This window comes from Mustela putorius, unplaced genomic scaffold, assembly GCF_011764305.1.
Source record: "Mustela putorius furo isolate JIRA1106 unplaced genomic scaffold, ASM1176430v1.1 tig00003834_pilon_pilon_pilon, whole genome shotgun sequence".
Taxonomy (NCBI): Eukaryota; Metazoa; Chordata; class Mammalia; order Carnivora; family Mustelidae; genus Mustela; species Mustela putorius.
The window spans coordinates 82,853,527-83,141,884 of NW_025421987.1; the positions used below are offsets into that span (position 1 = coordinate 82,853,527).

General features: G+C 40.1%; 1 protein-coding gene, 2 long non-coding RNA genes and 1 pseudogene across 4 annotated transcripts; 3 read left to right on the top strand and 1 right to left on the bottom strand.

The window, feature by feature from the left end:
- Nucleotides 1–22,761: 22,761 nt before the first annotated feature.
- Nucleotides 22,762–142,376, top strand: LOC123394417. Of its 2 annotated transcripts, XR_006609162.1 has the most exons (8): nucleotides 22,762–22,983; nucleotides 23,125–23,193; nucleotides 46,875–46,924; nucleotides 99,278–99,563; nucleotides 114,857–114,963; nucleotides 134,264–134,499; nucleotides 140,505–140,819; nucleotides 141,245–142,376. It is a non-coding gene; the product is annotated as an uncharacterized LOC123394417 (long non-coding RNA). The 2 variants fall into 2 exon arrangements; XR_006609161.1 differs by having other exon boundaries at nucleotides 22,764–22,983; nucleotides 140,505–142,376.
- SOX2 (SRY-box transcription factor 2) lies at nucleotides 111,527–114,114 on the top strand. Its single transcript, XM_045088658.1, has one exon. The coding sequence runs from the start codon at nucleotides 112,038–112,040 to the stop codon at nucleotides 113,001–113,003; it is 966 nt and encodes a 321-aa protein (XP_044944593.1). The 5' UTR covers nucleotides 111,527–112,037; the 3' UTR covers nucleotides 113,004–114,114.
- A 10,138-nt stretch (nucleotides 142,377–152,514) lies between the features above and the next one.
- On the bottom strand, nucleotides 152,515–153,195 carry LOC123394418. Its single transcript, XR_006609163.1, has 2 exons — nucleotides 152,918–153,195; nucleotides 152,515–152,825 (listed from the first exon to the last, which is right to left on the bottom strand). It is a non-coding gene; the product is annotated as an uncharacterized LOC123394418 (long non-coding RNA).
- Nucleotides 153,196–161,345: 8,150 nt separating this feature from the next.
- LOC101693352 lies at nucleotides 161,346–161,652 on the top strand (annotated as a pseudogene).
- The last annotated feature ends 126,706 nt before the right edge of the window (nucleotides 161,653–288,358 follow it).

Genomic DNA, 288,358 nt, shown 5'->3' on the forward strand with positions numbered 1-288,358 from the left:
CACTCAGCCCAAGGCTGTTTGGGATTCTCCCTCTCACTCTGCCACTCTCCCCTACACCACTACCCCAAATAAATAAAAAAATAATTTATGAAATGCACTGAAGGACTAAACAAGCAAAATGCAAAGAAATTTGAAAAAGAAATGTATTCAAAGTAAGGCAACCCCACCATTTTTAAAAACATACTAGATACATTTTTAAAACTAGATATGTTTTTTAAAAAAAAACATATTTTAAAAGCATACCTAGAAAGGCAAGTGTTGGAATAATACATTAGGATAGAATGGCTCAAATATTATATATAAACATATTGTGTCTATATACAAATATATACATAATCTATTTCTTAATTTCTCCTCCCTTTAGTTTCTATCATATATAAGTATTTAATATATGCAAATAATGTAGAACATAACTAGTTAATGAGGAAGGGAAGGATTATTTAGCAAATAGGAATAGAAAATGAGCGAAGAATTTGAAAAATTGCCAGTTAAGATGATTACTTCATTCTACGTGCACAAATAAAATGTGTATGCTGTGAGCCAAGCTAAAAAGAAAAAGCTACTATGGAAACTGAAATTTTACAATGGGAAGATTCCAAATATTACTCATTTGTCCAGAGTGTCCATTAGATTTTAATTCCCCATGATTTTTGCCATGTATGCATCTTTGTCTCCCTTTACAACAACTAGCACACTGCTTTTCACACTGTAAGTACTTTTTTATAGGAAGTTGACAGATTTATTTATTTACTCATTCAAATATATTATTGAAAAATATTTTGCTGCATTTGCTTTCACTCATATGTGGAACATAAGGAATAACATGGAGGCCCACAGGGGAAGGGAGGGAAAACTGAACAGGAAGAAATCAGAGAGGGAGACAAACCATGAGAGATCTTGACTCTGGGAAACAAACTGAGGGTTACAGAAAGGAGCGGGGTGGGTGAATGGGGTAGCCAGGTAATGGGTATCAAGGAGGGCAGGTGTTCCGGTGAACACTGGGTGTTATAATAAGCAACTAATGCATTGTTGAACACTACATAAAAAGCTAATGATATACTATATGTTGGCTTACTGAACACAATTTTTAAAAAGTATACTTTTTTCCTTTACAAAGAGTATATTTTGATCTACCCTTTTATCTGTAATACACACAGTTTTATCTGTTTTGCTTCGACTCTGCTTTTCTATAAAGATAAAAGCTGTAACAGCTAAAAATTAAAAACAGCCTTGTGCCTTTAGCTTTTATATCATACCAGGTTGTCCATGAACAGAATAGTTGGGTAAACCAGGCTTTAAAAGAATCGAAACCTGAAGAGGAAAGCCTTTCAATGACTTTCTTCATACCATAATTCAGGAACACTAGTTTGAACTTCATTTTTCTCAGTATAGTGATTTTGGCCATGGATAATTTGTAACCGAGGTCTCCATATGGAATTGGTCTCATTTCAGGATGAAAATAAGATTTATATGAGAACAGCAAGATGACAGTCAAAATAATCTTTCAAAAGTCAGGAGATAACCTTATCTAAAGAGAAAAATACTGTCCAGTGACCATGTGTTCTTAAATAAGGGTTTTCTCCTGATCTCACTCTTCTATCAAGGAAACTATAAAAATATGGTAAAATAGAAGCCATTACTTGAGGTCAGGGAAAAATTACTTAAATATTGCTCTTTCCCCCAATGTGTTATTTGTTGTTGATTTTTATATGATATAATTTCATGGTATTTTGATGGAATTTTATACTTAAAATAAGTTTTAATAATTTCTATTATTGACCCTAAAGTTCAGAGGCAACATTTTCAAATAGTGAGAAACATCTGAGTAAAATTTTATTATGTAACAAAGGTATCTCTGTCACTTCTGGCAATGTTAATCGTGCTAACTGTGCACCCCCAGTCCTCTGTAGCTTGTATTTATTTCTTCATGGCAGTTTCCTGTCCTTTTAGAAAACTTAAGCCTTATGTAACTGTGATTTTTTTTTTTTCCATTTGCGTAAAGACTGCATTCCCTACTTCCTCCTCTGGATGACTGCACTAGTTCCCTTCTAGTTTTATCAGCCTATAACTCCTTGTAAATTTAAATCTCATATAATTCCATATGGATGTCCTCATATTATTTTGAATTTCCAGAAGAATTTATGGAAAAGGAACTGGTAATATGTATTACTAGTCTTGTAGAAGGCACTTATTTTCACAGAGTCTATTTTGCAGAACATGTTAGGACCTATGGCACTGTATTTAAAGCTGGTGAAATTTGGATAAATAGACAGGTATGGATAGATAGGTTGCTGGCTGGCTGGTTGACTGGTCAGGAAAGTGGATCTCTATGTCTATATTTATGTCTATACTGTGTCTACCAGTGGAAAACTCCAAAATATATTTTACATATAACTCAGATGAAAAGTGATTTGGAAGAAATTACTTTTCATGCCCATTTATAACAGATGGACTCGGTGTCAGAATAAACCACTTGATAACTGTTAAAACTAATAAATGCTTAGAGAAAATTAACTACTTTACCCTTAAACCAGTTTAGGGATATTATATATTTGTGATAGCTGTTTGTACCACAAGATAATAAAATGAGAAAACAATGACTAAACAGTGATATAATAACATCCTTCCTCATAACTCAAGATATTCACCAGCCTCACTGTGAATCCACTGCTCCTTAGAACAGCTATCACAGGGCCTCAAACATAGTAGATACACAAATGAGGGCTTAATTTAAAATAACTGTCATTTATAAATACTTACCATGGTCTAGGAAATTTTCATACATTATTTTTCATCCTCACATCCAACCTGGAAGGTGGGTGAACTTCTCATTTACAGAAACTTTCCATATAGAGAAACTATGCCTCAGGGAGTTGATGTTTTGCCCAAGGTCGGGGATAGGATGTAGCAAAAACAATATTTGAATCCAGGTCTGTTCCACCATACAGTCAATGCATGGCAGGTAACACTAATCCTCACAACCATCTTTTAAGGTATGTTCTATTTTCATCCCGAATTTACAGATCAGGAGACTGAGGTACAAAGAGATTGTCACATGTCCACAGTCCCACACTTGAATGGACTTGGGGAAACTTAACTGGGAGGGAGATTAGACCAGATCTCACGTCCTCAGATCTGGGTTCGTGGCAGCCATGGCAGTAAAAGAAGAGGACACCATCTCATGTCATAAACTTGTCCAAGGCAAACCAGGACAGATGCCTCACTGAAAGGCAGAACATAGTCTATAGATTTGAGTGGCCCAAGACTGGTAAAATTGTTCCCTGCCCTTTGGCTTCTTAAGAGTGGACAGAATCTCCCATGTAGCCCTGAAGACCACAGTCCACAGTGATCTACACCTAACACTTGAGTCTAGTGCCCCATTAAAGTGTGCAGAGACAAGAACCCCCCCAAAATTATCTCTGTTTCTCCTTCTCCTTCGCACATCCAGGCTTCTGACATCAAAGTTCATTGTTAAAAGCACCCTTAATAGAAATATTACTGTATATATTTTCAGCAGAGAGAAGAATGTCAGGAAAATTTGTCATGATATGTGTTTACTCTAAGTTTGACATGCATTATTGTTAGATCATTCGGCTCTCCTTCCATAATTTTTCTATGCAATTTATTTATGTGCATATTTAAATGGTATGCCACTTAATTGAAATTATAGTGTGTTCAAGCCAGATTTGACACTGACTGGCAGTTGCTGTTAAGGAATACTTGGAACCTATGAGTGGGTCATTTTCCAAATAGTACAGATATAACCATATTATCCAGCAGAATATTTCAGGAAATCAAATAGTTGATAGTGCCAGTACAAGTACCTCATTCATTCCAGGCAAGGCTATGTCTTATTCACCTTTCGAGCCCACAACCCTGGAGCCACATATGACATAACAGATAGTGGTACCACCACCCCTTTCTCACATAGGGACTCTGTCTACAAATCCAAAGGTTTTGGAAGTAAATTTTGAGAAAATTGTTCTGCCCTTGGAATAATTCCTTAAAAATTTAGGTATCTGTACTGGGCACAAAAAACAATCCCAGAATTTGATTTGGTTTTCTATAGTTCTCTTCCAGATATATATTATTAGAAAAGTAGCCTGTGGCAAAGGAAACAAATCCAGACTATTACAGTTGGAAGATTCCTTTTTTTTTTTTTAAAGATTTTATTAACTTATTTGACAGACAGAGATCACAAGTAGGCAGTGAGGTAGGCAGAGAGAGAGGGGGAAGCAGGCTCCCTGCTGAGCAGAGAGCCCGATGCGGGGCTCAATCCCAGGACCCTGGGATCGTGACTTGAGCTGTGAAGGCAGAGGCTTTAACTCACTGAGCCACCCAAGGGCCCCCAGTTGGAAGATTCTTGACAGGGCAACAGCCCGAGCAATTTCAAGGAACCAACAAAAACACCGAATAGCTTCAGATTGTATTTCTTAATTTAAAGAGGGTAAAATTGTATAAAGAACAACAGACACTTTATCTTCCTTTCCCTCTCCCTAGTATCTTCTACTCTAGATCTACTCTAGATCTCAGGCATATCACTTAACCACTCTAGGCCTCCATTTCCTCATCTGTGAAATAGGATAATAATAATGTCCTTCTCTTTGAGTTGTTGGATGAATTAAATGAGGTGAAATCATTAAAATTCACACCAGATATTTGGCATGTGCTAAGTGCTATTTTTTAGCTAACATATTATTATATTGTTCCATTATTATTACTCCATGATTGTTATACATTATACCTTATCTTGCAGTAACTTTTAAAAAATAAACTCACAGGGGCATCTGGGTGGCTCAGTCGGTTAAACCTCTGCCTTCTGCTCAGGTCATGATCTCAGGGTCCTGGGATCGAGTCCCGCATCGGGCTCTCTGCTCGGCAGGGAGCCTGCTTCCCTTCCTCTCTCTCTGCCTGCCTCTCTGCCTACTTATGATCTCTCTCTGTCAAATAAATAAATAAAATCTTTTAAAAAATAATAATAATAATAATAAAATAAACTCACAAAACATTTGAGGTACCTCTATGAATATAAAAGTGTTACACATAATGAAATGAAAATTAGTAGAAGCCCAAAGGTCAGTTTGGTGACTATGCTCGTAAAATCATAAAATGGGGGTGCACCTGGGTGGCTCAGTGCGTTAAGCCTCTGCCTTTGGCTCTGGTGATGATCTCAGGATCCTGGGCTCAAGCCCCACATTGGGCTCTCTGCTCAGCAGGGAGCCTGCTTCCCCTTCTCTCTCTCTCTCTGCCTGCCTCTCTGCCTACTTGTGACCTCTGTCTGTCAAATAAATAAATAAAATATATATTTTTTTAAAATCATAAAATGGAGGTACTATTAAGTATCTTTTATTTTTCTGCAAACTAGAATACATGACATTTTAATGTGTTCTCCAAAGAAACTTTGACCATCTATCAAATGTACCCATGGTGCAAAGTGCTTTGCCATAAGAATTATCTGGCCACCTTGATCTTGATATCTTTAAAACTGTGTTTCCCCTTGTAGCTTTTGTTTGTCAATTAGAAATTAAGTAAATAGGTAGGTAGTTAATATAGTGGAAATATTTGAGGATGCAAAAGGGGAAACTAACATTTGTTGAATAACTTTGTTGTCAAAGAATGACATTTATATATATATTTATATATATTTATATATATACATTTATATATATATTTATATATTTATAAATATATAAATAAAAAATAAATTTGTTGCCAATTAGAAATTAAGTAAATAGGTAGGTAGTTAATATAGTGGAAATATTTGGGGATGCAAAAGGGGAACTAACATTTGTTGAATAACTTCTAAGTGCCAGAGAATTTGCTACGTGCTTGATGTATGGTCATTATTTCACTTAATCCATATAACTGTCCCCTGAGATAGATAATATCCCTATTTCACAAATAAGGACATTGTTTTTCAGAGACTTTTCTATTTGACACAGTTAACTAAGAAGTGGTAGATCAGAGTCTAGAATCTATGTCTTAACTATCTCTTAAGGCTGTTCTCTATTAAACAATACTTTGTTTATTTTGAAAAACTCATTTGGTCTGGGTACTCTGTTATAGTACCTGATAACATATTTCCTAAAATTAACTGCGAATTACCTTTAGAATATGACATCATGACCCTAAGAGAAAAGCTAACAAAATTTTCTCACTGCTGACTCTAATGAAAAGGATATTTCTGTTTAATTTTTGGGAATCCTGGCAACATTTCTACAGAGAAAGTATTCCTAGGGTGCAGCTGTAGAAAAAAATCTCCATAAACATCTCATTTGATATCCTCATATTTTACATTAGTGCAAGTGTTTTGCACACCCCAGGGATATGAAATGTGCTATAAGAAATGTAGTGAGCTGTCAGTCAATGCCCTACAGGAGTATTTATGAAATGGAGTCCTACAAATGTTGTTTCTTTTAAGCTCAAACTGCACGAATTATTTGAACCAAATTGGGGGATTATGGGAAGCTGATCTAGAGATCTGCACCCCCACAAACGCGGAATAAATACTTGTGGCCTGAATGGCAGACTATTGCAAAAGTCTAAAACTTTTTGTTTTGAGATACTGGTTTTATGTGACTCCTGCAGTTTTTTGAAGTTACTCCATTTGTCATTATCGTCCTTATTTAATGAAAGCCAGACCCTACTCCTTGAATTGTTCTCCCCATAGCCAGGAGAGAGGCTGCATGAGAGGATTCAGGTGCTTTATTCTGCTGTGGTTAACCCTCCAAGACGAAGAAGATGGTTAGTCTCAGGAGGTGGAAAGAGCTGCACTGATTGGGGGAGGGGTGTGGTTTCCCTGGAAAAGTTTAAGATTTTTATGGGCCTGAGTTTTAGTTGCAGTTCTCCGGTTTTGTAAGTGCGTGACTTGGGCAGGACTCCTCAGAGACTCCACTTTCTCGTCTCTTATATGGGAGAAATAGTATCGTGAGTTTTCATCAGGATGGTATTTCTAAAGCACCTAGTCCATAGTAAGCATAGCACTTGCTAAATACTAGCTATCATTGTTTTTATTATTGATGAGGCAGTAACACGAAACAGCAGTATGTCCTGAATACGTACTATTAGGTATCTAAGGGATTTTTTTTTTACATCATTAGTTGCCACATAAACAAAGATCATTTTTTTCTTTAACTTTCAATGTTATAGACCAATCCAGTAGTGTTCCCTTTTCACTTAGTGGCTGCACATATGGTTTGAATGGAAAAGAACATCCTCTTCTGATTTCTTCTTCAGCTCCCTTATTCTCCAGAAGTCTGTGTAGTATATTGGTTCAGATTATCTCACTAATTACTTAAATGCTCTTGTCTAAATATAAGGTTGTAAAATCATCTACTTCCAGGTAGGAAGAGTAATACACAGTATGAATATATGGTCAAAACAATCTATCTTCACCATTTTATTCTATATGTTTGGGGATCCAGTTGAACCTAAGTAGGGTTATTATTATTATCCAAAGAACTGTACTACCTGGTATTAATATTGAAGCTATCCATTTTCAAAGACCAGGCAAAATGGAGTACTCTTTAGAGCTCTTCTTGGACCATCCTATTTCCTTATTTTCGGTATAGTGGCAGGTGTTTTAAAACTCATCTGGAACAGTGAAATATGTTTCTTTATAGTTGTAGAGAATGTTTCATCCATAGAAGCAGAATGAGCTTTTCTATTTATTTTTGTTTTAGAGAAAAAGTATGTGTGTGTATGTGTGTGTGTGTGTGGTGTTTATCAGACCAGTAAAAATTTAGATTTTGTTGTCATATATCAATACACCAAAAAATGTAACAGAAGTAAGTAAATTAAATTTTCAGTAGATTCTATGAGGTAACAAATACAGGGGAAAAAAAGGAGTAACACCAACATTTCAAATATGAAGATTCAAAATTTCTGTCAGTCATCCCAATAGTTTTTTTTTTTTTTTTTAAGATTTTATTTATTTATTTGACAGACAGAGATCACAAGTAGGCAGAGAGGCAGGCAAAGAGAGAGGAAAGGAAGCAGGCTCCCTGCCGAGCAGAGAGCCTGAAGTGATGTGGGGCTCCATCCCAGAACTCCAGGATCATGACCTGAGCCGAAGGCAGAGGCTTTAACCTACTGAGCCACCCAGGCGCCCCCCAATAGTTTCTTTTGGAGAGCTCCATCCTTCTATATATTTGGCTCTAACTAGATCACTGTTTTCCAAAGTGATAAGATATTGGTGATATATAGGTGAAAATTAATTTTAGCATGCTTTCAGAAATTTCATTAGAATATTAAATTATGATGTATAGTTTCCTTTTTAAATATTTTATTTATTTATTTGACAGAGATCACAAGTAGGCAGAGAGGCAGGCAGAGAGAGAGGAGGAAGCAGGCTCCCTGCTGAGCAGAGAGCCCGATGTGGGCTTGATCCCAGGACCCTGGGATCATGACCTGAGCTGAAGGCAGAGGCTTTAACCCACTGAGCCACCTAGGTGCCCCTATAGTTTCCTTTTTAAAATAAAATTGCTTACATAAAAAGAGGCTACTAAAAGTTAAAGTATTAAAATAATATAGGAGTAATTGGAGAAACTGTTAAAAATTATAGAGGTGGTATTCAAATGACTGGGGCTCAAGAAATACTGATCTAAGTGACTAATTAAAAATGTGTTATCACATGTTAACACTGTTTGATATAAGAGTTATCTTATTGGGTGGTTTCACAACATTTTGAGTGATAAGTACCTGATGGCTTAAATAAATGATGTTGTGTCATTCTGCAGAGAGTCTTGCCTGCCTACATTAGCAGAGGAATGTGTATAGGAACCTTTCTCTCTATTGCTTCTTACTCTAAAATAAATTCCAGGTGGAGCAAAGATCTAAGGGAAAAAAGTAATTTTGTTTTACGGTGTTAGAGTAGGGATGGCCTTTTAAAGTATGGCATAAATTTCAGAAGACGCCAACAAAGACTTACCAATTTTACCATTAAAGTTTTTTTTTAATTACGGCATATCAAAAAAGTAAATAATAAATAAAATCAAAATACAAAATAGAAAAGTTATTTGCAGCACATGTGATGGACAAAAGCTAATTTCCATTGTCTATTAAAAGTCCTTCAACACACTAAAAAAAAGGTAACTAAAGGATAATAGAGAAACAAAGGTCATAAATACAGGTCACAGACTGGGAAACACAAATGGCTTTTATTTTTATTTATTTATTTATTTATTTTTAAATATTTTATTTATTTATTTGACAGAGAGAGATCACAAGCAGGCAGAGAGGCAGGCAGAGAGAGAGGAGGAAGCAGGCTCCCTGCTGAGCAGAGAGCCCGACGCGGGACTCGATTCAGGACTCTGAGATCATGACCCGAGCCGAAGGCAGCGGCTCAACCCACTGAGCCACCCAGGCGCCCCACAAATGGCTTTTAAACATAAAAATGTGCTTAAACTCTTCCGTAATAAAAGAAACAAATTAAAACCAAACATTCCTTTTTTATCTGCTTGGCAAAAATAAAAACTGTTTGATAAATATATTGATAAATGCATTGTGTGTTGATGTTCCCAATATCCAGAGTAGATAATGTGGAATAAGATATGCAAAAGAGAGGAGAAAAGGAGAATAACTTATTTATTGCTGTTTATAAAATTGTGACTTTTTTCCAGGGTGCCTCGGTAGCTCAGTCAGTTAAGTATTCAACTCTCGGTTTTGGCTTAGCTCAGGATTATGGGATCCAGTACCACGTCGGGCTCTGGGCCCAGTGGGACGTCTGCTGAAGATTCTCTCTCCCTCCTTGTCTTGTCTGCCCCCCCACCTCAGATAAATAAATGTTGGGGAAAAAAATGTAGCTTTTCCCAATCCAAAAATAAGATGTGCGGCTATCTGGTGTTTTGCTGGTTCCATGAACTTGTCTGTCTGTTGCTCTAATTGTCTATCTGACAATGGAATATTATGCAACCATAAAAAAGAATGAAATCTTGCCATTTGCAACAACATGAATGGACCTAGAAGGTATGATGCTAAATGAAATAAGTCAGACTGGGAAAGATAAATACCATATGATTTTACTCCTGTGGAATATAAAAAAAATAAACAAAAAGCTGAATCAAAACTATAAATACAGAGAATAAACTAATGATTGCCAGGGAAGAGATGAGTGGGGTATGGGCAAAATGAATGAAGAGGAATGGGAGAGACAGACTTCAAGTTATGAAATGAAGAAGTCATGGGAATAAAAGGCACAGCACAGGGAATGTAGTCAATGATACTGTAATAGCATTGTATGGTGACAGATGGGCTACATGTGTACTGAGCATTTACTCCTCTGTTGTACCCATGAAATACATGTTACATTGTATATCAACTATACTCAAAAATTTTAGTAAAATAAATACAGATATCTGATGAAAAATACAGAAAATGGAATCAAATACTAAAATATTTTATTTACATACAAGTACCTACACTTTTTTTTTTAAAGATTTTTATCTATTCATTTGATAGAGAGAGATCACAAGCAGGCAGAGAGGCAGGCAGAGAGAGAGGGGGAAGCAGGCTCCCCGCTGAGCAGAGAGCCCAATGCGGGGCTCGATCCCAGGACCCTGAGATCATGACCTGAGCCGAAGGCAGAGGCCTAAACCACTGAGCCACCCAGGTGCCCCCAAATACCTACACTTTTTAAAAGGACTTTAGAGGATTGAGTCTTTTTTTTTTTTAATATGTTTCCAGGACCCTTGGATTTGCAGGCAGAGCCTTTTTATGAAAAGTTGTGGAAGCTGATGGTTTATGCAAGTCTGCCTTAAAAGCTCAATTCCAGTCCTCCTTGCCAAACCCAAGCATGCCCAGAGCAAGTGATCAAGGGAGAGAGTGGTACGAAATGAATTTTGAGATACAGCCAGAGATGAGCTCTTTTAGGTTCTGCAGAAGAGGCGAAATAATCTGTACTTAATTCTAAGTGTAATATGCAACTACTGGAGGCTTTTATTTCTGAGCATGTCATTTTTGACATGACCTAATATACATTTTTAAATCAGAGAAAAAGATTATAACCACTTCCTAACTAGCTATGGTGTCTCTTATTTTACATAAGAAATGGTATTTTTTTTTAACTTACTGATTTAATTTTTAGACTATGGAAGTAATTTATGCTTTTCTCACTGTAGAAAGTTTAGAAAACACAGAAAAATGTTTAAAAAGAAAATAAATAAAATCTGTCAATCTAACCCAGAGGTGAGCAAATTATGGCTGTGAGGCCAACCACCTGTGTTTTGTAAATCAAGTTTTATTGGCACACAGCCCCACCCATGTGTTTACTGTTATCTCTAGTTGCTGTCTACACCGCAAGAGCAGAGTTGAGTAGTTGTGACAGAAACTAAATGGCCTGGGAAACTCAATATGGTTACTGTTTAGTCCTTTACAGAACAAGTTTGCTGACCCTGTTCTAACCTTCCGAAATAATGTTAACTGATTAGCACATTTTTCAAAGGTATATTCTCGAAATATTTTTAAGGAGTCAAGATGGTACTATGAATACAGTTATATGTTTTGCTGAGTTTGTTTACTCGTATACTATCAGCATTTCACATGCAGTTTATCATTCATTATGAAAGATAGGCATTTTCTAAAAAAGATTTTGTTTATTTGAGAGAGAGAGAGACAGCAAGAAGCAGTGGGAGGGGCAGAGAGAGAGGGAGAAGCAGACTCTGAGCAAGGGAGCCCGATGAGGGTTTTGATCCCAGGACCCTGGGATCATAACTGGAACTCAAGGCAGACACTTACCTGACTGAGCCATCCAAGCACCCCAAGATAGCCATTTTTAATGCTTGCATACATTTTATCTTATAAAGATACCATCATCTACTTGAATAATCCCTTATTTCTTCCATTTTCTGACATTTTGGTTTTTGAAATTTTTCATTTATAAATAATGCCATAGTGAATATCTTTATTTATAATTATTTGCATTTTTATCATTTCCTTAAGCTAGACTCCTTAAGGTGAAATTATGAAATCAAAGAGTATCACCATTTTTAAGACTCCTGATAAATATATTGAGGTTTTAAATCATTGTTCCCCCAAACTCGGGGCATCTGCAAGGTCGTATAACATCATTTGGGTAAACTACAACAGTGGAGATTTCTTTGGAAAATCTTGGGGAAGTTACTAAGTTTTTTATAGTTTAAATGTGAGTGAAGGTAATTGTAAAAATAGCTAACTTTAATTTTAGTTAGAGCATTGTTCTAAGTGTTATACATATGTTAATTCATTTAATCCTTGCCACAATCCTTTGGGATAGTTTCTATTATCCCTATTTTAAAAGTGGAGCAAAGACTAAAATTTAGGCAATGAGGGTGACCCCAGATTTCTGGCATTTAATCAACATGTTAAACTGATTGAGTGTTCTGTATCTTGTTCCTTTTTTGTGTGTGTTCACTCCTCTCATACTCTGCTACTATGAAAGATTATGTCCTTTGTTAAATTTTTAGGAAATATATTTTGACTCTAAAGGTCCGTGACTTTAAAAAAGTTGGAAACCCATTTATTTCAAGGACTGTATTCCTTTGGGAGGAAAGTGATTAATTCCCATTAAATATTTCTCCTACCGCCCCACAGGGCTTTCTCAGTGTTTCTTCATTTTCTCATCTCTCAGTACATTGCCTGGTTGATATTTATCTCCAAAGTTTAAAGTTTATACATCATGCTATTACTGAAAAAAATAGTTTGGTTTTATTCCTTGTTATTACTACTATGAACACAGGGGAAGGCAGAAGCAACCGCTAGAAGCCCAAGGAAAATTTTATCTCCTATTTTTAATGCAGACACAACTTTGGTTTGATGTTATAATTACTTCTTTCGTGTTTCTAGCTATTTTTAAAACAAATTTACACCATTTTGTGCTTGTGTGAAATCTCAAGGATAATGCTCAAGAGATCCTCCAATTATTTTTCCAATGGGTAAGCCCCACCTCTTAATTGTTTTAATTAGCAAACCTATGAAAATTAATTAAAATTGGCATCATACTTCCAAAATTGCATACCACTTACTACTGAACATAAAATCTTAATCAAAACATTGAAAACACTTGAATCCAACTTGCTTTAATTGTCTAATACACTTGCTTGAGGAGGAAAAATAATGAAAACAAGGTGAGTAAAAAAAAGTGACTTTTCAGGGAATTTTTAGAACCTTTTAAATAGTGCTTCAAAAAATAATGATGATGCAAGTTTTTTAAAAATTCTATCAAGATACACAGCTTGCTTTTTTAATTAATTAATTAGTTGGTTAGTTAGTTTGTTTTAAAATTTGAGAGAGTGAGTGAGAGAGAGCACTACTGGGGAGGCAGAACAGAGGGAGAGGGAGAAGGAGAGAGTAAAGCAGACGCCCCGTTGAGCAGGGAACCCAACCAACTGTGCCACCCAGGCGCCCCTATACAGAGCTTTGTTTTTAGTGGAGGTGTCCATCCTGAAGAGGGGGAAGCCAGTTACCTCCAGTCCCTGGCAGCTTTGTATGGAGATGAAACCCAAGTGCAGCCTAGGGAAAGGGCCTTAGGGACAAACAGAGTAAAGCAGGGGAAAGACAAGAAAAGCAGATGGCCTGGCAAACATTTGAAGAATGCTCTTACTAAGTGTCAAGCCCTCGTTAGGAACTTTGTCAAAGGCTACCTTATATTTTTCCCAAAAGAAACCAGGCTGAAATTTGTTATTATTAACCTCATTTTATAGATGATGAAGTCAAATTAAAAGTCAAATTTAAGTAACCTGCCTAAAAGCAACTCTGAAAGGCAGGACCTGTTCTCTTTTCCATCTGCTCTTTCTCCCTTGGTGGTACACGTGCTGTTATACAATCTGGATCGTGTCTTCCCTCAAGGTCGAGTCCAAATTCATCTGTGCTATGGCCACTTCAAGGAGGGAGACAGTTATCTGAGCTGACTCCTGAACAGGACTAAGTGGGGAATAACAAGAAAACAACAGCAAGAACAATAACTGATTGAAATTCAGTTTATTGTATGCCAAGCTGTGTTTTAGATTTAGCACATTTCCACCAAAAAATATCGGGAGAGGCAACTACTACTATTATTATCTCTTCTCTCCAAGAGGAAACTAAGTCATCAAAAGTTTAATCTAGGAGTGATAAAGTAAGTGGCAGAGCTGTTGTTCAAACCTTGGTCTAATCTGAGAACTCAGACTTTTAATCACTTTTCTTGGAAAACACGTGCACATAGCCTTATAATAGTCACACAGGTATGATCTTAAACAAGTACAAGAATAGAGCTTCTTAAAGTGAAAGGAAGACTAGAAGTTGGGATGAGAAAGGGGAGATTTTGAAAAAGGTATCAAGACTAATAATGTATTTATAGAGCCAAATATTTAACTTTTTAAAAATTCCTGTTTATTTTGCTTTGTAAACATTGTCTTGTTTCTGTTTCTTCACTAACACTTCATCTGTCATTATAAAGATTTCTGAATTGGGCTTTTTCAGTTGATGAGAAATTAGCAGAAATGCATGAAAGCTGGCACAGTTATTGTACAGTGGGAAAGATTTAGCTAAATGTGGATTATTGTTCGTTTGGAATAGTTGTATCAATACCTAGTTAGGCGAGGGCCAAAAAATTTCAGTTATAAAAAAGTGAATTATAGGGCACCCGGTGTGGCTCAGTCCGTTAAGTATCTGACTCTTGGTTTGCCTCAGGTCATGATCTCATGAGTCCTGAGATTAAGAGCCCCATGTGGGGCTCCACTCAGCAGGGAGTCTGTTTGAAGATTCTCTCCCTCTGCCTCTCCCTTCTACATGTGTGAGTGCGCACATAGTCTCTCTCTGTCAAATAAACAAATAAATCTTTTTCTTTTAAAAAGTGAATTATGAAACTCAGACTGCAATATTTAGTATACCAGGCAGACAGCTAATAAATGTTTTTAAAAATGCATGAATAATAATGCTGGACATAAAGCATTTTATTTAAAGACTATGTCTACTAATATTTATGATCTGCTTAGAATAAACTAAAACTGTTTTGAAAAGAAAACAGCATTTTCTGAAGGACTAATGCTTATCTATGCAAATTAGATGAGTTCTCAAACATGTTTTCAGTAGTGGCTTTTATTTTAAAAAGTCACTATGCCTGCTCTTTTCCCAACTATTGTTTTTATGCATACAGTACAAATACATCTTTCCACAGTCTTCCCACCGATCTGATGTGTCAAAGCTGACGTCAGCACTTTCTCCTGTTGTATGTGTTACATGTATTTTATTTTTAAAACATCTTTCCTATTGTATGCAAAGACATACAAAATAGAGGAACTGGCAATATTTATTCTTTGGCCCATTTGTTTTGGAAAGTTTTCTTGAAGTAAGCCTTCACACTCATTCTTCAAGCATAGTGGATGCATATTTTTTGAGTTTTTCTCTGGATGTGTTGTAAGACAATGGTATCAACAGTGTTTCTCTAACAGTCTATTAGTACACTTTTCTCCACTGGTATGTGCATCTCTATCATATATGTTCAGTAATAGACTTTAGTTGATGATGTAAATGCATTTTCTTTATCATATTTATAATTTGATTTTGGGGAGTCCTTCAAACCTCTGTAGGGAACCCTGGGTTCCAGAACACTGTATAGATGTGGGAAGTAGATCATCATTAAAGGTGAGAGACATAGGCAGATCTGCATTTAAAATGACATTTCTGGTTATGAAATGGAGGCTGGGTTAAAGAGTGGACATATTAGAACCCAGGAGATCTGCTAGAAGGTTGTGAGAGACAATGGAAGTTTAAACTTTAGAGTATGAATTAGAAAAGATGCAATATTTGAGAAGTAAATTAATAAAAATTAGATGATTATGAGTTATCAGAATTGATCATCAATCAATGGCTTCTTGCTTCGGAGACTACCTTAACTAATGGTGAAGCCAGCATGCTGAAAACAGAGGAACATATTTATTTTGGTGCGCAGTGAAGCAGATAAAGAATTTGATTTTCAATGTAGTAAAGCTCAGGTACTAAATGCCCAGTGAACAGTCAAATACAGACCTAGAACTCAAAAGAAAGGGCTGGTTGTGAATTTGATACCCAGATTAATAAGGCCATGGGAGTAATGGCCAAGGAGAAAGTGGAAATGGAAGAGAAGAGGGGTGCAGGCAAATTCTGGGCCCATGACTTGTTCCAGAGCACATAGAAGAAGAGCCTTGGATGACATCAGAAAAATTAAGTGGAGCAGGAAAGAGCTAATGCTACAGAGGTGTACAAAATAGAAGCCTGGAAGTAGGAAGAGGTAGCTAGTGCAAGGCCATAGAGAAATGCATTGTGTTCTTATGCCAGGTTCTCCTCTTCTAAATCCCTGTGCACTTTTGTCGTCTGTCATTCCCTATCCAAAAAAAGAAAAAAAAAATCAGCCTTAGTAAATGATTTTACTTCTACTTCGCAAAGAAGTTTGATGCTATCAGGCATGACCTATTTCAGACCCTATTATCTTCCCCTTCACAAACCATTCTCCCATATGCCTTCCATCTTTCCTTTTTCCACTCCTCAGGCAGCTCGAGTACTTTTCCTTCTTTTCTACTCCTGACTTTGTTCTCATGCTAGCTCTTCCTCCTCACTTCCTTAACAAATGTGGTCTCCTGAGGGCTTGTTCCTTTAGTTCTTAAAATATGGTTACTTCTCCTGCCCTCATACTGGCTTCCTGATGCCTGTGGCTCCAGTCCCAGCCCTCTTTCCTTCTTTCCCACCTAAAGTCTTGAATGATATTGTTTATACCCCCTACATCCCATATCTCTCTGCCATTCCCGTCTTCATCTCTGCAGTCTGTCTTTTCCTCCACCCCAGTGCTGAACTCCTCAACCAGAGATTGCTAGTGACTTTCTAATAGCCAACTCCTTCATCCTTTTCTATGACCAACTCAATCAACCTCAGGCCTCGTTTGACATTGCTGATTGATCAGCCTATCTTCATGTTTCTATGCCACTGTTTTATCCAGGCCCTCTTCCTGTCTCTCTGCCAGTTATGTCTCTGCTTTGCCAGTGTTTCATCCTCCTCCTAACTCACATGGTGGTTATTTCCTGAGTTGCTGGCCTTGAGGTTATTTTCTCACTATATACGCTCCCCACCTTCAGGCCATTTATCTACTCTGCCAGTTCAACCTGCCTTCTCTATTATAATGTCTCTCAAGTCTGTATCTCCTGTCCTGTCAGAGTGGTTATCTCTCTACTACCATCCCTCTCAAGCCATCCATGAATTAAAACAATCCCTTATTCACAAGTGGCCACTACTGGCCCTGGGAGCCACACAGTTATGAGACCACTCCCTGGAGTCATTACAATAAGGTCTGAGGATCTCCAACAGCTTAGAATGGAAATTCTCCTTTGACATGTATCAGAATTTACCTGGAGAGCTTGTTAAAACACTGGTTTCTTTTTCTTAAGGTTTTATTTTCATTCCAGTTAATTAACATACAGTGATATATTAGTTCCAGATGTATAACATAGTGATTCAGCACTTCCATACATCACTGGTGTTCACCTCAACAGTGTGCTCCTTAATCCCCACCATCTATTCAACCCATCCCCCCACCTACCTCCACTCTGGGAACCATCAATTTGTTTTCTATAATTAAGAATCTGTTTCTTGATTTGTCTCTCATTCTCTTTTTTCCCCCCTTTGCTTGTGTGCTTTGTTTCTTAAATTCCACACATGAGTGAAATCATATGGTATTTGTCTTTCTCTAACTGCCTTGTTTCACTTGGCATTATACTCTCTAGCTCCATCCATGTCATTGCAAATGGCAAGATTTCATTCTTTTTTATAGATGAATAATATTCCTGTGTGTGTGTGTGTGTGTGTGTGTGTGCGCGCACGCGCGCGCACATCTTTATCCATTCATCAGTTCATGGACACTTGGACTGCTTCCACATCTTGGCTATTGTAAATAATGCTGCTATAAACATAGGGATGCATATATCCCTTTAGATTAGTGTTTTCATATTCTTTGGATAAACACTCAGTGGTGTGATCGCAGGATTTTAAAGTAGTTCTGTTTTTAACTTTCTGAGGAACCTCCATACAGGTTCCACAGTGGCTGTGCCAGTTTGCGTTCCCACCAACAGTGCACGAGGGTTCCTTTTTCTCCATATCCTCACCAGCACCTGTTGTTTCTTGTGTTGTTGATTGTAAACATTCTGACAGCAAAACACCAGTTTCTTGACTCCACCTCCACAGTTTCCTGATTTGGTAAGTCTGGGGTGGGACCAAGAATTTGTATTTCTAGTAAGTTTCCAAATGATGCCAATGCTGCTCATTCAGAGCAACACTTTGAGAACCACTGGCTTAGGACAATGATTCTTAAAATTAGCTGGACAGGGGCGCCTGGGTGGCTCAGTGGGTTAAGCCGCTGCCTTCGGCTCAGGTCATGATCTGGGAGTCCTAGGATCGAGTCCCATGTCGGGCTCTCTGCTCAGCAGGGAGCCTGCTTCTCTCTCTCTCTGCCTGCCTCTCTGTCTACTTGTGATCTCTCTGTCAAATAAATAAATAAATAAATAAATCTTTTTTAAAAAAAAAATTAGCTGGACATCAGAATCACTAAGCTAGCTTTTTTTTTTTTTTTTTTAATTACCAATACTCCGAGCCACTACATATCTATTAAATCTGAATATCATATGGTGGACTTCCCAATTAATTCTAACAGGAAATCATGGTTAAGATCTACCTGCATGGGATGCCTGGGTGGCTCAGTCAGTTAAGGGTTTGCTTTCAGCTAGGTTATGAACTCAGGTCCTGGAATCGAGACCTTGTGTGGGGCTCCCTGCTCAGCAAGTCATGTTCCAAACAAGCAGCTTTGATCAGGTCTTTATTACACAAACATTTAAATACTTACTTTAAGGGCGCATGGGTGGCTGAGTCAGCTCAGGTCATGATCTCATGAGATAGAGCCCCCTGATGGGCTCCCTGCTCAGCAGGAAGTCTGCTTCTTCCTCTCCCTCTGCCCCTCCCACCTGCTTGTGCTCTCTCTCTGTCTCTTTCTCTCTCAAATAAATAAATAAAAGCTTTAATAATAAATAAATAAATAGATAAATATTGACTTTAAAAATTCAGTTTATTTTTTAAAGGAACTGCTGATCTTTTCAACTGCCATTCCTGTTTCCTTAGTTATTCAGCTACCATCTTATTCTCACAACTAATATAAACTTCACCCTGAGCTGAGAGCTCCTTAGGAGCAAGGACTGTGTCTTTATCAATCATTTATTAAGCATTTATATGCCAGTGCTAGACATAAAAATATACATACAATAAGTTCCTTTCCTCATGGGTCTTAAGTTCTACCTGGGGAAAATGATATACAAATATAATCTAAGATAATTCATATTATAATAAAAATAAATTGTGATTCATTTTAGTTGAATTGATAAGAAAATCTTAGTAAAGGGGGAGACATTCAAACTGGGCCAAATGTGTGTCAAGGACAATAACAAACGAAAAAGACTTTGGGGAATAGCGAAACAGATATGAGCTACTACTGCAGGGAAAGATTCCTACATGGCCTAGGGTTTATTTGGACTTTGAATACAGAAGATGAGGATAAAATACGAAAGAGCTTGGTATGTGTCTAGGCATGTATGCAATAGGAAAATATACTATTCATAAAAGGTAAGTTGATTGATGAAAAATAAGGGAAATAAGTTTAGAGAGATGCTGCCTTGGAACTAGATTTTGCAAAGCCCTGGGAACTAAGCAAAAAGTAACCTAGATTTGGAAGCTCCAAGGACTTAATGCAATAAAGCCATATAGGTTCTAAAACCAGGCACATGAAACATAGTAAAAGCGAAGCTGGAGAAAGGTTATTCCAGCAAAGATGTTGTGGATAAAGATAGCAGATCAGGGGGCACCTGGGTGGCTCATCGGGTTAAGCCTCTGCCTTCGGCTCAGGTCATGATCCCAGGGTCCTGGGATAGAGTCCCACATCAGGCTCTCTGCTCAGCAGGGAGCCTGCTTCCCTCCCCCCCTCTCTGCCTGCTGCTCTGCCTACTTGTGATCTCTGTCAAATAAATAAATAAAATCTTAAAAAAAAAAAAAGATAGCAGATCAGATCATCTTCAAACCAACTTCATTAATGCAAGTGTCTAGGCATTAATGCTGGAACATTTTTGGAAAGCAAATGTAAAGATATATATATGACATTTTATGACTATCATCGGGGATATTTAGATAATAATATTACTAACAAATATAGCAAAGGTAACATGGAAGATAATGAATCGTTTTTTAAGTGAACAAAGTTTAATTTAGTGCCATATATGCCAAATATGATGTGACAACAGTATAATACTATAATACACACTTACATAATAAGTATGTTATATTCCATTTGAAAGCTGTTTCCCACTATATATATTATTTTACCAAAGAAATTATCCATTTCTGCTGGACAGGATCTCATCTCATATTTCTCATACATTATAGAGCCTGCCATTATGAAGGACATAAATGTGGCATTTAATAATATGAGAGACTAGGGACTCTGAAAAACAATCTGAGGGGTTTGAAGTGGCGGGGGTGGGGGTGGGAAGTTGGGGTACCAGGTGGTGGGTATTATAGAGGGCACGGATTGCATAGAGCACTGGGTGTGGTGCAAAAATAATGCATACTGTTATGCTGAAAATAAATTTAAAAAAAAATCTTATTGTCTGGTGAAATAACTGAGGCCAGAATTATCAGAAAACTAGCTTGTCCTAAATGGAGTCAGCAGTGAATAAGAATAGAATCCACTTTCCTTCATTGCTCTGTAACTTCCTAATATTGATAGAGTGGGAAAAGTTCCAAAGAGTGCCATGTCATTCTACATAATAAAACAATGAATCAGTTTATCTTGTGATACTCAGTAACACATTTTATGGATCTAAAACTTCAAGGGAAATAGTGCAAAATCTTATGTTTCCTGTCCATTTGGGTGTGTTTCTCACTTTAAAAAAGGTGATCTTAAGAGGGGGTGGTGGGGAAAGGGTAAGAAAGTAAACTCCTTGAATCTTTCATAAGTGTATTTACTTCACACACAAAAAAAAGAAAAATAACTTCAATTCAAGAAAGAGAGAAAAAATGTTTGAATTCCCCTTCCTTGACAAGATCCAGGGCTTTCCTGTGAGAGTAAAATGCACATTTACAGTAAGTTTAGGTTTGAGGGTAGAATTTAAAGGTTTTGTCCATCAACATATCATAATGAATGGAGGTGACAGGTGCATAATGGCGCTTATTTGAGCACTTTTGGAAAGAGCAGGGGAGACTTTGCAGGGCAGTAAGGGAGTTTAAAAATTTAAGAATGTTTCCTTAAGGATGCTTCTCTTTTCAACAAGAAACAACATCTACTCAAAATAAGTTGGCAAATCCGTGTTCAGAATCTACGTTGATGCTCCAATGTTCCAGAATGGTTAAGGAAGGAAAGAGAATCTCAAGGTCACTGGGAATAGTCTGTAGAGTATTCTTATAGGGCTTATCTGTGCTCACATGCCTAATTTTTTTCCAAGTGCAAAGAATGGCCACTTGCTTGAGACAGGCCCAGTGCCATCCTTTATTCAAGTTCCTTTATATTCCTCTTTTTAAAGAAGCTGTCAAGTTCTTTTTCTGCAGCTGACAGAAAAGGCCAAATCTGTGGTACAGGAAAGGAGGCGCAAAAAGAAACTTTTTTGTGTTGATGTTTTACTAAGTGAGCTAAGGAGAATTTTAGAATCATGTAATTTACTCTGGAGGCATTTACTGTACATAGCTATAGTGATGGTAATTTCTTTCATTGTTGAAGTGAAAAGATAACCATCAATCAGTTGTCAATTGGTCAATTGCAGAAGTGATGAAAAGAAACTGGTAGGAACAATCACTTCTGTGGCTACCTAGACCATTTGTAGGCTTAAGAAAACTATGGGAACTGGATTGCATTATAAAAGGGATTGGACCAGATTTTCAAAAAGGTGAATAGGCATAATTTCCTTGTAAAGGATTGCTTTGCGGTTACACATAATCAGGAAACGTATTTTTTTAAAAATGAAAAAAAAAATGGCATGGGATTAAAAAAGTGAAAATTTTGTTTTATTAAACTGGGTATCAGGTAAGTAAGCGAAAAAAATCTTTAATTCCAGTGTGTTCTTAGTGGATGAAATAAATATAACTTACAGTAACATGAGACATGTATTTTAGAACAAAGTAATGATTGTATTCATGCCTTAGTCTCACTATTGGCACTTTAAAATAAATAACTTTCCAGGTATTTGTCATAAGAAACTAAACGTCCAGACTAATTTTGAATACTATTAAGCAAATATCTACACATAATTTAATTTTTAAAATGTCTGGTAACTCACATAAATGTTAGAATAAGTTTTAAAATCATTAACTTGCATAAAAGGCAAATGGACAAATGGCATTTTGAGATCTAGTGTTATACGCAAGATTTCATTTTAATTTATCCTATTTTCCTAAGAGTTGCAATGATATTGATTTATTCTGAGAGAGTTCCCCCCACACACAGTGATTTTTTTTTTTTTTTTTTTTACTGTGGTAGGTAATAAAAAGGATTACAGGCCCCCAGAAGGATGAGATATCATCAGTTTGTAATCCAGCCCATGGTTTCCTAGATACCGTATTGTCTATTCTGTTCCGCTATGTGAAAAATGTTGAATATCAACAATGGGTTTCAGTGCTGTATTGTTGAGTTTTGTATGAACTAATCTAGCTTCACTAAGGAAAAAAAAAAAAAAAGAAAAGAAAAGAAAAGAAAGAAAGAAGAAAAAAAAAAAGAAAAAAAAAAGAACCACAGCTTTGGACAAAAGTCTATAGCCAGTGCATTTGAAACTCCCCTTGCACAAGGGCTGACTGTAGCTGGGGGAAGACAGTTTACTCATTTGCGCTCTCCTTTCATGCAGTCAGCTGGCCCTCTTCTCAGGTGTACATCACCTATTATCATTTCACCTTGTTTTGATTCTCTGATGAGGAAAATCCCAGGACTTATCAGCTGGGATAGGCCTCATTTACACGACAGCCCTGTTCAGTGTTTGGAAGGTAAGCTATTTGCACAACTTCTCTGCTGTAGAGTGCTGGCCTAGCTCTAGAACTTTGCAGCATATCATTTATTTTTAACTTTTACTTTTTCTTCTCTTTTCTTTCTTTCTTTCTTTCTTTTTTTTTTTTTTTCTGAGAAAGAAAGCCTGACAGGTTTCTCCGGAAAAGTGGCCATCCATGGAATGAATGAAATGTTCCCTTTCTGTTCCAGTAAGTAATTGACTTGTAACTAAAAATTGAACTGGCTGCTATGTCAAGTGCAATGTGAGCCGTCGCTGGCACAGGTGTTGCTTACTCTTTAGCCTGGAAAGAAAAGGGGCTTAACCTGTGATTAAATTTCAAGTCAATTGACCTCAACACGATAGTACATAATTCTCACTTGCCTACCGAATGGCCCGAGTTCTCATTTTGACCCTGTTTCTGGCACCTGTGTTTTTAATGTTTGGTGTAGTAAAGCTAGAGTTGTTCTTTTGGTTAGAAATAAAGTGGGTGGAGAACAGTTCTAAGTAAATAACAAGTGATGGTCAGCCGACAAAGTCTTTCATCCAATGTTCAATGTGTTCTATTTTTTTTTTTTAATGCAATAACTCTTAAGTTCATGTAAACTATTACTCAAGCTTTTATTTTAAAAAGTATGGATTCATGGACAGCCATTTTATTACTAAGGACACTCAGTAAATCCAAATCAGTGAGTTAAAACAAGCAAAGGATGTGAGGATTATGATGCTAAGGGCTTTCAAATGCTTCATTTTGATTATTCAACTGCCCATAGGCTTTCTAAATTTGCCTTTTATGATTTGTCAGCCTAGGAATGAAATAGCAGCATTGTTTTTCTCAGTTTCTGTAAAAAAAAAAAAAAAAAAAGACTGTTGAACTTGAGCAAGATGACCTTTATTTGAGTTTTGGAGACAAACCTATATATATATACCTACTTCCCCAAAGCAAAATAAAAATCATTGACATCTAACATTGCCATTTATACTTGAAGCTATTCTCCGTTCATTTTATGTAAAATGGTTGCATGCTAAGAATTGGTCTGTGAGATGAGAGCAGTCATGGTCTGTTGTTTTTTCTTCCTCACTTCCTTTTTAACCTGAGAATTAGAAGAAAATGCTGATGATGCTTGCTTAACCCTGCTTTTAGTGCCAGGCTGTGACCAGCTCTCTGTGAAACCATTTCTGACCCTCTGCTTGCAGTGGTGAGCTTGAATTTTTCCCCTTCCTTGCCCATCACTGTCAGTCAATTATAGGATTGAACTGAACCAGAAAATCTGGTACAGTCTGGTAATTAGTACAAAGGGTTTCCAGTCTAGTGTAAAGACGGAGATGCAAGAGCCCCAGCAGTCACAGAAATCGTTTTGATTGGCCATGGACACTGCCTTTTAGTGCTGCTCGGTGACTTCCTAAAGATATTGCCTCCTACCCTACAGGTCTTCTCCTTCAAGTACATTATGGACCTTTTTTAAAGTCATGTGTGTGTGTGTGTGTGTGTGTGTGTGCGTGCGTGTGTGTGCGTGCATGCGTGCGTGTGTGTGTGTTTCTTTTTTTAGATCCAACTTCTCCATTTTTAGTCTGTCATTTTTGCCTATCAAACAGACACATTTTGACTTGCCCAACAAAGAACCAAGTTATCAACACTCACAGAAACTGACATTTTTAATTCAGGCTTCATTATGTCTTTGAATTATGACAGTGAAGTACAAAGACATTTTAAGAGTTTTTTTCATTGTTTTTTTTTTTTTAAATCCAGCATTGGGATGTTTATCTTTCTTGAGTATTCATATTTCCTTCTCTAGCTTTATTCTCAGTAATATATAATTAGCATTATCAAAACCATCAGCTATTATCCTTTATGACTTTTGACCTTTGTTTTTTTAGTATGTCTCAAGCTCACGTTCTCTAAAATAAGTAAAAACTCCTTGAGAGATTTTAATGAAATATCTTAAGGTTACAAAAACAATAATTTAAAGGGTGAGCACCTTTGAAACAAAAACAATAAAATAATTTAAAATGTGAATCTCTTTTAAGCATGCCTAGGCAAGTAATGGATTATATGATAAAACTATAGCAACAAGATAAATTTCAGAAAAAAATATTTTATAAATCAAACTTGCATTTGATGATAAGTGCAATTTTATAGCCTATATTTTAATCACACATTTTTAACCACTACTTTGCAGTTCTTGGCTTATTATCAATGCTATTTTGGGGTAAATTATATTTTTTTTGCAGAAGCAAACATCCTCTTTGATTACAGATTACATTCACTCATTAGTCACACATTAGATACAATGAAAGCGTTTGGTAACTTGTCAGTGTAGCAAATGACTGCCCCAAAAGATAGACATATGTATCTTTAAGGACAAATTTAATTTCTGACACCCTGTACAAAATTGTAAAAGCAAAGTGTCCAAAATAATAGGAGCAAAAGAAAGCACACAATTTTTTATTTCCATGGATGCTATCTTTAGAACAATCTGCATGATGATTTTGGTTGTGATGCTTGTGTGTTGGGAATCTTCTAACGGACTCTTTATTTACCCACATCTTAATATAGCTTTAAATATCTGTTTTATCCAATGTACAATCTTAACAAAAGTAGTTATGTTACCACGTCTGGTACTGATTTTTACATGTCTGACTTTGCTATTAAATTTCAAGAAGGTTAATATTGCTTTTGTAACCCTGTCATGAGTAATGCATTTTCCCAGTAAACATGTCATAATTTTAAAAGCTGCTCAAGAAGCAGTGTTTTTGTTGAAATAGTTTTGCATTCATTTCTCTATTGTTTTTTAACCATAATATAGTGTAATGCTTTGAAAAGAATACGCATATTTATGTAATTAACACTTTTTGTTTTTAGCAAAACCTTGCCCATTAAAAACTAAGAAGGGCTGAGAAAACCATATAAATGGGCAACTTTTCAATGACAATATTTGCATTCAATTTTAAATTACCATCAAGTCTATATCTTGAAATGTATCCATAAAAGGAGTGAGGGAAGAGTATATTCTGGTAATATTTTCTCTATTTTATTTTTTTAACCTAAAATAAATGTTGACATTCAAAAGGTGCTTGCCACGCATAGTATGGCAGGGTTCTATATTCTAGAAGAACTGAATTCTCTGTGGGTCAGTATAAAATTAGAAGCTTAAATATGGACACATAAGTACTCTTTTCTACTGCAGTCTTAATTCCTGGTGGCAGAAGTAAGACTTGGAAAGAATCCTAAAGATTAGCTAAACTCATGGTTTTCAAACTGTGTTCCCCTGAGCTGTTAGGCTCTTTGGGGATACTCAGGGTCATAAGGCCTCCCGCTTGGCCTCCCATCTTCTTGAGACCAGAGCATCTCTGCTTTTATCTGCTGTGACTATTAGAGTTCCAGGGAAGAAGGGAATCTCATGTTGGAGACAAAAAAGTAAAAAATTGTTGACTGAGGCCATCTTATAGATAAAGAAAGCAGTGTTTACTTAGGATGCGGTGCTAAGTCAGTGACAATGTCAGTTTTGTATCCTGGTCTCTTGTCTCTTGGTCTCAAGTTCACCCTACTAAATTACAATAAACTTTCCCTATACGTACAGTCACCAGTCTTTTTATGTAGTCATCCTGAGCTATATTACTAAAAACGCACACTAAGAAATCCATAGCCCCATGTTCAAAATCAAGATGCTATGGAGGATAGAGTATCTAGGTAGTGAATGCAATTGAGCAGCATGTCGACCAAAACCAAGCCATTTAATCCTGTTAAGTTTGGGTGTACCATTACAGCCCTTAGGTAAAATACTGATTCACTTATTACTTAGCAAAATAATATTTAGGGAGTATTTTTTTTTAAATTTTTAGTTGTGGTTAAAAAAAAATACATGATATACAACTTACTATCATAATATTTTTAAGTGTCAAGTTCATAGTGTTAACTACCTGTACATTCCATTATTGTGCCTGGTGATATCTTTCTCAGTGGAAAAAATTACTTGGGACTTAAATCCAAAAGAAAGATGATTTAAAGAATGTAAAGCTGAATTAAGATGCTACTTTTCCCCAAGACATATTTTATAGTGTTCCATAAGCTGTGCCAACTAAAAGAGGAATATGGTCAAATAATTTTTTTAATTTTTTTAATTTTTTTATAAACATATAATGTATTATTAGCCCCAGGGGTACAGGTCTGTGAATTGCCAGGTTTACATACTTCACAGCACTCATCACAGCACATACCCTCCCCGATATTCATAACCCCACCACCCTCTCCCTACCAACCCCCCCCCCCGCCCTCCTTAGTTTGTTCTGTGACATTAAGAGTCACTTATGGTTTGTCTCCCTTGCAATCCCATCTTGGTTCATTTATTCTTTTCCTACTCAACCCCCCCACGTTGCATCTCCACTTCCTCATATCAGGGAGATCATATGATAGTTGTCTTTCTCGAATGGTCAAATAATTTTTGTAAATGTAGCATGCTATGTTCCTCCCTGTGAAATTCACAGGGAAAATTTGTATTTGAAAAACTCTGAAAGATCATACTGTAAAGATCTCTTTGATACTACAGAGTATCCCAAACTAATTTGCCATAGACTCTCTCTTCCTTTTTTGGAAAAAAAAAAAAAAAATTGATTTTTATTCTTCAGAGCTGATGTTTTGTAGAACACATTTTTTTAAAATCTCCTCTAATAGAACTTTGGCAGATTAAATCAAGGCAGGGGGAAGACCTGTAAGGCAATCTGCATGTGGCTCTGATTTACCAATTCTGTATCCACATCTTGTGGATAGAATATTAATGGATATCCCATTAGTTCAATCATTCAACAAATATTTAGGCACAGTGTTAAATGTGCCTAAATGCAGTACTGGGTAAATGTATCAGGGCCCCTGACCTTACAGAGCTTACAATCCCATTGCCTAAAAAAGAAAAAGGAAATACAAGGAGCAAACGCAGTATTTGCTATTTCTGACACTCAGTTTATCTGGTTGTTTGTTTTGTTTTCCCTATTCTAAAATGAGGAAAGAGGAAGTGGGGTGGGGGGAGCAGAACACCAGTCTTGAAGTTTACAGTTTGCTCTTTGAATAGAGATATCCCAGATTTGCCTGAGGTCTACTTATGCATCAGCAATTGATCCATGATAATTCACTAGTAATCCAAAGATGGGCTTCTCTTATTTAGAAAGAGGGAAATGGGAAAGAAAAGAAAGCAAGAGAGGAAGGAGGGAATGTAGGAGGGAAAGAAAACAGGGTTTCCTAGTCTTTTCTTCTAGTATAACTCCTTAGCTGTTGATGTTACTTACCTTCCACACAAGATTTCTTTCCAGTGTCAATTGAAGACTGGTCATTGGTCTGCGTGTCATCATTATTTTTCTGATAATTCAAAGCGTAGCTCTCTAGCACTGTCAGCTCGTGGTAGTAACCATGGGTCCTACCTCTGTTAGGAAATATTTTCTCTAATTAGCTATCCAGTCTTCTTTCTAAGGCTTTGACCTTTATGCTGAAAATTTGTGCCTTCATGTGAGCAGCACATGTCTCCTAAACAAAAGACCAGCCCAGAGGCATGAACATTGCTTGGTTCTCCAGACCTGTCCCATCCCTAGGATACTCATACAGATCAACTGGACACAGTCCAAAAGATATTCCTGAAAATTTCAAGAAAAGCCCCACCTTCTTAGTAGACCATGCCTTCATGTCCCTTTCTCTTGTATGGAAGTGAGTGACTGGCAGGCTAATTCCTATATATACCACTTGAAAAGAAATGTGGTAAAGGTTACCGGCCTTTGGTCCCAGAGATTTGAGAAGAGAAGGGTGCAAAATTGAAGAGAAAAATTTAAAAAGAGAATTAAATTGAAGGAAGAGAAGGAAGACCTTTTGGTGGCTATGGTTTCCTGGCTGTATGTGCTGACATGGATGTGTCCCAGGTGATTCTCTAAGTGGGTCCTGAGCTGAATCCTCTGGAACATTGCAACTTCATTTTGCTTTTTCTCTCCTGCCAGTCCCAGCTTTTCCTTCAATGGGAACAATGTGAGATAAGATCATTATCAGAATACAATGAGGAAAGGATTTAGGAGAGAATTTGGGATTTTCAAATTAAAATTAAGAATTAACGTTAGTCTGTTTTCTTTTTCTAGTTAGCTGGGAATCCATTTTCCAATTCCTTCTCCTTTCTGTCATTTGCCTATTAATAATATGGTAGGCCAGGCAGTGCTTATCCTTTTTATTCCTTTTAATTAACTTTTTAAAATGACGTATGTTTACTTGTATGGATTTCTATTCTCTCTTCTCACCAAATCTGTTCGGCTTATTTTTTATTTACACGCCACTACCCACTGCTGTGAATTAACAATAACAAAAAATCTGCACTCTTCCCTTCCACCTCTTGAACTGGAGAAACAGTTAGCTAATAAGAGGCTAAATGAGCCTTAGAGTATAGAGAAGCTGGAATCCTTAAATTATTTAAATTGAAAAATGGCTGGTTTTACAATCAGAAAAACTCAAGTGGACCATAAGCCCTACTTGATTGTCCCCTCCTTATCTGGATGATCTTGTAATGACAGCTGGAGTTATCTGCCATCAGCATCACTGTCCACAAAAGCTTCTACTCTCTCTGCTCAACTCTTCAGCAGCCCTGGGGAGCTGGAGCTGTTTCAGGGGAGAGGGCCCTGGAGGATTGGAAACTTTATTAAAATGCAAAGCTGTCTCTAGTGACATAAAAGCTCAGTAAAAAGTGATGGATCTAAGACCGCAGAGCCAGAAATGATCGACAGAATGAAAAACTGAGATTTCATATACCGACACCAAAAGGCTAGGGTCAGTGTAAAATAAAAAGCAACATGAAATAAAATAGCAGTGTAATATACAGAGCAAGAGATGGAGGGAAAGGAAAACACCACATTTCACCATGAGTAGTACGACAGAGGTCAGTGTCAGACTGGTCCCTCGCAGAATTTGCCCTCAGGAAGTAGCCCTTTGGCATGGATTGTGGGAAGTTAGGACAGCTGGCTGCTTTGAAAGGTTAAGGAAACACACACGCACACACACACACCCAGATATTTCTGATTTTCTCTTGGTGAGCAATTCATTCTCGAACTGTCATCCATGAATTTTCGGAGACTCTTTGTTACTAATAGAATTATTACTACTAATAGACAGTAATAAGAGGCCATCACCCTTTGGCTTGAAATCTGGAAGTGGCCCTTCACTTCATTTGCCAAATAACCATGAGGAATCTAATCTTCTAAATATATTTTAAGTGTATTTGCCCAATTTGATCCATCGTTCTACAAAATAAGGTCTTAAATTTACTTGATACTTTGTCCATTTAACTTTAAGGATTCCATGTTTATTACTCACTAATAAGTTGGAATATTGAAATGAAAATTGAGGCACTAAAATATATAACAATTAAGTAATTTGTTGTAAACCAGGAAAATTAAACACAAGGCTCACTTTCAATTTGAGTATACTAAGCTCTTCATAAATCCCTCTTCCTTTATTTTGCTTCAAAATTACTTATTAGAAAAAAAATCACTCTGAGCACAAAAAGTCATAATTATATTCAAAATACTTGGAGCTCATGAAAACCAAGGTAGTATGTTACCTTTTGTACTTCACAGCTTTGAAAGCATTTCTTAAGAAAGATTTTTTAACCATGCCATCACCACCTAATAACTACCAACAACCATTTATTGAGTGCTTACTGTATTTCTCCCCAGCTCTTCTCCCTTTTCCAAGCCTTGTCATCAAACCTAATTTTCACTTCTGCTCAGGAACCTGTAAAAGGAAAAAAAAAGCATTGGCCTCAATTACCCAATTGGTAATTACTCTTTTTATGCAACTAGAAAGTTTGGTTAGCAAATGAAAAGCAAAAACAAAAACAAACAAACAAACAAAAAACGACTAAATGAAGTACCCCATTTCTTCAAATTCAGCAGAAGACATTAAGATTACTGGTTGGATCACAGTTATTCCAAGTATCAGTAGAACACCCGCCCCCAAGTACGTAATACTTTTGTCCTTATTTTTCCTAAAAATATTGTGTTTACACTTGACGTGTTTATAAACCAAATTTTTGTGATGAGAAAAGATTGGCAGAATTACTTAAGATGTTTTTTCCATGTTCAGTTAGGAGATGGCTTAAGATGTGACCTTGTAAACAAGCTTCCTTCTCCAATGTGAAAAAACAAGGTCTTCTCTGTCCCCCAAAAAGAGACAAGGCACCAGAAAACAGAGAGGCCCCTTTGTCCTGCCCTCTCCTCATCCCCATTAGTATGCACTGCTGCAAACTTGAGGCCCAGTGAGGAACTTCTTTGACTTGGGGGTTGGTTTGTGCAAACTCCCAACCTTTGTTCCACAGGGACACTCATGTCAAATGATAGTCCCTCATAGGAACTGTAGGTCCTCCATGTTCTCTCGTTCAGGACAGTGTATTGTAGTGCAAGTGAGTGAAAGCAGTGCTATTATAAGGATAACCCTGAGCTTGCTGGAATTCATTCTTAAATAGGTTGTATAGAAACCCCAGAGCTTTATTACTATTTCACATTTCTTTTTTTTTTTTTTAAGATTTTATTTATTTAACAGAGAGAGAGCACAAGCAGGAATAGCTTCAGGCAGAGGGAGAGGGAAAAGCAGAGTCCCTGCTAATCAAGGAGTCCAATGTGGGGCTCGATCCCAGGACCCCCTGGGATCATGACCTGAGCCGAAGGCAGACGTCCAACCAACTGAGCCACCCAGGTGTCCCTATTTTATGTTTCTTATAACATATTTCAATCACAGCTGATTATGACACACCAGAGATCATGACACTGGGGTTGAAAACTATCTACTTCATCAAATTGGCAATCAAAGTGGCAGAACTAATAGATGATAAGAGATGCTTAGATTCCTGGGGCCAACCCAAGGTCTGAGAGGGTGCTCTGAATCAACTCTGGTTCTTTGGAATCTTTGTGCAAATGACAGGACTAAATGGTACCGCTCTGCCCCATTCAGCCTGGTGCCCCCCTCGCACCCAATGGGTTCAATAGCCTCAAGTTTATGGGGCAGAGCAGAGTATGTTTACATTAAACTAGGATTTAAATAAGCATAAGAAACCAAATACTGTTAACAACATGAAATTCATTTTATGGGTCATGATGAAATGTTTGTCTTTTTATTGGTTATGTTATTGGCATGTGTCAACTTGGACTTTACATTGAAAACAAAATTGGGGTTCCTGGGTGGCTCAGTCAATTAAGCGTCCGACTCTTCATTTCGGCTTAGGTCATGATCTCAGGGTCCTGGATTCCAGGCCCGAGTCAGGCTCCATGCTCAGCCGGGAATCTGCTTGAGGATTCTCTCTCCCTCTCCTTCTGCCCATTGCCCCACCCACGTGCTTGCTCTCTCTCTCAAATAAACAAGTAAATCTTTTAAAAAAAAATTGTTAAATAAAGAAACAGGCCAATACTGGGGGTGTCTGGCTGGCTCAGTCAGTGGAGTATGTGACTCTTGATATCAGGGTTGTGGGTTTGATCCCCATGTTGTGTAGAGATTGCTTAAAATGAAATCTTAAAAAAAAAGAAAAGGCCAATAGTGATCCTATATCGCGGACAAGTTAAATCAGAATCTCTGAGAATGGGTCCTAGGTATCAATATTTTAAAGCTCCACAGATAATTCCGATGTGCAACCAAGGTTGAGAACCACTAGTCTAAGGAAGGGAAAAGGGTGGGAGAGGGAGCTCAGTCTAGAGAGAGATGCTAAAATTGTGGTGATACAGTTGTAACTGGTGTTATTTAGATTTGTCAGCCTGGTATTCTGAGAGCTGCTGGGGACACTGGAGATGGGCCTAACACATGTCCAGACAGTAGTCACTCCCTGCCTGTCTCTGTGCATCTGTCCTTGAAGCCTATACCCCTGGGAGTCAAGGACAAGAGAAGTGGTGACTTCTCCACAGCTACAGAATTGTCTCAGAACTGATTCAGTAAAACCTTTCTCTACTTCTCGTTCTCTAGAGGCAGATCAAAGTAGAGAGTTCTGGGCCTACTACAAACTTCCTCAGAATAGACAGATTCAGAGCAGAGTTTAAAAAAAATAATATAGGATGTCTATTGTGAGTAAAGTACTGACTTAATCCTCATTACAACCCCATCAGGCAGGTATTAGATGTGCCTCCATTTTACAGATGAAGATACTGACAAACAGCCACGTAAGAGGGCTGCCCTGAGGTCATACAGCTAATGTATATCTAAGTCTGGACATTTACTCTAAGACAGATGGAAAACTGACCAAGGGTCACCCTCGCTATTCATGGACAGCTGTCTGTGTCAAAAGAATCTTCCATTCATTAGATAGAGAATCAAATTAGTATGCTAATTGTGTTCTTTGCAAGTATGTGTAAGCAAGCATTATACTCACAGACATAGGAAAGAATCTTAGTATTCAGACACCAGTATGGTATGTGTCCTCTTTTGAAACATCATCACTAGTTCTCCTGACCCATTTATGTCCAGTGGAGTTTCTTTGATTGAAAAAAAAAAAAGTGTTTGGAGTATGTAAGAGAACACAGCATATACATCTAAGCTCAAGCTCACATGAAACCTTTGGAAACTAGATATGTGTCCTTGTTACAACATTTCTGGAAAATGGAAATCCTCTTGAATTCGTAGTGGTAGGAAAGGAAAAGAAAATTACATTTGGTTTGTTCTTCCTATGAAGCCCTAGAGTGGAATAGTGTCACTGGGATTGACATCAACTCTAAACATCTGGAGCCATCTGTTTCCTATTTTGTAAACTTCTTTCAACCAGAAATTGCTAGCTACCTAAAGAAACAGCCTAAGGTAGGATGAGCCCTCAGCCAGTTTGAAGAACGCCTATCTTCTGTTGACTCATCAAGCATTGCCTTGTCTCTATTACCTTACGTTCTGTTGCTCTAGCTCCTTCTTCTTTAACCCTTTCCCAGCTTACTGCCACATCTTGTCCCTCTCCCTTTCCCTCTCAGCGACCTTATTCCCTGTCCCTCTACCCTCTGGGCCAAAACCTGCTCTCAGATCCTTCATTCATATGAAGGTAAAGGTGGTTGGTAACAGCTAAAAATAGTTATGATTTCTGGGGTGATAGGCACTTTAACAGAGATCAAATCCTTTAAGCTATAAGGGCAGTGTTCTTGTGACATAATTATAGGCAGTGTTTCTCTGGAGAATGATGATACCTCTCCAGCCTTGCCCCTCCCATGGCTGCCTGCTGTTTTCCTGAAAAGGTCAGTGCCTTTCATGTTTTTATTCCAAGTGCTTGGCATGGTGAACAGCATATTTGGCACTCAGTAATGAAGGAAGCGCTGGAGTGAGGAAAATTCATTGCAACAATAAAGATGCCCTGACACAGATGAAGGGGAAGATGTTGGATTCATTTTGAGACAAAATTCCATAGGAAGAAGCCAGAGAGAGCAATAAGAGGAGATAACCTAGTACCATCATTTGAACTCTCCAAGAAGACCATGTCAGTTTTAAGAGACTTCTGAGAATTCCAGCCATCCCTCAGATCTAGAAACCCGGTTTTACGTAGCATCTCTGCTGCATTGCAATTTGTTGTTTTTGAGTTGCACACAAAGTGGGGTAAAGAGTAAATGAGTCATTCCAAAAATATTTGTTAAGCACCTATTATGAACCAGGAATGCTGCTAGCTAGGCACTGTAGAGTTGCTGTCCTCATGAAGCGAACATTCTACCTAAAGAGTCTAATGTGAAAGCATTTATTATGAAGTTCAGGATTTAATCAGAGTCCTATTGAGTGCTGCAAAGGAAGATTGCAGGGTACTAAGAAAGCATGGAATAGAGGGATACGACCTAACACAATAGGTCAGGCAAAACTCCTCAGAGGAAAAAAAAAAAAAGTCAGTTAAGCTTATTCCTGAAGGATGAGTGGGAGTTAGCTGGGCAGAGAATTCATAAAAGGAGTGGACATTCCTAATAAACATTTGATCCTGAGAATAGTCTTTGTTCCATTTCTTGATGTTGCCTGGCTAGAAAACATGTTGAGGTCTTTGAGAGTAGCTACTTATTCAATCAAGGCTCTGAATTCAGACAAAAGAAAATATTGGCGTAAAAAAAAGAATCATTTCCATAGATGTCAACAACCTCACGAAACACACACATGTGTACTGTGATCACACCCATTGCTCTTTTTCTGGGCTCTCACCTGGATTGTTAGCATGAATGCCCAGCGGACATACCCCAGCAGCACTCTTGAGGCCAGCAGCTTTCAAATTCCGAAATGTCCACAGACTAGACTGTCTGTATAGCTCTATCCAGAAACTCCGGGTGGAAGAAAAGGAGTCAGGAAAAAAGGAATGAGTCAAGGAACAGAAAACCTCAGAGAGGGCCTGGTCTATGCTAGCCTGGTCTGTCTGACCATCCCACCCTTCTTTTATTTAATATGGAGCCAATACTTTGTATATCTGCAAAAAAGACATTCCCAAGCTCATTGTGCCATTTTATACATCATCTTCCCTTGCTCCTGTTCTTCAGCTAATGAAATTCTTTTTCCTAAAAACTCAGTTCTGGCATCTTATCCTCTTATCCCACTGTCCCAATCTAATTTAGATATCCCTCCTTTGTGCTCTCATACCATGCTGCGCTTTTATACCTTATCACAGCTATATTATAATAATTGATTTACTTATCTGACATATCTACTTCGTGAGGGAGTAAGTTCCTTAAGGGCAAGACTCATGTTTTAATCATTTTCGTATCCCTAGTCCCTAGAAGAGTACTTAAAAATCCACTGAATGAATTAATGTTCATGCATGATAGTTACTTTTCCTTTCTTAACCTCTGGAGAGATGTAGAGACCTAGATTTTGCATATCTGGTAAATAAGCCTGGATTTGTATGTAGGAAACTTTTGACCCATGCCAGTCTGAAATTCTCCATTTGTAGATAAGCCTGTTGTAGTTACCTTAACTGGGCTGGTCTCTACAGCCTTTCTTTGAAAACATCTTAAGAACTAATAATAACAGGTATACATGGTCCGGCTCACCAGTACATTAGTTAAGAACAAGATTGGTTTTGATATTCAGCACTGAATAAGATAGAACCATAGGCATTTGTCTGATATTTTAGTCAATGCACTTTAAGTAATTTCCATATTTCATATTAGAAATGGCATCATTTTGAAGCTAGAAGCAAGGAAAGTATTAATTGTACCTAGCAGGATATTGCCACATAGTAAGTACTTAAGTATTTATTTAATGAGAAAAGGAAAAGATACATTAAAACATAAATAATTGGATGCATTATGAATACAGCAAATTCACAAGAGCCCTCAAGGCATGAGTTACAATAAGGGACTTATCATTGGCAAAAAATGACAAAGCCATCAAACATATAATATAAAAGTTATTGGAGAAGTGCCTGGGTGGCTTAGTCAGTTAAGGGTCCAACTCTTGATTTCAGCTCAGGTCATGATCTCAGAGTCATGAGATCAAGTCCATGGCAGGCTCTGTGCTCAAAGGAGAGTCTGTTGAGATTCTCTTGTTCCTTCTCTCTGTGCCCTTACCCCAACTCGCGTGCTTTCGCTCACTCACTGTCTCTCTCAAATAAATAAATAAAATCTTTAAAAAATTGTTTAAAAATAGAAGCTATTGGAAGATCACACCTTCCAACCAAACGAGATCCAAATATCATTCAAATAATGAAAAAAAAAAAAGGCTAACCTGGAGAAGGCAAGTGTTTGATATATGAGGAGAATGTATTCTAAGCTCAAGAGAAATCCCCATACAAGCCAATCTTTCTTCTCATCCCTCCCTGCCACATACAACTACCACCCCCACATGCACAGGTCGTGAGTGTCTTATCTCCTTGTTTTCCTGAAATAATCTGATTTGAAAAAGAAGATGTTTAGAGATGAGAGTCGGGGAAGAGAAAGTTTCCTTCAGCTGAAATTCTCCTTCCTTTCCTGCCTATGATTCTTCAAGGTAGGCATAATTCATTGCCACCTCCTCTATGAAAGCCTTCTCTGATCTGTGAGAGCCCCCAACTAATTGCCCATTTCCTCTGCTCTCCCTCTACAGCTTACCTCTTCCCCTCCTTTGCAACTTATTCCATGATCTTTTATTGTAGTTGCCTACATCTACCTATACCTGTCCTTCCTCCAGAAAAGGAGCTTTGAAAGAGGGGTTGTTTCTCATTTATCTTCATATCCCACTCTCCCTCTCGAGCTCTTTCTCCATTCCTAACCTCGAGCCTGGGAAAAAGTAGGAATGCGGATAATGTTTGTTGGATGAAGGCAGGGAAGAAGGAAAGAAGAAAAAAAAAAAAGGAAGAAAGTTTATTTCTGGAGAAAAGAGCCTTTGCCTTCTTTCCTCAAAATAATATCTCTTTCTAAAATCAGGGCATCCCGTTTCCTTTCCCTAGGCGGTAGGGTATGTGCCCTTCAACACCTTAGTTTGGCAAAGAGCCCAAATTCCATCTCCAACCAGCTGAGTCACTTTCAGTTTCTTTGTGGTTCATTCATGCTTTTCCCCTTCATTGACACATTAACATTTCATGGTGAGTGGGCCCTGTTCAGCTAGCGGCCCCTCTCAGCCCCCGCACCTCTAAGCTGTCCTCACTTCACTAGTTCCCAATTGCCTGCCTCTCGGGGGGCTCTGTCATTGTCAGCATATAGCTGGAGGAGCTGTTGGTTCGCTGTTGCCATACTTAAGTTTTCATTATTAACAACGCGAGCCAAACTCAGAATGAGAGCCCTCTGCCAGAGGCGATCTTCTCTTACGTGTTCTCCTCAGAAGTACCCTGGTTGTTTTAAGAAAATGAGAGAAAAATAGATAGTGAAAGAACTGGGCAAATCTAATATTTGCTTCATTTGGTATCCTGTCAAAAATCTCTCATTTTTATGTTCCTCAAATACCTGTACAAATCTTACCTCCATGCCTTCTACAACCGGGACTTCTGAAGCATTTCTACTTCGATCTTGTTTTGTACGTCAGCTATTTCTACCCTAACCTCGAGACAAGCAATAATCCGTGAACAAATTTTAGTAATTAAAGATCTAACATCTCTAAGCATGGAATACAAGTTTCTGTTTATTGATTTTGAAAAGGAAATTGCATGTGCATGTGTGCGTGCGCACACACACACACGCGCACGTGCGTATTTGTTACAAGCTTAGCATTTCAAGATTTACTTTTGCATCTTGGGCCCTTAGTAGGTGCTCAATAACTCCCTGCTGACACAGTGATTAGTTTTAGTAGCTCCCTGTTATTTCCAGAGACACAGCATTTTACAGACTTTTCTGATCAACAAATGAAATGTAGCTTTTCTTAAAGCTGTGGAAATAGAATAATTCATATTGCGAGGTTATTTATTACCAGCCAGACCCTCATCTTGCTCTACGGGGCTCTGATAATCACCTATTTCAGAAGCCATTAGCCTTCTGTGTGTTGCAAAGCACTCTTCACCATAACGTGTCTATGCCTTTGTATTCTAGGGGAAGGAATGGTGTGTACTGAAGTAACAGACCTCTGTTGACCAAGTAAGAAAGTCTTTGATGCACAAATAGTACATTTAACTGCTTTTATTTGATAGTGTTGAAATTAAACAGTGTATGGAATCCCTGCCCAGGTATGGAAATATATAAAACCTCTGAGAATATGTACATTAATTCAGATGCTTAAAATTATAGAAACACAGACGGATAAGAAAAATATGCATTGAAAGAATGTAACAATCAGGGCTTAGGCACTTACAGGAGGACAGCGGGAGTTGGATTTAACTTATTGATTTTAGAACCACCATGGAAAAAAAAGGCGAAATATTGCCTTTCCTGTTTTCAGATAATAATGACTGTTGTTGCAAATTATAAAATTTAATTAGCTATATAAATGCCAGAGGAACAAATAGTGTGCTATTGTCTTGATATCTTTCCAGAAATTAGTCTTTTAAAATAAATTTGCCATATTAATCATCTAAAAATATTTTTGATCACTGAATTAATAGTTTGCAGCCTGTTTTCAGGTACTCATTGCCATAGGTGATTGCTTCTTAATTACTACATGGGCTCTTTCTATTCACTCATATTAATTCATGTTTTCTGGCACAGTCCCAAAAGGCAGCCTTGCCCTATATCTTCTAATTACTTCTATAATTGAATTTGCCCACTTTTTCTAACCTATTTTTTAAACTGACTGTGTTTGTTCATGGTTTATTGTGTCTTTTTTGTGTCAGTTCTCTGCAAGCAGAATGTACATTGATTCTTTCCTCGTTTCTCATTAATTTTCAAGAGCTTTGCTGCATGTCTGTTTTCTCAGTCTGTCAGACCTATTGCTAAACCAAAAAAAAAAAAAAAAGGACTCTTATTATTAAAGGTTAGGTAAAATAGACTGAAGTTAATTAATTCATTAGTAACTCTGAGCCAATTACTGAAGCCTTCTCTTATTTATATACTTGTTAACAAGACAGAAATGAGAAAGGCCAATTACAGGCACATGTCCTTCAGAAGTTCAGCAAACCCAGAGCTTATGCATTTATTGACACCCCTCCAAAAAATTTTCAGTTTATATATTACGTGGGTGACATTGCATTTAAAAATTATCAGCTAACACTCTATTCCATTCTAGTAATAAATTTTAAAAGATTTTACCCCCATCCATAGAAATCTTTAATAATATGCCTAATATTACTAAATTCTTCTAAAATCATCTCAAGGAGTATTGCTTAGCTTTAGCCATTACAAAAGTAGAAGATATTTGACTTGTTTTCTGATTTTATTATTCTGTACCTTCCAAGCTACTAAGGTTTTGATTCGTGAAATGGTATAATTAATTCGCAGATCTCATATATTAGAACCCTCTAAAGTATGTTTTACCTGATTTTTATTGAATGTGCCCAAACTTTACAATGTGTGGAAAGACAATTTTTCCCCAGACTTTTCCCGGAGACCAACATAAAAACTTTACCTGCCTCATCCCTACACACCGCCTGTACTATACGTACTATATCCATTACCTCCCCTTCCCTGCTTGAGAAATATTTTGTTAAATTAACAGGGCTTTGGAGGGAAGGGGGCCAGTGATTGATTAGTTTCTATACATCTGCATTCTCTACATATGTTGCTGTCAGCGTGGAACCAACAAATCAAGAGTCAATTGACACTAATGTCTCAATAAATTGGTTGTTGGACTGAATTAAAACTGATTTGAGTGCTTGGTTTTGGTTTTGGTTTATTTTTCTTAACCTCACGTGGACACAGATTTCCACAGATAAGTGATGCCATAATAATGCCCAACAGTTGAGGTTTTCCTTGGTCCCAAATGTATTTGATTGTAATCGATTATTTCATAGCCTAATAATGACCATCACAGCACCCCAGAATAAGCAGATGATTAGTCCAGGTCCTTGATTATTAGAAGACCAGAGGAAAACAGTTTAAAAATGTGCCGTGTACCTTAGTTGGGAAGCCTTTCTTAATACTTCTCCCATCTGAGGTTAACACCTGCTTGCCTCCGAATTGCCACACTCTCCTATTTATAGCTATCTTATGGAACATTTTACTTTCTACCCTGGATTAGAATGAACTGTATCTTTCTCTCTGCTGTATTATTGCCTAATTGAAGAAATAAGTGACCGACCAGCAGTCAGCCCAGTGTCTGGCAAGTAGTTGGCCCTCAGTGAATATGTGCCAAAAGAATTCAGGATGAGGAATCCATAATTTCTCTTTCACGTGTCCAATGTCTAACCTCCCTCGCTGTCGAGGCTCACTAAAGAATCTCATGCTTGAAATCAGTTAATGTATCTTAATTTTCTGTGGTAACTGCAATAAATTGGTAACAAATGTTCCATTATTAATTCGTTATGTAGGCTTCTCTGCTCCAAGATTAAAAATCTATACTAATTTTTCCACAGATGAACTGTTTCTCATTCCTTTAATTACTACATGACTTTTTTTTTTAATGGCTTTATGGACCTTAAGTTTGTTATTTTGGGCCAAGACCACACAGGCCCTTGTTGGTCTTCAAATTCCGTGTGCGCCATGGTCTCTGTATTTTCAGAAACACCTATGTGAAACACAAATTAGGTTTCTTGGACTCCTTCACTCCTTAACCCATCAGTTCTTCATGTCCCTGCTTCAGTGAAGCTGGTTTTCCTTCAGCAAACTTGGGTATATTGCCCTGCCTTTCTTTCATTTGACCCACCCTTCCTTCCTTCCCTTTTTCCTCCTTCCTTCTTTCTTTCCTTCTTTCCTCCTTCTACCCTCTCCCTTCCTTCCTTTCCTTTTCTTTTTTTCTTTCTTCCTCTTTTTTCCTTCTTTTCTTCCTTTTTCCTCTTTATTCTTTGAAATAAGGTGCTTCATAGCTCGATCTTCTAATAACCCCACTTCCTCACGATCTCCCACTGTACCAGCTTTCTTCACAGACACCATCTCATTGGCTTCCTGCAGGCTAAGTATTATGCAGATGAAGAAGCTAAAATTCAGAGAGATTAAGTGGCTTGCCCAAGGCCACACAGCTAGTTACAATTTCAGGTTTTTAATTCTTTACTTGATTTACCTATGAAAACAAAATCCAGAAGGCCCTCTTTTCTTAATTGATTCGTGGAAGGAAATTGCATAATGTCTCCCAAACAGTGTGAGTCAGCTGAAGGACTTTCTCCAGCAATTATATCAGTCATTATAAAAAGGGAAATGTACTGTGCCTACATCATCCTGTGAACATACAGATTCTGATTCAGAGCATCTGAACTTCTAATGCGCTCTCAGGGATCTGGGAGGGAAGTGTGGTGCTGCCCGTCCATAGACCTCACTTGGAGTAGTCAGGTCTGGTGGACAGAGTGAGGTTCGGGAATTGGAGAGACTTGATTCAAGTCCTGGTTCTTCTGTTTACTATGACTCTGTGCAAGCTACTTAGCCCTCGTGAGCCTCAATTTTTTCAACCTTAAAATGAGGGCAATAATATATATCTTACTCCCTGAAAACCAGGGAAATTGACTTTTAGTGAATGGGCCTATTTCTGTCCACACTACTGTCTGATTACAATCTTCCTAAGTTCTCCCTGCACTCAGAGACTTGCAGGAAGCCTCACGGCCTGGTGAATTATGTATAAGTTCCTCCCCCTGAGCCTCAAACCTCCAGGGCAACATCATCTTTCTAGCTTATCTCTCCCTGCTTTCTACTCATACCTTACTTGTAGCTAACACATCAGATTTCCTACTTCTGATTCACCTTTGTTCCACCCAACCCTCATCTCATCCACAGAAATTCTATCCTTTCTCAAAGTCCTTTCTCCAATCCCAAGTTCTTACTAGGAGCATTTTTTTTTTTTTAAAGATTTTATTCTAGACAGAGATTGCCTAGTAGACAGAGAGGCAAGTAGAGACAGAGGAAGGGCAGCAGGCTCCCTGCTGAGCAGAGAGCCACATGCGGGGCTCGATCCCAGGACCTTGGGATCATGACCTGAGCCGAAGGCAGAGCCATTAGCCCACTGAGCCACCCAGGTGCCCCACTAGGAGCATTTTTGCTGCTGTCCACTGCCCCCGCCCGACTCCCAGCTCCTACTATGTATGTCTCTCTGGCATTCGAATCCTCACAATATTCCATTTTTAATCTTTGGGTGGTTTCTTTTGTATTCTATCTTGTGTTCTATTTATTTCTGTAGTTAATCTCTTTCCTGTTAGACTCTACTTTCCATGAGGATGGGGAACAAGTACTCAGATATCACAATGATAAGAGCATAGCTTTGGGGCACACAGATCTGGGTAGGTACCTCACCTCTGCCGTTTGCCAGCACAAGCCACCTTAACCTGTCTGAATCCCAGTTCTCTCATCTTAAAAGTAGGTGCCAGTGCTACCTAGCTTACAGAGTTACTGGGAAGAAATGTTATCTATAAAACACCTCACATAGTATAAAACACCAGCACATAGTGAGGGCTCATGTCAGCGAAATTGAAGAGATGAGAACTGACTCTGTAATCCCAGCGCAACTCAGACATTCATTCTAGTGTGTGAGCAACTGGACCCAAGCCCAGGCTCCCGACTTGGGTGAGCACTTTCACATTTTCTTTTCTGGCTATATTTAGGTCAGTGTAAAGTCTTATCAGAATATTCCATATTCAGTCTTGTTCAAATCGAACTATATTTGTTGTTCTAGTGCCAGTCGGTATAAAGTGATAATGAATGTTGGTTATATGTATGGTATGGTTAAAAAAAAAAAAGTCGGGGTGCCTGGGTGGCTCAGTGGGTTAAGCCGCTGCCTTCGGCTCAGGTCATGATCTCAGGGTCCTGGGATCGAGTCCTGCATCGGGCTCTCTGCTCGGCAGGGAGCCTGCTTCCCTCTCTCTCTCTCTGCCTGCCTCTCCATCTACTTGTGATTTCTCTCTGTCAAATAAATAAATAAAATCTTTAAAAAAAAAAAGTCATGTGTTTTAGTTCAACTTGGGTTTGAATACAAGTTGCCACTCTCTAGCAGTTCCTCTGATCTCTTTGAAACACAACAATCTCAGAATTTGGGATGTTATTCATTTTCTTCTTTATATTTATCTGTATTCTGAGGATTTTTAAAAATAAAGAGCATTTTATTTCTGTAGCGCACAGACAATAATAATATTCTCTTGAGTGACAGTGACAACTTTCAGTGCCCCAAATCTCCACTTTTATGTCTAATTCACATAAATGTTTATCAGTTTTGCTTGACTGTTCCTTGTTTTTGTGAATTTAAATATTTTATTTGAGTAATTGATAAGGGGCTGTAATTGCATTCTTTTTTAGTTCTTATCAACTAATTTTAAAAAAATTAAATAGATCAACAAACTGTATCATTATTCAGTTTAACCTTTTAGGGGATTTTTTTTTTAATTTTTTTAAATAACTACAAGTTAAATGTTGTCAGGGTAGCCAAAGTTGACTCAATGCCTAGACACAATGCAAGAGATGGATCCAAGTTGCATCTAAACTTAGGGCAGTCAAAGGCAAAGTCACAGCTAAGTCAATATGTTGCTTTATTAATGTGGGTAAAGAAGGTTTTTTGAAAGAAAAATAGAAAATGGGGCAAACCTTGTTTTAATCAAGGAGTATATGGAAAGAAAATTAAATGCCTATATTAAAACCTATTCTTTTAGACTACCAATAACATTTTCCCGAAGCCTCAAGAGACAGTCGTAAAACAATGGCTCATAGTGCTTTTAGAACAGGAACTGAAGTTGTGTACTGTGCATGTATATATAGTCCTACGTAGGAGGAATGAAATGTTTAAAGCTGCTGTCGCCCCTTGGGGGGGAAAAGAGGAAAAAAAATGGGATTCTGAGTCGAGTATGTATGCATTTTCTGTTTCTCTGTCTTGTGGGTCTTTATTGCTAAAAATATTTTTATGAAATTGTTCTGTACTTCGTGTGGTCTTGTTTGCTCATTCTCAAATCTCAAACCATGGCATAGTCATGAAACATCTTGAGTTATTAAAAGTGGAGAAATTGTATTTTGTTTGTGAACTGAAGAGCAGGCCAAGCAATGTCTTCAGAAACAAAGATTTTATTTTATATGAGAAAAAAAGTTAATTTTCATTATAAGCTACAATAAGATAGTTCTAGGACAAAGAGACGGGAATTGTTACTTGGAAACTGTAATGCCGGAACTGTCTATGTAGCACAAATGAAGTAGAAATTGGTTTCTTTTCTTTGGCTCATTTGGCCAATGTAAAGCATCTTACTGGGTGATCAAATCTGGAAAAGCCACCTTGAGATTTCAGTTACCAACCTATAGCATATCACTTATCAATTTAATAAGAACAACAAAGAGATATTTAATTTTACTTCATGCAGCATAAACTCAGATTGAGACATACTCTATCAGATGGTTGAGAGCATGGGCTTCAAGTCCGACTAACATGAGTGTGAGCCCTGGGTCTACAACTTGCTAACCCTAAGAACTTCAACAACTTTAAATTCATGAAGTCTGTTTCCTCACCTGTAATATGAGATTGTGCCATATTTCATTAGTTAAGATACACATTCTTTAACATTTTAACATTGGAATGCACATTACAACTGATGGTGTATCTTAGCAATACTTTTTCTTCTTGTACAACCTATGGAATCTGATAGTCAACTAAATAATTAATATATACTTCCTAGAATCATTTTGAGATATAAATAAAATAATGTTGTAAAATCTTAGGTTCTAGAACCTGGCCCACAGAAGACTTAATAAATAATACCCATTAAAACGTTGTGCCCTGTGATTCTTGTAAACTCCAGCATTTTCCTATCTTTTTATTCCTAATTTGTGTTTGCCAAAACTAGAAGTTAACTTCTTTGCAAAATCCTTATGTTGGAACAGTCTGCTTGCTGAATTGTTCATCAGATTTCCTCAAATTTCTCTGGCAGCAAAATATTGACCCTAAATCTGAAATCTGAAACATGGTCAGAATAAGGGCTTGTGCAAGTCCTCAGTGATTTGTCACAGAACAAGCAGGAGTAAGTAGTCAGTGCTGAGCGTCCAATAAGCACCATGTAAGTGCTGCTGAGAGGGAGGGGGTAGCATGCATAGAATGGTTAAGTAGCATCAGGTTCTGGAGCCAGACTGGCTGGTTTGAGTCTTGGCTCTTCGCCTTACAAGCTGTATAATCTCAAGCAAGTTACTTGACTCCTCTGTGGCCTCCATTTCCATCTAGGGTGTTGTGAAAATTAAAAGAGCAATGTCCATAGTAGGTACTTTATGAGTTTTCTATTACTGTTGAAAATATACCCTTCTTATGTTTAAGTTGCTTTAAAAAAAAAAAAAAAAGTGTCAGTTTTCTGATACCGAAAGGGAATATTTGAGTCAATTTACTTTTCCAGCAGGCGATTGTTAATAAGGCTGTTAGAGGCTTGTACCATGTAAAACATACAACCTACAAACAGTGTCTTTTGAGGTATTTGTGATCATGCAACCTAGCTGATAAACACTTGCCTATCTGCAATAAAAGTGTGACTAAAAACAAAGTATCACTTAAGTTTGAGGTTGCTTCCAGCAGTCTCTGGATTGTCTATTATCTTGTTATGGCTTAAAACACAGTATTACATGGGTCTGCCTGTATCCCCAAGAAAGGATCATCGTGACTAGGAATTTTAGAGTGGGCTCCTTCTAACGTTTGTTCACTTGTAACCCACATTATTCCTTTTTTTTTTTTTTTTAAGTTGTGATTGTGACTGTTGTGCTTAGAACAGCTCTGGCCATTAAGCATGTACTTATCTCCAAGCATGAGACTGGTTGTGGCTTTTTACTCATTGATCAAACCTACTAAACACAAAGAATCAACTCTGAAGTGAAATAAAGCTTACAATAGTTAATCAGTATTTTTTGAGGGGTAATTATTCACATGAAAAATTGTAATCGGTATTATTTTTCCATAATCAATGCATATTTTTAGCTTTTCTCTTCTTTTTGCTCACATTTTGTTCACTCTCTAGTATCTATCACCACTGTCAGTATCAAGAGACTATAGCACCATGTATGGGAGCATTGGTGTCCCAATAACATAACTCCAAAACTCAGTCTATCACTGAACTAGCCCCTAAATCTCCAATAAGACTTGTCCTTGCTCGTGTCATAAGTCTACAAAGGGCAGGGTGGCCATCCTTTATGCAGTGGCTCTGCCATCTAATGTATGCCTTCCAAGGTCATCCGAGTAGGGAAAGCAGACCTTGAAGGGCCTCTTTTAGGAACCAGTCCTGGCAATGACCTATGTGGATCCCATCCAATTCCATTAGCTAACACATGATCTTCCGGCCCTAGCCAAATTACAAGGGAGGATGAGGGAAACCATCTTTCTTCTTGCCCAGGAGGAGAAACTAGTGTGGCCAATACATAGCATTTTCTCTGCCACAGCTTCTTACTAGGTGTATCACTTGGAGCAAGTTGTCTACTCAGAGCCTCAGTATTTTCATTTGCAGAGTGGCAATAACAATACTTATCTTGCAGAGCTGCTGTGAAGATAAATGAAGAGAGGAATGTAACGCACTTAGAGTATGGTAAGTACTTCATGATACTGTTGTGCTTTAGTTCTAATAATCAGTAATTTTCCCATAAACACACACACACACGTGTATGTAGCTCCTGAGGTATGAGCACCTGAGCTGTCTGGCCCCCGCCAGTCTAGCTCTCTGCTGATACTTTCATTCCTGCCCAGTCTGTCCAGGGTTCAGGACTCCAGGCTGCTGAGAGTCTTGGCCACAGAACTGACATCAGTGTAAGCATTGTACTATAGGTGCTGGGATGAGAGGAAACCAAAGCCAAAGCATGACATTGAGAATGCGCTCTAGTTTCTCCAAAAGTCTTGGAGGGGAGGATTTTGAGGGGATGAATTCAAGGGGTGGAGGACAGAAGAGAAGACTCGCTAGTTGTGTGAACCCGTGCTTAAAGTAGACCCTAACTCCCAATATAGCAGCTGCAAGAAAGGGGACAAATGAACACATATTGAGCACTTACAATGTAGCAGGCATCATGCTAGGGCTTTCACACGGTGACCTCATTTAATTCTCACAGGGATCCTTAGGGAAGAATCACTAACCCCCGTTCCCAGTGCAGTTAAAGTAGTCACTCAAGCAGACATAGCTACTAAGTGACACGACCAAAAGGAGTCTTCAAAGTCCTAGTGTAGTGCTCTTTGTATGACACCACCACTTCCTGTGATCCTGAGCTGTGCTGATGACCAGTAATCCCAGAGAACAGACAGGAAGTGTATCCTTCCTCAGAGGAGCAGGAAGTAGATCCATTTACCTCCTCAAGCAACCGGCCTACCCCCACCTTCCACATGACCACAGAAGCTTAACTCACGGGCACGGGCAGCCTAGGTTACAATGTATTTTCAGTGGCCCCCCTCCCAAACACACACAAATACATTTCTGTCCACTTGCAAATGTGCAAAATTAATTTCACGAGGCAGTGCGAATGCAGATGGGTTCTTATTAACATGTATGTGAGATCATTTTCTTTTGGGGAGTATGTGAAGGATAGACTGATTTTACTGAGTTGGATGGAGAAAGCTGATCAGACCAAAGCCACGGCTCCTTGATTTCATAATCTGACAGCCCGGGCAGTGAAAAAATGTCCAGAAGTTTTGAGCCCCCTCTAGTCATGAAGACCTGGAATATGGTGGTAACGCACCCCACAGAACAGTCCCATGAGATGAACCCTAAGTACCATGCCATAAAGTGCCCTCAGGGTATCCAAGTATATCCAGAAAAACCAAGGGATTTGGGGCTTGGCATTTTATAGGAACAGTATTAAAACAGAACTACGTCTGCAGCAGCAGAACTGAAATGAATATAAGACTAGGTTTTTCCGATCTGTCAAAATAAATTTACTTGGAATTGTGAGCAACATAAACTCTGTAAGTTCCATTCTCTGCCTCTGTTTCTAGCACATGTTAGGATTCTACCGACTGATTTGGACAAATATAAGAAAAGCTCGTGACCCAACATGCCCCTCACACTTGTAATATATTTCAGAACTTCTTTTGTCATTTCTATGATACAGTGTCTTCCTTACCATTAATTGTCATAGATACTACTTAAAACAGGGTTTTCTTGAATCCACATTATACTCAGAGGCAGTACAGTATAGTGGTTGTTGGTGAAGAGAATAAACTCTGGAACCAAAATACCTTTGTTTGAAGCCAAGTTTCATCATGTACAAGCTGTCCGACATTAGAGGAGTGACTCCTGTATACCTCAGTTTCCTCATCTGCCAGATTCAGAGTTTAAGAGTGCTACCTCATAAGTTTGTTTCAAGGATTAAACAACTTAATGTATGTGAAGCACTTGGCAAAGTGATTGACACATAGTATAAGCCCAGCTCTCTAGCAGGAACCTCGGCAATAATGGAAAGGGGCCAGTGGGGAAAAAAATCCAAGCTCCAACCACGGTCACCATGCAGTGGGATGGAGAAGAGCTAACACAGAGCAGCTAAAATTTGTCTCATTCATCTATGTCTCAAAAATGAGAAGCAAAGACTAGTACTTCTCAAACATTCATGGACTTATGTAGATCTTGCTAAAATATGGATTTTTAAAAAAGATTTATTTACTTATTTGAGACAGAGGGAGTGAGCGCATGCAAGCACAGGGGAGAGGCAGAGGGAGAGGGAGAGAGAATCTCAGACCCCCCATTGAATTAAGAACGCAATGCAGGGCTTGGATCTCATAACCATGAGATCATGACCTGAGATCTCACAACCATTAGATCAAAACCAAGAGTCAGATGCTCAACCAAGCCACGAAGCACCCTAAAATATGGATTCTTATCCGTGAGGTCCAGGCTGCAGTCCGGGAATCTGAATTTATAATAGGCTTCCCAGGGACACTGATGCTACTAGCCTGCATACTTCACATTGAGGAATAAGGGTCTGGAGAACACCTAGTTCCTAAATGCTGCATAGGCTCTTTCTCTAGGTAGAAAAAATCTTCCAGGGATCTTTCCTTTTATCCAGCCGCTTTTGTCGTTTTGACCATGGGTTATGGGCCAAGAAAATGTTTGAAAATAAGTATTGTTGCAGAGGAAAAAGGCACAGGTTTTCTATCTTGAATTATATAAAATATTTTTCATCCTTAAGCATTTAATGATTTTCCCCCTTAGAATCCAAAATTGGCTTCTCCTTTATGCTCATTAATTACAAACTAAAGGACTGAGATGTTTATCAAGGTAGGCAAAGTGTCTCCATCTGCTTTCCAAATTGAGATGGCATCAGCAAAACCAAGCATCCTCTTGTCAAATGATGACCTTTGCCAAGCAACCAGTCCTTTAACTCTAACCTCATGCACATTTCAAGGGAAATGTAAACCACGTTTGTGTTCCACTGACATATAAATCATTGACATTTTTCATAAAAATATTTCCAGTTGTTAAGGGGTTTTAAACTGCCCAGCAGGGTTTTGCTAAGACCAAAGTTGGACCTTCACAGACAACCAAGCTAAATTGCATTCCAAGTTTAAAAGTCTAAATCCAATCAGATGACCATTTTTGACCTTGTGGTTTCACAGACTCAGGCAAAATTAATTTTTAAGCATTTTAATCAATTTCTTCACTATCTTCTATAGATAACTCCTTATGCTCCAAGAGTAAGTGAACCCATATGATAAGATAAGCGAAGAGTTAAATGTGCGTGTGTGTGTGTGTGTGTGTGTGTGTGTTTTAAAAGCATATGGAGGGGGCGCCTGGGTGGCTTAGTTGGTTGAGCGACTGCCTTCAGCTCAGATCATGATCCTGGAGTCCGGGAACTCTGGCTCCCTGCTCAGCAGGGGGTCTGCTTCTCCCTCTGACCTTCCCCAGCTAAGGCTTGCTCTGTTCATTCTCTCTCTCTCTCTTTTAGATAGATAGATAGATAGATAGATAGATAGATAGCATATGGAGGGAAAAAATCAACAAGTGTCATCATTTTTACTTTTTTCTGAAGCCAGCAAAGACCTCAGGAAGAGTGTCTGCATCCCACTGTCAAGTTACCTGTGGCAAATTCTTACTTCTGATTCCACCGCATTAAACCTTGGGCTTTGTGGATCATACCACGTATTCATCTGCAAGGGCAGCTGTCATAAAGTAGCATACACTGGATGGCTTAAACAACAGAAATGTATTGTCTCACAATTCTGCATTCTGGAAGTCTGAGTGAGACCCAGGTGTCTGCAGGGTTGGTTCCTTCCAAGGGCTTTAAGAATGGGTTCCATGCCTTTCTCCTGGCTTCAAGGACTGCTGGCAATCCTTGGTTTTCCTTGGCTGCATTACCCAGTTCTCTGCTTTCACCTTCCCATGGTGTTCTCGCTGTGGGCACGCCTGTCTCCCAACTTCCCCTTTTTCTAACGATACCGGTCATAACTGGCATAGGGGCCTGTCCTGCTTGTGTTAGAACTTCATTCTAACTTAACTAATCACATCTACCATGACCCTATTTCCCCAACTAAGGTCACATTCTGAGGTATTAGGGATTAGTTAAGACTTATGGATTTGGGGGAGTAAGAGGAGGACATGATTCAACCTATAACATATAGTGTCCCAGCTGCTCAACTCAGCCTGTTTAGTGCAAAAGTAGGCATAGAAAATTGGGATGCCTGGGTGGCTCAGTTGGTTGGACGACTGCCTTCGGCTCAGGTCATGATCCCGGAGTCCCAGGATCGAGTCCCACATCAGGCTCCCAGCTCCATGGGGAGTCTGCTTCGCTCTCTGACCTTCTCCTCGCTCATGCTCTCTCTCACTGTCTCTCTCTCAAATAAATAAATAAAATCTTAAAAAAAATTAAAAAAAAAGAAAATACATAAACAGGCATGACTGTGTTAGGTAGGTATGAAAAAGTTTTCCTCAGAAAAACAGGCAGCAGGGCTGCAGGCAGTAGTTTGCAGATCCCAGTCTTGGAGTATCTCTGATCTGTTCTGAGTGTGAAAAAAAACAGGAAGAGATCTGGCACTTGGCAAAAAAAAAAGAGAAGAAAAAAATGTTGCCAGTTTTGGGAATACCTATTATATTCTAGTCACAGTAGTTTACATGTAGCTTTGATATGCCTCATGTTTATATTCAGATATAATCTGAGCTAATATACCCAGCCTTAATTCAGGGAACTGATACAAATTTTATTATGATGACTCTAGCTGTCATGACACATTTTGTCCTGGGGTGTTACTATACTCTAGAATGGCAAAGCATCATGCTTTTGATTTTTAGTATGAATTTGTCCCAAAACATTAACAATTATTTATTATTTTTAATCCCTTTAGAAACATATGTATATTTATCCTCATAAATATACATGTATATTTATTTTTATATGATTAATATTTCTGGAGGCACTATATTAGGTTGTATACAATGACTCCTGAACAAGACACATACATTGTCTCCAGGAATTTCCTCTTTCCTTGAAGATGTACACAAAGGAAATAGATAATACATAACACATTCAAACAACCTCCTGAGATTCCCATATATACCTGCCATGTAGGGGAATTGCTTTGTCCTGTTTGGGCCCATATACATGCATAGACATGTGAATCTTGCATCTTCCCTTATGGAAACTTACAAGGAACCAAATTAGAGAGTTCTGTATAGGGTCATAGATATAAAAGTGTTTAAAAAAGCTTTCACAGAAAGCTTGAAAGTTGACTGTGCAGTAAAGAAAAGAATTCAATCAGGCACATACTATATATTTTGCAATAGTAGCAGAGGCCATGCTCCCACTTATATTAAAACATAGATGGAGCTTATTAATGTCCTTTTATACTAAAACACTAGGCTTCTGGAAAACCCTGGAACTCTTCCTCCATACGGTTATAAAGGTGGCCAGAGTCAGAGGCCAGAATCTGCTTTAAATTTTGGGAAAGAGATGTACAAGTAGCGAGTGGCCTTATTGAGGATGAAATGAACCCACTCACAGGTTTCAGTATTGGATGTTAGAGGTTCATTCATCTTCAGCAGAGATGTCTCACGGAATCACTTACTTGGAGTGCCCCAAAATTGGCCTTATATTTAGGATCTAAAAGAAAATACCCGCGGGATTGTACCAATTATAAAATAGGTCAAATTTGGGGGCCAAAAAAGTGGACCATCTGCCTTTAATCAGGTTTCTTACTTAAAAGGTTTTCAGTTCAGACAGAGATTTTCAGAGAAAGTATCAGCTATGATGATACATATATAAAATTGCTATCTGACCTGAAATGTCAGAAGTATGTGGCCTTGATAATTTTAACCATTTTTAGACCCAATAAAAAATTTTTAAATCATAATTAAAAGACGATCGTTGTCTTCTAATTATGGAAACACCGCCGCCATTTCCTGACTGCTACACCTGAGACCTTCAATAATACAAGCCAAAATCTGCCTTTTCATATAGTGTTTTGATTTATTAACCACATATAATGAATTTCTTATCTTATTCAAATAAGATTTGAGCTCAAGGAATAAAACTGGAATTTATTTCACAAAAAAAAAAAAAAAAAAAAAAAAAAAAAAAACCAGTAGAGCCTGTCCCATTTTAAAAAAAAAAAATCTAGAAATTCTTCTAATTTCTTTGATTTGTTAAGAAGCCACTGTCTCATTCTAAGAATCTTCTATGTGTTTGTTTGAATGTGGGTCAACTTCGCTCTTTTCCTTCTACCTGTATTAAAATGAAGAAAAGAGCCTTCAGTCTTCTCACAGAACTAGAAAAAGAGGATGGAAGTAAATGGCTTTTTTTCTTCTCAACACTTTGTAAACTTTAACTAAGAAATGGAGCACTCCAGTGTGTCAATGCAGAGTAATGATAATATTAATAATGATGGTGATGATGATGATCATGATGAATTAGACAATATAATTCTCCTCTTATTCTAAGTGTGGAAACTGAAGCAAAATGATGAAGTGCCTTCCCCAAGATCAGTGGCTCCACAATTAGAACTTGGGCCTTTCCTCTTGTCACACCTCTTCTTCAGAGGAGAACAAATATCACTAATGTTCATCCTCCCCAGGAGAAAACCATACTGGCCCATTCAATGGCCAATTAGAATAAATTGTAAATTAGGACAAATACGATAGGTAATACAAAAATCAAAAGCTCTCTAAAGAAAAGGAACAAAAAACCTGAATAAATAAGCTTAACGGTCCATTGTTTGTGGGGAAAATGATGAAATTATCATCAAAATATTCTATGAATTGAGAATGACGATAAATTTTTATGTGGGGGAAAAAAATCTACCTAGGCAAGTAAGACTCTTGCTGGACAGGTATTAGTTTTTATAAAAGGGACATTAGTCTATGTCTGATAAGAGATAAAAATACGCTTTGTGTGGATTTTAGTATACTGCGCAATTAAGATTCTTTATATTGACCCATATTTAAGGGAATGCTTGTGACTGTGCTAAGCATTTGGACATTAAAACCGTGTCTGCACAGGAGAATGTTCTAATTATCCCAGAATCAGCCCCTCAGAGTCTGAGTCACTCAGGTGAAAACACTCTTTTCTTTAGGAGCAATTTTAGGGATACAGGTTAACAGTAAATACTATAATGCTTCGTTTGGCCTGTAAAAAATAAACGTAGTCTAAATATCAATGTACAGATGCCAAACCTGTGTTTAAATAATGTGCCAGGCTACTTCCCTCGTCAAAACTCTGGGTGAGGTGTTGTTTCCACATGTAGGGACATTAGCCCAGCAATGCAAGAAAAAAAAAATCTTCATTTGGACAGTGCATCTTTCAGACGTTCCCTTCTTTTATTGATTTGTTTTCTCCTGTCCCTTTTCTCCTTCTTTTGTTTCCTTATCATAGCTTCAGGTTATTACGTGCAAAGTATTGATGGGAATGGATGGTTTTGGTCGATGGAGAGCTAATGCATCCCTAATCCCACTATTGTTGTAGAGTTATGCTTTACTCTGGTCTCTGATGGGGGAAAAGGTGCAAAGCTGTTGATCCTAGTTTTATTTGTCACAAACCCATCCATCAATCAAGCGCAAGCATGTCTGAATGCTGAATGACATGTGGGTCTCAGCTGAAAAAATTCGATAACACTGTATTGTCAGGTCTCTCACTCCTTTTTTTGATAAGAAATACATTTGACTGAAACAGATAAGCATGCAACTACTAAAGACTTGAAGAGAAAAAGTGACATATTGGCACCAAAGGTTATATATCTTTGGTATTAATGATACTTATGAGTAAATAAAATGGGAGGGGGCAGCTGCAGCTGGAGACAGACAACATCCCTAAGGCTTGGGTATGTTTAAGTATCGTCGCTCTCCTACTATTCAGATTTTCAAATATTAATCTGACCATATTTCACAGTCGACTACCCTGGTTAAAATACAAGCAAATATGCAATTGGTGAAAGTGGCCGGGTGCAGGGAATCAAAGCGCACTTGTTTACACTGCTCTGAATAATACAGACAGATCCCTTTTTGTTATGGATGGTAGGTAAATCCCATGGAATATTTTTATGTATGTATGAACTCGTAAGTTCACAACTGTCTCCTCTTGTGAGTGAAAGCATTTGGGGGGGGGAGCTCTAATTATTTTAAACTGGAAATATATATGCATGTCATTTTAATAGTGACTTAACTTATAATTACAGTCTCAAAAATGGTTTCTGTGTGTCCCTTTTATTCTAGTTACTAAATTAGGTTCTTTAATACATTATGAAAGCCTGCCTTTTCAGTTATACACAATTTTCTATTCATAGTTATTTCAAGATAATTGCATTTGGAAATAGTTAAAACATTAAAAACAACACCAGTATAATGTGATTTTAGGGGCAAAATTAATCAACAAATCAGAACATTTTTAAAAAACCATTTTATTTTCTTGTCACAACATTTTAGAGAAGACAAGATTTTTTTAAATGACCTAAAAAAGCCCATCAGGAAAGGTAACAAAAAGACAGTCCTGAATTAGAGGGCACTAAGATGAACGTTTTGTAGCCTTAAGTATCACCATGCTATGAAAGTAAACCATTTTTCTCTGTTCAGTGACTGGGGGCTAGACAACTGCAAAAAATCAATGTGGGAGTGCTTTAGATTTGTGGGGTAAATTACATGTGCTTGGCCGCTCCATTGTATCTGCCCTATATTCTATACAAGATACTTTAGATGGAACCGTCACATAATACATATACTTTATATTGATTTTTGTAAATTTAACAGAACTTGAATTGAACTCCATAATAAAGCAAGAAGAGAAACTGTATCTCCTTCAAATCCCTAATACCTCAAGTATTCTTGAAATTAACTAACTATTAGCTCCCAATTCTGAATTCATGGGGGGAGCCAAAAAAAAATCTTCTGATTCTTAATTCTCCAACCCTTCTGTGTTACTGCCCTTATTTACATTTTATCTTAATTTCCTTACATCTTTAAAAGCGTGTTATTTCCTAAAGAGTTCCTAGGAGGGGTGAGTTGGCAGTGGGAGCCAACTGAACTTTTGAAAGTTATTAGAAGTTTTGAACAGAGACCTGTCTGTTGACTGTTCTTTTGGATTTCCAACTTGCTTTAGTTTGCCCTCACTTTGCAGTGATTTTAGGCTGATGTGAATTCTGTTGCCATTTAAATTAAGTATTTGAAGCTACCCTAAGTGTTTGAGCAAGGGTTCATGTGGTTATCCTAAGGGCAGCCTCTCTCAGCCAGACACTACCTATGAGGCTCCAGACAATGGCAATGGAGAGAGAAGTAATTCAACCCCTATGCAGAGAAATACTGTGAGGTTGTTCCAAACCACTCTGGATATCCAGGTCTTGGACTCTAGCCAGAACTATAACCCAGTCTCCACATATCCTTAGAATAAGAATTTATTGATTCTGGAGTGGGTTACTTCCAGAGTGAGTCTCCAGGGAGAATACAGTCTTTGTAATTCAGGATGAGATACGACAGCAACATCAAAAATAAAAGGAACCGTCTTGGAATGTAGTGGTATTAGGGCTCCTCTCATCCAGAAATGCCTTGGGGAGAAGGATGAAATGTGCAATAAAAGGGATTCATGTTCTGGTGGCACTTCAAAACTATTTTTGAAGTATTTTAGAAAACATAAGGATATTATAGACAAGAAAAGGAAATCATTCATAATGCCATCACCCATCAGTGACATCTGTTGCTTTTCTATGATATAGGATACGTAATACAGTGAAATATAGAGAAACAGATTATTGACTTCATGGGAATGCTTTTAATGTGGCTAATTCCATATTAATAATCCCACTCCAAACTTCCTCGAATTAAAAAAAATCATTAGGAGATCTATTATTTAGAAGTGACTTGGAGCCTTTTTTTCCCATAAATGAATGTAAAGTTATCCAAGATAAATAATATCTATTTTCCCATGGGATAGAGAGTTTTGAACTCTACTTTCCCAATATGAAAGGGTCTAGAAATAACACTTTCCCAATGATGAAAGGATCTAGAAATAACTCTTTCCCAATGACTATGCAATAAAGTTTTATTAGCACTACTTAGCACAGCTCTCTCTCTCAATTTCTCTCTCTCTCTCTCTGTAAAAACATTTGACCTTGAGAACTTTTATTATCATAAATATTTTCAATCGAACCGTTTTTTGAAGTCAAAACTTTTTTTTTTAATGAGAAGAACTTTTTTAAAATTAAGGAAATAGACATGTATAAGACTACTCTAAAACTCTGTTAAAGACTATGAAACAAGGGGTGCCTGGGTGGCTCAGTGGGTTAAGCCTCTGTCTCTGGCTCAGGTCATGATCCCAGGGTCCTGGGATCGAGGCCTGCACTGGGCTTTCTGCTCAGCAGGGAACCTGCTTCCTCCTCTCTCTCTGCCTGCTTCTCTGCCTACTTGTGAATTTTGTCTGTCAAATAAATAAATAAAATCTTAAAAAAAAAGAATATGAAACAAGATTTGAAAAAAAAATTAAAAGATACCATTTTTCTTATTGAGAAGTCTCAGTATGATAAACAAATTCTAAGTAAATAAAAAAGAAAAACCCTAATACCATCTTTAACCTTATAGACTAATTCTTAAGTTTATTTGGGAGCATACATGTATTATCATAGCCTGAAAAAGTAGAGAAAAAAATTGAGAAAGGACTTTTTTCTGCCAGGTGGCAAAGTACACTGTAAAGCTTCGGTAATTAAACAGTGTGTGTTCTGGGAATTTGTATCCCCTGGGTCCCCAGTTCTGATGATGTTCACATTTAAATTGTAGTGTTCTAGAGCCTAAAGCACTCTTCAAACCTGAAGGGGGAGAGAATAAAGCAGTAGCATCAATGAGAGATCTTTTCTTCCTACCAGTCTTCTTCAGATTTGACTCCTGGCAAAGGACCGAGGGGGAAGTAACAGCTATCATAGGAGTACATAAAGAACTAAGAAACTTGATGCACTATCTATTCTTCCATCTTACATGGGGTAGAATTCATTTCCCAAGGGCACATGGAATATTTTATACTGTCCCCAACCCCCATCCCCACTGTATTAGTCAAAGTTATAGTAGCTGTGCCTTTAAGTAATTTAAAATCCTCCCCCAAATAGTTATTTTAAAATTAACACCATTATAGAAAAGAAGACAACCCTACCCCAAAGCTCACTCAAGCTTTTTTAGATCTGATTATACAGAGGAAAAAAAAAAGAAGAAGAATTACATGATTTGAAAAAGTAGAAACTGTCGCATGGCTTTTAGGCCTGGCCCTGATTCACAAATTTCCCAAATTCTACCAAAACAGTGGAGTATTAGTAAAGCAGACAAAGCAATAGAATAGAAAAAGAGCCTTGAAAGACACTCTGAGAATTTGGTTTTGATAAAAAGTGAGATTTTAAATAAATAGTGTTGCTCTCATATACTACTGGACTGAATGTAAAATTGGTAAGCCAGTTTAGAAGTCAATTTTGCCAGTTTAGAAGTCAATGTCTGTCGAAATGAAAGACATGCAGAGCCCATGACCCAACAATCCCACTTCTCCATATCTCCCTGAGAAACACTGGCACGTGTACATAAGAAGACAGGTACAAGGATGTAGCACTAGTTGAATAGTAAAAAATGGAAAATTATAAGTGACCATCAACAGGGGACTGGCTAAATAAACTCTTCAGGAATCACACTATATGTATGATGCATTAATAGGAAAGGATGAGATAGAGTTCTCTGTATGGAAAGAAAAAGATCTGCAAAACATGCCACTGAGTGGGGAAAAAAAAAAAAAAGGAGGAAGTTTCAGAATATTACCCCACAAAGTAGTGTATGCTGAGCTATATATACTTCATGCCTACACCAATCATCATGAAAAAAAAATCACATTAATTTTCATTTCTCTTTATTTATCTCAAACCATACACAAAAAATGTATTTCTTATGGATTAACAACTTAGATGTGACTTGTTTTCAGACTATAAATGAATAATACACAGTCTCTATCCTTAAGGCTCTTAAAATCTAGATGGGAATCAGACAAGACACAAGATAAAATTTACATTAAAAATGATGTGTATAGCACATGGTTAGGATGTTTGTCAAGCTTTCAGGACACCTGAAGGCAAATGGCAGGCAAAGCAGGAAATGAGAAAAGTAAGTGAGACAAACCAAGGAGCAGGCAGAGCTATGATGGGCCCCAAAACTGGGAGAAGTGGTAAGGCATGAGAGAGTAAACACAAGCCAGGCATGAGAGGCCCTCTTCATCCTGAGGGGGAGAGCCATTGGCAGGTGAGGGGGTGCAGAAAAAGGTGATATATAATGTATTATATTTATGTTCACGTATAATAGTAAAGAGAAGAGTGCATCAGGTCATTAATAGTCATCAACACATATGAAGAATTTGTTCTAGAAAATAAGCAGAATTCAGGAATGAACCTCAAAATTATATTCTTGCTCTAAAACCATGGAAACCAAAGACTTAAAATCTTACCAGAATTTGTAATCTGATTAGGAAGTCAAAATCTTCGCACACAAAAATACAGAGTCCATATGTTAACCTGTGGGGTGGGGATTTCTATGCAGTAGTGTTTAGGGCAAGACATGCTCTGATCGAGCCCTGCATGGGGCTCTCTGCTCAGGGGGGAGCCTGCTTCCCCCCATCCCCGCCTCTGCCTGTCTCTCTGCCTACTTGTGATCTCTCCCTCTCTCAGTCAAATAAATAAATACAAATCTATTAAAAAAATAAAAATAAAAAAAAGACATGCTCCGAAAGAGATTGAAACAGCCCCACAAGGCCTTCTGAAGGGAAGAGACAAGACTTGCTGGGGAGAGAGAGAGAACAAGTATGGGGAGGGGGGATGGAATTTGTGCTCATAATCAACAAAAGCTACTGACATTTATCCAAGAAACATTCGCCAAGCCTTGGGTCAGATGGCTGTTGGACGAATGGGTAGAAATGGCCCATCCTGAAGGGCCTTCACTTTTATTCTGTTACGGGAAAAGAAAAGCTACTCGTCTGGTTGGAATAAAAGCTTTCCTGAGGGGGTGATTTAGGGCAGGGGAACTTGTGTGTGTGTGTGTGTGTGTGTGTGTGTGTGTGTGTGTTGGGGAAGTGACATACAGTTCATAAACTCTTGCAGACATAGATGGATAAAGACCAATGAGAACTCTGAAGGCAAACGTCGTCGTTTCATAGTGTATCCTACGATATGAGCAAACACGCGCCCGCGCACACACACGCATGCGCACAATCTCTGCAATGCATAGTTAATACCTACTGTCCGCAGTGTACCCTAGGAGACGCCGCAAGCCCTTAGATGGAAGATTTACCATAGAATACTTCATTACTCTGTGTCTGTATTTTAGCCAGAGCTGCCTTTCTAAGACTTTATTGCTAAAAATACAACCAAAATGAGCACCCTCCTTAGTGTGAGCCCAGAAGCTAAAAAAAAAAGATGACTTTGCTTTATGTATCATTTAGTTGAAGGATTTTTGTATGGAAAAATTAGATGTAAAGGTCATAGCAGGCACCCTGGGCCTTGGCTTAAAGAAAAAAAAAAAAGTCTTTGTTTTTTACTTAGAAAACCATTATCTATTCATTATATTAAATGTATAATGTACCGAAAAATATGAGGAAAAAAATCATTCATAGTTGACCACAGCTAACATTCAATGTAATTCCTTTAAATTGTGTATATTTTATTTTTTTATTATTTTTTTAAAATTGTGTATATTTTAAGTGATTATCTCCCTAAAGCTCCCTCAGGCCACAAAGCACAAGCAACTCGTTTAACTAATCCAGTTTTCTGGCCTGCTGACGTAGGGTTTTGAGTTTATGTTCAGGGTAATATAGATTTCAGGTTTTGAGCTATAAGGAATCTCAGGGATTAACTTCACTACCCTAGAACAGTAGTTCTCAAAGTGTGAACCTCAGATCAGAAGCTTCAGTTTCACCTGTGAGCTGGTTAGAAAAATCACAGGCCCACTCCTACCTGCTACATATGAATCTCTGAGGAAAGGGCCCAGGAAAGGGTGCTTTAACATGCTCTCCAGATCATTCCCATATGCATTCAAGTTTGAGAACCAGTGCTGGAAACAAATAGTCGTAAATCCTCAGCAAGACCTAGGGAAAATATGTTTGATGGTGCCTCATGTGACACACACTGACTTGCACAGAGTAGGTACTGAATAAATGCTTGCTGACTGAAAGGTCTGTCTCCCAAACATTCCCAAACCTCCAGTCCTTTTCCCATACTCTTTGAACAGATGCCACCTAAATTTGCCCTTGAAGCGAACATTTCTTTTATTTCCCTGAAATTTCCTTTGGTTCCTACAAAAAAAACTAAGTACCCCAGGGTTTTCTTCTTAACCTTCCTTGATCTAGGACCTTATTACCAAAGCGGGAGCAGCAGACCAGCAACAGGGGCATCAACCATCATCTTGTTAGAAATGTAGGAATGGCAGGCCCCACCCCAGACGTACCAGTAGTATAACCAGGTCCCCAAGTGATACATTTACACAGTGACTTTTGAGAAGCAATATTTTAGGGAACCAGTGGGTATTCTTAATACTGTTTAGGTGAGTTTTGTAACGAGTACATTTCTGTATTAACTTTATATGACACTCATTTACTCATTCATTCAAGAAGTATTTCTTAAGCATCTATTGTGTACTGGCTAGATGGTATGAAAATACAAAGGTGTAGACATAGTTTCAGATTCCTTGAGGAAGTCTTAATAGCTACAGTACTGAGCAGAATATGGTACGAGTTTGTTGAGTTTTCTGAGGTTTCCCTCCCTCCCTTCCTTTTTTTTTTTTTTTTTTTTTTAAGATTTGTTTATTTTAGAGAGCATGCATATATGAGCTGGGGGTGGGGGGAGAGGCAGAGGGAGAGGAAGAGAAACTCAAGCAGACTCTCCACGGAGTGTGAAGTGCGACATGGGGCTCGACCCCACCACCCCGAGCTCATGACCCAAGCCAAAATCAAGAGTCATATGTTCAACCAACTGGACCACCCAGGTGCCCTGCTAAGATCCCCTTTCTGAATACATTGCAGAATACAGTAGAAAGACCCTGTTTGAAAACAGAGGCCTGAATGCAAATCCAGCCAGGTGATGTTAGGAATGTTACTATAACTCTCTGAAGTTATCGTCCTCATCTACAAAAGTGCATAATACCTGTGTTTCAGAGTTGTTCAGAGGAGTGCCTATGCAGCTCCTACAACAATGCCTGGCACACAGTAGGCAACCAACAGTGGTGTTATTGTTGTTGTTCTTACTTCCAAGATTTCCTGTGACCTATACCCTGTCTCCCTTGACTCGGGAACACAGTAGGAGCTACTTGAATGTGGCCACACTAGTAGCTGGATCTGGCCTAACAAAGTCAAGATCTTCATCATCATTCTGTACCACTTTCTTTATATTTCAGCCTTGAATAGCACGTGAAACCTGAAAATTATGAGCATTTTTGTGAAAATCACTACTGATCTACACAAAACAAATAAGATAACATCAAATTAATTTATGCTTATACAATAGTAGAGATCTGGTTATTTTGAAATGGTTTGAATCTGAGCTGAATAAGTGAGTTTTCATTAGGATGATTGGTATTGTGTACACATGGTTTCCATTCCTCTCATCCTGTCTAAACCTGAGCTTATCTCCTGTCTGGTAATGCTAGAAGCCATCAGGCCATAGAACTTGAAATAAATCTTTATTCTCCTCGCCTTTTCTCCTCTCCATCCTTTTCCTACTCCTTCTTCTCTTCCTCTCTTTTTCTCTCTCTAAAGCTACTGAATTTTCCATTCATGTCCCTTAAGAATGAGTCTTTGCTCTAGCCTTGTGCTGCTAAGTAAATGAATAACTAGATCAGCTTGACATCTTCCAGAAATTATAAAGTAGTCAAAATACTGATTAAAAATGGTGGTGATCTAGTACCTATCTCATAATCCTTAAGAGGTCTTCAAAATCTGTACAGGAGAGATGACAATATTTTTTAATATTAAAGACTCATAAAATAGTAATTATTGTACTTCTAAAGAAAATAAAGCAAATCAGCGTACCTGGGTGCCTCAATTGGTTAAGTGTCTGCCCTGGGCTCAGGTCATGATCCTGGAGTCCCAGGATTGAGTCCCACATTGGACTCCCTGCTCAGCGGAGAGTTTGCTTCGCCCTCTGCCCCCCACCCCACTCATGTTCTCTCTCCATCTTACACTGTCTCTCTCAAATAAATAAATAAAATCTTTAAAAAAAAAAAAAAGCAAAATTTCTAACGGCCTAAAAAATTCTGAGGAGCAAGAGGAAAAGAAAAAAATCTTAACAATTACTCTTAAATATCAAGGTCTTAAAACACAACATGTCTCATCCTTCAAAAGACAGACCCACACAGAGGGAGCGCCACACAATCAGAATTGGCATGAAGTTAAGGTGTTCCTCTACCTTATCACTTCTAACTCTTTTAACAATTAAAAGGGGCATTTTAATAAGTATTAATTATATACAGTTTTAATAATTATTAATCCAAGATGGTCCTGAGAAATGGTTGGGTAGTCATCCTACCTGAAGACAAACAAGGATAAGATTAGGAGTAGAGGTTGCAGTAGGTAAGGAGATAGGGACAAATGCTATTTTTCTGCATTAACAGACAGTGTTTGATGAAATAAGCATGTTTACAAAATCTATTCACTGGGTTACCGCTTAATAGGATTTTGGCAAACTGCTTCAAAGCCTATCTCATCTCACTAATTCGGCATGCTCAGCTGTATGGAACATAGCCTGGAACTGAGTCTGAGTGGCAAAGCACATACATTCATGTGCCTAAGAAGACACAAAAGAGAAGCCTCTTAAACCTTCCCTCAAAGCTGACTGAATCTTCCTTGAAATGCAACTTATTAACACATTTAGCTAACTAATGCTAGCCATCATCCATAAAAATAGAATGTTTTATATCAGAAAATATAAGGGGCCCAGCACACTCCTAAGAGCAGAGGAGCTGAGAGCCTCATTATGAGAGGATGGACAGAAGAATCACAAAGCATAGTCTCTGAATACTGTAAACTTGCAGCTCCTGAAGATTAACATTAACTAATGTTCATCATTATGATCTGGAGTTATCAAGAAGAAAGTAAGAATTTAAGTACAGAAGCAGTGTCGTGACAGGAAGAACAACAGCAATGAAGTCAGAAAGACCTAGGGTGCGGTACTGACTCCGCCATTCGCTAGCTTTGTGATATCTTAGGTAAATTATTTCATCCCTCTAAGCATCCTTCGCATCAGCAACATCTACAAAATAGAAAGAATACCTCCCTAAGGATGATAGCAATGATGAATTGTGATCATGTTTTTAAAAGATCCAGCACTGTGCCTGCCATGTGGGAATTGCTCAGTCAGTGGAAGTTATTCATAATAATAACAATAAGTGCTATATGTTGTATTGAAGAAGAATATTATCCTTAATGGCAGCGGGGTGTTCACTGAGTCAGTTTAGGACAGCAGATGCCATGACTTGCTAAGTTAGGCATAAAAATCAAATAGCTTGGCATGGTCACAGAGCAAGAAGAGTACAAGTAATAGATCCTCACAGCCTGGCAGACCAGAAAGTGTGGGGGCTGGATAGGGGATGCTATCTCACAGGCTGGGTCCAGGCAGTAATAGACTACCCCAGATAACAAGGCCCTCTTTCCAGAGTTGGGCTTAGAATCCTGTGGTCACCCATTTAACCAACATGCATAAAATGTATAAGAAATTAAAATAAGAGGTGCCTGGCCAGCTCAGTCAATAGAGCATGCAACGCTTGATCTCAGGATCATGAGTTTGAGCCCCATGTTGGGCATGGAACCTATTTAAAAAAAAAAAAAAAAAAAAACCCACAACTTAAAAGGTTATTTTCATAACAGATTAGGCTTGGAGTTCTAAGAGTAAAAAATGTTTATAAATGGATTGCACTGCCTTGAGAAGTAGTCAGTTTTCCATCAACAAAAGAGTATACAATATAATTTAAAAGCCTCTTGATATGGGAATCGTTGAATAGATTTAAGCATTGGCTGGAAAACTGAATTAAATCGCCTTACGATGTTCCTTTCTAAAACTAAAACAATATTTCACTTTTGTGGAATAATTTAGAGATTCATAAAAATGCTAAGTAAATGAGATGCTATTGTAAATAGTTTTTTTTTTCTGAATATAAAGTGAATGTAAGTTAATTGAAGAAATTCGTAAGGTATAAAAAAATATATACAACAAGAGAAAATAAATAATCATGATCTTCTTTTCTAGAGATAACCATCATAAACATTTTCCTTGAGTCTTCCTTCTATAGATTTTTTTCCAAAGTTGAGACTATATGGCACATAAAATTCTTATCCTACATTTTTTGCTGTGTTATATCATAATCATTTCTGTGTCATCAAAAAATGTTCAGGCAGGAGTACTTGAGTGGCTCAGCTGGGTGAGTGTCTGACTCGTGATTCTGGCTCAGGTCATGATCTCAGAGTCCGGGCATTGAGCCCTGCATTTGCCCTTGGCAGGGAGTCTGCTTAAGATTCCTTCTCCCGCTGCCCTGCTTCCCCCCCAAATAAATAAGTAAATCTTTTTAAAAATGTTTTAGGCAGCATTATCTCAGTACATCAAATTTGGGCTCCAAAATCATACACTTAAGTAAGAATCCTGCTTTGCCATTTACCAGCTCTGTGAGTTTGAGCAATTTACTAATACCTCTGTGCCCGTTTCCTCATCTGTAAAATGTGAATACTATTAGGGCACCTGCATGGCTCAGTCAGTTAAGTGTCTGCATTTAGCTCAGGTCATGATCTCAGGGTCCTGAGATCAAGTCCTGAATCGGGCTCCTTGCTCAGCGGGCTATCTGTTTCTCCCCTTCCTTCTGCCCCTCCTCCCTGCCCATGCTCTCTCTCGCTCTCTCTCTCTCAAATAAATAAATAGTTTTTAAAATGTGAATACCATCTGCCATGTAATGTAAATGTAGTACTACCTACCATTGTTTTATCGTTAAGAATTAAATGAGTTAATACATGTGAAATGTTTCTGGTACATAGTTAAGTGTTCAATAAATCCTAAGTATTATTATTGCTACCCATTTTCCTAATAAGAGCCATTTAGATTGCTTTCAGTATTTCACAATTATAAATAATTCTGTGATAAACATCTTTATAGTGAGCTTTTAAGATATGCTACAGTCAAAACTCTTCAGCCATTTTTTTTTAATTTATTATCAACTGTTTACTTTAGCTATAAAGCAATGGATGAAAAGACTATTTACCTGGAACCACTGGCTTTGCCAATATATTTTTTTAAAGCAAAAACAATACATATTTATATTGTTTTCTTTGTTATTTGTGATACAATCCATAAAATTACTGACACTTAGTACATTCACAATATTATGCAATTTACCAATATGTTTTCAGGTCACTTACCCCAAGATAGTCAAATATAATGTACAGAGTGGAAGAGAGAAAAAGTTAACTCTAATTACTCTTCAAATGTCTCTCATGAAAGAGGAAAAATAACTTCCTCATTCTCAAATTTCCTTAGGAAACCATTAGGTCCAATTAGCAAATTATAACCACCTTAAATCTTTTCTGGAATGTACGTACATACTAATTAACACTTTGATGCCTTTATCTGTGGAGTCAGGAAGTGGACAGTCTACAGAGGACGAACACCTAAAGAGTCCTGTTACAGTTCAGGCATTGTGGAAGATGGCTAGTGCAATTTACCTTCTAGAGTCCTTACAAAGATGACAAGTTATAACTATCCCCCTCCATAATACAGGTGAGGAAACTGAGGTTTGGAGACTACCTCCATGTAGTCTACATTTACACAGCTAAAAAGTATCGGAGAGGGGTGCCTGGATGGCTCTTGGACTTTTGGTTTTTGGCTCAGGTCATGATCTCAAGGTCCTAGAATCGAGCCTTGTGTCAGGTTCCACACTCAGCATGGAGTCTGCTTGAGAGTCTGTCTCCCTCTCCCTCTGCCTCTACTCCCCATCAAATAAATAAATAAAATCTTAAAATTAAAAAAAAAAAAAGTAGGAACGCATGAGTCACTTAGTGGTTAAGTGTCTGCCTTCGGCTCAGGTCAGATCCCAGGGTTCTAGGATCAAGTCCCACATTGGGCCCCCTGCTGAGCAGGGAGCCCGCTTCTCCCTCTGCCTGCCCCTCCCCCTGCTCATGCTCCCTCGATATTCTCTCTCTCTCTCTCTCTCTGACAAATACATAAATAATTAAAAAAAAAAAAAAAAGCAGTGAGGCGCTTGGCTTGCTCAGTCAGTAGAGCATGTGACTCTTGATCTTGAGGTTGTAATTTCAAGCACCAAGTTGGGTGCAGAGATTACTTAAAAATAAAATCTTACAAAAAAAAAAATTAAAAGGTAGCAGAAATGGGACTCAAGCTCAGATCTACCTGATTTTCCAAGTTCTGTGCTCTTTCCGTGACACCAAACTGCTGTGTTGATACAAGTATCTAATAATATCCTAAGAGAAAGAGATTCTCTGAAAGTTACAACAGATTCCAGTAACTCTCTAGGTAGAAAATAGCAAGTTCACAAAGCAGGGAATCTAGTTTTTGTAGCTTTTCGTAGTGGTTGATAACCTTCTTGTAATATTTCATCCACCTCTATTGCTGTCACTTTATCGCCTGGATATCTCAACATCCCTGAAAGGGTTATTCTGAATGGATTAGGCACTAGCACTCTGTTTTATGCCAAAATACACACGGGCTTGTTGACCCAACAAGAAACTGCTTGTAAAGCAGCTTTACATAAACCGAAATCACAGATCTCAAAAGCTTTCTCCCTTCTTCTATCACAGTTATTTTTTTCATATTTGACAACAAACATACACAGACTATCAAGAAGAAAAGGAAAAAAAAATGTTTTTCATAGGAAGAGTCACTGGAATCCAGTGATAGAAATTCACTATCAGAGGAAAGTGGAAAGTAGAGTCTTGCGTTCATAATCTCTTTCTATCCAGAGCCTTGTTTTTTTATTTGCTCATGTTCTAGAGTTTTCCGTGATGCTTAACTTCTCATTTGCAACCCAGGAGTAATTAAAAAGCAGTGCTTCTGAAGCACATAAAATCATATTCGGAGGGCACTTTGATTTGAGAAGGGTTCGAGGGTCACCGTGGAGGCAGGTATGGAGCTCCTAGTACTGTGCTGAGCACCTTTGAAGTGAAGTGCAATTACTGAATAGGAGTTGGCAGCCTCATGAACGTGGTTCCCTCATCCACCCAGCTCTGAGTGGGTTCGTATACTGGGGATGCTGAGTTCAGCTTCCTCGGACTCCAGTGCAGCTGGGCTGAAGGAATGTTCGGTAATTCACCAATGTTGGAAGCCATGGAACTTCTGAATATATTACATATTAAATAGGTTGTCTATTCCTGCCATCCTACTTCTCTTTTCCTAACATTCTTTTAACACACTGGTCCCTTTCTGCTTCACCTGCTCTTACTTTTCTTGCACACTTCACTCCCATTCCACTCTCTGAGGCAGTATATGGTTTTCCTGCGATATTATTAACCTCCAAAGATAAAAGAAAAAAAGCCAGGGGCGCCTGGGTGGCTCAGTGTTTAAGCATCTGCCTTCGGCTTAGGTCATAATCCCAGAGTCCTGGGATCAAGCCCCGTATAGGGCTCCCTGCTCAGCGGGATGCCTGCTTCTTCCTCTTCTGCTCCCCCTGCTTGTGTTCCCTTTCTCGCTGTGTCTCTCTGTCAAATAAATAAATAAAATCCTTAAAAATATATATATATATACAGAATAGAGATGCCTCCGTGGCTCAGTGGTTAAGCGTCTGCCTTTGGCTCAAGTCATGATCCCAGGGTCCTGGGATTGAGCCCCGCTTCACGCTTCCTATTTGGCAGGGAGCCTGCTTCTGCCTCTGCCTCTGCCTCTCCTTGTGCTCTCACCCTCTCTCCAACAAATAAATAAATAAATAAAATCTTTAAAAAAGAAAAGAAAAGCAGCTAGTGAATACTGTAAACTTTAAGGAGAAAAATTTCCTTCCTGGATGACCGCAATGGACAACCCTACTATTTAGTCTAAACAGAAATGATCAATTTTACGTTAATCTTCAACTTTTAGGTGAGAACGGTGTTCCCACTCCTGTATCATGCTCCATACTTTTGGTGTCAGCAGGTGTCCAGAGAGCACAGAACTCTTTTTTTCAGAGTGACATTCATCTGCCTAGACAGTTAACCCTATCAACAGGAACAAGTTCACAAACAATAACTGTGCAGATTTACAATGAAAATCTAGAATCTTCCAGGACATTTTAACCAAAAAAATTCTAAAGAATTAAGATTTTCTTTTCCCTCTTTCCTTCCCTTTCTCCCTCCAACCCCCAGAGAGATAGTAAAGTTCTGTGTAATTTGAATGTTCTACAGGTTATAATAGTAAAAAGGCCATGGGATGTCACATCAATCTGTCAGTAGGTAAAAAGGAAGTATACACAAGAGAAAGGAGAGTATCAGAAACATTTTATAGTTTATCAAGATATGAATACTAGCAACTAATTATTGTAACCAAAAAACCAAAGCCTCGGGGATGATTATCATACAGAAACCTCTATGGATTGCCTTGAATGACATTATGACAGGCTGGTGACTTCCAGATATTCGTGCTGGTAGGACACTCAATGCTCCTTAAATCACTCCACTAACATGGTTGCCTATCCCACTTATGGATTGCAGGATTCAGCTTTCTAGGGTGTGACTATAAAATATAAAAAATCTGCTTGTAGACTAGTTTGAGTCAAACAAATTGTTAGGAAAAAAAAAAACAATTGAGACTTATGCTTTAGGCTGTTTGGTAAATATCAAAACTATAAATGCATATACCTTTAATATAACAATTCTGAAGCTAGGAATTTATTCTAATGAAACACATGTGTGCAGAGTGATGCATACACAGCATTATTTGTGGCACCATCAACTGTTTGTAATATATTGGGAAATACTGGAAATGACGTAAGTGATCATTATTGAAGAATTGTTTAAATAAACTATAGTAGGGACTCCTGGGTGGCTCAGTTGTTAAATAAACTATAGTAGATCCATGCAGCAGAATATGGAACCATATAAAAAGAAGAAGCTCTATATAAGTTGGTATAGGAAGCTCTACAAGAACTAAATTTAAATTAGCTGTTAAATTTTTTTTAAAGATTTTATTTACTTATTTGACAAAGAGCACAAGCAGGGGAAGCAGCAGACAGAGGGAGAGGGAGAAAGAGGCTTCCCACTGAGCAGAAAGTCCGATTGGGACTCGATCCCAGGACCCTGGGATCATGACCTGAGCTGAAGGCAGATGTTTAACCAACTAAGCCACCCAAGAGCCCCTTAGAAGTTAAATTTTAAAAGCATAAATTATTTTTTGAAAACTACACAAGAAATTAGTAATATCACCTGCAAAGACAGGAATGAGGTGGTCAGGGGTTAAGGATGGGTGAAAAAATTTCTATGTTTTGAATTTTGAACCAAAGGTAACAATCTGGTCAGTTAGCTCAGAATAACTGATGTGGACCAGGTCTCAAAAAGTAAAACATAACAATTCATGTGTCTTTCAAAGTGTCATGCAACAGAAAAACTGCTGTAAATATTGCTCTTATAAATGTTCTCAGGCTCCGAGATTTTTTTTTTAAGTGAAAAAATAAATAAGCGAATCAACAATAAAAATGCCTTATATAGTTTATAATATATATATATTCCCAAACATGGTGAAAGGCAATTTAATTTTTTACCTTGACATAGTTACAATTATACCATGTAGGCATCGTTACTTATTTTATCAATTAGGAGAGCAATAATGATTCTTTACTTTCTTAAATACATTATGAACACCAACAAGTTACCAAATACCTGTTTGGATTCTGGAATTTCAGTGGTGATTAAGACAGAATGGTCTCTGACCTCCTGGACAGTTCTTGTCCTTTAGCTGTTAAGGACAGCAAAGTCCCTTTTTTAGAATGATACGTGCAACGCTCAATAGCTGCTTTCCCAGCTCAGTAAAATAGTAAACATTCATATGTGAAATGAAAACATCTGGAACAGCTGGATACAATTTAACTTTACATGAAAAAAAAAAAAATCCTCAGACAGATTACTTACTCTCTGCACACACATGAGTAAGTCCTGTTCAGGAGGCTAAGTGTGTAAGGAGAGCGCAGGACGAGACCTCATCTTCCTCAAGTTTCCACCTCCTTCAGGGAGGTGCTGACTCTTCCTCCACCCCAAAACAGGAGGACCCAGGAGGAGTGCTTTTTAACAAGGCTTCATAATTTATGACTGGGTTAAATGATCGTTTGCTGGAGAGAAGCTGTTTGTGCGATATGTGCTCTATTTATAGAGAGTCTAGGAATATGTTGCTTAAAACTTGTGGAAAATGATTGCACAGTCCCTATTAAGATTCATTAGCATACTTGGTCCTTTTATTTGAGTTTAGACCTACAATCCTAAATCTCTCCAAACTAGCAAAGCATACTTGAGTGAAAGGTGACGTAAGGGATGGTCTTCAAAAAAAACAGCAGCAGTGAAGGGAGAATAACTTCACCTTCCAGTGCATCCTTGGCACACAGAGACATTACAATTGAGAAATAAGATGCTCTCCCCCTGCGACAACTGGAGTCAGGGGAGGGGAGTCATCCCCAAGTGAGGGAATGAGCGGAAGGCATAGAGGGCAAACTGGGTGTGTGTTCCACCCAAGCCTTAGAAAAACCACAGGAAGGAGACATCAGTGAGGCCCACTGGCTGGAGGATACCTGGCAGCAAAGATGGAGAAACAGCAAAGTCATGGATAGGACATCAAGAACATGTTGAATATCTCAATTGGTCGCATCACCAATCATTTGATACGGTGGACTTCTGTCATTTCTTTTGTGATTTTTGGAAACAATTCTTAGACATACATACGTATGTAGGTACACAAGAGTTTCACAAGAAATAAGCCTTTGGGAACACAATGTATAGTTGGCAAATGCAAGTTCCTCCCCTGGATGAGAGAGATCACTTTCTAAGTGTTTTGTTGTTGTTGTTGTTTTGTTTTTTGTTTTTTGAGAACGTTTAATTATACATAGGAAAGGAAACGGCCTCTATTGTATCACTGCATTTCTTCTGGCTACCAGAAGAGTGGCTATGATTTGAAGCAACTGTAACTTTATGCTATAAAGAATTCCAGCCTGCCTCATAGCTTGCAAGACCACACACTTTCAAATGTCTAGCACACACAATAGAAATAATTAGTGAGTGCTGTACCGCATACGTTGAAATAGGGGAGGAGACACATAAGTATGTTAACATGAGATGAACTAGTGAGAGCAAACTTACCACTGAAAATTCTAACACCCCACAGAAATGGTGCTGTATTGTCTGCTTATCATATTTATATTAGACACCAAAATTTGTTATTTATTAAGATCATCTGGGCTTTTGTATATTTGAGGATTAAATCATCAAGATGCCAATGCAATTCTTTTATGGCAATAACCCATGATATGTTACCTCTTTCAGTTTATGGGGAAATTAAGTCAAGAGAAATAATCAAACTGAGATCTTATATTTAATCGTACTTCAAAATACTAATCTGACAAAATGATCAATTTACATGAGTCTCATTCACACATAATCCCTACCAAATTTTGACTCTTTGGCCAAGTAACTTCTGAGGACTAGTGACAAGCTTCTTGTTTTTGATAAGTATAAGCAATCTGAAAGTAGGCCTGGTGTAACACAGTGCAAAGTGTCAACAGCATCTTTGAAAATTCATTTTTATAAACAGGAAAGATGATACAGATTGTCTTTGAAATCCCTTTCCAACTCCATTACTTGGTGATTTTAAGGAGCTAATAATGATCTTAGGCCCATAAATATGTAACTACAAATGAAGTTCTTTGCATTAAGAAAAAGATCACTAAAGCTTTAGAATTATTAATGGATTTAAGACCATCTTAAACCACAAATTCCTCATCTTCTAGTTATCATGTAAATTCCAGTAGTAGCAGCGCTGTTGCCCAATACAAAATCTTTTTTTTTAATAATTTTGTTTTTAAGATTTTACTAATTTGACAGACAGAGATCACAAGTAGGCAGAGAGAAAAGGGAAGCAGGCTCCCTCTGAGCAGCGATCCCCATGTGGGGCTCGATCCCAGGATCCTGGGATCATGACCTGAGCCAAAGGCAGAGGCTTTAAACCACTGAGCCACCCAGGCACCCCTTTTAATAATTTTTTTTTAAGATTCAAAATCTTTTTAAATAAATAATTCTGAACATCACCATCCATGCCGTGGTTGCTATAGCAATTGATAGCAAATAAGATTATGTTGCCTGGATTAAAAGAGGCCTTCAAAAAACTCTGAATTGATTAGCTATTCCTAAAATGCATCTTCTTGGTGTTCTGCCAATTCTCCACTGCTGCTTTCCTACCAGCCACCTTCTCTTTCTTCTTTCGTGTTCTTCATTCACCAAATGTTTATAGAGCACCTACTGGGCACTGGGACCAGAGGAGCAAATAAGACTGGCAAAGAGTTCATAGTACGGGTTCAATTACCTTTGGACCCTCATTCATCACCCACTACTAATCCCACTCTTCATTCATCAAGGTGGCAAAAGTGATTGGTCTCTTCCCTTTAACTCTGGATTAAGTTGACTCAACATAAAATCCCATCTCTTAAAACCAAGCCTATAAAATAATTTCAATGTCATGGCAAATGTGACCTTTCAGTCCGTTAGCTTCTTCCTTAGCCCACCCATCCCAGGCCAAGGTCACTTTTCATACTTTTTTAACTCCTTTTCAAATTCACCCCATATTATTTATTGACCATTTGAATAGATTTATGTGTTAATATTCATGTGTATATAGTAGACCATATTTAATTGTTAATCTAAAACAATTCTCTCCATGTCTTGTTGAGAAGTTAACTACTTAGTAAATTAAATGTTTTGGGGCACTAATTCCTGAATTTTTGCTTTTTCTTTGGATGTTTTAATATTATATGAAATACAGTGCCTGTATTTCTGGATTTAAAAACTCATAAAAACTCCAAAAACAGAAAGTACAGAAAACTGCCACCAAAAAGATGTTTATAACAAACTATTATTGGGACACCTGGGTGGCTCAGTCGGTTAAGCATCTGCCTTTGACCTAGGTCATGATCCCAGGGTCCTGGGATCGAGTCTGGCATTGGGCTTCTTGCTCAGAAGGCAGCCTGCTTCTCCCTCTACCTCCTGCTGCCCCTGCTTATGCTCTCTGTCTCTCTGTCTCTCTCTCTCTCTCTGACAAATAAAAGAAATCTTTAAATTAAAAAAAAATAAAAACCTACTATCCATCACCACTGCTATGTAATAAAACAATAAACATTTTAACAACTAAAAGTAGAACATGACATAATCTTAGTGGAAAGGATAGTCCCCCTTTTTTATTTCTTTTTATTTTATTTTAATTTTTTTTAAAGATTTTATTTATTTATTTGACAGAGAGAAATCACAAGTAGTCGGAGAGGCAGGCAGAGAGAGAGAGAGGGAAGCAGGCTCCCTGCTGAGCAGAGAGCCCAATGCGGGACTCGATCCCAGGACCCTGAGATCATGACCTGAGCCGAAGGCAGCGGCTTAACCCACTGAGCCACCCAGGCGCCCCGGATAGTCCCATTTTAAAATGAACCAATTAAATGATGAAAAATACTGTGTTGCCTTAATATTCCTATTTTACCACAGATATGTGAAAGATTAATCATGAATCACTACTAAGGAATCACATGTGTAGAAAATGCCAAATTTAGACACACCAATTATTTTAGGACTTGGATTTGAAAGAAACTTGTGAAAAATTTGCTGCCTTTATTTTAAATTTCAGATTAACTATACTATGAGGCTTCGCTGGCCAAAATAGCCCAAAGTTATTAAGACACACCAAAAAATCCTACCTGTGCTTCTAGGTGAGATTTAATAAAGCTATTTTGGAAATGAAGGAATCTATCCTATTCTTAAAAAGTAATTTCCAAGAGCTTCCAACACTTCTCAGGATAAACCATTTGGGGGTTTCTCAACTGTGTTCAAGAACTTCGAAGATCTGTTTTAGTTGTGTCTCAGACCTCAAGTTGGGACTCTGGTGGAATAAAATATCTGTTACCTATTCAGCTGTTTGATTTGCATCCACTCTCAAAAATGAATTCCAGATGTAGGAATCACAAGTTTCCATAAACATTTTCGGGCGGGCAGACAATATAACTTTTCTGTTAATAATGAAAAAAACCTTTGACAGACTACTCCATAACTGTGTTCTGGCTCCTCCCATGTGTGAATGGGAGTCAGGCACTGCAAGGGAATTCTCATTCCAACCATATGTGAAAATAGAGCAGTGAAGCCTCCAACTTTGAAATGATGCTGTTCCCAGAAATTTCTATGCCACACAGTAAAGATAAAAATGGATATCCCCCCATTAGAACTATTGCGTATTTTTCTTTCAAATATAAAGTTCTATCTCCTACTTTTTGAAAAGTAACATTTAACTTACAATAAAAATGAAGTAATTTGATTTCATCACTGGAATAAATTTGAGAAATATTGGTCTTAATTTTGTTAGTTATTAAAGGAAGATACCTTAGGATAATAATTTTTTTCTTAGAAAAATAAGGAATAATTTAATCACAGAGGTGTTATATAAAAAATGAATGCCTACAAGTATGCCATTTATAAATATGCATTTTTTTCAACAATGCAAGCTTTTTAAAAAGTGGTAAATGGATTATTTTGTATATATGTATATATATGCACATATATATGCACATATATATATATATATGCCCATAAAGACATATGTAATAGCGTAAAATGCCTTTTCAAACAACTAAATTGCATCTTTGCCCTGTTTTCCAATTATTTGCCGGAAATTTGACACTATGTAAATGTATTCTGAGCTTCTGTTCTTTATAGTAAGGAGGGAAAAAAACCCACAAAACATAGTAGGGGAGGGATGCCTCGGTGGCTCATTCCATAGAGTGTGCGACTCTTGATTTCAGGGTTGTAGTTTTGATCTCCACGTTGGGTGTAGAGATTACTTAAAAATAAAATCTTTAGGGGTGCCTGGGTGGCTCAATGGGTTAAGGCTTTGCCTTTGGCTCAGGTCATGATCTCAGGGTCCTGGGATCAAGCCCCGCATCGGGCTCTCTGCTCAGCGGGGAGCCTGCTTCTCCCTTTCTGCCTGCCTCTCTGTCTACTTGTGATTTCTCTCTCTGCCAAATAAATAAATAAAATCTTTAAAAAAATAAATAAGTAAAAAATAAATAAAATAAAATCTTTAAACAAACAAACCAAAAACATAGTAGGGAAAAATTTTATGGCAATTACAGTATATGACAAAGAGAGTTTATAATAATTTGTATTATGTATGATAATTCATGAGAGTTTAATTGAGAAAATAAGAAGCTTATCTTATTCTTGACATATTCTTATTCTTGTAATATATACATTATATTATAGTATATTGTATTAATTACATTATAGTACATAAATTTATATTTTTATTTGCTGGACTCTAAGTTCGTAGGGGATATTTTCTGACCAAGTAATTGGTCAGACATAGGGAAGGTATGCACATTCAGGAATCACAGGATCAATTACAAAATCTCAAACTCCAGGACTTATCCCAGAACTCAGCACTCCAGCTTCTGTCTACATCTACACAAAGTTTTAAATAAATTTTTCCATTTCCAGTCAGTTGATTTGGAATTATATAGACCCTGCAATATTGTTTGTAAAAGAAAATGGGCAGATTCAGAACCACCAGGATACACACAGACATCTGTCCATTCACACAAAGTACTTCTTCCTTCACACATTTTTATTCAGATCTAGGTAGTGGGACATGAATGCAATCTCATGTTTATGAAAATGAAAAGAACTAGGAAGGAAAGAAGGGTAAGAAAGAATGTTAATGTCCCCAGAAGACAGTGGAACTAAAAGTAAATATTATCTTTTGTGTGCACTGTTATCAGAAAATCTATCTGATAGCAATACCACGTCATTACCCATTTGTTCTAGTCATCCAATCAATATGCATTAGGTGACTGCTGAAAATAAGATACCATTAGGTACATAATTTCACTTTTGCTTCAGCAAAAAACAGAGAGATTCCTTTTCTTCCCATTTTTTTAGTTGTGTCTCAGACCTCAAGTTGGTACTCTGGTAGCCAGAGAGGAGAAATTCAGTACTTGTCAGGTGGTATAGAGAAGTTTTTTTAATCCTTTAAAACCTGGGTAATATATTCAGATTTTTTCAAAATAAAATCTAGGGGTGCTTGGGTGGCTCAGTGGGTTAAAGCCTCTGCCTTCGGCTCACGTCATGATCCCAGGGTCCTGGGATTGAGCCCCGCATAGGGCTCTCTGCTCAGCGGGGAGCCTGCTTCCCCACCCCCTCCTGCCTGCCTCTCTGCCTACTTGTGATCTCTGTCTGTCGAATAAATAAATAAAATCTTTTTAAATAAATAAATAAATAAATAAATAAAATCTAGAAAGATAGATCTGCAGTGAAAAATCTCCCTGCATATTCCTGTCCCTGATATGGCTCATTACCATTAACTCCTTCAACATTCAACCACTATTACTGGTTCAATACTAATGTTAGTTATTTCTATACTTTTACAAATAAAACACATACCAAAAAAAAAAAAAAGAACAAAAAACAAACACAAAACAAAATCTTTGTTGAAATGTAACAGCACATAAATGCATGTGCAAGTCCATCTAAGTCCATCTATAGGAGAACTCCCCAGAAGTGGAATTGTTGGGGCAAAAGGTCATTTGCAATCTTGAGAGATGCTTCTAAATTGTCCTCCACAGGGGATATAATAATTTATAGTCTTACAAGCAGTGTACAATAATACCATTTGCCCTATAATCTTGCCAATATATTATCAAATTTAAATACTTGGTTGATTTGATAAGTGGGGAAGGATATTTCTTTATAGCTGTAATTTGTACTTATAAAGAATGAAGTTAAGCATTTTTCATGTTAAAGAGCCATTCATATTTCCTTATCTGTGAAATACCTGTTTATGTGTTCCATCCATTATTCTCTTATAACCAGTTCTTTATACATTAAGGAGGTTAGTCCTCTGTTTGACATAAGTCACAAATACTTTTCTCCTGAATTCATGAAACAGTTTTTGTCATTAAGAGGTGCTTTGTTAAAAAAGAAGACAATATTTCTTATTGTCTAATTTCTGAAATCATTATTAGAAATACTTTCCCCACTCTAACACTCAAAGGTTAAACATAAGTTCTGACATGGACATTTCTAAAACAACCAATACAGGCAGACTAGAGAATATAATCCAAATCTCTCTCCTTCTCATTCCTCCCTCCTGTCTTTCTCAGGCAACTTCTGGGTCCTCCTCCCAAGTACTGTTCTGCATCCCTGGGAGGAGAAGTCAAACTATGCTAATTCAGGAATCCTTCTACAAATGTAAGGCATCTGAGAAAGGGTGTGTGAAATCAAGAATTCTCACAACAGCTGCCACACTTGCACATATCAAGACAGCCACACAAAACCCTTCTAGCATTGTCATTCACCACAATGCACGGAAGAGCGCCAGTTTCATTTAAGAATGTCCTTGATGAATCAGTAAAAATTATTAGTTTTATTAAATCTCAGCCCTTGAGTACAAGTCTTTTTAATATTCCATGTTAACAAAAAGTGCATGAAGCATTTTACTGCATACTGAATAGAGGACCATGGGGTATCTCATCATACTTTTGAGTTGCCATTTGAGTTGCGCCTTGTTTCACAGGATACCATTTTTATTTGAAAGAACGACTGGCAAACAAACCATGGTTTATTCAGACATGAATATTTGGTATTTTCTCAAAAATAAGCAAAGTGAATCTGTGACTTCAAGGGGAAAAAATGACAGTATTCTTGCCAATGATAAGATTTGTGTTTCAAGTGAAAATTAAAATTCTGGAAATCCTGTATCCACCACCGTGAGCTTCACAGCTTCCAGATGCTTAAGGACTTTTCTGATGACATCACTGTTATAATTAATGAGTGTGATTTTTTTTAATATTGCATAGTGATACACATCCCTCAATGCACCAACATTTTCCAAATGACCAGAACATGAAATTACAAAATCATACACAGGTAAAAGTTTCATCAAAGTACAAGATACGCCAATGGATTTTAATATAACAAACTACAAAAAGTTCATTGATAATAGTTTCAGATTTCGCATTGAAAATAACCTTTAAGAAACTACCACTTGTCGAGCTTTGGTGCAGTATCAAAGAAAAATATCCACGATTATCTGAAAAGGCTGCTATAATACTCCTCACTTTTCCAACTACATATCTGTGTGAAGCTGGATTTTCGAGATATACTTCAATCAAAACAACATTTCACAAGAGATGAATGCAGAAGCAAATATGAGAATCCAGCTGTCTTCTATTAAGTCAGACATTAAAGACATTTTTACACATGTAGAATGATGCCACTCTTTTCACTAAATGTTTGTGTTGCAAAATATAATTATTTTTCATCTTTAAATATTATGTTAATATTTTATGGTTTTATGATTATTTTTAAATTATTAAATACTTCAGGTTTTTATTTCTAATATGGTAAATAACAAAAGTTCTTTGGAATCCTCAATAATTTTAAGAGTATAAAGGAGTCCTGAGACCAAAATGTTTGAAAGCCAGTGAAGTAGAGTTTGTCTCTCAGATCACTGAAACTTCAGATCAGTTATGAAGCCATGTAAACACCTGGATATTAGGTGGGCACATAACTATAATTTTACCTCCCTGGCTGCGTGTGATACCATGAGTCTCTCTTAGGAAAGAATAGAAGTAGAGGAGACATAGTACAGAAATTCATAGTACAAGAAAAAAATGTTGCTTTTTTTTTTATTACAAGATGACATATGACAAATATAGCCATTGTAGCAAAAGATTGAAAACCACCTAAAGGTTGCTTTGTTGTTATTGTTGTTAGTTTTTGAACCCTGGGTGCATAGACAGCAGGTTCACTTAATTGTGGTCTCAATTTCTCAGAATGTTATCATCATTGGTCCATGCAAGATCCCCTTTCTTCATTTTATTTCACTCTTTTTCATTCTCAGTTCTCTTCTCTGAACACTTGCTTATTTGAAAGAAATTGATATATATCTTTAAATGTGTGAAGCATTATAAAACAGGTATGGTGGTTTTGTGTAGAATTTATACATTGTATTTAAATAAATAGTCTTTGTGCTATAATTCTCATTCCTATTTTTTCTTTCATGATCATGTTTTTTAAATTTCTCCATGACCAGTTTGTTCATTGGTTTCTCACTGCTACATAGCATTTCACTCATAGTATGCATCCACTCAATTTTTACTTATTGACTAAACTTACTCATTGGACACCTCAGATGCATCTCTATACCTCCATTAGGGATAAACTATCACATCCAGAAACGTCCCCACTCAAAGTTCTGCTAGTTTTCTGGAAAAATATATTCCTGACTGGGATTGCTATGCATATGATTGTTTTCCAGAATGACCGTACAATTTATACCCCAACCTGCCGTGCAAAAATCTCCACTATCCCACATCCTCTCCAATATTCAGTACTATCCATCGTCCAATTGCTGCCATTCAAATACTTGTAAAGTGATATTTCCTGGTTGCTTTACTTTGAATTTTACCTCTTTATAATGAACTTTAGCAACTCTATATATTTTTTCATTCATTTAGACCTCTTTTGTGAACAACCTGTTTACCCTATTACAAATTTTGTGCATTATTCTCTTTGGTTTCCTACCTTTTTCTTGTTGACTTAAGAAGTTCTTGCATATTTTGGATATTATCCCTGGCTGGTTTTAAATATTGAAAATATCCTTTTCCAGACTAATGTCTGTTTGTTAACTTTATCTGCAGTACATTACATCAAAGTCCTTAATTTTGCGATAGTCAAATCCAAGCACTTTTTTTTTTTTTTAACTTATCATTGGTGCCTTTGAGATTTTGCTTAAAAGCCTCTCCTACCCCCTTGGTCACAAGGATTGTATTTCACATTTTCTTCTATTTATAACTTTATCTATTTCATTTAGGTCTTTAATCTGTCGGGAGCCAAACTTTGTGTAAGTTAGAGGTCTATATTTTTCGCCATATAATGAGACAGTTATTCTAATATCTACTAAACAGTTTGTCCTTTTTAAATTGCCTTGTGATACAATCCTTTATCATATAATAAGTCCTTACATATATTTAGATCTATTTCTGAGCTCTCAGTTCTGCTTTATTGGTCTATTTATATATTGCTGGTACAATAGCAGCAGCATCACCCTTTATAGTATTTCTTCATATCTGATGAGTGAGATGGACCACTGTATATATGAATCATCTTTCTGTGCACTTTTTTAGAAATGTGGGGGCCTTTAGCCATTATATAAATTTTAAAATTTGCTACATCCCTCAAAAACCAGTAAGAATCTTGAGTAGAAATTCATTTACGTTGGGGCGCATGGGTGACTCAGTGGGTTAAAGCCTCTGCCTTCGGCTCAGGTCATGATCCCAGAGTCCCGAAATCGAGCCCCGCATTGGGCTCTCTGCTCAACAGGGAACCTGCTTCCTCCTCTCTCTCTGCCTGCCTCTCTGCCTACTTGTGATCTCTGTCTGTCAAATAAATAAATAAAATCTTTTAAAAAAAGAAAAAAAAGAATAATTTGTCTAAAAGAAGTGCTTTCTTGAATTGATTGTCTATTTCTATTACCCTTGCTCTGTTTTTGTTAGCACTCATATTATGTTTATTCAGTTGGATTTTCTGTATAGATAATCATATCATCTGCTAATAATGATTTTTATTACTTCCAATTCTACTATGCCTTAATGCCTTCATTTTACCTTCAAGGTAGACAAGGGTCTCCAGTCATTATGTTTAAATTGTAAACCTCCTTTTCCTGTTTTTTGTTTGTTTGTTTGTTTGTTTCAACGGAAGTGAAACATTCATTCCAGTGAATCTATCACAACTTTTTCATAAATAGTTCAGGAAGTTCTTTGATCCTTCCAATAGATTTTATCATAAATAAGTATTAATATTTTATTCTGCAACTTTTATCACAAATAAGATGCATCTTGTGTCCCATAGTATCATCATAGGATAGTCCTTCTTTGGTCTGGTGTTAAAGTGAAAGACAATGATACATTTTTTCGATGTTGAACTATCCTTTCATTCTTGGGATAATTATTACTTGATCAATATGTAATATTTTGTAACAAATTCTTGGATTTGGTTAGCTAATATATTATTTTAAATTATTGCACCCATATCCACAAGTGACATAGGTTTATGCTTTACTTATGTCTTCTTAATTCTTTATCTTGATTTTATATCAAGATATTATATCAAGGATTATACAAACTTCATAAAATTAGCTGGGTAACTGGAGAGCTTCTCTTCTGGGTTTGTTTGGTTTTTTTTTTTTTCTGGAGCAATTCGTATAAAATACATACTATTTATTCCTTGAAAGTTTTGTAAAATCTCACTAGAAAGGCATCTAAGCTAAGGGCCTTTTAGGGAAGCAGGTTTTATTTTTCTTTAACCATTTTTATACACTGAATTACTTTATAAATTTGACATTATGTGAATGCATGAGCTATGCAGAAAGTTACGCACATACTTTTAAGAAATCAGAAAGGTAATACACAATTATGTTTTTAAATTTACACAATGCAGGGTGCCTGGGTGGCTCAGTTGGTTAAGCGTCTGCCTTCAGCTCAGGTCATGATCCCAGGGTCCCGGGATTGAGCCCCATATCAGGCTCCCTGCTCTGCAGGGAGTCTGCTTCTCCCTCTGCCCCTCCTTCCACTCGTTCTCTCTATCTCTTTCTCTCTCTCAAATAAAATATTTTTTAAAAATTCACACAATACAGTTTGTACCAAATATCTTCCATTTGTCCTTCTAGACCCTTACCCACCCTGCTCTGCCTCAGGAGGCTACCCTGTCTAGCCATGTTCCCTGGACATCTAGGTCCTGATTGGATTAGGCCAATCTGCAGCAAGAAATCCAAGAGTGGGGGCACCTGGCTGGCCCTGTCAGAGGAGCATGTGACTTTTTACCTCGGGGTCATGACTTCAAGCCCTATGTTGGGTGTGGAGATTACTTAAAAAAAAAAAAAAAATCCTTGAGTGGAAGATGGTGTAGCTGGGGTATTTATTCTTCTCGTCTCCTTGCTGGAGGTCCCCTCAGGCTTGTTGCTTCCTTGACCAAAGTCATATCTTCTCTGAAGATGGTTCTCCTTTTACCATTTTTTCTCTCTGAGTTCTAGAGCTCCCTCTCCTCGTCTGTGTAGCCTAGGGACATTAACAACCCCTGTTGTTGCTAGTGTTGGAATACTACACTAATCTTTGTGCTTTCCCAACACCTTTTCCCCATGTTTGGAAATTGTCTCTTTATTAAACACTTGTCGATTACCCTAATTTGAAAGTGCCATCTGTTCCCTCCTGGGATCCTAACCGATACACTTTTATATACTTAGGCAGAGAAGATCTACCCCCTCTCTTCTGGATTAACAATTACTAATAGTTTAGTGTATCTCCTTCCAAATACAAAACACACATATGAGATATGTAACAGCAAAAACATGCAAATAAAACAAAAATAATGTTTTTAAAATGTGAGCTTTTTAAAAACGTGAACCCTTCTGGTTAGTAATTAACTTCACCTCATTTTTCAAACTCTTTCCTTTCTCAGTCCCTATAATCCTTCCCTTAATCTTTTTGATGACCCTACCTCTGTCTCCCCTTATGGGCTCATCTTGTTAAATTTAAGTATGCAAGTTCTGTGTATAGCTCTCCTCTCTCACAACCCCCACTCTCTTTTTGAGGCTTTATTACCCTGTGAAGGTTCAATTATCATTACAATGCAAATGAGTCCAAAATCGCTGTCTTTAGCTCTGACCCCTTTCCCAAGTTCCTCCATTTCATAACACACAGATGGCTGTCCCCAACCTGTACGTAATAACAGCAATTCAAATACAAAAAATTAAAAACCAAATTCGTGTCTTTCGCACTAGCCCTGTTCCTCCATCTGATTTTCCTCTTCCTATCTAATACCACCAATCTCCTTGTCTTCCCTGCTTAAAATTTTCGTGCCATACCTGATTCCCTTTGATTGCTTTCCATCACTCCTACTTAGGACAAATTTTAGCAGTTCCTCTAGCTACAGTATTCATCTAGTAAGCACTGCTTCTTTTAGTTACCAACAGCCGAAATTCAATAAGTGACACTCCTATCCTGGCATCTCAGCTCACCCACCTATCGAGCTGCCCCACAGACTGACAGCCTAATCTTCAGGAAAAATACCACATCATTTCTATTTTCTGAGTTTGAAGATAATTGCCCAGGGGCACCTAGATGGCTCAGTTGATTAAGTGACAGACCCTTGGTCTCCGCTCAGGTCTTGATCTCAGGGTTGTGAGTTCAAGGCTCACATTGGGATCCATACTAGGCATGGAGCCTGCCTAAAAAATAAATAAATAATATAAAAAATAACTGCCCAGTATTCCCTGAATTTAAGTCTAAACTTTATGGTTTGTATCCGAATGCCTCTTCCGTAATACCTTACCCTACTGAAGCCTTCATCCCAATATTTCTGTCATGCTCCTGTCATGGAACCCGACCATGTGCCATTTTCTCTACTTATAAAGTCTTCCTCACATCTCTGCTACTTTAAATTCTTCAAGGTCCAGTTCAAACCCTACTTCCCTAATGTGTCTCCCTTGAGACATGAATCATATTCTGCCTTACATTATATTTTATGTGTGCTGTCCTCTTGTTCACCAGATTAGAAGTTCCCTGGGAGGCAGGGACTATTTCCTACTCATTTTTCTATCCTTCACAGCATCTATGTAACCCCTTTCACAAAACTGGTCGTCAATAAATATGCATTAAATAAATTAATAAATGAAAAGAAAATCAGAAAGAAAGAACCAAGTCCCGCCTCCCCCCCCCCCCCCCCCGCCTTAGTGAAGATTTAGAAACCATTTGCTTTTTGGGTTTGTTTTTATGGTGTTTTTTTTTTTTTCTTTTTAAATGCATGCACACATATATTCTGTAATAGTTTTTTTTTTAATTTTAGATTTATAAAAATGATTATAAATTCTACAAACTACATACAGGAGATGTAGTCCAGTACAAGTTAAGATGGATCACAACATGACCCATAATTGTGCTATGCTCTCTACTCAAAATGGTCACTTTGGCACAAGCCAGTCTTTCATTAGAGAGAGAGAGAAAAAAAAAAAAAAACAACTCTCCTTCTATTGAGTCTTTACTGAAATACTCCTTGTAGTTACTTCCTTTTTAGCCACACTACTATCCAAATCTATTTGAGTGGAATTATCTTAATTGTATTTTTGTAGAAAATCATGCAAACCAAAATTAAATATGGTGCATCGGGCCGTTAGAAGTCAAATGTACTGAGTGACGAACTTATCTTAAAAACTAAACTATGAAGTATTGCAGTGTATAAAATAAAAACAACTTGTGGTTTCAAAAGGGGAGTGATGCAGGTGACTGATTAGATCTGTTTACTACTTCAGGAAGAAAAGGCTAAACATTTTCCTTCCTTCATTTCTTCCTTCCACCCTTCCTTCTAAATGTATCCTATGTGCCAGCCATTATGGTAGGCACTGGAGCTAGTGAGCAGGGTAACCACATGAACCTTTCTTTAAAGGGGAGACAGAATTACAAACAAATCCTGATAAGATAATTTAAATGTAAAGTTTGCGCCAGGCATAGCAGTAGCATAAAAATGATTGTTACAAATAGTTTTATCCTTGAGAGCCTTTGCTAATCTAGTTTTCTGTACCTTACTATAAAATATTACCCACCGGACAAAACCAGGAAAAAAAGAACATATTATAAGACTTCAGTATTTGAATAATTTATAATGGCTGCATTGCTTAAAAAACCTCAATTCATTTTGGAAACACGATGAGCTCACTGGTCTCAAAGTTGAAGAAAAAGCAGACAGCATTGCAGGGCCCGAAAAGAGCATACAATTGTTAAGTATTTAGGAGTGGGCACTCGTCGTCATTATTTCACATGGTCAGGAGGGAAATGCATGTTTACTTCCATTTTGAACGCATAGTTACCTACCTTAGATGTCTTATCTCTGCGCCAAAAAGTCTTTCTAATTTCAAACAAAGCCACAAAGCATTATTTCTCAAAATACGTATGTCATTGATTATTTATTTACTTGGCTTCCTCCTCACTAGATCATGAGCCTCTTTGGTGACAGAGTATTTCCTAGTCATCTTTACCTCTACTGCCTAGGCACAATTCGTGGCATAGAGCAGACAATTTTTGTTAGATGAAAAATGTTAACTATAGCCCATTAGAACTTTACCAGCTCTCAATATCCAAGCTTTCTGATGTTCATCATTTACATCTTTTCTTAACGTCGCTCCACTAATAAAAACAAGGTGGGTGGGGGGAGGATTTTCAAACAGCCTAGTGTATAGTATCTCTGTATGTCGACACAGCAAAGCCTCAGTCAAGACTTACTAGGGAAGTTTAATTGTAAAAGAAAAAAAGAAAGAAAGAAAGAAAGAAAAAGAAAGAAAGAAAGTTAGTTTTATTTATATTTCAACTCAGAATTGTATACGTCCTGAAAATGCTCCTTTTGTTGGAAGTCTGTGGAATGCCATGAGCAAATCGAAAACTGCAGACATGGCCCTAAATTCCACTTAAAATGACTGTATTTATTATTTTTATTTTTATCCTCATTTTTGCCGTAGTTGCTGTGAGTGGCTTGGAACATGCAAAATATGCTAAGCAAGAAACACAGCCCATACCTGAAGAGTTAGCAGTTGAAAGGCACAAAGAGGTACAATGGATTTAAAAGCCTCTTGAAGAACAGCCTTTTGCTGCATAGATGCCAAGCAAGACAGTATGTGGCAGGAAAAGAGTTGGGGAAACTGCTTTAAAAACCTATTAACTAGGAATGTGAAAAAGCAGGGAACAATTGGGAAAGGAGGGAGTTGCTCACTGCTTAAAAGGCTTTTAAATGTGACCATATTTTTGTTGGCTTTTTGCCTGTAGCATAAAATGAGGATGGTGTACTGAATGGCTAGCTGGCTGTTGAAGGTGGAATGAATGGGAACCAGGCTAGGAAGTCAAGGCTGAATTTTAAGATGTCACTCTGGACTGCGTGCAGCTGTTGAGACAACTCTCGGCTCTCATGATTTAGTGAAGTCAACACAAAATTCAGTCAGCCTGCTCAATCACCCTTTCATTCTGGTGTTTTTCTTGATCCCATAAATATTTGCCTATGTGGTCTTTGCTGCAGATATTAAGGAGTTAATAAATTAGCCAGCCAACAGGCAGGAATCAAGAAAAGCCACAGAACTTAGAATTGAACAGCTGACAGCAGATTCTGCAGGTGCAAGATGAGAATCAGCTCTGCATTTTCTCTGTAGCACAATTTTCTCTGTCTGGGCTGTGGCCTGATTTTCTGGTCCCTTCAGGACAAGCTGAGTTATAAGAGAGAATTCCAGAGGGTCTTGCTCTATGATCCTCTGAACTGTAACCTTCTTTAAAAGGGAAGCAATCTCCTTCTGTGTTTAGACTGATACTATTACATATTGGCGGTGGCCTTGTAAGATTTTAGTTTCATGTTAGGAAAGAAAAATACTCTAGATGCCATCCTACTTAAATAGGAAATGGTGGATTACACTGCACAGCACAATGAATCAGCCGCCTACAATTGGGTGTCAAGGGGCGAGCCCGTGCGCGCGCACACACGCGCGTGCCTGTGCGTGCGTGTGCACGTGTGCCTGTGTGTGTGTGTGTGTGTGTGTGTGTGTGTGTGTGTGCGTGTGTCTGAGGAAAGTGGATCACTACTTGCCTTGAATATTTAAGTACCACAGCAGATAGTAAGGTCATAACAGTAGGGGAAAGGAGAGAAATGAACTGCAATAAAGTGTGTATTTCTAATAAAGTAGTTTATCACATTTTTCTATCACTCCATTTGCTGATAATGGACATTCAAGACTAAACTCCACACTGTGGCAGTTCTTCCAAATCTTTTTGACTTATAGGGACAAAAATACTAATTATATAGCACTTGAAAGTGTCCACTATGATCTTGTGATTAACGAAATAGTCCAGTGTTCCTTCTCTAAAGGATTTTGGGTTGCCTGCAAGTGGGATAGTGACTGAGTTGATTGTTAACAGGAAAATTAATTTAGTTTTTCTTTACACTGGTGACTGTGGCATACGCATCCAAGCCCTTTTGAGCAAACTCTTTTATGACATATATATATTTGGAATAAGGATAGAAAAACTCAGATCTGAGACTCCTTCAGTTATGGACAATCAAAATGGAAAGTTAGTACCTACTATTAAATCTCATCTCGGATTTTTTTAAAAATCTAAGACCTGCTTTACAGTCCTAAAATCCTACACTTCTAATCTGCCCTTCTAAAACAGAAGATCTTATGATTTAGAAATAAAAAAATTCGCTCCCTTCAGAAACACTGGCCTTAAGAGAGCACTGCAAAAGCTTCCCCAACCCAAAACTATCTTTTCAGACTTTGGGGGGCTTTCTATAACTCCACTATTAGAAATTTGAATATTTAGAGTCTTTGTCCCTTAGTGATAAATTCACTTTCAAAACACAGTAACATTAAATAAGCATAAAGATCCAGAAATATGTGTACTACAAATATAATTTTTAAATATTTATGAACCAAGGATTAGAAAGGAATATAGAAAATTTAAGTTATTTATTATGGTGTTACAGTAGTAGTATTAAAAATGACATTTTTCTTTTAAATTTCCCTTTCATGTGCTTATAATAAACATCAATAAGAAAAACAAAGTATCAGTTTCAAAGACTCAAATTCAGCTTGACCACCAAATCTCTCTAGCTAGGAACTTTAAAAATAAACACGTAGAATTTAAAAATAAAAATATAAATACTCTCAGTGAGTACACACTTGATTTAGGGAGAAAAACATAACACTCAGTGCATATTCATTTACAAATTAATATATATTTATCATGAGGAAAGCACTTTGTTGGGCGATCCAGGGGATACAAAAATTAGCAAGATGTGTGCCCCACCCCCCTTCAGAGAGCTGCTGGCATAGAGCTAGTAACTTTGATGAAAGAACACGTTATTATTATCAGTCATTAGGACATTACGGTGAATCCATTTATTAGTCATTTGTTTCAGATTTTGAAAAGCCAAAAAATGGAGCAAGCCTGGGACACTACCTAGGGAACATCAGCCTGGATTAAGATACTTAATGAAGGAAGATGAGGGCAGTGGGCAAAGCGGGGAGAGGCCAGAGCACAAAAGAGGGACAAAGATGAGAGCATGCTAACTGCAAACTGTGTCTCTTTCAGGGTTGATCAGAGCTAGCTCGGCCTTCTAGGAAATGATTTTCAACACGGGAAATGGACCCTAAAAAAGTATTTTTCCTATCAATCAAGGTGTGCCAAGTAATCAAAGAGGAATATTTATACACAAATCTGTCTTTATCACAATTATAAACTTTGACATAGTGTGTCTCTCCTTATAAATCACCACTGGAGTGAAGCCTGTATTAGTCGAGTCACTTTTGATGCTGATGTGGCAGATATCCTTGTGCTATTATTCTTTTCCAAACACTTGAAACTAGATGGAAAGAGTAATGCCCTTAAGGAATCAAATTCATCATTAGAAATATTTTTCCAGGTCTTTGGGAAGTGGGTTGCTTTCTCTTTTTGCCACCCTTTTCTAGATGTCAAAATACATTGTTTTCTCCTTGCTGGTAAAGAAATTTGGCATTAAGAAATCTCAAATGAACCCACTTTAACAGACTTCAGAACCATACTACTGAGCTATTATTTTTAAATGTTTCTCTTTCTAAGACTCATTTCTTAACAGCGGATCACTCTCATTAGGAAGTGCTAACACTCACAGGCCCTAAATTGTTATTTCGTCCCTAATACTCCCATTTGGTAATCAATATCTTCTTTTACTCCTCCCCCTAGCCTCCACAGCCTTATTCTCTGTCACCATTTATCAGGTTTTTCTCTTTCTTTAGTCCCTTTCATTTTTAATCCTTCCTTTTAGGCCAACTTGTCTGCCTTTTAATATCCATATTTACTTCCCCCTTCTCCTTCTTATTCAACCCTTTCTAGACCTTTAGATAATGAATACTAACATTTGTGACTCTTTTTTTTTCTTTTCTTTTCTTTTCTTTTTTTTTTTTTTTTTTTTGGCATGGTGACCTCCCATTAATAAAATCTCCCTTCTCTGCAAAATCGTCCTAAGAAAGCATTCTTTTAAGCATCCACAACTATTGCCCAAATAGAGATTCACTTCATTTGATTCTTCATGTGCTAAATCAAATGTGTTCAAGAATATGATTTCCTACTCCTATTCTCATGTAGTATTTTTGTGTGAGACCCCGTTATGATACCTTTCTGTTGCAATGTAGAACTTTAGCTTTCTGTGGTCTAGTCTAAACTGTACAAGGGACAGTGATATTGACCTTCTGACCCTACAGTTCTTCCTGGCTATGGGGAGAATTGATAGCAGTTTTTCAATTTCTCCCTTGTCTTTGCTTGAACATACTGGAATTACAACCTCTGACAAAGGTAACATCGCTTTTGTAGTGGAAACAAAAGGAGTGTGTAATGAATTGGTTAAGATTACATTGCATGTTTAGATGATGAAATCCAACTGCAGCTCAATTCCTTTATTTCCTCTAGCTGGGCCTGGTCTTTCAATAAGACATTATTGACTGGCATCTTCCTCAGAACAGGTGCTTTGGAATATGGTCTTGCTGCTTCGAGTTCTTTAAACTGAAAAATAACGATAGGATAGGTCAAGGGAATCAGATATGAGACAGTAATGCCCAGTATCTTAGGATGCGTACTGTAGATGGTCCATTACCAGATGGCACTAAAATAATGAAGGATCCGTGGATTTATATGATGTGATGACCCTTTTCAAATTAACTTTAGTCACTAAGATGGCAGAATATGAATTACAATTTTATATGCCATTTCTCCGCAAATTTCTAGGACCGAGAAGAGCAAGGAGAGAAGTGGAAGACAAATTTTTATGATTCATTACTACAGGCTTTGCTGTACCGACATTATGAAATGAATTTTTAATCTTTATGAATATGGAATCAGTTAATGCCACATTGTGGGGTATAAACAAACTCTATATTTTATCACAAAACATCATCTTTGGTTGCTCTAAGTCGCAATTGCTGGCCTCTTTCTACCTTTCCTCTTATTTCACTTGTACTTTGGCCCTTGCTTAAAAAAGAATCACTTAGAATTTTTGCTTAGTATAATACCAATATTGGCTGCAGAAAATATTTAAAATGTGTGTTTTCAAAGAATTATCAGATCGTTTATTCATCTTTGAGAGAAAAATGATTCTATTTATCTCAATTATTTTTGCCAAGGACTGTAACACTAATTTTACTCTTTCTAAAAATTAAAATAGCAAACAGTTTATATAAGGTGTTGATAATTACCTATATTATTGTACTGCTGTGACAGATGTTGGCAAAAAAGCCTAAAATGCCTACAGCTGTGCACTCCATGACATCTAGTTTATACTCAGACAGAAGGCTAACAGATGTTCTGAACTGTCACTTTGCCTAAATGTTTTTTAAAGTCTAAGGACCTGCTTTATAATTCACCAGGGTCTGGTTTGGTTTCACAGAGGTCCTCAGAATTCCCATCTGTGATAATTAATGTTAAAGACATTGATAAATCAACCCTTGTGTTTTCCCTCTTCTTTAACAAACAGGCATCAGTTTATATATGGATTGTGCATTGTAAAAGCTGTTTTTGTATACATCCTAGTTCTGAAATTCTCTCCTTAAACACAGATAGAATTGGGTTGCCAGAATTCATGGAGACTTGTTTTGAGCATATGGAAACCGCATTTGTTTTGCATATATGGAAAGAGCCAAGAAAAATCATCCATTCTTTTCTTTTTGCTAAATTTTAGGCACCTTGCAAGTAAATGTTAACAATTTCTAATGAGTTGTATTTTTCTAGCGCATAAAAAGTGTTATTTTTATTTTAGCTATTTTTATGGAGCCTTTTAATAACTCTGCCCATAACAATCACTATTAATTGTGTGACCTATTAGAATGATGGAAGAACAAAATAAATGGCATTCACATAGCATACAGCACATCTTATCCAACTTGACACCCTAATACTTCCTCTTCCCAAACATACCTTCAGATCCTTCATACAGAATTACTGCCCCGTGCAAAGGCCATCAATGCCTTATTTGCTATTGCTCTTAATTTTAACAAGCTTGGATTCCTGTAGTACACTTGCTTAATAGTTTAACCATTCTGTTAACAATCGGGTGTTTGGCCTATCCTGTTTCCCCTCCTTCTGTATAGAAATATAACTCCAAATAGTACATCTTTCTGGGTTTGTTTCTAAATTAGTCCCCACACTTAATTATGAGGATGAGAGGGATGCCTTATTCCTCTTTGTTATAGGCTAAGCTCTCAGTAATCCCAAACAAAAGAGCCAGTTCTGGAAGATATAGGATTTGCTAGCAGGATTATGGTCTCATAGATAATGATGTGCAGTCAGCAGAAGCGAAGCTTTATTTTAATTCAAATAAGCTAGTAAACAAACCACTGACAAGTCTGCTGGTGAGAGTAACTGGCTGCTGTTGCCACATTGGCAGCTAAATTACAGAAAATCTATTATACCCTGTTCACCATATGTTTAATTTAATACAAGATACAAATTAAACTATCCACAGTGCCTATTAAAATAACAATACTTTTTTTATATTTGAATGTCTTAAAAATAATTTCTACTGACCTTTTAAAGGGTGGTTTTGATATAGGTGATTATCTGGAGGGGAAAGGTAGTTAATAGAAGGCAAAAATTTAATTGCCTTTCTGAGAAAATAAAAATATAAATGTTCGTTGGTTTGCAGTTCTTAATAAGGTTAATTAGCAGTCATGTGTTCTGTTATTACTATATTTCCCTCCCACCCTTTTGGTTGCTGAGGCCGGGGTTTTAAGAGAGATACTTAGTTTGACCTGTATGAGTCTGTCCTCATGAAATCAAGCCAGCCAATGGGCAGCCTTAAACCTGATGCCAGCTGAGATGTTTATTCAGAAAACCGAGTTTTACACTCTTGGTCCAACTTGAGTATGGCACAGAAAAAGACACCCTGCCTCAAGTCAATCTCATCATAGCCAAAAGTTCCTAAGGAAAGCCAGAATTACGAGGCTGCCATCCAGAGAAAGGAAAGAAGATCACTTCTCAGCCTTTTGGCTAAGATCAAGTGGAGAAAGGAAAGAGGAAAAAGACAAGACCACACACTGTTCACAACCAGTTTCCTCCTCTACCCACAACAGTCAGTAACCCAGTGATGCTTGCTTGAGTCCATTTGAACTCAGTCCACCAGATTCTAAAGACTGGCCTGGGTTTTAGAATTATAGAGTTAGATTTGAAACCCAGATCTACTATTTGCCAGCTGTGTAACCATAGATATTTAACCCAGCTGGATCTTCCCTTATGCTGGTAAAAAAAAAAGGGGGGGGGGAGTAATAGTTCCAACTTTATAGGATTATTATGAGATTTAGATAAAAGAAAAATATCTGATAATAGATGCTCACTAAAGGTTAGTTCCCTCCCTCTCTTTACCTTCAAGCTAACAGAATGTTGCTCTTTCTTCAAGGGTGAGGAGGAAGTGATAGGAGAAGGATCCGAAGGGGAGGTGTAAATAGAAATTCTGCCTAAAATCATTTTCCTGAGATTATTAACTCCCTTCCACAGTCAAATCCCTAAGTGGTATGCTCCCTCTCTCCCAAAATTCATTGCAATATTTACTCTAAGAATGTATGATAGGCCACCCTGACTAACTGCCTATCCTTGGCCCTCTGAAATAGAGAAACAAAGAATACTCACCATACTTTAAGATACTTTTTCAAACTTTTACATACACGCATCCTTTGCCCTGGGTCTGCAATTGTACTTACGGGGTTACACTATGTGAATTTTGGTTCCAATATAAGCCTATCAAATCCAACCATGTACTGGTAGTTACAATATTGCGAAAGGTGTACATCTGGAAAATAACCCCAGTTTAGTCCAGCAAATGAAAATAATATTTTATCCAAAATGCAAGTTTATTTAGCTTAGACTGACACAAGAAGCAATCTCAGGAGTGGGTACTGGTAAAGATAAGCCAGAGAGACACAGGACAAAAGATTCCATGGTTGCTTCCCCTTACTGTATTACCCTGTTACTCAGAGGTTGAGAGCCTAGAAACATTTCCATTTACTGAAACTCTGAATTATTGGAAAAGAAAGCAATCGGGGTTGGGGGGGAGCGTCACAAAATGCATGGCATTGAATATTTAACATTTTAAAATTAAAATTGTTAACATAAAAACAAAATTTGATTGCTTGTTTAATTTCACTTCATATATAACAAGAATTTTTTATTTTTTTTTTAATGTTATCCATTTTTTGCAGTAATCGCTACACCCAACGTGGGGCTAGAACCCACGGCCCCAAAGATCAAGAGTCTCACGCTCTTCAGATTGAGCCAAGCTCCCCTATAACAAGAAAATTAAAAAGACGCTATTGATGAATGCGCCCCATAGGCCTTGCTACTGGCTCCTCCAACTTCCCTCTTAGTTATAAAAGCACCCCTTTCTCTAGACCCAGGTGTCCTAGCATAAAACAAAGACTGAGGGAACCTGAGAGAGTTCAGAAGTTTTCCCGCGGGGAGGAAGACCCTGCTGAGTATTTGGCCACTAGGAAAGCAGGCCACCTTGGAGCCCGCACTCCCACCCTTGCCACCTGAGCTTTCCAGGTCGGGCTGGAAGGCCTGGGGGGCTGTCCTCCACAGAGAGCGTCTGCGCCGCTGCCAGTTTGGCGCGAGCTCGGTTCCCGACTTTCCGTCCCCAAAGCCCCGAGGTGACCAATGTCCAGGCTTCGGGGAGGATGCACGTCTCCCAAAGCTCCCAGGACTCTCCCGAGCTCGCGCACCTACACGCGACGCAGTAGAGAACAAACCACACTGGCCTCGCTGTGCGCTCCCGCGGAGGAACAGCTATTGCCAACGTCCCTTAGAAAACTGAGCCTAGGGTCGGGCAAACCTTGCCCTCCCACCCGCCAGCCGGCGCCTCCCAGCAGCCCAGAGGCCAGTCAGGCCCGTGGGGAAGGGTGGCCTGGAAAGCCCGGGCCTGCAGGAGGCCGCGAGGACCCAGGCTTCCCACTTCCTCGGCCGGCGCAGCCGGACCCTCGGAGAAGGGGCCTTAACCTTCCCTCTCCGGGCCGGGCCGGGCGATGCAGGCCTCGCAGGCCCGGAACGGATCCGCGCTGAAACAGACGACGGAGAGCGCGGGAAACCGGGCGGCGCGCGAGGGCCTGCGGGCCGATGGGGCTGCAGCTTCTCCCCAGCTCAGGGGAACCCGCGCCTGCCCGCCGGCGGAGCCTCCGCTTACCAACGCGAGCGAAATAGGTCAAGGCTGACCCACCCCGCAGGACCCAGAAACTCAGGAAGGTCCGCGGGGGTCTAAGAAGGCTCCTTCGTTCCCCCTTAGCCCCAGTTGCCCCTCAGGTCTCCCTGACCGTGGAAATGACCGAAGAGGGAAGCGGCGGGGGGTGGGGGGATGGGCGGGGGACAGAGGGCGAGGCTCCGACTAGAAGCTGATTCCAGAGGCTTTGAAAAACAAGGCTTCCGTCCTTAATACGCGCGCGCGCTCCTTGGGTTAGAGCTTCGAGTCTGTAAAGCTGGCATCGAAACCTCGTCCTTCCCCGGGTCCTGTCCCGCAGAGACGTCTGCCTGGCGGCGCTGCCCATTTAGCAATGTGCATCAAGTGGCGACGCAAGTGAATAATGGCATGGAGGTGGGCGAGTTGAGGGGAGCAACACGTTCCCAGTCTCGTGGTATATTTAGTAGCACTCGCCGTTATCGGCCTCCATGGATGGGGGAAGCAGCCGCCCCCTCCGACCTGGCGCGGCCGCTCCTACTGAGCCCGGCTGACCGTGCAGAGCAGAAACTGCTGGCCGCCGCCCGCCCCGCGCCTCCCGGCCCCGGCAGAGCTGGCGCCGGGAGGCCGAGCCGCAGAGCCAGAGCCAGGCCGAGGGTCTGGGGGCCCGAGCCGAGCCGTCCCGGTCCGACTGACTTCCACGTAGACCGGCCACGTAGAGGGTAGACCGGCCAGTTAGTGGATGATTGATTGCTTGGGGAGAAGGAAGCTGTAGCTTGCACGGTAGCTGGTGGCTAATGCGTGACACTATGCTATCTCTGTAAAAGTCGTGATGTGTATGCCCATTGGGTCGCTGGAACATCTAGACCCTGATCGTGCGTACAGTGTTTCCTTACAGGCAGCACTCTCCTTTTTAAAACCAGGTCCGGGCGCCCCTCTTGCTAATCCTCTCTGCCATTAGTTCGCATAAATCCTCCTTTTAATGCTCTCTCTACCTTTCCTTTCTCTTTCTCCCTTCCATCTTTCCTCAAACTGAGTTGTTCGTGCTGAATGCCACTCACTCACCGGCATCCCAGTGTAGGAGCCTGAGGTAAAGCCCCACATCTCCCCAGGACAGCTTCGCCCTTGTAGAATTGGAGAGCTCTGCTTTGGCCCCAAAGCACGTCTCAATAGTGAAGTTTCCAATTCAGAGTCCCCTATAAACGCCCATAAGTCGGTTCACATGAACTCCTCAACCTCGACAGAAAGCCGTTTCCACAACTTAGGATCGTTTTGGTAGTATGTGTTTGCTCTGAGAAAAGGAGCTGACCAGTAAGCTTAGTTTCTGGATAAAGAAAGATTTTTTAAAAAGCAGTTTTCCAGTTGCAGACGACTCATTCTGGATTCCCTCACCTACCACGGCAGTTTGCCACTTTGGCCCTTCACCTTAACACATTACACTTTTTCTTTTTCTTGTTTTAGTTCAAGGCTGAGGCTTCCCCCATGTCAGATAGAGTGTCACTGCATTTCAGCATTTGAGACTTTAGGGGACTTGCCTCCAGAAACGGATCTTCCTAATCCTTCACAAGAAAATGAGACCATTTGAAAGATTTTGAACTTCCTTATGTCTGGGATTGAATAGATTTAATTGTTAAAATGTATGAGGTTTACTCACCTCTAGTCACCTTAGGCTACTCACTGATGCCTTCCTATCTTACAGACTTAGATTGGGGGGCTCAAGCCCCTCCCTCAGTGGAAAGAGGACAACAATTCAGATTCTTATTTCAGTTCGTTTAAAAAAAATATCGAAGAAGAAGAAAAGAAAAAGAAAAATAGCTTCTTATCAGGTTGGGACATCTTTTGTAAGTTTTGATATTCAGAAAAAAAATATGACAAGGGAAGCAAGAAGAGATCATTCCAGGTTATTTCAGTGGATTACCTTTTTAATGCAAAGTTATAAACACTGGAGTAAACATTTACATTTGCCCTCTCCCACTCCTTTAGTTGGAAGAAATGTTTCTACTATGGACTTTCAGTTTTGCATAATGCTCCCCACTTTTCTTACCGTGCCTGAAGTCACAGGTACACACTCCTTAGCCTGTTGTATTAAAGGGGGCTCTTGATTTGCGCTCTTCATTTCCCCTCCCCAACACAGTGACATTGCTTATACAAACCCACTTTTCTTGATCCAGAGAGGGTTGGGACATGCATAACTTTTTGGTACTACCCTGACTTTCATTCTTTTCAAACTCCTATTAAGGTGTTCGCCCTGAGATCTAAAATGATTTACGGAGGAACAACCATGTGAAAATTTGTTTAATTTTCTGCCCTTTTTTTAAAATTTGTTTTTCAAGTTTCATAGGGAAGGCTGTAACAGGTGTCTAAGTAATAGTCCCCAAGAATCCCTTATTAGATGACTTCCAGACCAGATGTAAACCAGTAACAGTATTGTTTCCAAAAGGGAAAGTAGAAGCTAAGATCAGTTTTGTCAAGGCATTCATTTGAGCGTTTATCTTTCTTTTATTTGACTGGGTTTGTGGGAAGAAAAGGAGGACTAAATGGGGCAAGGGGCAGAGATAGAGAACCCAATGAATACTTGTTTTTATGATTAAAGCCATTTTCCCAGACTATTGTCTTGCCACAAGTGACAACACACAGAGCACAAGTCATGAAAGTGGATTACTGTCACTCTGGGCTATTGGAGGCCTAGAGAGCCCTGGCATTAATTCCTATAGAAAGGTAGACAAACCTAGCCATCTCCCCTTGCAGCGTCCTCATTGCCTGAGGGTTTCCAAGGCTCTCTCAAAGTTGATACTGACCTCAGCTAAGTCTAGGTAGCAGGGCTTACCCGCCTAGGAGAGGCAGAGGCTCCGCATGGAACCGAGGAGGAAGCAGGGTGGCTGTGAGAACAAGCCTGAGGGGATGCGGCGCTGTAACAGGCAGGCTGTGGCCACCAGTCCCCTGGCAGGATAGCAATCAATGAGTCAAAGCTAGCTAACAGTGAATGAAAGAGAGCCAAGAATGGGACCCTTTGGGTGCTAGAGACTACTCTTTAGTTTGTTCCACTCCTCCCCCTGGGCTCCCATCCTAGGTTTTCAAGGTTAGAGACCTAACCAGAGGAGAAGGCAAGCATGGTAAGAAAACCTGCCTAGCCCCCATCCAACATGCATGCAGGGATGGGAGCTTGCAGAGATCAGGAGAGATACCTCAAGTCCTCAGTGATCTGTATCTGACTCATGCAAGTTGTGCATGGTCAACAGGGGCGTGGGGGGTGGGGAGGGAGGGAAGCCTCATTTTCTTCAGTCTCTATGGGATTGTTGTGTCTCCTCTCCCCCAACCCCATCTCACCCCACCCCAAATAGAATTGAAACTCCATTGCCTTTGCCTGCACTGAGCCTAAAAACTCAGGTTTTTAGGTTACTGCACCATTGATACAATTGCAGATTTTTTTAAAGCCTCCTCAAAGAGACAGATGTTTGGGCTGATTAAAAATTGAGGAGGAAACCTGCAGCTGCACCAAGGAATAATCTATTGGACAAATATTTTAATAAAAAAAATATGAAGAGATCAGCCCGACCTTGCAAGGTCTTCTGCTTTAAAAAAATCTTTATCAAACCCCTATTCTATGGCTTCAATAAACAGAACCCATTACCTCACGGCATCTTTTGTTGGCCCCATACAAGAGAGAACAAAATGGTTATTCAGGGGAACGCTTTCGATTTTTATTGTGGGTAGCCTGCACAAAGAGCCGTGTTATTGTATTTAAAAGAACCATCTGTAGCAGAAACAATGGCATCAAATTATCTTTGAATACCCACTGAAAAAACATAAAGCTTTTTTTTTTTTATTCTTCTTCTGTACGGTGGGGGGATAGAGCAGTGTTAGGATAACTGACTTTTTTGTTGTTCTCTGGGTGCATTCTTCTCGCTCCCCCTCTCTCCCCCTCACCCTCTCACTCCTCTCTCTCTCTCCCTCTCCCTCTCTCTCTCTCTCTCTCTCTTTTAAAAAATCAGCCATTTGGGGTTTTAAGCCATAAACGATTTTTCTTGTTGCAGGGGATTGCAGTGGCAACGCTAGGCTAGGTCTTGGAGGCTGGTGGAAGGCGAAGCGGGTGAAGGCAGGAGGCTGATGGAGAGACTGGGGGGAAGAAAAGCCGAAATGGATTCACGGTGCCTTGGATGGAGGACGAGAGGGGAATTGCAAGCTCCTTCAACTCGTTCTGTCCGGTGAGAAGTGATCAAGCTTGGGCTGACAAGAGGCTCAGGAAGCCCTCACGTTCTTTCGCTTTTTTACCTGCCAATCAAACTGCTACAAGACAACACCCTGATCTGGCATGGACATGTAAGTAGCTTGCAACCCAACTTTGACATTCACTGCTAGCTCACTCCTCTCCGCCCACCCCCCCAACTCACTTTCTTCCCCTCATTCTATTTTTTTTTTTTTTCTTTTGACCTTTAAGAGATCTGGAAATACACCCTGTGTGGCAGTCATTTAACACAGGCAGATTTAAGTCTGAAAGCGTTAACTTTTGGAATTAAATGCTAATTTTGATTTCTTTAACAAATGCAGAAATGAAGACATTATTTTATTCTCTTCTGAACAGTTTTAGTGCTGAACATAATCAGTTGCCTTGCAAGGGTGTGTGTTTTTCTTTTTCTTTGAAAATGTAGAAATCCGTGAGCCCCCAGAGAGAAATGCAGAAATGAAAAATTTCAGGCTTCCATCTTAAAAATGTCAAATTCTAGCATCTCATTCCTAAAAAAAAAAAAAAAAATCCTTCTCCAGACCAAGGTTACATAGAATGGAAAGAGTGATTTGAGCCCAAAGGTACATATCATTAAGGGGTTGCTACTATTTCATCTGGCGTCTTAACTATTTTGGTGGTAGTTAGGGAGGGGGTGTGAAAAAAAGCAAAGGAAAGGGACATGGCGACACCTCATTCTTTATAGAGATTGACACTGAGGGGGCTAGAGATACAAGAGGACAGGATAAGCAGGAAATATTACCTGAGAGAAGGAATCACAGAGCATGGCGGAGCTGGAAGCTAGGAGGGCTTCTGTGGGAAGTTGTGCGAGAGGTGATGGGCTTGCTCTCTGGCGCCCTCTAATGGCAATATGAATCAATGTTTTACTTTTTTAATTCAGTACTGGGAAAAGCAGCTGGGTTTTTGTTGTTGCTGTTGGTGGTTTTTCTCCGCAGGCTTAGAAACTAGAGACTATTAGTGGAGTAAATTGATTGTTTTCATCCCGGAAACTTATGTATATGCCTTAAAATTATCAGTGTTTTCTCCTCAAACATCTCCTCCTCTCCCAAAATTTTGTTAGACTAATAGAGGAGGAGAGGCCACTGGCCAGTTGACTTAGGGAGGGTGGCCCATGCTCAATTACTAATATGGAGAAAGGGATTCCTTTCCTACCTGAACAGCATTGTGACTCTTCTAATATACTGAAGAGGTCTTGGGGGCTGAGGTGGGGGGGGCATGATTTGGAAATTGCAGATTCTGACACAAACTCATTACATTAGAATACAATTTAAAGGGGCCTCCTAGGAACCTCAGTTATTGCGATATGCGGTAGTCAGGGGCCTTTCCTTCCGGCCTCCTTTTTCTTTTCTCTTTTTCTTCTTTCTTTCGTTCTTTTTTTTTTTTTTTAAATTTGGTAGATAAAGGTTAATCTTGGGCTGAATGATAGAGCTATGATTGACAAGAGAAAAGGTGTTGAGGGCAGGTCGCGCTGTCTTATTTACAGCCCACTGCTTGCTGTAGAGTCTTTGTTAGGACTGGAAAGCTAATTTAGTGCTGATCAAAAGCACCACAGAGTTAAAGGACTGGTAATGACTGCTAATTTCATTTCAGCCTCATGCATCCCCAACTGCTGTAATTAAAGACACGCTATTTAAATACAGGTGAAGGTTTTTTTTTTTTTTTTTTAAGTTAGGGTGGGGGTGGGTGGATTACAATATTATTTAGATTTCATCTTATACATGGGTGTTATGTAGTCCAACATCAGATTTTTTTTTAGAGCCGCTTCTTGTCATTTATACCTGGCTTTGCAGAATCGGCAGTCGTGTAATATGTCAATCACACAAAAGCCACTGTTTAAGGGGGAAAAAAAGGGGGGGACGCAGAACAGTAAATGTTTAGGGGGGGATTTAAATATTTGGGTCTCTTTTATTTTTCCCCTTCAAATTAATAGAAGGGCCTTCGAAATAGCTAAAGTATTTGAAACTTAGGGCAGGGTTAACAGGCCAAAGGGATCAGTGTCAGCTTTTTAAGTACTTCTAAAAAGATCATGTGAACAGATGGAAAAATATATTTTTAATTAAATAATTTCCCCCACACTGTAGCTGCAGTGTTGGCTCAGAAACCGTGTAATTCCTCAACCAATAGGAGTTTCTTTATAAGAACATCAAAGGATAAAAAAGCTCTACATTTTCGTAGTTGGTTAAAATTGATAACCCTCCCCCCCCCAACACACACACCCAAAAAAAGAATTTAGCCTTTAATCTCTTTTTATCCACGAAGACTAAAGCTCTGTACTCGACCCCGCGAGCGGCTCTCGCCTTCCGGGGCTGGAACCCGGCTCAGATGTGAAGCGGCGCTGAGCCGCGGCGCAGGTTCGTGACCAGCGCCCCCTGTTGGACACAGTAGGAGATGCACAGCGCCAGTCCTGGAAATCGCGAGAACCTTGCTCTGGGGTTAGATAAAACTCTTTATTACCCTCCAAAAAGGAGATGGGGCGAGGAAACAAGTTTTTATATCCTTGAAAGATAATATAATTTAATTCAATAAAAAATAAAAAGGAGATGATACAATTTTAATTCAATAAAAAATAAAGACTAACCTGGTCCTCCTCACATCCCTGCAACCCCCTACCCCCTTTTGGGTTTGGGACTCTTTTTAGAATCTGAGATAGTAAAACACGTAGAGAAGCATGATTTAAAAAGAGAGAGAGAGAGAGAACTTTCTTCTGTAGCAGTGGAAAACCAAGCAAATTACTTCTCCCGTTCTGTCCACATTAAAAATAATAATAATAATGAAACGGAAGATGCTTCTGCTTGCTCTTTTGACGTTGTCAGCAGCATCTTGTATGTCCTCCGAGGTCCTTCAAGAACTGCCCCTAGTCCCTGAGTAAACGAAATAACTTGCTCGGTTTTTATTTGTTTATTTTCAGAGTGTAATTAAGAGGCCAGTTTCTGCTTTGAATGTGTTGCATCCCCCAAACCAATCTTGATCAAACTTTTCCTTTCTGGGATGGCAGTTAAATTCCAGATATTATTTAAGAAACAGGTGCCTGACACCTTTCTTCTTTTATCTCAGCATCTCAGCCATAGGACTTCAGGGAAGGTATGCCAATGGTAAAGAGTATTTTCTTTTGAAATTCAGCATTTTCAATGACCAGAAATCCAAATTATCCTAGGGGAAGAGGAGTATTTTTACACTTCCAAAAGTACCTGTCTACATAAGAAAGAGGTTTGGCTTTTTCTTTGGTGAGCAAATAAGGCTAGAAGTACACTTTGAACTCTTTCAGAAAGATAAACTATAGAAATGACAGACCTTCTGAATGTAAAACGATGGGGAAATATGGGTTTGTTTAGGTGTTTAAAATCAAACTGAAACAATTCCAGTGTTAAAGGAACAGATGATCTCAACAAGGTGTTTTATGATTTCAATCTTTGGGGATGTACTTACAATTTTAACTTTAAGATAAGAATCTTAAGAAGTTAAGAGGTTGGTTTTTTTTTTTTTTTTAAATTTCCCTGCTGAAACCAGATTAATTTTCATAACAGAATTACTTTTAAAAATATTTAATACTGTGGTTATGCAAGTTTACGTTGTTCTTACATTTATTCCTCCCACTTTCCCAAATCATTGGATCCGAGATTGTGTTTTCAGGGGAACTGGTGTTCAGTGCGATGAGAGATGTCTTCTCCATTTGATTCCAGAATCGAATCTCGGCTTGTGTTTCTCAATAAATGACTTTGGATACCGTGGCAGGAAAAGAATCAAGGCTTTGATCAGTTTTTACCCGGAATCCTATCTAAATAACGGGCAAGCGGGATTCCCCGCTACAGGCAACCCACCCACCCTTTGCTTTACAAAAAAACAAAACAACCACAACAAAAAAAAAAAAAACAAAAATAAACAAACAAACAAACAAAAAAAAAAACCGAGTCCCCGTTACAGAACGATTAAATCCGGGCCAGTTTTGGAACCAGCGCCAACAAACGGTGCATGACAGCCGCTGTTCAAGGCTACTGGTGGGTGGGGAGGCCAAAGCCTGCAGAATCTTGGAGGCGACCCGTGAAAGGGAGTATATACTTGCTGTTCAGAAGTGATGTAGAGTTTGCAATACCAGTGGCCTGGAGATTTCGACCCGGTTCCGCCCCTAGGGGGTCCCAACCTGGAGGGCGAAGCCGGGAGGGGGGATAGGGGAGGAGTCGCACCTGGCTGCAAGCGGGCTGTGTGTCCCCAACTTCCCAGGGCCCAGGAAGAAAGCGCAACCCCTAGTTTATGAAAGAGAACTAAAGAAGTGGGTGGCCTAGGCCTGGGAATGCCACCCAGCTTTTCCAGCGCAGTGTCATTTCTGTGGTTTCAGGCGGCCTCAGCCCCTGCGGGAATCCCACGCCCCACGGCAGCCAGCGGGAAGACAGCCCTTCCATCTTTGGGGACTGGGGAGAGGGCAGCGAGTGACTGACTCCTTAGAAGCAGGAAAAACCACCCCGGCTGGCAACAGGCCCCCGTTTTTCTGCAACAGCAAAGAGCCCTTTAGGGGCGGAGCGGGCATTTGGGGTCTCTTGTCCCAGCGTCCAGGCCTTAGCCTGCGCCTCTTGGCTGAGCGCCCTGCTTTAAGAGTAGTCAATGGTGCCCCACCCTGAGAGCAATCTCAGAGGATGGGCCACCCTAGCTTGGGCCCACTGAGTCTGTGCCAAGTTCCAAGTTCCCTCTCCCTCCCATATCTCAGACCCTTCTTGATGAACCCAAGCCTCACTATGAAAGCCAGGCTGTGTGGCTTGGAGTTTGGTAACTATTTGGGGGTGGAGAAGATGACTGATTGATTATTACGGATGAGCCCTCATTTATTAAGTTTGCTCTTTCGCTTTGTTTTTAAGCTTTGTTTTAAGCTTTGAAGAGCCCTTATAGTTCCTTTGACCTAACCCTGAAACAGACAAGGTACCAGGGAGAAAGCCCAGGCGAACTTGAGGGAGCTGAGATACAGACAGATACTCATCTCTCTGCCACGCAAGGGGCAGCTAAACTCTTCGGACTCCAGGTCCTTCAGGGCCCAGCTGGTCTGTGGGTTGCTGAAGGGTGTTGAAACCATGAGTACAACTTGACACCACTGAGCCCACGGTGCTTGTCAATAATCTGAGAATTAGGTGCAGAGATTGTCACTGTAGATCATAACAGTTTCTGAAGGACTCATTACAGCCTATCCTGTCAATGATCTTCAAATTAAGGAGTGGGGGTGGGGCGGGAGGGAAAAGGAATTGGGAGAGCCTACAAAAAGGGCAGAAGGTTGGGAGAGGAGATAAAAGTCAGAGCCACAGCTCTGAAGGAGCCTTTAAAGATTATTAGGCTAGCCATCTGAGAATTCCATTGGGATGGGTTTGGAAGCCCAACTCCATCTGAGCCAGGGCTGGAAAGGGGCACTAGAGGGTGAGCAGAAGTGGGCCCCTGGGAAGGCAGATTTCTCAGACATTTCTTTTGAGGCCAAAAGAGCTTTTGGTAGAGGGCTCCAGATATCAATGGGAGGCCTTGAGGGTGCCAGGCCACCCAGGATGGGTGTACCCATTGATTTAGAGCACTTTCCAAGGCTAGCCACAGCTGCAACTCTGAGAAAAAGTGGGTAGTAGTTTTGTTTAGGGCTGATGGTGACTGTAGGTGATTTTTTTTCCACCCCAATGATTTGCTTTCAACTTCTTTTCATATAAACAGGTGAAAGACTTTCTTCCTTTTCCTTCGATAGTATTCCTGTCCCTCCTGTAGGTAAAGCTGATCTCATTTCTTTCCCCAAACACCTCTGCCTTCTGAGGTAGTTGAGCACTGTCACTTTTTGAGTCTGTGTTATGTCTGGTGGTACTTCTGGAAAGGGAACTTGAAGTAACACAGAAGCAGTGTGCACCATGAGATCTCCAGGAGAAGACAAAATTCCACTTCAGCAGTTTAGAAGGAGCCAGACTAAGGGAGAGACTTTCTCCCTCCGTGGTGGATTGCCGCTGCAGTGAGTGTGCAGCCTGGCATGCACTGGGATGTCATTCATGAGCCACTTAATATGCTCCAGAGAAATCTTAAGGAAGCTGTAGGTTTGTTTTCCCCACAAAACTTGTGGTCACATCTAAAGGAAATAATCAGTTTGGAGAATTTAAGACCGTCATCTTTTTCCTAAAATCACGGTAACAGTCCTAGTCACTGGAAAACTCGGGTTCTAAGGAAACCCTGTTCCTTTGGTATGATTAATTGCACAAGATAGTGTGGTCAGTCAGGGAGATATGTATTTAGACTCTCAAGCGATGATTTAGAGGTGTGAAAGGGCCATTGGTTTGTTGGCCCACTTGCAGTTCCTGGTGCTCTGTTTGCCTGGTTTTATTTTCGCTTTTCATTCCTTTCTTCTGATTTTTAAAATCAAAATTATAGTTTCATTTCTTTTCAGTATAACTGAAAACCACTGGTAGGAGGCTGTTTCAGTTTGTCTTTCTTTTTTTTTTTTTTTTAAGGGAATTTCTATTTAAAATAATTAGATCATTTAATGGGCACACTATGTTTTTCCCTGGACAACAGCTGCAGTGCAGAGACAGCTCTTACATTAAAACTGCTTGATAATTCAGAAATGGAAATGAAATTGTGAAATGTGAATCCTTTTTTCCAGGAAATATTTGAGCTGGAATATATGAAGGAGGTACATATATATGTAATACTAGAAGCGATATGATGATTGTCATATATAGCCCTGAAGACATACACAAGTGATTATATATTACTTTTGTTGCTATAATTTGAAGTAAGGGGGAAATATATTTGGTTTTCTTTATATCATTGAGTTCCTTTTAAAATGTATTTATTTCATCAGTGGGAATCAGATGAAAGAGAGTGAGTATAAAAAGGAGCTGGATTCAGAGCAGCTCTGCATTCCTTAGGTTTCAAGGGTCCTTACAGCTCTTGAGTGAAATTATTTGGTGAAATTGGGTCTGGACTGAAATAGCATTTGTTATCCCCTTGTTCATTTGTTATGTGTAATACCACTTCTGGAAATTAAAGGCAAGGTGCTGAAGGGACAGACAAGAAGAAAAAAATATAATTAAACAATTTTAAATTGCCCATCCACCATGCATCCATATGCATATCTATGTTTTAGTAAATAAAAAGGGATAGAGATATATGCTTGCTCTTTGTGTCATCTAGAAACATTTATTATAGTTCCTGTCAATAACCTTTCCCACTTTCAAAATCTGACAAGTTTGGCAACAGGAAGAAAATGGAGGAAATGTAGATGAAGGGCTTTCTATCATTTTGAAAACTGCTTTTTAAAAATTGTGGTATCCCCTTTAGGATCTTGTGAGGGATCCTTCGTAGTCTAAAGCAAGTGAAGTTTGATAATAGCACAATTCTAATTTTTGCTCTTACTTTCAATATCCTAACTTTTTCCAGTTTAAGACTTAGAGTTTTTGGGAAATATGTGGTGCTTTTGTAAGGAAAAGAAATTCTCTAGTGCCTTTCTTTACCTTCATTTATCTGTGTTTGTTTCATGTATCTTGAAGAATCAGGTGTTGATCATTCTGGAAGTCTTGTGGCATGCTCCAATTTGGAAGGATTGAGGGACTTTTTTGGGGGGGGGCTAATTTAGGGGGAAAAAGGAAACATGTTTTAAATTGGCTTATACCAGTCTCCTTATTCTGCAATTCTCAGTTTTGTTGTGTTTGGGGATAAATATCAATAAAATGTCACCTTACCAGATTGCACCAGCATTGTCCTACACGTTGGAATTTTCCTTTATTTTTTGCTTTTAAAATCAGAAACTTTTCTTGGGTTGCCGTACTTCTCTTTTTAGCTTCTGTGCCTCTTACCACACCACTGATATGATCTCTTTCACTGCAGTATGGCCACTGCCATGGGCGCTTTCAGTGAAGAAGGCTGGAAGGTTAGGATCCGGAGGAAGCATAACAAAAAAGGGAGGAAAAAAACCCCTTCATTTGGCCAAATCTGGCTCCTAATATATTTAACCACTTCCAGAATTAGAAAGCCTTTCTGTACATTTTCTTCTATTTTTCTCTTTTTTTCCTTACGTAATGAAATTAAAACTTTTGGAGCCCACAGTTGACATTTTTCAGAAAATTGAGTTATCAAGGCAGTAATTATTTCACGGGGAGATAAAACTCTCATAGCCCTAACTGTCAAATAGGGCCCTTTTCAGATTTTAATTACAAAATAAAATTAGTCTGCTCTTCCTCGGAATGGTTTGTGAGTGGTTAAACAGAGCTTTCCCCCCAATACTGGTGGTCGTCAAACTCTGCTAATTAGCAATGCTGAGAAATTCCAGTTAACAAGGACATTCTCCAAGACTCTGCAGGTTCCCTGCCGTTTGCCTTCATTTCCATAAGAAGATTAAGAGAGGAGGGGAACACACTCAAATGCAGATGCAGAAAAGAAGCGTTTTTTAACAAGCATCATAATAGTAAGATGCTTGGCTAGTTCTCACCTAATTACTGCAAGTTAAACCTCTATTTGCCATTAAGAAGAAAAAATAAGTCTACAGTCCCCTAGCTCCACAAAATTGTTAGTTGGCTTCAGATATAATACTTGGGGAGGGATAAGGGGAGTTTAGGAGAGAAATGTGTAAAAGATAAAACTGAGCTACACTTAATCAGGTAAGGATTTGGGGTTTGGGCCTATATAGTAGAGCAAAATTAAATCAGAATATCCTAGGAGTTACGCATTTTTTTTTTCCTAATTTCTAATCTTGCTTTAAAAGTATGCAGCTTTTTGCTGCCCATGAAAGGGAAATGCTATACTTCTTTTAGATTAAGCACTTTACATTTTCATACATTGTGCCAATGGCAACATTTTTAAATTCTTGAAGGATGAAGCATCCTCTTCCAAATCTTATTTTGATTCCCTAGTAGTCAATGGTGCATTGTTACTAGTACTGTAGCCATCTGTTATAAACCTAAAACAGTGCTGCTTCTATCATCTATTGTGATTATTATAGTTATTATTATATTTAGGGGCCAGTGATAGTGCCGGATTGAAATAGAGTGGCCGGTGATCTGATTTTTTTAATGCATATGTTCTAAAAAAATCTAATGAGAAAATTGTTTCTGCTATCGCCATCTTCTTTAATCTTATTTTCATAGCACATTATTATGCATAAATGCCAGCCACAGTTAGTTTATTGCCTTGATAAGTACAGCAGGCTTAATTAAAATAAAGCTGTAAATAAATGCAACCAATGATAACACAATTGTAATGTATTTCCATAGCTTATTTATATGATAAAAGCAATTAACAAAAGACCTAGCCAGCCCCTTTAACCTCTTAAATGCATTATTATAGAGTTCAGGCACAAACACAGGCATCTGAGAATGTATAAAAGCTTTTATATATTATCCCAAGGAAAAATTTGTGCCTCTTCCTATTACCCCTTGAGAGAGAGGGAGATTAAAAATATTGCTACTGTAACCATTCGTTATTAATATTTATTTTAATACATGTACTCCACCATTATCCACATCAACCCCTTGGGTTTTTTTTTCTTCAGACTTAATTATCCATAAGCTTTTTTAAAGTTTGCAGAATAATGCTACTAAGAGCAGACCAACGCATACACAATCATGAAGTGAATGCTTGGTCTGCCCTTCGTGGCATCTGGACAATCATAATTCATTCATATGTTGAATCTCATAATTTGTACCTATTTTTTCCCCACGGTTTAACCTCCTACTTATCTGGAGGTTATATGTACATTTCTAAGTTAAGCAAATTAAATCTGATTCTTATGATTTGGTTCCATAGCTTATATGATATGTTAACTTTTCTTTTGTTTAGATTACGCGTAATTAGTTGGATCTTCCTCCCATTCCCCTCATTTTTTTTCCCTTTAATTATTTCCAAACACCTTCTTTTAAAGGTAAAAGCAAAACTGTATCGTGGAAAAGCGAATCCACCAGTAGGGGGCGCACCAGCTACATCCTTGACACCAGACGCGCTGAAAAGCCTGTGGCTGCGGTGTTGTCTTCTGAGCCTCTAACCTTTTCTTTTTTAATCTCCGTGTCCCTGTTTAGCTTACTATTACACCTCGAATAAACAGAAGACGTTATTTTGTTTTGAAGAGTGCCATGTATTTATCCGTTTCGAGAAGGCCAGTCACCCTCCCCGGGTTCCCAAGAACTAAAACAAACCATAACTTAGAGAAAAAGAAGAAAGTGATGGGGGAGGGGCGGCTGATTGGAAATAATAATTTATAAAGAAAAGTCTGCAGGATTCTTTTTCTCAGCTTTCCTGGTTTTCCAGTGAGCATACTTATTTTGAGTTGGACAGGAACAGAAAAGCCTGGGAGGGCAGGATTGGAGAAGTTGGAGTGGGGGTGGTGATGGTTATGGGAGAAAGATGGTTAGTAAGAAACAAAAAAAGTAAAGTTTTGTAAAGATAATAAATGGAACGTGGCCGACAGATACTATTCAGTACATTTTCTTAGGGTGAGTAAGGGTAGATAGATCAGGGGAGGAGGGGGCGGAGAGAGTGTTACAGAAGAAAGAAAATAAGTAACCCTGATGTGTTTAAGCCCTTTATAAAAAAGAAATGGCATCAGGTTTTTCCCCCCACCCTTTGTAGTCAAGTGCATTTTAGCCACAAAGATCCCAACAAGAGAGTGGAAGGAAACTTAGACGGGGCTTTGTTTGACTCCGTGTAGCGACAACAAGAGAAACAAAACTACCTATTTGTAAGGGACGTGCTGCCATTGCTCTCCGCATTGAGCGCCTACCTATTGAAATCTTTACGTCAGGACAATGGGAGAGCGGCTAAAATTACCCTCTTGGGTCCTGGGCGGGCGGGATTCCTGAGCCCCTACCCCCGCCTCCGTTCCATCCTCCTCCAGCCTCGGCCTTGCTAGGCTCCCCCCCAAGACCAGTCTTGGCCGTGTTCTTCCGGCCTGCACTGCCTGCACCTGTGCCTGGGGCGCACCACACCCGCCTCCCAGGCCTGGCGCCCCCTCGGAGCGCGGCCCCAGACCCCGGCGGCGCGGGCCACCACAGCACAAGTCACAGGGGAATGGCAGGGCTGGTTCTGCTCGAGTCCTGGGAACTCTGCGTGGGAGGGAGTTTGGGAGTGCGGCCCAAATGCCACCTCCATCCTGTGCCGTGGGATGCCAGGAAGTTGTCGTTACGCTGCTCCAGAGCCCGAGCTGCTGAGCGCCCTTCTGTTGATCTGTCTCTTCCCCCAGCCTCCTCTTGACACCGGCCCAACTGAAATCCTGCTTTGGGGGAGGCTCAGGGGGAGCATGGGGACAGAGGACGAGAATGGGGGCCTCCTCTCTCCATCGACTGAATGGAGCCTAAGATGGTGGGCGACGTGGCTGGAGGTAAGGGGACAAGCTGGAGCGTCCCGGCTGCAGCCGAGCTCGCAGGGAAGTGCCTGCTTGCGGCAGCTTCCCCAGGCCCGGCCTCCCCTGAAGTGTGGAGTCGGCCACACCGTCCAGGCCGGATTTATGCTTAACCCAGGGCCAACTGTGTGGCAGCAAGGAGGGTCGAGGACAGAGCTTTCCGTCTCCTCACTTCTTGTGGGGACAGTGTGAGAAAGGGGTGAGCCAGTGCCGGCACCTGTGGAGGAAGAGGGGCGAGGGAAAGAGCGAGCTTAGGGAGAAGCCCCGGAGAGGCTGGACTTGGGGAGAAGCGTGAGGAGGAGCGGGAGAACAATGACACACCAACCCCTGCGCCGCCTGTTTCCTGAAATACTAGCAGGACAGTCGCCCTACACCACCCACTCGGCTCTGCCCCACCCCACCACCCTAGCGGCTTCTCGCGCCCCTTCCTCAACGGAGCGGCCCGCACCAAAAAGTAAATCAATATTAAGTTTCAAGAAGAAAAAAATCGTAGTCTTAGCGCTGTTTACCCACTTCCTTCGAAAAGGCGTGTGGTGTGACCTGTTGCTGCGAGAGGGGATACAAAGGTTTCTCAGTGGCTGGCAGGCAGGCTGTGGGAGCCGCCTCCCCCTCCCTCCTTCCCCCTCCTCCCCCTGCCTCCCCCGCGCGGCCTGCGGCGCGGCAGGCCCCGCCCCCTTTCATGCAAAACCCGGCGGCGAGGCTGGGCTCGAGTGGAGGAGCCGCCGCGCGCTGATTGGTCGCTGGAAACCCATTTATTCCCTGACAGCCCCCATCACATGGATGGTTGTCTATTAACTTGTTCAAAAAAGTATCAGGAGTTGTCAAGGCAGAGAAGAGAGTGTTTGCAAAAGGGGGAAAGTAGTTTGCTGCCTCTTTAAGACTAGGACTGAGAGAAAGAAGAGGAGAGAGAAAGAAAGGGAGAGAAGTTTGAGCCCCAGGCTTAAGCCTTTCCAAAAAATAATAATAACAATCATCGGCGGCGGCAGGATCGGCCAGAAGAGGAGGGAAGCGCTTTTTTTGATCCTGATTCCAGTTTGCTTCTCTCTCTCTTTTCTTCCCCCAAATTATTCTTCGCCTGATTTTTCTCGTGGAGCCCTGCGCTCCCGACACCCCCGCCCGCCTCCCCTCCTCCTCTCCCCCCGCCCGCGGGCCCCCCAAAGTCCCGGCCGGGCCGAGGGTCGGCGGCCGCCGGCGGGCCGGGCCCGCGCACAGCGCCCGCATGTACAACATGATGGAGACGGAGCTGAAGCCGCCGGGTCCGCAGCAAACTTCGGGGGGCGGCGGCGGCGGCGGCGGCGGCAACTCCACCGCGGCGGCGGCGGGCGGCAACCAGAAGAACAGCCCGGACCGTGTCAAGCGGCCCATGAACGCCTTCATGGTGTGGTCCCGCGGGCAGCGGCGCAAGATGGCCCAGGAGAACCCCAAGATGCACAACTCGGAGATCAGCAAACGCCTGGGCGCCGAGTGGAAACTTTTGTCGGAGACGGAGAAGCGGCCGTTCATCGACGAGGCCAAGCGGCTGCGAGCGCTACACATGAAGGAGCACCCGGATTATAAATACCGGCCCCGGCGGAAAACCAAGACGCTCATGAAGAAGGATAAGTACACGCTGCCCGGCGGGCTGCTGGCCCCGGGCGGCAACAGCATGGCGAGCGGGGTCGGGGTGGGCGCCGGCCTCGGCGCGGGCGTGAACCAGCGCATGGACAGCTACGCGCACATGAACGGCTGGAGCAACGGCAGCTACAGCATGATGCAGGACCAACTGGGCTACCCGCAGCACCCGGGCCTCAACGCACACGGCGCCGCGCAGATGCAGCCCATGCACCGCTACGACGTAAGCGCACTGCAGTACAACTCCATGACCAGCTCGCAGACCTACATGAACGGCTCGCCCACATACAGCATGTCCTACTCGCAACAGGGCACCCCAGGCATGGCGCTTGGCTCCATGGGCTCGGTGGTCAAGTCCGAGGCCAGCTCCAGCCCCCCTGTGGTTACCTCTTCCTCCCACTCCAGGGCGCCCTGCCAGGCCGGGGACCTCCGGGACATGATCAGCATGTACCTCCCCGGCGCCGAGGTGCCGGAGCCCGCCGCCCCCAGCAGACTTCACATGTCCCAGCACTACCAGAGCGGCCCGGTGCCCGGCACGGCCATTAACGGCACACTGCCCCTCTCGCACATGTGAGGGCCGGACAGTGAACTAGAGGGGGGGAGAAATTTTCAAAGAAAAACGAGAGAAATGGGGAGGAGAGTAAGGAACAGCATGGAGAAAAACCCGGTACGCTCAGAAAAAAAAAAAAAAAAAAAAATCATCACCCGCAGCAAATGACAGCTGCAAAAGAGAACACCAATCCCATCCACACTCACGAAAAAACCGCGATGCCGACGAGAAAACTTTTATGAGAGATCCTGGACTTCTTTTTGGGGGACTATTTTTGTACAGAGAAAACCAGGGGGGGTGGGGCGGGCGAGGGAATGGACCTTGTATAGATCTGGAGGAAAAAAAACTACGCAAAACTTTTTAAAAGTTCTAGTGATACGGTAGGAGCTTTGCAGAAAGTTTGCAAAAGTCTTTACCAATAATATTTAGAGCTAGTCTCCAAGCGACGAAAAAAAAATGTTTTAATATTTGCAAGCAACTTTTGTACAGTATTTATGGAGATAAACATGGCAATCAAAATGTCCATTGTTTATAAGCTGAGAATTTGCCAATATTTTTCAAGGAGAGGCTTCTTGCTGAATTTTGATTCTGCAGCTGAAATTTAGGACAGTTGCAAACGTGGAAAGAAGAAAAATATTCAGATTTGGACATTTTAATTGTTTAAAAATTGTACAAAAGGAAAAATTAGAATAAGTACTGGCAAAACCATCTCCGTGGTCTTCTTTAAAGGGGAAAAAGTTTTAGATTGTACTAAATTTTTTTTTAACTTACTGTTAAAAGCAAAAATGGCCATACAGGTTGACTTCGTTGGTAATTTATAATAGCTTTTGTTTCCCAACTTTCCATTTTGTTCAGATAAAAAAAAAACATGAAATTACTGTGTTTGAAATATTTTCTTATGGTTTGTAATATTTCTGTAAATTTATTGTGATATTTTAAGGTCCCCCCCCCTCCTTTATTTTCCGTAGTTGTATTTTAAAGATTCGGCTCTGTATTACTTGAATCAGTCTGCCGAGAATCCATGTATATATTTGAACTAATAACCATCCTTATAACAGGTACATTTTCAACTTAAGTTTTTACTCCATTATGCACAGTTTGAGATAAATAAATTTTTGAAATATGGACACTGAAATTATGCTTGAGTCTTTCATTTATTTGGATAACACTGATTATACATGACTGCTCGGGGTATATACTGTGCTCAGCCAAGAAAGCAAGATACCGAAAACCTTGATATTCTAGTCCAGTATCGTGTGTTAATGTTAATTGCAACAAATAAATGTCTGAATGATTAATTGAATAAGTACTCTCAAAAAATTGAAATGCTTGTGTCATTTCTAAAATAGAAATTAGAGACATATATTGTAAGTCCACCCCCTCCTTCTCTAAGCAGCATGAATAAGCATGATGGGGACTTATACTTAAAACTGATTTATGCCACTTGTTGCCAGAAAGGAGTCAATTCTGAAAATTTTCATGTAGCTCAGCAGATGGGGTATTGAGCCAAATCAGAACCAGGTTGTCTGGTTTTGTTTTCGTTTTCCTCAATGCACAATGGCCCTTTGGAAACCTGGTTATAGGGGGAAATGATGCTTGTATCAGAATAATTGCAAACTAGACTTGCAAAGTGCTCATCTGCTGGGTGGGTGTTTGGGTTACTTCAGCCCTGCTATTGTTTGAGAGGAAACAAGTGGTTTGCTTTTCTTTGTTCCTTGACTTCATAAACTTTCTCCTCTACATTTTCCTGTTTAGGGGCAAGGGAAAGCAAAAAGCATCTTAAAAAATCCCCAGACTTATGGCTATTTTTTATTATTATTATTTATTTTCTTTTTTCCTCTCTCTCCCTCCACGAATTCCATTTCTTAAATTGGCAGCGCGGGTCCAAGCCTGTAGTCCCAAATCGGATATCTCTGCAGCTGATAACAAGCAAAAGAGAAGCCAGGCAACAGCCATATTAAAGAAGAAAACAATCAACTCTGAGGTAGATATTTTACTTTGTCCGGTCTAATCACATTTGGAGATGATTATGCTTTTGATCTGTTAACCGTGTTTTACTACGGTAGTAGAGGAGTAGGGGGAGGGGAAAGGGGTGGGGAAACAAGATTGGATTTGGTGTTTTCTTTTGCCCTAGGAAAGGTAAAGAAAGACTATAGTTGTCCTCAGTGGGAGCGGAAAAGTTGGGGAATCACCAATGGTCTTTGAATTAGCGATGTTTCTACATCACAAACGACCCGCGCTTTGGCGCAGCCGGAGAATCTGTAAGACCGATTCAGGGACTTTTCTTCCTTATTTACTGCTTACCTCGCGCAACTTCCCCCACCAAAGGGGACCAGGAACCACGAGTCAGGCATTCTTAAGAGCGTGGGTTGCTACCCACAATTTCAAGAGCTTGTTGTGCCAACTTGGTACAACTTTGGAGAAGTTGGAATCCGGCAGCGCCTTCCACCCTTGAGTAAAATACCGGCTGCAGCCACTAAGTTAGCTCAACCCGTTGGTTTGCACTTTCTCGTTTTCCAGGAAAAGTATTTCTCGTGGTGTTGCTGATGTTAGTTCTGGGATCAGCTGGAGATACTCTCATATTTTCTGTATTTTTATTCCATGTGGATTGCTTTATTTTTGGTGCGTGTTGGTTGTCACTTATTTCTTTTAAAAAAATCATTTTTAGGGTAAAGGACAATTACTATGCCAGATCCCAATTCTAAGCGAGGCATTTCCCCCCCTAATTAATGCAGAGACTCTAAAAGAATTTCCCCCGGCCTGGCCAGCCATTGTAATGCATATACGGATTATTCACGTGGTAATGAGCACATTCGCCAGTTCTTGCTCACACATACGAATAAAAGAAACTTTGAATAAAGATCCAAATGATCTTGCTGGGGGGTGGGGAGGATATTCCCGGAATTTGAGCCAATCAACTATATGGAGTGTATATATTTGAAAAAAATAGAGATATATTAGAAATATGTATAGGGTTTAGAGTAATTGCAGTGCATTGGGCTCCCTTAGGGGGGAAAAAAAAAGCCCAAAGGATCAGACTAAAAAAAGCAACAACTTTCTGGCAAAATGCTCAAGTTCAAATATTTTGCAAGAGGGAAGAGAGCAATTTTAGGAAGTTGAACTAATTTTGAGTGATTGTCACTGTCTGCCTAAAACAAGAGAACTCCCATTTTCCCTCCTATCCCTCCGTATCCCCTCCCTAAATGAAAGCCAAATTATTTTGCTCACAAATACAAATTCTTTTGATAAACTGCATTTGAGGAAAATGTCATATAGTTCATCGTTACTTGATTGGGCTAAATGATTCCCCAAGATGTGTAGTTTCATGACTAGATTGATATTGAACATACAGTATTTTATTTATAATAAGATTTTCAAGAAGGGGGTAAATCCATAAACTTGCCCAGAGATGGTTATCTCTCAGTGCTGAAGTTAGTTGTTGAGTAGTGTTCGGTTCCTTCCTTGGGATATAATTCTGCTCACTAAAACCATTCAATTTCCAGTCAAAGGGGTGAATTTAATGTTTTGTTAACCTTATACATAGAAAGGAAATGTGTAGAAGGATGAGATTATAGTTTGTTCCCTCTGCAATTTTTTTCTTTCCCCGCACCCCCGCCTCCTACTTTAAATAAAGAGCGTTAAAATATTTTGCTGAGCTGTAGTAGATTAGCGAGGTTTCTTGCCAATGCTGGGAAGCTGGTATTACAGACGGTCCCAGGGGAAAATGGCTCACATTAACCACTAAATGAATATTTGACAAGGGCTCATTCGGAGGTATTATTACTATAAACGTGTCCCTACTGGACTTTTCCAGGGTCAAAGAGCAACGCTTCAATTAATTATTTAGTCTGCTAGTAGATTTGGTTGTAATAGCTGTACTTATTTCTAGAACCGACACATTCTTACAGTAGGAAATCTCAGGAGAATCTTCTCCATCAGCCATGCCTTGGATTGAAATACACACAGAGCCCTGGCATTCTAAAGCTGACTTTTTCATAAAACCTTTTCCTCGACTGAGAGTTGGGGGGGATTATAGTTTCTTTTTCTATTTCATTTGCTGTCTTTGTTTTAAAAGAAGAAAAGAAAAAAAAAACACAAGAACATAATAAGTTACCTTAGATTCTACATCATGTCTGGAGAGGTCTTTTAGGGCTTTGCAGTTTGGGGAGAGTGGGGTGGGGATTTATTTATAACCTTTGCCTTTTCTAAGTGGAGATGTCCCAGGCGTTCAGAGACTCAGGCAGATTCTGAATTTAGAAAGGGCACACATTGCTGTTTGCCAATAAAATTCAGGTTTTAAAATGGAGCGCTCCATAGGCTAAGTACTTGGAGTTCTAACAGTCTTAGAGTAAATTGGGGTACAAAGTAGTTCCTCCTTCCCTCCCCACCTATTGGTTTGAACATTTCCAGGTGTAGTGGGGGGGGGTGGCGGGCAAGTGTTCCCTTTCTACTCTGTCGTCATAAGTTCCTCCGTGGCCCTGGGTGAAATGGTAAGGGAATGATTTTGAGAGTAAGATTCCTTGACAATAATATAAGGTGAATGAATAAGAGATAAGCGGCAAGGGGTGAGGAGACGGGATGCAGTAATTACAAACCCAATTCATTCAGCTTTTCAGAACTTTTGTTGTGGGAGCTCCATTGACGGGTTTTGAGCCGCTGGTTTTCTCACATTAAAAAGAACTGATCAGCGCCTCAGGGGGACAAGAAATACCGCTTAACTGCATAGTGATTGGGTCTTCATTTAGAACCCTTACAAGAAGAAATTTAAACAGTGCCTTTGGGTGCACAGGTTTACTTTTCAACTGCTAACAGTTTATAGCTAACTGCTTTGAGATTGAAGTTGGACTGTGGTTTGATCGCCTGCTTGTTGGCACTGCTTATTTATTTATTTATTTATTGTAATGAAAAGAGCTTTTTATATCCTCCTGCCTTTATTTCTTGATCTTGGAGAATTTTGCAAAAACAGTTCCTCATATTTTGCTTTATGGAAGTAGTTTCCTTCACCATAAGCTTTAGGAAGGACTTGAATTAACACTTCTCCAACACTTTCCACCCCACCCCACCCCCATTATTGCCTTAAAATAATTTGCATCTCACTCTTTTTATGCTGCCTTTTCTTGCTTTCAGAGCAAAACCTGCTTTGGACAGCTGCTGGTGAGGTTGAGGATGAGAGTTGATTTATTTATTTTCTTTGCATTTTTGTTTTTGTTTTTTACCTGGAGTTTGGAAGATGTTTGGGTGGATTTCTTTAGGGACCTCATCTGTAAGGTGACTCCCTTAAAGACAGGAGAAGGGGAAGAAACACTTGAACTTTACTGTGAAAATGTGGATAAAATCCAAAGGGTCACAGTCTCTGGAATTCTAGGGGAAGCAGGCTGTGGAAGGAGCTTTTCAAAGACAGAAATTGTCTAAACCAGAGAATTCATTTGGTATCTCTCATAGTTATTTTCTATTAAAAACTTCCCTGGAAACCGGCTTCTGGTATCACCCAGGAAGACTTGTAACTGCTGTTCCTTCTCACAATGCTGTCCAGTTTTACAATTCTTGTTTTCAGTTTTTATGTTTTGCTTCTGTAGCCTTAAGGAAAGAATGGACTTGACTTTCTTATCCCAACTGTAAGACTTCTCTGGGAGCAGTTACTGTAGCTGCTATGCTATCACAAGGCCAAGATTTCCTGTGGCAGAGAGCTCTCTTTCTGTATGCAGGTCTAGATGGAGTTTATTTTATATTTTGGTGTAATGGTTATATTTCACTCAGTTTCTCTTCAAAAGCAAATAGAACGTCCTCTCGTTTCAGGACGCAGAGATATTTGCTGCTTCTGGGCTTTCGGACTTGAGAGGCTTGCTCTACTTTGCAAAGAAGTGTCAGGTGGTTTAAAAGCTTCAAGGAGTCCTTCGTTACATTACCCTCGTCTGCCTGCGTGCACAGAATGAAGTGTGCACTGTTAGTAAAGATTTCGGCGCTTTGAACTATCATTTGCCTTCCTCCTCTGGGCTTCCGTGCGGGGCGCGACGCAGGGCCAGAAGCGCGCGGGTCTCACACCCGCCCGCTCTGGGGAGCCTGCCGGAGCCGGCGCGGTAGCGGAGGCGCGGGCAGATGGAAGGTGAGGCGGGCGAGCGCCGGCCGGGGACCTGACGTCACTGTGGCCCTAGCCCCCACGGGGCTCCCTGGGAAGGTGCTGCGTAGGGCTCGAGTTTTCTCCTCCCGGACCCTTCCAAAAACGGCCCGATTTCCTCTCTGAGCCCTGGATGGTCCCAGGTCGCGCCCGTCTGGAATCCCTCCCGAGGTTTCAGGCCCTTGCTTCTCCAGAGTTCTCTACCTCCTGCACCCCAGCCCTAGCCCTCTCCATGTTGACCTTGTGACCCCAAAGATGGTTCTAAGCCCCAAACTTCCCCAATCAGAGATTGTTCGACTGGAGTCCTGCTTTCTTCTGGCCTCTCACCCCAGGCCTTTACTTTTAAAGAGGCTGTTTGTCCTTGTTTGGTGCCAAGGCTCAGCATTAGTAATCACGTTCTTAGTACTTCCTGAAGCCAGAGGCAGTGGATTGGCGAGTCTGGTGGGGGGGGGGGGGAGAACTACAGGAGCGATTTGGGCTTCCGGAAATTTTGGGCCCCTCCATGATCAGAGTATGCAGGAATGGAGAATGCATCCATTTTCCATTTGTAAAATAGGGATAATACCTCTTTACCTGGCAGAAGATGAGTACCAAGCCACTGACACAAAATAGGATTAATTGATAGCTATTACTTTTCTTACTGTCCAGCGGAATTAGGGGTAGTCCCATTTTGGACTCTTTCGGGTCCCCTTTCTGGTCTTAGGAGGTGAGATTAGCCTTGTTCAGACCACTGTGCTTCCTTTGCCAATTCTCTTCCTGGCTTGGTGTTGGCCTGGGAAGTTATCCGGCAAACTTGCCATCCCCCGGGCATCTTCCTGAAGGGAGGGAGACCTGCATTCTGGGCAGGAGCTGCCCCCACCCTCAGAAGGCAGAAAAATAATTACTGTATTAAAAGGAGCGATGAATTCTTCCCAAGGGTTCTTATCGCTGGCGGCCAGGCCAGAAGAAGGACTGCGCCCCCACCCCCACCTCGTGACGTCAGGGTCTGCAGGGATGAAATGATTCGTTTGAGTGTTCCAGAAAGGGCAATCCCTACACTTGCAGGGTGAGGCCAGTGGAGCGGTCCCCATCCCCACTACCCAGCGCCAGCTTTTGAGGCTGCGAAGGCTCCTGTCCCCCAGAGCATAAGCAAACACAGGAATAAGCCAGTCGTAAGCACGTAGACAGTCACACACGCAATACCCATCACCGCACCACCCAAGCTCACAGGCAAGCCCTTCTGTGTGCGCCTGTGTAATTTGATTTGCTAGCTAGAGCTTGTTGTGAGGTCTGAATGAGTTGGGGTTTTTTGTCGTTGTTTTGTTTTATGCTTGTTTTGTTTTGAGACACTGGACAGATCACACCAAAAGCCTTTACAAAGTACACTGTAGCTTTATTCTATTTGGCTCTACATAAGTTTCAGCAGTGGGTTAAGAATTTGACTTCCAGGAGTCTTCTGGTTCTCTACAGAATCATAGTTAGGACAGTTGCGTCTGGCTTGCCATTGCTCTGCCATTTCCATTTTTCTCTGTCGCCCACTACTCCTAATGATTCCTGTAGCATTTCATAGTCATTTTAGAAGTGAGAAAGTATCGCGGAGAGAACTCCTTGGAAGAGTTATTTTAAATGTAGACAAGAGGAAAGACGTTGGGTTTGCGGACTCTGTAAAATGGATAGAATTATTCGTTGGTTGAAAGCACCTCGGCATTTCCAGAAGGTGTACTTCCCCAAGTTTTCTTTACAAATCAATGTAATTCACTGAATGCCTGTCTGGTGGGAGGGGTCCTGGAAACTAGACCTGGTTTTGATGATATTGGTCCAGGATCTAACAGACTAATGATTTACTGAGAATTAGCCAGTATTTCACATGCAGTCAATTCAGTATCAACTCGCATCCAGGGCGACTTACTATCACACTGAACAGTTCAAATCTGGGTTATTGCATAACATTACAGTTTAATCAGTCTGAAATACTAAGTGGCAAGTATGTCTTCTCCTGCTCAAAGTCTTCTTCCCTTTCTTTGTTTCCCCCTTCTTTCCACCTCCAGGGAAAAATATCTTAAAATCAAGTTTTCCTTGTGAGAGTTTGTTTACCCCAACTTCTGTTAAACTAGACGAACACTCTCTCATCAGCTTTCTAAACACTCTCTCATCAGCTTTGTGAAATGGTGCAAAAACATCTTGGAATCTAAGATGGCAAAATAAACCTGAGCATATGGGGGGAAGACTTCGTTGTTAGGAAATAGATTTAAATGTTTAGCTCACACTTCAGCCTTGATGCCTCCCTTACTACCCTCTCTTGCCTCTCTCACTGCCTGCCCCTGGCTCTTGGGTACCCACCTCTATTAGCAAGCTGCTTCACCGGCATAAATTATGAATGCATTTCAAGCCGGCCCTTTTGATAAGATAAATCAGGGCTTTTCTCTTTTGCATGTTTCTGCTTTCATTCCTATTGAAACTTCCTGGCCATGCTGCAGTGTCTTTCTACAAACTTACTATCCCCATATAAACTGTGGAGGTATGTTTTTAATAGGGAGAATCAGGTAATCTTTTTTCAAGAAGCTTTACAAGTTAAGGATACAAAATATTTCATGGTTTCTTGTGTGAGCTTCCAAATTAGCTGCATATAAAGTATTTTAAGGTTTTGTTTTTTTTTTTTTGGCTGTCACTGGCTGGCAATACTCATTTTGTGTGTGTGTTGGTTTGAAAAGCAGGAAGAAATGTAATGAATTGAGTGCTGTCAGAGATGTCTTCTGTTTGAACAATCTGCTATGGGCTGAATGGCAGGGACTCCCTCATCCAGTGCAGGTGCAGTAGAGCTGGGGAAGGGGGGAGGGGGGCTCCCTCTGTTCAGTCAAAAAGCACCATTCTCCACAATAGACCACACACTGACAGCCAGCGTGACATCAACTCACACTTTCATACTTTTCCCCCCATCCATAGTTCTGAGTTCACAAAGTGGCCATACAGTAGCCTTGGTTAGGTTCCTTTAATGAACATTTTGTGGCTCCTATGACCAACATTGAAATCTGCTCGGCCCTGGGAGGAACAAATAGATTTTTAATCGTGAGTTCCAAATCAAAATGTAACGCTATAGATATTTAAAGTTAGCTGGTCTGTCCACCTCTCTCCTAATGCCAATGCCTTCAACAGCCCCCAGAGGGTAGGAAAACTCTTGAGTTAAAAGTTCTTCTAAGAGCGACTTAGGTTCCAAGATGCTGTTTGCTGATGTCCCAAGAGAGACCAAACAGGAAAAGAGAAGGCACGGATTTCATGTATTTATTTAAATCTAAAAGGACCTCTAGTATTTTATTATGTTGCGTGAGAGGGTTAATCCTTCAAATGGACAGACATTAATCTTGTGGAGTGGAGTCTGTCTGCTTTTGAATCGGTTTTACTGGGGAGAGGGGTGGCAGATAGAGAAGGGAGTTAGGAAAGGCAGCAACTGTTTCAAAACTCTGGACAAAGATGCGACCACCCTTTGGCTGTCCCACCGCTGCAAGGGCTGGACCTTCCGACGATTTCATTTCGCATTTGTTTAAACTCCGGCCTTGGTGCCTCGAGTTTCGAATGGAATTGTCCAAGGAGGGAACGCTACTAGAGAAACTAGAGAAACTATTCCCTTCTTCCCGCCACCCCCACCCGGTTCCTATTCCTCTCCGCTCCCACCCCCTTCGCCAACTCACAGTCTGGGATCCGAACACTTAGTAGAAAGAGGGAGGGGCAAGGAAAGAGCTGTGCGGCGAGTACTGTTCCCTCGGCGCCGCCGCAGCGCGGGGCGCGATCCCAACCGCCCTGTCACTGCCTGATTTCCCTCTGTGCCGGGACTGAAGCGTCGCGCCGAGGAAAATTGATCCCTGTTTGCTTATTTTAAAAAACCATGTAGCCGTACAGGTTTTCATCATGGCAACAAAAAAAAATCAACTTTCTAGCTCTCGGAGCAAAACCTTTATCATTCGCCTAAACATTGTTCAGTAGGTGGGGATGGGAATAGACAGACCTCCCAGGGCAGCGGGCACCGCATTCCACACACACACACCCCTCCCACCTCGCGCATGGAGGCAGAGTCCAGGGTCCGGCGGGGGCAGGGCAAGGGGATTTGGTGTGCAGGGCGAATAAAGGCCAAGTTCTTTAAAACCTCAAACACAGGGAGAGATGGGTCTTACCATCTCTTTGGAGTCCTTCGCTTGTGAGTGCAACGAGTTGTCGGGTGGCCTGCGTTAAGTATGCCTGCGGCGCCTACTAAAGTCGGGGCCTAGGAAGAGAGTCATCTCCCTCCTCTCGACCCACTGCCCGCCGCTACTTGATAGCTGCCGCGTCTTCTGGCGGGTTACACACCCACAATTAATCTTTCTTATTAAAGCCTCCATTCTGTACCCAAGGGGCGACTCAAACCTATTTAGATTTCCTTGGTTGGCTGCACAAATTTAAGTGGGCAAAGAGTTATAAACCTAATAACAGAAGGCGAGACAGAGTGATTTGAGTAGAGAAAACGCAAGATTCACTAGGGGTGTAAGGACGCTGCGGGCCTTGCCTGCCCCAGGCACCTGCCTTGGGGTGCACGCCAGGCTCTGGGAAAGGCAGAGAACCTCCCGCACACACACCTAACGCAACATCCGCACACACACCTACACCCTTACCCTTTCGCTCACAGGTACACTTTCACTGAGATTGCCTCTTCCGGAATTCTTCTAAACCCCTCCCAGAAAGGCGGCATTCTCAGAGCATCCCAAACCAGGGAACTTCCAGAGAACCGGGGAAGGTTTGCACTGTTCGGGATTAATTGAGAATAATTAACACTGGAGACCGTTAATCACCACTTTGCTGCTCTCTCCCTCCTTTCGGGTCTGCGGCGACTGCCTCTCTCGCTCCGGCTGCCTGCGCGGGTGGGTTCGCTGGTGAAAGTGAAGACGTCGCGGTAGCTGTCACCCAGTTCGGCTGTACTTTTTTAAACGCTCGCATATTGTTTGATTACTAATTCGAGTTAATATGATCTTTATGGCAACATAACAGTGGATAATTGGCCTTTTTTTCTGAACAACAATGTAAATCACAATCGCTTTATTATTTAATAACGTCAAACGCTTCGTTGGATTGGCCCCGACCGAGAAGACCTTTTCTTTCTAGACAGTGTTGTGGAGGAAGAACAATGAAGATCTAATTGTGGAGATTTCATAAGTTGGCTCCCGTAAATGAACAGCTTAGATATGGAAGTTCCAGCAGATGTGGGCACTATTCGCCGTAGAAACTCTACCCCCACCCCCCATACACACAGCCCAAACACTCTATTGGAGGTTTTTTGTGGTGATGGTGGTCCTCAGATCCTAGCAACCACCTAAATCTTCCAGTAGCAATTAGAGCTTTTTATCGGGCTTGCTCTTCAGCCCTTTATATTACCGAGTTAGCATTAAGGCATTGAGTCCACACAGCAAATTAGCGCAACTCCCAAAGAGCCACAACCACTAATGCTCCCCTTCGGTCACTTTGGTTGTTGGACATCGAGAGTACCTGCCTGGGGCTTTTTTAAAAGTCTTATTTTGTTTTGATTTTTGAAACGGATTCACCCGAGCAGTGTCTTGGAATATACTTGTTTCAGGCGAGTTTTGCAAGAGACACAAGCCATTATTTTGCAAATGCCTGGGAAGAGCAGATGAAACCTACAGACCCCTCAAATGCAGACGGGCGATGCTTGGAGGGAATGGGTCCCCGCTGCTCGAATGAAAGATTAATCACGTTTGCCCCCAAAGCCTCAATTCTAACGGTTCTCTATCACAGCTTTTGCCGTCGCTGGAGGACCGCTGTCTCTGGGGTCTTAAGACTTCGGAGTCTTTTGCAACTGGAGAACCCCCTACCATTTGTACCATTTGGAATTCGGGTCAAGGAGAGAGACTCCGAGTATACGACAGGTTTTGTTTTTGCGTTTGCCCGCCTCTCCATTTTATTCAACTTCCACTGCCTGTCGGGAGGCAGAACAATTCGCTCCCCACCCCACCCCACCCCCACCTCCCGGTCCCCGCCTCGCTTCTAAGATAAACAGGAGGTGCGAAATGCTTCGCCTGCACACGCGCCCTCGGGGCCCCTCTCCCCTCACCCCCTGCGCACCGTGCAGCTGTCCTCGGACCAGACCTGGGTGGACACATCCCCCCTTCTCTCTTCCCACCCGCATTTTAAAAGCATCACATGGACCGTTCTAGAGTCATGTCCACATTTTCGGCCACCTTCCAATTTCTTTCCGGTTCACTCTCCCCCTTTTCTGAGAACCTAAAAAGTGACAAGGGGAAAAGTCGAGGAATTTAGAGAAGGCAGTGGATTTTCAAAACTTACTCCCACCCCTATCCCCCGCCCTGTTAAAAGTGTATTTTACCACAAGGAGTGCATTAGGAAACTTTCCCTAACAGGAGTTGGGCGCAGTGTTATTCTTCTCCAGGGGCCCGCTGGCCTCCCCGCCCCCGCTGGACAATGCGCGCTTTGAGGCTCGGTGGCCTGCGGGCAGCGGGAGACGGGGGGACTGGGCGGCCTTCCTCCAAGGAGCCCGCAGCTGGGGGAGCGCTGGGCAGGGAGCAGGGCCGGGGAGGCGGGCCACGCAGGAAGAAAAACCATAAAAGTACAATTTTCCTCCCTCCAGCCCTCCACAGAGACAAGCTTTGAGGACTTGGAGGCAGGGTGGCTGGGAGGGGGAGGTGAGAGGTTTTGCGTCTTGTTTCTTTCTTATGTCCCTCCTCCTCCCCATCCAAACATTTTATTTGGGCACAAAATTACGAATCCTAGATTTTCTAATCCCTCGCTCTCATTCTTGGGCACCTGGTCTCTGATTAATGATATCTCAACCCAGATCTTTAACGCTCAGATAGACCCCCGCGCTCTCACCCCCCTGGCTCCAACCGGTCTACTCAATGCCATACCCTTCCCCGCACTCGGGGTGCCGCGCCACGGTAAAAGCTCCCTGCGGGGCACTCTGGGACACCACTTTCTAGTTTGGACTTTTTCACCCAAAGAGAACACCACCAGCCCCCCTTCCAGGCGCCTTCTAGAAGAGGACCTCTGAGTTCAGCAGAGGCCCTCAGAGGGTTACCATATTGATGGAAGCGTTCGTCTGATGTTTTAAACGTTTACCAAACGGACGCGTCAGGGCCACGTGCTGTGCCTTCGAAACGCCGCGGCGGGCCCTGGCTTTCAGAGGCGCGGAAGCCGGGGCTGGCGAGGAGGGGGAAGCTGAAGCTACTGGCGGGCTTTAGGGGCCCGCGCTGCGCCGCAGGTCTGGCCGCAGCGCTGAGAGAAGCGAATTATCTGGAGCGTGTTTGATCTGGGGCTGCGTAGTCAGCTTCTGCTTTATTTGTTTGTTTGTAATCTCATATTTAGCAAGCTGGGACGGTGGCAGCAAGGGAGAAAGGAAGGAATGGAGGAGGGGGCTACGCGGTAACCACACCCCTTCCTAATGAGTTAATTTCCATATTCGCGCCTCCCGCATCTAGCGCCCTCTTTTTCCGGACGCTACGGTGCTGTTGCGTCTTGCGCAGCGCGGACGCCTCTACTCTGGGCTGAAATGAAAAAGCTCGCGGTGGGAGCAGAAAATTGGTCTATTGATACATTCACTCCGAGTGTTGATCTTGGCATCACCAGCAGCCGGTTATTTCTCCTCCCCGCCCCCCAAGTGGGGAGTACACGGATTGCCCAGGGCTTGCAGACACCCAGGCAGGCAGCAGACAGAAACCGACATTCCTCCCGTTCCCCCGCCTCCAGCTGTCCGACCCCTACGTCCCTTTCTTTTTACTCAACTCCAGATTTTTTTTTTTTTTTTTCCTTCTTCTCTCTCTCTCTCTCTCTCAAAGTTAGGGCAGTGAGAGCCTGTCGGCATTGAAAGGGGACATACAATCCCAAACGAATGAACCAAAAGTGAAAGTTTCAAACTAGACCCTGGTCCTGGTCGAGTAAAACGTGATCCTGCACTCGAGGGAGTGTGCTGGCTCCAGGATGTGTATGTAAGCGAGAGGAGAGAAACTCTGTGAGATGGTGACTGGAGTCTGAGTCGGCTCAAAGTTGTGGCAAGACAGTGAAGTTTTTGAAAGAGCCCTGAGCAGGCAGCTCGAGGCGGGCTTCGAGCTGCTTCTAACCTGGATTCCTATACATTCTTGCGGTGATCCTCCTCAGGAAATTGGAGAAACAGACTTTTACAATTGCTCGCCTCCCCCCATCGCCACCACGCCGCCCTCCTGACTTTGCCGCGCTGGCTAGGGCGTGGGGCTCGGGCGCGAGCTCCAAAATAGCTTGCTTGTCAATTGCGAGCTGTGGCAATATCAAAGTGAGCTGTCCCAAGTAACTCTTGTCTAGAAGCTGGGAAGAAGCTTAAGCAGCTCGCTTTAATGATGATTTGTAGCTCGGCGAGGGGCACGGACAGCAAACACCCCGCAGGTGTGTGCCGTAACACCGCCATCCGGACTTGAATGTAGATTACTCTGGCGATCGTTTGATCGGCCCTTTGAAACCCTTTACAATTGCCTGTGACGAACGGCCAGTCTCAGTTTTTCTCTGAATAATGCCTTGAGGGTAAGTCCTCTGGGCTTTTAAAGAGCTCTAGGATTTTTTTTTTTTTTTAGAAGAAAAAGAAAAACGTTCGATTTTAGTTTAGACATCGTCAACTTTAAGTCGCTAACAGGCATCACTCAAGCCATTCAATACTTAATGACCGTTACTTTTGCTGTCTTCCCAGAAGCCATATATATATATATATATATATATATATATATATATATATATATATATATATATATATATAACACGCATATATACATTGAGTTAATAAAAAGGAGAGGGAAGATATTCATTTTTTCTTTAGTTCCAAACTGCCCTGCCTGTTTATAAATGTTTGTGTGGGTGTTTATTATAAACATGCATTATTACTATTAATGCCATTGTTAATCTTGTCTTAATGCCTTCTCTGTTCTCTTTGAGTTACATCTGTTCGGACAAGTGGGAGTTTAACTTAAACATTAAGACTTTCCAAAGGAAAACTTGGGCGTTTACCCCCACTCCCCAACACCTTCGCACCAACCCCCATCACCAAAATGAAAAAGGTGGTGCTGTTCAACCTTTAATATTTACTTAGAATGCTTACATAAGGGGAGGAAAAAGGAACTTTTGTCTGAAACGTGCAACAAGCGGCACTTTGATTTCATAAAATAACTGTCAACAATTGCAAAAGCTTATCAAACTAGGGTAGGGGGTGGAGGGTGGTGGTGCAGTTGAATTAAAGACCCATTCCTGCCACTTCAGACTACAAAGGGTTACACATAAATAAGTGCCACATTTGCCTATTGCAAAAGTTTTCTCGGTGTTTTCTAAGTCACAACAGGGGAGGGGTAAAGCTGTCGTTTATTATCCAGCTCTGGGCAGGAGCAGACCCCAGTACCAAGAGGCTCTTAGCTTTGGCCGGCAGAAGAGGGGTAGCCTTTCAACAGCAGCCCCCTTTGTTCTCCCGATCTCTTTCCCAATTTCAAGCTTCACTTGCACATCCCAAGTTTGTGTGTTAATGACGCTATTACCATCTGGCTCGCCCTACTTTCCAAAAGATATAAATCTCCTAGCTCCATTGCCCGCATTATCATTTAAGTGCCACCATAGCCAGAAGAAAAAGATGCTTTCAAGACTCCAGATTCTCTTGCACTGACTACCCCTGGCATGACTATTCCACTATATTTATAGACTATACATTGGGTGCGGAAGAGCTCCTTCAGAGACCTGATTTCCCAAGAGCTGTCCCTCCAAGCCAAGGAAGACATGCTTCTGGGTGAAAGGAAGGATTCAAAATGAATTTCCCCTTAAAATATTTTTGTTTTGTTGGCAGCAGGCAGATAGTATGTTCCAGTACACTTTTATGTGGTTGTGCCTTCCTTTCCCCCTCTTAGGCTGGTAAAAGTTACGGTGCAATGCCCAGACATTCAAGATGTGCCATTCTTCAAATCCTATTTTCAGTGGGGGAATAGGTTGGTCTCTCTGTAGGATGGGGGCAGGGGTGAAAGGAGATAAAAAGAGCCCCGTGTGGCAACTTTTGGGAACTGGGCCAACTGCATCCTTCTCTTCAATCCTCACTTTTATAAAGCCTGCATAGATGTGTAGATATTGTGGGATTACATACTTCTACCTGTAGATCTGGATCCACCTCTTCTTCCCTGGATAATCGGTGGTTTGTGTGTTTTGTGCTCAAAAGCTGAGAAACTACAACAAAAAGAGTTGGGCTGGCTTATGCAGGGCTTCACAATGACTTCATTTATCTGGCCAGGTCCAAGTGAATAGAGCACAGCCCGTCTGGCTCTAAACACGTGGGCTCTTGGTCAGACCCCTAGCTGATCCAAACAGCTAATTTCCCTGTGAGGGCTTCTGTCTGTGGCCCTAGACTGCCATGGCCAGGGGGCATCTCTTTCCTTGTGAGGCTGTCTCTCTTCTTCCCAGTGCTGTCTTCACAAAGGCAAGTTCCACTAAGATAAGCCAACCCTACAGGTTGGAAGAAGAATCGGAAAGGTGAACTTCCTAGGTTCCTAAGAAAAGCTCTTAAAATCAGCAGGACTTGAGATTTGAAAAAATAATCTTGTTGGACTGAGGAAGTTCTCTAATGAAATACCTTCTTTTCGAGGGATGAAAGAAAATCACTTGTTATATATTCCTAATACTTTGAACTGAGCACAGGGATGCCTAAAACAGTGATTAATTTATATCACACTGGTGGAGCTGTTTGCGTGCAAAAGCTGCTTTTCCCCCCCCCTTTTCAGTTCACTTTTCTGCTTTCCCCCCCCAACTCAAAAAAGATCTTGTTTAGAAATGTGTGTCCCTACTTTTTCCTTTTGAGAATATTATCGAGTTGATATGAACAAATTGCAGAGGATATACCATTTAAGTAAGATGCACTTTTAATCACTGATCATTAAAATGGTTATGTTAAATATACTCAATTACATGCATGACTTAACTCTAACAGTACTTTCTATTCTCCCAGCTGCTCACGTATTCCTTAACGATAGTCTGCGGTAGAAACTTGATTATGCTGAATTCATACATTTCGATGGATTTCATCAGCCTAATTAATGCCTCAGTGTGGTCCTGGGGTCTTGAATGAACCCTTTACTATGTTTGAGGTTAGAGGCAGTGTTGGAATGTAGAAGGTTTTTCTTTTTCAGTTACTCCTGAGGTACTTCGGGAGTCCACTAAGCAGGGTAGGTAGCATTGGTTAAACGGAAAGACTATGCAAAGCAAGGAAACCCATCCCAATGGCAGAAAAAAAAAAAAATAATAATAAGGCTAATTCCTCCTTCTTCCACATAAATATTTTTGGATCCAAAAGATAATTTCCAAATATGTAGGGAAAGAGGAAATACCACCTCTCTGTTGTACCTTAAAACTATACTGCAAAGGGAACGTTGAAAATAGATTTATAACTGGTAGCTACATAAACTTCCTTTAACTCAACAGGGCTGTCCCTGCTCCCTCCCTCCTTGCTGCTCCTGTAACTTTAAGGCTGCATTTCTCCTCCATTTCTACTTTCATCTTTCCCAAGAAAACACTCAAGGCCAGGATTCCTGAGAAACTCCAGTCACCACCCAAGTGGGTGACTGCCAGTCTTTTCAGGTGTAAATTAACATTTGAATACATCTCAACCCTGCTGACCCTTACCACCACCACCATCATCCGGGCCTCAACAGAGTGGCAGCTAATCTGCACCCCCACAACTGGCCCAGTGGACTGAGGTCAAATTTCCCAAACCCCACCCCCAACAAAAGAACCAAAAAGTGTTTGTATTGCCTACAAGTGAAATCCTGATATTTGTCTTATGTCCAATGAGATACCTGCGGAAGAATATCATTTAAGACATAGTTTCTCCGTCAAAGAAGGGTACCGAAAGAGGAAGGGGGGACAAAGACAGAGAGAGAGAGAGAGAGAGAAAGATAAAGGCATCTTGGTTCTTTAAGAAATGTCCCAATGTGGGTAGTTGAAACCTGAAACTTCCATCCTAGTCGGAGTTCCCAAGGACAAACTGTTCACCGCAGCAGAACTTCTTTGGGGAGGGGTCCGCAGACTGTGGAGGCAGCAGGGTCACAGCATCCCTCGACATCTAGCTGATGGAACAGGAAGGATTTCAGATCTATAACCAAATTACCATCTTGGAACTTGGTGCTTGTTATGCTAATGTAATGACTTCTGTAGTAAGAGTATATTTTCAGGGTTGGAAATAGCTTTTTAGAATGCTTTGTGTAATGACAGACAAAATGTGCCAGCGATGGTGGCACAATACTCCTGGCAAACACCCTGGGCCATTTTAACAGATAAATGGAGACCCAGAATGTTTGTGAAATGAAGCCGAGAGGGAGCTTGGTGAACTGGTGAGAAAGCAGGTGCGGGCGGCAAGAGCGCTGCACTGGTATAGATGCTCCTGCAACCCCCCACCTTCTCTCTTGGACCGAGTTGAGTAGCAGCAGAGTGCACTGCTCAGTCCCTTGGGGCGGGTGCCTGGGGAGGAAAAAAAAATAATAAGTGTTTCATAAATAGTGCTGCAAAGAAGCAGTTACCTCCAGCTCTTGGTTTGTGTACTCCTAAGTTTAGATTGCAGAGAGTAAGGGAAAGATACATTTCCTGTGGGTGTTTGGGGGCTGGGGAGGGTATGCAAGTTTAGACAGAACTGAACAGCTTAGAATTTTAGAGCCGTACATGCTGGGGCTGTCCAGTACAGCTTCCGTATCCAGTGTATCGTTATCTCTGCACTGTGTGATTAAGAATTGAGGCAAATTCTCCAATTTATTGACCTCATGTGGTTTATGTTTTGGGAACCAAAGACAAAATAGTTTAATGTGCCATATTTCTTAAATAAATATATAAATACTCTTCAGGTGTATAGGGCTGAGATGAGATCAGTCATTTCCCGGAATTGTCATCAGGTAAATTCAGACACTCAAGTATCCCAGAAGAGAACTCTTTTCATCGGTTACCTGCCTTTGATGGACATCAGCTAGGTCACTCACAGCCTGGTTATCCAGTGCCTAGTTCTTCCCTTCTCTGTCCCCTGCTACCTCCTCCTCCTCCTCTTCCCACCCACCTATGGCACTTACTTTGGAAATCAGTGACTCAGTTCCTAGAGGGGTTTTCACTCCTTCTGTGTGACATAAGTTCCAAATGTCGATTCGCAGCTATGGAGAAGCCTGTGAACTATGATAATGGATAAACTCTACTGTGTTACAGCCCTGTTTGGGGCTAGAGCAAGGTTGCCAAGACATAGCCTGAATGAGTTGGGGGCTTCTGAGATCTTGTAAAATGAGGCCAATTTGAAATGTTGGCACTGAATGCTGAGCTTTTTATAATAGCACATGTTGTCCCGTTTTCTTCCAGAGTTGAATAGGAGCAAAATACCTGGCTGGATGCAGTGGTTCTCTGATGACAAATGAACTAATTAGAAGTGGTGTTTCATAGCTTATCCCAAAGATCTTAGTGATGGTAGATGTGGGAAATACAGGCTCCAACAGCTTTAGGTTTACAAAAGAGAAGTCTTATGTATCTATTGTAAACTGAATTTGTCTCACCTAGCTTGTTGCTGTTTGATCCCCTCTAGTACTTTTCTTCATATAGATGGGTCCAGGTAGGCTAAGGATAACTAATATTTACTACATCAGCTTGCTGACAGAGCCAATTCGTGAGTCAGAATACCTTTCACCTTTGGTGTGTAATTGATTTGTAGTATGCCTCATTGAGGAGGCTCATAACAAGGTTCTTCCTGAGATAAATTAACATGTTTATCACATAATCTAATCTACCAAGTAGGATAGATTCCACAGTAGGGCTGCCCAGTACGACTTAAAAAAGCAAACAACAACAAAACAAAACAAAGCAAAAAACCCAAGGTGAAACATGTCATTGAGTTAGAAGTCCAGAATGGCAGATCATAGTTAAAGGGAGAGGATACAGATAAGGAAGGATTGTATCTTCTTCATGGTAGCATTTCTAGGTGGCAGATTGTAGAGAAGGTTGGGAGTGCAGCAAGTCTGTAACGTTGAGGCAGAGGAATATTTTGCCAGAGATTTATGGGTTCCTGCTACTTAAAATCAGATGCCATTCAGTTACTTTTGAGCCAAAGGATTTACATACTGGAGAACTCCTGATCACATTGATGGGAAGGATCTAGGACTTCAAGGGATAGGTTTTGAAACTGCTTGACATTTAGTTTCAGATTTTAACTCCAAAATCAAAATCTGAATTGCTCATAGGTTTGGGAAGAAAAACACCTCGTTTCAAATTCTGTTATAAATTCTAGAAGAGCAAACAAACTTAGATGAACTTAAAAATACCCTTGATTCCTAGACCCCAATACTTGGAATTCCTGTTGATGGAAGAAAAAAGAGAGCACTTCATCTCTGTCTAGGAGAGAAGTCTGTTCTCATATCTCCTTGGTCTCAGCAAATCAGTCCTCAGCCATTCATAGAGACTACAACATATATGCTGTCTGGGTAGTATTTTTGGTCTCATGTCATCCAAACAGCACATATTTCAAACTCAGAAATGCCAGATCATGTTAGTTCTGTGGTAAGCGGTCGCTTAGGACCTGTGACAGCTGAGTTTTTCCTATCGATTATATGACAATGTGGTTCACTTACAGAGTTCAGGGAAATGAGAAAAGCCCGCAGTTTAACAAGAAGATCCTTAATTCAAGTTCTGTGTTGTGTTAATAAAAGAAATTTAAACTTAAGTTGGAGAAAAAAGAAGAGCAAATTAAATTTTGAACCCAACTTTTGTAGCTAAATCAATATTCTAAGAGGGCCATGACTGATATTTTAATCGAAATCTTATGATTAGGTAATTGGATTTCTAACCTCACAAGAAGTCATATCTTAGATAGAAAGTTCATGTTTAAATCAACGTATATGTTTCAAGTTGCTTCTAAATTTAAAACACAGAGTCCAAAATATTAAATATATATATATATATATATATATATATATATATATATATCAAAGGGTGCTTTTGTGAATGTGTCTGTGTTGGGGGAGGGGATGTTTATAGAGGTGATAGTGTAAAAACACTTTGAAAGATCCTTTTCAGATCTGTCTTAAGTTCTGAAATGACTTAATATGCACACATTCTTCCAATGCCTCCACAGGTAAAAATCTCACTATTATTTATCTTGAGCATCAATTCCTAATACTTTTCTCTGTCTCAGGATACAGACAGGCATGCAGAAGTAACTAGACGTCCAACACATGCCAAGGTCTGGAGGCCCAGCATTTCAAACAAAAGAAAACTCGGGTAACACGACTGTTAACCAAGGGCGCCTGAGACCACAGTCACGCGTACCCAGAAGGGTTAACTGGAGGAAAGCTTAGAGAGAGGCTTCCTGGGAGCAGCCTGCGTGAGCAACAGGAAGAAAGAGAGCAAGGACTAGAGCCGACTGGGCTGGTAGGTGCCCTGTAGTACCTCACAGAATGCATTTCCCTTCTTGGGGGGCAGAACACGGCTTGATAGGGAAGCAAACCTGGAAAGCTATGCGTTGGGCAGTCACCTACATCCTGCCTGCCCCCTCAACCCCCTGCCCCCCCACCTCTGTGCATCTGCTTCTTTATTGCATGAAGGCCATCCAGCACGTTGAAGGCGTGATTATTGACAATTTGTCAGCCTGAATTTGTTGTTGGCAATAACTTTTCATGACATTTCACTCTGAGGCACTTGAGTCTGGGGATGAGGAAACTGGCGGTGGGAGGGCATTATCCCGTGGCATTGCTTCTCAATGAGAAATGGCAGGTAGAAGAGGGAAAAGGAACATTCATGTGACTCCAGTCCTTCCCACCCCAGGAGCCATGAGGATCCAGGGGAGAAACTGGTTCCACCTCCTAGAAACCTCTGCCCTTCTCCAAAGTTCCTTCACCAAAGGATCCCTCACATCCCCCCCAGGAATGTGTGTTGTTGGGCCTACAGTTCATGTGGGCAACCTGGGACTGAGACCTGAAGTTACATTTTTTGTTTTGTTTTGTTTGCCATTTCTTTTGTATTTGTGGAAGCAGATGACTCAAATGCCCAGGGCCGGGGCCCTTATTCTAAAGTTGAAACCTGTACCTTTGTGCCCCTCCTTTTCCCTTCCTCTTGCTGGCCTGGTGAGGGGTGGGGGGGAGTGGCCAAGGGGCTGGACTGTCCTGCAGATGGAGGAGCTGGACCAGCTGCTCTGGGGCAGCTGCTGTGCCTCACCCCTCTTTAACAATAATCATGAAAATTCAATTTCAAAATTTCTGTCTTTAACAATTTCCCAAGGAGCCTATGAAAGATGCCAAAAAAGAGGTCTTTTTTCAAATGGTCCTGTCCTGGCAGCAGGCGGGCCCTGGTCAAGTTGCCTCCGACGGTGCTTCCCGCAGCAGTCCAGGGGATGGTGGCCCGGACAGACTGCTGTGCCCACTTGGACCGAAGGAACAGCTCTTGGCAAGTGGAAAGGCAGGTTAAGAAGCTGGGGAAGGCAACTAGCCCTTCTGTCATCCACACTGCCCCTGGAGCACAGCCAGGCTAGTCCTGGGGGTGGAGCTCAGAAGCAAGTGGAAAGTTCTCACTCTTTAATCTTACAATTCCTCACTGACTTTCTTCTCCTCGCTCAGCTCGCCAAAAGGAAAAATATTTCTATATCAGCAAGTTCCCTTCTGTCAAAAAGCTTCCCTTAACAGCTCTTTCTCCTTTGGGTGGAGAAGTCAGCTTCTGGGTCAAGAGGAGGCTTTCTCAAGTGTTTTTAAGAAACTCAACAATAGATGCGCATGCGCGAAGCGCTCCTCGGCTCCTCCGCCCATCGGGATGGGAGCTCTGACGGAGGGTTGCCAAACATTCTTCAGACCCAGCCTCAGAGTGGTGTTTTTCGGTCCTCAGCCCCTCCAAAAATTTAACACGTGATTAGTACCAAAGATGCCCCCCAGTGGAATCGATGGAAAGAATACAGCATTTCTTGGAGATTCTAGGTGGGAGTCAGGGTGCCTGACTCCTATGGCCTTCACTACTACTACTACTACTACTACTACTACTACTACTTCTTTTTTGTTTGTTTGAGAGAGAGAGATCGCAAGTAGGCAGAGCAGCAGGCAGAAAGTGGGGGAAGCAGGCTCTCCGCTGAGCAGAGAGCCTGATGTGGGGCTCCATCCCAGGACCCTGAGACCATGACCTGAACGGAAGGCAGAGGCTTAACCCACTGAGCCACCCAGGTGCCCCTGGCCTTCACTTCTTAATCATGTATGACCATCTTCCTAAATACCAGCTTTCTTTCCTATGAAACCACTGGCTCCTCAGCATACCTGGTACTTTTTCTCCCTTTCCTTAAATTTTTATCCCTTGCTCTTTTTTCCTCTGGGGTCCTGAGCCAAATTCTCAGAATTAAATCATGATCTCACAATGCTATGACAAGTTAACAGGACAAATGGGGGCTGTGCTGAAAATACATGATATGGAGAATAAGTGTTACAGTTGAATGCAGCTGCAAAGTGGCACTTTGGGGTATCAGCACTGAATTCCACATTTTTCTATAGGCTTCTATTTATTTGATTTTCAGGATCCACTGATTCTAATAGATACAAATTAAAACTGATGTAAATTAGAGAAATGTTAAAGAAAGACCCAATTAAGCCCTTTTGGACTGGTAGCCAGCATATCTTATATAGTCTATGATTCTTTAGACAGACTCTTTCATACCACTGGAAACCTAGATAGGCTAAAACCCAAAGCCCTTCTTCTTGGTCTTTAATTACAAACCTGGCAGAGTGGAACAATGTACCAATTCTAAGAAAATCAATCAGTGCTTCCTAGCCATAACAAATCAATAAAAACAATTAACTGGAGAAATAATATTAACAACATGCCCTTGTTACCATCAGACAGAAGTCCCTAAGAATTTTGAAGCTTCCTATAACGCATTTTATTTTACTGCTTTACAGCCTGGTTTTGTAGAATTTCTGCTCACGTGATGCCTAAAGTTGTTTCCTGAAAGTGCAATGTGAATGAGTTTTACAATCATTTTATACCATGGTCTCAGATTAACTGTGTCTCTAAGGCTTTGAATATGTCTACTTGTGTGGACATCCAATATCCTTTTCCCCTGTGAAGGAGCCTCATAGTGTAGCAGAGAACACATTAGACTAGAAATGCCAAGCAGGATCTAAGTTCCCAATTTAGGCATGTAAATAATAGTTTGTATGTAACGCAGTTCAAGTTTTGGGGCTTCAGGGTTTACATATAGAAAGTAAAAAGCTAGGACTAGGTCATCTCTTAAGACGCTCTCAGTCCCTATATTCTGTAGTCCTGTAACATACTTGTGAACTTTCAACCTTAGAAAAGATCCAGGTCTACGAGTTACTGAATAAAGTATCTATTTCATTATCCTTTCAGCAAAAGTTTATACAGAAGATTGACAAATGATTTTTGTTTTTTTCCTAAAAGATCCTAAATTTGACTAGAGGAAATCAAGCGAAGAGACTTGGCATTGTTTTCTTGCATACAAATGAACCATTGTCTTACTAGTAAACTTCTTTTCCTTTTCAGATCCAACTCAGAAATAATGTTTCACTCAAGCTAAGACTTGTGGTTTAGGAGATTCTGGTCTGGCTTGCCACATTTTAAGACTTCTATCATCTCTTTTCAAAACCTGAGGAGGACCCATTTCCTGTTTGATAGTTCCTCATGCTTTGCCAGCCTCCGGGTCTTTAGGGAAGCTTGCCAAGAGTCCCCGACTGGGAAGGACAGTCTGAGTTCATCATAGAGAATGAGCTGGCCCCACAGTTGTAGTGACTCATCAACCTGGTTGCCCACTTTGCAATGACAAGAACCACACCATCTAGTTGAAGGACCTGTGTGTTAGCAAAGTGCAGTCGGATCACCCGGCAAAATCCACTTCAAAATAATCTCTGATCTTCCCTTTTACTGGCTGTTTTGAGAACAAGAAGGGAAATTATATTCTGAATTATATTTTGTTTCTTAAAAATTAAGATTAATTAACAGATACTTGGCTTTACGTCCATTCTGTTCTATGAATTTAGTGGTGATTACAAAATGGTCAAAATAGGTCACAGCAAAATGAACATTCAAGATTAGGTTAGAACATACCTCTGAAATTTGAAATGAATTGGTATTCATTTTTGGAATGTCAGTTACTACATTTCTATAATTCATCATTTTTTTTTCTTGGCTTAGAGTCAAGATGAAAAATAATATTTAGGCCAAAGACATTGTTTGTTATATAGCCATTGCATTTTAAAATGCAAATCCACTCTCCCCTCACCCTTGCTTCATCATTTGTGCGCGTCATGCTCACACATTCACACACACACACACACACACACACACACACACACACAGTACCCACAGGCTGGAGAAAGCTCTTTCAAGACATCTAGGACCCAGTCATGTATGAGGTAGAGGGGAAAATTAAAGGAGGGGCAGAGCAGCAGCAGCACTAAGAGTCATTGGTTTCGCTTCACAAAAAATCATTATATAGTACAGAGGTATTTTTAAAAGCAAGTATTATTATGATTAAAGAATATTTCCTTCTAAATTATTACAATTCCCGTCTAATTTCAAGTCACATATAGGAGCCATTTTAAGGTATTTTGTATTACAATCTGTCACCAAAATGCAACTAGTAAAGTCTTAAAATGTGTATAGGTTTACCCCATGGGGAATTAAATTTTAATTTATATGACTTTCTATTGTTGTGGAACTTTAGGACAAGTTAGTATTTGATATTAACATGGAAGAATATGCTGTAGCTTTTTTAGCTTTAATGTGCATGGCTCTAAAATAAAGTGTACCTTGCTTTTTTCCTCCCCATATTCTTTTGTTATAGTATTTTTGTGATGTTGTTTTTCATGTGCACATTATTTTTATTAAGTCACTTGATAAAAGATAGAATACGTAATAATAATAATAATAGCCCCGTGCTTTTCTTCTAGTTTTATTATTTCAAGTTAAGCAAAAATGAACACTTTTCTTTCAGGAAAAAAAATATTGAGTTTATTTTTGAGGCAAAAATCATTATTTAGTTATGGTATTTTTTCCCCTAATAGATTAGCATTTATGATGGATCTTATTTCAAAGCTGATTATTCTCAAAGAAAAGCAGAGAGTTATTAGATATTCCAAGTAAATTATGTTGTTTAAAAAGTATTTTAATACATTATTCAAATTCTCAGCTATTGGAAAGGGAAAAAAAAAAAGCAGTATCTGTTCCAAATGTGAATTTTGCGGTTTGAAAGACCTTATAAATTCCAATTTCATTAGGACAGCAGTAGAAATCAGTATCAAAGGCATACACAATTTAGAACTCCCTCAATTTTTTTTTTTTAAACTTTAACTGTGATAGGCATCTCTGCAAGGTAGGTTTTAACATATTTTTTCCTGATTTTTTTCCCTCCTTTCAGTAAGAAGGATAAGCTTTTAGAGTACCCAGTCACCGTGGTAACTGCCAAAAAAATTCTCCTGAAGTTTGAAGAGGTCAGCTAGCAGGGTCAACAACTCTGGCCTCTCTCTGAGCTCGGTCTAGCATGCCCCAGCCTGCGGTTGGAGTGTCAGGCCAGATCTGACCCTGGGAGGTGGACTATTCTGGCTCTGATATAAATTTTTTGAGTCAGTTCATGGCCTGGACTCTCCAGGTGGCCTCCAAAATCTATTTTGACCCCCTGACCCTGTCTCACGGAGGCATAGCGTCCACCCTAAGTAAGGATTTAGCCGGGAATGACAGCTCTCCACTGAGTGTTATTGGGGACAGTATAAACAGTTTGGAAAGCAAGGAAGGAGGTGTGAGTGCTAGAAATCATTACAAGCACATTAAAAAACAACCCAAGGAATCATCCTTTGTAAAGAAAAGTTTAAAATATATATTTGTTACGTAATTTTTATGTGATCTGGAGGATTTTTTTAATCTAAGAGAAGTTTTGAATACCCAGTAAACCATGAATCTTTCTCCTTTTATATACTCTGTTACAAATACGCAAATAAGATAGCCTGACTTGCAACAAAATAGGCACAGCAGAGATGTAACATATACAGAAAAAGAAGCTAGTTATAAAAAACATTAATAGAGAGTTTCTAGGGCTTTAAATACTAAATTATATCTGTGTGTCTTGATATGTTTAAAATGGGAAAATGAGGAACCTTACAAAAACAAGTGTCTGGAATGGAGATACACCCTGCACCACAGGCCAGGTACCTTGCTATTTTGTAAAACAAATAGCCAGTATACCTATTTGGATACAGATGAGATTAAAAATTATAAATATGGAAGGTTAGATCTTAAAGCACAAAGGGGGGGAAAAACAATAAATTAATAGTGTCTCTGAATTAACTCTGTATTTTCAATAGTTTAAGATATCAAAAGCTTGAAAAATAAAAATAATTTATATAGATCATCAGTGATTCTTTCTTTTTCTTCCTTTTTTTTTTTTTCTCCAGGATGCCACCCTGAAAGTTGTATTTTCTCCAGGGAAGTAGAGTTCTCTTTGAGAGTTCTAGCCTGTGAACTCAGTATGTAAATGTGGTCATCAAGCAAGACGGAGCTGCCAGGAGGAAGATTTTGAACGTTTCTCTTTCCTAAAACCCTTCCCAGCATTCCTTCTTCTGGGGGTGCTTCACTCGAAGTCTTCCCCTTTCCCAGCACTGCTGAAATGGCTCCCAAGCTACACTGCAGCAGCTAAACCGATTGTACTGTGAAGTTGTTGAACTGGCATTTCATCTGAATCCTTTGTAAAAATTAGATTTTCAGTAGGGGTGAGTGTTGTTTTGGGAGAGGGGAAGGAGAGGGGGAGGGGATGAGCAGTTTATATACATATATACTCTTTGTGTTTGAAAGCCTCTGTGTCTTGGCTTCTCACTATGTTAAATCCCTATTATAAAACTTATCTTCACAAAGCCTATTATAGTATTCTGAGAACAAATTGGACCATGAATAACTTAGTTGGAAGTGTAGATTATTTTCTACTCAGGGAAAGTTAGAGATGACAACAGCTTAACTAAAAGAATAGTGATTAATCTTAAATAGATGGATTTCAAAGTTTCACTCTTGATAAAGAGTACCTTTGATATTTCCCCTCTTCAGACTCATGTTTCCACTTTCTTTGTATTAAGAATTGTCCTAGTGATTACACTGTCCATCTAATACAGCATGACTCTGACTGGTGATCTTTTTCTTACAGGTTGTTAACCTGTCAGAGAGGTGAGCAGAAAGACACTCGTCTTCCTATTGATTAAATGTATGGTTCCAAAGTGGTACCTGTGCTAGACGTCAGACTCTCTGTGAGAGGTAGTATCTGGCATAAATCAAAATTTCTCAATTAGATAAAATTATTATTTAAAAACATCTTAATTTGTTTAATGCCCTATAGCTTATAGAACACTTCTTAATTCATAATTTTGTTTGATCCTTGGAAGACTGTTATGATATAAACAAATAACATTAAACTCATTTTACCAAGGAGGAAGCTGAGTCACTTACACACTGTAATCTAGCTGATAAGTGGAAGAACTGGGATACCAACGCAGATTCTCCTAGCTTTTACCTGATCTTTAACAAAGCATTAATAATTCTAAGGATAATCTCTATTTTGTTGAGTTTTTTGTAACTGTTTTAAATAAATCAATTTGTACTGTAAAAAAAAAAAAAAAAAGATTCTCCTAGCTTCTGGTTTAAGTGATTAACCTGTAGCAATAGGCATTTAAATTCCTTTTGTGTCCTACACCCCTGAAAATCAAGATTTTGTATTAAGGAGCAAAGTTTTTATATTTTGCAGATACAGAAGTTAAAGGACCTGATTGAAAAAAAAATTCTATTCACTTAAAAGTAAATGTCGTGAATTAGTGTTTTCCCTCATGCATGTGTGTGAGTATCAGTAGTCTTTCAGAGGGGAGAGTCTTAATTTCTAAAAGCCAAATGTGAGCAGCCTTATGTAAACTAACAACTGCCTGGAATTTTTTAAATGTCCTTGAAAACCATAAATTGTTTCAAAGTAGAATGTAACAACAAATAAGCCTTTAGAAGCATGTTCTGCCTATGAAGTACTCGAGAGCATGGCAATGATCAAGTTCTAGACTATTGTAAGTGAAGCTTCCCTTTTTTCCACCCAGTTTCACTGAGATAAAATTGACAAAGTTGGAAGATACTTATAATATATGTCCTGATGATTTGATAAACATAAACATTGTGAAAGTGTTCCTCCTACCTGCTTCATTAACACATTTATCACTGCATGTTTATCTTTTTTTGTTCTTGTTGTTGTTAAGAACATTTAAATTTTACTCTCTCACTCTCTCTTTCTTTCTTTTTTTAAAGATTTTATTTGTCAGAGAGAGAGAGAGAGAGAGAGAGCACAGGCAGGGGGAGCAGCAGGCAGAGTGAGAAGCAGGGTCCCTGCTGAGCAAGGAGCCCCAAAGGAGACTCGATTCCAGGACCCTGGGATCATGACCCAAGCCAAAGGCAGACACAACCTTAACCGACTGAGCGACTCAAGCATCCTTAAGTTTTACACTCTTAGCAAATTTCAATTATTCACTACCATTTTATCAGTTAGAGTCACCATGTTACCCATTAGATCCTGAGCCCCATTTTCATCTGGTGGCTGAACATTTCTAACCTTCTACCAACCTCTTCAAATTCCCTTACTTCCCAGTCTCTGCCCTTCTAGTTTTTATAGACCAGTATCTTTTACCATCTTAGCAAGTTGGATAAACAAAGTTGTATAGGACTATTTTTGTTTCCCTTTGGTTTTTATTCTTCATATGAAAAAAAAAGTTTGCAAAATAATAAAGAAAATGTTTAGTTGAATTGCCATTGCTGTAAGCTATCTAAACAAACAAATCAAGAAATACAAAAAGATGCTGCCATGTGATTATTCTTGGGTTTTTAATTGCATTGTTTTAATTATGTAATGAAGGCACTGTGGAAGTTAATACAGAAATTATTTGTTTATTTCTTAAATTGTATGCACTTAAATTAGTCATTTTATATATATTTAATTAAGTTTTTGTCCTTAAATTATGCTAGCAGCCAGACAAATCCAGTCAAGCTTCTGGGATTAGATAAAATGAAAAAGTATCCAGAAAAGGAAAAGCCACTGTTCTAGCTGGATGTTGCATTTGTCAATCTGTATCAATAATGACAGATATGGTAACCTTTCTTGTGCTAAGGTTTGTCAATTAACATGTGACATCAGACCAAAGATTATTCATTTTGACTTGGAGATCGATACTCAAGATTCCAAATTCAAACTTCCACTGTCTTCTCTACTAATTTGCAAATTAAGAAGTGACAAAATAAGGGACTCTCATATTAACACTAATATGTTTGTTTAGATGGCTTTGCAATTTTTAAGTTTCTTTTAAAAGATTTTATTTATTTGACAGGCAGAGATCACAAGTAGGCAGAGAGGCAGGCAGAGAGAGAGAGAGAGAGGAGGAAGCAGGCTCCCTGCTGAGCAGAGAGCCCGATGCGGGACTCGATCCCAGGACCCTGAGATCATGACCTGAGCCGAAGGCAGCGGCTTAACCCACTGAGCCACCCAGGCGCCCCTTAAGTTTCTTATGTTACCAGTTTCATCTAGTTTTTTCATGTGTGTCTTTAACATCCTTCACTGTCCAAAACAGGTTTCCTTCCTCCTACCTCTCCTCCCTCCCTTCTTTCCTCCTGGTCTTCTTTACTCTCTCCTCCTTCCTTCCCTCTTTTCCTTCCTCGCCCCTCCTTCTGTTACTCCTCGGTTTTTGGGTAATTTTGTTTTAAAATGTAGAGCAGCTGGGTGTGCCCCAATGGCTCCGTCCTTGCGCGTCTGCCTTCAGCTCGGATCTGATTCCAGGGTCCTGAGATCAAGCCCCCACTCAGCGGGAAGCCTGCCTCTCCCTCTCCCACTCCCTCTGCTTGTGTTCCCTCTCTCGCTGCGTCTCTCTCTGTCCAATAAATAAATAAAATCTTCAAAATATTTTAAAAGAAAATGTAAAGCAGCTTGGGCCTTACGGGGCTTATCTAATGCAATCTGATGCCAAACTGATAAGCTGCACAAGAAATCATTTACTTCAGTTAAACTTGTAACAAGTCAGAGAACCCTGAAGTATACTATCAGTGGTTCTCTGACCACCAAAATTCAATCCTGAGCGAACAACTTTTAATGTTATAGATTCTGGTAATTTTCCTCTTGTGCTGTCTTGATACAGTCTTTCTAGGTCATTTAAGCTATCAGATAGTTTTCAGGTAAACTTCTCATGTTGCAAAAGAAGATGAAGGAGGAGGAGAATTATTTTAGGAATCTGAAAAGAAATCTTGTCATATTTATATGTAAGTACATAGAAGCACATGGAAAACATTGAAAAGCATAAATAAAGATCAGAGATTCCTCTTTTTTTTTTTAAAGTCATCCCTGCCCAATATACTGTGGTAGCAAAGATGTGTTCCCGCCCTCCCTTCTTTCTCCTCTCCTTCCCTCTCGTCCCCCTCTTCCTTCTCTCTCTCCCTTTCCCTCTTTCTTTCTCTCTTTCCCCCTTCCTTCCTTCCTTCCTTCCTTCCTTCCTTCCTTCCTTCCTGTCCCCCTTCTTTTTTTCTTTTCTTTCCTTTTCTTTTCTTCCTTCTTTTCTATCCTCTTTCTTCTTCTTCTCTCTCTCCCTTTCTCCCCCTCCCCTGAAGTTGTGATTGGCCTGGACAGATTAATATAATTTTGACAAAATAAGATGTTACCCTAAATACTACAAGAATTTTTTCTGGTGACATTTTTAAGTAAGTCGACCAGGCATAAAATGGTTCTTAGGGAAGCAAAAGTAAATATCCATCTAGTAGAAGAATCACAATGCATAGTGAATAATTCAGTCAACTATTTCAGTATTAGTTTCTATAATATCAGATTTGACCCTGTCTCTCAGTATTATAAATATATCTCATTTATTTGAGTGCTGATGGTATAATTCATAATTGTGAGTAAAGTGTGTGACTCTTGACCTTGGGCTTCTGTGTTAGAGCCCTACACTGAGTATAGGGGATACTTCAAAATAAACTTAAAAAAAAATTGACCTATTTATTTATAGAGATAAAGAGAGAGAGCACATGAGCCGGTGGGGCGGGGGGGTTGCAAAAGGAGACAGAATCCTCAAGCAGACTCCCCACTAAATGTGGATCCCAGAACTCTAAGATCATGACCAGAACCAAAATCAAGAGTTGGCTACTTAACTGACTGTGCCACCCAGGTGCCCCAAAAATAAAGTCTTAAAGACATTAAAAAAAAAAAAAAAGAAAGGAGGATTGGAACCACAAAGTACAAAAAACCCTCAAGATTTGGGCCACGCTATCCAGAGAGGAGAAACTGGCATGTGTACAAATGTCTTTTCAGAATAAGCTTGGTAAAAGTATGAACAAACAGCTATGAAAATACAAAATAGCCTAGAGAAGCTTGTTGGAGACAGTGGAGGATTGAAGGAAGTATGGGTAGGAATATGGTAGAAAGACATCGGGCCATATTCCAGGTGTAGGGGAAAGATAGAGAAATGAGATTGTACCAGGGTGCTGTGGAAACATTAATAGATTTAAGATAAAGTTTCTAGAATAACATAAAATGAGGCTGAATATTACCTATTTTAATAGGCGGATTCATAGCTTTATTCACCCAGGAAATAAAGTCCTTATAAGTGTCATGACATTTTACCAGCTATAAAACCTTTCTTTTAAAGAGAATTTAAAACCAATGAAAAAGAATAAGTCTGAGGAATCTTGTGTTTCTCACACCAGATTATTCCTGGATCTGGGTACTTCTGTGTTCCTCAGTATCCTCATCTGGATATCTATTTCTCATATTTGCAAAGTAACATCAAATATTAAAAAGAAGAATCTTATGGAAAATCAATTATAATTTTTCAAAGATATTTTGTGGGTCACTTCTTATATGCCACTTGCTTCCAGAGTTCCATTATAGTTACAAATAAACACTGAATCTTAAAATGTATTTTTAAACGAATGACTCTTCAGCCTAAGAGAAGAAAAAAAAATCATTTTTAAAATTCTGCATTCAGAAGCTGTACATTCATGCTTATGCAAGTGAATGAAAGTTTAGAAATATATTTAAATATGTTTAAAAGCCCACAGAGATATCTTGCAATCAGGAAGTATCAGCAATTGTATGAACAACCTCAGAATCTTCAATAAAAAAATAGTAAAAGGCAAAGAAGCAGGGAATAAAGGCACACTGCATACATTCTAGAAACATCAGAATCATCATGTAATAATCAAAATAGAAAACTAATACAAATGTTTTTGATGGTGGTTTAACACACAAGAATCTAGGAATAGAATGTTGTTAAGTGTCAATCTTCCCGATAAGAAATCTCAAGTCAAGTGGAGACTAAATTCTAGATCTAAGGCTTTGAAATGAGGCCCAAGGAATATTTTACAGGGGAAATGGGTTGAAATGTATCAAACATCAAATTAGAATGAAATATGAGGCAAATACTATGAATGGATGCAAGGGTTTTCAAGGGTAAAAGAAACATTCTTTCTTATCTATAACTGGCTAATCAAGTTGGATAAAGCACTGGTTAATTGTCCAGAACCACATATTTAATTTCAATTCAACTTTGCTCTACTACACAGCCTCAGACTATAGCCCTGTCGTAACGGAAGTCTTTCACTTATAGTCTCCATTCAGTCAGTACATAAAGCTTTTGAGTGTTCATAATGGACAAGGCGCTATGTAAGTCCTATTGAAAGAAGGTGTTAGGGTGCCTGGGTGGCTCATTTGGTTAAGTGAGTGACTTTTGCTCAGGTTATGATCCTGGAGTCCTGGGACTAAGTCCCACGTCGGGCTCCCTGCTCAGCGGGGAGTCTGCTTCTCCCTCTGACCCTCTCCCCTCTCATGCTCTCTCTCATTCTCTCTTTCAAATAGATAAAATCTTTAAAAAAAAGAAAAGAAAAAGAAAAAGGTGTTAAAATTAAAAGGGAAAGGTGTTATATCTCCTGTCCTCAAAGATATAAACAATATTCATATTTAAGAGCTCCAACTATGGGACGCCTGGGTGGCTCAGTTGGTTAAGCAGCTGCCTTCGGCTCAGGTCATGATCCCAGAGTCCTGGGATCGAGTCCCATATCGGGCTCCTTGCTCCGCAGGGAGCCTGCTTCTTCGTCTGACTCTGCCTTCTACTCTGTCTGCCTGTGCTCGCTCTTGCTCGCTCTCTCTGACAAATAAATAAAATCTTTAAAAAAAAAAAAAAAAAGAGCTCCAACTAAAGCAAATTATTAACATTGCAGTACCACTTAAGGACTGCTTGTTTGCAAAGCTTCTCCTTTATATTTACCATAGCTGTATATCAGATATCCCTGGTACTATAATTCTAAACTCGACTATGGTACTGCAAACAATATAGAAGTTTACAGAAGTAGAAGTAAAAGTGGTATGTAGAATTGGTAGAAGTTCCCATTGTCACTTCTCTGGAAGCATGCATCCTCCCAGATATCCGATAGAAAGATGTATATGTGAATGCTTGTATGGAAAGATAAGCAGACAATGGTTAGATGATAGGTAGACGATCGATAGATGATAGCAGTTAAGTACATAGACTCTGGATCTAAACAGTCAAGGTTTGAGTCCCCCCTCTACAACTTATGACATATATGATCTCAGTTTTCTCATCTGCAGAAGCAGGGATGACAGCAGTCCTATCTCCATGGGTTACTGTAAGGATTAAGTGAAATTCTATGTGGACTGCTTACAGCCGTGCTTGCTACATAGTAAGCATTTTATAAGGGTTAGGTACTCTTATTATTAGCAATACACATATATGCTAAGGATTTTTATCAAATGAAATTTTATTACATATATTTTCTTACTTCATAATATGTCAAGGGGAACAGACTTATAACGTGGATATCTGTTTCACTCTTTGTAACTGCTGCATAATATCCCACAGTCGGGTTGGGTCAGAATGTCTTTTACCATTCTCTTATGGATGGTCGTTTAGGTCATTTCCAGGTGTTTCTGCTTCAAAGCAGCTGCTAATATCTTATCCTTGAAAATAAAACAAGGGATGCAGAAGGGGCAGTTACATAATATACCCCCATTTTATAAACAATCACAATGAGGCTCAGGGAAGTTTGGTAAATCGCATAAGGCCATATAGCTAGTAAGTAACAGAGTTCAGAGGAGAACTTGTTTAACACAGTTGCACACTCTCTTACCTTAGATTTTCCCATGTGATAAAGAACAGCTTCACAAATACAGTGGTCCTTATGTTTTAAGAAGACATTAAAAAAAAAAAAAAAAAAAAAAGCTTTCTTTCTGCAATCACCAGGAGGGAACCACAAGCTAATGTGTGGCCAAAGTGGGTGGGAGTAGGGAGATATAAAGGAATGTGCTCAAAGGTTAAATAAAATAGCCTGACAAGGTCCTCACTACTAAAGAGAATATCAGATTTATGTTATTAAATGTTTAAATGGTTTGAATCTTAAATGTTTAATGTTTGAAATCAGGATAAATAAAACATGATGATGGGAGTGGAATAGAGAGGATGACTTGTTATTTGACTATTTGCCAGGATATTGTTTGAAAAACTGCCACATTTGACTTCTGGTCTTCCTGGATGGTACACCTCCATTAACGTGGATTCTGGTAGGACTGATACCTGTGCCCTGCTGTACCCAAATTGTTTAACCTATCACACTCTGCAAACAATAGTAAGATAATCCAACTTCATTAATACAAATCCATATAAAAGCCGATGAAATTTATATATATATATATATATATTTTTTTTTTTTTTTTTTTTTTAAGAAAGAGAGGACATGTGAGTGGGCATGGAGGGGGTGCAGGAGCCAAGGGAGAAGGAGAGATCAAGCAGGCTTCACGATCCCACAACCCTGAGATCATGACCTGAGCTAAAATCAGAAGTCCGACGAGTCTGACGCCTAACCAACTGAGCCACTCATGTGCCCTTTTTTTTTTTTTTTTTTTTTTAAATTTGACAGAGAGAGATCACAAGTAGGCAGAGAGGCAGATAGAGAGGTGGGGGAAGCAGGCTCCCTGCTGAGCAGAGAGCCCAATGTGGGGCTCGATCCCAGGACCCTGAGATCATGACCTGAGCCGAAGGCAGAGGCTTTAGCCCACTGAGCTACCCAGGAGCCCCAATTAAATTGATTTTAAGTTATTATGATATTAGAACATTTGGGCCATCTATAATATGATGGAGCCTCAGCCAAGTAAAGTCCTCTCTTGTTCAAGCGGGATACTATGGTATAGGGACATGAAAATGTGTGGGGGCTGGGGGGGAGTGCCTGGGTGGCTCAGTTGGTTAAACATTTGACTCTTGATTTTGGCTCCCATCATGATCTTAGAGTCCTCGGATTGAACCCCACATCAGGCTCCTCACTCAGTGGGGAGTCTGCTCGAGATCCTCTCCCTCTGCCTCTCCCCCATTCTCACACATGCTCTCTCTCTCTGATAAATAAATATTTTTTTAAAAAAAAGGATATTTGCAGGGCTCATTGTGGGAATACTCTTAGCCCATGTTTCTGGGATGCGTGGGTGGCTCAGTAGGTTAGGTGTCCGCCTTCAACTCAGGTCATGAGCTCGGTGTCTGGGATCGATTCCTGCATTGGGCTCCTTGCTCAGCAGGGAGCCCGCTTCTCCCTCTGCCTGCCACTCCCCCTACTTGCTCAGTCTCTCTCTAACAAATAAATAAATAACATCTTAAAAAAAAACAAAAACAAAAACCCTCGCATTTCTGGAGCACCTGCCTGGTTTAGTCAGTGAAGCGTGCAACTCTTGATCTCAAGGTTGTGAGTTCAAGGACCATGTTGGGTGTAGAGATTACTTAAAAAACAAAACAAAATGAACAAACAAAAACCACCCACATTTCTAATTCCAGCAATATTTGGCATGTAAGAACAGAGGACAGATTTTTTTCTAGTCTCATATACAGTGTTATACATGTGTTGCTGGTCTTGCTATGCTCCCAACATTGGGGAAATATGATGAAAAAAACTAGAAGATTTAATTTCTGACTTTTATTACCTGCTAGGTCATTTAATGGACATTAGGCCTGGGGCAAAGGACCTTCCCAAGTTGAAATCTCCTCTTTATAAAGCAGGGGCAATGTGTTTGTTTTGTTGGGAAATAGGTAGATTCATTTTGTTGATGTTTATCTGAAAGTTTGAAGAAGCCTAAGAGATGCAAATTGTAATATTTTACTGCAATGAGAGAAATGCTAAAATTTAGAGATGTGAAGGACATAACATAACTTTAAAGCAGAGAATGGGAAAAAATGACGCACCATGGCTTTTTCCAGATACATTTCTTAGATAGCGCTGTCCGTTTATTTATCAGTCTGTTTACCTTCTCTGCCTCTGTTTCAGAGTTACGATAACATATAAGAGGCTTCTAAAAATACTTATCAAAATCAGTTGGACACAGTGCAGCGATTTAACTCCTAATGACAACCACCCCTAACTATGAATGACATATAATAAATTATGTTTGAACTGGATTTTCAGCTGCAGATCTGTATTCCGCCACCCAGACAGGCCTATAAAGTTGCACTTGTGGCCTTAATCCCACTTGGATGTGTGCCCCGCTGCCTCTACTTTCCATCATTCTGGTGCTTTAGTCTTCTTGAATAAGTGAACAATCTTTGTTTCTGTACCTTATTAGGCCAAAGACCATAACAGCTAGTGATGGCATCGGCAAGCCCTGCGGGCAGGATTCTCCGCAGACCCAGCCAACCTCCAACAAACCCCTTTTTATACTCCTGTTTCTAGGAAGAATTATGATGGCGGTGCCCTGCTGTTGATCAGTCAAATCTGTGGTAGGCCTAGAGATAAGTCCTGTAAGTGTGGTGTACTGTAAAACAGCGGCTCCCATTCATTAGTAGCTTGTGTGTAATAAACCACCAAAAAAGGGGGGTGGGGCGGGGCAGCAGCTGCAGCGTGCAAGGGCAAACAACGCATCTCATTCTTGGGAGCCAAAACTTTGTAATTTGCTACTGGGCAGCCTGCTCTGGCTGACATTCTTTCTGATAACATAGTAGTGCCCTATCTGTATTTACAGTTTGACTACTCACCCCAGAGAGTCCATGTGGTAACTATGTATATATATATATATATATATATATATATATATATATATATTATAACAGATCGTTAGTAAGGAAGACATGAAAATAATGTCCAGCCGGCTCTGGCAAACAAAATTGCGGAGTTAAAGAGACATTGTCCTCCACCAGCTGATAACCTTACAAACATTTATGTTAGCCATTGTTTTGAGAATACTGGCTTTATAAAGATGATACTTCAGGAGATAACCAGCCAACATGCACCCAGTGGGAACAGTTCTTCGGGATGAATTATGTTTCTTTGGAAATACGTTTTTTAGACATAAAAATGTTCATCAAATAGAAGGGTATTTGTGGGATGCTTTTTTTTTAAAAAATTAAAAATAGTCAATAAAAGGATAAACTCAATTTTATTTTTTGGCTAATTAAGGATCTAAGAAACACTAACTTTGCAACACTACTACAAATTACTTATCTGCCTAAACCAAAACGTAGGGGGCAATTTAATTGTGAGAGGAAGACAATATACCTGATGGGGAAAAAAACAATGAGCACACTCTCAATAGACCCTTTTCATTCAGGATGGGTTAACCTAATAAAAGGGAAACACACTTGAATTTGCTCACCACTGCTTAATGAGAAGATGCAAAAATGCTGCAGTTTCTGTCATAAACTCTTTCTTTTTAAGTCCAAAGCAGGTGCATGGCATTGTGATATCAACACTGTACTTGTTTCTCATCAGCCCCCCACCGCTCTTCCAAATGGGAAGGGACTACTGTCCATTCTAGGCATTTTTTCTTTGCCACTAGGGATTCAGGGTCAGGAGAGGGGCGATAGACCTGCCAGTTGTTTTGGAATTCTTGCAGGTGTTTAAGACGCAAAGGATTCTTTTCCGAGGCACATCTGCATTTGTCATATGTCATTTGTGCTAAAGCCTGTGGTGTTTTTGTTTGTTGGTTTGACAGATTGACATGTAACGGCCAGGACCATCGGGCGGCTGTTCCTCACAAAGTCATTCTGATGGCTGGAGTTCTCTAGAAATCAACCGCCCTGAATTACCCATGATTTTTCTCTGCCCTTCAAAGGAAAATGTGTTGTTCTGATGTTCTTTTGGCTTTTTGTTTGCTTTCCCAATTTTTTTAATGGTTACATTGTTTTAAATTCGAAGTTCAGATGAAAGAGGGACTTTGATAGGATGGTAATAGCCGGAGTTTTCAAAACCAACCCGTCCTTAAAATTTGCGCTGAAATTGTTCGAGAGATTTGTGGCATTTAAATATAGATTGGAATGTCATAATATTTAAAAGAATAAGAGAACGCCTTCATGTCAGGGAGGAATAAGGGAACTTGAGAGAGGGGAGAACCACAACTTTTAAACTTTTAAATATTCTTAAACACCAAAATAAAGTCCTCGTTTTATTTTTGAAACCTCTTTTCCTTTCTCATATCAGCAATTAGTTTCCATATAGGCCTGTGTCTTATCAGTCATGTTACCACCACGCCAAGTAAACACGTGTGAAAGCAAACTTTAGTGCGGTGTCCTTTGTTGACGACGCGACCTCGGAAACTCTTATTAACATTCTCCAGACATAGGTAGTGTGTCACAGACATAAGAGTTCAAAGCTCACACTTCAAGTGTTAACTTTATCGTTGAGTAAGTTTCTGAATTTTTTAGGCTGCCGCGTCAGGCTGTTGCCCCGTCACCGCGGAAGACCTAAAATAACAAATGAATACCAAGTGTTAACGAAGCAGAAGCAGAATGTCACAGACCCGTCCGGAATACCACTTTGCGTTTACTCCATTGACCTTCACATGAACATGCCTCTCCCCTCGCCTACATAATACCGCTTTGCTGGGGGGAGCCATTCCTTTCGCGGGAGAATCTCCGCTTGGGTGTCCCAGTCGTCCGGCTGGTGTCCGCGCCACAGGTCCGTGTGCATACTCCAGTTTCCATGGAGCCCTGCCCTGGGAGAAAGAGGAAAGGCAAAACAAAACAAAACCGTTCCAGGCCTGGTAGTGGCTGGCTCAGAGCTGGCCGAGGGAACCTGGAAACAGCACATCGCCATGGTGTGGGTGCGAGATTATTAAACACCGAAGCCACGTGGCTAACTGTGAAATGGGAAAAGGGCAGTTGCTTTCCCTGTGATAGCGATAAGTCACGTTCTGGGTATTTGAGACAATTTAATAACATGAATCTCATGTATTAATTTTTTTAAAAAACTTTCTGTAATAAGGATTCCTGCCCTTTGACCTCCATGGGAACTTGGGCTAAAGGGCATAGGAATGAAACATACTCAGGTTTGGACTGTTTGCAGTTAGGTTGCCAGATTCAGCCAAAAAAGAAGGAAAAAAAAAAAAAAAGAATGAATCAGTTATTCAAAATTTCAATTTCTATTTAAATTTTAGATAAACAACAATTTTCCAGTATGATATTGCATGGGACTTCCTTACACTAAAAAATATTTGTTATTCATCTGATATTCAGGTTTAACCGAGAATCCTGTTTTTTCTTTTTAATCTGGCAACCCTATTTGTAGCCATTTGATTAATGACAAATTCATGACCCAAAACCTCACAGTTTGAAGGGCTTAGGGTGTTTTTTTTTAATTAGGTTTTATTTTCCTGGGGTTTATAATTTTCTTAAGAATTTCTGTTACCTATTTAGAGTAATGGGATTAATTTAATAGCTGTTAGGATTGGGCACCTGCCCAAATGCTCCATTTATTATCTTACTTAATCCTCACAGCAACCAGAGGAGGCAGATGATGATAACCCCATTTTGCAGATGAGAAAACTGAGGCCCACAGACATTACATAATTTTTCCAGAGTTAGAAGTAATAAGTATAAGAAGTAGGACTGGAAACCAGGTCTTTCAGCTTCCAGGCAGAGGACTGTCGGAAAAGGACTCTTCCTTTTATCTGCACTAACTTTTTAAATGGGGAACTTTGTGAAAATCACAAATAATGGTGGAATCTGCTAACTACAATCCATAATGATCAGTGTCATATTGCTAGTCTCTTGTCAGTATGTGTCCTTTCTTTCTTGCTGATTTCCAAGACTGTGTCAGTGTCTCCTATTTCTTAGTATCTTCCATTAGATAAGTAGTGACATAATTTTATAATGTTACATTAAAATGTCATTTTAGTTAAAATAGTTTGGATTGAACCAAGTGTGTCTTCATTATTATTCCAAACTTAAAGCATATTGTCACAATAACCCTCACTCGGTCAACAACCTCTGACTCTATTTGTCCATTGTCTGTATATTCTGTATTGTTGCACTTCCAAAGTTTTACTTGCTTTATAAACTCCTCACAAAGCTCGAACATCAGCATTTCCCTTGCCAAAATACCAAAATAGACACAATTAGTGCTTCCACGCCGCATCCTTTCTTGCCTTAGATGGGCCAGCACCATAAAGTATTGAATTTTAGGCTCCTCTCCCCCTAAAGATACTTCAACCTGTGTTTACCTTCACCTGCGGTGACTTGTATGATGTAAATACTGTTACACAATGACGCCTTTTCCCTTAGTCCTTTTATGGTTCTTTGATATTACTTAGAAGGTGATTACATAGCTTCATTTATTTCTTTGAATGCATAGGTTTCATGGTCATTAAAATAATCACAGACTCATCAGCTCTCCCCATGCTTAAATAAGATCAATACAAACCAGAACAAGGGGCTTCTTCACTCCTATGTTCTGAGATTTCTCTTTTCCTTCTTTCACTCCCCCTCTCCCTCTACTCTAAATCCTTCCCCTCTTTCCCTACCCTCAAACCAGGCATATAGGAAAATACAGTAATTTTTCCTACTTCTTTCTGTAATGGGTCACAATGTATATTCACCTGTTTTCCAAGACACAGTGAAGCTTTGCCTTCACACAAACTGTTAGAAGCAGCAGTAGCAATTTGGGTGTTTGCTAAAGAAAAAAAAAAAAGAAGAAGAAGAAGAAGAAGAAGTCTGTTAGCCTTGCCTTACAAACCAGTTCAGCAATGAAATGGTTAATGGGATGAGTAAAGGCTATTTTTAAGTCTGGCTCCGCTCTCTGATGCACTCTTGAAAATTCACCCTGTACTGCAGAAATCCTAAATTGCAGTGCCCTGCACCCCACTGAAACTCTTCAGTCTGCTGTAAGTAAGCCTCAGCATGGGCAAGATTGGGGGTGAACAGCTGGAGGAGGGGCTCAAGCCCTGGGCCTTTGTAATGGAGGGGCGAAACACTGAGATCCTGCGGAGAAGGAACACAGAAACCCTCAAGGCACAGAGAAATAGACCCAGACAAAAGCCCCGTTACATGGTTGCAAATCACCCCACTGCTGTTATTTTATTTATTGTGGTCTGCAGGAGGATTGTTTTCTCTCTGCAAAATTTTTAAGCTTCATGGGCTTTTCTCCTCCACAACAGCGGTCACTTATACCACAGTGCCACATAGAGACCGTCTTCACCTTCGGTTTTCTTAAGGAAAGGGGGGAAAATCTTGCCTAGTCAGGAGGCAACAGACTGAAATTGGTGAATTTCTAGTGTTCCAGTTCTTTTCCCGGGATGACAGATTGAAATACTGTGTTTTTAAAATACTGGCTTATATTGGGTCTCTTGGTGTGATTTTGCTCTGTGTTTTTCTGGCTTTATTTGATTATTTTTCTTAAAGATGACACCTGCATTCATGCTTTTGGACTTAGGTTTATTTAGATGTGGGAAGGAAAGACAAGGCAACAAAAATTTTGTATTGAATCAATTACAGCTATATAAATGAGTAAACATTTTTCTCCAGCAAAATACATTTTTTTTTTCCAGTTTCAAAATTGATAGAAATACCATCCTGTCACTGAGGCCAGACATACGTTTGGGTTTGAGTTTTTTTTTCTGTTGGAGGGTTATGAGAGGAGGAAGGCTGACAGAAACTGTTATTTTCAAATCTGAAGGGAAAAAAGTGAGTGCCATTCTCTTTTGTACAAGCTGTTTCGGGTATTTGCAAAAAGGGGCTCTTGCCTCCCTGCAGAGGGAGGGAGAGAGGCCCTGGAAGAAAAAGCAGCTTACTTCTCTGTATAGAAATATGTGGCTGACTTTGGTAAACATTTCTCTACAACTGAGCCAGAGCTGCAAGCTATGCCTCTGGGGAGCTGAGGAGGAGAGAGCATCACTTCCCTGTAACCAGAGCAGCAGAAGGCCTTTATTGTCACGATTGGGAAGTTAAAGGGGAACTTACAATAAGTGTGCTCAATTTAAGAAAAATAAAAAAAAGTGAAATTTTCCTGTGACAAATCCACAGAGGTATTTATAAGGTGTTTGAGCAGGTAATTAGCACCCAAGCCAGGTTTCAGGAAATAGTTCTGGTCACCTCAAATGAAGAATATATAATGAGCTGAAGAGCTTGATTTTCAATGGATGATTTACCCAGGACAATAGGCCAAACAGAACCGGGTAAAGGGTTTACAAATGGTAACTTGAGAAGCAGTAGGCTTCCTTCCTGGGAGCTTAATTCTGTCCCCTTCTTCTAGTGCCCTGTCCCTTCTCTTCAGCGTCTCTTCTTCCATCACAAATACACACAAACCATAAGTTTCCTTGAAAGATTGAATGGAGTCCTTAAAAAAAATTCTGTCAAAGAAACATGGAGCGTATACAAAAAATACAGAGTAAAATGTGTCTGTTGGCGTCTACATCTGGAGTACCTCGGCCTGAAACTTTGGAGACTGCATTTTAGCTTCCGTGCTGAGGGAGGTTGTAGAGTCTTTCCCTATTGGTCTCTTGCACTGAATAACAAGTGAGGCTGAAAAGATAACTTATTCTTTCCCAAGGCTGTTCCAGGACTGACAATACCGGGAACTGCAGATGACCATGTTCAAAATGGTTCAACATTTAACCGACATCGTTACATGATTTTGTCAGTTGAAGAAGGACTCCTCCTACCACAGGCTCGACGGTTTGCTCTGCTGCAAGCATTAGTATTTCTAGTAACATAGTAAAAAAAATGCCACAGTAACTCTGGTAACAAAATGAACACTAGCAGTTACCTTTCACCTACTGAGCCTCTTGTATACGGAGAGGTGAATTTTACTTGATCATCATCTAAAATGTTTTCATGATTCTTATTTTGCTCATTTACGTTTAAGTTCTCCCCTACCTCCCAGTTACCTTGGGCACACATTGAAGGCTAAAAGAAGATAGCTTAGATGTCATGTTATAAACTAGGAAATAGATTTAGAAAGTTCAGCTTACTGTCCAAGATCACTTAGTGTCACAACTTAGACCAAAATCAAGATTTCCTAATTTCTAATTTTGACTGCCCCCCCCCCCCCCGCCCAGGGCATTCGACCATCTTCCTATGCGGTTAATAATATATGAGAGCTGCCTAAGAATACCAATTTCTACTGAGGCATGTTCTCTGTCATTAAGTGCTCCAGCAAACTGTTAATTAAGATTGTTTTGAGCTGTTTACCAATTTAGGTGATGTCAGATACTTCTTCTCTTGGATTCTGTTAGCCTCTTGGGATGGCAGAAAATTCTGTTGATTCTGCTGCCTGCGGTTTGGCCATCTGTTCTAAATCATGATTGCGGCTCCCATTTGGAAATCCATAATCTGACACCGTTACCAGAATTGTACATTTAAATGCATTAGGCTCTGTGAGAGTCACAAGTCCTTCATAAGATCCCCTCAATTTTATAGGATGTCCACAGAGAGTGCTAAATTTTAAAGTTGAGGGGTATAGTGAAGAAGTTCTACTCTTGTTCTCCTCGCTAGGCATTTTGTTAAAGAGGTCTGAGATAGAAAATAAAACATTGGAAGGTACAGTGTGATTACTAAGCACAAAATGGTCAGGAAGGGTCAGAAATAGGAATGAAATCATAGGTATTTCAGTCAGGCTTACAAAGTTCTCCCTCAAGGCACCCTGGAAATGATCAACACGATTCTATGTGCATTGGACTATGGAAGACTTTCGAGAAGTATTCTGTCTTAATATAAACATTTAGTTAAAGAAACAAATTTGGATGTCACATTTTGCAATTTCCAGAGTTAATTCATAGTTCCTTAATCTTCCTAATATCCTTTATCATTTGACTTAACTATTAAGCCCTTAAGGGTTAAAACTTCTTCTGATATAGTGAGTTAATACCAAGAAAATATGTAGAACACTGTCGGATACATAGTAAGTGTTCTGTAAATGTTTGCCATGATTATTCATTTGTTCATGTACCATTTATTGGGTGTGATTCTAGTCACTGGAGACTCACTAAAGGAGAGTCCTTAATAATGAATGAGGTCCTGCCCTCAGGGAGTTTATAGTGACCTGAAAGAGGCAGGTAAGTAGGTTATGACACAGATACCCAGAATAGTATACAGAAGATGTTGTGGGAACACGGGGCACCCGGGTGACTTAGTTGTTAAGCATCTGCCTTTGGCTGGGGTCATGATCCCAGAGTCCTGGGATCTAGCCCTGTGTTGGGCTCCCTACTCAGGGGGGAGCCTGTTTCTCCCTCTTCTCCTACCCCTCCCCCTGCTTGTGCGCCTGCTCTGTCAAATAAATAATCTTTAAAAAAAAATTATGTTGCGGGAAACAGGAGGGGCAAGCAGATTTCCTGCGCCCACCCTAGATTTGCTAAATCTCAACATTAAACTCCTCAGGCAATCCCAAGGTAGCCTGGGGTGTTTCCCTAATCTCAATTAGGCTGGAAGAAAATTTCTGGGAGAGCTATTCTAGTGGGGTTGGATTCTGGAAGAATGGACCCAGGCTGAGGGAAAGTTGTTCAAACAAAAGTAGTTAAGAGCCTCTCTTATTTGGAGACCTGCTGGTAGGTGGGTGTGGCTGGAGGGAAGGACTTGTGGGAAAGGCTCTTCGTGAGCCTGCCTGAGCCGTACAGGTAGGATGACCACAGGTATCATTACACACATTAGGATACTTCTGAGAATAAAAGAAGGTGTTATTAATAATTACGTGGGAGAGTAGTTACCCTCTGTAGGAGATGATGCAAGGGGGCACACAAGAGCTCGAAAGAGATCTCCGGGGTCCTTCAGAGTGCAGCTGTGGAGTATTGCCCAAAGTGATGGCCGCCATTGAAGAATGGAGCAGGCTGGCGACAAGATGAGAATCTGTACCTCAGAGTTCTTCCTGCTGTCTTGCCAATGGAATATTATTCTGAGTGAAATTGTCAATTTTGGAGAATAGTTCATGTTTATACAATTTGAGTATGTCATGGTTATTCTTTTGTTTTTCTTTTAAGATTTTATTTATTTATTTGACACAGAGAGAGAGAGGAGGAAGCAGGCTCCCCGCTGAGCAGAGAGCCCGATGCGGGGCTCGATCCCAGGACTCTGAGACCATGACCTGAGCTGAAGGCAGAGACTTTAACCCACTGAGCCACCCAGATGCCCCTCTGGTTATTCTTTATAAGGATCCTAATGTAATGCTGAAAATGAATTTAGCAATTAAAAATCAGATGTAAAGGTGACAGTCTGGGAAATCCACGGTGCTAGCTAATAACTGGTCCTAGAATACCATAATTTCATTTGTGGAATAATACCCACATTCACTCATTCATTATTTAGTAAACACCTACTATAATTTCTTTTTAATTTTTAAAGATTTATTTATTTATTTGAGAGGGAGAGAAAGAGCCAGCACTGGGTGGGGGTTGGGGGGATGGGGCAGAGAGATAGGGAGAGAGAGAATCCCAAGCAGAAACCTCACTGAGTGTAAAGCCTGATGCTGGGGTAGACCAGGACCTGAACCAAAATCAAAAGTCATACACTTAACTGACTAAGTCATCCAGGTGCCCCTAAATACCTACTATTTACTATTCATTCCTTTAAGTACTGGGAAACAGAATGAACAAGCAGATGAGGTCCCTGTCTTTATGAAGCTTACATTCTAGCAGAAGAGATAGACAGTAATTAAATAAATATGTAATATAATTTCAGATATTGTTAAGTGTCGAGGAAAAAATCCAATCAAGATAAGAAGCTAAAGGATTAGAGAGTGACTAGTAGTCATGGAGATGGCATTTTAATTAATTTGGTTATAGACAGCCTCCTAGAATGGCACTGCTTGCAGTGAGGGAATGAGCCGTGTGACCACCTGAGGTTCACAGTTCAAACAGAGGGAGAGGAAGTGCAAAGGCCCCAAGGTAGGAGCAAGCTCAATGAGTTGGAGAAGCAGAAAGAAGAACCTCATCATGCTTCTGATCAGGTGACTCTGAACTACACGTCATGGCCTACAAGGCTTCACGAGTTCTGGCCTGTATCCACCTATCCCTACCTCCTAAGTTTGGGATGGAGCTATGGCCTATATGTGGACAGTCCTTGAGAAGTGTGAGGGAATCCTGGTAAGTCAGCTTTCCTTAACCTGAGTCTTCTAACTCTGTTATTTTGAAAAGCATTTTTTTTTTCAGGAAAAAGAAAATAATTCTAACATTGAGCATGTATAATCTACTGGCAGAGTGCTTTACGAATGTCATTTATTGAAGCCTTACACCAGCCCTTGTGGGATTAGCAATATTGTCACCATTTTGTAGATGAGGAAACAAACCCAAAGAGGTTAAATAACTTTTGCATGGTTAGATTCTATTAAAAGGTGATTTCAGATCTTTTTGCCACAAAATGTCTTTCAGTTCTGTGTAGCCATAAGTAATATGAAATAGGGTATACCGGTAGTACACTCTACCTAAGCATTGGTTCCTGACAGCAGCTCCAAAGCACAGTTTATAGGATGGTACCTTTTTTTCTGCATGAGGAAATCTCAAAGACTAGTATATAAACCTTGTACAGAATGTAATATCCCATTTCCTCCCTCAAAAGTAGCCCATAATAAATAAGAAAGCCAGATTTTAATTCTGGTGCTGTCACTAATTAGGCCTGTGACTTGGTGTGTCCTTTGGTCCATCTGAGTCAAGTTTTCTGATCTGTAAAATGGGTGCTATAATTTAAATCTAGCAAAAGTGCTTTGAAATGGGAATTAAATACACATAAAAGGAATTACAACTTTACTGTAAATATATTTGGCCAATTTAAAAAAACTGCCCTAGTGAATGAATGTTGGGCTCAATTTCCGAGGTTGGGAATATTAAAGCATACATAAACACAAACAACTGTTGGAGTGATAAATAACTGTAAATTTCTCTCTGTTAACTTAATAGGCTATTTTCACCCTTCATTCCTTTTCATCTTTGAACTTGAAAGTCTCTATAAAGAAAGATGACTTCACCTGGAGCTTGTATTGCTGCAGGCGGGTTATCCAAGACAATGGCCAAGAACAAATTAAGAGGGCAGAAGTCCAGGAATGTATTTCATATAGCCAGCCAAAAAAATTATAAGACTAAAAACAAAGCAAAACCAATTATCACGAATCTTAAGAAGATAAACACTGTGAGTGATGAAAAAGTTAACAGAGTGAATAAAGCTTTCATAGATAAACAAAGGGAACTTCCATATTTCTCAAAATTGAACCTTGAACCTCTACAGAAACAGGTGATTCCTCAGCATGACTTTCAGTCATGAAAATGAGCCAGTTAATGTTGATGAAGCAACAAGATTAATGTCTCAGCTATAATACCCTGCAGATACATCAAATAACCCCAAAAGAGAAATATATTAAATGTTTTGTACAGTTTTATTAAAAAAAAAGAAAAAGTTGGTGGGGGTTGGTGTCTGGGTAGCTCAGTTGGTTAAGCCTCAAACTCTTGATCTCAGCTCAGGTCTTGATCTAAAGGTTATGGACTCAGGTTCCACGATGGCCTCCACTCTGGGTGTGGAGCCTACTTAAAAAAACAAAGTCTATACTGAAAGGGTGAGGAGCTGTTGAGGCTACTGCCAAGTGAGATGAGCTGTGGGGTGCCTTCATTTTAGGCAGTAGAAAAAGAACAATTATTTCTAGAAACCAAAAAAAAAAAAAAAAAAGACAAAAGGAAAGAAAAGAGAATCGAGGGCAGATAAGAACAAAAAATTTCCATCTATCTAGGGCCATTTGGCCTTCTGTGGAGGGACTTAATTTTAATCAGCTGGTTTGGGCCAGCTGTGGTCTACCTAACCTATAGTCAGAGGTAGGCACGGAATAGAACCCGATGCCTTAGTGCCGTTGCTATTCTAAGGTGCTGTCCATTTACATCTACCCAGCGAAGAAATCTTTAGCCTCCGTAGGCACTAGGACTCCTGGATTGGACTTACAGAGGCTCTCACCATCCTTCCTGCAGTCCAGGGAGGGAGGCTGAACTAGCAACAGGAAAGGTTCACTTAGGAAGAGTGGGGTTTGGGGAAGGCTGTAAGATTGGAGCTGGTAGAGAAAGATCAGTTAATACAGGAGATGGCTATAGTCTTTCAAAACAAGGTCTGAATGGTGGAACTTTCTTTCCTAACTTTTTTCATAGTTTTAAATTTCTGTGTTTCCTCAGAAAAGTACAAGTGCTACTAAAAGAAAGGAGAATCCAAGTTCTCAAAAATGTCCCTGTCAACAGTCATCTTTTAGAACTGAAAAAGGAAGGTTGTCCCTAGAAGAGTCTAAAAGGAAAGGAAGGACTCCCACTATTAGACTGATATGCAAAAGATTGAGCAAGAAATTAATTATTGCAACATTTTTCTTCTCAAAAATGTCCCCTTTACTTGAAGAAGATCCCATGTGTTTTCAGATGAGGATTTGAGGTCTCTCCATGAGAACTAACTGGGTGCAGGGGGCAGTGGTGAGGCTGGACAAGAACATGGGCTCTGAAAACATACCATGGTTTAAATCCTCCTAGCTCTGTGACCATGGGGTGGTTATTGGTTCTCCTTGAGCCTCAGTATCCCCATCTAGGACACGAGACTATCCAAGCCTGTCTACGAAATTAAGATTTAATAAGACAATGGGGAAAAAAGATGCAAAATGACCAAGATACATTCAATGAGGTAACATGTATTAATTCCTTTTTCTTCTTTATTTGGTAAAGCATGTACATGTCCTCGGTAAATCTTTCTAAAGGGCAATCAATAGGCAAGTTTTTTTTTTTTTTTAAAGATCTTTATTTATTTGACAGACAGAGATCACAAGTAGACAGAGAGGCAGGCAGAGAGAGAGGGGGAAGCAGGCTCCCTGCTGAGCAGAGACCGTGATGCGGGGCTCGATCCCAGGACCCTGGGATCATGACCTGAGCCAAAGGCAGAGGCTTTAACCCACTGAGCCACCCAGGCACCCCAGTAGGCAAGTATTTTGATCTGAGATTTGCATAGCTAAATCTTTGAAGCTTTTCAAATTTTAGGGTCAGAGGCAAAAGGCAGGGGTTTTAGAATAATAATTCATTAGGCTGTAAATCCCTTAGCTTTGGGGAATTTTCCTTTCATATTTTCATATTAAAGCTATTCACTCAGTATGTATTGTGTGCCAAGAACTCATTTTAAGTGAATTATATTTATTCTTTCACTTAATTCTCATACACCCTAAAATAAAGTCTCTCTGTTCCCATTTTAGAGGCAAGAAAACCAAGGCTCAAGCTCGTAAGCACTGGACAGCTTCCTTGGAATCTGATGTACAGTTGATACTCAGTAACTAATTCACGGTCAAGTTAATACATTGCCCTGTTATACTTGTAGAGCACTTTCAATTTATACATCCTTTTCACATACCAGATCTTGTTTTATCCTGCTTTAGGCAATCAAATCATTCTTTCCTTCTTCTTTCACAGGCTGGGAGGGACCTCATTGCTCTTAGATACAAGTAAGAACCTTAAAATATTAAGGTTTTGAACAGAGTAAGACAGGTTTTCCAGTTCAGTCCTTCTGATTGGTAAAGTCTTCCAAAGGGGGGAGGGAGAAATTGGCAGGAGCGTGCCCGATTCTAAATAGCCCAAACCTGCTGCTTGTATGCTCTATTCCTTGCTAAGAGTGGAAAGCCAAATGACAAGACAAAAGATGAAAGTCAGTTTTGATGTTAAAGTCTGCTTTGGCGTCCTTGTAATATTGTCATAGATCATTTATATTAACTTAATATAATTACTTTAATAATGATGCATATTATAAGTAGACCACTCATCTTGAATGCAAACCGTAGAAATGAGACAAATGAAGTGTTTAGCTCAAAGGTCTTTTTTTTTTTTTTTCCTTCCTTCTCTTCTTCTTCTTCTTCTTCCTCTCCTTCTGTGTCTCTTCCTGAACACAGGCAGCCAGAGATTCAGGCCCCCAGATTTCTCTCTGCAGAGTGTACTTTACCTTTTGGATGGGACTTTAAAGACTTTAAACAGCTTGAGACTTATAGTTTGCCACAGGAGCATGTAGCAAATTCCTGTTTCTACTTTTTGAACCAGGAGCTGGAGTATAAGAGCCCCGCGCAGGAAGTCGCAGGTGGTGGGAAAGGGGAAACAAGGTCATTTTCAACCATGTACATTGAGGTTGTACCTTTAAAGTCAATTCTAAATTTAATTGAAAGCTGAGGGCAGAGAAGCCAAGATCGGAGCAATGTGGTGATTTATTCTGAAGCCTGTAAGAAGTCATGCGGCTGAATGTGGGATGAGCTGGGGCTTTAATAAAAATGGCACTGGGGAAGCCAGCGGGAAGAGGCACAAGAATGGAACTGGGTTAGATGAAGGATCTCCAGGCCTGAAAGGGAGCGGGGGTCTGAGAGAGCAGTGTTTGCCCAAACTCTGCTGTTTTTACCGTGATGGATGCACATAAGTAATCCGCATCAAAAGCAAAAACCAAGATCAGACAGAAGCCACCAAGACTCTTCAGACAGTGAATTTTGCATGAAATCATTAAGGCGTCCAAATTGCAGAAAAGCTATGGAATGAAGGGCAATGAGAACTCACCTAATATTATTTCTAACTGAAATTTAGCAGAAGAAAAATGACACGTTCCTTTATTAAAACACTACAGGACTTGACAGCAAAGTGCCCACACATTTCTACGGGTGTTATTGTCTACTAAATTATATTGGACCATTGCTACAGAAAAATCTATAACATGTTTTCAGAATCAAATCTTCTGTGTTGACAAATGTTTAGGAACTATCTCTCCGAGATAAGGGATGGGGGAGGAATAAACAGAAACTTGTTAGCAGATATTATATTAGAAAGGAACTGAGCTAGAAATTGTACTTCCTGCCTGGGTTCTAGGCTCTCCGATCTGAAGAAGGAGCTGTTTGTCCCTCCAGCAGTGGGGACTCCGTGTTCCCATGACTCTAATTTTTATAGTTTTTTTTTATGATCAACTTCACGTCCTATTCAGCATCACTATTATTGATCTTAATCTTTTGGCAAACATATTACATGCTCTTTGCAGAAAACTCAGACAATGCAAGAAAGAATCAAGAAAAAAATAAACATCAGTTGTAATCTTACCCTCCAGAGATAACCACTGTTAACATTTCGGCCAGTATCGCTCTGATTAAGATAATATTCAAAGGACCAGGAAGGTTTCACTTAGAGAACCAGGCACTGCTTCCTATTGAGGAGTAATTGTCACATTCAGCATTTGGACATGGTGGTGGTGGCTCTCGTACAAATCTTTAGATAAGTAACCGCTAACTTTGTGTCAGGCTTTTCCTCATTGCTTTCTATTTTCTAGTTGGCTGGGTAGCTATGAAGATTTACATCTCCACAGATGAAGCCACAGGAGGGTCCGTCTGGATTCTGTGAATCACGTGCTTGTGACTACCAACTTTTGGCCACCACCAAGTTTCAAATAACTTCCTAGGGGAGTTTAAATCTTTATTTGTGGTGTGTGTGTGTGTGTGTGTGCGTGCACGCACGCACGTGTGCACGCACACATGCACGCTTTTTGGGTAATATTTGGGCAGAGACTGGATGGCAATAATAGAAACCTAAAAATAATTGATATGTTGTGGTACAAGAATGATGAGTGAAGTTTCTTCTAACTATTTCCTTTATTCTTGTCACAATATTTGTGGAACAAATGAAAATAGTAAGAAAAAAGGTGACAGGAAGAGGGGCAGATGAGGATGAGGGAGTGGGCATGAGCCAATTCTTTAAAGCAAGCAGTTTGGTAATGCGCAGACTTTCAGCTTTCTATGTTCAAAAAAAGTCACAATAGCAAGGCTTTTGCATTGACGTTTACTAAATTCAAAAACAAAAATCCGGGTTCCAGTCCCACGGCTGGCTGCTGCTTAGTTTCTCTGAGCTTCCGTTTCTTCATCTACAAACGAGATTATAATACTGCTCTTACCTAATTGACTTTACAAAAATGTAAAAGGGAAGTTCGGATGAGGTAATTATGTGAAGAATAATGTCATTTTAGGATTCTGAGACCTTGTGTTTTATAATTATATTTGATGGTTAGAATTACTTTGATTTGCCATAGAATTTCTATGTTTCTAGGGGATTCCCCTCATGATAATGTTGCGTCTGTTATAGCTGATGGTATTTAAGTTCTTTTTTTCAGAGAGTCAAAGTAAAGCACGGGGAGATTTAGGCATGAATTTTGAGAGGCCTTGAACAAGTAACTTAGACTCCCTGAAACTCAGTTTCCTGTCCTGTGAAATGGGGATAGCAGGACCTGCCTTTCAGGGCTGTTAAAAAAATGAGGAATAATGTGTATAAAACACCAGTTGGCCACAAAGTACCCTTTCTATGGTGGCTATTACTGTTATAACAGGATCAATTTTTAAAATATCCCCCCTCAGCTCTCTAGTCTCACAGTTCATATGTAAAAACACAAGGACGTGTTGCTTAGAAACTCCTGACACACCACCCTTCCAGACTTTGGGAATTTCTTTTTCCTTAGGAAATTTTTCTAAAACTCAGTACTCTCAGAGGAAGGCCAATACCTTACTCTTCTAAGGGATTCTGTTTGCTGATGATTTTGTTTGGAAAAGGCAACCAATAAATACAGTCAAGACAAAGTTAAGTTTTACCAACAAATTCGGACCGCGCTATCAACTATTAGCCTAGAAATAAGACTAGAGAAACTCATGGCCATCTGCCCTCTTATACCAAGAGAAAACATGCACATAGTCAAGAGATTTGTCAGTATGTTATGCTTCTGCTTGTTTCCTCAAAAACATGTTGAACCCCTGCCATCCACCTCCCCTCTGGTAACCATCAGTTTGTTCTCTACATTAAGAGTCTCTTTCTTGGTTTGCCTCTCTCTGTTTTTTCTCCCTTAATCATTTGTTTTGTTTCTTAAATTCCTGTGGTCACTTTCAGTTTTAACTTTCAGGGTCGGTATTGGAAGGAAATGAGTTTGAATCCCAGTTTAGCAGCTTAGGGGACCACTGCTCTACGGGCTACTAGCTGAGCGACATTACACAAACTGACCAATCTCTCTGAAAATGAAGTGTCTGCTTCCTGGACAAAAGAATGAGTTGAGAAAATGAGTTAAAGTGCCTGGGTCTGCCATCTGATAGGTACTCGGAAAATTATAATCGTGGTTGTTATTAGTCAACGATGAGATGGCGGGAAAAAGGACACGAATCCAGCCCCAAATAAAAGCTCATGGGCTTCATGTGCGCTTCAGTATTATGGAGATGGAGGTAATGCAGCCTGTGTGAAGAGAATAAGATCAGGGGAGGTTTTAAAAGAGATATTTGGGTCTCACCTGTGAAGATGGGTAGAAATTCTTCAAGAGGAGAGGGGAGAGGGTGATTGAGGCAGAGGAGGAAGCACAAAGTGGGCAAACGGGTACAAAGGAGGATGCTTGGGCAGGGGCGCTGTCCTGTGTCTTGCGTGGAGCACGGTCCCAGGGTTAAGAACGGTGGGAGATAAAGTGGAAGGGCACTGTGGCTCCAGACTGGAGATGGCTTTGTATATACTGTGATGCTGGGCTTGGCTTCTTGAGCAGGAGACAGACAATGCAGTTGTGCTAGACATCCTCCTCTTGCTCCTCCAGATTCATCCTCCTACTGCTATCTGCTCATGACCTAGAGGGCTAACATGCTGTGGACCTCATCAACAGGCTCCCTTGACCTCTGGCTTCCAGGAGGATCTGGCCAGTGGGACACAGCGAAGAAATCAGAAGGAAGAAGGCTGAGATTATTTATTCCTTTGATGGAAGTCATAGCACCTGTCAGTTGGCTCTCCCACACAGCTCTCTACAAATACTCCTTCTATTACCCCTCCCTAATTTACCCAGTTTGAGATACCAAATGTTCTGTGCTAGGACCCCGACTGACACATAATTTAAATAAGTAATAAAAATCAATGTGTTTGTGGGGGTGGACAAGGGCAGAGAGACCATGGTGCTAATGCCGAAAGACATGAAATTCCAGGGCATACGACTAAAATAAAGAATAATGGATTGTCCGTTCCTGTGGTTGCTAGTCCGGAACAACATGGAGACATGGTATGGCTTCTTGGAAAGCATCCTCTTATCTCTAAGCAATAATGAGGACATGACTGATTCCTGACATGACTGAAGGGTGCACCCTGAAATGCTGTTCACCATCCCTGTGGGTGGACTGGGTTCAAGAGGAAGACCTTGAGATAAGCAATCTCATATCAAGATTGTGTTTTTATTAGGCTAGCCACAGAGGATAGATAAAAGGTAGAAGGGACTTTGGTGACTGAGGTGGCAGATTATGAAGAACCCCCCCCCCCAGGCCCATTTTTCCTTTGCAAGGAACCCACAGAACTTCTCTTCTCCATCTCTGCTCTTCACCTCACCCTGGGTATGGAGGAACCATCTACTCCCTCTCCTCCCCTCCTGTCCGTCTTGTGCTCTGGGAAGGATGGGAGGCCACCATTTTCTTTTTAAGGCTCTCCTCAGGGGTTTGAATTCTGAGCCTCAGCTTTAATCATGTAATAAAAACATATGTTTTCTGTTGCGAGAATTTGAGACAGCAGTGAGGAGGAGGAGGAAGGGGGAGGAGATGGGGTGAGGATGTGAGGGTAGACAGGACTAAGTGACTTCCACTGAGCAGTAATTGCAGTGGAGAGTAGAAGACCATTCTCAGACCTCTGAGGCATAGCTGGAAGCATTTCATTCAATAATCATTTCAGACCGAGAGCTGTGTATGCAGGGTACTGCTGGGCTTTGGGGAAATGCAAAGTGGAGTGGAGGGGGATAGCGTGGGGAGAGGATGAGACCTACACACATATATGTAAGTAGATGAAGGAGATGGGATGGCGTTCAGAAGACAAAGAGATGAGACCAGCTTGTGGGAACTGGACCACAGAGACAGTATTTGAATTGGGTCTTGGAATGTGGGCAGATGGGGAAATATCAGGGGATTTCTGGGCCCTTCTTCTTCATCCTTGCCACCTTTCTTGCCCTTTCCCCAAAGCAATGAATCTGCTTCATTTTGTGTAGAGAACAGTTTCAAATATTTAATGAATAAGTATTAGATAGATAAAATTTATCCAGGATACCTTTCAAGGCATATGAGGTCTAGCACAAATCGTATTTTGCATCGGTTACCTTCATCATCACCTCAACCACACCAGCAATGAATTAATATCTGCTTTTTTTTTTCTTAAATATTTTATTTATTTATTTGACAGACAGAGATCTCAAGTAGGCAGAAGACGCAGGCAAAGAAAGAGAGGAGGAAGCAGGCTCCCTGCTAAGCAGAGAGCCAGATGTGGGGCTCCATCCCAGGACCCTGAGATCATGACCCGAGCCGAAGAGGCTTAACCCACTGAGCCACTTAGGGGCCCTTAATATCTGTTTCTAATTACAGAATTAATACGCGAATACTTTTTGGTCTTTAAAAAATTGAACCATTTTAGTCATTACACAAGTTTCTGTTGAAATCGCCAGCCCCAAACCCATATTTACTTCTAGAAATATATTGTTCTGTGTGTGGGTCTGTGGTTACATAATGGTATCATACTGTGTGTTCATTCTGCAGTCTGCATTTATCACTCAGTATACCTTGGAGCTCATTCTGAGTTACTTCTCAGAGATCTACCCTCATTCTTTCTAATCCTGCCTGGCATCTGTTTGTTTCGAGAGTTTGGGAAACACTTTTCCTGAGTTTTTCCGAAACATTCCTGATTATAAAAATCACCCAGACCTATCCATGGCCTTTCCCAAGAGAATCTGTTTCTGTAGGACTGGAAAGGGAGTTGAAAAGATTATTTTCCAATATCCCAGGTGATTTTAACTTTCACAACGTCTGAAAACACCCTCACGGTTTATTTAACTATATCCCTGTCAAAGGGCATTTCAGTAGTTTGAATTTTTTTGTATTACAAATAATGCTGCAGTGTGCATCCTTATACCTTCTTCCTAGTGCTTGTGTATTTTCTGAGGTTGACACTGAGAAATGGAACTGATGGGTCATTGGGTATATGCATTTTAATATTATATTAGGGACTGCCAAATTGCCTCCTGATGTGGCTAGAGCAGTGTTTGGTCCTATCACTGTCTCAATATTTTTTTTCTTCATATATTAAAAAGATGAATTGCATCTGCTTTTTCATTATGTCCTAACATCAAGTTGTGCCAGAAATTATCATCACACCTCTCCCAGTCTGTTCTTTACTATTCCAGTAAAAGGAACTAAAGCTCACCCTGCTACTGGCTGGCTTAGTTGGTGGAGCATGCAACGCTGATCTCAGGGTCGTGAGTTCAAGCCTCATGCTGGGTGTAGAGATTAGTAAAAACAAAATAATAAATAAACTTAAAAAAAAAGAAAGAAAGAAAAAGAAAAAAGAAAGCTTACCCAGATAGTTAAGCCAGAAATCTAGGAGGCTTCTTAGCTTCCTCTAACTTCTTCTCACTCCCCAGCACTAAATGGTCACAAAGATTTGGCAAATTTTATCACTTTATCATCTGACGACTCCTGCGTGTCTCCCATCACTACATAATTCAATCTGCCTCCTTTTTTTTTTTGCTTTAGACAATGTAATAAACTCCTCATGGATCTTTCTTCTCCTCCTAATAATCATACATATTAATAGTCATACATATTAATTATATCAGCACACTGATTACAACTCTTTTTTTTTTTTATAGATTGCTGGGGGTGGGGGACGGATGGGGTGGCTGGATAATAGACATTGGGGAGGTTAAGTGCTATGGTGAGCGCTGTGAGTTGTGTAAAACTGATGTTTTACAGACTTGTACCCCTGAAACAAATAATACCTTATATGTTAATATAAAGCCCGGCAGGGACAAATAATAAAATAAAATAAAAAAAGATTTTATATTTTTGTTTGAGAGAGAGAGAGAACAAGTGAGGGAAGGGGCAGAAGGAGAGGGAGAAACAGACTCCCTGCTGAGCACGGAATCCCACTGAGGGCTGGATCTTAGGACGCTGGGATCATGACCTGAGCCAAAGGCAGACACTTAACCCACTGAGCCCCTGATTACAACTCTTTAATGCCTACCAATTACCACCCAAATCACCTTTACACTTATGAATTTGCAAAGAATACAAAATCAACCAACCACTTTTTGTCCAATTCTTGTCAAAGTCCTGCTTGATAGAAATGTGATCTATGAAGAATTGCTTAAAGGACATGCAGTCTGTCTATTCTTCAAGCTAGTCTAGATTATGGTTCATTAAAAAACCATACACAATACACTATTATAGTTCCCTGTAAAATTGCTTTCTATGAGTTATTTGCTTTGTGTATTTACTTTTAAGAAGCACATCAAAAACAAAACAAAACAAAACAAAAAACCCTCTCTATATTCTCAAAATCTAGACAGTGTTTTATTTACATAAATATTGTCATATATATATATATACACACATATATATCTACACACACACACACACATCAAATTGAAACCAATAGGAAAAACCCAAACTTCAACATCTTCCCTAGGATGTCTTTTCTGGTTATTTTTACCTACTATACATTACGTAACCCCAGACCTACTTACTCTTCCCTGCGTGATCCAACCTTTGTTAAGCCTCTGTGCTATATCCTCTGCCTGGACTCCTTCCCCCGCCCCCCTTCTTGTCAAGCTGAGGACTCTATTCAGCCAAAAGACCAACTCAAAGTCACTCCAGGTAAGCTGAGTTGCTCCTTCCTCTGTGCAACCATAGCACATTATCTGTCAATCAGCACTCCTCACACTGCTTTGCGGTTACTTGCTTTTATGTCTATCCCCTCCTCTAGAAAATGTGTTTCTCGAAGTCAGGGCATGGGTCTTCTTCAACTTTATATCCCTCACACTGCCTAAGAGAAGCATGGAACTTCACACAGTAGTTGTTTAATAAGTATTTATGGAATAAATGAATGGATAGCACGGCTTTGTGGTATGAAAAGAGGCAACTCCTTTTAATCTTCCTTCCATCCAGTGCAGCAACCTGGAGCTCCTGAAATGGCCACGGTTACTCAAATTGTCATAACAGCTATGGACAGCTGTGATTGCAAAAAAGAGAAGTCTTGAGCTGTGAAGGACACTTTACCCCCTGGCCTTTCGCACAGAATATATGCGGCTGAATGTCTGTGGCCAGAGGACACAGCTTGCCATGTCTGAGATTATCCTTCTGCCTAAAAGCCTGGCTTTGGGGTATGAGCAGAGGCTGAGTTGGGGAAGTTTGGATATGCTATATATTCTTTTCTTTTGATGGTGCCATGTCTTCCTACAGAAGGCTTAAAAAACTTGGAAACCTGTGTTTGTTTTTAATACATCAGAAACATATATACTAAATTAGATTAAAATACACAGATTTTTGGGGTGCCTGGGTGGCTCAGTTGCTTAAGTGTCTGCCTTTGGCTCAGGTCGTTCTGCATTGGGCTCCCTGCTCAGCGGGGAGTCTGCTTCTCCCTCTCCCCTTGCTAACCTTCTCAGCTGGTACTCTCTCTCTCTCAAATAAATAAATAAAATCTCTTAAAAATTACATGGATATTTTTTAGCATCAAAGAAGTCAGTAAATATTTTCCATCATAAGGTGAAGTTGTGTCTTTTTAGCAATCAGATACCATGTATTTGGTTTTTGTCCCATGTGTCAGATCAATGTCATAATATGTATTTTGAAACAGAAAGCAAATGTAAATGAAAGAAAGCAAACCAAGGACCCATCAAAACCCGTACAATGGAATGAGGAACAACTGGGTGTGGAAAGAAGAATTCTTTGTCCCATGGGTATGGTTAAAGCATAATAAAGCAGCAGTTTTGGCTGGACCCTGTGGAGGAGATGGGTGGGTGGAGGGCGGGTGGGGGGGTGCGAGGTTGGTCCTGCTGCCTGGAAGAGCCTGACTCCTAACTTTGGGGTAAAGCTTCCGGGGAGGCCTTAACTAACCTCCAGGGAGTTCCAATCAGGGATTTTACAGTTTTGCATGGTGATTTTTAATTTAGAGTTTTTCTCAATGTTTGAGTCCGAGTTTCTGTTATGATTAAGTTGGTGCCAAATTGTGTTACTTTTATTGTACCTGGCTAACAAGGAAAAAGCATTAATAAGATGCATAAGAGACATGCAGCACCATGCAAAGATGTAGGAGTCCCACAGCCAGCTGTGGCAGGAGGGTTCACAGAAAAGCCATGAGAAATTGGATCATCACCTAGCACCCCGAGTGGCCTGTGCATGGGGACCAGTGAGATCCTGCTATTGAGTGTGCTCTGGAAGAGCCATGATTTCGGTTCAGCAAAATTCTACCAACTGTCACATTAAATTAGCGTTCACTTGGGGGCGCCTTGCTGACTCAGAAGAGCATGTGGCTCTTGATCTATAGGTTATGAGTTCAAGCCCCATGTAGGGTGTAGAGATTACTTAAAGAAATGAATAAATAAATAAACGTAAAAAAATTAGTGTGCACTTGAATTCCACCAATTTTGGATTTGGTTTTTATTTAAATTTATTTTCACTGTACTGTTGCTTAAGTTCCATGTATTGAAGGAGTTAATGCCTATATAAATAGTATTATCATATTTAAATAATATTATAATTAAAATAGCCTAAGTCAACACTGGGCCCTGAAGAGTTTGGTGCTTTATTTTGTTTCTTCTTTGAAACCTTGTTCAAGATTGAGAAACATTGATTTGAAATCTCCTTCCTCAAACAATTGGATATTGGCCTAAGTAGAACTCTGCTCTAAGGGCAGAAAACCTTTGGCTGCTAGTGGTCTACAATGGTCATGTGAGAGCGTGAGAGCCTTGGCCATTTGACATATGAGCTGACATGACCTGTCCAAGGTGGATAGAGGACCTCATATGATTTTCACAACCACCATTGTCCTGATTTTATGGACAGAAACGAATAGGCTTGGAGACAAAGTTAAGCCCGGGCAGACTTAGGTACTGGGCTACAGTAGGATTCCAACCTAAATATACTTAGAGCTCTAAATGCCAGTTCCAGCCTTTGTTTTTTAGTTTTTCATTTTTTTCTAGTCTCCTATCAAAATTATATATGCTCATGGTTTAAAGAATAAAATGGTTCCACAAGGTTTATAAAGAAAAGTAATAGTTTTCTACCTCTCTGTCACTTTCTTCACCCCAAAGGCAATCACTTTCATCCATCAGCCGTGGCTTTTAATATTGACCTCCATGTTTCTATCTCACAGGCTTATGTTGCTGACTTCTTGATTTTTTTTTTTTTTTTTTAGTTGTAGGTGCTAAGTCATAACTTTTCACTGTAGAAGGTGAGGGTTGGCTGTCTTCCTCTCCGCTGCCCCAGGATGCTCTCCCACACATACCACCTTCCTCATCCCCTCTGTCCTCCCAATTTATGAGACTGACTCGCTAACTATTGTGCTAAAGAGGCACCTTCTCCTCCTAATTTAATTATGTCATAATTTTTGTTCCATTTGCACTACAATTTATACTACAGTGACCACAGCTGAGTCATTTTGTAAACTATAATATCGCTTACTTTTCCATTTATGTTGTTTTCTGTGTGTTTTGTTTTATTTTCTTTGAATCATTTCAATCTATACTTTTTGGGATTTGTCTTCACTCAAGATGTGCAGATAGGTGACATACTTTACCAATTTTATCCCCTGTAGATTCTCTCCAGGGACATTATGGTTTGCAGCAGTTTGGGCTAATTGCTCACGGAGATTCCTTTCACCATCACCCCGTGAATTCACTTCAAACTCCCCTGTGTGGAATATTGCTTCCTGTATCTAAGACTTCCTTTTGCTAGTGCACTGACCAATTATATACTTTCTTGAGAAAGTATAGGAGAGATAACTGTTCTTGAAACCAGTAATTCTGAAAATGTCTTTTTTCCCATTATCCTACATGATGAAGTTTTAGTTCTGTATAAAATTCCACATTAATAATCATTTTTCTTTGGACTTTTAAGGGCTTTGTCCCATTGCTTTCTAGTTTCCAGTTTTGCTATAAAAAAATCTGAAAAATCTTGTTGTGACCTATATATTTTTTTTAATTTTATTTTTTTTCTTCCCTTTAGGAGCTTGGAAGATCTCATCCCAATGGTATTACATTTTTCTAGAATGTGTTTCAGCATGGGTTTGTTTTCATCCTTTTTGCTGGACACTCAGAAAGTCCTTCTGAATTTGAAAAATCATGCCTCTATATTAGGAAAATTTTAAATTTTTTTTTAGAAGATTTTATTTATTTATTTGACAGAGAGAGAGATCACAAGTAGGCAGAGAGGCAGGCAGAGAGAAAGGGGGAAGCAGGCTCCCTGCTGAGCAGAGAGCCCGATGCAGGACTCGATCCCAGGACCCTGAGACCATGACCCTGAGACCATGACCTGAGCCGAAGACAGAGACTTTAACCCACTGAGCCACCCAGGCGCCCCAAATATTATTTCATGGTAAGTTCCTATCTTCCATTTTATCTGTTCTTTTTGGAACTCGTATTCTTTGGATATCACACCCTTAAGATTATCTTCTATCTTTTCTTTCCTATGTTCTACCTAATTTTTCTTATCTCTAGGTCTTTTTGCTTAATTTTCTGGCATAGTTTATGGGGCACCTGGGTGGCTCGTTTTTTGCCTTTGGCTCAGGCTCTGATCTCAAGGTCCTGGGATCCAGCCCTGCTCATTGGGGAGTCGGCTTCTCCCTCTCCCTCTGTCCCTTATCCTACTTGTGCTCTCTCTCTCTCTCAAATAAGTAAATAAAAATCTTTATTAAAAAATGATTTTTTGACATAGTTTTATCTTCAACCCTTCTGTTGTGTTTTTCATATTTTTGATTTCCAATCCTTCTTTTTTGTTTTTTGAATGTTCATTAAAAGATAATGTTCTATCCTCATTTTATAATTGCGGTATTTTATCTGATAGTATTTTCTGGTATTTTTTTCTTATCATATAAGCTTTGTTTCATTCAAATTGCTATTTTCTGTCCATTTGTTTTAGTTACTGTTTTAATGTTTGAGACTTTTCTTAGCAATCTGTCAATCTTGTCTGTCTGCTCTTATCTAAGTGGCTGGGGGTTTATCGATTGAGGTTCACTGGGGGCCATGTGGCCTTTTAGTTGGGGAAACTCTAGGATAGGTTTGTATCTTTAGATTTTTTTTTCTTTTCGGTTGTCAGAGAGGTGCTTGCATTTTTTGGTTGGAGGGTGAAGGCATGGCGGCTGAGGGTAGAGAGGGACTGGCAGTGTGCACCATGGTGTGGTGCCCACGGAGAGATCTCAGGATCTAGATTCAGACACCCTTTGACTCTGTACAGTACTTCTGTTTTCAGCTGTGCTTGGTCTGTCCCCACTCCAGAGACCCTCTGTTTCACTCTCAGAGAGCACATCTTCAGTCTTTTGCAGGGATGGGGGGCAGTTTGTGACCAGCTAAATGGGGTGGGGGCAGGATTTGGAGTCTCCCAGGGAGGAAAAATAGCCTTAAATATATTTTAATTAATTAATTAATTTTTAAATTATTATTGTTAACATATAATGTTTTATTTGTTTCAGGGGTGCAGGTCTGTGATTCATCAGTCTTACACAATACACAGCGCTCACCACCACACATACCCTCCCCAATGTCTATCACCCAGTTGCCCCACCCTCCTCCTTAAATGTATTTTTCTCAATAAAAGGAAAATAGTTGCTAAAAGTAGAAAAATTATAAGCAGACCAAGGCATAAAGTAGAAAATAAAAACGATTCCAAATCTCAGTGTCCAAAGATAACCACTGTTAACTTGTTAGCATATTTCCTTCTCATCTTTTGACCCGTGTGTGCATTTATATATGTTTGTTTTATTTCTTAAAGCAGAACTGTGGGAATGCAAGGAATATTGCTTCTTCATTGTAGGAGATTTTTCAGGAATGGCTTTTAAAGACTCTTGCCAGTTTTTTTTTTTTTTTTTTTGGTAAATGCCTTTTGGAATCTAGTAACAAACATGACTGAATTAGTAAGCCAGTCCCTGAATTTGGAGGTCAAATGCTACCCCTGTTCCCATGTGCACATTTTATCCTTTTCAGTTAGTTAGTAGGGAAAGAAGAAACATTCAGTAAAAAGAAGCAAAACGCCCTTAAACTCACCCACCAAAGGTTTTAGGAAATGCACTTGGTTGTGTTTTTAATTCATTCTTTTTCACTAGCAACACCAAAAGTTGAAAGTGTCAGGAACTCACTGGGAGAGAGAAAAAAGGATTAATTTGTTATCAAAAGTAATAGGATTTGGGCGCCTGGGTGGCTCAGTGGGTTAAGCCACTGCCTTCGGCTCAGGTCATGATCTCAGAGTCCTGGAATCGAGTCCTGCATCAGGCTCTCTGCTCAGCAGGGAGCCTGCTTCCCTCTCTCTCTCTCTGCCTGCCTCTCCATCTACTTGTGATTTCTCTCTGTCAAATAAATAAATAAAATCTTAAAAAAAAAAAAGTAATAGGATGAGACCTTGGTAACTCAATTCCATTGTTTTGTAGAATTAATTTCAGCAGGTCACAGGCTCCTTGCATTGATCTAAAGACAAACAGGGGCAGCACAGAGCGGGCATAAAAGAAATGTGTGTGTTTCCTGATATATGGGGTTGCAGGAGGCAGGTTTTGACTTCTTCCTTTGGGGAATTCAGCCCCCCACATTTGGCCCCTTTCCCCCAACCGACTGCCCCCCCCAACAAAGGAACAAAACCTTGTCTCGCTAATGTGCCTTGGAAGAACTCAATAAAATGGGCATTGCAGATTAAGAGACCTTCTGGATGTTAGTCACACAGGGTATAACTATCTATGCAGGGATTCAGGCGATTTATATATTCTAACCAGGGCTGTAGCTTCCCCTCCTCCTCAAGCCTTGTGGGTTGTTTATTCTCTAGGCAATTGTGTACAACTTTCTGCTTGTAGATAACTGCATTTGTCAGGTATGTCCCCATGGAGGATAAAGTGTATCATGAACAGGTTTATAACTATTACCATAGATAGAAAATACAGGAGTTTCTTCAACTACTCAATTGAAGTACCTTAATGCGAAGTACCTTAATATGCATGCACAAAAAAGAAATGAAAAATAAAGGAAACATATTGTCTCTCCTACCCATCTATGAGCTCTTGAAAGCTGGCTAAAACCAATCTTATCAAAGTAACCTTTCCCCAGTGCACCTTACAAAGCCCAGCCATGGTAAAGTCCTGATAAACACGGAATACATGAGTGAAACTGAAAGTGACTTCCATTTTTCAGATTGGCTTTAGGAGAACTGAATTCCATGTTAACTCAAAAGAAATCCGTGGGAGGGACTCATTTGCGAGGAGGCACCCGTGGGTGGTTGTCAGCACGACGCAAACATTCCTTGCTTTGTCATCCTGTCTCCTTCTTAGCACTGGCCAATTCCCAACCACTGTCTGGGTGTCAAGAAGGTAGAAGTGGAGACGCCCTTTGCCACTTTCCCTGCCCTTTTCATCCTCTATTTTCCCCGGCTCTCAGTCGCATTCCGGCATGCGCCACGGTCTCCCTTTACAGCCCCTCGATCTTCAAGAGCAGCCTCCCACATTCCCGGCTGCTTCCTCCACCACCGGGGTTGGACCAAGCTCCTAGCTCACGTTGGCATTCGGGCTTCTCTTTGTCCAGGGTTACTTGTGCGCCAATAATCCTGGCTCCGAAGGAAGGCATAAGGAGGAGGAATAGTCGATGAGCAGAAATGATAAAGTGGAAGGGTGGAGGTGACAAGATTGGGAAGGACGAGGGGAAAGCGTTGGAGAGGAGGCAGCGGTGGCCACAATGCATCCCCCAGTTCACACGGAAAAGTTAAACAAACAAGTAAACAAAAACAATGTCTGGAACTTTTTACACAGTTAAATGTATTTAATTATTTTACTCCAAGATGATGAGCTCTCAACAGTTTTTGCGTTAGCGTGTTCTTTTATGAGCAAATGGCAATGAAATAAAGAGTTGGTAAGTCGGTTCATAATTTTATTATTATTTTTTAATGAAATTGTATTGGTCTGGGAAATCCCAATGCTTGGCAGAGAGATTGAGAGCTCTTAATGGCTTGGGAGTCAGAGTCTGTTTTATTATTATTTTTTATTATTTTTTTAAATTTTATTTATTTTATTTGACAGAGAGAGAGAGATCACAAGCAGGCAGAGAGGCAGGCAGAGAGAGAGGGGGAAGCAGGCTCCCTGCTGAGCAGAGAGCCCGATGCGGGACTCGATCCCAGGACCCTGAGATCTTGACCTGAGCCGAAGGCAGCAGCTTAATCCACTGAGCCACCCAGGCGCCCCCAGAGTCTAAGTTTTAATGCTGCTTTCTGTCCTTGGGCAAGTGATTTAACCTTCTGGATTTCAGTTTCCTCATCTGAAAATAATTGCCTCCGGGAGGTTAAGGACGACCATGAAAGGTCCTTAGCACCTCGTGGAGAACATAGAGCTTACTGTTAGATTTTATTATTATTAATATAATGATAAATGGAAGCGCTTGTATTTAGGTACCCGTTAAGGGACTAACTTCATGTGTAGGAGTGGGTTTTAAGTGGTGGCAGACTGGCCACCACTTCGGGAGGACCAGGTTGGTTTTTCTCTGGTGTAATTGGAAAGGTGATGGACTTCAAGGCAGATCGGTTTGCAGCCCAGTTCTGTAATGTACTAGCAGAGTGACCTTGGGTCGTTTAGTTGACACTGGAGCCTCATTGTGTCATCTATAGGATGGGATAATCATGCTCACGACGCAGTGCTCTTGGAAGGCACTGTGTTCAGTGATGGGGAGTGGTAATGACCTAACACAGTAAATAGTTGTTAGCATAATTAATTTTCACACAAGCCTTTAAGGAGGTTTCATAATTACTCCTGGTTTAAATATAAGGAAAGGAGTTTGTAACAGTGTATGGTTTGTCTGGTGATAGCTACACTTAGAGAGGGCATAGCATAATGTAGTCGTCCATTGGCTAAGTTGTATACCTGAAACTAATATAACATTTGTGTGTCAACTGTACTTCAATTTAAAAAAACAGATAAGTACAAGAAAACTGAGAATAAGGTCAGGTAATTGCCTAAGGTCACACAGGTGGCAGAGCCTAAATACGAACCCAAACTGTCTTTATTTTTATTTTATTTTATTTATTTATTTTATATAAACCTCTGACCAGGTTTATTAAACATAACAAAATTGTATGTACAAAGTAACTTGGTCCTGCCGCTTCAAAACATGATCCTTTCCTACTAATATTTTGATAAATCTGTTAAAAGCAGCTTACTCTAAAATTAATGGAGGGAGCCTGGGTGGCTCAGATGATAAACTGTCTGCCTTAAGTGCAGGTCATGATCCCAGGGCCCTGGGATCGAGTCCCATATTGGGCTCCCTGCTCAGGGAAGAGCCTGCTTCTCCTTCTGCTTCTCTCTCTGTCTCTGATGAATAAATAAATAAAATCTACAAAATTAATGGAAAAGTGCCCACTGTACACTAAATAAATGGCCTAACTACTGGAACTTTAATACTTCTATGATACAACTAACATAGGTAGGATCAAGCCCGTGTGACAGGCTGCTGGAGAACTGATATGAGGCCATTTTGGGCCCTGCTGCTGGGATGCTGTCAAGTTTTTGGATTCTAATGTTCCCATTATCTGATTCTAGACGCACCACAGGAATATCGGTGGGCTCTGAGGTCTGTTTAGCTGTTTGCTGGGCTAGAACCGATATCACCCCTGCAGGCGCATCTGATCGGCTCCCATGGCAGCCCAGAATCCTTGGGAATCTGAGCACTGGGCTCTGACAATGGATGGATTCTTCTCTGTGTCCTCCAAGTGCTGTTCCAAGGTGGCCTCCATCCCGTCCACCCCCACACCCCCTTGGCCTAAACCCAGACTGTCCTTAAAGGCCACTCCCTTAACCACTAAGCAACAGTCAGGGTAAAGGCGCCATGTGGAGATGATCTGAGGATGCTCACCAGTGAACTAGATTTGGGAGGAGATGCAAATCACAAAGGTAAACAACATCTATTTGGAGAGGAAAGCCTTTTTTCTTAATTTTCTTGATTCGTATTTCTGAGGGGCTGTAATTTGTTAAATTTTTCTATATACACATAGTAAGCATCTAATAACATTTGTGTGCTGAGTCAGTATCCAGTTTGGGATTAACATACGTTCCTAGAATAAGGGGACTAAGGCACCATCCCTGCCTCGGGCAGTGGGCAGTTACTGGGGGAGAACAACACACAATTGCACTGTAGGGACACAAGCTTTGGAGTCCAGGGTTGGAGTGCTAGGCCGGCTGGGGGTGGGCGGGGGTGGTGGGGGTGGTCATGGTGGTGGTGGAAAGGGGCCAGGTGTGGGGCGGGGAGGGGAAGTGAAGAGGGGTGGCTGGAGCAGCTTTCCCCTCACAGTTGTCTCTAGAGGTGAGTACTGGAAGTTTAGGAGGGCCCCACATGATGGTGAGATGAAGACCCTCCCACACCAGAGGCTGCAAAGTGGCAGCTCCCTTTGGGTCCTCAGATATGTTTTGATTACTCACAACTACAAGCCAACGTTTAGAAATTGGGAGCTTTCACATAAATAAGATGATTTCTGGCTTTTTCTAGAAAACTTGGAAGCTCTAGAAGCCCTGGGCCCACCTTCCAGCCTGACCTCAATTGCTAGGCCAGGGTAGGGGACACCCTGAGTGGGCCAACTCTCTTGCACTGTGCCTAGCAACTGAGTTTCCTACCCCTCTCTAACCCAGGGCCTGAGAAGAAAGGAGACAACATGGGATTTGTGCTGGCAGCTGTTTGTAGTTGCTCGGATATTAAATTTTCTGACATAGAGCTTCAGAAGAGGGGCCAAGCAAAGTGATTAAAAATCTTAATGGATTTATACATGGCCAGCTGATTATATTAAATGACAACAGGAGGAATGGCAATAGTAAGAACGATTTCCTTTCTCTTTGATTAACTTTTCAGCTCAGAGGACGGGAGTTTCTTTTACCTTAATTTATCAAAGCCATAAATGTGAATTTTGTATACTTTAAAATAATAATCCTCTAGGTTTGCTGATTTTAAAAATACCAAGTCCCAGGCCTTATCCCAGTCCAATGATATGACACCCAAGCATTCAAAGAGTTTTTTTAAAAACTCCCCAGGTGAGTCTGTTGAGCACCTAGTCTTAGTTTTGAGAATTAGAGGTCTGGTGCCTGCTTTTTTCTCTTAGTGTCCCTGGAGCCTGGCTCATTTCCAGCACCTTAAGAGTCCGTGGCAATGCTGTCTTTCAGAACACCAGTTTCCAGACTGCTGGAAAGAAGTCCACACGTATTGGTCCCTCTGATTCAGAGGAAAGCCCCATTCTAAACCCTAGGGAAAAGCAACTTCTCTGCATGTTGAAGAGGATTGTTGCTTTTTGGCACCTGGAGCATTTTTACCTGAGGGTTCTGACAATTTAAATAATTGGTATGCTATAACTATTCTGGCTGACAGAAGTGTGGTTTTGTTGATGAGCTGTAAAAACATGTAACAAATAGGCTTCAGGCTAAAGATATCTGGAGAGAGAGAGATCGGGAGAGAGAGGAGGAAAGAAGAAAGGAAGGAAGACGGGCAGACAAAACAAGTAAGCTAGCTCTCTCATTTTATTCCATTGACTTGTGTAAAACATTTTAGTCAGATTTCTTCCTTCAGGGTAGCAACTTAGTGAATGTGGCCACATTTCCAGATGTCCAGGTTCTTTTGGGTGACTAACTTGTATAAAACTCGGCTAGTGTGCACAGTAAATTATTTCAGTATAAACTAAAACAATTTCTCATAGAAGTATACCTGTGAAAAAGAATTGCTGAAAAATATCCCCAGTTATCTAAACCCAATCTATATTTTTGACTAAAGCACTGAATTCTCTAGTCCCCAAAAGGAAATATCAGTGAAAATTGTAGCCTCTGCCTTCATATAAGTAAGCCATTGTAATAATACTTTTTGGCCAACGTACAAATGGATCATTGACTAAAAATGATGAAAAGGGAAGACTTCCTAAGCGCCCCCCCACCCCCGCCATAATCACTTCATGGTCTTGGAGCTGAAGTATCTTTCTGTGAGACTTAAAACTGAAAGTACATGAGTTACAAATTTAGCGGCTCCGGCTTCTCTGCTAAGACAATGTTTGGATGCAAATCTTATTTCTGGGGCAGATCACACACTTGTTCGATACTTGAAGAAAATGAGTCAAGATAATGTCTTACATTGAGGAAATTTGGCAGTCGCTGGTTGACTGAAGAACTTTTAGAGCTAATCAGAATGTTGAGTTGTCTTCAGCTTTAAAAATGATTTTGTTTTAACATATGTTAGCTGAAGCAAAAAATAATACAGTAGGAGCTACGTGTCTATCAGAATGACTGACAGATTGAAATTCTCTAGAAAAATAGATTATTTTCCCTCAAAGAGAGTAAAGTTTTGGTTTTCAAAGTCAATCAGAAAACTAATAATTTGGACAGGAAAGGAATCAGCTTCTCTTTTTGAGACAGTATACTTCTAATGATTTTTATGGAGACTATAATAAGGATCAAGAAACAAAAGCTTGATATGGACATGTTTTTAGCTAGCAGATTGAAAAGAAATAATGGCATGAAATAAAGGGTTTTTTTTAATACTGACAAAATTCTCATTTCTTTTACATTGTCTGAAATAAAATCGATAAATGAAAAAAAATCTGTAATAGTTCAGGTCTCCAATACTAGCTATTATTTTGTGTGATTAAAACCTTATCAGTTATGTTCATATGTATTTTTTTATATTTTGGGGGAGATTCCGTCTTCTAAGTATTAAGTATTTATATACACATATGGCTTTAAGATTAAGTTTCAATGATAAGAAAATTTCCTGATATTCAGATTTCGACACACAACTTAAAATGTGATAGTTTATCTTGGCAATACTACTTCTAAGACTATGCAAGCAAACATTTTTTTTTAAGATTTTATTTATTTATTTATTTGACAGAGATCACAAGTAGGCAGAGAGGCAGGCAGAGAGAGAGAGAGAGAGGAGGAAGCAGGCTCCCTGCTGAGCAGAGAGCCGGATGCAGGACTCGATCCCAGGACCCTGAGATCACAACCTGAGCCGAAGGCAGCGGCTTAACCCACTGAGCCACCCAGGCGCCCAGCAAACATTCTTAAGGAGACATTTTAAACATTTATATTTGTAAAAATATCAGCATTCTTTGATGAGGAAAGGGGAAACTCCCTCACATAGCTGCCTGCCTTATCGTCTTTAATTTCCTTTCCATAAATTGGCACTGATGGGCCTGAGTGAAAAGTAGGCCAGCACGTGGAAGAAAATTTCAGATGCACACAGCATTCTTTCTCATTTCTCCCTGAGCTTGCCATTGCACCTGGGTGTGCAATGGCGCACAGTATACTTTCTGTATGGTTTCTACAGCTTCCTTCCTTAATGCCTTTGGGCAGATGTCTGTCTTCTCCCTCATCCCTGAGAGGAACATGCGTGTTTTAAGCAGTGATTGTGTCACCGCCATTTTGTCACATCTTGTCATGTCCAGCCTCAAGCTCTCCCCTCCCTTCTTCACCCCGCTAACTCGATGAGTTGAGATGTCATGGAGCCCTTTTCAGGGAGCCCTCCCTGACCATCCCTTTCTGGATAAAGTCTGGATGGGTGCTCCTTCTCCAGGCACCCAGACCCCCTGACGTCTGGTTGGTATCACAGTCCGTATGGGCCTATTGTCATTCTTTATTATTCCCCTTTCTTTAGTCTGTCCGTGAAAGCTGTCTTGTTCACTTCTGTATTCAAAGTGCCCAAAATGGTGCCTGGCGAATAACAGCTCTCAATTAATAGTAGTGGAATGAATACATAAATGATAGCTCTAGAGAAGGATTCCCAGATAGAGATGTAACGGAGCCACAGACGAGGAATACTTCAGTGAATCTGGTTAGCAGTTGGTTAGCAACGTCAGTTGACCACACAGCTTCCTTCCATGGGAAATGACAACGTCCACGTCCGTGGTCTGCGAATTTAGCTTTGGAAGCTACTTCCTTTAAATCCGTCTCTCCCTTTCATCTGCATTAAAGAGCCTCCCTGGATCTGTAATAGATGAGAATATAAAAGCATCATTCTCTTTCTCATCCCATCCTGTTTACTCAGCAACCCCAGCTCCCGCCTTCGCCTCGGCCCACATGTTCTCTATTAATAAGACTTAGAAGAGGCCAACCTCACCCAGCACAGTTTCCCCCCTTTCTTTTCTCCTCAGGGAGGCGTCAGCCAACTGCCAGCACTCATGAGTGAAAGGCTTTGCCTGCTCTTGGGAGCTTCTCGGGGAGGGTGAAGACAAAGGTGATGTCTGGGCCTCCAGTGTCTCTGGGACCCAAATAACCTTAAGTGTTTTCAAACCAGCGAGCAGCTCATTTAAAATTTGGTGATAAGCCATGGGAAAATTTAGAGGCACATTTTAGGGAGTAAACACATTTACTATAACTGGAAATGGGGCCAAATTCTGTGCCTTTGGAAAAGTCAGTAAAGCAGTCACACCCTGGTGCCTTCTAATTAAGTGAATTAATGTACTGTATTCTGTTTGAGAGTCATTTCTCTCTTCATCTTTAATTCCTGCCCTGAGGAGCCATCTGTACTTGGAGGGTATGTGCACAGGGTAACTCACTGTGGACCAAGGACCTTCGTGCTCAGTCCTCAATGAATGACCCTTTCATAGGCTGGGGGCTCCCTCTGATTTTTGGACTAACCCGAACTTAGCTGGGCGTAGAAATTTCTACAGCCGAAAGGTTCACACAAATGTAAAAACAAAAGGCAATGGGTAAATTTTCTATGTCCTTTTGGCTGGTGTTGTTGGTGTGGTAGTTTTTTTTTTTTTTAACCCATAAATGCCATCTATTAATTCATGATACAATATTATTCTTCTCAGGATCTCCTGCTTACCTTTGAAAAAGACAGATTAAAAGTTCAAGTTATTTTAGGGCTTTGGGGGAGGGACGTTGCATGAATTCTTCTTTCAGTAGAGGCAAAATCCTAGAGTCCAGGAAGAGTTAATGCCTTTATAAGGTGAATGGTATATTTTTTTTTCTTACCAAGGCTGTGGCCCAATGCTTGATTTAAAAAAAACAATCAATTAAGTAGCTGGAGTCATGCTGTCCATCAATATGATTGTCAGTCAACTATACCAATCAATGGGCTTATTTACATTTGAATCTCTTCCTTCTTTTGTATAGACTTTTGGAGACTCTTTTTCTTTTAAGGTTTTTACTTTATTATTTTCTGTTTATGCATTTATATATGCCTATTGTAGAAAAAAATTAGAAAGTATAAAAAAAAAGCATAACGAAGGGGAAAAGCCCACAATGTTACCACCCAGAGACATACAGACACCATTAACATAATGGCCCGTTTCCTTGGAGAATTTTTTCAAGCCTACTTTTTGATTCCTGCCTGCCTGGCTTTGGAAACACTTTTTTCCTTTTCTCTTTCCGCAGTCTTTTTGCCAACAAAAGAGAATCCTTGTTGTGGCCGCATCCGAACGTGCATAAAACGGGGCAGCGGCTGGTTCTCATGTAGCACGTAGTAGGCACACGGGAAAAGTTTGTTTACTAAATAGGACTGATTATTTCCAGAAGCCCAGTGAACTCATTCTTGACTAATGGGTGCTATTCATCAGCTCAACCACATGAGATGGGAAATTGCATGTAAGCTAGAGAGAACGACCTGTTATAGAAATGTTAGTAAGTATGATTTTTACTAGTTAGCTGCTCAGCAGTTAGGATGAAGCAGCTCAATTAACGAGGACGGCTTCTACTGATCTTCTCTTCTCTTGTCAGAACCTTTGTGAGGCGTGAACTCGGGAACGCCACAGGACCCTAAACTCTTCTGGAGTCCCAGCCTGTGCATTTGGTTTCCACGTTATATGTCACCCAAACCTACTCGAAGTCTCCATTAATGACTGTGAAAATAGCCCTTGTTTCACATAGAATAAAATTTGGGGTTCTGAATTTCTAATTCATGCCTCTTATTTAAGTTCCCACACAAAACCTAGCATTCCGTTTCTGTAGCACCTCCGCTGGGCTTCAGCATATCCTTTTCAGATCATTCACCAGACAGCATCCTACAGCTCTCATTCATAAAGTCCAATTATAAGACAAGAAATGTCAGGAATATACACTTTGAGAGTGGGAGGCAAACAGAACAGTACATTGTGACTTTGTAAGCACAGCCATGCATTTCCTCTGGGCTTGTTTTCAGTTCCTTTGTCAGCTGATTACATGGTCTTTTATAATTTCTCATCTACAGAATGGAGCTATTTGCTTGTGGATTATTTGAAAGACACAGGCTTATGCAAAAGAAAAACGAAATCATCATGATGTAGAATGATATTTCTGGCTACATGTTTTTGCTTTTCTTTTTCTTTTTTTAACATAATAATAAGAATATAATTTATACTAGTGACTCTTTAGATGTATGAGACAAGAAAATATTTTATGAATTCAGTCTTAATGCATATGTAATGTTATATATGTATTTGTGATTTATATGATCCCATTTATCAATATTTTATTTATTTTCATGTAAGGAAGAAGAATGCTACCATACACACGTTTTATTTGGAAAGCGCACACGTTTTTAAAGCACACACCTGTGCTGCTTGATTCCCAAAACAACATTTTAGTTCAGATAGTACTTGATAGTTTACCAAATGCTTTCATTAGATGTTATGTTACTTAATTCCCAGACTGCTCCCCAAATGTCAAAGTACTCTGGGCTTGAAATCCTCATCTGGGGGAGACTTGCCTGGCTTAGTCAACAGAGCATGTGACTCCTGATTTTAAGGTCATGAGTTTAAGCCCTATGTTGGGCTTAGAGCTTATTTTAAATCAGTCAGTCAATCAGTCAGTCCTCATCTGTGGCTTTCCCTTTTGATCCAGCCCCATAAATAAGTTTCTTCTTCTCTCTGCCTGACATCTCTTTACTCACTTACACTTTAAGAGGTACATAGTTCATGATAATGGCTCCTCCATGAATCCTTTCCCTAATTAATTAAGTGGAAGTAAACTTATCTGTTCACTGTGTCCCTTCACTACTCCATAAATTTAATTTTCATGTGAAGTCTAAAAAAAAGCTAGTTATTTTTTCAAATTCTCGTAGAACATGACTATATTCTTTAAAAAAAAAAAAAGATTTTATTTATTTATTTGACACACAGAGAGAGAGCACAAGCAGGCGAAGTGGCAGACAGAGGGACAGGGAGAATCAGGTTCCTCATGGAGCAGAGAGCCCGATAACGGGACTCTATCCCAGGATGCTGGGATCATGACCTGAGCCAAAGGCAGATGCTTAACCAACTGAGCCACCCAGGCCTCCAGCACATGACTATACTCTTATAAAATTATTATAAAAACCTCTTAGCTTTATGAGTCAATAAGCACTTAAATAAAAAGTGAAAAGCAAACAAAAAACTTGTATCCTTCCATGATAGTATATAGAGATCTTCTGAAGTCTGTTAAAATATAATGTAGAATTTCATATTATATCCTATGAATGTTCTAGATCAGCACCATTCAATAGAACTTTCTGTGACAATGGAAATGTTCTGCATTTGTACTATATGTTTTGGTTATCACTAGTCCCATGTGGCAACTGAGTACTTGAAATGTGGCCAGTGAAACTGAAAAACTGAATTTTTAATTTAATTTAATTTAAGCTTAAATAGACTTATGTGGCTGATTGTTACCATATTGGACAGTGCAGACTTATACTTTATGTTAAAATCTGTTGTTCAATCTTTTCCTAGTCCCAACCCTCCATATAAGCAAATAAAGTGTTATAACTAAGTAAAGCATGAGACCAGAAAGGAATTATTCTTACCTTGTTATATGTATTAATTCTTGGAAAGTTTGCATTCATTCTGTTTTTCTTTTTTTTTTTTTTTTTTAATATTTTACTTATTTATCTGACAGACAGAGATCACAAGTCAGCAGAGAAGCAGGCAGAGAGAGAGGGGGAAGCAGGATCCTGGCTGAGCAGAGAGCCCGATGTGGGGCTCGATCCCAGAACCCTGGGATCATGACCTGAGCTGAAGGCAGAGGCTTTAACCCACTGAGTCACTCACCCAGGCACCCCTCATTCTGTTTTTTAAAAAAGATTTTATCTATTTATTTGAGAGAGAGAGGGCAGGAATGGGGTGAGTGGTAGAGGGAGGAGAAACAGACTCCCTGCTGAGCACAGAGCTTGAAGCAGGGCTCAATTCCAGGACCCCAGGATCATGAGCTGTGCCAAGAGGCTTAGCTCACTGAGCCATCCAGGCACCCCAAGTCTGTGTTCATTCTATGCAGCCTTCTTTGAAGCACTACCAGTTGTTATTACATCCAGTAGATAAAAGGGCCCTTCTATTACAGGCATTTTCTATGTGAAAGAATGCTTTAGAATGTGCAGCAAATAAAAATATTTGTGTCAGTGTTTATCATTATAGTGATATGCTAGAATCAATCCTGTATCTAACAGTGGGAAATTGGCACCAATATTTTATGATCGCCCATATAATGGAGGACAAGATAGTCAGTCATTAGACATGATGATGAAATTATAATTTATTGAGATGAAAATGAGTCTAGGATATATTTTCAACTGAAAGACATAGGTTACTAAACATGTGCATAATACAGTCCCATTTTCATAAATATGTATGCAAATATTTATGTAAGTTTTGGTTCAGTGGTGAGTCAGTGTACCTAGTTAAGAAGATAATCTTCAGAGTCACACTGACCGGGGTTTGCATCCAGGCTCTACCATTAACATCTCTGTGTCTTTGGACAAGTCTCTCCCTTCTCTGAACTTTGGTTTCCTCATTGCTAAAATGGGATGATGATATATATATAAAATATATATATGTGTGTGTTAAATAATGTATGTAAGGCACTTAGTACATATGTAGTATTTAATCCATGTTAGTCGTTTTTCTAAGACTAGTAAATGCAGGCATAGAAGGAAATCAGAAATGATATTGCAAGATCATATTCTGAGAAATTATATTCCAAGATATTGAAAATGATCATCTCTCAGATGTCAAGGCACGCTTGATGTTGTTAGTTTAATTAATTGGATAGAACCTTGCTTTCTTGAATATGAAAAAGTCCATTAAAATTATGTATACGTGAAACTAAAAAAAGTGAGTAAACTCTGCATGTCATGGAGAAATATGCCAAGATAATGAACTGCAGAGCAGTATGGAGAGTGTGGTCTCATTCATGTTTAAAAAAACCCCTTTTTTAAAAAATGAAAGATAAAGTCACTTTTGGTAAGCGACTCTGGATGACCTAGCAAGGAGATGCAGAGAAATCTTTTAACTTTTACCTTATGACTTTTGATTCTGTTGTAAGTTTTTACATGATTTTATTTAAACATTTTTATTAATTGTGAAAATAATAAGTGCTGTGAGATCTTTGAACAGAAAGAAAGATAAAAAGAGTGAGAAAGAAAAAAAATTGCTTTTCATTCAAGTCTACCTTTGCCTACTCTGAAGAAACATGGTTTTCAAAGCCATATAAAGGACTTTGAAATTTCTTCAGTATTAGCAAGTTTCCAATTCAGATGAAAACCATGACAATTTTGCTACTGTATCAGAATATTTGTGCAATGTCTTATTTGCTCTACCGAAGTACTACTGATATTCATCGAGCATTTATTAAGATAAAAATGAGAAAGGTGAGAAAAGGTAACTTTTCCCCCATTTTCTTGTATTAAAAGAACATTACAGAAAAACAGACATGGCACTTCATGTATGTTCTTTTGGCGTCTTTCTATAATTTTCTGCCTTTTCCCTTCAATATAACATTCTATAGACCAAGTTCCACAGACTAAAAAATGTATGTTTTTCGTAATACAGTGGAATACGTGTTCCTTACAGGATAGAAAAAAAAATAAAACATTTATGAGGCCACCCCAGGGACAAGTTATTTTTGTATGTATACTGTATTCCTTTATACATGATCTTTAATGACTATATAGTATTACCTTCATGAATTTACGGGGATTTACATAAGTAATCCCTTATTGCTGGACATCAAGATTGTCTCTAGCTTTTGGTCTTTGTGATGCCCATACTTACAGTTAGTATTTGTGACGATGACTATTCTTTGGAATAAATTCCTAACGACATAACCGCTGAGTCACAGTTCAAACAAGAATTTGGGATTTTGATGTGTCTCAATAGATAATCGCTGAAAATGAATCAGTGAAGGGCTGTGAGTTCTGGCAAGCAGGAGACATCTGTGGAGGCGGCATCTGGAGTCAGGCTCAGAAGTTAAGTTGGTGAGTGGGATATCTAGGGGACGTTCTTAACCCACTTTGGGGTCAAGAGAGTAAAAAGTGTGGAAGAATGTCCACATTCCTATGAAGGCAGTGCACTAACTGCTCAAGAAAGGAGGCTTAACCTTCTTATTACAGCCAGTTCCTGGGGCTGTCCTCCAGTGTATCTTGTAAAGCAGTATTTAAAACACAGGAAAAGGGCAAGGCTTCATCCAGCCTCTCTCCTGCAATGGTGACTATGATTCAGAATCTACTCATCTTTCAAAGAGTAATTTAAGCCTTACCTTCTTCACGAAGCATCTCTCCCTTTCAAGGATGTCTTCCTCTATTAATGCATAGTGTCTCTCGTCTTCACCCCTGTGTTCAAGAATCATTTTGGAAACTACTTTGTGCCAAGCACTATGCTTATTTGTCACTCTAATCTTCACAAACACCTGGGAGGTGGTTGTCATCGCTCTCTGTTCACAGATGGGACAGATGAAGCTGGGACAGATGAAGTAAGTTGTCACTGGAGTACAAAGAGGCTGACTCAGGAGGAAACCAGGGTCCTTCACTCTCCCCGACATTGCTGAAATCTAGTTTTCCTAAGGGGTAAAAGAGGGGTCAGAAGGAGAAGCATATGTATAAGTAGAGGGGGAGTGAAAGTGAAAAAAAGAGCAGGGGACTGTGGGGAAAGGCCCAGTGAGTCTGACGTGGAGAATTTGGGATGAAGTGGCAGGACGTGCAGCTGGGAAGGAAATTGGGGTCAGGGTCGGGGCACCTGGGTGGCTCAGTGGGTTAAAGCCTCTGCCTTCGGCTCAGGTCAGGATCCCAGGGTCCTGGATCGAGGCCCGCATTGAGCTCTCTGCTTAGCAGGGAGCCTGCTTCCCGTCCTCTCTCTCTCTCTCTCTGCCTGCCTCTCTGCCTCCTTGAGATCTCTGTCAAATAAATAAAAAATCTTAAAAAAAAAAAAAGTTGGGACCAGGTGTTAATGAATGCAGAAGTGCATAGTACAGCTCTTGGAACAGTGAAATTCCATAAAGGCAGTTGAGTTTTATAATCTGTTCAGGATTTAAGGTGTCCTTGTTAAATCGTGTCCTTTTCTAGTTAGACTGTGAGTCCTGTGAGGTCAGTGGTAGTTTCCACAGACTTCATCTTTGTATCCAAAGGGTCCAGCACAATGCCTGGCATGGCATAATGCCACGTAAATCTTTTTTGAATAAGTTAATCGAGTCATGAACATCCTCTTGGGAAGCAGCATCGACAACACCAAGTCAAAAACAAAGCAAAATACTGGTTTTAGAATCAGAAGACTAGGTTTCAAATATCTTCTGTAGCTTACAGGGTGTGTGACTTTGGGTAAGTTACATAACCTCTTTGAATAGCATATTCACCTGATGATAATACTCACCTCAAAGTGTTATTATGAGGATTAATTGAGATCACACTTTTGAAATGCTCGCGCAGTGCTTGACAAATTGTAGACATTCAACAAATGTCAGTTTCCTACTTCCACCTTTCCACTATCCAGAACTGAACCGTGCGCTAGGAGAGCGTATGTGCAAACTGAAGGGAAAGGCTTCGTTTCTAATATTTGTCACTATTGTCAGGTCATGGTTCTCAATTTAATATTTAAAAAAGATGAGGTGCCTGGGTGACTCAATTAAGCATCTGCCTTCAGCTCGGGTCATGATCCTGGGGTCCTGGGATTGAGCCCCTGGGTTGGGGGGGGGTTAAAAAAAAATCCCTGCTCAGCAGGGAGTGTGCTCTCCCTCTCTGTCTCTCTGCCATCAATCTCCCTCTCTCTGTCTCGTGCATGCCCATGTCCTCTCTGTCTCTCAAATAAATGGGTAAAATCTTTAAGAAGATAAAAAAATAAAAAGATGACTATTCTTTAAAGCATAGGTTATAAAGTGCCATATATGGTTCTCAATAAAAAAATGTTTTGAATGAATGGATGGAGGGATGGATGGATGGAATTGCATCTGAATTCTTAGAATTTTGTCAGAGTATCCACAGCACTCTCAAGATCCAAGATATATAGGGGTGCCTGGGTGGCTCAGTTGGTTAAGCCTCTGCCTTCAGCTTAGGTCATGATCCCAGGACCCTGGGATCGAGCCCCACATCGAGTCCCACATTGGGCTCTCAGCAGGGAGCCTGCTTCTCCCTCCCTCTCTGTCTGCTGCTCTCCCTGCTTATGCTCACTCACTCTCTCTCTCTCTGACAGATAAATTAATTAAAAAATCTTTAAAAAAAGATCTAAGATATAGAAACATGTTAGTCACTAGTTGATTAAGTCATTCTTTAGTTGATTTGGAAGACCCATCAAAAATTCCTTTTATTTTAGTGCTCGCTTCGGCAGCACATATACAAAAATTCCTTTTATTTTGATTCCATCTGCAAGATTTAATCAACCAAATAAACTTGTGATGACCTAATTAGTTTTCTAGCTTTCTTGATGCCAGAATAAGAGGACCCTGGAATCAATAAAAAGGAACAAATATTAGGAAAATACCTGTTGTCATCTGTCTTAAATATCATTTCTTTCTTTTCTTTTTTTTAACAGCTTTATTGAGATAAAACTCACATACCATGTAAATCACTTTCATACAAAGCATTTATACATATATATTTAAATGTAGCACATTTAAATACATATATACATTTAAAGTGTACATTTCAATATTTTGTAATATATTCACAGAGCTGTGCAAGTAGCCTTACGAATGAGTTCTAGATCTTATTATCATCCCCCAAAGAAACCCTGTGCCTGTTCATTGCCCTTCTCCCTCCCATTTCCTCAGACCCCGCAAACACTAATCCACCTTCTGTCTACAGATTTGCCTATTCTGGACCATTCATGTGGATGAAATCATACCATATGTGTGTGTACGTGTGTGTGCGTGTGTGTACGTGTGTGTGTGCAGTGCACGCGCGTATTTAAGATTTTATTTATTTATTTGTCAGAGAGAGAGAGAGAGAGCACAAGGTGGGGGGGCAGCAAGACTGAGAAGCAGGCTTTCTGTTGATCAGGGAACCTGATTAGGGACTCAGTCCCATGACCGTGGGATCATGCCCTGAGGCGATGCTTAACTGACTGAGCCACCCAGACGTCCTGCCTTCTAATTATTTTTAAGATGATACTCAAAACACTTATGCAGTTTTCTGTGCAAGTTTTGGCCCCAGTGATTGCTCTGGTCTGGCCTTACACTCTTTACCTCTTAATTCTCTGTGCTCTATCCACACCATCATTCTCTCATTTCTGCCAAAGAACTAAGTCAAGATCTTCGCCTGTATTTTATACGCTCTTCCTAGAGACAACCACCTCTTTACTCATCCACCTCTCCCCTCCCTCACTTAGTTAATTCCAATATATGGTTCTTATCTGAACTGAATATTTTCTTAGAGAAGCATTGTCTGAAATTGATCTCATTGTCCCCTCCCTTCCCTTACCCCCAACCTGGTGTAGGTTCTGTTTCATTCTCTCAGCTTTGTATTTCTTTCCCTCAATACATTTATCTCAGTCTATAATTATGCATATATTTGTGCAGTCATTCTTAATGCATTTTTTAAAAAGTTTATTTGTTTTTGGACTCTCTACACCCAATGCAGGGATTGAGCTAACAACCCTGAAATCAAGAGTCTCTTGGTTTTCCTGCTGAGGCAGCCAGGCACCCCAGTGCGATCATTTGATCAATGCCCTTTTCTCCACGTAAATGGGTGTGGAAACTGGTTTTGCCCCTATTGCCTAACAATGAACACAGTTCTTAGCCTTTAGGGGATAATAAATACATTTCAGCTGACAATATGAGTAAGAAAGACCACCAAATTTTGGCTTGAATATCAAATGGATCATGAGGTCATGAGCTAAGTTAAGGAATGCAAGATGAAGAATATCCCTGATTGGGGCCAGGAAAAGAGAGATGTTAAGTAGTAGGAGGAAGGTTGGAGTTGAGGATGTCCCAGTGAGCAATAGCAGCGGGAGGTTGGACTACAGATTTAGAGCTGTGGGAAGAGATCAGGGGTGGAAACGCAGGTTCAGAGGTTATGAGCATAGAACTTTTGGTTAACATCTTAGGAGTGGCTGAATTTGCCAGGAAGAACAAGTGGCATCAAAGGGATAAAAGGCAAAAGACTATCCTTTACAGATACCCATATTAAGAAACAGGCAAAGGAAGATATAGAATAAAGTTTGGAGTGAAAAGTCAAAGTTATGGAAGAAGAACTCTGTTACATGCTTCAGAGAAAAGCTTCTCATTTGGTCATTTAGGTGAGGTGATGATCATCAGATCTTTCCATTTTAAGGGATTTTTGAAGATCCATAAATGATCCTTGATTGAATCAGTTATTTCACTGGGGTTTGCTGAATGGTGATTTTCACATTTCATTTTGATTCCTTCAAGAACTTCTATCACTCCATTCCCGCCCTTAACAAAAAGTCCTATGTTCCTCTCAGAGGGAGATCCCCTGGGGCACCTCCCTCTTACACTAGCCCATGGCTGAAAATTTTACCCCATGGGTTCAGGACAACAAGGCTCCTTCCTGAGAAGGCTGTAAGGGAATGGAGCATACACTGGAGTGAGAACTGCTTAATTTTTGGAGAGTATATCTAAAGGGATGAAGACTATTCCTTTTGGTAAATAACATGACCCCTTCCAGCCTTAGACCTCATCAACAAAAAATGTGAAGAGAGATGGGATTTGCACAAGGTCACACACCACATCCCTCTAGAGCCAATCTCTAAATACAATCTCATTCTTCAGATGGCTTTCCATCACGTTCCAAGTCTAAGTCAGCTGCCCCTTCCCACACACCTTTAATGGTACCTTGGTCTTTCTGTTCGCATCAGTCAGCACCCAGAATGGTAATGGCCACTTTCCTCCCCTGAGCCCTCCTGTAGACATCAGGATTTTTGACAGCCGGGGCTGCATCTGTCCGGTTCCATAGTTGCTTCCCAACATTTAATCCAGGATCTCATACATAAGAGGGACTCAAAAGTTTTTGCTGGGTGTATGAATGATTAAGGAGACACAAGCAGGGAAAAACCACCCCTAGGGAAGTGTGAGTAGCATTCTATGGCTGGAGCCTGGGGAGAGAGACAGAGGGAGCGTGCAGAGGTTCACGAGGAGGCCTCCAGCAGGGTTGGATTTTACCAGGAAGGCACAGAAGAGCCCTGGGGGCCTTCAAGGAGTAGAAGTCAACATTCTATTGGATTGGCGATTCAGAAAGATGTCATTTAATCCTCTTAACAACTTGATGAGATAGCTATTCCTATCTCCATTTTACTGATAAGGAAATCGGCCTCGGAATTGAAGCAACTTGTTCAAGGACACCCAGCTAGGAGGTAAGTGGAGTCAAGAATCAGGACTGCCTCTCTGGGCTTTTGTAGGAATGAGCATAGATTCAACAACAGACAAGAGACAAGAGCTATCTTGATCATGACTTTGACAGGCTTATGGCCTGGCTTCTCAGTATTCAATCCCTTCAGTCTTTCTTTACTCATGTGGGTCCAAGATGAAAACAGACATGCGTTTGATTCAACATGATATAAGCTGCTTGGGGGATAACTGTCCAGTTTGAAAGTTTTTCAGAGTTTGTACCTGGCTGCACCTTCTCTATCCAAGATCCCAAGGTGAAAACAAGGTTTAACTTGGCCCAAGGTCAGCGGCAAAGGTCTGTGTGGAGCTGCTGCACGTTCCCACAGGAGGTAAGACTTAGAAATTTTGTGCCAAAGAAAAAGACTCCTTTCTCCCTGAAGCCCTCCTCTTACGTAGCTTAAGAAAATGAGATCAATTTATATTGATTGATTGATTGATTGACTGAGAGATTTTATTTATTTGACAACAGGTAAGCAGGGGGAGCAGCAGAGGGAGAGGGAGAAGCAGACTCCCTACTGAGCAGGGAGCTGGATTCCAGGCTGGAATCATGACGTGAGCCAAAGGCAGCCACTTAATCTCCTGAGCCACCCAGGCATCACCAAACTAAATTTAAAAAAAAATAACAACTATGTGTAATATTGCACTGGTCTTGGCTCCTTTGCTTATTAACAGTGTGAGATCACTATGCCTCAGTTTATTCAACTATAAAGTAGAGCTGGTACCTTCTTTCGCCTTGGGCAGTATGAGGATTAACTAGAAGCACAAGTAAAAATCTAGCACATGGGGATGTCTGGGTGGCTTAGTCGGTTAGTCTGCCTTCGGCTCAGGTCATGATCCCAAGGTCCTGGGATGGAGCCCCACATTGGGCTTCCCGCTCACCGGGGAGTCTGCTCCTCCCTCTGCCTGCTGCTCCCCCTGCTTGTGCATGGGCTCTCTCTTGAACTCTTTCTCTCTGTCAAATGAATAAATAAAATATTTTTAAAAAGAAACACATTAAAAAAAAAAAAGAGTCTAGCAGGGCACCTAGCATATTAGAAGTATTCAAAGCATGCTAGCTTCTATCATCATAATTTATGTTTAACCCTGTAACAACCACCTCCTGAGACAAATGGCATTATTACTCCCTTTTACATAGGAGAAAACAGGGAAGATAAATAACTTGACCAACATCCACCAGCTATTAAGACAAAGCTGTTGAGATTTAAATTCACATCTCATTCCAAAGCCATTTTCTTTATTATTATTGTAATTTTAAAGTAATCTCTACTTCTAATCTGGGGCTCAAACTCACCATCCCAAGACCACCAGCTGTAGGTTCTACAGCCTGAGCCAGCCAGGTGCCCCTGTTATTATTAAACAATATATTGTCTCCCATAGGCAGAACAATAATAATGCAAAATGTTCAGGAATTCCTCATTTGGGGAAATATAATAAAACAGCTCCAAGTGTCCAGATCAGAATTTTGCTTAAATTTCTGACACGTCGCTGAGAAATTTGCATGGGCTGAGTCTTTGAATCCTTCTGTGTGGCACTCTCCCCACCTGAATAGGGAAATGGCAGATTCCACACCCTCCTGGATTCAAGCAGAATCTTTTCTTCAACTCTTTGAAATAACTCATTATTTCAGCTAAAATAAGGTCTCCAAAAGTGTAGCATGAAGTTTAGGATTGCCCCTTCTTTTAATAAAGGAACAAAGAAAGAAAATAGTCTAGTTACTTGTCTGATACAGTCCAAGTATCTAATAGGGATTATGTATTTTTTTTTAATATTTTATTTATTTATTTGACAGAGAGAGATCACAAGCAGGCAGAGAGGCAGGCAGAGGGAGAGGAGGAAGCAGGCTCCCTGCTGAGCAGAGAGCCGGATGCGGGACACCATCCCAGGACTCTGAGATCATGACCTGAACCGAAGGCAGCGGCCTAACCCACTGAGCCACCTAGGTGCCCTGGGATTATGTATTTTAATCAAATAGAGAGTTTAGATATTACCAGAGTTGCCATTGTTCTTTATTTTCAATTTTCCCTCTCAACCGCTTACTCATTATTTTTGGCCTACCAGTTAATAAAAACAATAGAAGCAATAATTGGCTAGCTCATTATTACTTGTGAAAATGCTTTCACATACATGATTTAATTTTATTCTTACAAGAAATTTGTGGAGTGTTTATTCCCATTCCCTTTTCACAGATGGGGAAATGAGGCTCAGAGAGGCTAAGGGACTTAGGGGAAATGAGGCTCAGAGAGGCTAAGGGACTTATTTAAAGTCATTCTGGTGGAAATCCAGAAGCAGGATCTAGGCCCTTTCTAGATGCTGGATAAGAGTGTGAGCTTTGGAGACACACTGCCTAAATTCAAACCTCAGCCTCACCTTTAACTTGAGTGGGGTGATCTTGTCTGCCTCAATTCCTCATCCAGTGAACTAGGGATGACAACAGTATCTACCTTAATGGTTCTTTCTTTCTTTCTTTTTTTTTTTTTTTTTTTTAAGATTTTATTTATTTATTTGACAGAGAGAGACAGTGAGAGAGGGAACACAAGCAGGGGGGTGGGAGAGGGAGAAACTGACCTCTCACCAAGCAGGGAGCCTGATTTAAGGCTTGATTCTAGGATGCTGGGATCATGATTAGAGCTGAAGGCAGATGCTCAAGAACTGAGCCACCTAGGTGCTCTTAAAGGCTTGTTGAATGGGGAAAGGAGTTAATATGGTTATAGTAAATAGAAATGTGTTCTAGCTCTGACATATCATCTGTCCTGGTTGTGACAGAAAAGGATTGGTGATGATGATGATGATGATGACTCCAAACCCTGCTTTGTTCCATTATCTTATGCTAGATGTACACCATGTAATTATGGAAATGAGTTAATCCAGGAAGCAATGGAAACCTCCAAGTTAAGTTGGCTCAAGATTTTAAGAAGAATACAATTATTAAAAAAAAAGTACTGAATTAAACTTAAAGAAATCTGTAACACCAGTATTAAGTCTACAAACCCTAAATAAGGAAACTAATTAATTGTTAATTAATAAACAAATTAATTAAAAACAGTGCTTTTATTGATTAATGCAAAAGATAAATTATTCTATTTTTAAAAATATTTTGTTTATTTATTTGAGAGAGCGAGAGCACAAGCAGGGGGAGCAGCAGGCAGAGAGAGAAGCAGGCTCCCCGCCGAGCAGGGACAATCCCTCATACCCTCCCCACCCCCCAGGAAGGACTCTGTCCTGGGATGATGATCTGAGCTGAAGGCAGAAGCTTAACCAACTGAGCCACCCAGGTGCTGCTGGATAGATGCATTTTTGCATATTGAGACCACATTTATAAGTATCTCTGAAAGTTAGTTATATGAAATTAAAAGCATCCATGTCTTGCCTGTGCTTACTATATGCGATTCACAAGAAATGCCATCTCTTTATGAATTCATTTAGAGGTAAATTAAGGAGCAAAGACTTATTTTACCTCTTAGGGATAACTAAATTCTCTGCTAGATCCCAAGTTGTATTCCTAAAAGAAGATTATAAATATGGTTACTCTGATTTTTGTACAAGTGATTTCCCAAAGTCATATTATTTTCTTTATGTGTCTAATGCTTTCAGCTAAGTTAGAAAGAGGGTTTCATTTAGGTTGAGTAGATGATCCTGGATTAAAAATAAATTCTTATAGTACGCTCACTCACTGACTCCACATTTATTGAAACCCTACTATATATTAACTACTGTATTCACAGATTTTACCACAATAGCAAAAAATTGGGAATTATTTAAGTGCTCATCGTAAGAGGATGCTGAAAAAATATTATAGACCATTGAAATTATGTTGTAAATTGTATTTAAAATCATGCCACTTAACAATGTGGAAAGAGTTATAATGTTAGATGAAAAATGAGTTATAAAAATAAATATGATCTCATTTTACAACTGGAAGGATATATAGTAAAAACAATAACAAAGATTCAAATCTATTTTTCCTACAATAAGCTGGCATACATTTTGTGATATGAAAAAATATATGTATTTATTTAAAAGTCTATAAATCAGTTAGATGTACATGCCACGAAAAAGGAAGATATATCTTTTTTAAAATTTTTTATTTATTTGAAAGAGATAGAGCAAGTGCAACTAGGAGAGGCAGGGGGAGAAGCAGACTCCTTGATGTACAGGGAGCCCGGTGTGGGGCTTGATCCCAGGACCCCAGAATCATAACCTGAGCTGGAGGCAGACACTTAACTGACTGAGCCACCCAGAAGCCCCAAAAGGGAGATATATCTTTAGAATTTGTTTTAAAAAACATAGGTAGTACTTAAAAACTTGGTGTAAACATGTGTGTCTTCAAATGAAAAAATATGTGGGTCCCTGTGTATGTATTTTTTTTTTTTTAAGAAGAAAGCAGTGCCTAGAGAAATATGTTTTGAATAATTCCATATTGTAAAAAAATCAAAACAAGACCAAAGAACTTATATGGACGCATATTCATAAAAGGAAGATAAACACTGGAAGATAAACACTAAAATATAAAAATATTTCTAGAAATATAGTCAGAATAGTTTTTTAAAAAATATTTTTTTTATTTATTTGAGAGAGGGTGTGAGAGCACAAGCAGAGGGAAGAGGCAGAGGCTGAGGGAGAAAGAGACTCGGCAGAGCGAAGAACCCGGCACGGGGTTTGATCCCAGAACTCTGGGAGCATGACCTGAGTCCAAGACAGATGCTTAACTGACTGAACCACCCAGGCACCCCTAGTCAGAATAATTTTAATTTTCCCTATCTTTTGTTTTTTGCTTTCGTTTTAAAATGAGCATAAATCTGTAAATCTGTAATAAGTTTTTAGATAGGAAAAAACTCAGCAGATGGTATAAAATAAATTAAACTGAATGGCAACCAAAGCAAATCTTCGCTTTGTCAGGCTCCTGTTAGGTGCTGTGCATTGTGTTGGTGGACCACACACAGCTTTATACACTCCTTCCTTGTAGGAAGGAGACACATATAACAGAGAAAAAAACTTAAAAAATAGTCCCATCCTCTTGTTTATTTCCTGCCTGCAAGGTTCCAGATATTGTGGTAGACAGATCTTTATATACTTAATTTTGTATGCTATAGCATCCCTGCAAAGTAGGTCGATTTGTACTTATTTTGCAAATAAAGAAAAAGGACACAAAGCAAATGACGTGTGGGACTCAAGCTTTTCTTGCTCCAAAAAGAGGCATATAACGCTAAGACAGGAGAGAAGAAAATCCTGGCAGTGGTTGCAAACTGGTGACTTGTGTGGCCAATGTAGCCTGTAGATGTGATTAGCCAGCGCAAGTTTTTTAAAAAAAAATATTAAAATCTGGATATTTTCACTCATGGCTATATAGTGGTTACGGATGCAAGCTCTGTAACTAGACTCTTTTGATTTAAATCCTAGGTTTATGTCTCAATATAGAATGGAGATTAATAATTTACATCATATAGTTTTAATAAAGATTTAATCAGTTTCTACATGTAAAAAGTGTTGGCACAGGACTTGACATGTGGTAAGAATTCAGTATGCAGCTTGTCTTCCATTGCCCATCCTGGAGATCTTCTATAAGTGGAATCATATGTGGACTTCTGTATCCAACTTCTCTGACTCAGTATAATGTTTTCACAGCTCACCCATGTGTAGCATGCTTCTTCATTCCTTTTTATGGCTGAATAACACTCCACAATATGGTTTTACCCCATTTTGTTTCCCTGTTTATCAGGTGATAGACATTTAGGTTATTCCCACCTTTTAGCTATTGTAAATAGAGAGGCTACAAATATTCATGTCCAAATTTTTGTTTTCACTTCTTTTGGATATATACCTTGAAATGGAATTTATGAGTCATATGGCAAATCTCTGTTTAACTTATTGAGGAGCCACCAAGTTGTTTTATACAGTGGTTGCTCCATTTTACACTCCCAGCAGCAATTCACGAGAGTTCCAGTTTCTCCCTAGCCTCATCAATATCTGGTATTTTCCCTCTTTCTCTCTTTCCTTCCTCCCACCCTACCCCACTCCTTCCTTCCCTCGCCCCCTCCTTCTTTTCTTGCCTTCCTTTTCTTTTCCTCTCTTCTCTTTTCCTTTCTTTCTTTTGGCCAGTCTAGTATGTGTGAAGTGGTATTTCACTGTAACCTTGATTTGCATTTCCCTAATGTCGAATGAGGTTCAACAACTTTTAGTATGCCTGTTGGCTACTTGTATATCTTCTTTGGAGAAATGTCTATGCATGTCCTTTGCTCATTTTTATATTGGATTGTACGCCTTTTTGTTACTGAGCTATACATGTTCTATGTACATATTCTGGGTACTGGGCCCTTGTATGATACATGATTTGCAAATAATTTCTCCAGTTCTGTGGGTTATCTTTTCAGTCTCTTGATAGTGGCCTCTGTAGCACAAACATTTTAACTTCTAATTCCTATACATTTTAAATGTGTCACTGAAGATGTTTTTGAATGTGTGCCACTAAACCCGTTTTCCCATAAACCCTGTGGTTTTTATTACACACTTCTACATAACATGGTAGTTTCTAGGACCACATGTGTCTCCTTAGAGCAGAACTAGGAAAAGACCCAGGGACAAGGAAGCTTGGCTCATTTGGCTGACTGGAAATGGTTCGACATGCTGGGGTACCCACCCTTTGCAGACACTCAGATGAGAGCTCACGCTCTCAGTTTGTACTGTGTGTCAGGCAGTATTGGAGGCACTCATCACACGTGTGAACTTGCTAGATCTTCCATGATTGGTGGCAGGTTTTATTTAAAATATTTTGGGGGGCTCCTGGGTGGCTCAGTAGGTTAAGCAACTGCCTTTGGGTCAGGTCATGATCCTGGAGTCCTGGGATCGAGTCCCACATCAGGCTTCCTGCTCAGCGGAGAGTCTGCTTCTCCCACTTACTTCTCTCTTCTCATGCTCTCTCTCTCTCTTTCAAATAAGTAAAATCTTTTAAAAAACCAAAAACAAAACCAATAAAATATTTTTTATATCAGAAACGGAGGTGTGGAGATTTGAAGGACCCTTTTCAAGATCACACAGGGGTAACCAGTAGAGAGAGTCTCTGAACACAAGCTGCCCCAGAGTGCATGTTCTTAACTAGACCCCAGCACAGAGGTTATTCTGTTTCTCTCTTCTTTCTTTCTCTTAAGATTGTGCTGGGGCGGGGGTGGGAGCTCGGGGATGGGAGGGGGTAGGGAACCACACACACACACAAAACTTAAAAGAACAAAAACTGTTCTTCTTTTCCATCTCTTTTACCATTCTCTTCCCAAATCTTTTGTACTTATTTTCCAATTATACCTGAAAGAAATAATTGCTAGTTCCCATCTACTAGAGAAGAGGCTAAGCGCTTAGTTCAGTGCCTATGAGTCAGACAGGCTCAGGCAGTTCTAAGGCTTGATACTTGAATACCTGTTTTTCAGCCTCAGTTTCCTTTTCTATCATTTATTGCTTCTCTTAGACCTCTAGCAAAAATCTCCAGCCAAAACAGAGCTCTCGATTCTGAGTCTCTCCCCCAGCCCATAACACAGAACCGAATCCCAAATGCTTCCTTACCAAACCTTCATCAATTCAATCAATACCACCAATTGCTACCTAGGTGCTCAAGTCAAGACATCAGGGTCATCCTTGATTACCTCCCCCTGACTTCACACGCATTCAGTCTATCACCAAGGCCTTTTAACTTGACCTCCAAATGACATCTCTGACATGCCTACTTGTCTCCATCCCCGCCTTTGCTCTCCTACCCCAAGTCTGAGCAATCATCACCTCTGGCCTAGAATCCTGGAATAACTCCTTCATCTGTCTCCTGATCTCCTGCTCTTTAATCCACTCTCAGCAGGGACCAGAGTGAATGCCTTAAAATTTTATTCTGACCAAGCCAACTCCCCTGCATAAAACACTTCAAAGACTTCTAGCTCAGAGTAAAATCTAAACTCCTTACTGCACCCCGGTGAGGTCCTTCATACTGGGGTCTTTTTCCAACTTCATTTCATACCACTCAACCCTGCTCACTATGCCCCAGCCACGTTGGCCTTATTTCAGTTCCTTAAACAAGCCAGTCCCTCTTCCTCTTCTGCTTTTCTCAACTTTCAGATCTCAGCTCAAGTGTCATCTTCTCTGAGAGAATGCTCCTGATCTTCCTGTGAAGAGTGACCTCCCCCCAGCAGGCTCTATTTCATCAGCTTAGCTCCTTCATAGCAGTGATCTCAATGTGTAATTATCTTGTTTGTTTATTTACTTTTGCTTATCACCCCATTTGTTTGTTTTGTGTCTCCCACACTGTAATGTAAGCTCCCTGATGTCTGTGACCTTGTCTGTCTTGGTCATGGTGAGAGCTTGACTTGATATGGTGGTATCCAATGAACAAATGAAAGAATAAATGAAAGACTGTCTCAGCTCAAACTGTTGATATGAACAATGGAGTGTCTTCTCAATATGGGGCACTGTACTTGTGGCTGTGATGATTAAGATTGACAAAGTATCTTGGTGTTGAAAGGGAAAGTGGAGACAAAACAGGTAAACAACTATATAAAATATCCATATAAATATGAGTATAAAGCAAGAGGAAAGCATGGATAAAGGGGGTATTTAAATCTGGGAGAAGAGGGATGCAGAGAAAATAAAGAGAACAGCATTAGCTGAGCTTTGAAAAATGGTAGTGCCAGGGAGACATGGAAGAAGAGGCTTTCCAGGATAGAGACAATAGTGTGAAACAAGGTGTGGAGGTGTAACAAGGGTTCCTGGTGCATCTGAGGAGCAGCAAGGAGTTCAGAGTGATTAGAACTTAGGGTGCTTTGGGGAAGATGACTAAAGATGAGGCCAGAAAGATCGGATAAGCCCAGTTACCCAGGATTTTGGAGGGTCAGCAGAGTTTGGAAGGTGTTGGACAAGGCAATAAAGCACTCTTCCGTAAGCAGAGGAATGACATCTTCATTTTATTTTTTTTAAATTATTTTTTTAAAAAGATTTGAATGCAGTGATGGGGAGGGCTAGAGGGAGAGGGAGAAAGAAACTCTAAGCAGACTCCCCGCTAAACACAGAGCCCCGCGTGGGGCTTGATTCCATTACCCTGAGGTCATGACCTGACCAAAAGTCAGATGCTTAACCAGCTCTGCCACCCAGGCAGCCCTTTGACATCTTCCTTTTAGAAAGATCTCTCTAACAGCAATATGGTGGGAGCCAAGTCTGGAGACAGGGAGCTCTAGTAGGAAGAGACTTAAAATATAGCAGAAGACAGGGCAAGGAGATGTGAGGTGCATTTCAGGGACAGAATCCACATGACTTTGTCCAGCTGGATATGCTTAATGGGTGAAAAAGAAAAGACAAGGAACAGGCTGTAGGTTTTAGTTTGGCTAAAGAGTGATGCTGTGAAAGTATGGCGGTATGGTTAAAGTCCAGTGACCCCACTCCCTTATTATAGATGTGGAACTCATACCCTTTGCAATGAAGTGAGTTGTCCATACAGACAGTTGATGGAAGAGCAAGGCAATAGCCCAAGACTCCTGAATTCTGTATAGTGCTCCATTATCTGTACCAGTGTTTCTTAGACAATCTGTGGGTGTCCAGATTTTTAAAAAAATGCTGTAAACCTCAGCCAATATATACTTAAAAATATATAAAGTAAAAGTGAATTATTAGAAAAATGATTTTAAATAAAGACAAGCCTAACCTTTAAATGATTAGCTATAACATTATACTTTCTGATTGCTGATATCATTTCTAAGGGCTTACTTCCAAGTTCTACACTCACAGCTAACCAGTAACAACCAGAGGGCAAACCTGCATGGATCCCCCAGACCATATTTAGAAGTCTCTGGTCCACACAGTTCTGAAGAAGTGGGCTCTGAGTTTCCCGAAGTGATGAGGCTAAACAAAATTGAGATGAGCTCTGCTGGGTTACCACAGAGAATGATGCGGCCTGTCTGTCCAGTTTACTAATTATGATTTTACTCTCTAGCAAAAGTGTTCTTCACGCTGCCCTTCTTGTGCAGGAGAGGTCTTACTGTCATGACTACACTGAATGGGGCCCCTTACAGAATTGTCCTCATAAAGAACTTGTTTCCAGGGATGCCTGGGTGGCTCAGTTGGTTAGGCATCTGCCTTCAGCTCAGGTCATGATCCCAGGGTCCTGGGATCAAGTCCTGCATTGGGATCCTTGCTCAGGGGGGAGCCTGCTTTTCCCTCTGCCTGCTACTCCCCCTGCTTGTTCTCTCTCTCTCTGACAAATAAATAAACAAAATCTTAAAAAAAAAAAAAAGAAAAAGAAAAAAAAGAACTCATTTCCAGTAAATCCCACTAGAACATTAGCGGCCATCCTGAATTTCAGTCCCTAGGTTATTGGACACATTCCATACCTGGATTGCCAGTCTGGCAGGCTTCTCAGTTCAATATTCCTGTCTGCCAAGGGAAAGGAAGGTATGACTCTTTGCTTGCTCGTTCTATCCCTCTGTAAGGAAGGGAAAAAAGAAAAGATCTCAAACCCGGCTTGCTGGATTAGCACTGTAGGGAAGAGCTAATATGCATTTACACAATCCGACTTCTACTTGCATAATCTATTGAAGGAAACAGCAGAATGACATTTGTACCTAATCCTTCCATGGGGCTATGACTAAGACTGCAAACAGCAGAGGGAAAGCACATAGTTGCCTGGAACGTGGGGGCAAATGAAAGTTATTTGATAGGTAAGGGGCACCTGCAAAAAGAGGAACACTTTTTTTTTTTTTTAAAGGGCCTTTTACCTCTGTAATCCTCAAAACCACAATAAACAACCCGATTGTTTACAGAGCTGGGATGTGAGGCTCGGGGCCTGGGCTAGAAGGGAGATGTAGGACAATGAAGGGAGGGAGACCTGAGGGGGCAGAGAGTCACAGGGCTAGGACGCCATGTGGACCTGGCAGAGTCAGGCGGTGCTTATTTTACACAAGTGACTGAGGCTTTTCTCCTGGTATCCTGTCACATCGTGTAGGTGGCATTTCCTTGTTCCTTATTCAGACGAGAAAGGAGGGCAGTGGCCTGTGTGTGACTGCTCTCCGTCCTGTGAAAAGCAGATGTGAGGCTAGAGCACGGGAACTCCCTGAGCTGGTGTCCTTATTCCGCCTTCAGCCATTTCAAGTCTGAACCGCCATTGCTGTCATTTTGCTGGTCTCTTGAATGCTGATATTGTTTCAGCGACAGAATGATAGCATTCTGGGGCCTGCATGATGATTTTGGCTTTATTGGTATCTACATCAGTGTCCATTTGGGTGCAAAGTATTGAATATTTGTTGTGTAAACCCGAATTAGCTGTCACCCACCAGCTGTTCTAAGAGGAGGACACCTCGGAGGGGCTCTTCCTGTTCACTGTCTGCCTTCATACTCCCAACACACTTGAATGGTTCACCTCCATCTCCCCCCAGATACAAGTGGTCTCTCACCAGCCCTCCAACCCCACCCCCACCTCACCTCCCGGTTATCCAAGACAGAGACTTAGGAGACACCAGGGACCACTACCTTCTCTTCATTTCTGCCCCCATACCTGCATGTTCAAGCAACTACAAAGTGTTACCAGCTCTATCCTTTGTATATTTCTGATGGCTACTGCCTGATTTCTTACCTTTATTATCTCTGGGACGATTATACTTCCTGTCTCCCTCCCCGTACCCCATGTACATCTATATCACTACCTCCATTCTTGCCCCTCTCGGGTCCGCCATCTTCACTGTCACCAGGAAATTCATAAAGCACAACTCTAACCATATTGTTCTCTAGGTTAAAAACTCCAATGGCTCCTCCTAGTCAAGAAGGTAAAGCCCTGGCTTTCAGCACAGTAAACAAAGCCTTCTTTGTCCTGCTTTCTTCGTCCTGCTTTCTTCTTACCTCTGTAGTTTCTTCCCTCCAGATCTTTTGCTAAGGTCTAGTGACACCTAGAAGTAGGGGACTTGGAGTTGCCTGGTGTACCTTGCTACTTCATACCACTGCTCCTTTGCTTGTCTTACCCCTTTCTGCTGACTCAGCTCGGGTGTCCTCCCTGACTTCCCAGATTGGATGAGGGACTTAGTGTTCTTCCATCACATATGGTAGTTGTTCTTCATGGGTCTGTCTTCTCTGCTAGGCTGTTAAGTCTCTGAGAGCAAGGATTATGTTTTCTTCAATTCTGTGTCCTTAGAACACTGTTTGATACTGAATACTACTAGGCATTCAATTAGTATTTAAATTTTTTTTAAAGTTTATATTTGTTTTTAGTAATCTTTGCATCCAATATGGGGCTCGAACTCACGATCCTGAGATCAAGAGTCACATGCTATTCCAATGGAGCCAGCTAGGCACCCCAGCATTTAATTAGTATTTATTGAAGTGAGTAGAATTCACATTCCTCTGTTTTTCCTCATTTCCTCATTTTATGTTTATTCTCTTGCATGAGCCAAGTAAACCAGACTTGTTTTCATATACTAAGAGCATTTACTTGTGAGAGATTGATTGTAAGGGGGAAAAGTACTTGTAGTGAAATTGTGTGTGTTGAGCGTGTATGTGTGTGTGTGTGTGTGTAAATGCTGGATCTGAGTGCCCTTAAATTTAGATATCACCAGTGCCTTTAATTGTTCAGTTTTGTTATTTTTGATTTATCAATAACAATAATAAGAAACAATTACATTGTATTTCAGATGTACTTTTCCCTTCATTATCTCATTTGAGCCTCACAATAGCTAATGTCACTCTTCTCATCTTTGAAATGAAGGAACAGAAAGATTAAATGGCTTGTCCAATGTCACTCAGCTAGTTGACTGAGTATTCTAACTGAAGAACTGGTGCTCTGACTGCTCCATGATTTTGAAAACTCTTTAAGATTAGGGACTGGAATGATGAGATCTCTGTCACTTGTCATGTAGAAACGTTGTAAAAAATTGGAGTGAATGAATATATATTTTTAAAGATTTCATCTAATTATTTGACAGAGAGAGAGAGATCACAAGTAGGCAGAGAGGCAGGCAGAGAGAGAGGGAAACAGGCTGTCCACTGAGCAGAGAGCCTGATGCGGGGCTTGATCCCAGGACCCTGAGATTATGACCTGAGCTGAAGGCAGAGGCCCAACCCATTGAGCCACTGAGATGTCCCTTGTGTCTTATTTTTTGCCTAGTATTAATAAAGGAAGACCTTGGGGTGCCTGGCTGGTTAAGGGTCCACCTTCGGCTTCAGACTCTGGGAGCAAGCTGAGTCCAGCTCCCTGCTCAGCAGGGAGTCCGCTTCTCCCTCTTCCTCTGCCCTTTCTCCTGCTTGTATTCTCTCAATTTCACCCTCTCTCTCTCTCTCTCTTTTCTCTCAAATAAATAAATAAAATCTTGAAAAGCAAAAAACAAAAAACAAGGGGAGACCTTAACCACATGCACATATAGACTATATGGCACAGTGTTTGTCACATGGTAACAGCTTAACAAACTATCTCTTCATATAAGTTGTAGAATAATCTTGTCTATATCTACAAAACATCTTACTGTGATTTCAACAAGAATCATGTTAATCATGTTAATCAATTTGGGGAGAATTGATCTCTTTACCATGTTGAATCTTTTAACTCATCAGCCTGATATGTTTCTCCATTTGCTTAGATCTTCTTTGATTTATTTCATCAGTGTTTTTTAACATATAAATCTTCTACATATTTTCTTAGATTGACACCTGAGTGGGACGCCTGGGTGGCTCAGATGGTTAAGCATCTTCCTTCAGCCATGTCATGATTCTAGGGTCCTGGGATCGAGCCCCACACTGGGCTCTTAGCTCAGTGGGGAGCCTGCTTCTCCCTCTGCCTGCCACTCCCCCTGCTTGTGCTCTCTTTCTCTCTCTGACAATTAAATAAATAAATCTTAAAAACAAGAAAAAACGATTGACACCCAAGTATTTCTTCCTAGGGGGAATGATTATAAATAGCATTGTATTTTTAATATTGGTGTCCGCATGTTCATTGCTAGTAAAAAGAAATAAATTGATGTTTGTAGTTTACATCCTGCAATCTTGCTGCATTCACTTATTTGTTCTAGGAGGTTTTTTTGCAGATTTCTTGGGATTTCCCATGTAGACAGTCATGTCAGTTTCAAATAGGGATAGTTTTACCTTTTTCTTTCTGATATCTATGCCTTTTACCTGTGTTTTCTGACCTTTTGCACTGGTTAAAATTTTTAGCATTACGAGTAATGAGAATGGCCATCCTTCCTTTGTTCCTGATATTAGAAGAAAAGCATTCAGTCTTTCTCCATTAGATATAATGTTACCCGTGGGTTCTTAGTGGATGTTCTTTATTGAGCTGAGGAAGTTCTCCTCTAATACTTTTTTTAAAAAGTTTTTATTATGAATGAATGTTGAATTTCATCAAATGATTGTTCTGTATCCATTGATATAATCATGTGATTTTTTTTCCCTTCTTTAACCTGTTAATGTGGTAGATTACATTATTTGATTTTTGAATATTGAATCAGCCTTGCATGCAAGGAATAAAGCCCACTTAGTCATGTGAATTCTTTTTTATATATGCTGAATTCCATTTGCTAATGATTTGTTAAGGGTTTTTATGTTTATATTCATGACGGATGTTGGCTTGTAGCTTTTTGGGTTTTTCATTGTTGTTTTGTACTGCCTTTGTTTAATTTTGAAATAAAGGTAACACTTTGTAAAATGAATTTGGAAGTTTCTCTTACTCTTCTATTTTTCTGGAAAAAATTGGCATTAAATCTTTAAACATTTTAGTAGAATTTTCTAGTGAAATTACTTGTGCCTGGTAATGTCTTATGGGGGAGTTTTAAAATTATGAATTCAATTTCCTTAATAGTCCTCAGACTATTTAAATTATCCATATTGTGTGAGTAGTGTATTATTTGATGGCTTATTACATTTTATTTAACTTGTCAAATTTATGTGTATGGAGTTGATCATAGTACTCCCTTATTGTCCTTTTATGTTCAGAAGGATTTGTAAGGATATTTCCTCTTTCGTTTCTGATATTAGAAATTTGTGTCTTCCTGATCAAAATACCAATGACATTTTTTAAAGTGCTAGAACAAACAATCCTAAAATTTGTTTGGAATGAGAAAAGACCCTGAGTCACCAGGGAAATGTTGAAAAAGAAAAACAAACCTGGAGACATCACGTTGCCTGATTTCAAGCTATATTACAAAGATGTGATCACCAAAACAGTATGGTATTGGCATAAAAACAGACACATAGACCAATGGAACAGAATAAGGAGCCCAGATATGGACCCTCAACTCTATGGTCAAATAATCTTCAACAAAGCAGGAAAAAATATCCAATGGAAAAAAGATAGTCTCTTCAATAAATGGTGTTGGGAAAATTAGATAGCTATATACAAAAGAATGAAACTTGACCATTCTCTTACACCATACACAAAGATAAATTCAAAATGGATGAAAGACCTCAACGTGAGACAGTAATCCATTAAAATCCTAGAGAAGAGCATAGGCAGTAACCTCTTTGACATTGGCCACACCAACTTCTTTCAAGACACGTCTCCAAAGGCCAGGGAAACAAAAGCGAAAATGAGCTTTTGGGACTTCAACAGATAAAAAGCTTCGGCATAGCAAATGAAACAGACAACAAAACAAAGAGGCAACCCATGGAATGAGAGAAGATATTCACAAATGGCACTACAAACAAAAGGCTGATATCCAGACACTTCTCAAAAGAAGACATACAAATGGCCAATAGACACATGAAGAAGTGTTCATCATCATTAGCCATCAGGGAAATTCAAATCAAAACCACAATGAGATATCACCTTATACCAGTTAGAATGGTAAAAATTGACAAGGGAAGAAACAACAAGTGTTGGAGAGGTTGTGGAGAAAGGAGAACCCTCTTACACTGTTGGTGGAAATGTGTACAGCCACTTTGAAAAATGGTGTGGAGGTTCCTTAAAAAAATTAAAAATTGAACTACCCTCTGACCCAACAGTTGCACAGCTAGATATTTACCCCAATGATACAGATGTAGCAAAAAGAAAGGCCATGTGCACCCCGGTGTTCATTGCAGCAATGTCCACAATAGCCATACTGTGGAAAGAGCCGAGATGCCCTTCAACAGATGAATGGATAAAGATGTGGTTCATATATACAATGGAATATTACTTAGCCATTGGAAAGGATGAGTACCTAATTTTTACATCAACATGGATGGGACTGGAGGAGATTGTGCTAAGTGAAATACATCAAGTAGAGAAAGTCAATTATCATTTGGTGTCACTTACATGTGGAGCATAAGGAATAACATGAAGGACATTAGAAGAAGGAAGGGAAAATGAAGGGGAAGAAATAGGAGGGGGAGACAAACCATGAGAGACTATGGACTTCAAGAAATAAACTGAGGGTTTTAGAGGGGAGGAGAGTGGGGGAATGGGTTGCCTGGTGATGGGTATTAAGGAAGGAACATATTGCATGGAGCCCTGGGTATTATATGCAAACAATGAATCATGGAACACAACTCAAAAACTAATGATGTACTGTATGGTGACTAACATAACAATGAAAAAAAAAAGAATACCTTAAAAAAAAAGAAATTTGTGTCTTCCCTCTTTTCTTTGTCAGTTTTTCTAGAGGTTTGTCAATTTTATTGATCTTTTCAAATAACCAGCTTTTGGCTTCACTGATTTTCTTTATTTTTTTTTTCTTTTCTATTTCTTTGATATCTGCTCTTAACTATCCCCTAAATATAACTATATTTTCATTTCCATTCAGTTCAGTGTATTTTTTATTTCCCTTGACACTTTCTCTTTGACTTAGGGATTATTTAAAAGTGTGTTGTGTAGTTTCTAAGTCTTTGGAGACTTTCCCATTACTATTATTGATTTGTAGTTTGACTACATTTTGGTTGGAGAGCACATTTTGTATGATTTCAACCTTTCAAAATGAATTTTTTTTAAGGAAAAAGACACAATCTATCTTAGTATGTGTTGTTCCATGGCATGTGAATAAAATATGTATGTTGCTATTATTGGGTGGAATGCTCTATAAATGGTGATAAGGTCCTGTTGGCTGAGGACGTTTATATCCTTGCTAGCTTTTGTCTACTGTTCTACCAGTTGTCAATATCCAATACTGAAGTCTCCAAGTATAGTAGTGAATTTGTCTATTTCCCCTTTCAGTTCTACCAGTTTTCCTCACATATTTTCATCTGTGTTGTTTGGTGTATACACAGAATTGCTATCTCTTCTTGATGGATTAACTCTCTATTGTTATAATGTACCTTTCTGTCTCTGATGGTTTTCTTCACTCTGAAGTCTACTTTATCTGATATTAAAATAACCACTTCTGCTTTTCTTTGATCAATGTTTACATGATATATCTTTTCTATCCTTTTACTTTCAACCTGCTTTTATCATTATATTTGAAATGAATTTCTTGCAGACAGCATACATCTGGGTCGTGTTTTTCATCTAGTCTGCCCATTTTTTGTCTTTTCATTTGTGTATTTAGACCATTTACATTTACTGTAACTGTGGTTATATAATAGGGTTTTAGTCTGCTCTTTTGTATTTTGGTTTTCTGTTTTCCATTTCTGTTTTCTTCTTCCTGCCTCCCTGTGGGTTTTTTGAATATGGTAGCCACTGAGCATATGAAGCTCCATAGTACCTATTATGTGGTACAACTGAGGAACTTTTAATTTAAGTTAAATTTATATAGCCACATTGACTGGTGGCTACCATATTGAACAGCATAGTTTCAGATAAAGGATAAGGTAAATTCTTTAGCTGAGAATAAAGCTGGGAGGTGAGAGTGTGGAGAGAAGTTGGAAGTTTCAGAAGACATGGCAAGATATAAAGGAGTCCTCTTGATTAGTGACCATGACTGGTCAGCATAGCTGTGTGATTTTCTTCTGCCTAATTCAACTGCAGGAAAATCATGTGATAAAAATATTATGATACCAAAGCTGAAAATCTCTTTAGAGAGACAAATCCTCACCCTCTAGTTTTTCAGTTGGTGAATCAAATGGGTGTTAAAAAAGTTACTGGCCCAAGGTTGTCATGAGAACTAGCTGGCATAATTGGGTCCTTTGGCATTATGTTCCCTCAAGATTGGTACTTGTTCATCAATTCATCTGCCTCCCTTTGGCACTTTCTATCTGAACAATTCATGGCTATGGGCAAAAGCTTTAGTATTCTCTGAAATTAGACCTACTCTGGGACCCAGACTAATTTCAGCAAAAAATGTGATTCCCAATATTTCTCATGTATAAAATGTGAATGGATATGTTGTCTTCTTTCATGTTAACCTATATTTCCTTTTGCTTCTTTTGTGCCCACCTAGAGTTCTGATACCTTAACAAAGTAGAGAAGGTGCAACCAGATAAATTTTACAAGAAAGTGATGCCTAGGGAATGGCAAGACCAATTCTTCAATTGCTTCTTCATAGTTTCTAAAACATCTAAAACATCTGCAAGGTGATTGGTTGTGTTCCCTTATTCCCAGATAATTTGGACACTGAGTCTTCCATTATTTGGCCCAGTCTTCTAGGGAGTATATTGCAAGACAACCTGCCTGTGTACCTGCCTATAACACGGTTGGGAATCTGGAGAGAATCCTTTGCCTCCACGAAAGAGGAGCACAGTTGTGTATCTCTTCCATTTTAGTCTCAGTGTTTAAGTCATTTATTTGAACTATTTTCTGTATTCTATAATAGACAGATCATTAGCCTTTAGTAAGAAAGGAAAAAAAGGAAAATAAGTAAGCCATTTATTAAGATCCTACTTTGTGACAAGTGGTATCTGATAAATCATTTATTATCCAACAAATATGGTATACACAATCTGAAGAAATGAATAGAGGATGATGACAAGAGGGTACATGTTTATTTATTATTTTTTTTAAAGATTTTATTTATTTGAGAGAGAAAGAGTGAGAGGGAGAGATCATGAGCAAGGGGGAAGGGTAGAGGGAGAAGCAGACTCCCCACTGAGCAGGGAGCCCAATGCAGGACTCACTCCCAGCCACCTAGGTGCCCAAGAAGGTCCACATTTAAAAGGAAATTATAGTAGGGGCACCTGGGTGGCTCAGTGGGTTAAGCCTCTGCCTTCGGCTCGGGTCATGATCCCAGGGTCCTGGGATTGAGCCCTGCATCGGGCTCTTTGCTCAGGAGGGAGCCTGCTTCCCTTTCTCTCTCTGCCTGCCTCTCTGCCTACTTGAGATCTCTGTCTGTCAAATAAATAAAATCTTTGAAAAAAACAAACAAAAAAAAAAGTAAAAGGAACTTATAGTCTACTGAGAGTGACAATAATATTTAGGGAGAAATAACAGAACAAATAATATTATAAATAGTATAAATAATACTATAAGAAAGTTTAACCATCAGGTGCCTCCCATTCTTCTCTCTCTTCCATTCCCCTTGCTTGTGCTTTCTCTCTCTCTTTCCCTCTCTCTCTGTCAAATAAATAAGTAAAATCTTAAAAAAAAAAAAAAAAAGAAAGCTTGACAATCCTGAGAGTTAGTGCTTTTCTTCCCACTTTATAGATCTAGAAACTGAGGCCACCAGAGGGCAAGTGATGAATTCATGATTAGAGTCAGAACCAGGATTTCAACTCAGATTCACATCACACCAAAACAACTTTCCTTAGAACAAAAACAACAAAAAACTTTCAGAAAAATGCACTTTACATTGTATTTGAAATGTCAGGTTTAGAATATAAGAAATAATTAATATATATTATTAATTTTTTTGTTATTCTCTAAAGTACTATCAGGAAAAATCATCGCTTTGACTCAATCTTTAAAAGACATAATAGCGGGCACCTGGGTGGCTCAGTGGGTTGGGTCGCTGCCTTCGGCTCGGGTCATGATCTCAGGGTCCTGGGATCGAGTCCCGCATCGGGCTCTCTGCTCAGCGGGGAGCCTGCTTCCCTTCCTCTCTCTCTGCCTGCCTCTCTGCCTACTTGTGATCTCGCTCTGTCAAATAAATAAATAAAATCTTAAAAAAAAAAAAAGAAATAAAAGACATAATAGCTGGAGTCTTTTTTTTTTTTATTTTAAATTAAAGATTTTATTTATTTATTTGAGAGAGAGAGAGAACATGATCCGGAGGAAGGACAGAAGGAAAAGCAGACTCCCCACTGAGCAGGAAAACCCAAGCTAGATTGAAGGACCCTGAGATCATGACCTGCTTAACCCACTGAACCACCCAGGCATCCCAGGAGTTGGCGTTTGATAAAATGAGTACCAGGACTGAGTCAGGCGGAAAGTCACTGAAATTCACCCCTGACTTCCAGGAACTATAGCTGTGTGAATATGGACTTATCATGTAATGTCTTCTAAACTTGAAGACTATGCAAGATATATCTAGGGAGGCATATTATTATTATTCTTAAGATTTTATTTATTTATTTGAGAGACAGAGATTACAAGTAGGTCGAGAGGCAGGCAGAGAGAAAGGAGGAAGCAGGCTCCCCACTGAGCAGAGGGCCCGATGCAGGGCTCAATCCCAAGACCCTGAAACCATGACCCGAGCCAAAGGCAGGGGCTTTAGCCCATTGAGCCACCCAGGTGCCCCATGCAGGAGATACACATTAAATGTTGGATGACTTTGAATCAAGCAAATTCGTTATTCTGGGTTTCCCCCAGGATTTAATTTTACTTTCTTTGGTTTGTTTACTTGTTAAAAAATATAGTTAAAGGGATGAACAGAGGGAGGAAGCAGTGGGATGGAGAAAGGAATGAGGGGCATTCCTGTTAATGAGAGGAGTATGGATTTGTAATTTGTAAAATGGAAGTTTTAGCTTTAGAATTGCAAAGTAGATGCTGACAGAAGGTGGTGCTCCACGGGGCTTCACACCCTGGCACCTGGGCGTGACTTCACAAGAATTTATAGACTGAACAAATTAAAACCACTGGTATCTCTAATGCTATTTCTAACCAGCATATCCTATGCAGTAATATGAGGCGTTTTTGCTTGGAACCACAGGATGAGCTACAGATTGACTTAAATTAGTTGACACAGGCAATTTTGGTTGAGTCAAATTGACCTAGGAAAATGCAAAATCATCCTAACAATGGGGTTGTTCATTTCACTTTGGGGGGCCTGAATGCAATGGGAACCCCCACACTGTCTAATGACATCTCTGGGTGTGCCGCTCCCCAAATTAGTGCTTCCCTGAATAATAAAGCAGCACTTTCTAGAAAGTGCTGAATGGCCATCCCTAGGAAGCCATTATGCAAATTATTTCCTCCAGAAATGGATTGCTTCTTGAGGATGCCAAGCCATAGCAAAGACACTTTTGGGGACCTGCCCATAGATAGGTAACTTGAGAACACGGGAGTCTCCACAAAGGCCTTAGGGGAGGACACCAGTCTCCCCATATCTACAGTCATTTGGACCTAGGTAAGCATGGGCTTGAGTACAAAGGCAATGAATTCCCACTTTCTCCATCCTGGTACTAGGATAATTTGTGCACTGGAAAATTTGCATCCATAGCAATGCCCTGAGTGGGACCTGACCTCTCCATCCCAGTTGGCTGTGGAAGGAAGCCAAGGGAGGGGTTGGGGGTGTTAGTGCATTTATTTGCATTTGCCATTTTTATTTGCCTCAGGGACATTAGACTGCAGGCCTCCTTAAGCATGAACTGTTTGTCAAAGTCTGCTGTTAGCTTTTGTGGACCGGTCTAGCCAAGAGTTGTTTAGCTCAAATGGGGAGATGGGGGTGGGGCTGGGGTGGGGTAAGACATCTGCAGAGCCCAACAACCGTTACCAAGGCCTACCCTGGCTCTGCCTCTACCTGCCAAACGGTAAACAAAGCCCCTGGGAGAACTCCGGCGAGCTGAACACCTTGGTCAAACACTAAGCAAACCACCACCAGGTGTGCTTGCAGAACAGACTCTCCATCAGCGTCCTGTCATGCAGAAAATGTTTATCCAATTTGTCAAGATAATCTTTCCTCAAATAAGCCTTGGGCCTACTCCTTGGAACAGCCTGAATTTGGTCGGTATAATGTAACTCTATTTTTTTCACCCATTTTCCTTTAATCGCTGTGTCAACTTTTCCCTGGCTTTAAGCAAACTGAAAGTAATTATATCATTCTTAAGTGAGTAATCTTTTGACTGGGTTAGCTGATTCGTGAGTTACTCTAAAATTCTTCTAAACTGTGCAGTCCTTTTCCAAACACATTTTCTTAGATGTTTCACAGAGTTTGGCTCATCGATGACCCATGGATGTGTTGATTCTGTCACATTTTGTGAGCTACCCCATGACTCTATGAGGACATTTGAAGAGAAGTTGGGTGTAGAAATTTGAGAGTGGGGAGAAAGGTAACTTCACCTACTGATTTCAGTATTTCTTGGAAATATTACAGTCATTGTAAATAATTCACAGCCTCAAGCATGAAGAAGATTTTGATTCGTGCTTTGAATCATGGTGTAATATTAAAGGCTGGGCTTGACGGACTTAAAAGCATTCACTTCTCTCATTTCATTATATAATTCCTTTGCTATTTGACACCCTGTGTGATATTGTTTTGTTTAAAAAACAGAAACACTCAAGGTTACCACATTTTTCTTAGCCCCACTCATTGACATACTGCCGCAGAACTCATGAGATATTTAAAAATAGAAAGCTCAGCCATCTGGCCATTTGATGGTTTCTATTTTTGTCTCTCTTTGCATTCACAAACTCTGTTGAGTCTGAAATTTCCTATGTTCTGCCCTATATGTAATTGTGTATGTGTACACATACACTTTCTCATTTAAATTTAGCCATTATCAATCTGGGTTTGTTTTACCGACCACAGTGGCATGTTGGTGGGGATACCCACCTTGTTTAATCTAAGCCATCATTCAAATCTGCATTAAATCCTGGCTCTGAAGATTGTTATCCTGAATCTAGGGGGTACCAAATCAAAGGCATTTCTCATGAGTAGGTACCCATGCATGTTTACTCAGAAGTTTCATTGATAGAAAAATGCTTCTTGCCTTGGCTTTGATGAAAAGATGGAGCCACAGGTCTAGAGGGAACTTAAAAGCTTATCAGATTCATCCTCTTCATTTTTATACTTGAGAAAACTGGGGGCTAAAGATGGGCAGAGACCTGGCTAAGGTCATATAGCTGATTGGTAGCATAGTTCCCTTTACTTATTTTTAAAGATTTAATTAATTCATTCATCTGAGAGGAAAAAAGGGAGAGAGAGTGAATGCCTCTGGGTGGGGAGGGGCAGGAGGAGAGGGAGAGCTAGAAGCCAAGCAGGCTCTAGGCTGAGCGCAGAGCCCTACATGGGTCTCCATCTTGCGACCCTGAGATCAGGATCTGAGTTGAAATCACGAGTCGGACGCTTAACTGACTAAGCCACCCAGGCGCCCCCAGAGTTCCCTTTAGAACCTAGGGCATCTAACTTTTGCTAATGCTCTATTTTCATAAAACTACATAGAGAAGAGCTTATAAAGCTATTTTTGTGATGCTCACAAATATGCATTTTAATTATATTCATTATACATCTATAGCTTTTGTTATTTATAGCATTGTGTTTACAAGCAAAATAAAATGCATTGTTATGCTTTGATGGCTGAAGGAAGGATTTCTCTCACCCTCAAGTGACATTGACCTACAAAGTTTATTGTACACATGAATGAGTTGGTTAAAAAGGCAGATTTTCAAGAGATTAAGAAGATAAGCTACAAATTAGAAGAAAATATTTTCAAAAGACACATCTAGTAAAGGATTCTTATCCAAAATATACAAAAAACTCTTAAAACTCAAAGGAAAATGAACAGTCCAGTTAAAAAATGGGCAAAAGAACCAGACAGACACCTCACCAAAGACAAGTAAGCATATGAAAAGATGTTCAATATCATATGTTTTCAGGAAATGCAAATTAAAACAATGAGATACCTCTACATACATATTAGAATGGCCAAAATCCAGAATGTGAACAGCACCAAGTGCTGGTGAGGTTGTGGAGCAACAGGAACTCTCACTCACTGCCGATGGGAATGCACAATGTACAGCCACTTTGGAAGGCGGTTTGACAGTTCCTGCGGAACTAAATATATTTTTACCATGCAATTCTAGCAATCACTCTTCTTGGTGTTTGCCCAAATGAGTTGAAAACTTCTGTTCACACAAAAACCTATATACATGGATGTTCATTGTAGCTTTATTTATAATTGACCAAACTGGAAGCAACCAAGATGTTGTTCAGTCAGAGAATGGATAAACAAACCGGTACATCTAGACAATGGAATATTATTTAGTACTGAAAAGAAATATGCTATCAAGCCATGAAAAGACATGAAAGGATCTTAAATGCATATTATTATTATATTTAAAGATTGTGTTTATGTATTTGATAGAGACACAACGAGAGAGAGAACACAAGGAGGGAGAGAGGGAGAGGGAGAAGCAGGCTTCTCGCTGGGCAGGAAGCCGGATGTGGGGCTCGATTCCAGGACTCTGGGATTATGACCTGAGCTGAAAGCAGAGGCTTAACCCACTGAGCCACCCAGGTGCCCCTTAAATGCATATTATTAAGAGAAAGAAACCAATCTGAAGAAACTACTTATGGTATGAGTCCAACTACATGGCATTCTGGAAAAGGTGAAACTATGGAGGCAATAAAAAAAGATGGGAGGTTGCAAGCAGTCAGAGGGGAGGGAGAGAGGAATAGGTGGAGTACAGAGGACTTTTAGGGCACTGAAACTTTTTTATATGGTGCCATAATGGTGAATACATGCCATTCCACAATTGTCCAAACCCATACAATGAACAGCATCAAGAGAGAACTCTGATGTGAACTCTGGACACTGGGTGATAATGATGTATAAGGTAAGTTCATGGATTGAAACAATTGTACCACTCTGGTCGGGGAGGTCCATAGTGGGAGAGGTTGTGAGTATGTGGGGGCAGGGGTTATTTGGCAGTGGTGTATACTTTTGGCTTAATTCTCCTATAGATCTAAAAACTGTCTAAAAAATAAAGTTCATTCATTAAAAAAATGTCAGATCTCTGCTCTTCTCCCCCGTGACCCCACTTCTCCACCTTTTCACTCCCCATCCCATTCTCCCTTTTGCCTTCTACCCATCCCCACCAAGCTGATTTAGCACTTCTGAATCAAGGCCTTGGAATCTGCATTTTCAGCAATTTTTATAAAAAGTCGGAAATAGCACTTCCAGAGATTCTGGTTTCCACCTCCAAGCCCACTGAGGATGTAGCTCACTGATGACGAGGCACATTGACTATTGAGTCTGCAGACAGTGCTTGCTTTCAATGTGCATGCGCTAGCCCACAGCCTCCTGATGGAACTTACTTCTTGGGAACCCTGCCTTGCAATGAAGGGAGTTAAACTAGAGGTCAAACTGTTTTGGAAGGAGGCAGCACACTAGGCAGAGGCACCCTATAGTCATTTCCCTCTTTCTGCTGGTGATGAGGGCTGGGGGAGCTTTTCTGCTGGCCAGACTGTTCGGCCTACCCTGGTTGGCTGTACCTGCTTCTGTCCTTTACTTTCGTGTCCTATGATAAGAGAACAAAGCCTCCAACTGAGGAACTGCCTGCCAGGAGTTGGTAGGAGGAAAGTATTCCTCAAAGTGTTTGATCCTAATTAGTCCTCTCAGCCAGCTGTAGGCAGCAGCGAGCCAACAAAGAAATTGTACATTAGATGGAGAATTCAAAGCCCTTCCTGATTTCTTGGCATTCCTTGTGGTATCATGGATGACTACATGTAGGACACACTTTGAGCAGTGGGCATCACTCAGGGAGCAAACTCCTTCCCTTCATGGAGCTTATATTCCATCTATAAGCTCTCACATGTATACAGTGTCTACTGGGTGCCTGGCACTTTTCTACACCCTCTGTACGTGTTAGTTGATGCAACGCTCATAATGCTATGAGTTCAGGTGGTATTTACAGATGTTTACACATGTAGAAACTGATGCACAGAGAGGTTAAGAAGTTCCCCCAAGGCCCCATGCATCTGGATCTCAGCAAAGACTGTAGCTGAGTGCTCCCATAAGGCTTTTCTTTCCTTTGGATCCTTGGGTCTGGTTGGCTCTGCCTCAGTAGCATTTAATTAATCATAAGTAAGGAAAGGGGACCAGCATTCATTAGATAAAGGCCATATGCCAAGGACTAGGGAGCTTTCTATTCGTGACCTTATTTAATCTTCACAGCAACCCACATGAACAGTTCAGAGCTGGTGAGAGGTGGATTTTTTCTGATTCGAGCATCTACACTGTGCTGAGAAATGTATGTGATAGACCTAATATCAACTCACTGTCCTTACCAGAGAAAAACAGCAAGCACATAATAGTTTTTTTTTTAAACTCAGAGGACACCAAGGGCCTCTGTGAAGATGTCTGTGAATGCCTACAAATTATACTAAGTAAATGTGATTAGGAGTGGAATCTACTTTAAGAGACACCTTTAAGTCTCCACCCACTGTCACAGTTGCCAGGGAGAACCGAGCACAGCAACTACATGCTGGAGAAATTGCACAACACCATCCCAAGGTGATCAAAATGAACTTCACCAATGTGGAACAGGACAGACTGTGTGGTGAACACAGTCCGCCTTCCATAGTTTGTCAACCTAGAATGCAAAACCTCCATCTAATCACAAAGAAACCTCAGACAAGCACAAAATGAAAAATGTTCCATTCAATTTCTTAAAAAAAAGAAAAAGAAAGTGAGGAGATCTTTACTCTTTAAATATATTAATAGCAAAAAAGAAGAAGAAGGAGGAGGAGGAAGACAAAGAGGGGTGCCTGGTTGGCTCACTTAGCAGGTACCTAATGTGGCTCTTGATCTTTGGGTTGTGACTTCAACCCCCATGTTGGTTGTAGAGTTTATTAAAAACAACAACAACCACGACGACGACAAAACAGGGACACCTGGTGGCTCAGTCAGTTAAGCATCTGACTCTTGATTTCAGCTCAGGTTATGATCCCAGGGTTGTGAGATGGAGGCCTAGGTCAGGCTCCCTGCTTGGTGTGGAACCTGCTTGAGATTCTCTCTCTCTCCTTCTGCCCCTCCCACCCCACTCTCTCTCTGAAAACAAAAACAAAAACAAAAAAAGAAAATTTGTGGAAATATTCTAGATTAAAGGAGGCTAAAGAGAAATGTCAATGAAATGCAACGCTCTACCCTTGGCTGGATTCTTCACTAAAGGAAAAAACAATACTATAAAGGATAATATTAGATCAACTCATATGTTGAAATAGGGATGGTGGATTCAATAAAAATATACAAATTTATGAAGTCAATAACCGTACTGTAATTACATAAAAGAATATGTAAGAAATATTTTTAGGAGATACATAAGTATTTAGAGGTAAAAGGCTTTGATTATGCAACTAACCTTCCAATTGTTCAGGAAAAAATTATATATATATATATATATATATTATATATAATATATATATATATATTTGAAAAAATATGTGGGGGCTCCTGACTGGCTCAGTCAGAAGAGCATGTGGCTCTTGATCTCTGGATTGTGAGCTGGAGCCCCACATTGGATGTAGAGATTACATGAAGAAATAAACTTAAAAAAATTTAAAAATATGTGGCTATATGTACCCACACAGAGACACATATAGAGCAAGAATGAATAAGCTAGGGGATCAAATGTTAAAAGAAAATGTATTAATAGGCAAATTTGGGTAAAAGTATATGGAAGTTACTTATGCTATTTATATTTTTTTAACTTTTTGCAAGTTTAACTTTATTACTAAATAATAAATAAAAAATTGAACATTAATATGTGTCTGGGTGTGAAGATGTACATTTGTATGGGGAGAGGTTTTCTTAGGTGTCAATAAGAGTTGGTGACAAAAAAGTATCTTAGCTGTAGCATCTTGATTTGTGAGGAGCAGTTTATTCTTCACTGGAAGGAAGTTTGTCCTCTAGGAGGAAGAAGCATACATTTCTAACTTGTGGATTCCAACTTCTGGTACTCACAACTGCTTTTTTTCTTAGAGATCCAGAGGTGTGTAATTAGTTTGCAGCATCTGGTTGACCAGTACTCTTGGTTCATTAAACATTCATTGAGAATCTACTACATACAAAGATAGAACAGAGGAAACTATTGGTAATTCTTTGTTTCTTTAGCTTTGCAGCTGTAGCTAGAATGTGCTGAATGTTTCCAAACAGGTAGGAATTGGAAAGTTAGGGGGTTCAGACGACTTCAAGCTGAGAGATGTCAAGAAGGCTTCCTGAGAGAAAAGTCCTGCAAGCTGGACTTTGCAAGATGAGTGAGCTCTGCAAAACTGGTGTGTGTGTGTGTGTGTGTGTGTGTGTGTGTAGAGCCAGCAAAATGTACAGATGGGTAAGTCTGGGTTCTTTTGCGGGAGATTTTCCATTTGAGTTGGGCTGCCTGGTGAATGTTAGGGAGAACTTGGAGGTAAAGTTGGTAATAAAGAACATTGAAGGTTAGGCTAAGAAATTTGTATTTAATTACCAGGAAATAGGGTAATGCTGGCTTTTTGAGCTGGTAAGTGACATTGAGTCATGTTTTGGGAACACTGACTCAGTATTGCTGTGGAGGTGGAACTGGTGCCGGGAGGAAGAGGAAGGGGAAACGGGGCCTGACTCTAGTGCTTCCCTTTGAATTCTGAGATCTCCAAAGTAGTGGCAGAATGCAGAAAGTAGGGAGCCAGAATCCCCAAGGAGGCCTGAGAGAGGAATGTAGGCTCTCACCAAAGGTAGGATGTATAGAGATGAGGGCTAAGGAGACATCAAAAAACCCTCTTCAGCCTGGAGAGCAAAGCAGGCTGTCCTGTGGCTCCTGGGCAGAGAGCCAGGAAGAAGCTACTCCTGGAGTATGCCCTCCTCCCCCACCATAGATCTGGGCCACCCGTTGTGAGCACACCTGGCAGAGGACAGGGACATTTGTGTGGGGATAAGTAAGGCAGTGCTGGGGCTTGTAGCCCGCCCCAGGCGCTGGATGACATCACAGCAGCCCTAGAGTAGGTCTCTGTTTGGAAGGTTCTCAAGGCTGCCAAAATCTGAGGGCTCACAGAACCAATCCTTTTGGTGTTCAGCTGTCACTGCCCCTAATTATTCATGCACTCTTCCGCATGGCACAGCTATGAGCTTGTGTCTTTGCCATGGAAATAAAAACACAGCTCCAACCATCCAGGAAAAACACAAATGCCCACTTACCTGATGCATCCAGGCCTTTTATTTGGAGGGGTGTTTAGGGTTGTTGAATCTCCACGCTCATTGCTCAGTTTTCTAAGAGTAGGTAGGGATGGATGGGAATCCCTCTCATTTCCCTTGAGACTTAGATGCTGCATAAGTCCCCATTTCTCTAATGAGGAAGGTAGGACCCATCAGTACCTCCTGGGCCTTCCTGCCACAGACCATCAAAATGGGTTTCTTCTGAGTCTGAGTTTTAGAATTGAAACAGACTTTAGAGGTCAACTACTTCAGTTCTGTCCTTGTAAAATGAGGAAGTGGAGGTCCCTAAAAGTCAGATGACTTGCCCAAGGTCATATGGAATATAAGCAGAATTCAGATCTCCTGCCTTCTGTCTAGTGTTAACCAGTTTTGGGACCCCAAAATGTTTCTTATGAACCTTTAGAGATCATCTTTTTTTTTTTTTTTTTCCCTTGAAACTTTTTATACAGGGCAGATTCCTGGGGAGCAGACTCAAGGGGAGGTTCTCCAAAGTGATGCCCCAATGGAATTGTAGATTTAAATGGCGTATGATGTTTACATGTGATGACATGGCCTGAATTTCTAAAAGCCTTAAAGGATATGGAAGAATTTTATATTTTACACAACCTGAAACAAGTGTCTTCTGTGTTTACAGATCTTTCCCGAGAAACCCATAATGCATCCTGAAAGAGAAGAGAAAATCATAAAGTTTGAAACAGATTAGATAGTTGAGATTAGCTTTTTTTGTGATCTTGCAATGTTTCCTTTATTCCCCAATCATATAGCACTGAGCATGTTGAGCAATCAGGTGAAAATCACACGCAAACAGAGTCTAAGCACCGATAAGAATCCTGAAAGTAAACAATGAATTCCTACTAATGGCTAAGTCACTAAGGTAAGATCCAGTCTAAATACACACCCTTGGTTAAATAGGGTTTCATTAGCTCAGGTTACAGTGGCTCAGGGAAATTTTTCCTTTATGCTTGTCAAGTGAAATTAATTATATATCATCCATCAATCAGTCCTGCCACAGAAGTTCTGTGGGAATATTAAGGATTCCACAGTGGCCCCGACTCAGCCCCCACCCACTCCCCACCCAACCAGGAACACTCTGGGCATATTTTGGTGCCCATAGCTAAAAGTTTCTGGGATTTTTCTGGGAAGTCACAACTCCGGCTTCTACTGATAACCTGTGAAAGTTTCCTTTTTCAAAATTTGACACTTGGTGGCTGCTTCAAGTTACTGACAAATATTTGACTTTGCAGAGTATATCTCAGACTGCATAGCAAATTAGATTCTTGCAAGTTTCTGATGATAATTTTGTTTTCATCGAATGGATAATGCAAATAATTAAAAAATATTTAAAGATAGAGAAAATAATTAAAAATAATAAACCCATGTTCTCACTACCACCTTAAACCATTGTTAGAATTTTAAAGTATTTCCTTCCATCTATTTTTCTTTCATTTTCTCTTTTTTTCTCATTACAAAAGCAAATCACATGTAGGATAGAAAATTCAGCAAATATGGATAAAAGATGAGCATTAAAAATCAGCCATAACTCATTTATCCTGAAATAATCCAGCTTCCCAGTCTTTTTACATTCAAAAATTTTATTTTACTTAGTTCCAATCATATGGCAAAACTTATTTTCACTTATCTTGTGAAAAACAAATATGTAATTTTAAAATCTATTTTTATCAATGAAATACATATGCATGCTTAAAATCCAGTAGCATATAGTCATTTTATTGATGGCTTAATGTAGTCTATCCAGTGGATGTTTATTTAACAATTACTTTGTTCTACATGAGATAATTTGATTTTATTGGTTTAAATATTTAAGGTCTTCCCTATCTCCCATCCCCCTTTTCTTCCTCTTGTGATACTTCATTCTTTACACACTTAGTAAACATAATCCTGGTCCAGACACTAGGTTAGGCATTAAGACTAAAAATGTATTTGTTTATTTTTATTTATTTATTTTAAAATTACTGAGTATCATATTTGCCAGGCAGTGTTCTAGGCATTTGGAATACAGCTAGCAACAAATCAGACACAAATCTCTGCCTTCTTGGAGTTGACATTCTGGTGGAGATGAACAAGAGAGTGTTATTACATAGATCAAAATACAGCATTTTTAGGGAATAAGAATACCAAAAATTAGCATCCATATTTGGTCTTTATGAGTAGCTACTCTATTACGAATATGTATTCCAGGTGAGTAAGGCCACAACAGTCAACACGACATCATTCCCTCTTCTCACTGGGCGTATAATCCAGTGTATCTAAGCAGGCATTTGAAGACTGAGAAATTAGCATTCCCAAATGGATATAGTGATATTTCTCCTGCTACCCTTTTGGATGAGTATGAAATCAAATGAAATAAATCTGTAAGTGCTTTGAAAGCCTTAAAGTGAATTACCTAATGGAAGAGTTGCTATTGGTGCTTTTAGCAGTGCAGTGACCTACAACATACCTGAAGAAAAACTGTACCCTGGAGCAATCACCAAGGACCAGGTGGTCAAACCATCTACTGGGGTGGGTTTTCTCCCTGGGAGACATTTTCTACTGGTGGGCAAAGACATCACCACAATTAAGAATTTATCCTTCCAGCAGCAGCTCTTTCTGCCCATGGGTACCGTCCCTGTGCTTTAATAAAACTACCTTTTTACAACCCCCCCCCCCCCAAAAGAATGTATCCTTTCCAGGGATGCCTGGGTGGCTCAGGTGGGTAAGCGGCTGCCTTCAGCTCAGGTCATGATCTCAGGGGCCTGGGATCAAGCCTGGCATGGGGCTCCCTACTCAGCAGGGAGTCTGCTTCTTCCTCTGCCTGCCACTTCCCCTTGCTTGTGCTCTCTGAGCTCGCTCTCTCCCTCTCCCTTCCTCTCTCTGACAAATAAATAAATAAAATATTAAAAAAAAAAAGAATTTATCCTTCCCCAAAGTAAAGTCATTAAGTAAACAAGGCCTTTTGATTAAAATGATGCTATTTTAGAAGCACTCAACACTTAATGTATCATTCCACTAATTGTCACAAGAGCTATACATTTGCAAAAGCTCCCCTTTCATGGTTTCCCTAATTCAGTGGTTCTTGAACTTCAGTTAGTATCAGAATTTCCAAGGCACCTGATAAACATAGCAGGGCCAGTGCTATCCTCTGACAGTTTTCAGAGCTGAAAAATACCTTGAAAGCATCCTGTCCATGCCTTCACTTTACAACACAGAACAGAGGTTTAGCCATGTTAAGTGGCTTGTCCAGCTAGGGCTGCACAGCCAGCTGATGTCTGAGCCACTACCTACACACAGGCCTTTGGACTGGATTGATCTACAGACTGCAATCTCTTTTCTGCTTTTCGGGTCCTCTAGTGCAGGAGTGTCCATATGACTGTTGAGTGTTGGTGGCACACAGCCACCAGCTCTTGTGTTCAGAGCAAGTGTGATTTCCCAGAGAAAAGCTGCCCTTCAGAGTTTCTAGCATTGCCTTACCAAACCACAAAAGTACTTATTTTGTCTGATAACAATGTATTTTGTGTAGTGGCCCCCAAGATAAGTTTTTAAAGCACTGTAAAATTTCCAGCTGAACACTAGTAAATCTCCAAATTAATCTTTCCAAACTACAACCTTATCATTTCCCATAGAAAAGCATTTCTCCATCCATCAAGGTCTTTTGCTTTTTCAGTCTCCTGCCTAAAACTGAAGGCCTTCATCAATCTTCCCTGGCTCATTCTGAGTTGAATATTCCTACAGTCTGAATCTATGCACCATAAATGATCTGCTGCAAGATGCCCTTGTTCCTATGCTCTTACTGTTTTCATTTTTCCTGGGAGGTGAAGGGGTTAAATAGTGATGTGCTTTCTTGTCCTAGGATAATACACAGTTGCTCTTATAAAACTTTTGGCTTACCTGTTGTGATGAGGGGATGGAGAAACAGGCATTTTCATCCAGTTGGAGTGGTTTCAATATCAATTCAAATGAAAATGGATTCTTGGAGCAGGTTTCAAAAGAAATTATACATTAGTAGTATTAGCGTAATCATTCAAACATATGTACAAGGGTGTTAACCAGTATTAATAGCAATAAAAAGTAAATGCATAAATAACAAACAATGGAAGGAAAATGAGTATCTATGGATGTGGGATTTTTTTTTTTTTAAAGATTTTATTTATTTGATAGAGAGAGAGAAGAGCACGCACAAGCCAGGGGAGGGGATAGAAGGGGAAGCAGACTTCCTACCAAGTAGGAAGCTCATATGGGGACTGGATCCCAGGACCCTAGAATCATGATCTGAGCTGAAGGCAGATGCTTAAACTGACTGAGCCACCCAGGCACCCCATGGATGTGGGATTTGATAAGAAAAATGGGGTTTGTATATACTAGTATACTATATAGCATTAAAAATGAGTGAAAGCTATATTGCTTGGTGATAAACAGATGCAAAATCACATGCATTGCTTATTTGTTTACATGTGGATTAATGTTATCTACCTATCTGTCTCTCTCTTCTCTGGCAGAAAATTAGTCGGGAATCACAAGCAATACATATGGCATTGCTCATAGTGGTTATCTTTAGTGGGTGGGGTTATGGAGGATTTCCTCTCTGTAGTAGTGTTTTTACTAGTTCATTGCATTAGAACTTTTGTAATCAGGTGAACAAAAAACTAGTTAAACATGGGTTCTTCTTAAAGTGTGATTTCTTATGTCAAAAAAAAAAAGACCATTTCTCCAGTCCAGGTTTTACACCCAGGCAATGACCTGGAGGTTTTATCTTTCTTTAACCTTTTGCAAATGACAATTACACTACAGTACCCAGAATCTGGGGAAGGCCCAACACGTGAACTGGCCTGAGGTGGTTAGGGTTAATTTAATGCAAAAAGCTAGATTGGTTGGAGGGGAATATTTCAAACCAGAGATTTCTGGTTTCAGGATGAAGTTCATATGAATGGGAGTGCAGATTTTCTGGTGGGGAGGTGATCAAGACCTCGGTTATCTTCAGATTTAGGGATTTAGGACACAAGACCTCGTCAGAGTCAGAAAGGAGACTGTGGTCTGGGAACTAAATTAGGGATGCTTCAGCCGCTGGCCTCTGAGTCCTCCATCTCCCTACCTGCTGGTGTGAACCTGGCACTTTTCTGTGTCGGGGGGCTCCCCCTCTCTCACTAGACCAGAAACTGGTTGAAGGCAGGACTCACCATGGTTAAGTCGTATACAACTATTGCCAAGTCCACAGAACATTGCTTTCCCAGAATAGTTGCCCAATAAATGCTTAAGGTGGCTCCCCTTTCCCCCTGAGGTCCCGCCCCCGAAAGTGAGTTCAGGGGGTGGGGTGGTACGACTTCCTTGCTCAGACTTCTTTTGTTTCTCCGTTTCTTAGTAAGTAGAGGCCAGTTTCCTGGGATCAGGTTGCAACCAACTTCCAGTTCTACTTTGCTTTGCCTTGTCACCCTAATGTACCCCGTGCTCCAGAAAAATGTGACTGTGAACTGGTCTCTGACTAGAGACAGAGCCTTCCCCTCAAACTAGAGCCTGTATCATCATCTGTGCCAGCCAAAATAAAATCCAAATTTTGGATTCAATGTCTTTCAAAGAAGCTCTGCAGTGGTAACCGGGAAAATGGTCTGGTCCATCACGGGGCCTCTGAAGCAAGTTCATGTTCCAGCTCCCCAAATAGGGACTCTCGTCTCTGGTGAATTACTCCCCCTGGGAAATGGAATAAGAGTAATGCCTACTTGTAGGTTGTTAATAAGTAATTTGCTTAGCATAGTTATGGGGAATGGGCTAAATGCTGGATATTGTTATTATTCTTTAACACCTTTATGTTAATTATCTGACTCCTTTCCACCTCCTCCCAGGCATTTGCAGTTTGCCTTCGAACTTGGAAGGAACTGTCCACTCGGGCATAGGGAAGAGAAAGGAAGAAGGTCTTGCAGTGGTGAATGAAACTTAACTTCCTGAAAGTCAGGATGGAATTAAAGAATGAAGGACTTCAAATGCCTGGCTAGAGACTTAAGTTTATGGTTTAGTCAGTGAACTCTGGGGAGTAATGATGTATTTTTTCTCCCAAGATTTTATTTATTTACTTGAGAGAGAGTGCACAAGCAGGAGGAGGGGTAGAGGGAGAAGCAGTCTCCCTGATGAGCAGGGATCCCACTGTGGGACTCCATCCCGGGACTCTGGCATGACCTGAGCCGAATGCAGATACTTAATTCACTGAGCCACCCAGGTGCCCAGGAATAATGATATATTTCAAGCAAGGTACTTAAGGCAAGGTAATTGGCCAACATCCCCAACTCATCAGGTAATTTTCTTCCAATGCTTTCCAATACATGATGGTAATGACTATTATTATGAATAGTAGTTACTGTTTATTAAATAGTATTTGTGTCATCCATTATATTAAGTGCTTTACATTTCATTGATTAATTTACTCACTTATTTATTCACTCAATAAGCACTTGCTGAGAGTACTTACTAGAAGATAGGAAGTAAAGTAGGCTTTTGGGGAGAGTGGTAAATAAGATCAGCCACATGCTTCACCCACGGAACATTCACTTTAGTGGGGATTCAGGCAACAGACAAACAAGCTCATATATTTTGTGCCAAGCATTGTGAAGGACAGAGCTGGGCACCTGGGTCATGCCTGTTAGCTCTTGTTATCATCAGTATCTGTTCTCAATTCACTTTCCCATCTCACTTTCCCTTGGCAGAATCACAAACGCCATATCCTCCAGCTCCACTGAACTTCTTTCTGGAGTTTTCTGTCTTTATGCTTATGCCCACATAGTTCTCTCTAATGAAACATGCTATGGTGGTTTTTTGTTTTTATGTCATTTGAAAGCCCTATACATCCTTCACCTCCTATTCCAGATACAGCCTCTCCAGGGAGATTTTTTTTTTTTTTCTCTACAGTTGGGATCAACTACTCCTTCCTTCAGGCTGCGGAGTTAGTGTTTGGACTCTACTTCTAACATTCACCCCCCCCAAATACTCAATACCATGATTTGTACATACTGGATATCTGTTTGCCTTCTGTGCCAGCCTGTCAGCTGCTTATTTCCCACCTCTGTAACTTGCTTCTCTTGCCTGTATTAGTTCAACTAGTCTGGTGTAGTCAGACTTGATCTTCTACAGTCTCTTTTCCAAATCAGGAATCCTGAATCTTCTTTTCTATTCTTCATTCCAGGCGATCTCATCCTTGCAACTGAGTGCACAACTGAGAAGAGCTGCTGACAGAGGGATCATTCTAAATGGCAAATCTGAACATTTCACTGCCTTACTTGAAATTTGTCAGGGTTCTCACAATAAAGATAAAACCCAAATTCTATAGTATGGCAAATACTATGCCCTTTCATAAACATCTGTGCTTAAACCTCCAGCTTCCTCTCTTTTGTCTCTCTCCTTAGGCCCCCAGTGTACCTGCCTTCTTCAGCCCCCATCCAGCAGCAGAAACTCTCTCTCCTAACTCCTGACAATCTCCTAGGTCTCAACTTAATGACACCCCCTCCAGAAAGTCATCCTTGATTTCTCCTAGGCCTCCTGTGTGCCTTACATGGACCTAATGTTTACTCGGGGCCAAGGTGTTGACATTTCTCATTATAATCACATGTTTAACAGTTTGTCTTCACTGCTAGACTATAAAGTCTAGGAGGAAGGCACCCCTGGTATTGTTGTTCACTGAGGTATCCTTGTGTCTAATTAGTGCCTTATGCACAATTGGACCTGAATGAATATTTATTGAATGAGCTCTTTGCATTTCCCAAAGTCCTCCCCCAACTTCTAGATGTTTTAAAAATATACATATACACATGTGGGGCACCTGGGTGGCTCAGTTGGTTACATGTCTGCCTTTGGCTCAGTCACGATCTTGGGTTCCTGGGATTGCCCAGCTTCCAGCTCCCTGCTCAGTGGGGCGTCTGCTTCTCTCCTCTCCTTTGCCCCTCCCCCCAATTGTGTGTGCCCATGCACACGCTCCCTCAAATAAATGAATAAATCTTTTTTTTTTTAAAGATTTTATTTGTTTATTTGACAGAGAGAGATCACAAGTAGGCAGAGAGTTAGGCAGAGAGAGAAGAGAGCTGAGCAGAGAGCCCAATGCGGGGCTTGATCCCAGGACACTGAGATCATGACCTGAGCCGAAGGCAGCGGCTTAATTCACTGAGCCACCCAGGCGCCCCTGAATAAATCTTTTTAAAAAATCTTAAAAAAAATACACATGTAACATGAAGACAATCTTATTATAAGTGAAATTCAAACAAAACAGATTATTTGAATGCAAATATAGGCTCTCTTTCATCCTACCCCTAACCCTCTCTCTCAAGTTTTACTCTCATCACTGAGATGTTAACAGTTTAATGTGTATCTTTCCATTTCTGTACACCACATACAGGCATGCGCACATATGTAATGTAGTCCCTATTCCCAACCCACATGGAGAGTTCAAGTAAGCAGAAATACAGTGTGATAGGTGGTGTTCTACTCCTTATGTCTTGAAACACATTTCTTTCCTTCTTTTTTTTAAAGATTTTATTTATTTATATGACAGAGAGAGACAGAGAGAGAGAGAGAGAGAGAGAGAGAGGGTATGAGCAGGGGAGGGAGGAGCATGAGAGGGAGAAGCAGACTCCTGGCTGAGCAAGGAGCCTGATAAGGGACCTGTAATGCCAGGACCCTGGGATCATGACCTGAGCTGAAGGCAGACGCTTAACCAATGGAGGTGCACAGGCGTCCCTTGAAATACATTTAAAGAGATTTTTCTGTTCCCTAAGGAGATTTACCCTTACCACCTTGTTCTTTTAATAGCTGCTTGTATTTTTGTATTCCATAGTAATGTATCATAGTTGATTTATTAATTCCCCATGGATAGACTTTGTATGTTCTTCTTATGCTCAGGAATGTCAGTGTAGTTGTAGGACAGGTTTCTAGAAGTGGAATTGCTGGCTCATAGAATGTATGTCTTAAAATTTTTTCAGTTCTCAGCTATTTCTTCACGTAGTTCTTAGTGGGAGGATTACAAGTTCTTAAAGTGTTTAATTTGTCAACCTGGCCCTTGGAAGAATTGTGAGAAGGGGGAAATATATCTTTACATCACTTTTGACCTCCTTAGAAATAAACTCCTCCACCCCATTTTTCTCTCCATCTCTTCCATCCACCCAGAGGCACCCTACCCCACCCCGTGTGACTGATAAATCCAGTAACTTCCAGTAGTGCAAGAACATTCCTTCCTTCTGTGTCCACCACCTTCCACATGATATTTCCTGTTTCAGTTAATGGGGCCTTTATCTACGCAACAAAATAGACCCGAGTGACCTAGAAACCGAGATTTCTTTAGACTCCTCCCTTTCCTTATCTACCCTCAGGCAAGTACCAAATCCTTTTACACTCTCTCCAGATTCTTCTGGAATCTAGCCTTGCTGCTATCACTGTTAATTCCTGCCCGAGTTCCATCTCCAACCATGGTACTGGAGGGACAGGTTGTAGCCAGGGTAATTTTTCTAAGATTCTCATCTGTTTTCATCTGTCTTCTGCTTACAACGGTTCAGAAGATTCTTCAGAAAAAACCCAAGTTCCTTAACACTCCAACGATTGGTCTCTGGCTCTAACCTACCGTTTAGCGCCCCCCCCCCCCAGGAAATGTCTCCAGCACCATTGGAGGTATACCCGCGTATGCCTCTGCGGGTATACGCCTGTGCTGTTGATTCCTAAAGGGCACCACCACCTCTCTGCATATATTTTCTGCTCCCACTGACTGGAATGTCCTTCCCGCTGACCCACCTTTGCCTGCCTCACTCCTCTCCATCCTCATGGGCTGGCACCTCCTCCCGGGCCCCCTGCAGGTTGGCTTAGGTGCCAGTCCCAGCATTCCTACCTCACACTGATCATCCTCTCACACTGCCCACTCACATTCCTGGTCTTGCTTTTGGTGTAATTGCCTATTTATCTGCTGATTCCCTGATAAGCCCTCTGACAGAGGGAATTGTCATGTACGTGGCTGAACACCTTAAGCCCCGCACCCCTCTTGTCAAATAGAAGCTTGTGGATCCGAGTGAAGAAGCGAAGGAGTGAACAAATGAGACGTTTTCTGGCAGCCTGTATATTTAAACTCAGACTTGATAATAATCATAACAATTTCCACCCTGAAAATTTATTTTGTACCAGGCTTAGAAATCGAGAAGTTTTAGGTGGTTTAATCCTTAACCATCACTCTGCAAAGTAGACACTGTTTGATGGGAATGCAGAGAAGCAGAGAAGTCAGGCAATCTGCCTCAGTCACAAAGCCAGTGAGAGACAGAAAACTAGGACTATAAGCTCATCTGCTCCCAGAGCTTGTGCCCCAAACTAACTTGGTTCCCTCCCTATCCCCTGCTATTTCCAGTTGATCTGACTCAACTGGAGGGTTGGCTGACTACAGTGGCTCAGCATTCTGTCTGGTGGGGATTTCTGTGTCCTGCAAAGCGTGTAAAGGAGGTATTTATCCCTTCTCTTTCAGAGTAGATCCATCAGGATGGGGTCATGGAAATACTTTTGCTCAGTGACCCAGAATAAATACACAGAATATCTAGTTTTTAAAATATTTTTAAAGCTTTTCTTTTGAAATAATTTCTACTTACAAAAAAGTTGTAAGAAGTTGTATGAAGAATCCCTGTAGGGGCACCTGGCTGGCTCAGTGGTTAGAGCATATGACTCTTGATGTCAGGGTTTAAATTTGACCACACATTGAGTGTAGAGATTACTTAAAAATAAAATCTTAAAAAACAAGGGGGAAAAAAAAGGAATCCTGGGGTACCTAGGTGGCTCAGTGGGTTAAGCCTCTGCCTTCGGCTCAGGTCATGATCTCAGGGTCCTGGGATTGAGCCCCACATCCGGCTCCCTGCTCAGCAGGGAGCCTACTTTCCTCTCTCTCTCTCTGCCTGACTCTCTGCCTACTTGTGATCTCTGTCTGTCAAATGAAAAAATAAAATCTTAAAAAAAAAAAAAGAAGCCCTGTATATTTTTTGCCCAGATTGATTACTTGCTAGTATTTTGTCAAATTTCTTTCTCTTTAAAAAATGTATTTTTTCTGAATCATTCAAGAACAAATTCCAGTTGTTATGCCTCTTTATGCCTAAATATTTTATCATGTATCTCCTATGAAAAAAGACTTTTTCTTACATACCCATTGTAGTTATAAATTCAGGAAATTTAACATATATTAAACACTACTATTGATATTCCAATTTCAAAAATTATCTCAATAATATCTGCTACAGAATTTGTCCCCAATGCAGGATCCAGGCTAGTGCATTTACTTGTTGTATGGTCTTGTTTTTTGAAAGTCCCCAGAGTGTACCCTAAGTCCTTGAGCATGGCCCTTTGATTCAAGTTAAGGGGATAACAATGTGTTTGTTGGGACCTGGGGTATTGGACCATGAGCTCTGGACTGGCACTCCAGGCCTTGCCCTGCTCTTGACTTTGAAAAGTCCCCAGGCCCCCAGTGTCTTTACCTGCCAGCGGGAAGAGGGAGAGCGAGACTAGCGGGTCCTAAGTCCTCTCCAGCCCTTAAGGTACCAAGATAAATAAATAAACAACAACAAAAAATCATTTTTCATAAGCTTTTTTTCTTTAAAAAAAATTTAGGTAGGAAGAAAACTGCCTCCTTCAGAACCTGTCAGTTCTGAAAGCCTGCTCAATGATTTTATTTTCCGGATGTCTTACTTCTATGTTGTTATCTTTTCTTTGCCATTATCTTCTGCAAATGCTTGGTTGACAGTCTTTTTCATCTTAGGAGTATTTTGAACATAATATGACTGTTTATTTAATGTCTCGTGCACTTCAGAAGATAATGACCAGAAGAAGGGACTGTTGTACCTATTTTTTTCCAAGCATTATAGCTTACTCAGCTCCAGATTTTCCAGAGAGCTTATATTAATTTGTCTTTATTTTGTCAGCTTGGAGTTAGATTAGCACTTGTGAGCTTTTATTCTTTCGCTTCTGAAACCTGGTGTGAATATGTCACCCCGATTCCTGGCATTTACATTTTACTTCCCTGGGTTTCACCACCCAGACACAAATACTTTGCTGGGGAATCCATAAAGTAGTTGCAGAGTTGTAAAGGAGGGAGAATGACAGTTTAGCCATGAGATTTCAAGATAAGTTTCATTTTCCCTTCCCTGCTACCCTTAACTACTATTTTAAGAACGTTAGTAGTAGATTTTAAAGTGGTGGGTGTTTGTTTTTTCAAAGGCGTTTTTCCCCCATGGAAGTTGTATATAGATTTAAATATGTGTACCTTCGGTGAACATTGGTTTCAGGGTGTCTAAGCTTGAAGCCATGCATACAGTAGGCCCACATAAATATTTGCTGAAACCCGGAGCTGCATTGATGATCACAGTTGCCGAACAAGGGCCACCTCGTTCGGTATTGTGAGAAATAGAGCTCATTCCTCTGATGATCCCACATGAAGGAGGCAGTTAGGCATGAAAGAAAGACTGTGATTGGACATGAGGGGGGCATTTTAGGCATCCCCTAAAGGCTGTGAACCTTCTGATTTGGGAGAAAGTCAGGAAGTTCTAGAACAGGCAAGGCTGATATAGCCCACACTGCTGGAGTGCCTTGAAGAGTCTTAATTTCTGAGGCAGAGGAAGGAATGGGTATGGAGGAGGGGATACCACAGCACAGAGGTTCCTTCAATGAGGTGGGGGTTCTGGCAAATTTAAAAACTGCCTGGTGTTGGGATGCCTGGGTGGCTCAGTGGGTTAAGCCTCTGCCTTCGGCTCAGGTCATGATCCCAGGGTCGTGGGATCAAGTCCTGCATCGGGCTCCTTGCCCTGCAGGGAGCCTGCTTCTCTCTCTGCCTCTGCCTGCCACTCTGCCTGCTTATGTGTGCTCTCTCTCTCTCTGAAAAATAAATCAAAAATCTTTAAAACAAAACAAAACTGCGTGGTGTTAATTCTGCAAAAAAAAAAAAAAAGATTAAAAAAAAATTTATAGGTAAGCCAATATTTTCTATATACATCTGTGAGCATGCCTCTTTTGCTACATTTCCTATGTTGAATGTTCTGCAAACTAAACAATAGAAACTTTAAAAAATAATCTCGATAGGCTTGGAATGATGGGTTAAAAACAAATATTTTGGGCCCGGGTGGATGAGATGTCACAAATGTGAAAAAGAGGTCTCTTTTGGTTGACCAAAAAGCTCCATGTGAATAAGCAGTGCGTTCAGGCTGTTGCCCAAAATGCTGATGTCATCCAGGTTCTTGACAATATGGCATTACAGACATGTGGCCTAGTATCTTGAGGGAAGAGTCATAAATGAGCCCACAAATTTATCAGCAAAGATGTTCATTAGCATTTTATTTCTGAGTGAAAAATGGAAGTAAATTAAATGTCCAAACTAGGAGCTCAGAAGTAAATCATGATGCAGTATGAAGCTATGAAAATTTATTTGAAGAATAATTAGTAATACGGTAAATATTTTTATACTAATAAATTACACTGAAGAACCTAAAAGCAGGAAACTTTTGCCTAGAAAACTCCTCTCCAAATGATAGAAATGAAGGGGAATTAACAGATGTAGAGTGTTCTGAGCAAGGGAGAATTTCTTCAACTGTTGGGGCTGCCCTAACAGAATACCACAGGCAATGGCTATGAACAACAGAAACTTCTTTCACACAGTTCTGGAGGCTACAAGTCCAGGGTCATGGTGCCATAACGGTCAGGGGAGGCCTTCTTCCAGGTTGCAGACTTCTCTTCACATCCTCATATGGTAGAAGGGGCTAGGAAAGCTCCTGCAGCCTCTTCTCTAGGACATGAATCCCTCTCCCAGGGGCTCCACCCTCCTGAAGTAAGCACCCCGCCTACTAATATTAGCATCTTTGGCTTAGGATTTCAATATAAGAGATTTGGAGGGGGACACAAAGATTCAAACCATAGCAGACAGGTTTATTTCATATAGCTCACATGGACCTCAGTGGATACTATGGATGAAATTACCATCCAAAATGAGGGTGGGATTTTAAAAATTTACTTTGTTTTACTCTGTCTTACAACATTGTAACTTCAATAAAAAATTGTTTAACAATGGGAAAAAAATGAACCCCAATTAGATTACCTTTAATTGCCTCAGCTGTTAAATTATCTTGTTTTCTGCTGGTACTTGTCAGTTTGCACACATCCTTTTAGAGTTGCAGCCATGGTATGATTCAGAAGTGGTTGGCAGTCAGGCACACCTGAGCTCTCCTGCACCATGGCTGATTCTCCTCACTCATGGACAACCTGGAAGGAGCTGGAGTTTTTTCATCATACTTCTCTAAGAAGCCACAACCAATAATAATCAAACTGGCTAACATTATTCTAGGCACTGCCCACAAATTTTATTTCTATCAACTCATTAAAGTTTGTCTTAACAACTCTGTAAATGTAATAGTATTTTCATCCCCATTTTACAGATGGGTGAACTGAGGCCTAGAGAGGTTAAGTTATTTTGCCCAAATGATAGCACTTGGTATTGTAGTTGTAACTCTTCAGTCATCTTACTACAGATATTATTAAGCATTATTTTTAAAATTCATAAGACATCATTAACAATTTCTATTTTGCTACATAATTTTTAAAATCGTTATGTGCAATGATTATGTAAGAAATGCAAATCTTTATTTTAATTAAGCCTGACTAAAACTGGGATGAGGAAAGAGATAAATTAAGTTTTAGTTTAGATTCTTTATCTTTTTTTTTTTTTTTTACATTATTTCTAAGTAATCCCTACACCCAAAGTGGGGTTTGAACTCACAACCCTGAGATGAAGTCCCAGGCTCCACCGACTGAGTCAGCCAGGAATCCCAACTCAGAGTCTTTCTAACTTCGTAATTTTATAATTCTGCAAGTAGGTGCTACCTATCTGATCACTTTTCTTATACCTTAAAAGGGTCTTATAGCAACAAGCAAAACCCAAAACCCAAAATGCTTTTTCTTATGTTAAGTGCATTTGTAAGTAAATGGTTGAAATTCTTTTAATTGAGGATAATGATTTAAAATAAGGGTTGTGACACCTGGGTGGCTCAGTGGGTTGAAGCCTCTGCCTTCGGCTCAGGTCATGATCTCAGGGTCCTGAGATGGAGCCCCGGGTCGGGCTCTCTGCTCAGCGGGGAGCCTGCTTCCTCCTCTCTCTCTGCCTGCTTCTCTGCCTGCTTGTGATCTCTGTCTGTCAAATAAATAAATAAAATCTTTAAAAAAAATAAGGGTTAATTCTGAAGGTAAGGAATTTTGGCACATATGTGTATAGAGAAGCAAATGACAAAGATGATTCTTTTCCAAGAGGAAGCTTTGAAGTGAACAGAGTAGGAAAACATTTTAAGGTATTTATCTCTTAATGGGGTGAGATGCAGTGAGAAGACTCCACAGGAAGTAGAGCAAGAGAAAGGGGAAGTCCATGTCTCCCAAGAGAAATTTACTATCTAATAATTTCACCCAGAACTAGCCCTGTTAGGTTGATGTCATCACCACCTCTGTCACCTGATTCTGATTAAATTGGTCTGGAGAGTGTCCCAAGCATCAGAGTTTTAAAAATTTCCCAGATAATTCTAATGTACAGCAATGTTTGAAAACCATGTTTCCCAACCCAGATATGTATTTTTTTGTTTGTTCGTTTGTTTAATTTTTGGTCTGTAGTTTTTTCTGCTGAGATCTTTTAGTGTGCAATTATCTTTATCCTCCATGAAGACAACTCTAAGAATATCTCAAAAGTCATTTTTATATCACTAAATGGAGTGTTCTATAAATGTCAGTAGGTCTAGCTTGTTGGTAGTATTTGTTCTAGTCTTATGTATCTTTTCTGATTTCTTTCTTTTTTCTTTTTTTTGGATGGGGCTGGGACAGAGGGAGAAAGAGAATCTCAAGCAGGCTTCATGCCCAGCATGGAGCCCACCACCATCGGATCACACAATCCTGAGATCCCAACCTGAGCTGAAATCAAGAGTCAGATGCTTAGCCAAATGAACCACCCAGGCAACCCTCCTTTCTGATTTCTTGTCTACTTGTTCTATCAACTATTAATGCAGGAGTGTTGAAATTGCCAATTATATGAATTTGTTTTTCTCTTTATACTCAAAGTTTTTGCTTCATGAATTTTGAAGCTTTGCTCATGAGTGTATTATACATTCAGTATTGTTATGTTTTCTTGATGAACTGATATTCTGTTATGGAATGTCTCTCTTTATCTTGATATATTCCTTGTTCTAAAATTTACTCTGTCTGATATTAATACAGATATTTCCAAATTCTTATGCTTTCTATCTTTTCCATCCTCTTACTTCACATCTATCTGTGTCTAAGTGTTTAAAGTGAATTAAAAAAAAAAAGATTTTACTTATTCATTTATTTTGAAGAGAGAGAGCCAGAGTGTGTGTGAGAGCAGGGGGAGTGACAGAAAGGGAGGGAGAAACAATCTCAAGCAGACCCTGACAGGGGGCTCGATTCCATGACCCCAAGATCATGACCTGAGCTGAAACCAAAAGTCAGATACTTAACTGACTGAGCCACCCAGGTGCTCCTAAAGTGAATTTTTTTTAAAGGCATCATATAATAATCTTTAAAAATTATTAAAATTAATTATTTTATACACATATAATAAATTTTAAATATATAAAATATATTTATTTTTATATAAATTTGTATGAATAATATAAAAATATATTTATTTTTATATAAATTTATATGAATGTATAAATTATATAATTATATCATAAATTAAATTATTAAAAAGTTTACGGCATCATATAATAATTGAATAATTAAAAATTATTATATAATGTATTATTTGCTCAGGGGTACAGGTCTATGAATCATCAGGCTTACATAATTCATAGCACTCACCATAGCATACACTATCCCCAGTGTCCATAACTCAGCCACCCTATCCCTACCCCCCTCACTCCTCAGCAACTCTCAAAATGTTTCGTGACATTAAGAGTCTCTTATGGTTTATCTCCATCCTGATCCCATCTTGTTTCATTTTTCCTCTCCCTACCCCCACGACCTCCCACCCTGTCTCTCAAAGTCCTCATATCAGAGAGATCACATGATAATTGTCTTTCTCTGATTGACTTATTTCACTTGGCATAATACCCTCTAGTTCCATCTATATCATTGCAAATGGCAATGATATAGATGGTATTCTATTGTAAACCGAGTGTGACCATTTCTGTTTCTTCTAAATTATAGTGTTTAAAAAAATGGGTGCCTGGGTGGCTCAGTTGGTTGAGCAACTGCCTTCAGCTTAGGTCATGATTCCGGACTTCCAGATCAAGTCCCGCATTGGGCTCCCAGCTCCTTGGGGAGTCTGCTTCTCCCTCTGACCTTCTCCTCTCTCATGCTCTCCTATTCATTCTCCCTCAAATAAATAAATAAAATCTTAAAAAAAATAAATTACTGTGTTTTATTTAAAGTAATTAAATTTAATACTAAAATTAATTTAGTAATTATTAAATTTACTACAAATAACAAAAATCAATGAAATGTACTATAAAAGATGTTGATGCTTCCTTTGAAAATTGAAAATTTTCTTTGAAAAATGTCTATATGATTGACAAAACTCTAGCTAGATGCAGCAAGAAAAAATTAGAAATCACCATTATCAGGAATAAAAAGATGTGATATTACTAAATATCTGAAATATAGACATTAAAAGGATAATAGAATAGTAAAGGAATGTTATAGACAACTTAATAACAATAAACTCAACAAGTTAGATGAAATAGACAAATTCCTTAAAAGAGGGCACTTAACAAAACTGGTACAGGAAGAAATAGAAAATATTACTCTATTCAAACAATTACATTTGTAATTAAAAATCTTTCTCTCAGGGGTGCCTGGGTGGCTTAGTCCGTTAAGCAGCTGCCTTTGGCTCAGGTCATGATCTCAGGCTCCTGGGATTGAGCCCCACATAGGGCTCCGTGTTTGGTGGAGAGCCTGCTTCTCCCTCTTCCTCAGCCTGCTGCTCTGCCTACTTGTGCTCTCTTGCTCCCTGTCAAATAAATAAATAAAATCTTTAAAAAAAAGATAAAAAAAAATCTTTCTCTCAAAACGAACACCCCCCCTACTACAAAGTCACTTTGGGTGAAAGCCATTCTCAAATAAAATTTTGCTTTTAATTCATCCCTCCAGGGCCATCCCCACTTGGGTGGCTCAGTGATTTAAGAGTCTGCCTTCACCTCAGGTCATGATTTCAGGGTGTTGGAGTGGAGCCCTGTGTCTGGCTCCCTGCTTAGCTGGGAGCCTGCTTCTTCCTTTTTCTCTGCCTGCAACTCCCCTGCTTATGATGTCTCTCTCTCTGTTAAATAAATAAAACCTTAAAGTTCATCCCTCCAAATTCTAGCAACCGGCTTCCTTAATATGATATTTTGTTGTGTGTTTTTATTAAAGTGGTGATATCTTTCAGTTCTTTTTCAAGAGGCTGTCTACTTGCATGATCATTTGCTTTACTTCTACATGTATTTTAACTTGGGCCCAGTTTCGAAAAGTTGAAATAGGACACATAATCAGAAAAGTGCACGTGTCATGAGGGCAGAGCTCAGTGAGTTATCACAAAACAAGTCTCTACGTAAATAGCATCCTGAGCAAAAATAAAATATTACCAGCACCTCAGAAGCCTACCTTCTGTTCTCTGTCACCAAACCCTTTCTAAACCTCCGCAAAGTAGGAACTAAACTTGCTTCCTAAATTTTCACCTAATTTTGACCCTTATGTACATGGAATTTCAGTGTACACATTTGTGCTTAGCTTTATCATCTCAAAATGTTAATGCCATTCATCTATTATTACTGCTGCAAAGTATTTTATTACATAAATATGACAACTTGTTTATCCTTTCTATCACGTAGGCCCACTTTTATAGCTGTTTGGATGTGCTTTAGAATATTTAGTATATTTTCTCTATGTCCATTAATTTGGCATTGTTAAGTGAAAAACCATTGTTTGAGCACCCGACGGTATGCACGTTAGAGCATGGCAGCATCTTCCTAAGTGGAAATGCAGGCTTTATTGGGTATTGGTGGATCCCGTTCTCCTCCCCTGCAGGATTTTTATAAGCAAGTTTTTGTTGAATAGGTTTATGGATACCATGCCATCTGGTACTACTTGCCTGACATTTCCTTCATGATGGCATAAAAAGATTTTTCTATTTTAAATATCATAACATTGGTATATTTGAGAAATGGAAGCCTTTAAATCATAACATCTCAGTCAGTCAGTTCTTTAGAGAATATAAATTGGTATGTTCTTTCTCAGAGGTAATTGAATAGCTTAGCAATCATTACCAAAAATCCTTAAAAAATGGCATGCTCTTCTAAGACAAGGTGATTGTCTCCTTTCAGATCTGTGCTTTTCTACTTACTGAGTGTGAACTGGATCAAATTACTCCCTTCTCTCCATTGCATTTCCTCATTGGTACTTACTTCACTGGGTTTTGATGATGATTAATTTAAATTAATAAATCTATTATTATACAAAGAAGATATGTGGTCAACAATATACACTCAAATATGCTTCTTAGGTATTTGTAATAATGGAAATTTGAAGCCACCTTGAATGTCTAATCCTGGAAAAATGAGAAAAAAAAAAACTGGGAGTATACTATGTATATAACATGTTATATAACCATTTGAAACAATGTTTCTAAATAACTTACAAAGTTCGGGGAAATTATGAGCATATGGTTGCAAAGTGAAAAAATCAGGCTATAAAATTGCATCCCAATTATGCAAAAGTATATATCCATAGCAAAAAAGATTGGGGGGAGGTGCCTGGCTGGGCTCAGTTGGTGGAGGGTATACCTCTTGATCTTGGGATTGTGAGTTTGAGCCCCATGTTGTGGGATAGAATTAAAAATAAATCTTCAAACAAACAAATAAAAAAAGGATTTGGGTTCCTTTGGTCATTGAATTCTTTTATTTATACTTCCATTTGTTCACCTTTTCCAGCTTTATTGAGTAGTACTCAACAAATAAAAATTGTATATATTTAACGTGTATAACCTGATGTTTTGACAGGTGGTGGGATTTGGCTATAAACTTAACTTTCTTCATTATTATTAATAGTAGTATTTTGTGTTTTTTTTTTTTAATTAAAAGAATGAACCATCCTGAGCATTACCATAAATAAAATTACTCAGAAAATAAAACAAAACAACAATAAAAGCATCAGTAAATATTACTGAAGGGAAAAGCAGGTTCCTTTGTCATCAGACACCCTGACGTTTGGTGAGGCTGGAAAGCCTAGACCCTTTCACCACGGGATCCTGGGCTGTTTTTCTCTGTATGTGTTATGTTAAAGAGAGCACCTCAGCAAAGGACTGCCAAGTCTTGGACTTCTTATTAATTTTTTATTATTTTTTTTAAGATTTTCTTTATTTATTTGACAGAGAGAGAGAGACAGAGGGAGTAGGGAGCCGGATATAGGGCTCAATACCAGGACCGTGGGATCATGACCTGAGCCGAAGGCAGACACTTAACTGACTAAGGCAACCAGGTGCCCCAAGTCCTGGATTCCTTAAAAATCATTCTGACTTCCTTCTCTCTAAAACAAGAAGGTAGTGACTCTACTGGGAATGAGTGTCACTCCAGTCGGCTCTGGATCCTGAATTGTTGCAGCCTGTTTGCCTGATAATATTGTCTGTGTCAGTTGTTAGGGTAACCAAAAGCAGCTGATTACTTAATTGGTGAAGGCTGGAAACCAGCCTCTTTCATTAGTTCCCATCAGGGTCTTGAGACTACCCAGGGTTGGGCCCAGCCAGGTTTTCCATCCTTTCTAATTCAAATTTTAATACTTATTTCCTGATATAGTTACTGAGGCTGAGGCCCAAAGAGTTGTCTACAAAATCTGCTGCATATTAAAAACAAATTGAAATTTGTCTACAGTTGATAATAGGTAATCAATTTAAGGTAGGTAAATGAAACCACCTTGGCGTCATTGAGATACCACTCGGATTTTTCTTTGAAGAGGCATAAATGTGCGCCATGTTTGCTATTTCATTTCTGTTAGATTGTCGACTGAAAATTCTTGACTGCCCGGAATTTGTGAATATCTGGTCTACAGGCCATGCTGAGCTGGCTTCTCAATGGATCTGTTTTCTAATGTAGCCTAGAGTATTGACTGCTCCTGGCAAGTGCAGTTAAATCTGATGTCCAAATTAAGTTATTTATATGGGTAGCAGGGTTTTGAAGAGTTTAATTTGCCTTTAGAAAAGATTTCCCTTCCTCTTCCTCCTACCTCCCCTGTGTTTGGTTTCTCTAACACAGAGGCCACGAGAACCTAACGCCAAAGCAACCAGTTGGAAAGGGAAACATCCACGTAATTACTAGTTGTTTTGTCTATACAGTGTGAAATCAGAAGTTGGCATGATTTTATTTTTCACCTAGTTGACTGTTTTGTTTTGTCTTGTTTTGTTAGATTTCTTTGGACTGAAATGATTTGTTGATTCTGTATTGTGTAAATCAATCCCAATTCCACAAGACTTCAGTGACTGTTTTTATTTAAAAGCAAGCAAACAAACAAAAAAAAAGTGAGGAGTAAAAAGAATAAATAATTGGAAGCTGGGAAACTTTGTAATTTTGGTCCAGCTTTGTCACCAACCAGTTACGAGACCTTGGGCAGGTCATTTCACCTCCTGAGGCCTCCCAATTTCTGATTATAAATCAATACACATTACTTAAAGGAAACTTAAGTATGCATTAGTGGAAAGAAAAAGTTTTTAAATCACTTATAATCCTATATGGAGATATAATCAATGTCACCACGGTGTACATGTTTCCAGCCTTATGAAGATCAACTAAATGCTGTCAGTTCTGGTATAGCATTTGTTTGGAAAATGTAAATTTGTTCCAACACCAAGTGCACAAGGGAGCATAAGTCTGCATATGTACCATTTCTTCCAGGAGAAACACCACGTGAACACACACACACACACACACACACACAAGTGTACCTGACCCTGCACCCATGCGCACATACCAGCACAGGGACAGGAGCCAAGGCCACCAGTGTCGGTGGTACAGTTCTCTGTCTCCATTCAGATGACCCTCCTTCCACAACTTCCCTCCCCTGACACTCTAGTGCCCTTGTGCCCTTGGCACCCTGGCCAGGCCAGTGCCTTCCCTGTCTTTAATTTTTCCCTCTTTCCTCTCAGCCTACTTCATATTGTTCTTCTCTATTCTCTGCTCATTTTCTTTTCCTTATTTCACCTTACTCTTTCTATTTTCTACCTGTTGTTTTGTGCCTCTATCACACAGGGTGATGGGCCTGGGAATGTGCTGGCAGCCTGGCAGCCCGGGAGACACCAGCTTCCACAGAAACGGCAGGTCTCTTTCGAGCTAAAGTGCCGGAGTTATAAAATGCCATTGAACTTGGGTCAAACTGTGCTGTTTTTTTTTTTAATGAAGTTCCTTTTTTTTTTTTTTAACTGCATCACTGATGAAGGTTTTTGAGTGTTGTGTCCCAAACCCATTTTCCCTTAAGTCTTGTCTCTTTCCTTGCCCAATTTTGCAGAACGCAGTGATAACCAATACTTAGTGAATAGTTTATAACTAAAAAAAAAAAAAAGAAGAAGAACAAAATAATTTATGTCAATCATCATTCAGCCAATTGTTTAAGTGATAAATGATTAGTTTTATTAAATTCCAACCCTTGGGTCGGTGTCCTGTTAATATTCTGTGTGATGAACGAGAGCAGTCACAGGCCCTCCTGCTGCATACTAAGGCAGCCGTGAACATCTGGACGAAAAGCCCTTGAGTGATCGTTGGAGTTTCTAGTTCAATTTCTCTGTTCAAATTTCTAATCTGGCAAATATTAATAGATACCATCCATGTAGACGACTGCTCTGTGGTGTACTCGATAATTTTTAAGAGTGGAAGGGGGTCTTGGGATAAAAATATTTGATAATAACTGCTAAATCCAGTTTCCTATAGCTTTTCATCCCTGTAGCAAAAGTACAAAATTTCTTCAGTATTGACTTTCAGAAATGCAACTTCTGAGTCTAAAAATGTGAAAAAATTTTAAAGATTTCTCTATATAGTGCCAACTGCCCTCCAGAAAGGTGATGCCAGTTTACATTGTCACCCTTAGTGTGTGAATGTGCTCTTTTAGTTTGGGCTGACTTGAGTGAACATCCCAGGTCACTAAACACCATCTAGGGAGCAAAGGTGGGGATCCTGTTTAAATTGTCCCAACTTTGGGGGCGCTTGGGTAGCTCAGTCAGTTAAGTGCCTTCTTTTGGCTCAGGTCATGATTCTGGAGTCTGGGGATCCAGCCCCACATGGGGTTCCCTTCTCAGTAGGGAGTCTGCACCTCCCTCTCCCTTTGCCCCTCCCCTCCACTCATGGTCCCTCTCTGTCAAATAAATAAATAAATAATATCTTAAAAAAAATTGTTCCAACTTTTAAGAAATATTTGGAGCTTTTTAAAGTTTAAAATGACTTTGAAAGGAACTCACTGATGTATTCATAAATTGTTGGCCCAAAATAATCTTTTTTGATCTCTTCTGAGAGGACAACACTAAAAAGGGGATGTTACCAACATTTACATGACTCAACCGTTCCAGACTTGGTGAAAAACAATGGGACAGACCTTTAAATACTGTTGTGGCCAAAGACATGGAGCTGTGAGTTAGAAGTCTTCCTTTTGTAAAATCACAGCCTGGAGGAAATATGACGGTGAAAACACTTTGTAGGGAATAGGTTGGACTCGGAGAATAAACACATTCAGACATGGCTCTCCTGGCCCTCCTTGTCTTCCTTCGGGCCTTTCCTTTACTCAGTTGCTTCCCTTCCCACCTAATTAGACCACTTCAGTCCTTATTTGAACAAGCCTCCACCCTCCAAGAACTGAGAGGATCTGACGGAGCTGAAGGAATGTGATGGAAACAAAGCTGGTCTTCCACTTCTCCTGTGTTTCCTTTCATTACCATAATTAACTCAGATTTGGGTCCAAATTCTTTCCTAATTCCTCTCAGATGCTTTCTGGTTGCTCTTACTGTAGAACATGATATATTAAATAACATTTTGTGATTATGTGGAACAGAATATATTTCTCAAACTACCGCCCTCTGAGAATCTCCAGAAATTCTTCACACACAACCTCATCGACCCTCGTGGTATGTCTGCGCTTACTTAACTTTTAGGTGTATGAAACAAAGCTGTTTCTTTCAGTATCACGAAAACAGACTAAAAACGATTGGTTTCACTACAAATTTATAGAATACTACACAGCTCTAAACAAGAATCAAGCAGCTCTCTGGGTACCGATTTGGAAAAGGGTGCGAAGGCACATTTTTGGGGGTGAAAGAAAGCAAAATTCAAAACAGTAAGCCTAGAATGTTATTTCTTGTGTAAAAAGTGGGCAAATAGGAAGATGTACTTACACTTGCTTGTTTTTGTATAAATTCTGGGAGAATATATGAGAAACTAAATACAGTGGTAGTGTCAGGCAGGAGGAAGGGAACTAGGTAGAAGAAAGACAAAGTAGAAGTGAGATTTTCCCCCTTAGGTCATGTTTGTTTTGAACATGTGAATATATAATCTTTTTAAAAATTAACAATAACAATAGTATTTTAAAAGGATGACACTTGCATTTGGGAAGCAGAACCATAACATATTAATGGTATGCGAGAGAGCCCTGTTCTTGATAGTAAGGAGGACTTTCTTACAGGTTTATATTTTATTCATAATTTTTTCTATCATTCATGTGTGTGACGGGCTTGACCTTGGATCTTGGCGGGCCTTCTTGGTTGGAGGGCGTCCCTGGAGTGGAGGAAGTGGGTCTTTTCTATCTCCCAGGTAGAGACAGAGGCGCCTCTGCCTTCCTTCCATTCTTCCGCTGTCTGGGTCAAGTTGGAAGTGGCACCACCTCCTTGGGCAGGCAGGGGGCTGGAGGCAGCCATGGGTTCTGGCTCTGTCCCTGAGGTGAGCTGTTCCTGACTGCAGGTATCACAGAGAAAGCTTTGAAGAGCTGGCGAAACCAACCCCTTGCATTCTTTGCAGGATGATGAAGATGCTAGTGCTTGGCCAGTTGATAGGAAACTTGGAAGGTTTTTATTCGAAGAATATGCTCTGAGGACAATGTTATTGATGATCCTCAGCCAGGTCCAAGTTTGTTAATATTCTAAATACCTTAGAATAGTTCAGCAGCACATGTCTAATTTGAAGTAATTTATTCTGTTAATATTTTGGTTTTCTGCTGCCAGGAACTCTGGGCATATGGCATTCCCCTAAGACGTGGAGAAGGAAACCATTATGGGTGATAATAAGGAACACACATTCATTGATATGTTTAACATCTTGGCTTGAAGATGAAATTCTAAGCCATGAATCCCAGTGGCTTCCCAGCTGCGCACAGGTTAAAGTACATTTCCCCGTGGCTGCTGTATTTATTCCAATAATGTGATGTCTCTGGGAGACGTTCTCAGCCTTGCCTTTATGACAGTGATAAGAATCACCTGGGAGCTTGCTAAAAATGCAGATTCCTGGACTCCACCTAAGCCCCGGAAATCTGCTTTGTAACAACTGCCTCAGATAATTCTTATCTGCCAAGTTTGGGAAACACTGCGTTTTACAATCTTGAAAAGAAAGTAATGTTATACTGAATCATCCTGGCTTTGGGCCCATCTCTTCCACCTGGACTGACAAACGTCTATCCCCAGCAAGAAAGGAGCAAGCATTCTCCATACCTGAAATGTCACTGTGTATGAACTCTGTACGAGAACCTTCACGGCTTCACTACTGACTCATAAATATTTGAGGGTTTTGTTTCCCCTTAGGGCAAAGGATGCTCAATGCCTGCTGTCCCTGCAGAGAGGCTTCTATTCTAAATGTAGAGCGTGGAAATCTGGGGAGCCCTATGTAACATTTGGGGTTGAAATAGGGAGAGACATCTGGTAACAGTTACATAATTCAGTTACCCTTAAAAGTTGTAATTTGCCACACCCTATTTCCTCATCAGACACATATGGGTCTGTAAAGGGGACAGACTAGTCACAAGGATAGGGCATTTATGTGGCATACCTAGTGAACACAATAAGATGCCCCTCCTGTAAAAAACGTTTTCACCCACTATTAAGGAAAGATCTCCAGTTGGAAGATTCTATTTAATAAAATTTGGAAGTTCAAATTGGTCTCTTCTGTTCTAAAGCGTGAGCTTCTCTAAGCAGTAACTTTAAAAATCACAAGTGAATTTGGGACCATGTCAGCAAATGGGTTTATTTTGACTTGACTTAACTAGATCAGGAGAATGAGAGAAGTAAGTTAGAATTTAAAAAAATTTTTTTTAGAATTGGCCAAACAGGTTGTTTGACACATTTTTTGAGTTGTCAGCATTGTGCCAAATCAATTAGAAGGGCTAAAATTGGGACACTTGGCTGGTTCCGTTGGGTAAGTGTCTGCCTTCAGCTCAGGTCATGATCTCTGGATCCTGGGATCAAGCCCCACATCAGGTTCCCTGCTCAGCGGGGAGCCTGCTTCTCCCTCTGCCTGCTGTTCTCCCTGCTTATGCTCTCTTTCTCTTTGTGACACACAAATAAATAAAATCTTTAAAAAAATGGCCGAAGTTTATGAGATGAAAGGAAGTCTGTGTTTTAAATTCAAGATATTTTCTTTTCTTTCTTTCTTTTTAAAAATATTTTATTTATCTATTTGAGAGAGAGTGAGTAGTGGAGAGGGGCAGAGGGAGAGAGAGAAGCAGGCTCTGCTGAGCAGGAAGCCTGATGTGGGACTCGATCCCAGGACCCAGAGATCATGACCTGAGCTGAAGGCAGATGCTTACTCCACTGAGCCACTAAGGCGCCCCTAAACTCAAGATACTTTTGGCACACTTCATGGCATCGACACACAATTTCCACTCATCTCATGCAAGGGCATTGTGTTGGTTCACTCAGAGTTTGCTCTTTACAGCTCTCCTTTTTAATTCCTCAGACTTGGACTTCTCTTAAGCTGCACATTTCTTTTCACTAAAACGAAACAAAAATAAAAACTTTCCTATCTTCCCGCCCTAGGAGGAAGGAATGGAGGAGAGAACAGAAGAAATTCAACCTCCGAATACACCTGGATACCAGGGGCCTGAGGCTTACCTCTTTAAGAAGAAGAATGCAAAAATCTTTCCTTTCTGCCAATATTTTACAATTGTATGACTGCGTGTATGACCATGTGAATCTTGAAAGGAGCCACTGCCAGGGAAGGACTCGAGCTAAAACTTCATCAGCTGTATTGTATGCAGTCTCTGTCTGCCTTCATCTTTTTGTTTTCTGAATTTGAACACTATCAAATAATTTTATTCCCTACCCTCAAAAATTATACCTTTGAGGTAATGAATGAGTAAATGAATACAGGTATTCCCATGTCCGGGTAAAAGATATTTTGAGAAATGCAGAAACATTCTCCCATGAGTTTCCTGATGCTGATGGGCTCCAAGACAAGCCCGCTTTACCATTCCTCTTGTCTTCCCAGGATTTTACAACTGGGTATGTTTCCATGGCATACTTTATTTTCTTCCTGGCAGGACAGAAAGGACCCAGGGCAGGGGATCAGGAGGCTGGGGTACTAGGCCCAACTTCATAACCACAGAGAGGTCTGGGGCAGAAGCAGCAGTGAGTGAGCTGCATAATTCCGCAGGAGAGGCTGAAGCCTGGAGAGATGTGGCCGCTGACCCCAGGGGGTACAATTGGGTCCTCCTACAGCAAGGACTCCCAGTCCAGGGCTCTTTCTGCTGTACACTCCCTTCTTGTATCTTCCTCTAGCCGTGTATTCTTGGGAAAAGGATTTCTGATCCTTTTGATGTTTTGTTTCTGCCTCTGTACAGGAAAGGACTAGAACTAGATAACCCATAAATTCCTTTCAGTTGAGCATCTTCTGATTCTTTGGCTGTTTTTCTCTTTTGGTCATCCTGATGGGTATGCAGCTCCTGGATGAGCTGGTCTAGCCCTAGTAACCAGCACAGGGTTTGCCGAACACCTTGAGGAGAATGAAGATTTCATAACGTAGAGCTTCAAGGTGGGGCATTGAGCTGAATGGCTTTCACCTTGGCCCATCGCTGCTCTCTTGAACTTTTTAATTTGATAAGCACAGAGCCAGAAAGGTTCTGAGAGGGACTCCGAGGTCTGTTTCATGACAGAGATGAAGAAACTAAGACCCAGAGACCCTCCTGAGGCTGCTTCATGAACATTACTGACAGCACGTTGAAACCTGGGTGCCCTGATTTTCCCCACTGCACTATTACCAACCCTCTGGATTGCTTTGAGGCAGTCACTGCTGGTCCTCAAGTGCCCCGTTTGGTTCTAACAGAACCTTGGTGGGAGACTCGGCTGTATTGTCTACAGAATAGACCCAAGTAGAGATTCCACTTGGGATCCATGTTGAGGTTATTCTTATTTATCTAACGTGGAACTTCTATTCTATATTCAAATTAAAATGTGACTTAGTTTAAGAACACATTTCCATATACTTTTCCCAGGTCTGTAACTCCTTCTGGCCACCACCATAAATATAAGAGACATCAACTATTTTAATTTTGCTTCTAGAATGTTCTCCTGCCACTAAAATCACAAGTAAGTACTAGATCCATCAAGTTACTTTCCTCCTTCTCTTCCTTACGAACGGGACTCTTCCCTCTTGAAACCCTCTCTGTTGACGTGCATATCCCGCTGCTGTCCTGAATGCAGCATTCAGAGGGCTCCTCGATGTCCCAGACGATCTTATCTAGACCTCCCAGTCATCCTTTGAAGCAAACACAGTTTCTTCATTCATGGGAATGTGGAACTATAACTTTCCCACAGTTCTACAGTTAGTTGGTGGCAAGATCCAGGTTCCAACCCAGGTTTCCTGCATCAATTCCTGATACTCTTTGCTAGGTCACAGCCACTTGCAGGACAAAATGTGAAAAATGTCCTTCCGCCCTTGAGACAAGGTCTTTGAGAAATTAGAGGAAGAAGGGATCCCTTTACTAGTGGAGCCGGGAGAGGCTTACTGCAGAGACACTACTTGAGTCTGGGCTGAGAAGGCAGGGGAAGGTGTTACAGGTATAGATGAGGGGGGTAGGTCATGTCTTGGGAGGGCATGGTCCAGGTACAGGGGACAGGGTGTGGACCGCTGTTGTCACCAGCCATAGCAGCTCTGGTTTCATTTGGCAGCCACAGAGTTGTACATGTTGATACACTGATTTATCACTTTGAGGATGGATGGCCTTTGCCATCAGCTCTTCTTGCCCTTTCTTCATCTATAAATAAATTGTGCTTCTGTTCCCCGATGTATGCATTTCTCTTTTTTCCCTCCTTCTGTAGAAATAGACTCTGTAAAGTATGCATCATAAAAGGTAACAGGTATTACCTATGTAACTTGAAAGGTAAAATTCTACCATTTATTTATCAGCTAGCCTCCGTCTCCACGTTAAGAACTCTTTAATGGGCAAGAACATTTTCTCCTCATTATCACCTCCTCAAGTTGAATAGAACTAGGAGGCCTAGACTTGGCCCTGGGGGTTTTTCAAGGTGATAATGAGGCAGCATTTTGTTCAATTTGTGCCTTATTTTAGCTCTTGGTGTATTTGCTTCATTATCTCTACCAGATTTTAAGTAGTTTCAATGAGGACTATATTATTTCAAATTTGAATTCCTCACTGTGCCGAGCTCATCTCTGGCACATAGTAGGTGCTCAGGAAGTCCAGATTCAAGATGCGCTTTTCAAAATTTTCCTGATGATAGAATCAAAGTGATGCGAAGAGAATAAGGATTATTCTACCTTCTGGACAGCAAGACCTTCTGTTTCACGTAAGATCGATTTATACATATTTGTAATGGAGATCTCTTCTTCTAGGGACAGGGATCAATCTTTCTTTCTCTTCCTTTCTTCCTTCCTTCCTTTCTCTTTTTCTTCTCTCTCTCTCTTTTTTCCCTTCCTTCCAATTTAATTAATTAATTAATTAATTAGGATGGGGGGAGAGGCAGGGGTAGGGGCAGAGGGAGAGGGAGAAAATCTCAAGCAGACTCCCCTCTAAGCACGGAGCCTGATACAGGGTCGAACCCACAACCCTGAGATCATGACTTGAGTTGAAACAGGAGTCTTACGCTTAACTGACTGAGCCACCCAGTTGCTCCTCTAGGGCCAGGACTATTTCTGTCCATTCTACCTGGACACTCTCTAGGGGATCTAGGTGTTACTCAGAAGGCTACTTGGTGGATATGGAGTCTGAGCAATAAATAGCTCAGAATTCTGAGGGTTATTTCATCCAGGTTTTTGTGAAGCCCGAACAAGTGCACTGCTTTAGAGATAGACACACCATCAACTACCACTCTTACCCCCAAACGTCTGCCATATTCTCAGACTCCAGCACACCTTCCTGTAGCTTGGTGTCTGCAGTCTGAGACAATCCATTTGGACACTAAATTGAAGAAGGATCTACATATTTTTAAATAGTTCGTTCTGAGGTTAGTCTTATATTTCTATCTAGGTTGCCGGGTAGTGTCCAATCATGTGAGTGTGCATGAATGTTAATTTATTTATTGAGTTTTTAATTGTAATTTCATTATGGTCAACATACAGTGTTATATTAGTCTCAGGTTTACAATATAGTGATTCAACAAGAGTGCATGACTTTAAGAAGACAAGGTATGGTGAGTATCCCTCTCACTACATCTCATTTAATTCTCCGGGCTACTCTGTAGACAGAGCTGGGATTCGAACCCAGCTGACTCCAAAGCCCATAATCTTTACCCTACATTATACTGCCTCCCCATGGACACTCGGCGTCTTCTAGGACCTCATTCCCATCCATCACAACGGCTTCACCTCTCTGTGCTCATGCCTCCCTCTAGGAATGCCCACCTGCTCTGAACTCCCTGAATGTGCTGCCCTGTGTCTGTTCCACAGACAGAATGGTCTGGTTGCACTACACCTGTTCAGCTGAGATTGGAGTATTCAAAACCATGAAGAGAACAATGTTACAGTAGGAGTGGGTAAAAGGGAGTATAAATTTATTATGGGGCATGCACACTGTATAATAGATCCTTAATATAGGTTGTTTCATTTAATCCTCCTGGTTATCTCGTCCAGTATGCATGTAAGGGTCAAGAAAGATGCCAGGTTTCCTAGATTTGAATTCCAGCTTTGTTTCTTCTTCCTCTTATTTTTTCTTTTTTTAAAAGATTTTATTTATTTATTTGAGAGAGAGAGAAAGCAAGAGCACAAGAGCAGACTTCTTGCTGAGCAGAAGGCCTGATGCGGGGCTCCATCTCAAGATGGAGGGATTATGACCTGAGCCAAAGGCAGTCACCCAACTGACTGAGCCACCCAGGCATCCCCCACATTTGCTTCTTACCAGCCGTGTGACTGCAGACAGGTCACCTCCTGCAGACAGGAGGATTAAATGAAACAACCTATATTAAGGATCTATTATATAGTGTGCATGCCCCATAATAAATTTATACTCCCTTTTACCCACTCCTACTGTAACTGCCCTGACTCTGCCTTAGTTTGCTTCTGCACAAAATGCGAGTGATAGTAATTAAATTTACCTCATTAGGTTGTAATGAGGATCAAATCAATGGTGTCTGGCACATGGTAAACTCTTTTCAAGGGTTATCTAATATTAGTGCCCCAATTTTAGAGATAAGGGATCTGGGCTTGAAGAGTCGCTTGTTCAAGGTCACACAATTAGCAAATAGTTGTACTGATTTTTAAACCCAGGTCTGCCTGCTTCCGATGATCATATTATAACTAGTACGTATCACAGTTTTCATTAGGATAATTAAGACTGTGCTTTTCAGAATGGGGTCTAGATCTTAGGTCTGTGCTCATAAAAAAAAAGGTGAAATATTAGGGGGTTAAAAAGAATGAGTTTTGAGATGAATCACAGAAAATTGCTCTCAGTTTCTCTACTTTTCATAGTCTAGCATCACCTTTTGCTGTCATGGAAATACAGCTTGGTTATCTGGGAGCAAATTGTTGTAAACATGCAAACCCCACATAAAGATTAGCCTTCGTTGTGAAAGTATGCCAGTTTTACAGCAAGGAACCGGGGCATAAGAAAGTTCAGTGCAGGCCCCTAATGGAAAGGAATATTCAAAAGTGAGATATGTGTGCAGCACACACACAGAGAAAGCATTTTTGGTGGGAAGTAGACCGTAGGAATCAATCTAGAGCCAAGAGGCCAGCTTGGAACTAGAAGCTGACTGCTTAGATTGCTTGTATTGGAAGAGGGCAAAGAGACTGAGGGCTACTACAGAGAGCAGGGAGGAGAAAAGAAAGAGAGAAAGCAGTCATAGTAAGGCTGAGATAGGAACTTTCACGGTTGGAGGAAGCGTTAATCGCTATGTCCTTTCTGGTGAGGAATAGAACCCCTTATAACAAATACTTCAAAAATGGGCCTGTCTTTTAAAATTTTAAGACTGCCTCCTAGGACATAGCAAATGATGGCCAAAGATTTGCATTTATCACAGTGTTATTAAAAATAGGAAAAATTTGGGGATGGTCTACTTTAAATTGACAAGGTGAAATAATGCATAGCCATTAATACTAATTTTAGGGATGTTTTTAAACTCTGTGGGAGCAAGGATCTCTTATAGCTCTTTCAAATCTGTGTTTTCCTTGCTTAAGACAGTGCCTGGCACATAATAAAATCTCAATATTTACTAAAGAAATGAACATAATATTAAGTTTTAATCTTTTTTAAGAAAAAAAAAATCACCCAAAGACACTAAACTGAATCTCCTGCTTTGGAAAGAATTCTGATCATAGAAAAGGAAGTATTAAAAATTCTTCCATATGCAGTACATCGAAATGTCAAATCATTCTGTTGTACACCTGAAACTAACATAATGTTGTATGTCATTTATGCTTAAATTAAAAAAAAAAAGAATACCTCCGCACTAAATGAGCCTCCACACTGACCTTGGTTTAGATCCTGGAATAGAAAAAGGACACTCATTAGTCAAGCCATGAAGACATGGACAAATCTTAAAATACATACTGCTAAGTGAGAGAAGTCTATCTAAAGATTACAACCTGTATGATTCCAACCAGATGAGATTTTACAGAAGGCAGACCTAGAGAGACAGTAAAAAGATGACTGACAGGGGTGCTTGGTGACTCAACTGGGCTAAGCGGCCAACTCTTGATTTTGGCTCAGGTCATGATCTCAGGATCTCAGGGTGGGGGGGATTGAGTTCCACATCGGGCTCCCTGCTCAGCGTGCAGTCTTGTTTATCCCTTTGCCTCTGCTCCTTCCTGGTTGGTTCTCACATTCTCTCTCTGGTCCTCTCTCTCCTTCTCTCAGATAAATAAATAAATAAATAAATAAATAAATAGATTTTTAAAAAATCATTGATTGTCAGGGGCTCTGGGGACGAAAGAGAGGGATAAATCTTTAGGGCGCCGAAATTGCTCTCTATCATACTGTAATGGTCGATACATGTCATTAGGCATCCGTCAAAACTCGGAACCGCACAACACAACGAATGAACCTTAATGCAAGCTACGAATTTTAGCTAATAATAGTGTATCAGTCTTGACTCATCATTTTAACAAATGTACTACACTCATGCAAGATGTTAACAATAGGGACCCTGTGTTGGGGGTGTAGGGTGTGGATGGGATGGATGTGTGGGACATATGTTACCTGCTTGATTGTTCTGGAAATCCAAAACTGTACCCAAAACTATTTTATTATTATTATTATTTTAATAAAAAGAACATAAGGGGAAAAGCTGGTGAAATGCGAATCAAGTCTGTATTTTAGTTCATAGTAACGTACCGATGTTAACGTCTTAGTTTTGACAAATGCACCATGGTTACGCAAGATGTTAACATCATGGGAAACTAGGTGAAGAGTATAATGAGAACTCACTGTACTATCTTTGTCACTTTTCTTTGAATCTAAAATTAATCCAAATGACAAGTTTATTTAAAAAGAATGCCTTCCAGCAAGTACCAGTCAGACCTCCTGGCTAACAGCCCCCTCTGCCCTGGTGCTGCTTCAGGCAGGGCACGTCCAGGGACACTGTGGCTGTTCTGGTGGCCAGAAGGAGATGATAAAGGGACAATCAAGTGCCCGCTTCTGGACTTGAGGTAACAGCCACGACCCTCAAGTTCCTAAGAGATGAATTTAAGTGCGGTAAAAACCATGAGAGTTTGAGCCAATAAAGCCTGTATACAAATGTCATCATCTACTTTTGGAAAGACGTAGAAGTGACCAAAGAATGAAACCTATGTTTGTGTTCTTCTAAACTCAAGTCTCTTATGTCCCCTTGGAGAATCTTTCCTTCTGTCCTTCGACATTTATTAAGCAGCTGCCTTAGACCCTGAGGCATCTCCAAGGAGCAAGACAGCTGTGAGCTCTGCCCTCAAGCACATGCAAATGGGGCTTTCAGTAGTTAAAGAGTAAGTGTTTGCCCCAACCTGCTGCCTACTCTTACCTTGAATGACCTCAGTCCGGTTTTACGATTCTTTTATTTATTTTTAAAGTAATCTCTAATGCCCAACATGCGCTGAAACTCACAATTCGGAGATCAAGACTCGCACGCTCCACCGTCTGAGCCCGCCGGGCGCCTCTCTTATTTGTTGGTTTTTAACACACTTCCCTGGGTCACAAGCAGAGTCGCCAATACCACTGTGTGCTGTGCCACAGGATGTCCGAAGACGGAAGACCATCTTGTCTCTGCTTTGAGATATTTTATACATGGCTGTCACCTTTGGAATTGTTGTCTTAAGGACTTCTTTAAAAACCCATCAACATGTCATTATCTTTCTTTTGAGAAGAATAGTAGCCACATCGGAAGGCCAGAGGGGTGGGGAGGAGCAGTCATTTAGCTGTGGCCATATAAGGTGCTGAGTTTCACACTAGGACCCCTGAGATTTGGCTCACACCAAACTGGCCCTGAGACTGGCTCATGGAAGTTCAAAGAGAAGAATTCTTTCTGAGGTCCCACGCTCAACTTTGGCTCTCAGGCTCGTACGCTGGACATGTTTCATCTGTCTCATCAGAGGAGCAGGATCAGGAAACCTAGTCTTAGAGTTTGCTTTGTTCAGTTGGTCAGTGAGGTATTATAGAGCAAAGGACACTATTCCCCTGGCCTACCCGCCACCCCTGGTCAGGGAAAGAGGGTGACGGTGGTGGTGCTAGGCATAAAGAATGTGACAGAATTGTATTTTGAGGTATTCTTTGACCTCAAGGCATTCCCAGTCTATTTAGGAGGTGTTTAACTTAACACAAGCATCTGAGCGAGGCTCACACTTCCTGGTCCGTTTCTGCCTCTGATAATAGGCTGGAACATTTTCTTGGAGTGTAGGAACCCAGTGGTTCTAATGGGGAGCCTGGGAGTGAGAAGCTAGAACTGGAATATGGGTCATGACTATGGCTAGGCTCCAGGCACAGGGCTGATTTCATGGGCCTGTGATGTGTGATGCCCCACAGACTCTGTGCTGAGAAGGGCCTTACCCCGGGTTACATGCTCTGTTAATAAACTTCAACAGGGGTTTTACTTTTGCACTGGGGGCCTGTCTTAGTCTGTTCAGGATGGCTTATAAACAACAGAAACTTATCTTTCACGGTTCTGGAAGCTGGAAGTCTGAGATGGTCAGGTGAGGACCCTCTTGTGGGTTGCAGACTTCTGGTTGTGTCCTCATGTGATGGGAGGGGAGAGGAATTTCTCTGGGGCCTCTTTTATAACAAGGGTATCCATGTCACTCATGAGGGCCCTTACAACTTAATCATCTCCCGAAGTTTCCACTTTCTAGTGCCATCACATTGGGCATTAGGATTTCAACATATGAATGTGGTGGTGGTGTGGGGGGGGAATGATGATGGTGGGGGGGAGACCCATTCAGAGCATAGCAGTCCCACAAATTATGTAGCCAGTCCTGCCCCTGTGCAGTAGGTATAGGAGGATTGGACAGATCCAGGTTCAGATTTGGGGTCAGCTCCTTCTAAGCTGTGAGATCATGAGCAAATCTTTACTTAAATCTCTGAGCTTTGGTGTCCTCATCCGTTAAATGGATATCCTTCCTCATTAGGAGAACCGTTTAAATAAGACTACAGTTCAAAAAGCTAGTTGGTGCCAGGCAGACAGTAACTCTCTTTCTACCCAGGCATGCAGCCAACCATCCAATCACCCGTCTATTCACCCATCTGTTCAGACATCCAGCGAACATGTCCTGTTTGCCAGTTTGTGCGAGGCAGTATGCTAGGGTGCCGTTTTTAGGGTGCAGAGTTGAAGAAAATGTGTTCTCAAGTAACTTACAGTGTCATAGAAGAGATCAGATTCCTCCTTCCACAATGGTCCCTATTGGCAAAATTTGAATATAGCATCATTTTCGGAGGGGTTATGATTTGCCTGGAGATCGGGAGGAGTAAGAGGGAAGGTGTAAAACTTAGGGATGAGAGACTTAAAATTGTAACTCGGGAGAGTCCGAGTCATTGAGAAAAGTTAACAGAGAGCGTTGACAAGTGTAATCTCATCTTAACAAGTACCCCGACGGTGGGGGAGGGGGGTGGGAGAGGAGGATGATACGGATGAACGGAGACCTAGAAAGGAGGCTCTGGTTTGGGTAGAGGGTTGGGATAGGAGTAGATAAGGAGTAAGATAAGAGCACAACCGGATCAATGACTGGAGAGCATACAAACTGTAACACTTCCATTGTCAAACCAAGCAGCAGGTTTTAAATAATAACAGATTTCTGGTTTTAACCACAACGGTTTTTATCAGGTTAAACCTGAAAGCAGACTAGCAATGCACATACAAGGGGAAATTTACCACCTCGGTTTAATAAACGAGTGTATGTGCTGTGTGGAAACAGTGCAACTTCCTTAATCCAATATCTGATGAAAGAGCAAGGATAGAAGAATTAATTTACCACACACTAATTAAAGAGGGGTATGCACTGTATATACGGTGAAAGTCTCTGAAATGAATATTTGATAAACAATATCTGGTAAATTAAAAAGCTGAAATGTTGGGCGCCTGGGTGGCTCAGTGGGTTAAGCTGCTGCCTTCAGCTCAGGTCATGATCTCAGAGTCCTGGGATCGAGTCCCGCATCGGGCTCTCTGCTCAGCAGAGAGTCTGCTTCCCTCTCTCTCTCTCTGCCTGCCTCTCCATCTACTTGTGATTTCTCTCTGTCAAATAAATAAATAAAATCTTAAAAAAAAAAAAAAAAAAAAAAAAAAATAAAAAGCTGAAATGTTAAATTAAATGCAAATTAAAAATCTGGAATGTTAAATTAATTAAATACAGAAAACTGCATCAAATAACATTACAGGTCTCCGTTAAATTGGGAAGAAAAAAAAGCCAAGTTACTCAGCATTACATCTTGCCAGTGAGCGCTCTTGACTCACCTGTTGGGAATAAATGAGGGTGACACAACCTTCAGATTTATCAGTGAATTTAAATGTCACATGCACAGACATTTCTGGGTACTTTTTACTTGAAGCTAAGTGGGGCATAAAATGGACTTTTTTCTTTATCATGGAAGAGATGTGAAGAGATTCATTCAAATCAGGGGATCTTCTTCTAGCTTGAGATAAGGACAGCCATATTGTTCCGTAAAGGGACCCTCTAAGACAGAGTGGTTCACACTGTGTAGTGCCTGAGTTTATGTTTATGTGCAGCAGAAGAGTGAGCTTGGAGAATCAGTCTCGGAATGTGTCTGGAAACCTGCCTCTTTCTGTGACTTTGCTATGGAAGAGAGGCCAAACTGCACAGGTTATCTTACAGGTATGAGCTCCATTGCCCTGTACAGAACTCTAAGGGGTGGGGTCAGCCATATTACCTTGTGTTTTCTGAAAATTGGAGATGCTTCTAAACCATCATCTATTGTCCTCTGGCTCTAGATTTGAACACAGGATGAATTCCAGTGGGTCCTTTGGATTTGAAATTCTGCTCCTGCCACTGACTCTTGTGGTATTCTGGGCAAGACACTCCTTTTTCCTTTTCCTGTTTCCTCACCTGTTTGATGAGGCAGGCAATGCTGACACCAGAGAGAGCCACTGGCAGGAATAACTGATCAACCTGCATGCTTCATAATTTTCGTTTCAACTTCTGCAAATTAACCAGCATTCCAAAGCTGTCTTAGATTTCCAGAGTCATTTTTTAAATTAATTAATTAATTAATTAATTAAACATTTGATGTGTTATTTGTTTCTGGGGCATAGGTCTGTGATTCATCACTCTTCCACAATTCACAGCACTCACCATAGCACACACCCTCCCCAATGTCCATCCCCCAGCCACCCTATCCACCTCACCCCCACCTCTACTCCAGAGTCATTTTTTAGTCTAAGTCTGGGTATCTATAACACTTGAGATACAGTATTTTATTTCAGGGGGGAAAAGGTATATTTAGTGGATGGGAAACTTAACAGAATAGATTATTTTTGCCTTCCTTTGGGTCACATAGTACCTTGTTCCTATCCCCACTTTAGCACTTAGACTGTAAGGCAGTTATTTTAAAAACATTATTAATTGTAAAAATTCATTTAAAACAATACCAGTACTATGTGAAGTAATTCTCTTTATTTTTTTTTTTAGAGAGGGAAAGACAACACGGGAGGTGGGGGGAGGGGCAGAGGGAGAGAAAGATGGAGAGAGAGAGAGAATCTTAAGCGGGTTCCACACCCAGTGTGGAGCCCAACATGGGGCTTGATTTCACGACCCTTGAGATCTTGACCTGAGCGGAAATTAAGACTCGATGCTTAACTGACTGAGCCACCCGAGCGCCCCAAGAGTTCTCCTAAAAATATGCAGACAATACAGATAAGGATACAGGTTCCCAGACTACAACTTTCAATCCAGATGGACAGACTTTCTGGGGTTGCTCATGAGCTTCGGCAACTCTTCACTCTGTGGACTTGGAGGAGCTGAATGGACAGTTGGGCTTCAGAGCCCATGAATGAGCAGCAGTGTTTTAGATAACCCACAGAATCATGAATGCAGGACTCCTTGGTGTCCCTAAATCAAGTGATCCTTAATCTGACATCTTTGTACGTCTTTATGTGCTAACCTGGACTAGCACAACCTCAAACATTTGGGCTAAAACCTGCATCCTCAGAAGGTTCATCAGCAAAAATATATTTGACTAAAACATTTCCTTTCTGTGATGAAGTCAGTTTCACCTGGACTTAGGAAACCTCAAACCCATGCCTTGCCAATGTCTCCATTTAACATAATGTGGGAAATGAGCCTGAGTGCCAAGTTCCAAAACACTCAGGCCTAAAGGTCGTGGTTTTGTAGGGGAATTTTAATTTTAGTAAACATACAGTGTTATGTTAGTTTCAGGTGTACAGTATGTTTACTCAGTATTTCCATACATCACCGGTGCTCATCATAACAAGTGCCCTCCTTAATCCCCCTGACCTATTTAACCCATCCCCCCACCCAGGTTCCCTCTGGTTAACCACCAGTTTGTTCTCCCTAGTTGAGAGTCTGTTTCGTGGCTTTTCTCTCTCACTCTCTCTCTTTTTTCTTTGCTTGTTTTGTTTCTTAAATTTCACATATAAGTGAGATCATATGGCATTTGTCTTTTTCTGACTGACATTTCATCCAGCATAATATTCTCTCGCTCCATCTGTCGTGTTGCAAATTGCAAGAGTTCATTCTTTTTTATGGTTAAAAACATATAATTAAAAAAAAAGATTTTATTTATTTATTTCAGAGAGAGAATAAGTGGAGGGGAGGAGCAGAGGGAGAGGGAGAAGCAGGCTTTCAACTGAGCAGGGAGCTTGATGTGGGGTTCCATCCTGGGGATCCAGGATAATGACCTAAGCTGAAAGGCAGGTGCTTAACCAACTGAGCCACCCAATTTTTTTTTTTTAATTTTTTTTTTTAATTTATTTAGTCAGAGAGAGAGAGAGAGCGAGCACAGGCAGACAGAGTGGCAGGCAGAGTCAGAGGGAGAAGCAGGCTCCCCGTGGAGCAAGGAGCCCGATGTGGGACTCGATCCCAGGACACCGGGATCATGACCTGAGCCGAAGGCAGCTGCTTAACCAACTGAGCCACCCAGGCGTCCCGAGCCACCCAATTTTTTAAGAAAAAAATTATTTATGTAGTTTTGTGTCCTATCTATTGGCAACTTTTTAAAAAAAATTGTATAATGTCTTAAAAAATCTTGCATCATTAAATCATAAATGTATTTCATCTTTCTTTACTATTGCACAGGATGCTATGATTGTATTATAACTTATTTAAAACTTATTTAACTATTTCTATATTGGTGGCATTTATGCTGTTTCCAATTTTTCTGCTAATAGAAATAAAGCTGCACTCCTGGCCTAGTCCTTTTGTCTAGTGTTTCTTAAATAGTTCTATTTATTTTTCTGTTTCTAGTGCTTAGTACAGTGCCTGGAATATATAAATGTCAAACACATGTTTATAAATGAATGAATCAATGAATAGGTACATAAATTAACTTAAGAACAATTTCATCCTTATAAACATGCTTACCATAATATGATTTTGACTGATAGGAGTGAAATTGAGCCAAACAATGGTATTGTTAGGTATATTAAAAGATACTGAAATCAAAAATTATTGTACCAGAGTTTCTCTTTCTGACCTTATTCTATTTGGGGCCTTAGAAAAATAAATGATTCATGTGAAATCATAGTAGGTGTGCTTGGGAAATTTGTGAATATAAAATATAAAAGGTTAAGAGAGCCATGATTGGTTCAGGATTCAAAATAATTTTATTAGTGGGAGTATTGGACCGGGGGAAAATCTCCCAAGATAAAGCTCTCTGGAGCACCTGTAAGAACAAGGCAGCTCGGGTGCCCCTTCTGTATATACTAAAGAGATCGACAGGTGTGTCCCTGCTGTCAGGAAGCTCAAAGGGAAATTTCTGAGTTTGCACACAGTCTTTAAACATTTTTTTAAAAAAGATTTTATTTGACAGAGAGAGATCACAAGTAGGCAGAGAGAGAGGGAAGCAGGCTCCCTGCTGAGCAGAAAGCCCAATGTGGGACTCGATTCCAGGACCCTGGGATCATGACCTGAGCCGAAGGCAGAGGCTTTAACCCACTGAGCCACCCAGGCGCCCTGCACACAAGTCTTAGGTAGAATTCCATATTAGGGAAAAAAACAATGTTGGGGTTTAAGTTGACTGCTGCTTCAATAGACACCACTAATGGAAACAAATAAAGCTATGGTGGCTACAATAGCATTTGTAAAAATAATATCCATATAATCCAGAGTAGTAATCCCGCTGACTTTGGAGTGTGACAAATGTGTCTCATCCTTGGGCCTCGTCTGTAATCGGTAGCTGATATAATCTTAACTGGTGCATATGACTGAAATTCCCAGGGCTCAAGGGAATCTCTTTGGAAGGGGAGGGCTTTTGAACTGAGTCTTGAAGGAGAGAAAAGGTAGCTCGTAGAAGAAAATGGATGGACACAGGAAGAGGAGGGGGGCCCAAGTGGGCTTCTGCTGACCCTTCCCTCAGTAGTGCAGAACTCAGGTGAGGAAGGAGTAGGAAAAAGTTTGGACTGTCCTTCCTCTGGTTTCTAGCTTCTTCCCAATCTTTTTCCCAGTATACTGTAAGCAGCAGACGCTGTAGTTCTAGCCAGAAATGGGTGAATCCAGAAATGAGGGTGACTTGATGACAGGGTGCAGGAATCATGGCTGAAGGCTCCTTCTGTCACCGATCTGGCGACTGATGCTGGCTGTTAGCTGGTAACTCGGCTGGGTCTATGAGCCACCAAGTCGCCATGGGGCCACTGTGTCTGGATGCATAGGCTTCCTCACAGCATGGGAGCTAGGTGCCAGGGGAAATACTCTAAAAGAACCAGGGGGAAGCTGTAGCACTGCTTTGGATTAGTGTCAGAAGTTACATAGCATCACTTCCACAATAGACAAAAGCCCAGATTTAAGGGCATGGAATGTAAATTCTGTCTCTTACTGGGAGGAACGTTAATACATGGTAGGGAGCATGTGGGATGGGAGATAGTAGTGCCACCGTCTTTGGAAAATACAGTCTGCCAGAATGTATCTCCCATTAAGGGACGCTGAAATTTCTTTAAGCTAAGTGTGTTGCTAAGTGTAGAGTGATGCTCTGGATAACTTTCCATAGAAAGCCTGGTGTGTGAAATAGTCCATCAGAGGAGATAATGTGGAAATTGGTTGGAGATTCAAGAGGCTTGAGGGACGTCCTGGTTTTACTATTATGTTACCTTTGAAATTGGGCTCGTTATATAACGTCTTCAATCCTCAGTTTTCTAACCTGTAAATAAGGGTGTTGAACAAGATGATTTCTAGTCATAAACATAGATAAAGACACATCACATTTAGCTCATATATTCCAGATTGCTGTCATTTTGCATTATCTCTGACAGTTTGTGATGTTCGGTATAAACAACCCAGAGATCGAATCATGTTTGATGGCAAGAGATCGGGGGTGAGTTCAGTGTTACAGTGCTGAATTTGTGGCTGAGACAAATTAGGAATTTACTACGAAAAAGTTCCCAAGTTTAAGGCTCCGATGTACTGAATTCTTTGAAAAGTTCATCGAATGATGCCATGGAGATGATCTGGTATGAAAATATATCAATGTTTAAATTGGTAGTTTAATTTAGCTTAGGTATACAAATTGCATCAGATCAGTTCCTAAACTAACTCAGTGAGGCTATTAAATCAGATTCTAAGGGTCATTCCTGTTTGATAAAATTGGACCATTTATGAGAAAAGAGCCACTGAGTTAGTATTAATTACATTTTGTTATTGTTGTTTTTTAGTACTTAATTTAACCCTGGCAGTAAGCAGCAAGTGACTATGTTTTAAAATTAATACATCACGGGCATCTGGCTGCCTCAGTTGGAAAAGCATGTGAGTCTTTGTGAGTTTGAGCCTTTCTACACTCAATGTAGAGATTACTTAAATAAATAAATTAAATTAATTAATTAAATTTAATAAATATTAATTAAAAATTAATATGTCACATGAGATTAATGTTTACATTGGTAAGAACCGGTTAATAATTAAAGTTGGTTCACTCCTTCAGTGAAAGGTGAACAGAGTCACACCTTTGGCTAAATAAAAATATTTTATTGTGTATATAAACACATATTTATGTGTGCATAGCTGCCTATTTGTGCACATACATGTGCATGTGTGATGCACACATAAAAGATAACATTCTAGGGTTCATAGAATTGAAAAGTAACATGACCTGATGAGCACTGAGTGTTATACACAACTAATGAATCATTGAACACGACATCAAAAACTAATGATGTACTATATGCTGGCTAATTGAATTTAAATAAAAAGAAAAGAATGGAAAAGTAAACATGACGTAAAGAAGCAAAACTTCATGTATGCTGGTATTCATTGAAAGTGCAAATTAAGTGTGATTTAAAGGACAACTGTAAGAGCACCATTGGCTTGGGAAGCGGTCCTGTGTAAGGAAATATAACATACAGAAAGATCTGTGGGATTGAAGACACAACGCCCTCCCAGAGTGTGCAAGTGTGTGCGTGCACGCGCGTGCGCACACACACACACACACACACAGGATTCAATAATTACCCGCATTCATAGTAATCCTTTGGTTTGGTTTCCTTGTCTCTTTAGTACTAAATCCACTTCGATCTTGAGGTTTTATTCATTAAGAAGAAAGTTCTCCCTGTTTATGGACCGCATTCCCCACGCACCCCAGCACAGAAGCACAGTGTGAGATTGGCCCAGAAATAAAGTTGCAGGTCTGTATTCTGTAGTAATTAAAAAAGAAACTTCCTATGTACTAGTAGCATTTCCCTGTAGGTATAGTCAATTTCCCAGAGCAATAGAAGATATAATTATACTGATGTAAATCACAGTGAGATGCCTAGGAGGGATTGGCCTTTCACCTTCTTTAATTCATTGAAAGATCTTATCTTTTTGACAGGTACTGTCAGGCAAGGGGCTGGGAGGCAGGATATTTTTCTGGTAACTAATTTGCTTGGAGGAAAAAAAAAGTGTATTTATTGCAAACACTCAAAAGCAGAGAGATAATCCAGGTTTAGAAGAGAATTCTCTTTTTCTACCCCCACCTTAATAATTGTCCTTTTGTGACCTGCCCTCTCTATCCCTCTGTCCCTAGGTCTTTCTTATTCTTTTTCTTCCCCTTAAGACTCTAGCTATGCCTTCAGGCCTCGTGTTTCCAAAATATTTGTAAAGAAATGCGTGTATATTTACACACACATAGACACACACACACACATGCACGTATTTTTTTCTGTCCTTAGAATGAATCCTTGCTGCCCGCTTTTGTGCTTGACATTGTTTGTACAGAAAAATCAACACTGAGAGAAGCCAGAATTCTGAGAATGACTTTCTACCCCCACCAGGTCTGACTTACTTTCACAGTTGCTTCCTGGTTTGCTGGTTTTGTTCAAGAGGTATTTCCTTCTGGACAAAACAATCTAGGGCACAACACTGGATGTCTAGGATTGCGTGAGAGTTGGAGCAGCTCCAGTGGCTGGTGGGAAATGGTGCTGAGAACCCCAGAAGCAAAAGGAGATGTAGCCTCAGCCACCCAATTGGAAATGAAAAGATGCCTGATGTTTGATAGTTTCTCTTACCCTCCCTTATGCTGCTTTTATTTCTGCGGCAAAACTTGAAACAAAGCTAGAGTAAAAGTGCTTTTCATTCAGTGGGTGGTGGAGGTTCTGACTCAGGCTTTGCAAACATGACATTGCTTGAACCCAAGATCAACGGGATTCTGGAGAAACAAAGCTTCCTGCTCCATCGCGTGGCACCATTAACCTTGGGAATTCTGGCCGAGCTGGGAGGGTGGGGGGTGGGACACAGGTGCAGGCCTTCTGAGGCCCATGAATAGAGTCGCCAGAGTTCAAAGAGGTTTTGAACTTTAGATCTAGGCTTTCTTAGTTGCATTTAGTCTATTTGGATAACAGGTTTGGTCTGGAATTACTAAAAAAGAAATTCCCCAAACTCTCCCTAATAACTTTTTAAAATTATTTTAAGGAATCGGATTATGTTAGAAAAAAATTGAAGCAACCTAGTATCCAATATGGGGGATTACTAAATAAATTATAATGTAGCCACATGATGGAGTAGTACATTGCTAGTAAAAATGATGTAGAAGAAAATGGGAATTTCAAGATTTTTTATGTGGAAAAAAAAACAAACAAACCAGAGTAGAAAACTGTAGTACAGCTGTATCCCTTGGTGTGGGGAGAGGAAGGGAAGGTAAAGAAGAGAAAAAGATTGATTCATATAGTAAGATTGGAAAGTGTATTTCGAGATGTTCAAAGTTAGTGTTAATTATCTATGGGTGGCAGCATGGCAAGGGATTTAATTTTCTTTCTTTTTTTTTTTAATTTTTTATTTTTTATAAACATATATTTTTATCCCTGGATTTTAAGATACAGAGAATGTGTGTTACTTTGGTAAACGTCATAATGATAATAATATAAGAAAAGGAACAAAACAAATTATGTGGTCTCTTGGAGCTTCCCACTTGTGCCTGGCCCTTGGCCTCAGTTTAAACAAGAAGAACAAAATTCATGATTCATTTGATCCTTGTGGAAGGATCAAATGATAGGAAGCACCCAGAAATTCCCCTACAAAGCCATAGCCTTTAGGCCTGAGTATGTTGGAACCTGGCACCCAGGCTCATTTCTCATGTTATGGTAAGTAGAAATATTGGCAGGGCATGGGTATGAGGTTTCCTAAGTCCAGGTGAAACTGACTTCATCACAGAAAGGAAATGTTTTATTCAAATATTTTTTGCTGATGAACCTTCTGAGGATGCAAAAAATTCTAGGCTAACTGTTTGAGGTCATGCTAGTCCATGTTAGCATGTAGAGGTGTTCTGGGGTTGCTCATGAGCTCTGGCAACTCTTAATCCTGTGGACTTGCAGGAGGTGGACGGATACTTGGGCGTCAGAGCTCATGAATAAGCTGTAATGTTTTAGGTAAGCCACAGAACCATGAATGCAGAACTTCTTGGGGTCCATAAGCCAAATGATCCCTAATCTGACATCTTTGGTCTTTCTATTATTTACTTGAGTCACAGGGCCTTGGGCTTCCCTAGATGAAGAAGGAGACCATCATCTACTCATGGTCCATGGCCCATGCCATGGGCCAGGCATTTCACATTCCTTGTCTCATCTTCACGCAGACTCGGGTTGTCCTTCCTTTCACAGAGGAGGAAACTGAAGCTCAGAAGACTTCAGTCATCAGGTCTGAAACTTGCTTGAGAACCCAGATCTGTCTGATGCTTATTCAATTATTGGTACAACAGATTCATTATAAACCCAATCCTATAGCTTTATTCGACTATTTTCCAGTGGCCTATTCAAAGCCCGCTATTAGTTTGTACTATATCTTCCTTAGCTGATCTTTATACTCTCTTCCTTCTTTCCTCCTTCTTTTCATCGTATTTAATTCTCTTTTTCATATCTTTTAAGCAAAGAGACACAACATGTAACTTTAAGAAAAGCAAAGGTTATTTCATTCATCATTCTCTACTCTGTAGCCTACCAAAGAGACCTTTTGCTTATTTAGTTATGCATCTACGCTATTCTCTTAAAATGCTTCCATCTTAAACTTTTACTTTACTAATTAGAGAAAGAGAACTAACATTTTTGATACTATTTATTTAAAGAAACCTCTTTATTAAGGAAGATTTTAAAACATACAAATGAATAGTATGATGAACTCCCATGTACCCATCACCACTTAGCTTCAACTCGGATCATTCTTAATTCATCTCAATCCCCCATTTCCATATTATTTTGAATCCACAAGCATAGCCTATCATTTAATCCACAAACAGTTAGGCATGTGTCTCTGAAAAGGCTATTAACAAAAACACAAAGTACTATTGTAATATTAAAAAAATTCACAATAATTCTTTAATATCATCAAACACCTCATCAGTGTTTTCAATTCTCAATTATCTCATGCATTTCCTATTGTTTTTATAGTTTATTTAAATCAGTGTCCAAGAGTGCCTGGGAGGTGGAATGGGTTAAGCTCCTGACTCTTGGTTTTGGCTCAGGTCGTGATCTCAGGGCAGTGAGATCGAGCTCTGCATTGGGCTCCCTGCTCAGTGAGGAGTCTGCTTGAGACTCTGTCTCTCTCTGTCTTCCCTCTGCCCCTCCCTTCTCTTGCACACACTCTCTCTAAAATAAATAAATACATTTAAAAAAATAAGTGTCCAAATGAGGTCACATTATGATTTGTTGATTTTTAAGAAAGATTTTATTTATTTATTTGAGAGAGAGGGAGAGAGAAAGCACAGTGGGAGAGGGAGAAGCAGACTCCCTGCTGAATAGGGAGGTGGACGAGGGGCTCAATCCCAGAATCCTGGGATCATGACCTGAACTGAGGGCAGATACCCAACCGACTGAGCTACCCAGGAGTCCCTATGGATATATTCTTGAAGTATCTTTTAATCTCTAGGTCTCCTTCTTTCTCTCTCTCTCCTCATGTGATGTGATTTATTTGTTGAAGAAACAAGACCATTGTCCAGTCTGGATTTTGTGGAATGTATCCCTGTAGTGTACTTAGCAGATTCCCGTACCTTCTGTCTGTATTTCTTTTAAATTAGTATTCGGATTTAGAGGCTTGACTGGATTCAGATTAGATTTTTCTTTTGACGAGGTTATTTCTCCAAGCTGTTGGTTCCTTCATCAGTGCCACTCTCTCTTTTGTGAGGTTAGCAGTTGTTGGCAATCTTTAATTCATCTAATTCATTAACTCATCAGTGGCCATAAATTGGTGGTACTTGGATGCTATCTTTCCTCCTTCATTTATTATACTATTCTCATATGCAGTATATATATTTACTAGCCAGAATACTTCTATATAGAGAAACCTAGTCTCATCTCCTATTTATTAAACTGTTACCATATGCTGAGCATTTTACAGATAACGTTCCCTAAGTCAAAGTGCTAATAGTTTGTCAACCACGTTCCCATAAAAGTAATTCTCAGGCATGTTTCATCTGTTTGCACTATGTTTTTTCTTCTTTCCATCCTCTTTTCTCCATTTCCCTGTCCCCTTTCCTCCAGTTCTCTCTCCTTCCCTCTTTCATTTGTTTCTGCAAGGAGAATCGTATCTGTGGTCTCTCCTGGGTCCTGAGGAGAGCTGGAGATTTGGAATGTGCAGAAATTCATTTTAATGATGTTTTCTTTGTGGCCGTTCAGGAAAATGTTGCTCTCCCCAGCAGCACTTACCACACAGCTGGATTTACTGGAGATGTATTTGATCTGCTCAGGTTTTACCAGAATCTCATATTTGGAGGGGAAAGCTCATTCTGGAATTCATGTGTCCAATTTTACCTTTTTTTAAAGGTGATTCTTTATTACTTCCAGCCCATTTGTGAGACTTATGAATAGATATAAATAAGTTGGTTGTTTTTTCAGAGTTTAAATCAATATTCATACTAATATTTTTCTGATACAAGATGGTCTGTAACGCAGAGTCAAAGAGTGCTGTGATTTCCCATAAACTTGCTCTCAGTCCATAGAATTTAGGGCACTGGAAAAAAAATCTGTGTAGATTTGGGGGGTCAGGTCTTGTTGAAGAGGTGAGGTCCAGGAGGGAGTGAGAAGGCAAATGAGCTTTTAAAGAAAACCAGGACACCTCAAAGGCTGGGTTGGGTTAAAGCACTTGACCCAGATGTCTTGATGAGTCTAGGTTGGAGCAACCCGTCTCATCAGGGTGAGCAAAAAGCAGGTATGTCAGCGAAAAGACGCTAGAGCAAGGGCATCAGGCAGACTTGCCACAAGCTCTCAACAGCCACTTCCTAAGAGGAACTCTATATAAGACTTAAGTCTCTCTTGGCCTCAGTTTCTTCACTTGTCAAGTGGTGATAAATCTGTCCTCACCACCTCTTCAGAGTTTTATGAAAATCAAACAAGATAATGCCAGTGTTTTGAAAACCTTCTAGCTTTATTTAAATGACAGTATTTTGACCAATATTATTAAAAAAAAATATTTTGTTTGAGAGAGCGTGTCTGAATAAGTGTTTAAGTGTGGGGTGGGGGTGCAGGGGAAGCAGAGGGCGAAGGGAAGAGAGGGTCTCAAGCAGAGTCCCAGCTGAGTATGGAGCCCAGTGTGGGGCTTGATGTCCGGACCCTGTGATCATGATCTGAGCCAGAATCAAGAGTCAGATACTTAACCGACTGAGCCACCCAGGTGCCCCAATGTTTATTTCTTTTAATTGTGAAAAATAGCATAGTCAGGAAAAGATTAAAAAAATAGATCTGGCTTTCTTAACACATTTTTATTTTTGCATATTATTTCTGGTCATTATTCACACACCAAATTTTTACAGACTTGAAGTCATGCTAGAATACCATCTTATATTCTGCACTTGTAATTTTACATTTTATTGTTATTACAATCCTGGGTTGCTGCAGTATCTTTATAATTATTATTTCTTTGTTATAACCACAGTTGAACATTTAAGTGATTTCACTTTTACATATGAAACCACCGTGAACATCTTTGTACATGAATTATTTTCTCAGAATAAATTCCCAGGGGTGTGATGACTGGGTGAAAATATATGGGCATTTTTATGGCTCTTAATAGATTTTGCCATATTGCTTTCCAAAGGCTAGTAACAATGAACCTGACACCAGCAATGAATGTGTGTCATTTACAGTGATTATTTTAAATCAATTATTCACCAGCCATATGTGAAGGCATGTCCCAGGATCCCTGTCTGCCAGGACCTTCCATTTCTGACTCATTCATTCATAAGAAATAAGTAAATGAAACAAGGAGACTGTGTATGCTGAATAAATGAAGAGTTCTATTAGTTAAGATTCTAGAAAAGCCAGAGGGTTGTTGTTTCCTGTGATACTTGCTTGCCTGTTTGATATTACAGATTTGGTGATATATTTGCAATTTCCCTGGAACCTCCAGAGACCCAGTACATACTGCATTATCTGGAATCTTTTATAAAAACATATTTGGAGTAGGATTTAGCTTTTAGCAATTTATCTTTTTTTTGGTTTTTGTTTTTGTTTTTTAACCAATCGAGATCTTTTTTGTTTTGCTTTGTTTTGTTTTGGGGCTATAGGTTAGGGAGGCCATGATTCAAAAGCACAACTGAACCCAGAGTAGATATTAATATGTATAATTTCAAACTATGGAATTATAATAACATCCATCATCTGTGAATACAGATCTTTTAACTTTCAAAGGTCTTTCTTGTGTGTTTTTTCATTTGATCCTCACAACCACTGCATGGGGTAGGCCGGGATGGTGTTATCATCTCAGTTTGACTGAGATGGGGAGACTGAGGTACAGGAGCCTTGTCTAAGATCGTGCTACTTCTCAAGGCTGTCACAGCGCCCGTCTCCCAGCTCCTGGCCCTTTTCACCCAATTGTACACTTCATAAAAATACTCTTTCATATCAGTACAGTGCTTCTCAATTAGCATTTTAAAAATATATGGTTGTCTAGAATTAGCTTGTCTTTGAAAAAGACACCCTTGCAGCATGATGCTGGCTTTTTCTTTATAGCAGTAGTGGGATGAAGGAAGTTCCTTAGTTAATGTTAGCAATGGTTAATATAATTAAGCTACATTCTCAGTTAATGACAGCAATAGCTGTCACATGCTGAGTGGCTAGTAGGTGTCAGGCACTTCTTACCATTTTAATCCCCATCACAACTCTGTGAAATAGCAGGTGTTCTCACTCACCATGTTACATGGGAGGACATTGCAGTTCAGAGGAGTAAAAGAGTTCTCCGATTTCATAGAGCTAGGAGGTGACAGAGCTGGGACTTGAACCCAAATCCATCTCAATTCGAATAAAATGGTTTTTCATCTGTACCACATGGCTTTGCTCAAGGGTCACTCTTCAAATACTGAATATAATGTACGTTAATTTTTTTTATTGTGAAAAAACTGTATGTTAACTAAACGGCATTAGGACATAGAGACATCATATTTAAAAACATCTGGCTTTGCTTTCTCGTGCAGAGTAGCTGATGTACGATATTGCAAAGACTGATATTTAATTAGCTGTCATCCCAGCGATGGAAGCATGGAGTTTAAGTCTCTGGCGAGCCATTTCTTGGCCCCCCAAAGTCTAGCTTTCTGTGAGGCTTAAAGGTTTAACTCATCGAATCCCACCTACCTAGTTTATGTACTCTCTAGTTTCCGGTCTTGTACTTTCTTTATTTGCTCACTTGGGAAGAAAGCAAACACAACCAAAAGAAATCAAGCTCTGACTTGGTACAGTGGTTTATAGAACATCTTAAATCAACACAGCCAGGGGAACTTGTACCGATTCAAGTAATTATTTTTGTCTCTAGCATTTCACATTGTCTCTACTACCAAAACTTCCTGATATGTAGACATGGGACAATGGGCAGCCCAGCTGTTTATTGGGATAGCACTCATCTTCGGCTTACGAAAAGAAGATGCCATTCACAACCTTGTCTCTTAGACCTGCAGTGTCACACCCTTTCCTTTGACTCCATGGAAGTGGGAGCCGAAAGCATTCCTCGAGACACAATAGAGCAACTTAGCAGCCACCACAAAGCTGGGGTTGGGATCAGGTTACCTTTCTGCAGTTTTTTTCATACCATACCCGTTTACAGGAAAGTCGGAGCAAGGTCAGGGAAAGTGTGTAATGGTGATCAGCCTTGCTGAGGCCACACCTGAATGCGAAGTTTGGTGCTGAAACAAGATTGAACTTGAGTGTCACTGGGGACTTAAAACAGCAAACATCACAGAAGAACTGAGACAGCCTCGTAGAGTTGTTTTTAAGGGGGTCAAAGCCCGGTTTGAGCACTTCATTTCAGTTTGGCCCCAGAGTTGGCCCGCAGAGCCCAGACTGGCCAGGCCGGGAGTCCTGGCAGTTAGCAGCTCAAGCCCTTAGCTGCACGCATGCTTGTAGAACACCACTCCTTATCACATTGACTCAGATCGAAAACAGATCTGTTCCTATTCTTAGAAACAAATTCCATATAGCAAAAGCTTGATAGAGCGTAATTAACCTATATCCTGTTCTGTCCCCTGACCCTGGTGATATACAGATCTTTAACATTTTGCTCATATTCTAGTTGCTGGCATGCTGACTCTTTTAATGAAATTCATATCTGGTCTTAGGAGCTGTCATTACATGAAAATTATTACTGAGCCTGCAAGCAACTCTCAGATGATTTTGAGAATCTCCAGAATTAATTATGTTTAGAGACACTGCAAGCCACATTGGGTCAATCTGTTTCTTCTCATTTCAATTAAATTGAATTTACCAAACATTCATCGCATTCCTACTGTGTGCCAAGCACTGTGGTTACAAAAATGAATGGGATGCGGTTTGTGCCCGAAGGAGTTCTTAATCTAGCAAGTTTTGGAGTCTTTCTCTCTCGGCTCTCACAGCCATGTTCTCTCCCCGCCCCCTCCCCCCACCTCCTGTTTTTGGGAATGTGTGTGTGGGTGCTGTTTCTTTTCTTTACACCACATGTGGGTCTTTTTTCCCCCTGCTGCTGTGGATAAGACTCTCCCCAGCCCCATTCCTAACTCTACTGTAGTCTTCCTAGTTCTAGGGCAATAGCAGCATTGGGAGGATGGGCCGGTGCATCTGGATTTGAAAATGAGGCCAGTTGTCATTATCAGACAAGTGGAACCAAAAGCTTGGTGAAACACGGATTTGTCAGGGGAAAAAATAGTTATGCTGTGTTTTCTGAGTTATGGGAAGAAAAGTGGTTGTGATTTTAATTCCCCCAAAGTGTTTGCAGGGAAGGAAGAAAATATGCAGAAGACTCCAGTCTTTTCATTTCTGTCTCCATTTAAAAGATTCTCCAAGTCATCACAGACCATTTGCTGGCCTGGCTAAGGATGGCTGTTTAGAAGTTTTAATTGAAAATTTGGCTTGGATTTTTCAGTTTAGACCTACAGATGAGAATCTACATTTTGAGGCACAATTCAAAATGAGTAATTTGCCTTGAAAACAGGCATATTTTCCAGCTTCCTATGACTAATGGCACATGAAAGGAGTTTAGTAATCACATAATTAGTTTGCCATTACTAAGAAATCATTTTCAGAGTCCAGGAGATGTGGTTTGCAATAACTTCAGTGGTTCTGTACCAACGACGTAGACTTTGGAGGCCTGCATTTGAAGAGAAAGGCCCAATTCTCAATGATAGAGCTCTTGGGAATTCTTCTAATTGGGGGATAAAGCATGGTTTAACTCATTTTCTTTGTATTTTGTTTAGATTCCAACCCTAGGACCAGGTTTGGGGAAAAACTTCCTAGAGGATTTGTAAACTTTACAAATCTCAGTCTCTACTCAAATTCATATGCTCGCCTCGATTCCATGCTGAGTTTGAGAATTTGGTGGATCATATATCTTTTGTAAAATGTTTGCAGCTTGTAACACTAGAAACCATGCTTCCAAAAAGATTGGTCTCTCTCTCTTTTTAAAATAAGCTCAAAGAAAGTAAACTGTGAGCTGTATTGATATGTTCAAAAATAATTCTGGGGGTATTTGAGATTTTATTAAGAGAAGCTCAGGTGGTCCTACCTAACAAGTACACTGAAGAGGATTTTTTTTTTTTTAATTTAGTGTTAACCTTTAGGAGATTAGTCCACATTAATAATTGTTGGATCTCAGTGATGGATATTTGAGGGTTTTTATTGTCCATAATTTTTATGTTTGAAATTTTCTATAATAAAAACATGCAAAGTTTCAGGGATGCCTGGGTGGCTCAGTCAGTTAAGTGCCTGCCTACAGCTCAGGTCGTGATCCGAGGGTCCTGGGATTAAGTCCCGCATCGGACTCCTTGTTCAGTGGGGAGCCTGCTACTCCCTCTCCCTCTGCCTGCTGCTCCCTCTGCTTGTGCGCTCTCCCTCTCTCTCTCTTATTTATTAAATATATCTTATTCTATCTTACTTATTAAATAAATAAAATCTTTAAAAAATAATAAAAAATTTAAAAATGTAAATTTCAAAGTTAAAAATATAAAAGGAAATGAGACACAGAGAGAGAGGAAGATGAGGAGGAAGAAGAGAAGAGGCAAGTGAACCCTCTGCAGTCATTTGGTTAAAATACCGCAGGTCGGTGTGCCTGGCGGGCACAGTCGGTTGAGTGTCAGACTCTTGGTTTCTGCTCAGGTCATGGTCTTGGGGTCAGGAGATCCAGCCCTCAGCCCTATGTCAGGGTCCACCAAACTTGGAATCTGCTTGGAGTTTCTCTCTCCTTTTCCCTCTGCCCTTCCCCACCATTCACTCTCTCTCTGAAACAAATAAATAAATCTTTAAAAAAAAATTAAATTGGTCAAGTCAGCAAAAATAATAACAGTTGATAGTAATGGTCTCTCACAAAATACTTAATATGTACTAGGACCTTATGATCATTATCACATTTAACTTTTGTAAACACCCTTTAACATATGTAATGTCCAGTCTGTGTTTTTCAGCATATAAGTCCCAAGGCTCAGAGAGTTGACATGACTTGCCCAGGTCACATATCAATAAATGTCAGGTTAACTGCAACCAAAGCCCAGGTCCCAAGCATGGGGCTACCTTGCAACTGCCTCCTGAAGGGTGAAGAAGCCTGGGTGAGAGGTGCTCTTCATTTAGAGTCGTGAAGGTACATTTTTGGTGGATAAACATATCTACCAAAGTGTAGTGGAAACACTTTTGCACTAGACTTTCCTCTCCTTGAATCCTGCGTCTGTAGCTTGGGGCCATGTGACCTCAGGCAAGATGGAGTATTTGCGGGCCCTTGTTCCGTCGTCTGTAAAACAAGGTATACAGCAGGCACGGAAGCGCAGAGTGGGCACTCAGGAGAGCACAGCTCTCATTTTCTCTTCATGCTTGGCTCTTTTCCAGTGAGTGGTCATACTGTTGCCGCTTTTCACGATAGAAGAGACCATAGTGAATGGACTTCAGAATCGTTTTTGACAATGAGAAGAAGCTTAAAAACTGGTTTTGCCTTATATTAATAAAATACGGAGTCTGGGTCTACTTGAAATTTACTTAGGCACACAGCAGTATTTTTATAACTGCTTGTGAGACAATTGTGAATCATCTTCTTGCTACTGAATCATCTCTCCAGTACTGGGAGAAAAACGAGCAGGAGCTCATCAGGATTGACCCCAGCATTCCCCAGAAGTCTGGAAGTTCTTTGGATTGGTTTATTTCCTTGTTTTTCCTAGGAGACCTGGGTAGTCTGGGGAACATGATGGCATAGTCAGGGTTACCTATTCAGAGGCTAAGTGTGTTTAGACTTACTGTTCTAATGGTTAAAACCCCTCAAAATTGATTAACTCAGGGAAAAATCAGATTAGCCACACAAGTTGTTTGAAACAAATGACTAATTTAATCAAAACAATAACTCAATAACCCCTTCAGACCAGAGTAAAGCAAGTAAAATTAACTTGATATTCTTAAATGTGTCATGCCACTTGCTGAATTGATAAGAACATGAGCAAGAAGAGCATATGGAAGACAGGATATTTGAGTGCACCGTGCATATATCTACTTCTGAGTGCACCGTGCATATATCTACAACACCGTGAATCTCTCTTGACTTCCTCCTTCACCACCATCCCCCGTTCAGACTGTGTTACTTAACTAGGAACTCTTAACTATCTGCATATACAAGGTTTTTCCTTGAACCTCCTTAGAGGCATAGAAGTCATTGTTGTGAAACAAACATTTTCATACACTTCCCACATAAAGAAAGCGATACTTATTTCCAAGTGCTTTAGTTAATTTCAACTCCAAAATTTGGCTTGCCATAATGTGGACATGGCCTGGGCTAAGAAGTCAAGTGCTTAATTAAGTTTGGGACATCTTAGTTAAAGAGGCTGGTAAAAGAATTTTTTTCTGTTTAAAACAGACTTTTTTTTTTTTTGTTTTCTATAGGAAGTCTTTCATAGTCTAAGTCATTTATGTAATAAAACAGCTTGTTTACAACTTCACTGTTAGACAGGGTGGTAAAGGAGACGAAATAAAACATTATCAAGTAAAACACATGGTGCTTCTTAAACACTACTTAGGAATTTTGAAAGTCTAATCCGAGAAGGGAGCCTTTAGCTACTTTGCAGAAACCACTCTTGTTTGTAAATTAACTGCCTAATATATTTTGTCTTTGCAGTGTGATTTACTAGTTCCTTTCTTGATCAAATGCCCTTGAACATCACTGGGAGTTATGTCTGAGAAACTCGTTTAAAACTGGGCCCCACACCTGGGTGGCTCAGTGGGTTAAAGCCTCTGCCTTCAGCTCAGGTTATGATCCCAGGATCCTGGGATCCAGCCCCACATCGGGCTCTCTGCTCAGCAGGGAGCCCGCTTCCCTTCCTCTTTCTCTGCCTGCCCCTCTGCCTACTTGTGATCTGTCAGTCAAATAAATAAATAAAATCTTAAAAAAAAAATCACTTTAAAACTGGGCCCCATGCAGATTCTGAGTAGGCAAATTCTAGAGAATGTGTGAAATGTTGGTGTCTGTGTGTCAGGTGGGGGAGGGAGAAGTGCTACTTCCTAGCTTCAGGTACTAATGCACATTTTATTTCTGTCCTCCATTTGGTGGGACTTCCATAGAATACAAGGGAACTATTCTGTAGGCATATAAAGAAGTGAGACTTTGACATGTGTGAAATCCTGAGAATTATCCTGAAAATCTGTTTTTAGAAAAAACAACCCTTATTCAACTGCCCTTCCCATACAGGTGGTCTCCCAGACAGCTTTTTCTGTGTGAACAAATGAACAAGTAGAGGAATCTGACTGTTCCATTAGTGAATAAGCTGCTTTTGCGGAAAAATGCAAACTGGATTAAGGCTGGATTTTCTAAGAAAGAGGATAGGATCTAAGACCTGGAGATTGGTATTTGGTTTTGACATACACAATACCCTTTTAGCAATTGGTTCAATAGTTGGCTGTATCTGGAAGGAAGTATACCCAACTCTCATCCACTTGAGAGGAGGAACAGAAATTTGTGCCATGGGAGCCTGGATGGGCTGGAGGGTTAAGAATTGGGCAGGGCTAGCCTAGGGCAAAGTTATGGAGAATGGAGAGCTTGATTTTCAGATGCATCCCTACTCCCAACTTAGGCATCCAGTAAATTCCAAAGTGGGTACCGTAACTGTTATTTCCTATCTTAAGCCTAGACTGTTTAGTGGGGATCCAGATTTCAAAAGAAGCAAGAAACTAATAAAACAAAAACAAAAGCCAAGAGTTTATGTAGTTATGATTATAAAGATAGTAGATACTAACTGCAGAAAACCTGGAATATTGGTAAAGAATAAAGACAACGATTACTCTTCACCCATTCCTCAGAGATAATGACATTTGCTTTTCTGATTATTCTATTATATGTCACACACATCTTCAGCATGAGTGAGGGTATCATAGTTGACCCTTAAGATTAGTTTTTACCCTTCTTTCCATCAAGATTCATTTATTCTGTATCTCCTCTTAAGACCCTGCTGAATGTTAGAGGTACAGTCAGTTCTGTTGTAACGTGATATATGCATTTCTGAGAATACACATGTTCTGCAGAACTGCACAATAGGAACCATAGTACTTACGAGAAAATGAGATTCAAGGGACAGCACTCAAAAACTTTGTTGGTGACACACAGAAAGATAGAAGTCTAGTAAAATGGCAGCACAGTTGTACCCCCACCAAACAGTTATGAAATGTACCAATGCTGCAATACATATGGTGCTGTATTTGAGAAAAGAGCTGACGTTTACTTGGAGGAGGATGCCTTGGAAGGGTTGGCTATTGTGAGTTACCATGAAGTGCTGCAAGAGAGGTGGTCTGAAATTCTTTTGGTAACTCAGTTTAGGTAAAACTAGTCCCAGTGTAGGATCATTTGTTACCACCTGGCTTGAACTGATATGAGGTTCTTGATTTCACGTGGTGTGAAGATTTATACACTTTGCTGTGAAAATACTTTTGTATTTGATAATTAGATGATATCTCAGGCCCTGCTGTAGGCTTAAGTAGTATATGGTGTATGCAACCTTCTAATATCCCCCCAATTGGATACATATGAAACACATATGGCAGCAAGGATTTTAGATAAAAAACTGGATCTGTAGGGACCAAAAATGGGTGATTCATTTTAGGTAACGGAACATTTCCATTTTGACAGGGGCCTTCGGTGCTGTGACATTAGGGGTAACCATCTTGGGAAAGCTAGTGGAGAGAATGATGTAGCTGACCGCTCTTCCCTTGTGGAAGCTGTCTTCTTTGCCACCAGACCTCATATTCTAGTTGTACTCTTTCTACTCTGGCTGCTTTTCCTCAGATTACATTGTGTTTCTCTTCCCCTGGCCATCTGTAACACAAGCGTTTCTAATGGTGTGGTCCACAGCCTGTCTGTGTCGGAAGCATCCAGCAAAATGCAAACTCTCAGGTTTCAGGACAGAAACTCATAGACTGGCACCCTGTATTTTTAACAATTTGCGCCTTGATTCAGATGCACGTTAGAAGTTGGAGTCTACTACATTAAATAATAGTATACCTCAATATCCTTCCCCGTGCTCACTTCTTTGTTTTTCTTTGGTCTCACTTGATCAATGGCTACTTCTATGCTATCGTTTATGGCATATCAGCATGTGATATCTTCATCTTTACTCCTGGGCTTCAGACTCCTATGAGCATCTGCTAACTTGGATGTTCCACAGACATTGCAAAGTTAGCATATCAAACTGGCCTCATCCTCTTTTCACATCTCAAATAAATGGAACCAAATTCATCACATTTTCCCTAGCCAAAACTCTCAGCTCATCTTTGTTCTCTGTAGACTTCCATACACTTCTCCCACTTGCAAATCTAATATATCTATATATCTATATATCTAATCTTTCCACTTTTCTCCTTCCCCTAACCTAGGGCACCACTATCTCTTGCCTCGACTACTATAGCAGCATGATCTTCTCCTTCCAGGCTGTTCTTGTCCAGTCCATTCTTCATTCTCTATAATGGAGCCAGACTGATCTTTTAAAAATGCGAGTTCGAACATGTCACTTCCCAGCTTAAAAACGTTTAAGAGCATAAAAATCCCTACCGATTGTCACTTGCAAGAGTTCAAACTCTTTATCAAGACATAAAGGCCCTTGTTGTCCCTCCAGCCTCATCTCTGTGGGCCCTGCACCCTGTGACCCCCTTCCACCATGCCCCCCCCCCTTTATTTAGGTCTCACGACCATGTGCTCCTGTAGCCCCTCATGCTTTCCTCTCACAACACTCACTGAACTATACATAATTACTTGCCTAATTATCCGTTTCCTCCATCATCAGACCCTAAGCTTCATGATAGCAAGCCCCTGTCTGTCTTGCTTATTATCGAGTATTCCAATGGCAAGTACTCAATTAATATCTGATGAACAAATGAATAAATGAATTATTTTGGCATGTGTGGATGTGAGGGCAGGGGTGGGGCCTTTTATGCTTCTTAAGCAATACGAGTGAGGATGGCTGGCCAATTCAATTTAGTTCAAGACAACTCAATTTAACAAACAGTTATTATTGAGTATTTATTATGCTCTATTGGGCATGTCACAAAGTTGGAGAAGACAAAGCCTCTGCCCTCAAAGACTACTGCCTTAACCTGACTTGTCACTTGCTGGCATCCTGCTGTTTATGGACAGATGGCTCAGAATCCCAATGCCATTGATGCCCTGACTTCAGGAACTGCCCGATGCCTCTAATCCCCAACTTGGTGTCCTGCCTGCCCCCACTTCAGGTGTTTGCCCAAACTGTGCCCGAATTTGCCATATTCATTACCATGGGAAAAGAACTGTGTAATGACTGTATTCTCTAGAGGACATTCTCTCCGACCCCTCACTGCAATGAGCTCTTGGCCTTTGGGAGACAAACGATTTCCATATATGATTACATTTACAGCAGAAGTGACAAACAGACACAGGAATGAGGCAGAAATTTCAATTCCATCTTCTAGTAGGTGCTTGGCCTTGGGCAAGTCTTGATTTTCTCATGTATAAATAGAGATAATAATAGCCAACTCACAGAGTTTTGTGACTCCTAAGGCTATTAACCAAAAATAATAATGGCAAAGTTTTTTAGAGTGCTTATTATATGCTGGACATCGCCCTAAGGGCTGACTTCAGTTAATCTTCCAAGTCTTAAGCGGTAGATACTAATATAATATTCATGTTGCAGGTGAGGACAGTGAGGCTTAAGTAACTTTTCCAAGCTAATAGTGAACAAGTGGAAGGGCTAGAATTTCTTCTAGGCAGCCTAACACCGGAGTCCGTGTCCTCCATCAATATGCTGTTTCCTTGGGGTAAGGTTAATTGAAGCTATGGATAAAATTTCTATTCTGGGGTGCCTGCGTGGCTCAATTGATTAAGCATCTACATTCGGCTCAAGTTATGATCTCAGGGTCCTGGGATAGAGCCCTGCATGTTGGGCTCCGTGCTCAGCAGGGAACCGGTTTCTCACTCTCCCTCTGTTCCTCCAACCCACTCATTTTCTTTCTCTCAAATAAACAAAACAACAAAAAAAAATCTTAAAAAGAAAAAAAACCCCTCCTATTCTGATATTGGAGAAAACTAGTAAAACATTTTTAAAGGGATTTCTTTCATTTTACATGAATTCTCTTGTTTTCCAGGGTGTAGAGAGAATGTGCTATGAAGTTTTTTTATTCTATAGAAAAAACGGATGCTATTAAAAAATAACACGCCACCCTTCATGTTATTTTTTTACTTAGCATTTTCCTCCTGGATTACTGATTTATTATCTGTTAGGTATAGTCCTATATACCTGGTCGTAGAGATGCTCAGCCCTTTGGAAATTGGTTGGAGTAACTGAGCATACTGGGAAGGAGTGGGATAAGAACATACATCTTTTAGTTACTTATTAAAGGAGCTGGCCCGCTTAGCAATCAAGATACTTCTTGAGTCTAGTGGCTGTCTTCAATCTAGATTTTTGCTTTATTTAATATATTATTATCTTGATTACATGGTATAACTGGAGTAATTTTATATCATGGTAAGAGTTTTTGTTTAAGTGATTGAGGTGAATAGTGACTATAAAGTAACATTATAGTCTACGATATGGTAAAAAGGGAATTATACTAGTGCTTTTTGAATTTATTTTTTACTTATTTGTTTTTTTTAAAGATTTTGTTTACATGAAAGAGAGCAAGAGAAAGTGCATAAGCAGGGGGAGGAGCAGAGGCAGAGGGAGAGGCAGACTTTCCACTGAGCAGGAAGCCTGACATAGGGCCCTGATCCCAGGACCCTGAGATCATGGCCTGAGCTGCTTAACTGACTGAGCCACCCAGGCGCCCCATTAGTGCTTTTTAAAAAAACACTTGATTCCTTCACGAACTTGTAAGTATCTACTACATGCTAATGATTTCTAGATTCTAAGAATTTTAGGACATGGAAAGTATATTAGTGACTGAATGTGACTGACATACATTAACCTAAGATATTCCTGTAGTCTTACTTCTATGGGCTTTGAGCCTTTTTTGAGGGGTGGGAGTATAACACAGAGCTTACACATTTAAAGGAGATAAATAGTTGAGTTGAAAGTCCAGTCCATGGTATATAACTGATCTCAATGGGAGTTCAGTTAACCAAATTTCCTTGGTGACATCTGGCTCAAGATAACCAAGGCCATCTACCTCCATATTCATATTGAAATCGCTCTAAGAAAGATTGGATATAGTGGCAGGAATATAAATATATATATTGTAATTTCATAAATTTGTATATGTTGACATATTTATGTTCATTAAAGTTCATATTAAAATCTGAGTTATTGCAGTAAATAAGTCCATCAGCAAAGGATACCTTTTATGAAACAGCTGTGACATTTAAAGAGGTTAAACATTATTAGGATTCTATCCATTTGAAGGCAGATTCTGAAGTACTGATATAAGGCCCTAAAAATAAATATGAAAAGACTGTGCACTAAATAAATAAGTTTGTAAATATAGTGAGATTTAACACAAACATTTGCAGAAACTGACACTGAAGGAACAGAGGCGACCTATAACTCAGAGTATGGAGAGAAAAGTCTCTTCAGTGGTGTGATGGGCTGAATTGTGTTCCCCCCAAATTCACTGTATTGTATTGTAGCCCTAATCCCCAGAATGTGATTGTATTTGAAGAGATAAAATTTAAAAAGAAAATTAAAAAAAATTTTTAAAAGATAATTTAAAAAAATAATTAAGATAAATTGGGGTCATTTATTGGGGGAAGGACCCTAATCCAATATGACCGATGTCCTTATAAAAGTAGGAGACTATGGTACATACATGTACAAAGGAAAGACCATGTGAAGACAAAGGGAGAAGAACATCTCCATACAAGTCAAGGAGAAAGGCATCAGAGGAAACCAATCCAGCCAACACTTTGAATTCAGACTTCTAGCCTCCCAGAATAGTGAGAAAATAAAATTTGTTTTTATATTTATTTATTTATTTATTTAAGCTACACAGTCTGTAGTTCT

Coding starts and splice junctions, on each gene's coding strand:
- SOX2 (XM_045088658.1), top strand. CDS start 112,038: ATGTACAACATGATGGAGACGGAGCTGAAGCCGCCGGGTCCGCAGCAA.